Source organism: Haemorhous mexicanus, chromosome 24 (assembly GCF_027477595.1).
Source record: "Haemorhous mexicanus isolate bHaeMex1 chromosome 24, bHaeMex1.pri, whole genome shotgun sequence".
Lineage (NCBI taxonomy): Eukaryota > Metazoa > Chordata > Aves > Passeriformes > Fringillidae > Haemorhous > Haemorhous mexicanus.
The window spans coordinates 7,449,747-7,707,397 of NC_082364.1; the positions used below are offsets into that span (position 1 = coordinate 7,449,747).

At 52.8% G+C, this 257,651-nt stretch overlaps 18 protein-coding genes across 45 annotated transcripts; 13 read left to right on the top strand and 5 right to left on the bottom strand.

The window, feature by feature from the left end:
* Positions 1 to 14,804: 14,804 nt before the first annotated feature.
* ZBTB16 (zinc finger and BTB domain containing 16) lies at positions 14,805 to 69,950 on the top strand. 6 transcript variants are annotated; one of them, XM_059867112.1, is made up of 7 exons: positions 14,805 to 14,822; positions 15,845 to 17,186; positions 42,826 to 42,923; positions 50,958 to 51,044; positions 64,274 to 64,444; positions 66,578 to 66,745; positions 67,012 to 69,950. In XM_059867112.1, exons 2-7 carry the CDS (start codon positions 15,919 to 15,921, stop codon positions 67,239 to 67,241), a joined length of 2,022 nt encoding a protein of 673 aa, XP_059723095.1. In that variant the 5' UTR covers positions 14,805 to 14,822; positions 15,845 to 15,918; the 3' UTR covers positions 67,242 to 69,950. The 6 variants fall into 6 exon arrangements, with proteins under 6 accessions (XP_059723095.1, XP_059723097.1, XP_059723092.1 ...); XM_059867109.1 differs by lacking the exon at positions 14,805 to 14,822 and adding an exon at positions 14,993 to 15,115; XM_059867113.1 differs by lacking the exon at positions 14,805 to 14,822 and adding an exon at positions 15,000 to 15,115 and having other exon boundaries at positions 15,849 to 17,186.
* An 893-nt stretch (positions 69,951 to 70,843) lies between these two features.
* Positions 70,844 to 81,647, bottom strand: LOC132338002 (5-hydroxytryptamine receptor 3A-like). The gene is made up of 9 exons (XM_059867115.1): positions 81,515 to 81,647; positions 75,326 to 75,489; positions 75,156 to 75,200; positions 74,712 to 74,821; positions 73,979 to 74,148; positions 73,600 to 73,760; positions 73,152 to 73,362; positions 72,786 to 73,019; positions 70,844 to 72,712 (listed from the first exon to the last, which is right to left on the bottom strand). Exons 1-9 carry the CDS (start codon positions 81,579 to 81,581, stop codon positions 72,414 to 72,416), a joined length of 1,461 nt encoding a protein of 486 aa, XP_059723098.1. The 5' UTR covers positions 81,582 to 81,647; the 3' UTR covers positions 70,844 to 72,413.
* Positions 81,648 to 86,268: 4,621 nt separating this feature from the next.
* On the top strand, positions 86,269 to 108,101 carry USP28 (ubiquitin specific peptidase 28). Of its 4 annotated transcripts, XM_059867101.1 has the most exons (26): positions 86,855 to 86,997; positions 89,642 to 89,719; positions 89,989 to 90,121; positions 90,580 to 90,691; positions 90,866 to 91,028; positions 91,962 to 92,048; positions 92,482 to 92,619; positions 93,040 to 93,113; positions 93,600 to 93,676; positions 93,794 to 93,942; positions 95,936 to 96,063; positions 96,236 to 96,331; positions 96,699 to 96,878; positions 97,575 to 97,789; positions 98,029 to 98,099; positions 98,409 to 98,637; positions 100,025 to 100,228; positions 100,732 to 100,871; positions 101,062 to 101,247; positions 102,144 to 102,239; positions 103,097 to 103,275; positions 103,368 to 103,446; positions 103,771 to 103,850; positions 104,829 to 104,952; positions 105,467 to 105,665; positions 106,984 to 108,101. In XM_059867101.1, the coding sequence occupies exons 1-26, from the start codon at positions 86,983 to 86,985 to the stop codon at positions 107,157 to 107,159; spliced, it is 3,408 nt and encodes a 1,135-aa protein (XP_059723084.1). In that variant the 5' UTR covers positions 86,855 to 86,982; the 3' UTR covers positions 107,160 to 108,101. The 4 variants fall into 4 exon arrangements, with proteins under 4 accessions (XP_059723086.1, XP_059723085.1, XP_059723084.1 ...); XM_059867102.1 differs by lacking the exons at positions 86,855 to 86,997; positions 89,642 to 89,719 and adding an exon at positions 86,300 to 86,342; XM_059867103.1 differs by lacking the exons at positions 86,855 to 86,997; positions 101,062 to 101,247; positions 102,144 to 102,239 and adding an exon at positions 86,269 to 86,342.
* Positions 108,102 to 109,731: 1,630 nt separating this feature from the next.
* CLDN25 (claudin 25) lies at positions 109,732 to 110,845 on the bottom strand. The gene has a single exon (XM_059867107.1). The coding sequence runs from the start codon at positions 110,795 to 110,797 to the stop codon at positions 110,123 to 110,125; it is 675 nt and encodes a 224-aa protein (XP_059723090.1). The 5' UTR covers positions 110,798 to 110,845; the 3' UTR covers positions 109,732 to 110,122.
* Positions 110,846 to 113,035: 2,190 nt separating this feature from the next.
* LOC132337999 (G protein-activated inward rectifier potassium channel 4-like) lies at positions 113,036 to 115,175 on the top strand. The gene is made up of 3 exons (XM_059867106.1): positions 113,036 to 113,212; positions 113,322 to 114,501; positions 114,715 to 115,175. Exons 1-3 carry the CDS (start codon positions 113,036 to 113,038, stop codon positions 115,056 to 115,058), a joined length of 1,701 nt encoding a protein of 566 aa, XP_059723089.1. The 3' UTR covers positions 115,059 to 115,175.
* Positions 115,176 to 116,780: 1,605 nt separating this feature from the next.
* Positions 116,781 to 127,126, top strand: UBE4A (ubiquitination factor E4A). 3 transcript variants are annotated; one of them, XM_059867077.1, is made up of 20 exons: positions 116,781 to 116,857; positions 116,979 to 117,143; positions 117,254 to 117,454; positions 117,575 to 117,687; positions 118,259 to 118,411; positions 118,501 to 118,660; positions 118,827 to 119,029; positions 119,241 to 119,432; positions 120,265 to 120,598; positions 120,862 to 120,988; positions 121,855 to 122,162; positions 122,742 to 122,874; positions 123,864 to 124,051; positions 124,138 to 124,238; positions 124,363 to 124,476; positions 125,129 to 125,303; positions 125,442 to 125,622; positions 125,822 to 125,969; positions 126,205 to 126,362; positions 126,505 to 127,126. In XM_059867077.1, the coding sequence occupies exons 2-20, from the start codon at positions 117,020 to 117,022 to the stop codon at positions 126,644 to 126,646; spliced, it is 3,255 nt and encodes a 1,084-aa protein (XP_059723060.1). In that variant the 5' UTR covers positions 116,781 to 116,857; positions 116,979 to 117,019; the 3' UTR covers positions 126,647 to 127,126. The 3 variants fall into 3 exon arrangements, with proteins under 3 accessions (XP_059723060.1, XP_059723059.1, XP_059723062.1); XM_059867076.1 differs by having other exon boundaries at positions 116,826 to 117,143; XM_059867079.1 differs by having other exon boundaries at positions 116,828 to 117,143; positions 117,254 to 117,430.
* A 136-nt stretch (positions 127,127 to 127,262) lies between these two features.
* On the top strand, positions 127,263 to 128,477 carry ATP5MG (ATP synthase membrane subunit g). Its single transcript, XM_059867080.1, has 3 exons — positions 127,263 to 127,417; positions 127,596 to 127,756; positions 128,307 to 128,477. Exons 1-3 carry the CDS (start codon positions 127,354 to 127,356, stop codon positions 128,403 to 128,405), a joined length of 324 nt encoding a protein of 107 aa, XP_059723063.1. The 5' UTR covers positions 127,263 to 127,353; the 3' UTR covers positions 128,406 to 128,477.
* A 2,659-nt stretch (positions 128,478 to 131,136) lies between these two features.
* On the top strand, positions 131,137 to 171,756 carry KMT2A (lysine methyltransferase 2A). Of its 3 annotated transcripts, none has more exons than XM_059867382.1 (36): positions 131,137 to 131,481; positions 138,461 to 138,530; positions 139,578 to 142,243; positions 143,518 to 143,695; positions 144,068 to 144,302; positions 145,352 to 145,416; positions 145,931 to 146,302; positions 146,915 to 146,988; positions 147,601 to 147,729; positions 148,584 to 148,697; positions 149,759 to 149,905; positions 150,159 to 150,254; positions 151,042 to 151,162; positions 151,906 to 152,019; positions 152,358 to 152,542; positions 153,103 to 153,276; positions 154,083 to 154,193; positions 154,441 to 154,514; positions 155,001 to 155,194; positions 155,503 to 155,609; positions 155,715 to 155,852; positions 156,370 to 156,528; positions 156,820 to 156,937; positions 157,017 to 157,095; positions 157,324 to 157,484; positions 158,105 to 158,290; positions 158,904 to 163,200; positions 163,512 to 163,592; positions 164,102 to 164,166; positions 164,548 to 164,718; positions 165,237 to 165,311; positions 165,582 to 165,756; positions 166,143 to 166,250; positions 166,683 to 166,766; positions 167,144 to 167,273; positions 167,627 to 171,756. In XM_059867382.1, exons 1-36 carry the CDS (start codon positions 131,143 to 131,145, stop codon positions 167,900 to 167,902), a joined length of 11,868 nt encoding a protein of 3,955 aa, XP_059723365.1. In that variant the 5' UTR covers positions 131,137 to 131,142; the 3' UTR covers positions 167,903 to 171,756. The 3 variants fall into 3 exon arrangements, with proteins under 3 accessions (XP_059723365.1, XP_059723366.1, XP_059723367.1); XM_059867383.1 differs by having other exon boundaries at positions 155,004 to 155,194; XM_059867384.1 differs by having other exon boundaries at positions 150,162 to 150,254.
* Positions 171,757 to 172,128: 372 nt separating this feature from the next.
* On the top strand, positions 172,129 to 173,213 carry TTC36 (tetratricopeptide repeat domain 36). The gene is made up of 3 exons (XM_059867390.1): positions 172,129 to 172,237; positions 172,482 to 172,670; positions 172,740 to 173,213. The coding sequence occupies exons 1-3, from the start codon at positions 172,129 to 172,131 to the stop codon at positions 173,006 to 173,008; spliced, it is 567 nt and encodes a 188-aa protein (XP_059723373.1). The 3' UTR covers positions 173,009 to 173,213.
* A 389-nt stretch (positions 173,214 to 173,602) lies between these two features.
* Positions 173,603 to 175,806, top strand: TMEM25 (transmembrane protein 25). Of its 2 annotated transcripts, XM_059867385.1 has the most exons (6): positions 173,603 to 173,802; positions 173,886 to 174,170; positions 174,408 to 174,692; positions 174,760 to 175,047; positions 175,149 to 175,235; positions 175,332 to 175,806. In XM_059867385.1, the coding sequence occupies exons 1-6, from the start codon at positions 173,718 to 173,720 to the stop codon at positions 175,403 to 175,405; spliced, it is 1,104 nt and encodes a 367-aa protein (XP_059723368.1). In that variant the 5' UTR covers positions 173,603 to 173,717; the 3' UTR covers positions 175,406 to 175,806. The 2 variants fall into 2 exon arrangements, with proteins under 2 accessions (XP_059723368.1, XP_059723369.1); XM_059867386.1 differs by lacking the exon at positions 174,760 to 175,047.
* A 236-nt stretch (positions 175,807 to 176,042) lies between these two features.
* On the bottom strand, positions 176,043 to 179,688 carry IFT46 (intraflagellar transport 46). 3 transcript variants are annotated; one of them, XM_059867388.1, is made up of 11 exons: positions 179,569 to 179,688; positions 179,247 to 179,414; positions 179,037 to 179,173; positions 178,712 to 178,786; positions 178,520 to 178,613; positions 178,060 to 178,188; positions 177,557 to 177,675; positions 177,408 to 177,474; positions 177,104 to 177,164; positions 176,734 to 176,819; positions 176,043 to 176,387 (listed from the first exon to the last, which is right to left on the bottom strand). In XM_059867388.1, the coding sequence occupies exons 1-11, from the start codon at positions 179,623 to 179,625 to the stop codon at positions 176,292 to 176,294; spliced, it is 1,089 nt and encodes a 362-aa protein (XP_059723371.1). In that variant the 5' UTR covers positions 179,626 to 179,688; the 3' UTR covers positions 176,043 to 176,291. The 3 variants fall into 3 exon arrangements, with proteins under 3 accessions (XP_059723371.1, XP_059723370.1, XP_059723372.1); XM_059867387.1 differs by having other exon boundaries at positions 177,557 to 177,678; XM_059867389.1 differs by lacking the exon at positions 179,247 to 179,414 and having other exon boundaries at positions 177,557 to 177,678; positions 179,569 to 179,644.
* A 13-nt stretch (positions 179,689 to 179,701) lies between these two features.
* On the top strand, positions 179,702 to 187,944 carry ARCN1 (archain 1). 2 transcript variants are annotated; one of them, XM_059867405.1, is made up of 10 exons: positions 179,702 to 179,847; positions 180,897 to 181,160; positions 181,742 to 181,921; positions 182,164 to 182,366; positions 182,813 to 182,974; positions 183,612 to 183,777; positions 184,929 to 185,076; positions 185,388 to 185,496; positions 185,648 to 185,852; positions 186,375 to 187,944. In XM_059867405.1, exons 1-10 carry the CDS (start codon positions 179,845 to 179,847, stop codon positions 186,462 to 186,464), a joined length of 1,530 nt encoding a protein of 509 aa, XP_059723388.1. In that variant the 5' UTR covers positions 179,702 to 179,844; the 3' UTR covers positions 186,465 to 187,944. The 2 variants fall into 2 exon arrangements, with proteins under 2 accessions (XP_059723388.1, XP_059723387.1); XM_059867404.1 differs by lacking the exon at positions 179,702 to 179,847 and adding an exon at positions 180,398 to 180,430.
* Positions 187,945 to 188,023: 79 nt separating this feature from the next.
* PHLDB1 (pleckstrin homology like domain family B member 1) lies at positions 188,024 to 209,582 on the top strand. Of its 12 annotated transcripts, none has more exons than XM_059867398.1 (24): positions 188,024 to 188,111; positions 190,901 to 191,205; positions 192,888 to 192,986; positions 193,422 to 193,545; positions 193,624 to 193,794; positions 195,629 to 195,754; positions 197,120 to 198,204; positions 198,950 to 199,192; positions 199,265 to 199,402; positions 199,528 to 199,665; positions 201,524 to 201,652; positions 202,851 to 203,006; positions 203,123 to 203,233; positions 203,386 to 203,475; positions 203,968 to 204,090; positions 206,437 to 206,553; positions 206,633 to 206,750; positions 206,961 to 207,005; positions 207,407 to 207,698; positions 207,804 to 207,894; positions 207,976 to 208,122; positions 208,264 to 208,483; positions 208,560 to 208,645; positions 208,924 to 209,582. In XM_059867398.1, exons 3-24 carry the CDS (start codon positions 192,927 to 192,929, stop codon positions 209,062 to 209,064), a joined length of 3,951 nt encoding a protein of 1,316 aa, XP_059723381.1. In that variant the 5' UTR covers positions 188,024 to 188,111; positions 190,901 to 191,205; positions 192,888 to 192,926; the 3' UTR covers positions 209,065 to 209,582. The 12 variants fall into 12 exon arrangements, with proteins under 12 accessions (XP_059723381.1, XP_059723380.1, XP_059723375.1 ...); XM_059867397.1 differs by lacking the exon at positions 188,024 to 188,111 and adding an exon at positions 190,434 to 190,622; XM_059867392.1 differs by lacking the exons at positions 188,024 to 188,111; positions 190,901 to 191,205 and adding an exon at positions 191,515 to 191,670.
* Positions 209,583 to 210,303: 721 nt separating this feature from the next.
* On the top strand, positions 210,304 to 223,566 carry HYOU1 (hypoxia up-regulated 1). The gene is made up of 24 exons (XM_059867121.1): positions 210,304 to 210,484; positions 210,675 to 210,768; positions 211,577 to 211,655; positions 211,891 to 212,045; positions 212,141 to 212,217; positions 213,109 to 213,290; positions 213,854 to 213,969; positions 214,732 to 214,915; positions 215,317 to 215,451; positions 216,351 to 216,433; positions 216,532 to 216,664; positions 216,971 to 217,158; positions 217,405 to 217,543; positions 217,645 to 217,705; positions 218,017 to 218,099; positions 218,246 to 218,434; positions 218,591 to 218,787; positions 218,960 to 219,047; positions 219,557 to 219,679; positions 220,012 to 220,145; positions 220,441 to 220,525; positions 220,978 to 221,230; positions 222,038 to 222,121; positions 222,564 to 223,566. Exons 1-24 carry the CDS (start codon positions 210,421 to 210,423, stop codon positions 222,620 to 222,622), a joined length of 2,985 nt encoding a protein of 994 aa, XP_059723104.1. The 5' UTR covers positions 210,304 to 210,420; the 3' UTR covers positions 222,623 to 223,566.
* A 69-nt stretch (positions 223,567 to 223,635) lies between these two features.
* SLC37A4 (solute carrier family 37 member 4) lies at positions 223,636 to 230,360 on the top strand. The gene is made up of 8 exons (XM_059867123.1): positions 223,636 to 223,872; positions 223,961 to 224,193; positions 225,495 to 225,738; positions 226,988 to 227,146; positions 227,464 to 227,549; positions 228,137 to 228,250; positions 229,646 to 229,784; positions 230,070 to 230,360. The coding sequence occupies exons 1-8, from the start codon at positions 223,725 to 223,727 to the stop codon at positions 230,234 to 230,236; spliced, it is 1,290 nt and encodes a 429-aa protein (XP_059723106.1). The 5' UTR covers positions 223,636 to 223,724; the 3' UTR covers positions 230,237 to 230,360.
* Positions 230,361 to 231,638: 1,278 nt separating this feature from the next.
* On the bottom strand, positions 231,639 to 233,408 carry TRAPPC4 (trafficking protein particle complex subunit 4). Its single transcript, XM_059867125.1, has 5 exons — positions 233,234 to 233,408; positions 232,943 to 233,117; positions 232,763 to 232,866; positions 232,543 to 232,669; positions 231,639 to 232,116 (listed from the first exon to the last, which is right to left on the bottom strand). Exons 1-5 carry the CDS (start codon positions 233,406 to 233,408, stop codon positions 232,038 to 232,040), a joined length of 660 nt encoding a protein of 219 aa, XP_059723108.1. The 3' UTR covers positions 231,639 to 232,037.
* Positions 233,409 to 233,437: 29 nt separating this feature from the next.
* RPS25 (ribosomal protein S25) lies at positions 233,438 to 235,311 on the top strand. Its single transcript, XM_059867126.1, has 5 exons — positions 233,438 to 233,546; positions 233,705 to 233,800; positions 234,182 to 234,365; positions 234,750 to 234,848; positions 235,246 to 235,311. The coding sequence occupies exons 1-4, from the start codon at positions 233,544 to 233,546 to the stop codon at positions 234,842 to 234,844; spliced, it is 378 nt and encodes a 125-aa protein (XP_059723109.1). The 5' UTR covers positions 233,438 to 233,543; the 3' UTR covers positions 234,845 to 234,848; positions 235,246 to 235,311.
* A 311-nt stretch (positions 235,312 to 235,622) lies between these two features.
* CENATAC (centrosomal AT-AC splicing factor) lies at positions 235,623 to 238,735 on the bottom strand. Its single transcript, XM_059867124.1, has 9 exons — positions 238,420 to 238,735; positions 238,152 to 238,317; positions 238,019 to 238,081; positions 237,794 to 237,858; positions 237,556 to 237,661; positions 237,181 to 237,211; positions 236,752 to 236,832; positions 236,396 to 236,528; positions 235,623 to 235,944 (listed from the first exon to the last, which is right to left on the bottom strand). The coding sequence occupies exons 1-9, from the start codon at positions 238,716 to 238,718 to the stop codon at positions 235,899 to 235,901; spliced, it is 990 nt and encodes a 329-aa protein (XP_059723107.1). The 5' UTR covers positions 238,719 to 238,735; the 3' UTR covers positions 235,623 to 235,898.
* Positions 238,736 to 257,651: the final 18,916 nt, after the last annotated feature.

The window sequence follows — 257,651 nt, forward strand, 5'->3', positions numbered from 1 at the left end:
AAATCTATGTAATTGGCCTTTGCTTTTTTAAGGCTCCATCGCTGGAAGTGACAGCAGAGGAGCTGCGGCACCATCGTCAAACTAACAAGTGGGAGTGTACATCCGAGGAGTGTTTGCTCCCCAGATCCCTCAGTGAGCCAGACCCGCCACTGCCAAACCCTCTGCTGAGCGTGTCAGGCTTGAAAAGGACATCAGCTAGAAAGATGAATGTGGCAAAGAGGTTTTCTTCTGACAGCAAAGCCAACAATCAGCGCTCCCTGCTACTGCAGCGCTGGGACATGGGGCCCTGCCAGAGCCTTGCTGGCCAGGCAAGCTGGCCCAGGGGCGTTTGCCAGTGCAGCGCCTAGCTTTCCATCCTCAGAGCCTGATTTTGTCACTGAATGACATGATCTGGGGATTAAAGCACAAACTGTCAGCACCCAGAGGCCTCTGAGCAGGAGTGGCAGAGATGTCAGACTGGCCAGACTTACTGCCCTCACTGCCAGCCTGGCACTGCCTGCTCCTGGGAATCACAGAATCCTAGGATGTCCTGGGATTGGCCTGCCATGGGCACAGACACCTTCCACTGTCCCAGGCTGCTCCAAGCCCCAGTGTCCAACCTGGCCTTGGACACATCCCAGGATCTGGGCAGCCTTTGCCAGGGCCTCCCCACCCTCATAGGGAAAGATTTCTTCCTAATACCTGATCTACTCTGTCAGTGTGAAGCCCTTCTCCCTTGTCCTGTCACTCCAGGCTTAAATAGTAGAAACTCTAAACAGGCTCCCTTCAGGCACTAGAAGGCCACGATTAGGTCAGCCCAAAGAGCCACCCCCGGGCTCGTGGCAGTGCCCAGAATGGCTCTGACACTGCAGCTTCCCATCTCCATGAGAGCCTGGCTCCAGACATCTGATTTCCATTTCCCCCGTACTCTTATTTCAATCAAAGTGTGTGATTAGGGCTGCACGAGCTCCATTGTCATCTCCACCTAAGTGCTGCTCTGATGGGTGGAAACAGCATCTCAGTGTTTACAGGGAGGAATGCATGGCTCTGCTTTCCTGGATACCACACAAAAACTGCCACTGCAGGGAGGGAAAATCACACAAAAAACAAGCAGCACCTGCAGAAGGCTGGGGAAGGAGGAGGGGAGCCCTCCCAGCCTATGGGGGAACACCTTGGCCTCGTCCCCTCACCTGTGCAGCAGCAGGGAGATTACAAAGGGCAGAGGGAGCTGGAGGGGGGGTTATTTTGGTGTTTGCAGCACCTCGAGGCTTTGCTGGGTGAAGCTGTACGTGGCCTCTGCATGGGCACAGCTCCTGTTGGTGTCCCAGAGGAGGTCTGAGAGCAGCCAGCTCGTGCGGCGGAGCGCTGGCCTGGGGAGGTGCTGTGGTAATGATGGGTGTCCTTTGAGGGCACCCCTGGGTGCTGGTGCTTTTGTGGGGGTTGGTTGTTTCAGCTGTTGCAGAAAACGTTTTGAGTCTTCCCCTGTATTTCTGAGGTCAGAAATACTGTGTTTCAAGGTTCCTGTCAGAGTCAGAGGAATCCACCCACTGCTGTGCCCTTTCCGCCAGGGTCAGACGTTTGGCTGTCTCTGTCAGTGGGCATCAATGGGATCTTAGTTAAGGGATGTGTAATTAACATCTGGCCGTGCTGCTGGGGCCCTGCCCCAGGTCTGGCTCCCCAGAGACTCTGCCCATAGAGGGGAGCAGGAGCAGCCCAGTGCCAGGAACAAAAGGCATCTCTCCTCCACGTGGTGTAGAGGATCCCAAACAAAAGCTTCCCGTTCCCTGTGCTCCTCTCCCTGCTTCTGACTCTCCTTTCTGTGCTCCCACTCTCCAACAGGGATTTAAGCCGTTCTTTTCTCTGGGCTGCAACAAGAAAGTAGCAATTAACTGTTATAAGGCTGTTTTATAGTCCTGTGCAAACCCTTTCCATCCACTCTGCTTTAAATGGGTACATCTTTTATTCCCAGTTTTCGGGAGTGTAAAACTTTACAGCGTTTGCTGCAAACCTTCATACTTTGCTTTGCAGTTTATTGCTCCCTCTGCGGATATATCTCACTCATAAATATGGCTTCCAGCTCCCAGCACTTGACTAGGAGCTGCAGTGCCTCAGAGTGGTTCCATTAGTGGGACTTTGCCTACATATCGTGGTATGATTCATCCCAAACCTCTGTGTCTCCTCTGCCCCAAGGTGCAGAGCTCTGTAGAGGAGCCCTGGCATCAGCAGGTCACTCAGCCAGGGCATTCCAGCACCAGCTGCACATCCCTGTGGCTCTGGGGGGTGTGGAAAGGGGCTGTGAGCGCTCAGGGTGAGCTGGGGCTCTGTGCTGGGGTGGTTTCAGGCACTGCCGTTGTGGAGCCTTGGAGCAAAGGCTGTCCTAGGTGGAGAGTTCCCTCTCCTATGGATTGTTTGCAGGGTATTTGTAAAAGACTTTCTTTTCCTAGGATTTCATGGAGTCTCTCTACTCTCCCTGTACTAAGAGCGAAAAATAAAGAGGTCAAATGTTGAGGTTCCTGTGGGTTTAGGTCTGGGTGTGTTGTTTCTAACCACCCCATAGTTTTTATTTCCGTGGGAACATTGAGGAGCCCTTTTACCCTACTGCCCATTTTTTGTAACACTTTGGAGAAGTGCTGTGATTGACCAGAGCCAGCCAGGCTTGCGGACACCAATGCCAGTGCCTTTGTTCTTGGGCAGGGCTCTGTGTGCTGCTGGTCCTGCTGGGCTCTGGGAAGGGGACAGGGCACCTGGCACCCCTGCACTGCTGGTGGGGAGGAGTGGGGCTCCTGCTGCAGACACCACCGGCCGCCGTTATTCTGGGGCTGTCCTGACACAAAGGATTGGGAAAGGTGTGGGATATTGAGTGCAGCTTTCAGACCCCTGTGTCCTACATGGTAATTTCCTTGCATTACAGCGATGGCAGCTTTAAAACCGCCCTCCTCCCATCCCCTTTCAGCAGAACAGAGAAGCGCTTAGGGCCGGTTTGTTTGGCGGCCAGAATGGCAGCGATTACAGCAGCGTGCTGCATTTGGGGTAAATGCAGGGACACCCGGGCAGGAATGACCCCTGCTGAGAGGGTGACACCGGGTGGGGGCTGCTGTTTGTCCCTCCCTGCGTGTGCCCTGCCCCGTTACCAAATGCGGGGTGCTTTGTCTCATTCCTTTCAGCATCCACCACTGCATTAAAGCTGCTTTTCCAGGGAAGAACAAGATCTATTGGTAAAAGCCTTGGCTGCCAGTGTCCATCCCCACAGGCAGGCCGGGTGCCCCCTCAGCCCCGGGCTGCAGCAGGGCGGGCACACGCTGGCAGCGCCTCGCTGGTGGATGCTTTATGGCACCATTTGCCAGTGTCGGTACCTGCTCCAAATGTCAGAGGCAGGCAGGGGAACAGGTGGGCTCTGTGCCTCTCTGGGGCCCCACTAATTCACAGGCGATAAATTAATGACAGGAGCAGGGACAAAGTCCTATTCTGGGCACAGGTGAGTGAGCAATTCCCTTCTGGCAGGCGGAGGGAGGGAGACCTGCCGCTGTCAGGCTGCCTTTGATTGTGTTGTCTGAGCCAGCCTTAAAGGTAGCCCGTGCTCGACACCAGCTTTGCTCCTGCTCAGGGCTCTGGAAGCAGCGGCAAGTCTCGCTTAAAATAATGAGCACCTCTGCTAATTACCTGAGGCTGCCTGTTTGAACCACAGGCTGTCGCTTACATCATCCCCACAAAGGAGCCGAAGGTTTCCTTCAGTCCCAGAGGGATGGGAGATGTTCAGAGCTGATGGCATCAGGCCTTGAGGAACGGGTGTAAACTGCTTGCACCCACACACACCTGGTGCTGCTGCCAGGCTGGCAGGAGTGGGGCGTTCCCCGGCTCCCTGCTGGAGCTCCCTCCTGTCCCACCTGCCTCCAGGAGGGAGGGCATGGGTGTGGGGGTGCTTTCCTAGGGAACAGGGAGAAAAGAGAAAAGCACACGACTGGTACCATATTAAACAAGCTGTACAAGAAGCTGTCCTCCACGGATCCTGTATCAGCACGGTTTCGGTTTTGTCTGTGCCATCTTTATAGAATTCCCGAGGGATCGTGACACGGGAGCAGTGATCCGCCGCCGGGTGGGAGGGCAGCAGGGCTGGTGCGAGCTGTGCCGGGCTCCCTCTCGCCTCTAGGAAGCACTCTGACCTCAGGGAAACCGGGAGGATCGCTCCGAGCAGAGCTGCGAGAGCGCGCAGTATCCTTAGGCTTGGCAAAGGGCTTTTTCTGGAGAGCCTTGGCTTGGGAATGGGCGAGAAGTGAGGTCGAGGGATTCCAGCGTGGCAAAACTTGGGACTCGGCAGCTGTCTGTCAGCTCGAGGGAAAAGGTTCTGGGAAATGCCTCGTGGGGCTGCGCCAGCCTGGCCCCGGAGCCGGGAACCCCTTCCCCCCCCTTCCCGTGCAGGGGTTCCCTCCGAAACGGGGGCGAGGCGAATGCCAGCTCTGGAGGATGTGCTTAGGTATAGGAGCAGCCCGGAGAGGCTGGATCGTTCAGGATAAGCCATCACACTGGGCTCTGCTGAGGAGCCTCCCCGCCCTGCAGAGGTGCAGAAGAGACGAGGTTCCCGGGAGCAGGCGGCTCCCCGGCCCGACGAGCCCGCGCAGATGGCGGGGAGATAAACGACACCATCTCCGTACTGTAGTGGCTCGGCCGTAATTCCTGAAAGACATTTATTGGAGGCAGCCTTCCCTTTTTCAGGGCTGTGACTCCTCGGGCAGGGGGAATTGCGGTGGGGAAGGTGGAAAGCGCAACCCGGCGTTACTGATGAGACCGGTGCCCAAACCCCCATCCATTCCTCTCCTCCAATTTTCTCCTCTGACAATTTATAGGTTGGTTTGATGCTTGAATAGCTGAGTCTCTCTAGTAATATGTATTCTCTGTAAGTATTCCCCGCTGTGGCATATCCTAAGAGAACTCCATCAAATAATTATCTTCCCTTTTATTTATTCACAGTCTTTTCACTCGATCTGCATCACGATAAAATATTCCAATGGCTTCCTCTTAGCACTGAGCCTTCTCCAGATTGTAAAGTGTATTTATGTACAGTATTAAATCCGCCCTGCGCCGCTCTTTATCTCGCCTCTCTGCCCGTTCGGTGCTGCCGTGTGCGCTGGCCCCGGCCACCCCCTGCCCTGACTGCCTGTGGCACCACGGAGCCTGTGCCACCCGCCCGCAGCCAGGCCAGGAGAGGTCCGCAGGCGGCCGAGGACCAGCTGCAGCCAGTGCGAAGGGATGGTGAGGGGCAGCCCCACCAGGGAACCTTCCTGCCCTCCCTCGCCGGCGCTTCCAGCCGGGCTGTGGCTGCCTGGCAGGGCAGGGCTGCCCGCCGGCAGCGGGAGGACGTGACTGCAGGGCAGCCGAGCGCAATCAGAGCAGGGAAGAAACCAATAACCTCCCCTGCCCGCGCCGGAGGAGCAGCGCTGCTCTTCTCCGAGCGCTCCGTGTCTCCCTGTGGAGCCGGGGGGCTCTGGGGAAGGATGAATCCCTAAAAAGGGGCAGCTTCTCCTGCAGAAAGAGGCTGTTTCAGGGGGCGGTGTGCGAAGGTTTCCAGTGCTGATGAGCACTTGGAGCAGTCCTCAGAGAAGGTGCAGGCATGCTGCTGCACAGCTCTGACCTGTGCCAAGGAACATCCTTTCTCCATGGGATAGCAGGTCCATATTTGCAACTGGGATTGCTGCAGGCTTTGAAAATAGCCCTCCCACACCAGTATACCCTCCTTGTCTTTCTGAGGATTTCTGCGTGCTGCCCAGCAGCCTAGCAGGGAATACTTGGTGTTGGGCTTCCCTGCTGGCTGCTCTAAAAGACCCCATGAAGGTCCAGTGGCCTCTCCACCCCAGGATGCATGGGAGGCATCTTGGCATCTCTGCAGGTGTGGGTGGTCCCAGGGAGTTCTGGACTGATGGGGCTCTTGTGGTCACATTCACAGTCTGTAGCATGCCAGGGATTCTGTTTGGCCAGAAGAGCTCTCCCTGCTCTGAGGGCTGAGGGAGTAAAAGCAAGTTTAACTGTGTTTTTAGGTTTGCTTACGCTGCTCTGCCCACAGGAGCATTTCCTAGGAGGCACGAGGCAGTGGCAGCAGCAGCACTTTCTGCCATGCTGTGTCACCATGACGCAGGAACAGCAGTTATTTGGTTGGTCACAGAGGAATAGTGGTGACCTTTCACAATTGTGACTTTTCTTCCCAGCTTTGCCCAGCTTAGCTGGCAGGCAGATGGGCCAGGGAAAGGGGTGTTTTCTAGAAGAGGGAGATGCCAGGGGAGAGGACCAGTCATGGTGAGGGTGATAACCATGATGCTCCAACTCACTTGACTCTGGTACCTCTTTGGAGTGGCATCCCCTCCACTCCTGGAGAGCCAAGTTCCCCAGCAAGGGTTAACAGAGTGTATAAAATTGATTGCGATTTTAGTAATTCAGTATAATCACAGTCTACCAGCAGGTTGCTTTTCCAGCAGGAGGGTTTGGAATTATTTTCTGGAGTTTGCAATATAGAACTTAAATTAAGCCTCAGAAGTCAGAGGAGCTCTGCTGCATCTCTAATGTGGTGCTAAATTCTCAGCAGCACATTCCCTGTATTAAAGCCTTTGCTGGCAATTAGGTTCATTAACTATCACAATACCTTATTTATTACTCGGCATGCCATATGGTTTCCCAGCTAAAGAATGGCACCCGTTCTAGCACAGACCATTTGGCATCATAAAGATGTTAACAAATAATGTTATGGCTCTCAAGGGCAAAAGGGCTCGCCGGGCTGCAGGTCTGCACGGCAGGAGAGAATATGAAAACATTTTTCTTCTATGGCAAAATAAAGAATTCCTCGAGACAGAAGTATTCAAAGACTATCCAGCTTGCATCACGCAAATGGGAGTTTTATACATGCCCATAATGGTTCTGTCAATATTTGCAGCAGGCAGCGTGCTCACTCATCTCCTTTCCTTCCCTCGCTCCCTCCGAGCACCGACAGGAAGGACCCACCTCCATCTAATCCTGCTGCATTTATGCCTCTTGACTTTTATTTCTTTTATTCCCTCTGATGGCACTGGCTCTTTGGTGTGTGCAGCTCTTGGGGACAGGATTAATTATCCAGCACCATCCTTTGCTACTGCCCAGACCCCAGCACTGGGCACTGCACCGAGGCACCTGGGGTGCATTGATTGCTGCTCTGCAGAGGAGAGGGTGTGCAGATCTGTGTGTGAAGGGGGGAAGCTTCACCAGCAGAAACAGCTCGTTGGGACCCCAATGACAGAACATGAAGTTAGGTTCTGACCCTGAAAAGGGAAAATCCCAGTTGTAGTTAGTTCAGTGCTCCTGGGAGGAGATCAGGACCTGTTACAGCCCAGGCTGTGAGCGTTACGCCGGGTACGCCACATTTGGTTCCTATTTTCAGCAGGATTAGGATTACAAGAGCCAGGGACAGCATTTCAGGTCACAGGGACTTGGACTGTCTCCTCTTGGGTACTGTGTGGCCAGCAAGGAAAAGGTACTTCTCATTCCTGCTCTGTGAGTGGATTCTCCTAGAATAAACATGTCCAGAGGGTGATTTTGGCAAAGAGCAACTTAAATCAGAGTAGTACTGAAAGCATAAATTAAACCAGACTTTGTGATCCTGTTACAGTATCCCGTGACAACCTCTGAATTTCCAGAAATGGGTCAGAAAAACAAGTTTCAGGCACAAGTAGCACTGCTGCCAAATTTCCTAGGCAATGCTCGCTTGGTGCCTAGGTGAGGTTGTTTCCTGGATCCTGCTCTTCACTGATTCCTGGGTGAGCTTTCTGATTTGCAGGAAGACAATTCTTCCAGCATGTGAGCTGAGGAATGGCTCTGGGCTCCTGCACGTGGGCTCTAGTGGTCTGTGCACAGGTAGCCCAGGTATCTGCAGCAGCACAGAGCCAGCTCCCTGACTGCCAGCCGGCCATCAGGTGGGTCAGGGCAGCCCCAGGGCTCGGTGCCCTCCTGCCCAGAGTAGTTGCTGGTGAGGCTGTAGCAGCTCTTGGATGAGTGCCATGGTGATGATCACTTCAACAGGCTTTGGTGTACAGAGCACCTGCTCTTTCTTTGGGCAGAGGTGGCAGTTAGGTGTTTGGCTGGCACCATGCTCAGCCTCTGTGAGCAGCCTCGCTGTGCCCTGGTCTGTCACTCCAGAGCTGCCTGTGTCCTGCTGGAACTGCTCCTCCCAGGGAGGGATGTGGCAAAAGCTGTATTGCTGTGAAACCCACGGGCTTTAATGGCAGCTAGGATTATTTCTCATCACCTCAGCTGACCTCTCAAGCAGTGTGGGTGAAGTATTCTACCTGCCAGTTCACACAGTGATGCTTCCCGCTGGGGTTACAGCTATTTCTTTGGGAGCCCCTCTGATTTGTTCTTTATGGCAGCGGGTGGCACACGGCGCTGTACCCCAGTCAGAGCCGGCTCCCGAGAGCAGCGATGCTCCATGGGGGCATGGGTGTGGCCACAGGTGGAGCCGGGTCCTGCCCGACAGCCGCTGTGGCACCCATCCCCTTTCTGCTGGCCTCAGTGCCTCTCTCCAGAGTCTGCCAGCTCCTCTACCCACCAGTACCTTTGAGTTTTCGCTATTCCATGTCCTCCTTTCAGCTTTTTCATGAGAGTTGTGATTTGGTTTTTTTCCCTCCTCGTGTCTGTTGAAGAGATGTTCCAAAATGAGCCCCCTCAAAACCCTCTGGGCTGGAATGTCTCGCAGCACCTCCCCAAGAAGTTTTGCTCCCCGCCTGCCCTGTTGGTCCCTCTGCACAGCTGCAAGGACCCTTGGCCATCTGCTGATGCCATAGCCAGTTTTGTCGGTAGCACAGTGATGCCAATGCTCCAACACTGAACCTTTCAGGGGGAATTCTTTGTGAATGGAGAACTGCTTTCCAAACAGCAGAGAGAAATGGAATTCTGGTCCATTTGTGGTGGAATTAGCATTTCCCAACCGAAGGATGTAGCACCTGAGGCAGCAGAGGCACACCAGTGAGAAAGAATGGACTGGGTTCCGAGGGGAGTTACCACCTGGAGAGGAGCTGGGGGTGGTGGCAGCAGCTGCAGCCCCGGTGACAGCCGTGTCACACATTCTGCTGCCTCCCCCCTTTGCATCCCTGGCCACTGGCAGGGACACGTGGAGCCTCTGGCCCTGGGCAGATAGGTCTTATCCAGGAATGACTTTGCAGGAGTGTTTACTTTCATTCCTGGGAGGCTGATCGAGCTGTTCCAGCTAGGAATGTGCCCTGGCTGAAGGGGGACCCTGCCAGGCTCCCTCCAGCATGAACATTGCAGGTCCAAGGGCACTGGAGCCCCAGCGGGCCTCGCCCCCGCTGCCAGCCCGGCCCCACGGCACAGGAATGGGAAGGACTGCTGGCCATGCATGTGTGTGCTGTGACCAGGCTGGAACACTCCAATTCCTCGTGACCTTTGGGAAGGATTCATCAACATCCACCCTGATTGTGCGCTGCCTTGCTGCACCAATGTTATCTGATTTGGTCACTGAGGAATCTGTGACCAGATAAGATACCAGGGCTTTATTGTATCTTCTGGCAATTATTAAGAAAATAAAATCAGTTAATATCTAACCTTGAACCTAGACCAAAACATTTAGCCTCAGACTTCGTTCTGCCTCTCTTGTACATTCAGGAGTTGTACAGTTTAGAGGGCTGTTAGGAGTGATGGAAGAGATGAAAAGGAATTTAATCTGAGCCTAAAATACCATCATTATGCAGCTCGAGCATCTCAGAAATGAGGCCTGTGCCATGTGTGATGCAGCCACTCGATCTTTTTGTCCTGGTGCAAGAAAGGGGGGGAGGAGGAGGAGCCCCTTTGGCAGAAGTTTGCCCAGCTGTGAAGGCATTTTGTGTGAATATTTAATGCAGAGATATGTTAAGAGCAGAGAAAGGAGTGGGGGGAGTCTTCCATGAGTGTGGGCTTTTGTTTGTCCTGTCAGAAGCAGTAACGTGTTCTCTGTGCACACACAGAGCACATAAATACATATAAATATCCTCTCCCCTGAAAGGGAGAGCTGAGAATTGTGCAGCTGGAAATGGGAGATGGAGTGCTGCTAGAGAGGAAAGATGGAATGAGGGCTGGAGGTGTTTACTGAGTCACTGGGATTCAGGAGTGGCTTGCTCCCTCCAGTAAATGAACTTGAGCATCATGAGGGAGCAGAAACTGGCTGCTTCCAGTGAGACTGAGGATGCTGCTTGTGGTCCTGGATGACTTTTTGGTTCTGAAATCTAAAGCCTTTCAGGGGCTCTCGGAAACCATTCTTTTAAAGGAAGGGAGTTTTAATTGTTGATTTTGTGCTCAGAAAAGCATACAATGAGTATTTAACTCACCTGGAATTCTTATTAGTGTCTAAACTTGGATGTGATCCTACCGGAGAAGGAACAACCTTGGGTGGAGGTGCAGCCCTGTACCCTGGACTAACCAGCATGAATGGTGTCTGGACAGACTAAGAACATCTCCTCCCCCAGTGCTGTATCCTTCCTGAGGAGAGTCAAAACCAAAGGCAGACAGGAAAAGCAGGATGAAACTGGAACACAATCCCTCACTAGAGTATCCCCTGTTTTGAGAGGCAGAACAAGCCCCCAGAAGTGCTTTGCTGAGGTCCTGGTGTAGATTCTGCTCTATTTAAAGGACTTTCTTCTGGGATGAACTTTACCAAACACACATGCAGCCTCCACAGCACCATAAAGTCAGGGCTGACATTTAATGCCTCGGCACATTTCTTTCCTTGTCCCGTGCAAGACATCAAGTATGTCAGGTTAAGAGAAGAGAAAAAATAATTACACAGTAAATTAAACAAGGCCACCCCCCTCCCACTTATTAGAGCTTCATAAGTTGCTACCTCTGGCTCGAGCTCTCTCGAATACGTACCGAGGGTAACACTAAAAATAGGTCCTGTACTGATGGTTGGGTCACAGCCTGCTAGAGGGAGACATTTTTATTTAATTACGAGCCCAGCAGCGCGTTGCTGGGGGGGAATACATAAACACAGCACTCGAAGCCCGGCTGTAAAGTTTGTGCTCCTTCGCTGAGTCACTGTGGCTAAATTCCCCTTTGTGTGGGGGATTTAGGGGAGGAATGTGGGAAGGCTGGCCCGAGCTGCCGCCCTCCTGAGTCACTGCTCAGCTCATCCTCCAGCCCTGGCAGGCTCAGGGCCCTAAGCCACTAATTAGCCTCATTGTCTTAGGGCTGCAGCATCCATAACCTAGCACGGGGAGGGGGGAGGATGGAGGGACAGAGCTCCGTGAGCTGTATCTCCTGGCACTTGTGTTCTGTGCGTCACAACCCACCTCTCAACAGTCCCAGAGGGATACTGATCCACTCCTTCAGTGGGATGGCATTGATTCCATCGTGCCTATCTGCGAGAGAAGTTGTGACTAGGAGCAGTGCTCGTGAGCAGGAAGGGTTTTCATGCACAGAGCACGGGGTGCAGCAGCCTCACTGGGAGCTGTGGATGTGTGCAGCAGCATGCTGGCTGCCCGCTCACGTGCCGGTGACACACTGATCCTCGTCGCTGCTGCCGTGCCTCTGTTGTGTGCTCGAGTGGGGCCGGGTGGTATCCCACATCAGCAGGGCCGGGAGGCTGACAGGCATGTGGGGAAGGGCAGACAAGGGTTTCTACAGTGTGACAGTCAGCTCTGTCCAAGATACCAGGCTGTGTGCTTATCCTTTCCCACAACAGCGGGCAGCTTCATTGGGCTGGCTACAGCCGACTCCAAAAATAACTTACTTTGGGATCAACTGCAATGTGGATAACCAGTATCCCACCACCCCAGACCACAGCCCCCCATCCAGCTGCATCCTCAGTGTGACTCTCAGGTTCCCCTTGTGCAGCAGGCCGGGCACAATAAGGGGCCTGTTCCTGGCCCCTCCACTCCCCCGGGCTGCCACAACGCACGCGGGGTCCAGTGTCGGCGCGCTCGGACGGAGCCGGTGCTCGTCGGTGGGGTTCAGAGGAAGCTTAATGCACCGTGGCTGCACACTGAGCAGCTTCCCTGGGGCTTCCGCCCTCCCCCTTGCAAACAGCTTTGTGCATTTAGGCTTTTTTAAAAATAAAGTCTAACACATTTAATCATCTTTTCATAAGCTGTCAGCTTGCCGCGCGCCAAAGCAGAGCAGCGCGCTCTGCCCCGGCTCCCAGCAAAGCAAATATGCCTGGAGAAATCCTGCTCCTGGGAGCGTGCACACAGGGGCTCGGGAGCTGTGAGCCTTCCTCTGGGTCTGGGGTGAGATCAAAAATCAGTTCTTGAAAGTTATGGATTTTTCACTGAGTTTGAAACAGATCTTACTTTGCACAGCATCTTTGCTCCAGTGTTTCATAATTCAGCTCTGCATCAGCAGCGCTGGAAAACTCAGTATACTGGAAAACTCCAAATACATCAAAATCAAAACACAGCTAGTCCTAGGAAAACATAGGAAGGTGCCTGTCCCCCACCCTGTAGGTTCTCTGCAGGAGCAGGGAGAAGAGGGGGTGGGCACAGCTGAAGTCAGGGCCGAGCAAGCTGGAGCAGTCAGAGCTGTGTCCTTGCGTGCCTGTCTGGGGTGGAATGGGGGGATTATAGGTCTAACAGCACTGGAGGAGTGTGTCTGATGGAAAAGGGCGTTTGTCTGCAGAGAGTGGAAGATGTTGGTTTGGGCATGATGGAGAGGAGCTGCTCCTCTTCCCTTTCCATTCACACAGGGTGGGTGATGCTGGGGCACCTTCTGGCTGAAGTTGTCTTCCAGGATGTTTTTTGTGGACTAAGCATCCTGAACAAGGAGTTTCCTTTCTTACTGCAATTGTGGAGACTGCTTGGTTTTACTCTCCTCTCCATGCACTAGCTGCCTCTTGAAGAAGCATCTCAAGGCTGCCCTTGCCATCATCCCTTGAAATGCAGGCTGCTGCATTGCCCAGTCCTTGTCTTCCCACAGACCTGGTGCTGCTGGCCAGGATATTTCCACTGGGGAAGCAAATATTCGTGTCTCTCTGTCCAAGTAACTGACAGGGCTGAGGGCTAGAAGTGGATCTGAATGGATCCTTCATTTTCCTGGGAAGGATGTCCATGCTTCACCTGGTCCTCACACAGAAAGCCCTTCCTGAGGAACCACCAGCTCAGGGGTTTAATGCTGGAGGTTAATAATAATCGCACCAGGCAGCACATCATTGCACCGTATCTGGTTGAGAGATTTACAAGTGAAACTCGTGGCGGAGGAAGAAATTGCCTCAATCACTCGGAGTAATGGCACATGGAGAGGCACTTGGGCGTGACTGCTACTTAACACGGAGCCCAGCTTGGCTTCATTTAGCTGCTGGTGCCTTTCTAATAAACACGTTACACTACAAGGTGGGGATTAAGATCAGAAAAGTAAATAAATTGGAAACTGATGGGGGGAGATGGAAGGGAAATGGAAGGTACCAGGAGGAGTGACAAGGGATTGACTCCCATGCCAGGACATGGGGAAATGACCCTGAAGGCCGTGGCTGCAGCTTTCCAAGCATCCCTGTGGGCCTCACCTGAGGCCTGAAAGTGCTGGGCAGCCCCACGGCCGGGGTATGTGGGGTGTCCCTGCTCAGGGTCACCAAGCTGGTCTCAGCCTTCAGCAAACAGCGGCCGTGGGAAGCTGGTGTCTTAAACAATTCAGTAGCTTTTACTCTATGTATTAGAGGAGCAACAAAAAGTGCAACGCACCAGTTGACAGCAAGGACTGGGGGGGTTAATTTTCAGGATGCTGCCTGGGAATTTAGCCGTGGGATTTCCATTATTGCTAATGGGACTCATGCAGCTTAATTTCATATGAGCTACACTAAAAACATACCCCTAACTGCCTGCAAAATTTCAGTCCTGAAATCAAGCCTTTTAAAAGTTAGAGAAGGGTAAACAAACACCTGAAACCACAGTGTCTCACTATTTCTCCCTTTCAGCTGTTTGGATTTTAAAGTCTGGAAGAGGGAGGAACTCAAGCAGTTTGAGACAATTAAAAACCCCCATCCTGCAGGCACGCTGGCTGCCTGTGCGGTGCATCCCTGCTCTCTGCCAATTACAGCAGCAGAGTTATAACCCCCGAAAAAATAGGAGTAAGCTGATGCCTTACCCTTAACTATAGTACGGCGAGCACGGCGTTATCACACGCGTCTAATAACCCGCGCAGCGCCGCCGTGCATCGTGAGGCCTCCGTTATTAGGCTGTTCTCGTTAAATGACTGCTATCATCTGGTCCCAAAGTACATTAAATCCCATTATAATTATAAACACACTTCCCCATAACGTTCTCCTTAGATTACATTTGCGCTGCTTTACCCCAAGGGTATCTTTCTACTAATGCCGTCCGCGTTTGTTGTTTTAGCTGAAGACACCGGGCCCTGTGCTGGCTGTGTTGTGCCACGGGTGCGGCAGGGAGGGAGGGAAGAAGGGAGTGCTGTGCGGCTGCCACCCTGCCCCTTCCCGAGGATTACACAGGTCTCTGGGTGCGCTGAGCGTGGGCACCGCCAAGGAGCTGAGGCACGTCCTCGGTCGAGGATGCTCAGGGCACGCAGAGCTCCCTCGGTGCGTGGCCCGCTGCTCGTGCCGCTGCCTGGTGCTGCTGTCGGTGTCACGGCGTGGCTGGCGGCTCCCCGCGTGTTTCGCTCCCTTCCCGAAGGCGACCCTTGTGGCAGAGCCCCATGGCCCGTCCTGGGGTGCGGGCACCCGCCACATCCCTACATACAAGCGGTGCCGTCACGGCGTCAGTATTTTATCGCGGGGGGGTGGGGGGGAAAGAAAAACCAGCTTCGTCGGGGCGACAACGTGCTCGGTGTCACATCATGTCACAAGCACCGCAGCTCCCGGTCGGAATCCGCCACCGGACCCCAAACTGGGCTCTGAGGTTGGTTTTTACCGTCTCCACCCCCGGGGCCGGGGGTCCGCCCAGGCGCGGCGCGGGGGGCGGCTTTGTCTGGCGCGGACGCGGCGGTGGCGCAGCCCGTCGGGGCGGTGGGCGCAGCCCGTCGGGGCGCGCAGCCCCGCTCGCAGCGGGGACGGGGGCCGCCGCGCCGCTGCCCGGTGCCGCTCCCCGGTGCCGCCGGGCTTCCGGGTGCCGAGCTCCCCGCCGCCGCCTCCGGCTCCTCCATGTTTGTTGTCGGCAGCGCTGTCCAGCCGCCGCCGCTCGCTCCCCGCAAGGTGCGGGGCTGCGCGGGGCGGGGCGGGCCCGGGCGGGGGCGCCCGCACTCAGCTCGGCGCGGGCGGGGGGCGCGGGCGGAGGGCGGGGGGCGGGTGGGTGGTGGGTGGGGGCGGCCTGACGCGGGCGCGGGGCGGCCCGTGGGCCGGCGCCGCCGTGATTTGCTGCGCGGCGCGGCGAGCGGCGGCGGCGGCGATGAGAGCGGGCAGTGCGAACTGCCGGAGCAGCCGCCGGCCGCCGTGAGTGCGGGCGAGGGGGGGCGGCACCGGGACCCCCCGCGCCCCCCGCCCCGGCACCGCCGTGGGGCTGGGGCTCCGCCGCTTCACCGCGCACCTGATGTGGCCGCGCTGCCGGCGGGACGGGGCGGCCGGAGCTGGAGCCGGGCGGCGGCGGGGGATGCGCACCTTCCTCTCCCTTCCCTCCCTTGCCTTCCCCGGCCGGCGGTAGCGGGAACGCGGCTCCGGCAGCTGCGGATCCGCCGAGCAGCGCGGAAACTTTTGGGCGAGTCGCTGCCGGGCTGCGGGCTAACTTCCCTCTCCCTCCCTGCTCCCTTCTCCCCACTCCCTTCTAATCCCTGCTCTCTTCTCTTCTCCTTGCTCCCCCCGGCTTTCCTCTCTCCCCCTCCTTTTTTCTCTTTTTTCCCGTTTTCTCTCTCTTTCGTCTCTTCCCTCCCCGCTCCCCCTTTCCCGCTCCACTCTGCTCCTCTCCCCCTCCGCCTTTTGTTTTCGCAGATAGTCGGCACACAAAGCTGGTCCCAGATTTGAGCGACGGCGAGACACCCTGATGTGTGAGCCTGGGGCGTGCCATGGATCTGACTAAGATGGGGCTGATCCAGCTGCAGAACCCCTGCCACCCCACCGGGCTGCTGCACAAAGCCAACCAGATGCGCCTGGCAGGGACGCTGTGCGACGTGGTCATCATGGTGGACAGCCAGGAGTTCCACGCGCACCGGACCGTGCTGGCCTGCACCAGCAAGATGTTCGAGATCCTCTTCCACCGCAACAGCCAGCACTACACCCTGGACTTCCTCTCGCCAAAGACGTTCCAGCAGATCCTGGAGTACGCATACACCGCCACCCTGCAAGCCAAGGTTGAGGACCTGGATGACCTGCTCTATGCTGCCGAGATCCTGGAAATTGAGTACCTGGAGGAGCAGTGCCTGAAGATCCTGGAGACTATACAGGCCTCCGAGGACAATGACACCGAGGTCACCATGGCTGATGGAGGTGCTGCCGCCACCACTGAGGAGGAGGAGGAGAAGAAGTCGAGGTACATCAAGGGCCTTATCATCTCCAAGCCCACTGGTGAGGAGGGTGGCTATGCTGGCATGGCCAGCCAGAGTCTGCTGGCAGCCACAGTGGAGCAGAGCCCCTCTGCCTCCGCATCCTACTGCTCCCTCTCTTCCATGAGCCCCACCAAGGCGGCGGTGGACAGCTTGATGACCATCGGGCAGTCACTGCTGCAGGGTGCCCTGCCACCCAGTGCTCCTGAGGACTCACGCTCCGCCACCACCCGCCGCCCCTCTGGCCTCACCGAAGTCAAAACTGAAGCAATGCAGGTGGATGAGGCCTCCAGCCATGACAGCCCCCGGACAGCCGAGCCCAGTGCCTCCAGTGGGGAGAAGCCTGACGAGAAGGGCAAGGAAGGACCCGGCACCCCGACCCGCAGCAGCGTCATCACCAGTGCCCGTGAACTGCACTACACCCGTGAGGAGGGTGCCGAGCCACCCCCTGAGCCTAGCCAGGGGCTGCCACTGGGGCCGGAGCCGTGCGCCGCTGCCCCAGGAGAGAAGCCCTTGGGCATCTACTCGCTGCTGCCGAACCACAAGACTGAGCCGGTGCTCGGCGTGCCGCCCACTGCGGCGTCCGCCCTGCACGTGCAGCCGGCCCTGGCTGTCTCCATGGACTTCAGCGCCTATGGTGGGCTGCTGCCCCAGGGCTTCATCCAGCGGGAGCTGTTCAGCAAGCTGGGGGAGCTGGCAGTGGGCATGAAGACAGAGAGCAGAGCCCTGGGTGAGCAGTGCAGCGTGTGTGGGGCAGAGCTGCCAGACAACGAGACCCTCGAGCAGCACAGGTGAGTGCGAGGCCGTGCCGTGGCATGCTGCACCGGGCAGCCGGGATCTCACCGGAGGGTTTCAGTGTCTGGCTGAGTGTCAAACGTACCGGTGGAAAGTTCCCATCACGTACCCCAAAACCAGCTTGTGGAGTAGCATTCTCAGAGGGATGGCTCTTGCAGCTGCCCCAAGTCTGGTTACCGTGCCAGAAGGTTCCTTCCAGTGAGTGCTGGCTGGGGACGGCCCGGATGAGCTGGGGCCGTCGGCGTTTCCTGCGAGCATAACCACCACCAGTTTCCCTGGCTGGCATCAACCAAGCAGCTCACAGTTGCTACCCTTTGAGTTTAGGGATCTGCGTGTGGAGAGATGCAGTGGGGACAGGCAGCACTCGCCCACTCTGCTGAGAGCTGGTCCCCCTTGTGCCCGTGCCGGGGCACGCCAGCGCGGGCAGCGGTGGCAACATGTGGTGACTTGCCAGCCTGGGGGGGTTTGTGCCGCTCAGCTTTCCGGTTTATGAAACATTTACACTTCGCAGAAAGTGGCGCGGGGGGTCAGGCTGGGTAACGCCGGGGCGAGCGCAGAGGGCTCGGGCTGCCGCAGAGCCGCGGGTCTGTCCCTGCGGGGAAGGTGAAGGGCTGAACCTCCAATGGCTGCAGATGCGACTTCGGGGCTCCCCTGCTCGGGGTGGGGGGTCTGTGCTCGCTCCCAGCCCCGCACCCTGGGGGCTTGCTGCGGGCTGGGAGCGCGGTGGTGGCTCCTGACACGTGAGCTCAGCGCTCCGCTGTTTATTGCCTCCTGCTCGTGGTTCAGGGACCAGGGCTTGTTCCCTCATTTGGCTGGGGACGGGAAGCCACGTTAATTGCCACATCAAAATCGGCGTCGCCAGTCAAATCCCATGGCTCTGAACGTGCTTCAGAGCCATGGGATTTGACTGCTGCTCTGGCCCCCGCTGTGGCTGCAGCCCCGCGACAGGACAGCAGCGTCCCGCCTAGGGAAGACAACCCCGGCACGGTGCCGTAGCTTCTCCCTGCCTCCCCTAGCTGCGCACCCAGTCAGATTTTTAATGAATCAACAGGTTAATTAGTCGTGATGCACATAAGGCTCCGGGCCCGGTGTCCGTGCCGGCACGTGCCTCTGGCGGGGCAGTCGGTGCTGCTCGCCGCCCGCCAGCGGGGCGGGATAGCGGCTGCCGGAGCGGCGGCTCCTCGTGCGCTCAGCCCGTGAACGCTCCGGGTGCGGGAGCCGAGCCGCCGAGCCGGGATCCTCAGCCCTGCGCGGCTCTGCCAGTACCGGCAGCATCGCTCCTCGCTCTGCCCTATGGACCCCGCGGGGAGCAGCCTTCACCCCTCGAGGTTCCTCGGCTCCGTGTGGGGGCACAGCCGCTTTCGGCTTTGTTCCCCCTCTCGCAAGCGGGAGAGCCAGGCTGGCGTTGGTTACGTCCCCGAAGCCGCCTCGGCCGTGCGGTGATGCAGACCGAACGTCACCGGGAGAGCTGCAGTGAGGGCTCAGGGAGAATTTTAACGTGCCTTTCCGCCACGGTCTCAAGGCTCTCCCTTTCCCCCTCCAAGCCAAGAGCAGCAATTGCTGTGGCCGCAGTGGGGGGCGATGCTGGGACTGTCCGGAGGCTCCTGTCGCCAGCCGTGAATCTGTCCAGGGGGAGGGAGAGGATCAGATCCTTCCCGCGGGGTCGAGAGACGAGGGAGCATGGCCCAGCTGTCCAGCACGGCAGCCCCTATTTCACAGCGCCTTCCCGGGCTCAGCCTGTTTTGACAGCCGCGGCTGCAGCCGTAGCTTGTTTCTCACTTATTCATGATCCCAACGTGAGGCTGGGCGCACGCCATGCTCCGCGGGGCTCGGGGTCTGCCTGGAGCACGGAGCTCAGCGCTGGCCCCTGCCAGTGGAGCCTTAAAGGCAGTTGCTGAAGCCAGCCCCAAACTCTGTTTGTCTGTTCTTGCTTTCTGACCGATTACCTGGCGCTGGCAAACTTTGCAGGGTAAGCCAAATCCTTTGAGCCGTGTTTAACTGATCTGTAAGACCGTCCGTGTTGAAAGGCATTGAGTAACAGTCCAATGAACTCAGTCCCCGGCCCCCAAAGTCTAAATCCCAGGCGGTTTGTGTGTAGACAGGGTCTCATGTGGCTTTTTTATAGTGTTTGCTTTCTAATACGTTGTGAGAATTACCATTTGGGGAGGATTTGTGGGATCCTATTGTATTCATGGAGCTGTTAAACAGCATCTGTGCTGGGCTGGGATCTGCAGCTCTGCCGGAGCAGCTCTGGTGGCAGCTGCACCGTGCTGGCTGCGGGCTCCTCTTCTCTCCACTGCCTGGTGGTGAGGGGGCTGGGGGATCTGTGCTGGGGTCTGGGCACCACCTCCCCAGCGGCTGGAGGGGGGCAGGATGTGCTGGGGCAGCACGCTGTCACTCGCTGACTTTCGCTGACCTCCTTCTGCCGTGCTCTCGCTGCTGTGGTTTTGCTTTCCGACCCTGATGCGAGGCGGAGGTGCCCGACCAGAGCCGTTCCTGGCTGCGCTGAGCTGGGGGCCAGGGACAGGGGGCAGGGGCGGGGGTACCTCACTGTTCCATGGGGTGTTTGGCTGCCAGTGTGACAGCTTCCACGTGCCAAGCCCCAGCAGGTGACAGAGCCCGAAGCCACCCAGCACCAGTGCCACTCATTCACAGCAAGCTCAGTGAGCCAGTGCGTGCTGAGCCTGTTTGCAGAGCACAGGCAGCCCATGCATATGGCAGGGCTGTTTGTTTATACACACACATGCCTATAGAAGTGTAAACATATATGTTTATAGTCTTGGAGCCTTCTGAGTGTTGTTCCTGTCTTCATTAGTATGGGAAGCACGTGAAGGAAAAAGGAGAGCAGAGGGTTGGCCTGGCCTCGGCGAGCACAGGGGGGCACTGACTCTGGATGACAGACAGTGCCTGAGGGACAGTCATCTGCCCTGGCCCAGTGTGGTAACACGGCTCCTTGGCCTCGTGGCAGCATTGCCTGTGCCCTGTCATGCCCAGGGATGCTGAGCTGTGACCTTTGGGGGGCCAAGTGGCCACAAGCCTGGGCATTGCCTCTGATCAGGGTTTTCAGGTCCCTGAACCCACTGGCTGCTGCATGATCCATTTTCTTTCTCCCTTACCAAGCTTATGATTTTGATTAATTGAGTGTAGATTGAGTCGTTGAGTCTTTAATTTTTTTTATAAAAGATTTCCTTCTGGGTTCAGCAAAGTTCAGACTTAATCTAATGTTAGTATTGATCGTCACTTCTAATTGTGGACAAAAAAAGCCATAGTTCAGTGGCCCTTTTGGGGCCTGTTTTGTGAAGGAATACCTCCAAGCTGTAAGGTGAGAGCCGTACCGAGCTGCCAACTGAGCCTGGCATAATTTGTCACCAGGAAGGTAAATACCTTAAAACTTTAAAAAAAATGAAACCGTGTCTTTTATGAAGTGATAGTGACTGGGAAGGCTGCCAGTGGGGATGTGATTCCATATGCTTCATTTATGGCACAGCCGAGGACCCCAGGCCAGCGCTGCCCGGGAATTCTCCGCCACGGCGACGTGGCTGCGGGCAGCGCGAGCCCCAGGGAGAGATGGAGAGGCTGGGCTGGAGGGCAAAAGTGCCCTGCTGGTGATGATGGGTGAATGCTTCATGTGGGGCGACTTTGGGTGGAAGGTGCTTGTCCTCACTGTCATATGGGGGGAATGGACCTTGGGGAAAGCTGCCATTCCAACTGTCAGGTCTGTTCTGCATTTTGAGGTTCCGTGGCTGAGCTGTCAGCTAAAGATGTGTGTGTGCCAATGGAGAGTTTAAGGACAAGGGTAAGGAGGCTCGCTGTACCCCAGTGGCTGCTGGCCAGCCACTGTACCCCAAACTCCAGATTTGTGCCCTGTTTTCCCACTGAAGGACAGAAAAGCAGTGGATCTGCCTGTCTGCTACCAACAGCACCAGTGTTCCGGGCCAGGGACCGATGCTCCCACAGTCTGAAATGCTCCTGCTTGGGAAAACTGCAGCTTCCCATGGGGATCCAGCCTTTGGCTCTTCCTCTGGCAGCCTCACCTCCCCTCTCTCCACCTGGATTAGCTGAGCGTTGTACTGCTAATGCCATTAGGCACGTTGGCACTGCTCGGCATGTCACAGTGAGAAACAGATGCAGTGTACCATTAAAGCAATAAACGTGATAAATCGGATCCCAAGTGCTTTGTGAGATGTTATTAGTGTTAATTTCAGTAGCCAAATACAGTAGTTGTTTTTTATTTTATTTTAAGCATTTGTCAATTTATGTTCCACTGCAATTTAACTTTTAAAAAAAGGAGGAAAAATGGAAAGCAAGTGGGGGAGGGAAGGAAAAGCCTGGGCAGCAGCCCCCAAAATTCTGCCCATGATTACTTCCAGAGTTGGAGGATGACCTGGCAGCTCTTGTTTCTTGCTGATGGGCCTTATTAGCGGCACCTGGCATCATAAGGGGCTAATGGAAACCAGCGTTCCCGCTGCCGGGCCGCGGCGCAGGGCAGCCGGGCGAGGAAGCTCTTATTAGCTTTATGGGCAGGGGGACGTGCCCCGCTCAGGAAATGAATGTTGCAGCTAAGGTCCACTGCGCTGACCCCGAGCGTGTAACCTGTGAGCGCTGGCTGAGACCCCGCGCAGGATGCTTGGGATTTCGGGGGCTCTCTGGTTCTTGTCATGGGCAGAGGGGGAATACAACGTGGTATGCTGCAGCCTTGAACTTTTGATTTATTCAGTGGGTGACTTAACCATTTCCATACTCAGCTCCCAGTGTGGAGGGAGAAAAGCCCCCTTTGGCTTCCACATAATTCCATCCTTTATTCTGCATCAGTTTAGTAATGCATGCACTGCATTTGAAAGCAAAGCTCGGAGGTTCCCATCAGAAAACACCTATTTCTGTGTATTTGTTTGTTTGTTTGTTTGTTTGTTTCCCTCTGCCCAGTGAAACTCTGTTTTTTCCTGGCCATGATGCCTGGTGCTTCTGACACCTTGCAGGGGGACATCCAGAGGTGTGATGGGGTCATTGCCTGCTCTCTACCTGGTGTGCAGCCCCTTCCCCAGCACAACTCAGTTCTCAGGGACCAGGACCCCATAGGCTGCAGGGCTGGGACCCCAGTGCATGAAACCTGCCACTCTGAGGACACTTGGGTGGCTTTTCCCCAGAGCTGGCTGTTGCTGCACAGCTCGATGAGATTTGCAGAGCATCCTCAATCCTCGTTACACCTCGTACAGTGCTGCTGCATTCAATGCCTTTACAGCTGTACAGAGGGCCCCTCAGAGAGCCTGTGCTGGTTCAGGGGTGACTCTGTCCACCCTTTCTTCCTTTCCCTGTGGACCATGGGAGTGGTGCAGAGCAGCCTGGGCTGTTGGTGACGGAGCATTCCTGCAGCCTTCGCTGCTTCTGTGGGATGTTGGCTCTTTAGTTACACCAGTCTGTAAATCTGTTTTCCTTGGATAGAGTAAAATGATCTGCATTTTCCTTTTTGCCTGCAATTAGCAAGATTTTTCTTTTATTCCCCCCCTGCCCCCCTTGACAGCTTCAAGAGAGGCTTTAAATGAGTAATTACTAAATATTTCCCGGCAGCCAAACACGGGGCCATGGCATCTCCTGTTGCAAAAGTGAAAAATATTTCTGTTTGCAGTTAATTTTAGTGGCAGGCAGATCATGTTAACTGGGTGTAATTGCTTCCAGATATGGCAGAGGGTTTTGTGTGTTGGGATGAAGGGTCTGGTAAGTGCTCACTTCCTGTGTAAATTAGCCTATTCCATTCATTCCTCCTCACCCGGCAGTCCTGGCTTGTGTCACTCTGCCGGTGAGGGGTTCTTCTCCCCGGCCTGGCTCAGCGCTTTATGGTGGGATCAGTGCTTTGCAGGGCATCGCTCCCTCCTTTGCTGGAAGGGATCCGTGTCCCGTTCTGCAGTCAGTGACCTGGACAGAGCTTGGCATGCACCCTGGCCCTGGCAGAGTTTGGTGGTGCGACAGGTACCAGCTGAAACAGGGAGGGTGGCGCAAAGGGAATTTCAGACGGATATCATATGAGCAACAGGGAGAGGTTCTTGCATCGTTTGGAATAAACGCAGACATGGCCGGGGAGTCTGCGTGTGGCCAGACACCTTTTTAACGTTGGCTGATGAGTTTCCAGTGCAGTTGTGACATCTGCTTTTGTTCCCAGGCTCAAGCCCAGTTGCTCAGACCTGCTGTGGGATGTTCAGGAGCATCACCTCTGTGTCCGTTCTGGATAATCTTTGTCCAGGCTGAGGCGTGCCTGAGCCCCTTGGTTTCGGTTTGGAACGTGCTGGTTCGCGGTGGCAGTGCTCTGGGTAACTTCTGTGCTGACAGCAGAGCAGCAGGTACCTTTGAAGAGTGCACGTGCTGTTGGACCACGTCATTCGCAAGAGGTCGATTCCTCTTTTTGGCGGGAGGTCACTTTGCATCTGAAGAAGGGAGTGTTGCCCTAAAATCGGGATTGCGGGAGCGAGCCTTTGTGGCCCAGGCTTGTGTGCTGGCCAGGGGCCAGGGCCGTCCGGATCATTTTCGCTGTAGTGTTCTTAACTGATTTTAAGTAGATTATGGTTGGATGCGCGCCCTGCTGTGCTGGTTCAGGTTTCCATCGGCCCTCGTTGTCTCGTTGCTGCTTTATTGGCACGTTGTTTAGCAAACAAGCCGGCAATGTGCGATTGAGGAAAAGCTTCTCCACGTAGGCACGAGCGCTGCAAGGCGCGCAGAGCCCGGCTAGAGCCGGCCGGCCGCCATAAATCAGCGTTAAACACCGTGCTTTGTTCGGGTGTCAGCGCGGAGATGGGCTGTTATCGGCGTGTATCAGCCGCCTGATAACCCCGCGCTCGCTCGCTCAGCGGCGGGAGCGCTCTGCGGCCGGCCCGGCGCTGCCGGGCTGCGCACCACCGAGGGTGCGCCCCTGCCAACAAACGCGCACCTTCACCCAGCGGCAGCCTGGGGCGGGGAGGAAGGGGCTGGCTGTCACCTTGGTGACCTGTAGAGAAGGGAAATGTCTACTGAGCACAAAAACAAAGAGAAACTCAAAAAACCCCCGGCCCCCAGCACCGGGCCGTGTCCATCAGAAGACACGCAGGAGGGGACTTGGGGACGTGTTTTAGTGGTGGGTTTGGCAGTGTCCGGGAACGGTTGGTCTCCGTGCTGTCAGACGTCTTTTCCCAGCCTTTGTGATTCCCAAACTCCAGCCCTGCCGGAGTTCAAGGAGCATTTGGACAATGCTCTCAGACATATGGTGGGATTTTTGGGGCTGTGCTGTGCAGTGCCAGTAGTTGGATGTTGATGATCCTTTTGAGTTCAGGATATTCTGTGATTCTATGATTCCCACACCAGGTACTGCACCAGTCACAACCCACATGTGGTTTTCCACTCCATCATAACTACTGAATGTGCTTTTATGCTTTTGCCACTGAGTCTGGGGATGGTGCTGGACTCCACATGCTTTGCCCTTGGTCACCTTCCCTCATTCTCATCTCCATGGAGTATTTATAGTAAATCATATTAGAAAGGAGTGCTAAGGAGGAAGCATGATTCATCCTGCTTGAAACCACCACTGACATAAATAAAGGCAAAGCGCTTACTACGTGTTTTTTATTATGGTATTTAGGGACAGGTTGTACTAATTTTGGCGTGCACAGAGTAAACCCAGGAAGGCTATGACTCCAAGAAATCCCATTTCATCCCAGCACAGGCTGTGTTTTTAAAAAACTCAACCAAAACCCAGGCAGCATTCTTGAAAGTGCATATGCATGGCAGCACAAGGTTTTGGGGCAGCTTGTTGCCTTCCAGATTTCACTGGAAGTGTCTTTGGCTGTTCCACTGGTTTCTCAGGGCTTTGCTGTCATGCAGGAATGGAGATGACCATGAACTCAGGCATCACCTTTACCTTTGAGGGTGGTAAGGCCCTGGCACAAGTTCCCAGAGCAGCTGTGGCTGCCCCATCCCTGAAAGTGTCCAAGGCCAGTCTGGATGGGGCTTGGAGCAATCCTGCCCATGGCAAAGGGTTGAAATGGGATGAGCTTTAAGGTCCTTCCCAGTCTAAGCCATTCTGTTGTCACAGGTCTGCAATAGGATGTGCAAATTGTAGCAGATAGCAAATTGTAGCCTCCCCCTGATGAGGGGAGGCACAGAGAGGATGTGCAAGGGGGTTCTTGGTGCAGAGAGACCCTGCCAATGGCTCTCGGGCTGTGAGTCTGGGCTGCCAGAGCGTGGCACAGGCAGTGTGGTGAGGGATCTTATCTGGGCTGGGCACGGGCTGCGGTCACGGCCGGCTGCACAGTGCACGCGAGCAGCCTGTGTGTGGGAGAGATAAGGGAGCAGCGTTGTGCTCCTCGCTGGCCCTGCACCCAGGACACTGCCACACCGAGCCCCTGGCAGCACCTCGCTGGCCCTGCACCCAGGGCACTGCCACACTGAGCCCCTGGCAGCGCCTCGCTGGCCCTGCACCCAGGGCACTGCCACACTGAGCCCCTGGCAGCGCCTCGCTGGCCCTGCACCCAGGGCACTGCCACACCGAGCCCCTGGCAGCGCCTCGCTGGCCCTGCACCCAGGGCACCCACGGCACCCAGGGCACCCACGGCACCCAGGGCACCCACGGCACAGAGCCCCTGGCAGTGCCTCGCTGGCCCTGCACCCAGGGCACCCATGGCACCCAGGGCACCCACGGCACAGAGCCCCTGGCAGCGCCTGCTGCTCGGCCCCACCGCGGTGCCGCCGGCCCCATGGCACCGGGGAAGGTCCCGGGTGGTCGGGGCATGGCACAGAGCTGCCAGCCCACGCACCGGGGCCCCTTTCTGTGAAACGGCCCCGTGCTCAGAACCGAAACCCTCTGTATCTCCCGCCCACCTCCCCCCTCCAGGGTCTTCTGCTGTTTTTACCAGGAACAAGGTGATTTCCTCTTATCTTTCTTCCTTCCCCCTGTTCGTAGAAAAGATCCCAAGTGCCGAGCACAGGGCAGGGCACTCCTGTGAGTAAGAGCAGTGACCAGAGGCGCTTGTCACACGTGAAGCCTCTTTGGGCAGCTCTGCCCACACTGCCCTTGCCTTCTCTTGCACATGTTGTATTGGTGGGAACCAGCATGTGCAATGAAACTGGCAGAAAACCTGCTTCCCTGTAGCAGGAGTCATCTTAGGAACATTTTAACTTGGGTGAAAACCTTCCCAGTGGAAGAAAAGTGAAAAGTAATTGGTTTTACTTCCCATGTTCCTGTCTTCTCCTTGGGTGAGGGATGGGGAAATGCTATCCTGACTTTGCCATGCCTCCCCCAGCCTTTCAGTTCGTCATCACCCTAGCTGAAGGGCAGCATTTGGTTGGGTTTTTTTGGGGGAATTTGGAATTTGCATTTCTGGGGCTGTGGGGAAGATTGCATGTAGGGCAGGGCTGTAGAAAATGGGTGTTGTGGTGGGAACTGGGCCACTGGCAGCTCCCAGCCTGCAGGGTGCTGAGTCAGCAGTACCTGAGAGTGGGGCAGCACCAGGGCTGCCAGGGGATGCCCCCAGACCTCCCTGTGGGATTCCCCAGCTCAACCCTGCCCACGGATCCGGGGAGGGACACTGGGATCTCAGGATGCAGAGGCAAGCGCCTGTATTGATTTCCGGCTTCTCTGACCCTTTAGCTGGAGGCAGCTCTTCCCTCAGCGTTGAACCAAATGTAACTTAAATCAGCGCAGAAATGTTTGTCATCCTTCCCTTGCAGCAGTGAGCACTGCCCAATGCATTATTTAGCAGGGTGGGATCTGTGGCAGGCTGCCCTGGAGCAGGGGCCACGAGCAGCCAGCACGTGGGTGCCTCTAGTGGGTTGTGTGCTAAGGGTGCAGGCATCGCTGGGAGGAGAGCTCACATTGGGCCTTGTGCTGGGAGAGAGACCAGTCCAGCTCTGCCTGGCCAGAAGATGGGAAGAGGATGTCAGAAGAGGGGGTGGGGGGCTGAGTGAGGGGTCACAGAGGTGGGCATCTCCTGAGGATGACACTCAGGATGCTTTTCACCTTCTCCCATGGTGCTGTTGCCACATGGTGGGGCATCAAAGGCTGGGCCACTGGCACCGCTGGCAGCTGTGCCACATCCTCCTCTGGCTGGAGGTGGAGAACAGCTCGCTCCCTCATTAGCACCTTTGTTGCCAAGTGAACGAAGTGGCCATGCATGGCGAGCTTCCTGCCAGCAATCCGAGTGTCGGGGAAGGGCCCTTCCATCGTCACACATGCAGTGCTGCGGCGTGCAGCCGCGGAGAGTGAGGTGCCAGAGCCGCGCCGCTCGCAGCCCTGCTGCTCTGGGGACCCTGTGCTCTGGGACCCTGTGCTGTGGGGACCCTGTGCTCTAGGACCCTGTGCTCTGGGGACTGTGTGCTCTAGGACCCTGTGCTCTGGGGACCCTGTGTTGTGGGGACCCTGTGCTCTAGGACCCTGTGCTCTGGTGACTGTGTGCTCTAGGACCCTGTGCTCTGGGGACCCTGTGCTCTGGGGACCCTGTGCTCTGGGACCGTGTGCTCTGGGGACCCTGTGCTCTGGGGACCGTGTGCTCTGGGGACCCTGTGCTCTGGGGACCGTGTGCTCTGGGGACCCTGTGCTCTGGGGACTGTGTGCTCTGGGGACCCTGTGCTCTGGGGACCCTGTGCTCTGGGACCGTGTGCTCTGGGGACCGTGTGCTCTGGGGACCGTGTGCTCTGGGGACCCTGTGCTCTGGGGACTGTGTGCTCTGGGGACCCTGTGCTCTGGGGACCGTGTGCTCTGGGGACCCTGTGCTCTGGGGACCCTGTGCTCTGGGGACCCTGTGCTCTGGGGACCCTGTGCTCTAGGACCCGGGGACCATGGCTCTGCTGCTCCACATGCCCCAGGCAGCCCAGCGCTGCCTCAGCAAAGTGCTGATTTACCGTGTGCCCGTGACAGTCATCCTCCAGGTGCCACCGCTGTCACCTGTTGCACCGAGGGTTGCTGCTGAGGCAGCCCTTCTGCTCCGGTCTGCAGCGAGTGTATTTTCAATTACCTCTGGTCACCTCTCACACGGCGTCTGCCCTGGCTGTCTGGGTCAGACATGAGTTAGCTGCAAGTGTCACTGTGTTAAAGGGAATAACCGTGTCGTCTTCGAAGGGATGGTAACGATGGATCTTAATGCTCTGGAACGACAGCCTGTGGCAGCACTCATTAAACAAGACTCCATTTGGATTGCCAGATCCCTTTGATTCTTCCTGCATTATCTTCTGCCTCATCCTGGCTCTGCATCCCGGCATTGGGGTTTTATTATTTTATAGGAGCTGTAATGTTCAGGCTGTGCCATGTGGCAGTGGTCAATGCACTCTCCCCATCATCCTCCTCCTCTTCAGGATGCTCCTCAGCAGTGAACTATTTGGTCCCTGGAGCATGTGGGGGCTTCTACCTCCAGATGTGTTTTGCAGCCAGAATATCTCATGTTTAGGGGTGTTTGTTGGAAAATCCGTAATATTTGTACTAACGAGTGATGGTTTTGTCATTTTCAGTGTCTGTTGCTGGTTACATTTCCCTGTGTGTATAAACTTTGCCTTTTCCTTAGTAAATAATGCCAGGGAAATGAGGGTGAAAAGCATCATGACTGTCTGGGCACAGAGATGGGGCTGTCCTTGCCCTGCTGCCTGTTCCAGCCCAGCTCTGGAGTGGCCAGGCAGTCCCAAAAGGATGTGCAGAGCAACCTGGATGCAGCCCCAGCTGCCGACACTTCCAGCACTGGGCTAACCACAGGGAGGACCAGCTGGGGAGCAGGAATGGTCCTGAGCATCATTTTCACCATTTATTGCTCTTGCAAGAGCAGATTTGAAATCTATTTAACTTTTCAGTGCCCTGTACCCCTTTAAACGTTTCCAGTGTGTTCTCACTGATGGGTTACCTTTTCTTTCCCCTTGGGCTATAATTAGTGTCCTTTACACAGAATTGCCTTAGAATTGGATTTGAAGAAGATAAGAATCAAATTACCAGTATTTATCTTGTAAATTCCAAAAGTTCTCCTGAGAGGTACTGTACAAGAGGGATTTTTAAAATATCATGCCCTGAAAACACCAACCTCCCGTGGATCCCAGGATTCTCCTGAGGGTCATATCTGCAAAATACCTTGGGGTGCAAGACAGGGCAAGGAGGGAGACAGGATGGTTCAGTCCCCACCAAAACCCTGCTGGTGGGCAGGGGAGACAGCTTGCTGGCAAAACACTTGCCCAGGCAGGTGGAGGTGCTGAGTCAGGGCAAGGATCCCCCCTCCCAGGGGGTGACTGGATGCAGGGTGGGAGCATTATGTCAGGCTGGGCTTTGGTTTTGGCTGTCATGTCTGGTCCTATCTAGGCTGGAGAGGAGAAGCCTTTGAAATGCCACCCCTCTCCCATTTTTCCAGGCTCCCACCTGGGGTCCCTCCCGACTCTGACAGGCAGTTCTCAGATGGTGAGGCAAGTTGAGCACCAGAAGGGGATGAAGGTAATTTTGGTGGGCTCTGTTTTACAGAAATTAAGCATCTGAATTTAAATGAAGGAGATGGAGAGTCTGGGCAGCTAAGACTATATTTTCATAGTATAAGCAGTGGCAGAAGAAGATTAATGGCATCTGTGTAAACACTCCATCGCAGCAGCAAGGGACTGGGGTTTTTTTAATAGTTAGAAAACACTAAGGATGGCTGGAGGCAGGAGACACCGTACTTCCCTTCTGCTCACACCTTCCACCTCCCCGTCCATCCCACAGTAAATATTCCAGCCAGCCTCAGCCCCACTCTCCCTTCTCGCAGTAAATTACATATTAAAGTAGCCTGGTAACTGAGCACCGGTTGCTGCGCGATAAGCTCCGGGAAATCGATATGTTTGCCATGTGCCTGCTTGTTTATGACACCTGCCTGCCGAGCAGTTGAGCAATGCTCCACGGGCCCGGGCTGCACTCACGGGAAGGGCTGCAGCAGCACCAAAGCATTTTTTTGCTTCCCAAGTGAGAGATATTGCCCAGAGCTGCCTGGCAGCATCCTGGTAAAATAACTGCTGGTAAAATAACAGCAGCGATGATCTTTGGTGATGCAGAGCGCAGGGAGGCAGGTAGGATCAGAGTGTGGGTCACAGTTTCATCCATTTTTGTGGCTTCTCCCAGCCCCTCCAAAGGTTTCTGCTCTGCTTCCATTTGCCACCTCCATGGGTAGGTGTGGGAGCAGAGCCCAGACATTCAAACACTCATTTTGTGCCCCCGGCACGGGGAGGCAGCTGCCCACACACAGAGCTTTGTGGGTGGGGTTGGCATCTCCAGAGCTCTGTGCCACGAGCCACGAGGCAGGGACTGTGCATTCACCAGAGTGACACACGTTGGCTGCATCCCAGTGCTCGGGATGTGCCCCAACCCCTCAGTCTGCGAGCAGCCAGCCCAGCTCAGCTCATGATCAGGGATAGCCCTGGCTTGAGAAAACTCTTGCCCTGGACTTCTCAGCCCAAGAGTTTGGGTGCTTTGCCTGTGCAAGGGTGGTGCCTGCTCACGTGCACCAGTGGGGCTTTGGAGTGGGTGGGAGCAGACATTTTTTTCTGAAATCCCAACTCAGCAAGCTGCAGTAATTGACCTTTTGACCCAGATATGAAGTTGGAAGGTAAAAGATACAGCTTGGAAGTTTTTTATAAAACTGTTGACCTCTCACAAGATTAACTCAGAGATAATAGTAATTATCAACAGCTTATGGTGGATCCAATCGATGGTGAACATTACCTCCTGCCTAAAACTGAAGGTCGGTGTTTTACTGCAGCAGAGATAACTGCCTTGGGTGTTCACCCTGCCATCAGCCAGTAAAACATCCCTGTACAGAGGAAACCCCTGAATGGAGCCCGTGGGGTTCCTGTGGGAAAACAGACCCAGGAATGGATCAGTGCAGTGCCCAGGCATGGGGTTTGGGGATGCTGAATGCTTCAGGACAGAGCAAACAGCCTCCTTGGCACTGTGCTGGCACACCAGGACAGTGGCTCCCGTGGGATACTTGGATCAGGAGAGTGAGCAAGGAGAGGCAGCACCCTGCTCCAAAGAGACACGTCCTCTTCCCTAGCTTTTGATTGTGTGCTTTCACTTTTTATGTACAAAAGATTGTCCATTTAATTAACTGGAGAATGCAATTTCAAAACCACTAATGCTTTACACATGACAGCTTTTAAAACACAAGTGAGTGTTCCAGTACTGAGCCGCACTCCCTCTGCCTCTTCTGGGTTGTTTTGGAGACAGACATTCCCTCCCAGCAGACCCCAATTCTTGAACAGGATTTGAACTGATTTGGAGTGTTTGATCCTGGCTTTGCCTTGTCAGTGTGTCTGGGCTGGCAGGAGCCCTCCATAAGCAACAGCAGCAATTCCCTCCATGTCCTTGTCTTTCCCTGGATGTCACCTGTTAATCTCCAGCCACCTGTACTGTGAGCTGGAGCATCTTTTCTCTGGCACTGGTGAGAAGGCTTCATTTCTGTTCCTTAAGCTTGGGGTTTATATTTTTTACCTTGTTTTGGTAGAGCTGGTTTCTAATGGATGTGCTTCTGTGCACACCCTCACTTCTGACCCCTCATCTGAAACACCTTTCAGCCTTTCCAGGTTCCTTGGTTTTTACCAGGCATCTTTAGGTTGTCCCAAATGTCTAAGGTGGGGGGATGCTGCAGATGCTGCAAAGGCTGGCCAAGTGGATGCAGCATGGTCAGTCCAGGCAACTTATCCAAAATCTGCCCACCCTTGCTGGTGTGAGACCCCAGAGTGCTCTCTCTGCAGCCCCCACCCAGGACATGGGTGGGCCCCAGAGCCGACTTCTCTCACTGCCCTGACTATCAAGGGGAGTTGCAGGTGGCTCTGGGGAAACCCCTGATTTTCCCTCCCATGTGCTTTCCCCAGCCTGGCACAGGGAAATCGGGTGGGAACCTGCAGGCAAGGCACTGCATTTGTTGTTAAAAACTTGCATGCACCATCCCCCCCCCCCGCCCCTTTTTTTTCCTCCCTTTTTTTTTGTAGCTTAGAAACCTCTCTTTGTGGCAGAAGGCTGGGAGGGTTTGAATGCCACATCCCGGCGTAGGAGGCTGACTGGGACCATACGGCTTTATCATTCATTAATTCCTGTGCTCATTCATCCCCCTATTTAAACTTCTCTGTAAAGACGGGAGCTACAGATGGTCTTTTGGTACCCGCTTTAGCCCTCAGCCCTCAGCCCCGACAAAGGGGTACAGAGGGAGCAGCAGAGTGTACAAAATATTTCCAACCATTAGAAATCGAGGTCTCATTCACTGGCAGCTCTTGTTTTGAAAGCGAATTTATGCAAGAGCATCGTAACCCCTGAGCCAGAGCATGGCCAGGAGTGGGGCTGCTCTGAGGGGCATCATCAGCTGCTTTTGCCTGTGGTAATTTGGTGCCAGGTCACTGTTTCCAGTTTTATTTAGGAATTTATTACCGTTATGACACCAACATCACATTTTGGGTGCTGGAAGCAATGACCAGAGTGTGCCTGGCAGGGATGCTGTGCTCAGGGATCCCAGGGCAGCTCGTGCTGCCTGGTGGTTTGTCCTTGCTGTTTGCTGGCACAGTGGCCACCACGTTCCCATCACACTGAGGTTTTACATGTGGTGACAGTGGTGTGCTGAGCCAGGGATGCACTGGCCTGCAGTGCTGGCAGTGGCACCCGTGACACCTCCGCCTGCCCACACCCCAGTTGCCACATGTGTTTCAAGTCCCACAGGAGCTGCTCAGGGCTCCCACTGTCCCTGTGGTTTTGCCCTCAGGAAAGGTTTGCAGGAAGGCACTAGGGCTGTGGGGATGCTGGCATGCAAGGGGGTAGCAGTTGCATCCCTTGACAGAGGAGGAATTGCCAATGTCGTGGAGATTGTGGAGTGCTGGGGCACACACAAACAGACTGGCTGGCTGCTGCCAAGGGGGCTCCAGACCTGATCCTGGGCACAGCATTCACTGGCATGAGCCGTCCTTTCTTCAGGAAAGTCGGGACAAAAAAGTTTTCTCGTGGAAAAACCAAATTCTGCGATCTCGTTTTTGCACATGCTGTGCTTAAATATTAACACCAATTGAGCAAATTGCCTTTTAACTGCCTTTATTTGCTTTCATTAACGGTATAATTTAAAAGCTCCCGAATTTGCATGGAACCTGTTGTGCGTGTTGGGGAGGGGGTGAGGCTGCTCACAAATGAATTAATCGTGAGCAAGCCTCCTTGGGGAGGTCCCACGGTGCCAGGATGGCTCAGCAACGCCCGGCTTCGGGACGCCGCGTACTTTTGGCCGGGGCCAGGGGGAGGGGAGCGTGTTGTCAGTGCTGGCGTCCCACTCGGAGCTTGGCTCGCCAGGAAGGTATTTATTTATTTTTCAGCAAAACACTGAGAAAAACTAATTATGGAGAGCTGAGGCAGCGTCTTCCTGTCGGTGCACCGGCCCTGGACCCGGTGCAGGAGGGTAAAACTGCAGGGGAAGCTGCCCGTGCCGTGCCCCTGCTGCTGTCCCTGGTGCAGGGCCCTGCAGAGCCAGCAGCATCTGCCCACACAGCTCTGCCATGAGGTGACAGGCTCCAGCACGGCTCCAGCCAGCAGCCACTCGCTCCCTCGGCGCAGATGTTCGTGTGGCTTTGGGAGCAGAGCCAGCTCGGACACGGTGGAGGCAGCGCAGTCCCACGTGCTGCACCGTGCAGTGCTGACAGCTCTGCTCAAGCTGTGCGAGCTCCTTTGACACTTCCCATTTCCATGGTCTCTCCCAAAAATACGTGTTTTCCAAGGGGGATTGTGCAGTTGGATGGGCAGCAGTGGCCCCAGTCCCTGTGCTGCCGAGGTGCTTCCCTCGCTGTCACCTCCTCTTCCTTGGGGCTCCCCAAAACCCGGTGCAGTGCAGATACGTTAATTTGCTGCCTTGACATGGTGCATAATGTTCACTTCCCAACTTGTAATTGGAAATAATTAGTTCTTTGTCCTCCCTGGGAACTCCCGAGGAGGCGGCGCAGACCTGGGTAAAGGCAGCGGCGCTGGCGGAGGACGGGAGGAGCCGGGTCCGGGGCTGGCAGAAGCACCTGGGGAATCCATGTGGAGTATGGCATTTCCAGCCTGTCCGAGGGCGTCTCTCCTGCCGGAGAAGGACTGTGTAACAGCCCAGCGTTACAGTTTCATTAATCAAAGACACTTCCACTGCCCCTGTACAGCAACACGGCTGCTGCGCCTGTCCCTCGCTGACAGCTCCCTAATTCATCTTCTCGGGGAAGTGGGATGCGCTGCTGCTCCCCACTCGCACTGCCAGTGCTGAGGCCATCGCCTGTTCTCCTTCCCAAACTTTTGAAGCCCAGCCAGCATGAGGAATACTTTGGGAGCCTCTCTGGAAGCCAGTGTGCTCAGAGCAAAGGCAAGACCCGTGGCTGGAGTCCTGTGTGCTTGGGGCTCTCCCATCCCCTCTCCAAGGGAGGTGTCTCTGCCCATCCCCAAAATACAGGCAGAGAACCCCAGTGTATGCCAGACAGTCACATCCCAGGAGCCCAAACCAGCCCTCCAGAAAGGCACGTGACAGTGCAGAGATCCAGGCAGTGGCAGGTTGGAATTGGGCATCCTTAATTCCAGCTACAAAAACACAATGTTTTGGAGTTGCTAATAATAAGAAAGTGTTTTCATCAAAGCTTTATTCGTCTGTGTGCTGACATCTGGAGAGCCAAGATAGATATTTTCCTTAAGACTGTATTTCCAAGCCATGAGCTCTTCCCTGGCTGTTAATTAATCCTTTGTAGTTTAGCGACTGATGAAATCATGACTCTATGAAATTTTAATCCTTGCGCTGTATAGGCACAGCCGACATTATCAGAGGACCCCAGGTGTGTGCTTGAAATTAGTTTGTTGAATCTCTTGCATATTTGATTACCTTATAAAACTCCTCAGGATCTAGGCTGCTCATGGGAGCAGCAGCAGCATTTCTCTGCGGTTTGTGCCTGTTCCCTGTGCACTTCCCAGGCGGGTGAGCCAGGGCAAAAACCAGGGAGGCACCAGGGAGGGGGCATCATCATCGTCAGCATCTCCACAGGGAGATGAGGGGGGAAAGCACATGTGTCCCTCATGGAACAGAGCAGCCAAGCTGTGGATGGACTCCATCTGGCACCTGGGGGATGTTCCTACTCCCTGAAGAGGAGCTCAGTACAGGGAAGCAGCTCCTGGGTCCATCCCAGCTCATCCCTGTGGCAGCTCTGGGGTACCACCCTGTTCCTGATGCATGTCCAGCCTTAGCCCTGTTGTCAGGTCATCAAAGAGAATGGAAATTAAAACAAAATTCCCCTACCCTAAAATCCTCCCCCTCATTTAAATTTCTCTGTGCTCCAGCACCCCAATAGCATATCCACTTTCCCCTGTCTCCCTGCTTTTGGCTCTGTGGGGACTTTTGCCATTTCCTTGGGGCTTCAGAAGCTACAGGCTCCCCCTTCCCTGGGGAGCAGCAGGATGATGCTGCCTGGATCATCCCAGGACTGTTGTCTCTGGAAAGCATCCTATGCATTGTACTGAATCCTTTTCCTGTGTCAGAGCATCCCAAAATGGTTTGGGTTGGCAGGGCCCTTAAAGCTCCTCGAGCTCCAACCCTCTGCCATGGACAGGGACATCTTCCACCAGCCCAGGCTGCTCAGAGCCAGGTGTCCCAACCATCCTGAAGGTCGGCAGGAAGGAGTGGCCGAGGCCAGCGCTTTGCTGGTGCTCCAATGGCACACGTGCTGCTACGGAAACCAGATGATGAATATATTTTTAAACTTGGAATCTGTGAACCGCTTATTATTTCTGAATTAGGAATCAAAACATCTGCATAATCACGCCGCTGCTGTGGCAGATGTACTCAGCGCGAAGGTCACTTTGCTGTTTTGCGGAGATCTGGGATGATTCCAGAGCAGCAGCTCCCCATGCTCCTGACTCCTCTGACACCCGTGTCATAGATCTCATGATTCCAGAGCAGCAGCTCCCCGTGCTCTCCTGCCACCCGTGTCACAGATCTGGGATGATTCCAGAGCAGCAGCTCCCCGTGCTCTCCTGACACCCGTGTCACAGATCTGGGATGATTCCAGAGCAGCAGCTGCCCGTGCTCTCCTGACTCCTCTGACACCCGTGTCACATCGGCTCGGCGCGATGCCCAGCGCAGCCCGGGGCCGAGGCCTCCCGGGCGCAGCCCCTCTCGCAGCGCTCAGCACGTCACTGTCACCAGATGCCCCCAGAATGGGGACAATGATTTTGGAGGGCGCATTAGTGCCGCCGGGTATTCCCAGCAGGGCCGCGTGCATCGCCACGCGTTAACCCCTCGGTGCCAGTGGGGGATCATGGAACTGTTCACATCAGTCTCCAGCATCCCGGTGGTGCAGCAAAGATGCAGGGCAGATCCCTGGGCTGGCAGAAGCTGCTGACACCCAGTGCCATCACTCAGTGGACTTTCAGTAAATTGTGCAGTGGCTGCATTCTGAATCCCCTTCTGAAAGCTGCAGATCCACCCACCTCTGGACCTAGGTCAGCATCTGTGCCCCCCCAGTCCTGCTGTGATGGACAGGGGAAACTTCCCACTGCAGCTGCATCCAAGGGGTGCAGCTGATGGTTTCCCATCTGTGCTTGTCCCACCTCTTGCAAACCCATGGACCCTCTTGCTTGGGGGTCTGGGACACACAAAGGGAGTGTTCACAGGGATAAAGCTGTCCTGGGGCATTCCATTCAATAACAAATATTTAACACAGATCTGAAACCAGGGCCTTGGAATACATTTTAAAAAAAAAGTCTGTATGCTGTCCTTTTTGCTGTGGGCAGTTTGTCTTCTGTTTTCCCAGCCCAGGGAGCTGGCAGCATCGTTCCAGTGGGATGCTGGAGCAGCGGATGGGAGATGCTGCCGCACGTGCTTGGCCCAGGCCAGCAGCAAATTTTGAGAGTCTCTGCCCTTTGGCAGCATTTGTTCACATTTGTTGTGGACAGGCTCTAAAAAAGATTGGGATTGTATGTTGGGTGTTTGTGGCCTGGTTCTTGTCAGGTAAGGCAGGACAGCAGGATCCTTTCCTTGGCTTTTTTCAAAGAGGAAGTGTTGGCATCATGTGGAATGATGTCACTCCACAGCATCTGGTTTGAACTCATAAATTAGCTCATGGTAAGTATAAATGTTGTACAGGCAGGGAATTTCAGTGCTCTCTATTGATAGCTGTCCCCTCCCCCTGGTTGGTTGTTTGGGTTTTTTAATATTAAATCATTCAGAAATAGTAAAATCTTTATTTCCAGCTTCTGTAAGATTTATTTGTTTGTTTGTTTATATTTAGCAGCGGTGGTGGTTTGAGGGCAGGTTTTTGGTTGGGGTTTTTTTTCCTTCTTCTTAATTTATTAAAGTGAAAGGAAGGTCTCAGCTCCCTTCCCCCTTCCCTGTGCCCTTAATAGCTCTCCCTGCTATTTTAATCCGCCGGGCTGGGAGCTGAGGGCAGAGCAGTGACTGCAGGAGCCGAGCCACCAGGACCACGGCCCGATATCATCACCAAGGGTTGTAAATAGCCACATCAGGGCAGAAATCACCCTCTTGGCAGCTCAGGTGTGATGCTGGTGTCAGAGGATGGAGAACGTGGGGTTTGCAGCCACTTGGTGTCTGCTGACCTTGGCTTCCTGCTCTGTCCCCACTGGAAATGAGATGTGGCACCACTGCCTTAATCTTGATAAAATAGATCAAGGATGAATCAATTTCATATTGATTTACCTGGGCAAGGGAGACACCGGGGGAAATGGGGTGGTGGGGAGGATTTTTGGGGAATGCAAAGTGGCACTGGTCCCATTTTGGCTGCCCAGTGTTCAGTGCATCACGTCTGCCTTGGTGGGGCTGTGCTGCCTGGGGGCTGCCCCTCTGGCAGGGCACCGCCGTGATGGCCCAGTGTAAATAAAATCAGAAGGCTCCCATAAAACTCTGTTATTGCTGCGGCACAAAGTTAGAACCACTGGAGGTTTGTGCTCCCTGGCACTCACGTGCAGCAATGAATATTTTATAGGAAAGGAAATACTTAGTGTCTGAATCTTTTTATAGCTCTGACACTCCCATGGGTGTGAGTTGCCCCTCGCACCCTTTGCCAGCACTCATGGGGCTGAGCCCCTGCTGCGTCCCCTGACCCCACAGCATTCTCTGGCCCCACTGCCCACAGCATCTGCCAGCCCCACACCCCACAGGAGCCCCATCCCATGGCATGGCATTCCTGGGAGATGCAGGGGAACAAACCAGGGAAATGCAGCAGGATGGATGGGGGAGATCACTGGGTTGAGGATCCTGATCTCTGATGTATGGGCATTGGGAGATGCAGAAAAACTGCTGTGGAAGTCCCAAGTACAGATTTCTGTCGGGGCTGGACTCTGAGCACTGCACTCACGCATGTTTTTGCCTGGCTTAGGACTTGTCAGGACTCTGCTCTTTTGCTTGTGTCATGCAACCTCCCGATTCCCCCACTGTGTTTCATGTCCAAAACATGGATCAGGCAGGATCCATGGGCAGGGATGTGCAAGCCCCTGCAGCCATGGATCTCCCATGCCAGGCTGTTCCAGCCACACGCTGCTCCAGGCTCTTGTCTTGGGGCTCGCTGCTCCAACAGGTACTGAGTGAAGCTCAGCTGTGCTGGTGCCTTTCCTCGGCAGCGAGGGGTTCTTGCCTTCCCTCGGTAGCCAGCCACCCTGCCAAGCTGTGCCCTGGCCCGGAGATGACAAAGTGCCCTTTAGTTAATTGCAGAACGGATCGCCTGGAGTTAAAAGTTCTGATTTATATGACTATGGCTCTAACTGCTCAATAACATGGGCCCGTAATCTACTTTCATTTCAAACAGAAGGGTGATTTATGGGGCAGCATGCCGCTTTAGCTCAGAAATGAGGTGTTCAACATATGCTCTGTTGACATAAATTTGGAATTTATCGCTCCTGTCAAAACTGCCTGTTGGACAAAGGTGCGCATTAAGGCAATAAATGGCTTGGAATAGTTTTCTGTCAAATTTCCTAACCATTGTATTCACTCTGTTTGAGGGGAAAAATACACACTTAAAAGTAATCAAACGGCCAAGAGCCATGTGTCTTTTTCAGCGTGGAGGGAGGGGAGGGGGGCTCCCCTGCTTCCCAAAAGGGGTGGCGGGGAGGGGCTGGGATACAAGAGTTCCTCAAGTAAAGAGAGCAGAAGGCTGTTTTAGGCAGGGTTTTAAGCAGGCAGAGCAGAGATTTGCCTGTGGTGGCAGTGGGACACTTGCAGTGGTCTTTAGGTACCAGGACTGCACCCGAGCCCACCCCCCAGTGTGCTCCACCAAACTCCTGCACCCTGAGAGGCTCTGCCCAGCCCCTGCATCCCCGAGCAGTGGTCATCGGCGTTTGCCACCGAGCCCAGCCTTTTCACACAAAGCACCCTGTGGGGAAAACTCATAATTTTTACACCACGCAGTCTCGCTGGAGTCGCCGTCCCTTTGAAGTGCTTTTTGTGGGGCATTTACAGGCCTTTTTAATTACCGGCAGCTTGCGAGGGGCCAGCCCCTCGCCCGGCTTTTGTTTGCCGGGGCTGGGCGGGGAGGGGGGATCGCTGGCTTTGCATTCTGCCTGGAGAGCCCCTTGCCAAAGCCCTGTGCTGGGGCTCACTGGGGAAGGTTGGATCCAGGCCTGGGACTCTGTGCCACGGGCATCCTCATCGCCCTGGGCCACCCTCTGTGCCAGAGCATCCTTGAGTGACATCTCATCACCTGGAGTCTTCGGCTGACTTTGTTTCCATGCACTTCAAGTGGCACATCATGTAGGAATGACAGGAAAGCCTTCTTTTTACAAAAAAGGCACTTTTCCCACTTGCCTCTGCTCTCCATCCCATGGGCACCTTCTTGGCTGATGTGTTTGTAGGGACCTTGCAGGAAAAAGAAGCACAGTTGCAGCCTCATATCAGAACAATAAAACATGGTTTATCTTTTGGCACAGAGTTTGGGCAGCACTGGCATGTATTTTAATGCCCTTCACTCCCCCACCCCCTCTTTCTGGAGGCACAACTTCAGAGGCACATATTGATCTTTCCCTTCAGATCTTAACAGCCCGAGCAGCCGTAATACCTTGCTTACATCTGCCAGGTTTTTGTGCAGTTTTGCAACATCTCCTTAATCCGGCGAGCAGAAATAGAACGTTTCAATCATATTTCGCTACCGGGAAATGGAGCAGATAAAGCGCTTTAAGACCTTGTTGAAAGGGACCGTGCAAGATGGCGAGTGATAAGAACGTCCTAGAAGCAGGCGCCGAGCAGAAAACTTTTGTTGCCGCTGAAATTTGTTGATAGAGATATTGCAACTAAATTACTCTTTGAGCACCCCTGTGCGCCATTGAAACAATGCAGAGAGGATGTGATCTGGGAATGTCCTAGCACCCTGGGCAGAAGCAGGTGGATTTCCAGGGCACTGTGACACCATTAGGGTTGGGGGTCTCCTCATTTCCTTATTTCCCCACTCTGTGCTGGGAAAATGGGAGAAGAGGTTGTGCTAGCCATAGGTTTGGGAGATGCAGAGGAAGGAATCTTGTCCTTCTGTTTCTCTGTTTCTTGAGACTCTCTTTAAAAACCCCCAAACCTCCATGTTTTACTTGAACTAATTAACCCGTTAGACTGTAATTCAGGGAAAAGGCGTTCTGGCCTCAGAAGGGGCAGTGCAGACCCAGAGCATGACATGGGTCTTCCTAACAAAGTGGTTTTAGCCCAGTGTTAAGTGCAGGAGCGAGCACAGCCCAAGCCAGGGAGTGTGACAGGCATGTCCCAAATTAAAAATGCAAAATGAGAAGGTTGTCACTTATTGAGCTGCTCGTTGGCAGCGGAGCCCTGTCAGGAGGCTGGTGTTTTATTTATTTTTGCAAGGCGGATAAATCCTTTGGATTGTAAACCTTCTTGGCCTGAATTCGTGCATGACTCCTAATCCTCTGCTATGACACAGTGAATTCAGGACAAGCCTGATTAATAATTACATTATACAGCAAAGTTGAGAGTTGAAACCAGCTCCTGCTCCTTCCCTCTCCCTTCTGCTCTGCAGCATTCAGTCACTGCTGAATATCAGGGGGTCTTCTCCTGCTCCAACTCTTCCCATGCTGATATTCAGTATCCTGCAAGGTGGGATGTGGGGCTGGCAGCCAGGGAACAAGCCCCTGAGCCCCATGGGGCAGGGGTGAGTTGGAGCTCTGGGCTCTCTGCAGCAGTGAGGGATGATCCTGCTTGGAGTCAGAGCAGCAGCTGCTTTGCTCCAATAAAACTTACACCTCAGGGGAAGTACAGCAGGAGCTCGCAGGCACATGGTCCTCGCAAGCCTGCACAGCTGGGGCTGAGCCCTCCCAAGAGAGGGTCCACATCCAGCCTTGGACAGGACCATTCCTGTTTTGTCTTTGGCAACAAGGCAATAGAAATGCTCTCGTCCTGCTGTGGCGCGATGATAAATGGTGGCTGCGATCAGAGGTCAGCACACAGCTATGGGCTGTGTTACTCCTCAACACACACAAATACTTCTCTGTTTACAGCATCCGATGTTGAAACTTTGCACGTGCTGCTGTCCCGAGCCCTCCCCAGCCACAGGTCTGAGTAGCTCACGGTGACCGAGAGCTGGCAGGCAGCAGCCCCTGCTTTTGGGGCTCGGGGGCATTGGTCAGCGTGGCTGTCCAGCACAGAGCCAGGTGGCTTTGCAAAGAGTCTGTTTGTCACCAGTGGAGGTGGCAAAATAAAGCACCGAGCCCCCATTGCACATGTTCTGGGCATTGTGTCCCTCCATGCACCCTTAGCAGCAGAGGCTGTTGTGGGGACCGAGCCTCAGGGTGCTCCCCGGTGGGTGGTGGGGGCTGAGCAATGGTTGGTCCCAAAGGGAGGGGAAATGGCTCGGGGGGGCTGCCAGGGGCAGCAGTGATGTCTTGGGAAGGTGATGGAATTGGGTTGGTATTTTCAGACTTGGACAGTGCTCCTTTAATGCTGCCTCCTTTAAAGGTCATTCCACTTGCTCCAGAGCTTGGTCACCCAAAGGTGGAGCATCAATGTCTTCACAGGAAGGAATGGGCAATAGTGCAGAGTCTGGCCACCGTGGCTGAGCCTGGCACCCGTTGCTGTGATCAGTGCCTGTGGGCAGTGCCCTGGGCAGAAAGGCCCCTCCTGGCAGGATGTGGGGGATGCTCAGCCCCCCGCACACTCTGGGGTGGGAGGTGCACTCGGAGGTTGTGCAATTCTGCCTGGGCGTAGCTCGGTGTGTACCTGGGGCTGCCAGGAAATGGTGAGTGGCATGTTTCCTGTTTGCGAGCTGGTGGTTGTGTTTGTTGCTTGTGATTTGTGTCATGCTGAATTTGGATGGAAATTGGGATTTGGTTAGAAATGCACACAAACAACCTCTTAAAGTGGTCAGGGTTTTTTTTGGAGTACAGTGCCTTTTTCAAAAGCACTCAGAACACGAGGAAGGAGTTTGCCAACACAGATTTTGCCTTAACTCCAGATTTCAGATTTTTCGAGTTTATTAAAAGACTCCAGCAATAGCAACAATGCCAAACACTGGTGGGGAGAGGGTTGTCTCCTCAGTCCTGGGGAGTCACGTGGGACCCCCCATCTGTGCCCTCCCTGCAGTGTTTCTCAAGCCAGCACTGACTCTGGGCAATGTGTGGGCTGCAGGAAGCACCAGGCAGCTTCTCGGTGTTGTTTTGGGTCACTTCCCCCATCTCAGGACTCACCCCTCTTTGTTCTCCCCTAGGAAGCTGCACAGTGGGATGAAGACCTACGGATGTGAGCTGTGCGGGAAGCGGTTCCTGGACAGCTTGCGGCTGCGAATGCACTTACTGGCTCACTCAGGTGGGTTGGGAGGGGGCGCGGGGCTGGGGACGGGGGGCTGCTCTGTCTGTCCACCCAGGGATGCTGTGGCCGCCCAGCTCACACGTCTCCTCTTCAGCAGACACGTGCAGAGCCGGCTGCACCCTTCCCCGGGCAGCACATTGCAAACTTGTTCTCCAGTGCCCAGTAATTTGATTTATTTAAATTTTCTTTTTTGGAGTTTGTTTTCAGTTCTTTAATTGTGGAAATATTTTCCAGACTAAGCAGCTTGGAATAACAAACTCTACATGCCACACAGCTACTCATGGTCAGCCCTGCTTGTAGCGTGAGCATTGCTTCCACCTCAGGCCCCCACTGCAGGTTCGTTAGCAAAACTGCAGAATTAGGCGTTCTCTGACTAATGAATCCAAGTAGCAGGTTCACAGGCTGCAAGGCCTTTAATTAAATAGATAGGGGAGGGCTGAAGTGCTGCACTGGAGAGAAGACTTGTGCTCTGCAAGTCCATGTCAGCTGATGTTTCCCTTGGGGGTGCAGTCCTGGCACAGCTCGGGGTCTGATGTGGGGAACTGGAGACAGCCAGGGGACCCCTGGACCCCAACACCATCAGGAGTCCTTGTCCTCCTGCTCTGAGGACAGATCTCTGGGGGATGGCAGGTACTGTAGCCACAGATGTGCTTGCACATAGCTTGGCAGTGAAGCTGTATTCTATTTTAAATGCTGTTATACACTTTTTATCTATTTTTTACCTGTTTTCATTTTTTTCCCCCCACTTCCTCTTTTTCCTGGGGTAGGGGGGCACTTTATCTGGCCAGTTGCTGCTTTCTGATTTTTGGTTAATAGTCCTGTCCCCATTCCCATCCCACCCTTTTTTTGGGCCAGGCACCAGCTCCTCAGGGTGCCTGCAGACAGCAGCAGGTTGCTGGGGGAGGTCCCTGGGATGCTGGTCCCCCTGAGTGCTGGAGTTCAGGATGCTGCCCCCCCAGGACTGGGGCTGAGGACGCTGTTCCCCCCAGCAGTGGCACGCACAGCTTGTGTTTGTTATGGTCGTGCTGGCTCACAGCCTGTCCCTGGCAGGCAGCCAGCTTTGTGGGTACAGTATGTACAGTGAATGCTGAGCCAAGCTTGTCATCGCATAGGATTAATTTTTCTTTTTTTTTTTTTTTTTTTTGTAAATCCGGCAAGGACTGGGGGGGCGGGGAGAGCTCTGCCTCGAGCTCACAAACAGCCGCTGTGAATTCCAGCGCTGTTATTTATTAAAGCAGGAGACCTTTGCACCTCTTCCCTCGCCTCCCCCCGCCACCAGCCCTGGACACGGGGAGGTTATGCTGGAGCAGTGGTGCAGGGCTCATGTTCAGCTCTGAAGGCAGCTCTGCCTCCACACCAGTAGACCCTGTGTTTAGCTGGGAGTTTGCAGGGGAATGGCTTGTGCCCCCAGCACCCTTCTCCAACTCAGTGCCAAAGGGTTTAAGAGGGTTAACATCTGCAGCTCCCCCATCCAGGTGTTGATGGGTTATGGTAAAGGTTCCTGCTGAGGACCTGGCTGGGGACCAGCCCTGGGGGTTGTGGTGCTCTGTGGCAGGTTGGGCTGAGCACACAGCGCTGTTGTGCCACAGTCTTGCAGGTGCAGGGTAAATGCTTGGCCTCATGTTGACTCTCAGTATAAAGTGTAAATGTAAAGCCTTTAATGCCATGCAGAGTCTTTCTCTACCTGCTGCCCCCACTGCTGGCAGAGAAGCTCTCAGAGATCTCTAAGGCTGACATGGAGAGTTGCCCTTCTCCCTGAAAAGCAAATTGTCAGGTAAGGTGAGGTGGAAGACCTATTTTGTTGCTCTGTGGTTCACAGCACCACTGGTTTGACCAGGGAGGCTGATCCCAGCACTGCTGCTCCCTCAGTTGCATCCTCGCCAGAGCTGATGCTCAGTGGGTACTCATTCTCAGCCTGGGATGCTGGTTACTCAGCACCTGGTGTGAGCTGGGTTTGTTCTCCGGGACAGGGAGGAAAGAGGGTTTCTGTCTGTCCCCACTTGCTTTGCCTCTCCATCCAGCAGAAATGGCTGCTGTGGAGATGGCTGTGCTGCCCTTCTCCACTCTGGGCTGGGAACGGTGGGAACAGCCAATAGAGTGCAGGGATGCTCATGGGCAGCATGGGGAACATACAGGCAGCAGACCTGCAGACCTCTGCCCTGTTGCTTCACGCCCTCCCTCCCCACCCAAATACGCTCCTTCATCATCAGGAGAGGCAGAAGAAAGCCCCAAGGTCCTACTGGGGGATAGACAAGCTGTCCAGGGAGCAGGGGCTACCAGGGGAGTGGGGTCCAACGTGCTGGGAGGGATGGCACTTCAGACAGAAGGGGACAGCACATCCACATCCCACCCTTGCCTCTCTCTGCCCAGTGGAAGGAGAGGGGGCTCATCCCGGGCCATCCACCGCAGCCAGCATGGCCCCTGTCCCCCGGCGGGTGGGCTGTGCGGGCTGAGCGCGGCTCCGGCCCCCTCGCCCCGGCCGGTACCCGCGGCGCTCCCTGGGGACGCCTCCGCCCCCCCGCCCCGGCTGGCCGGCGTCCCGCGCTCGGTCCCGGGTGATGTCAGCGGCCTGCCGGCAGGTCTGGATGTTCTGCCAGCGTTCCCGCGTTTATGATCATCCGCAGATGTGCATCCAAGAACACACTGTACCCACAGCAGAAATTAATGCAGGCTTGACTGCCGGCCAAGCCGCGCACACGGGGGAGAGGAAGAAAGAAAACAAAAACTGTTTAATGCTGTTTATAAATTATACACTGGCTGATGAAAAATACATTTCTCTTAGCCCCCACCCCTCCCCTCCCCATCCTCTCTGCCTGAAGAGCCTGAACTGAGACCAGAAAATTATGGTTTGCTTTTTAGCTCCTGTTTTGGCCGGGTTCCTGGACCTGGCCACTGGGTTGAAGCCAGCTTCTTGCTTCTCCCCGCCCTCACCTGATGAAATACGTTTATTTTTCACCCACTGTCTCTCGCCGCTCCCCTGGTTTGGCTGCCCCTTGTTATTGACATTACTGACATTATTGATGTTACTGAAGGTGGGATGCAGAGCGGGGTGCCAGGAGCCCTCACACGCACCCAACACAGCCGATGTCCGTCCGTCCGTCCGTCCGTCCATCCATCCATCCATCTGTCTTATTCCCTCACGGTGCCCCTGGCCATCACTGCCCACCTGCTGCTGGAGGGGGGAAACTTCCCAAACTTCCCCCAAGGTGGTGGTGCTGGAGACCCCCCTCACTTGGACTGGGAGGCAAATGGGGCAGGAGCCCTCCCGTCCCTGCCCACCCCTCCCCACACGCTCACCAGCCATTTACGCAGCTTTTGTGTTGTTTTTAATACCGCTAATGTTTATCATTTGCCCAACAGGCTTGACAGATTTTGTTTCCTGTCGAGCGGCGGCGGTGGCGAAGCCCCCCCGGTTGCCAAGGAGCCGCCTCCCCGCACCGTCACGGCCTGATTTGGTATTCCGCACGGCGCCCCGCCGCATTTCTGTATGCAAGACAAAGTGTTTTGATGGAGGACGATTGCAGGAGTGTCTGGAGGCTGTTTGGAGTTTTATGGGCTGTGCAGTACGCGCCGTGCTCGCTCGCCGTGCGGGGCTGCCAGGGATGGGGTCTGTAATTTTTTCCCTGTGGAGAGGATGCTGCTGGAAAGAGTGGCACTGGCAGGGGCAGCAGGAAAGGGGGTTGCGTAAAAACCTGACAGTTTGGGACCCCAAGTCAATTATTATAATTAATAATTTTAATTATTATTTTTAAAATGAAGGTACTCCCTGCTCCACCAGTCCCTGTGAGGTGCAGGAGTTGGTGGCACTGCCTGACCAAGGCTGGGTGATGGTGTTGCCACTGACCATCACCTCACCCACACCCAAGCCCCTGCTCCATCACTCCAGGTGCTTTCCCAAGGCTCTCCAGGGCAGCCCTTGGGATGCTGCCACAGCATCCTTCTCAGACGAGTTTCTGGCACTCCAGCTCAAGGTCCCTCCTCACTCTGTAATGCCCACACCTCACTTTTTCTGATATTAGTTATTACCTTTCTGTGGCACTTTGGGAAGCGGGAGCTGAGGCTGACTCTCCAGGCCTGCTCTGCAGCTCTGTCTTTTTTAAGCCCTTCTTGGGTTTCTCTACAGTATTTTTTTAGCACAGAGATTTTCATGACTTGTCTCTTCCACTTGGGTGAAACAGGGGAGAAGGGAAATAATAATAATGATAATAATAATAATAATGGCAATAATAAAAATCCAAAAGCGGCTTGATGTGGGCATAAGAAGAAAACAAGAGAATGGGATAGAGAACAGGCTAAATTTAAAATTGTAATTGGCTGACTTCCACAGGCTTGCGGGTGTTTTAATGACTCATAATAACTTCATTTAAAACCAGCTGAGCAGAAAATAGATTGGAGAGGAGCCTCAGGCCATTATGGATTTGTTTTTTTTTTTTTTTTGACAAGCTCTGTTTTCGGCAGCCAGGAAGGCACTCGCAGAGGGCTCGGCTGCTGCGCTCCCCGAGTTGGTGGTCTGCCCAGCAGAGATTGTATAGAAGCTGGGCTGGCTCTTCTCTTTTTTTCCCTTTTTTTTAACTGATTAAAAATAGATGCCTTGAGGTATTATTTTAGCATCACTGTGGTTTGGTGCTTTTTTCTTTGCACTTCTGATGTGGTAAACGGAACATAAATAAAATTGTTTTTGAAATTACTGAATTAATTAGGTAGTAAAGCAACGGCAGTGCATAAATTTTCTTGCCGATTTTTTTTAATCCATATTTCCCCCTTCACATCTCCATCTTCTCACCAATTACAGCCTGTTAATAATATACAATCCCAAATTTTTATTATTTGCTTCTGCTGAGGGAGGGGATGTCACATTCTACTGATGGGGCCATTGTGCCAGAACAGCAGCGAGGAAGGCTGGATCCTCCCCCACCACTCTCCTCACCAATTTCCCATCTTCCTCCTCCCTTAGCCTGCTTCTTCCTCCTCCAGAGGATGCTGGCAGTGCCTCTTTTTCCTTTATTCCTTCTCTTTTTCTGAGCTGGAGTTCAGTGTGCCTCTTCCGTAGCCCCATGGAAGTTTCTCCTCCCCAATAAAGTAATTAAATGATGGGCATTGGGAGGGACTGTTGGGATGATGGTGGCTGAAACGAGATGAGCTCTGTCATCCAACCCACCGAGCTCAGCCTGGCTGGTTGGGAGGGAGCTGCAGCCCCTGCCCACGCTGTGATCCACGAGGCGTCCCGCTGCGAGAGCCGCCGTGCAGCCCGCCAGCCTGCTCCCTCACATTTCTTGGAGGGGAAATTAAATAATAGAGGTTCAAAAAGACCTCCAAGATCATGAAGTCCAACCTGAGTTCTGCCCCTCCTTGTGGCTTTGGTGGCGCTGCCGATCTGGGCAGCTCCAGCCTTGCTTGGGGCAGCAGTGACTGCGCAGGACGGAGCAGGCAGCAGCTCCTCGCCCCTTTGCACCAGCGACCTTTATTAGGCAGGGGCTATAAATTTGCTTGTGCAGGTATAAATGTGCGGCAGGGGGCTGGTGCCAGCAGCAAGGCTCGCGCCGAAACACGGCCGATACTTGGCAGCACGCGGAGTCCTGTCCCAGCCCATCGATAAGATCATCTGGAGATATCTGTGTGTTGTAGGCGATACGAGGCGCTGGCTAAATATACCCTGCCCAAACCTGCGCTGATGGTTTCTGCTTAAAGCAGGGAGAAAGGCAAGGGGGGGGAGAAGAGAGCCCTGCCATGAGCTCCGCTTTCCAACGTGTCCTGCTCCCTTTCATAACAAACAGCAAGCCGTGGTGGTTTTTTTCTGAGCCCTGTTATAATAAGCTCAGATGTTGGATGACATTTTCCCAGTGACTCACATAGTAAAATTAACCTTGAACTATTTACATATTCAATCGCCGCCCTCCTCCTCCTCCCTCTCCCCGCCGGCGTGTGTACATTACAGGAATTCTGGCTCCGTATCAGTTTTTTGTTTTGCTGATGAGAAAAGAAAAAAAAAAAAAGGAAAAAAAAAAGGGAGGGAAAAAAAAAACCAACCTCCCCCCGCCTGGAGTACACATCTACTTGAGGGAAAGAACACGCAGTCCTGGCCTTTGGAAATTGGCAGGCGGCGTGCTGTTCCCGCGCTGATAAGAGGTACTGTAAATAAAACTGTACGGCAGCGCCTGCTGTAAATGCCCCGCGTCTGTACTCATTGTTCTGACAGCTCCGGCTTTTTTTGGGTCCGCTGTTTTGGTACACACTGTGCTTCCTTATGTAAGCCAGTGCGCCCGGCTCCTCCCTGCGTTCGCCCTGTTTATTTTCGCCTCGCCAGGAATTTTTCCTCCCCCCTCCGCCCGCCCCCCAGCCAGATGCTGGCTGCCTTCGCTGGCTGTGCCGCCCCGCGTCTCTGCGGCCCCTCTGGCCACGGCTTGCGGAGGGCACTGGCACGTCTCTCCTTCCCGCTAATCCCATGTGGAAATGGGACAGTAAAAGCAAGCCCTGCGTTTAGCAGGACCGTGCTCTGTCAGCCTGCGGGTGCAGCAAGCCCCTCCAAGCACAGAATGCCCGGAGTGCCGGGGCACAGCCGCCGGGAGGGGCACGCACCAGCAGCCGCCCTGCCCGGGGAGAACCTGTTGCTGCCGCAGTTGTTGCATCCTCACGGATCATGGGTTGCCATATCCTCGTGGATCGCTGCGCTGGGGCCGGCGGAGCTTTGAGTGGCGATGGAGAGCCATTGCCTTGGCAACTGCCGGCTGCGCGCTGCCCGCGCCGTGTGCCGGGCGGAGGGCGGCCCGGCTGCTGCCCTATCGATCCGGCCCCTCGCTTCTCCCCATCCCGCACCTTCAGGGACTCGCTCTTCCTCTCCCTGCTGTGCCTGGAGAGGGCACCTCCGGCAGCACCCGCGTCCCAGTGCCCACATCCCTGATGGCGTGGTCCCCTGGCCGGTGTCAGGTGCGAGGGAGCCGCCCTGGAGCACCCCGAAGTTTGGCTGTGTTTGCCCCTTTGGAGCCGCCAGCGGCCCAGGTGCACTCGGGTTGTTTTGAATGCAAACTTGACATCGCAGCGAGGGCGGCGGGGAACAACATATGCACAGTAAACAGGCAGACTGTCATATTGATTAACAGATGAGACCTCTATTATCGATCAGCTCTTGGCGAGAAAATTTATCACTTTTAATTTCGCCGCTGCCAAATATTTCTGCCTGCGAGCCAGCCGTTACTGAGACAATTTAAAGGCAAAGGAATTCTCTTTTCAATGCATCTTGTGATACCTCTCTCCCTGTCGCCTTCTCTGCTCACCTTTCCCCAGATCCCACCCTGACTGTGGGATGGAGGACTCGGTGGGGTAGGAAGGAGAGGGGAGAGGCAGTGTAGGCCCCTGAAAATGGGCAGCACAGCATTCTGCAAGGCAGTGCCCCCACCTTGAGTCCTGCTCTGTAACATTCAGCTCCTCACAACAGATGAATCAAACCTTGAAATGGGGCCGTGGCTTTGTCCCGCAATGCTGTTGGATATGGTGTGTCATTAATCTGGTTTCATCTAGAAGTTACTTATCTGCTGCTGGGCATCCTGGGTTTTTTGTCTCCCAAACCAGCAGCATATTGACAGTAATTTTCTAAGAATTGTCCCAAATCCCACATCTCTTTCCAATAGTCAGAGATGCCTCTGAGCTTCCTGCTCAGTTGTTGCATTCCAGCCACATCCTTCATCAGGTGCATCTTTGGGTACCAACAGCACCAGCCATGATGGGAAGGGACAGGAAACCAATTGCAATTGGATAAGTTACAGTGCTAATGAAATGTATTGATATGTAATGATTTTAAAAAATAATAATAATCTTTTCCTGGCAAGTAGCTCTGTATTTTACTGTGATGTGCAAGGAGCAGGAGCACAGGGCTGAATGAGGCACTGCTTTTGCTGGCTGCACAGGGGATATTAAACATGAAACCCCTCCATGGCACTGGTCCTGGCGTGTTAATGGCAGCAGCAGCGTGCAGGTGCACGCTCAGGTGTGTGTCCTGTCCCTGGAATAACCCCGCCCTCCCTTTTCTCTCCCCAGCGGGTGCCAAGGCCCTGGTCTGCGATCAGTGCGGCGCCCAGTTCTCGAAGGAAGACGCCCTGGAGACGCACCGGCAGACGCACACCGGTACGTGGCCCTCCCCTTCCACCCTTCAGTTAGGTGCAGGTTTTAACATTTGGGCTGCCTGTGTCTCCCTTTGCCCAACAGAGAGCTGGACCTTCTGCAGTTCCTGCCTCTGTGCTGCCCTGGCAGCCCCAGTTGCTCTTACACTAAAGCACAGATTAGGGCACCAGTTGGTGCAGTGCTGTTACACCACTGCTCAGCATTAACATGGGGAACAATGGCAGAACAAATGTGAGGTCATTTCTCCCCTTTGCAAGCAAAGCTTGTCCCTGTCCAGACACCTCCCAGAAGTTGGTTTCTGCCATGTTTCTGCTCTGGCAGTTCCCAGGCCTTCAGTGATGCCACCATCAGGAACACAGGGATCTCTTCAGCCTCTTGCAAAAGCTGCTTTGCTTGGGAAAGGTTTGCCTGGGGGAATTCACAGCCAGGCAGACCCAGGTGGAGCCCTTCACCCTCCAAATCTAGACTGGAGCAGGACAGAGCGCCTGCTCCTCCTGTGCTATATCAGGAGCGGTTTAACTGAGCACAGGTTCATCTTTCAGTGCTGAAAGCCCTGATATAAATGCCACTGGCAGTGAGTTTGTGCTCGGGGCTGGCACAGAGAGCCCGCCCAACTTCACGCTGGGGGTGTGAGGATGGTTGCAAAGTGCTGTGTCACCGGCTGTCACCCGGTCATGGAGCTGTGCTGGCCAAACACCAGTCCATAAATCTTAAAGTACTTGCCCTCTCTGTCCATGCCCCTACAGCTGGAGGCTGGGTTTTGCCATTCCAGGTCTGTTTTGAAGCCCTCTATGCTGTAGGCTCAGGAGAAGGGCTGTGGAGGGGCAGCCAGCACAGTGAGGGACTGGCTGCACAGGGCTAAACAACCCAAGCCCAGGCAGGGGGTTCAGAGTGGCCAAGCAAATTGCAGCTAGTTCCCCCTTTCCTTCTATTTCCCAGACCCGTTGAACATCCTGGGGTGACAAGTGGGAGCCCAGACACAGAGCTCAATGATGCCTGCACTCCAAACCATCTAACAGATGCAGAACAGTTTGGCTAACAACCCTGACATTCCTGTAGGGATTAAACCCACTTTGGCTGGTGAATCCTTGGGGCTGGACTGTGCCAAAGCTCAAAGGGCAATGGGCAACCAGAGCAGGGGACATGGTGACCCAAGGGGAGCTTGTCATCACTGCCTCCAGCTGTAAACATGGCAGAGAGGGGCAGAGTGACCAGGGCAGCCAAAATGGTTTCCTCTCTTCTGCTGGCATGGAAAGCATCCCTCCCCTGCCTTGCTATAATTAACCCCCTTTCCAAATAATAGCATCTTCCAGAACGGGTTTGTTTTTCACGTCATTCCTTTGCCCTTAGCTGCAGGTTGGCTGGCAAAAGACCTTCCAACTTTCCAGGTGAAAGAAATGCATAACCCTTTCTGGTAGAGAGGCAGGTGGAGACCTTCAGGGATGGCATCAAAAGCTGAGCAGGGTACAGGCCGACCAAATCCACCCACATTACCCACTGTGTTCTGGGGAGATGTGGGACCTCTCCACAAGAGTCACTGCTTCCCCACATGACCTGCAGCTGTGGAGCTTTGTGTGGGAGATGAAGGGTTCTCAGGGTTTTCTTTCAGCACATGGGGCTATTTCTCAGATGGACTCTCAGCACCCAGGACCCCCTTTATGTTCTTTTCCCCACTGCCCTCCCTGCTGCTTTGAGTGATGGTAACGCAAAGCCAGGCTGTTGTACATGTGCTGCATCAAGCACTGCTCGTCTCCACAGGAGAAAACTAACACCCCACTTCCTGAGGCAAGGCAAAAAACAAGAATAAATAAAAAAAATAGTTCCTGCTTGTAAGCACAGTGCTGGCAGGGCTGTGTGCAGCCCCATAGACACGGGGCCGAGACGCCCTCTCTGGGTGTGCACTGTCCTTGGCCCCTGTCCCGCTGCAATAGGAAAAGCAGCAACTGTTTTGGCTCATCTTCCAGAAGCACAGGCTTGGTGCTGGGGAAGAGAGCATGGAAAATTCCTTACCCTTCTCCTCAAATGTAGAGGAAAAAACAGAAGGCATTGAGATGGCAGCCTGAGTAGCCCCAGGCACCGCTGGGAGTCAGGATGTGCACACGAGCGGTGCTGGTGCTAACGGGCTTTGGGCTCGTGCCGACGTTTATAAATATCAGAGGTGACTCGTCTCGAGTTTCCTCCCGTGTGCCAAGGCAGTTAGCACACGGCAGCCGGTGTCAGTCAGCGGGACAGCACAGATTTACTCCTGACCCAGTTTCACGTGGGCATGAGCAACACCCATTATAGAGCATGTTTCCTTCAGCAAGTAGTTGGATTTTTTTATTTGTGGGGTTGGCGTGCCCCTGGCTGCGCCACCAAGGATGGAGCAGGACCCTTCACTCTCCCTTGCCCGCATCCCCTGGGTGCATTCCCTTCCTACATCCCATCCTCTCATCCCTCATACCCCTCATATCCTCTGCCCTGAGACACCAGTAGCAGAAAAGAATTAATAAAACCAACATGTAACTGAAAATTGAAAAGCTCTATATCTTCCCCCCTTTTCTTCCCCCCTGGTTTTTTCTTTTGCTGGGATGTTGGTAGCATTTTGATTTAATAGTTGGCCAAACACAAGGGTCTATTTTATTCAGAGTTTACAGGCCTCAGGGCTGTTATTCCTCCAAATTTAATAGCATTGAAATTGCAGGGTTGGCGATAATTTGCCTATCACTTTCTGCTCTCCCATTGATGTTTATTGTCAGCGGGATGGAATCTCAATCCGATTCACTTAGATAACATGTCTGTTAAACATTTAGATAATTGTGCCATCATTAACTTGTCACATTATTTTAGAGATTCAAAACAGTCGTGCAGTATAAGCGGAGGTACAAAGGGAGAAAGATCTGGCGCGTGAGAGCAGGAACCCGGGAGCAGAGGTGGCAGGATGCCCCCGCGCTGGCTCCCATGGCAAGTGTTGCTCAATGACAGCACGGGGATTTTTAAAAATTTTTAAATTCTTTTTGTGTTATATGCCAGAGCTCTCGGTGTTTTTCCATAGAAGAGCATCCCAGCAACCCCATTGCTGGCTTGGGTTTGCCAAGGAATGCGTGGGAGCCTGGAGGAGGTGGAGGGGGCATTGCGCCGGAGCTGCACTGTCACACGGGCACGCACCACCCCTGTTCTTGGCAAATGTACATCAAGTCAAATTTATTACATATTTGTCTTATCTCCTCACATTTACTTTGCTTTCTCTGCCTCAAAATGGTTCCAACCCAAAACTGTGCAGTGATGCTGCAGATGTATGGTACATTGCTTCTTCCAGTGTGGAAATGACAGATTTTGAGCAAGTGGAACATAACACATGAGTTTGGTGATGTGAGCTATAAATCACACTGAAAAACAAATTCTGTTTGCCTCACACTCAGTGTGGCACCATGATTAATGGTCAGGCCAGCGCTTCACTGGGATGCTGGCATGACTCTGCCAGTGGCTGGGGCTTGTCTCAGTGGTGCCACTGGCCACCAAAGCCATCTGCAATGTCCCTGCTCCAGCAGCAGATTCGGGAGATACTGTTTGTGGCTTGTCCTGCTGCATCCTCTTCCACAGTTTGATCAAAGCAATGCCTGGCACCAGCACCCAGCACAAGCAGCTGGCACACTTCCTTACCAAAACCAACCTGACATCTTTTTGGGCTGCCTGTGACTTTCTGTTACCATTTCACAGGACTCAGGAGGGTTTTCTGAGAGCAGCCCAACGAGACTTTGGGGGGAAATACCTCTGGATCGTGCTTTTCTCCATAGCTAGAGATAATGCACTGTAGCATTAAGTAAGGTTAGAGGTAATTGTCCCCCCCGTGCTCGCCTGGGCCGCACAGTCCCGGCGGGGGAGGGCGCGCCGGCGATGCCGTGTGCCATGGAGTCAATGCTTCGCACGTTTTCTCTTGGTGCAAGAGGGGATTCTGGACGCTCAGGTGCCAGCCCCAGCTCTCGGAGGGTCTGGGGCAGTGGGTCCTAGGGGCGCAGCACAGAGCCCCTTTGTCTGACAGTAATGTCCTGTGACAGCACTTGAAATCTGAGTCCTGGCGCACATTCCTGCAGCCGGGAATCTCCCTGCCTCCCAAACCACGGCTGCTTCTGCCACTTTGACAGCAAATGGCAGCAAGAATTCCCTGTGCTCCTTGGTGCACACATGGGGAAATGTGATGAGGTCAGGCATCGTGCAAGCTGGTAGATTCACCAAAAGGAGCAAGGAGGTGGGAGTGTGGCGGAGCCGTGCAGCCCCGATGGCATCGGGGCCAATGGTCTGCCTTTAATTTTCCTGTGCAAATACTATTTAAAGCACGATGAGAAAAGCCCTCTCACTAAGCTACGGAGAAATCTTTCTTGTCCTTTAATTCTAGATGAAGGGGATTAGTGTGAACATATTTAACCTCTGACCCATGGACAAAAGCATTATCAAATTTAGTTGCCAAGTGGCTCCCCATTTAACCAAACCAGTGCGGTATCACTGCAAGCTTTTTCCCTTCCTCCCCTGAAAGCTTTAACATCTATTGTTGCCCTGGAGCACTGGAGGACCTTGGCAGCCTTCCTTTACTGGCATTCAGGGTGCTGGTCAGAGCCCCGTAGGGGAACACAGCATGACATGGTACTCACTGCTAGAACCCACGAAGGCTTCACAAAGCCAGCCCCCCTTAAAGCAAAGCCTTTTGTAAATGGGGCTGGTTTCTCCCTGGTTTCTGCATGCCCAACTCAGCGCTGGCCATGCACTGGCCTGTGGTGGCACAGAGGATGCTTGGTCATCTCTCCAGAGCACAGAGAGATGTCTCTGTCCCCCTTTGCTCTGGAGCACGAGGGAGCAGCTATGGCAAGCTTGAGGATGCTCGGCATTTCCATACTGGGCTTTATAAAAGAGGGATGAAACACGGTCTGAGAGGCGGCCGGGGTCTCCTGGTCCAGCAGAGGAATGCCGAGAGGGGCCTCCCGTCAGGAGCCGGTGTCCGTTTACAGTGCATCTCTCATAAACCCGGCGGCGGGGGCGAGGGCAGGGGGACCGGCCCTCCTGGTATGTGATTGATTATCTGGTATTTATGCCATTGAGGACTTTTCAGCGGCTCGGGGTCAGGGGGTCATCTCATGTGTCTTGCTGCAAATCCGCTTCCTTTTGTACAGTGCGGGCTGGGTGAGCAGACACACAAAAACAGCTTTTTCTTTTCCTTGGGAAAAAGGGGAGGGGGGCGGGCTGGTGTCAATGAATTTTTTTTTTCAGCCTTTCCTGAATAGTGTCCTTTTTAATTCCAAAGAACTTTTAATTAAAAGTAGCAGGAAAGTTCATCTCGACAAGGTTTAACTTACCTTAGCAGTTACTTTTGTCCCCCAGGATTCGCGTCTCCCCGCTGTACAAAAACCCCCAACAACTGGGGGCCAGGCTGCGCTCGGTGCCTCTCCACATCTCCCCAGCTTTACTGTTGGGGCCTTTTCATCTTTTCTCTTTTTTTAATGATGGGGGTGCAGGAATAATAAGCAGATGCTGCGAGTCCCAGCTTTGTGCCTCACGGCTGCCAGTCGCTCCACTGGCCAGGCTCTGCCAGGCAGCCACCTCAGCACCAAAAAGGTCATTTTGTTGGTTGGGGTGTGAAGCAGGGCTTCGTGACAGCTCCGTGGGACTGGCGGATGCCAGAATGGTGACACCTTGAACAGGAGAGATGCACGAGTGGAACGGATTGGCAATGGGCAGGTGGTGCTCTCTGCCAGGTGGGATGATGGCAGTGGTGATGGTGATAGTGGTCTCCCATGGAAAGACCCCTCAGTCTCCTCACCAAAACTCTCTTTTGGGAATTGGAGCAGTTTCTAGCACATCAGTTAAACAACAGTTCAGAAGCAGTGGGGGAGATACTCTGGGTTTTCAGCAGAAAGTCAGATTGTTTGTTCAGCTGATTTCAGTCCAATTTCCAACTGAGAAGAGGAAATCTGGGAAGTTGGTGCAGTGATGACGAGTATGTGTGACAGCTTCCCATCTGATGCAGTGGCCAGAAAATGCCACCATGATTTTCCGGTGGTTGCCCCAGAGAAACTGGTGCTCAGGAAGGGCAGAGGTGTCCCAATGGACAGCTTCCTTGGGAATAGCAAGGTTGAATCTGGCATTCTCCAGAATGGTGTGAGCTTAGGGGAAAGCAGCACAAAAGGGAGGTGTTGCACATAGATGTTGAGATACCAGATTACTGCATTTGGCCAGGTGATGTCCTTTGCCAGGAAAGGGGCAGTTTTCCATTTCTACCTTTAGGGCTGGAACAACTGAGTGATGGTTTTTGCCAAGGATGATCATGAGTCTGCCTGAATGGGTTTAATATGTATTGATATAATTTGATAGATATTCAGTACAATAAAAAGGCTTTGGGGTTACCTCTTTGCTGGGAGGATGTGCCTCCACCTTCGGCCAGAAGGCTTTAGGGACTGCAGATGGCTTCAAACAACTGTTTGGCCTGAAAAAATGGAAATTGGGCTGAAGAGCACAGTGCGCCATAGGTGTGAAGTGTCCGCAGTGCAATCCCAGGCTAGAAGCATTAAAAGCTCAGGAACCTCCCACCTCCCCCAGCCAGGAGGTGGAAATGCAATAAAAAGGATTGGCCCTTAAAAACTTGCTCTGCCACGTTTGCATAGCACTCAGTTTCTTTGGGAAGAGGAGGAAACGCTGCTCAGGCTCTGTGTGGGCTGGGGTGATGCTGAACACATCCTTTCCTTCCAAGCCTGGGGCCCCCATTCAGGGAGTAGACTGGGGAGCAGAGGCAGCACTTTCCAGTGCTGGAAGAAGGGGTTAGGCATGCAATGCTCCAGGGTGGCTTGTTCTGGGGACAGGGGTGTGTCTGGACCAGTGCTGTCCCCCAAGAGCATCCCTCATAGGCCTGGAGCTGCCCGTGTCCCTTGGATTGCACCTCCATGGTGCGCTCAGCACCCTGCCCTGGAGATGGGGACACGTTGCAGTCCCCCATGGCAGCTGATCCCACACCCTCCCAAATGCACATTTCCCGTTTGGGCCCACAGGCAGCGCGGAGCTTCACCAGCACGGGTCCAGCTGCCGCCGTGATTGACGCAAAGCCAGTCTATAAATAAAGTCTTTCTCTCCTCTCATAAAGACTTTGCGGTTTAGTTTGCTTTCAAGGTCAAGATCAGACCTTTCTAAATAAACACATATCAAAGGATCATTAGCGGAGCAGCACTGTTAAATTGAGATATTAACTTCTGTCAGCCGCGCGTTTCCTTTTTCTGTAACTCGCGACTGCAGCGGGTTTTTATTATTTTGGCCCTAGGCAGTAGCATCTGGCTTCTGTAGAGACTGTAAAAATTAAAAAGCAACACAAATCATTGCGAGAGAAAAGCAGTAAATTCAATGATAAGAATTTAAAATTAAGATGTTTCGGCGCTTTTATATTCTGCAAAACATGAAACGAATGAGTTGTGTGCCTGTTGCCATAAAGCCACTGCCACTAATCATCGCCTGGCTCCTTCCCTCCCCGCACGTGCCCTCATAATCACTTTGCCTGAGCAATCCCAGGAAGCACGGTGAGGGAAGGTGGTGATGATGGCAATGGTGACAGTGAAGGAGATGGAGGGTGGTGGGGAGGGCACAAGGTGCCACCAACTGGGCACGGGGGAGCAACGCGCCACCAAAAGGGAGGCAAGAAGGGGATGCTCTTGTCCCACCGTACTCAAAAGAAGACAGAGAGGTCAAGCTCCAAGGCTGTGACTAAAGAGCCAGCTCACGAGGATACGGGACCACATTGTCGCCCAGGTCCAGATGGCCCCAGGAATAAATCAGCCCCAGCAGGCATGAGCTGCCCATGCCAGAGCTGCAGCTCAGGGCCTGACACGCACTGCCCAGGCTGCCGTGTGTAAGAGCATCCCATACATCCTCCATGTGCATCCTGCCTTGGGCGGTGGGGAGAGCAGGAGTGTGGCTGGGTGAGAAGCAGCCCTGTGCATCACTGCAGGAGTGAAAAATGAGGTGTTTCTTTTGGGGGGTTTGTTAATCTCCTGTGCTTGCAAGGTCAGTGTTGTACAACTGCTCTGAAATGCCAGAGTTTTCCTCAGCATTTGTAAAAGGGTGAGCTGGCATGGAGGCAGCAGTCAGTGCCAGAAGCTTGCCCTGCCCTCCTGTTGCAGTCAGTGTCCACATCCAGCCCAGGAGGAAAACCAGCAGGGGCAGGAGAGCAGGCAGCGTCAGCTGCTTTTTAAGAATTAATTCTCCATAGTCAGTTAAAGTTGGGAAGAAAGCTGTGCTATCTCTAAGTAAATAATAATAATCAAACAAATGCTCCCTTGGGAGAAGTTGCCTTCCATAAAGATGTTAATTAGCACAGAAGCCAGGCTGTGGAGTCCAGAGGCAGCCTTTGAAACTGGGATGACTTGGTGACTCTGGCACAAAATGCACACATTTCCTGTGTTTATCTAATGGGGGTTTTCCCCCTTTCTCCACTGAACCATGAAGGTTGTAGGGGCTGTTTGACTCAGCACAGTAATGAATGCCATCACCTCTCAATAGCACTGGAGTGGGTGGCACCACATGACACAGCTCTGCACAACACCCCTACATCCAGGCTGGCATCTGCAGGTGTTGTGTCCCAACAGCAGCATTCAGGGAGGGCTCCTTTGTACCTGCCTGTTGCCTCTCCCAACCTTCCTGTAGGCAGGGCTGAAAGGGAGGGTTCTCTGCCACTCTATGGCCACCATTGCCAATGGTACCTTCCTCCCCAGTGCTGCTGTTCCTGCAGCTAGGGCCTGCAGCAGCAGCCAGCAGTGTTGGCTGGGAAGTAGAGGCTGGTAGAGAGCTTTGACATGTTAACAAAAATCATCAAATGTCCCTGAAATCTCATCTCAGGAGTGCCAACAGCATTTGGGCTCCTGCTTTGCACGGCCAGGATGTTTTGGAGCCACTCTCCTTTGTTGTAAGGACAGCAGCAGTGTCAGGTCACCTCTGGCACATGAACCATGTGAGACATGATGTTAAACATGAAGAGTGAAGGAGAGAGCATTGTGGAAGATCCTGAATTATCAGGACTTGAGCCGAGGGTCTGGGGGTTTTAGGGTGCATGAGGCAGCAACAGGCTCTGTCAGCATCCTTTGATGTGAGCATGCTCATGCCCGTGACAATGCTGGAGCCTTCCCAGTGTGCCCCTCCACAGCCTTTCATTCCATGCTCCTGATTATTTCAACAGTGGATGGATCTGCTCATTTTTCAAGTCTGATAGCATGGGTCTGGGGGCAGGCAGGGAAGGATGGCAGCGTTATGAAGAGGACTCAGGAAGGGACAGTTTGGTTTGCACATCTCGATGTTGGTGCTGCGAGCCTGGGGACTGCCAGCCCCGTGCTGCCACCCTGCTGGGGCTCAGTGGGGATGGCTTCACCTGCATAGCGGCACCACTCCCTTTGTCCCCCCTCCCCTGCTGCCCCAGCATCCCTGAGTCACCCCATTCCCCAGCACACAGCTGGTCTGGGCTTGGCAGTGCTGCCAGGGGCTCTGGGGGGCCGGCAGGCCAGCACACGCACGCGTGCTCTAGCATGGGGGGAAAAACTTGAAGTCAAATGTCTGAAAGTCAGATCCCTTTTTAGTATGAATTTGCTGTATCTCATTCTAAGCACTAATTCCAATTTAATTGCAAGTGGCCTGAAGCCTCTTCAATAGGAGTAACAAATGGTTTGATTTTGTAAACTTCATCAGACTGCATTTTAAATGCGACACACTAGCCCGGCTCGAATGCCAATGAAGCACTGAAGTAGCTCTCTGTTTACTAATTATCCGTTTTTACTTCAAGCCACGCTGGCTGGCTTGTCTGATTAAATCGGATTTGTGGGATAGAGAACAGCTAGCAGAGTTTTCTCTATAGTAAACGAGATTGAAACTATGGCCCGCCTGGCTGCACACTGTAAATTATATTTCCTTTTAAAGGGGACGTGTCGCCTTTCTTCTGCAGTGCACCTCCCGCATCCATAAACTCCACCAGGGCCCAGCGCAAGGGAGACCCACCCCACCCTGCCTCCCTCAGCCGTCGCCACGCCGGTTTTTAGCTGGATTCCTGCTCTGGCAGAGGCGGCGGGTGGGGGCGGTGCTGCAGCATCCCTCCCTGTGGCTCGGACGGGGCGCGCTGTCACACGGCGCTTCCTGCTCGTCATCACGTCCCTGGCGATTGCGCTGCTTTGGGACCAAGCTGCTAGAGAACAGGGATGTGCATCTCCAGCCTTGCAGCCATAGGGTTTTCCCTCCCTCCATCAAGCATCCCCCCACTAAAAATCAGTTTGGGGACCACGCTGTATTTAAAAGGCCCTGCAAGATGTGGCCAACACGCTTACAAGAGAGTGTCTAACACCCAAATCCCTCCAGTTTCCACCTCAGAACCCTGTGGCAGTGCTAAGAGCTGCCCTACTAGTGGCTTTCAGCTGCTAGTCTGGCAGCCCTGGGTCTGGCAGGGACACAGAAACTGGGGATGGTGGGCAAAGGTGGCAGCTGAACGCAGCATGCGGGGCTGTGCCTAAACCTTCCCAGTTGCTAAGACTTCAATTCTGCAAGCTTGACCTACGCCGCCCCCTCCCTCGGTATCTATCTTTGTGCCCAGGGGCTTTTTATATTTTAATTTGCTTTTGAACGTCCTGCAAAATTAATGGCGTGCTCGGGGCCATTGTGCTGTGTACAGTAGAGGGAAGGGCCGTCGGCGCCCGCCGAGAGCCAGCGCGTTTCCCGGGGAATGAATTGCTCGCCCGCCTTCACCTCTTTTAATTGTTGACAGTAAAAAGGGTTTAAATGCTGCTTAATTTGTAATCATCTTCCTGCAAAAAGGGGAGAAACCATTAAAATGTCAGGGAAATGAATAAATCCGTCTCTCACTGATTTGGGGCGGTAGCATTTCTTTATCGGGGTGATTTTTCTTCCAATGGCTGAGGGCTGGCTTGGGGCTTCTGTGGCTGGAGCCCAGGGATGCACTCACAACAGGACACAGGGCTGAGTCCTGTGTCACCCAGTGTGGCACCCTCTCAAGAGTTTTGCCATTTTTTCCCCACTTCCCATCCTTTCTCCAAAGGTGTGACATAGTTGGCATGCAGCCCAAAAAAAGCCAAACTTGAAGGCCAGCAGTAGGATGGTACCCAGCAGAGCCGGGCGTGGTGCTTGCCGTGCCCCTTGGCTGCGGGAGAATGTCACCCGCAGAGCCTCAGGGCTGGGAGCAAGCGCTGCCTGAGCTCCGTGCTGCCCGCCCCACCGCTGGGCTCAGTGCTGGGATCCGAGGCCACCTCCCACATCCTCCCCCTCCGTGCCCGGCTGGCGTCACCCTGTGTGTCACACAGATGCTCTGCTCCCAGGGCACAACTGGAAACGTGTGCCTTCACAGGCCATGCCAGTACACGCTGACCTTCCAGTCTGGGGTGTTTATTTACTGATACATTACTTGCAGAAGAAAAATAAAAAGGAGAAATTAAAAACGGCCTTTTGCAGGTCTCAGGAAGCAGCACCTGGGGATGCCCAGCTCCAGCAAACAGCCCCGTCCCCCATGCGTGCACGAGGCAGCTCGTCCCCATCACTGTTGCTGCTGGAGTCAGCCCATTTTTTTTTTTTTTTTCAAGCGGGGGCCAATTAGTTTCACAAATGAGGGCCCTACGGTGCCAGGGAGGATTTGTTACGGCCCCGCGCGCCGGCCCGGCGGCATTGTCCTGCCCTCCGCCCCCACGGGAGTCCATTGTCCCCGGCCCCAGCGGGGGCTGCTGGCGGCAGATTTATCGGGGCCGGCGTCCCGCCGGCCGGGGCCTCCGCTCCGCAGCTGGCCGCGGCGCTGGGGGCTCAGCCCCGGGGACCTTTGACCCGTCCTGCTGTCACCGCCGGGGCCGCCGAGGGCCGCGGGGCCACATACCTCTTGGGATTTGCTTCGCACTGCCCGTTCGAGGCTGCCTGCTTTTGCTTTTTTTTTTTTTTTTTTGTCTTGGGAGCATTTCGTCCGCAGCTGCGTGGGGGGCACATGAGCCACAACCCCTCGGGATAAATCCCTGCAGAGGGAGAAAGGCAGCTCCCATGCGGGGCCACCTCTCTTGCTGCTTTTATTCCCATTTCACTGGGGATTTTTTCAGATTTCAGAGCATTTTTGGGTAGCCCATTGCAAGGCTGAGGCTGAGCATCCCCCCCAGGAAGCCTCTGCATCCCCAGCAGGACAGACCTGACCACGGTGTGCCACAACACCTGGGTGGGTGATGGCACAGTGCCAGAGCAGGTGACGTGTGTGCTGAGGTGCTCTCCTGGATGCCCGGTGCCCATGGCTCCCAAGCTGGAGGGGTGGGTCTGCCCAGGAGCATCCTTCCCTGTCCCCTGCCTGCATGCCACTGACATTGCCCATCATGTCCCTGCCCCATGCTGCTGTGGTCCTGGTGGCCTGGGGCTGGTTTTGGCAGCATGGCAAGCAGCCCTCTGCCCCTGCTCTTCCCGAAGGCTGCATGGATTTGTTGGTTACCTTGAACATCTTGTGCTGCTAATGAATTGCTAATACAATTTTCTAGCTAATTTTATTTCCATAGTCCTCACATTTTAATGTCTCCAAAAAGCGAGCATTTATTTGCTTAATCTCCCTGTGTAATACAATTTGCAGTGACTCACAGTTCTGAACAATCAGCTATGCATAAGCAAAAACAAACTGTTTAATGGCTAGAGGTCTGAGATGTTTATGGACGGGGTACGAACACCTGGGTTGGGGTTTTGTCCCTGTGGTGTTGCTGCCGCCAGGTTTGTACCCAAGAGTGATGGTATGGAGCTTGGATCTGCCTTGTGGCTCAGGGCCACACACAGCACCAGGGGTGGGCACGTCCCCCTCTCACATCCTGCCTCCTGCTCCCCAGGGCAGCTTCATGGGGCACTTCTTGGGGTCCCCTTTCCCCTGGGCATCACAAGGTTTGAGCTCAGCAGCTCTCAGAGGTGTGTGGGGATGCAGTGATCACCCAACAGCTGCCTTGTGTTTGGGCATCTCTCGGCATCTCCAGGGCTCCCAGCTGCCTCCAGTGCAATACGAGCAACTTCTCCTTTTCAGCTATTCCCCTCATAGGGCCAGCGTCAGCAGGGTCAAGGTGGCCAGGGACTCCCAATGAGCCACCCAAAGCCCTGCAGCTCTTGGGGTCCCTTCTGCTGCCCGAGCATCCCTGCTGCCCTGTGGGAGTGGGGACCCCTGCACAGTGGGGTGATGGGATGGGGCTGGGGTGCCAGGCAGTGCCTAAGCAGCGTCTCTCCCTCTCGCACAGGTACAGACATGGCTGTTTTCTGCCTGCTGTGCGGCAAGCGGTTCCAGACGCAGAGCGCCCTGCAGCAGCACATGGAGGTGCACGCTGGGGTGCGCAGCTACATCTGCAGCGAGTGCAACCGCACCTTCCCCAGCCACACCGCGCTCAAGAGGCACCTGCGCTCCCACACAGGTAGGGCAGGGGGGACTCGGGGCTGGGGCAGCCGGGACACGCTCCTTCCCCACGTGTGAAAAAGAAATAGGGGGAAGAGAGGTGATTTGTATTAAAAAAGCGTGGAGATGCTCGAAGTGGCTTGGATTTGAAAAACAAAACAGAACAAAACAAGCTGTGTGTAATAAGTTGATCTGGTCTGAGGTGGCACGTGACCTTCTTAGGGGGTGTGCGATCATATCCGCCTCATCAGCTTACGGCGGTAGATGCACATAATCAGCTGGTGCTCGGCCCTAATGGGATTACGGCGACCTGCGCTACGTGTAGCTGGTGCTGCCGTGGCCCCACTGGGGCAGGGCTTGGCTGCAGGATTGCCGAGCGGGAGAGCCCGGCTTGGCCGCCTTACGCCGTGTCCTCAAAGCGCCCGCGCCGTGTCCTCAGCTCCTCCGACAGCATCCCTGGGCAGCTCCGTGGTCCTGGCCACATCATCAGCACCATCATTCGGGGCCAGTCACAAAACGCTCCTGAAAGAGCTGATTCCTAGGGAATGAGCAGGAGCGTGCAGGATCACAGCCAGTACCACAGATCTTCACAGCTGCCTGGGTGAAGCACTCCTCACCCATCCTTTGCCCACACAAGTGCGAGGCTCATGTGCCCTCCTTGACACCACTGCTGTTGCTGACAGGGAACAAAATGTATCCTGAGGAGGGATGCTGCTTTTTTCTCGTCAGGCAGGGGGCATGCACACAATTTCCAAAAGGGACGTAAAGATGTCTGCTGGGGGTTGTGCAGATGGTGTCACAGAGGTTTGCTCTGTCCAGCCTGTGGCTGGCAGCTGCCAGACCCACACGTGGGCTAGGGGTCCTGATGTGGAAACGGGAATCCTGTGTCGATGATAAGCATGTTAATGCTGAGTGCTGGAGCTATTTATAGCCAGTAATCCAGTGACCTGGGCTGCGGGTCGGGCTGCGCGTGTCCCACCCCAACCTCTGCTGCTTTAGTAGCTCCCGGCTGTGAAAAAACACTGGGATCATCGGCGCTTTAGGAGCATTTAATTGTGCCATGTGGAGCTGTCCTGCAGAGCTGCAGGATGCTCCCTCTTGTCCCAGGGCCAGGGTGCTCCATGGGCTCAGGCTCCCCTGAAAAGTGGGCGGGTAGAAATGCCGGCTGCCTCTGGCTGAAAAATCGCTGTCTTTGACTGTAGGTTCAAAAGCCAAAGTGGCAGTTTGGAACTGAGCATGGGGAGGGGAAAGTCAGCAACAGCCCACAGGCACAGCCTGCATTGCCTTTGGAGGGGGGCTCTGAGCTGCGTCCCGAGCATCCTCCTCCCGCCAGGTGCCCAGGCAGCAGCTGCGGGAGGGGCGAGGGGCTGCAGAGCTGGGCTGCGGCAAATGGGGAGAGAGTAAAATATCATTTTAAAGAGGAAGCAAAAGCACAGGCATGTGAGTATATAACGAGAAGGACAATTTATGCCCAGGCACGAGTGCAGTTTGACACGGGGATAATGAAAAAACGTAGGTCATTGTGGATGACTTAAGCCTTCACAGCTGAAGAAAATGTATGAAATGCGGGGAACATTACACGCTTGGCAGCTCCGCACATCTGCAGCAGGACAAGTGAAATACAGTTCGCCATTCTTTACCATAAACTGTGCTTGTAGGATATGCGGCACAGAGAAATTGTAATTACAGTGACAAGACAAATCAGTAATATTTAAATATTCATGAACAAAGTCTCGGACGATCAATCTATCTTTATTGTCCTTGCTTTCGCGGCTGTAATAAATAAGTAGCTGGAGCCCTCACCTTTCCTTCAAATCATTCTGCCTTTGGTGCCAAACCAGAGTTCATTTATCAGCCGCCTGGTCTAGAGTGTAGGACATGCCCAGGGCTGGGTCTGTGCTGGTGCTGCTGGGTGAAAAACCTGGAAATTGGTGGCGGGAGGGTTGCAGCACACTCCAGTCCCTCTACCGTGCTGCAGACCCGAGCATCTCCTCTGTACATTAAGGTCTGTGCATGAAGGGACCAGCACACTGCACTGGGGAGGCTGGGACGCTCTGTCCCCAGGATGGCTGCCCGGGGTAAAAAGGCTGGGGAGCTGGTTTTGGAGTGCCACAGCAGTCACAGCAGCCCTGACCCCGGCATGTGCTTGCAGGTGACCACCCCTACGAATGCGAGTTCTGCGGCAGCTGCTTCCGGGACGAGAGCACGCTGAAGGGCCACAAGCGCATCCACACCGGTGAGAAGCCCTACGAGTGCAACGGCTGTGGCAAGAAGTTCAGCCTCAAGCACCAGCTGGAGACCCACTACCGAGTCCACACAGGTACATGCTGGGGTGTCTGTGTTGAGGCTGGCAAGGACAGACTGGTCCCCCGGCGGAAAGGCTGGCATGTGGACCAGGGTGGCAGCCAGGGATAACAAACCCGCCATGCGCTGGCGTGTAGCCATTGTAATCAGGGACCAATAGTCACATCGGTTCTGCTGCTCGCTGCTTGGTTATCGGCTGTGCTCACTGCGGCAGCGTCGGTGCTGGGCAGTTGATCAGCACCTGGAGGCCCCGAGCCCCCACTGACACCCTGTATCCCACAGGTGAGAAGCCCTTCGAGTGCAAGCTGTGCCACCAGCGCTCCCGGGACTACTCGGCCATGATCAAACACCTTCGGACCCACAACGGCGCTTCCCCTTACCAGTGCACCATCTGCCTGGAGTACTGCCCCAGCCTCTCCGCCATGCAGAAGCACATGAAGGGCCACAAACCAGAGGAGATCCCCACTGACTGGCGGATAGAGAAGACCTATCTCTACCTCTGCTACGTCTAAGGGAGGAGGCAGAGGGGCAGCAGGGCCAAGTGGCAGATGACTGGGCAAAAAAATCCCACTAAACCCGCAGCATCCATGGCCTTGTTCATTTTCAGTTCTCATTCGTTTCTTCTCGCCGGAAGGATCCTGCAGCTCATGCCGGACCGAGGGACGCACCGGCCCCTTCTCCAGCCCTATCCACACTGCTGTCCCAGCTGCTCGTGCACCTGCTGCCCTTTCACCCTTGCTGCAGGGCAGATTTCACCCTTTGCAGCCCCCAGCCAGGCCCTCTGTCACCCTTGGCATTGGCCACTGGTGCTGCTGGGAAGACCACGTAGGAAAGAGGCGCTTCCCTGAAAGTGTGTGTACAGCTAGAGCTCTGGGAAGGCTTTAATTCCTGGTGTTCTGTCACTGCATAGACCCTGCCATGGATGCCCTGCAGAGGACCTGAGCTCCCATGTGGAGCTTGGGCCCTATTCTGGCAGGTTCTCATGCTCCCAGGCTGCAGCATCACAGGCAGGAGAGCACAGTTCCCTGTGAGCCACAAGTGCTTTGGCAAGAGTGTCCTGGGGGCATCCTGGCCAGAGGAGGGTGTTTGGAACAGGGAGCCAGCTCTGAGCCAGGCTGCCTTGAGGTGTTGCCTGGTGTCCAGGTGGGCTCAGGGGCACACGATGCTGCTGCTCTCCCCATGACCAAAGACCTCTCTATGCATTTCTCCCTCCTTCCCTACCTTCCCGGGGCAAGGGTGAAGCCCCCCATGGGGAGATGCAGTTGGTTTGGTGATATGCAGTCAGTGCCAGTGTTGGAGCTGTTAGCATGTGGCATCACTCCGAATGCAGGGATCCTCTTTTCTTCTGCTTATTTGGGGCACCTGGAAGGTGCCAAGAGTGGGGTTTATTGCCCAGCCCTCAGCCGCAGGAGCCCACAAGTAAGGGGTGCCCCGTGGCAGGCGGCTTTGCTTGCCGCTTTTTTTGCTTTTTGTTTGGGTTTTTTTGAACTTTCTTTTGGAATATTTCCGCATTTAGCACATTTTACTTGAAATTACCTCATTTTTTTGTGACCTCATGAGCTTTTATTGATTTGGGAGGGACAGGGGGTGGCATGGCTGGGGTGCACCAGACACGTGCCCAGCATTGGTGGTGGAGAGGTGGTGGGGCACTGGTGTCCCTGCCAGCCTCCTGTTGTGCATTATCCTTACCAAAACTGGTATTTTTTGCCCGGCCCCATGGGGCTGGGGGTGTTGGTTCTGAAGCTACCTCTTGTGTTCGTTTTTGTTGTGTTTCTCCTGCGCAGCCGCGGGCTTGGTGGTTCCATCCCACGGTTCTTTTTTTGTCGTTTTGCTGCGTTTGGGTGAAAAGGGGGGAAAAGGAGCTGGGGGGGGAGGGGGGTGGAACAGTGTCTGGATAGAGTTTGGAGGGACACTGATGGCCCCTCTGGTTTTGGGGTGCCCTCCCCACCTCTCCTGGTGCCAAGCAGGGATAGGGCTGTGGGAGCAGCACCCTCCCTCGCGCCCCAGTCTGGCTTTGCACGTGCGTGTGCCTCTGCGCGTGGGACCGCTGCTGCTCTGCGCAGGGAGGACACCGCTGCTGTACAATCCGGGATGTGACTGTGGAGAACGGCTCGTTTAATTGTTGTGCCTAAGAAAAAAACAGAAAAAATATTTTAAAAAAAGAAAACAGTTCTTTCACACAGAAAGTTGCTGCAATTTCTGGCGTGTGCACGGCAGGTCCCCGTGGTGTCCTGGCACTGCCAGACACGGGTGCCATGGTGCCATGGAGCACGTGGCCGAGCTCATGTGGCTTTTTTTTTTTTGCTTTAACCTCTCCTTCCATCCCACCACCCCTCTCCCTCAGAGACACAGCCCCCACTGCAACAGTGTTGGGGTCAGCATTGGAGTGATGCTGCTGTATCCCGGGCGCACGTCCCCGCACCGCTGGCTGTGGCGCAGCCCCTGCCACCCCTCCATATATATATATGTAAGTATATATATGTGTATCATAGCAGTGAGGACCAAGCGCCGCACGGGGCCCCGTGGTCCCGGGCTCCCTCTCCCCTGGCTTGTTGTCAGTGTCGTGAGCGCCCGCCTGCCCGTCCCGTTGCTCTGTGTTGCCGCTCGTGGTTCGGGTCCGTCGCTGTCCTCGTTCCGTCTACCTCAGCACCTCTCTGAGCCCGGGCGCAGAAGGTGCCCAAGTTCCCCTTTGGTTTTCTCAGAGTATCTATTGGCTCCTATTTTTTGTACGACTTTTCCTGTCTCACCGTTCGCTCCCCTGCGGTTCTGCTTGCGAGTCCTCTTTCTGTCCTCTAGCCACAGATGCCGTTAGCTAAAAGTTTCCTGAAAAATAAAGAAAAAGAAAAAAAAAAAAAAACCAGTTGTGGTGTCTCCTAGTTGCAGCTCTCCGCATCTGCCTTCGTCCTGTGTAGATTCAGATGCATTTATTTGTAAGACTTCAGTGTTTCTGACAGAGGAAAAAAAAAAAAGACAAAAAAAAAAAAAGAAAAATATACTGCTGCAGGTTTTTTTCTCTCCATGTGTCACTAAGTGAAGTTCGTGCCTTCTATAGCAAAGAGAATATTTTTTACATCCTACTAACGGTAGATTTTTTTGTAGTGAACATTTTTTGTATTTTTATTTATAAGTCTCATAAGGAAAATAGCAATGTTCAGTTGTATACCTTGAATCTGCAGTTAGAAAACAAAAGAACAACCAATAAAGTTAATTCCGTTGTCTCAGCCTGCTGTCTCCCATTCCTGTGCCCATCAAGAGGAGGAATAGGCGGAGGTGGAGGAAGGATGCATCGCAGCAGCTTGGGGTGAGCTGTGGGGGTACCCACAGTGGTGACTTTGAGGGTGCCTGCTCTGAGGGGGAAATTGAGGAGGTCCTATCCCTAAACCAACCCCAGTGGGCGGGGGGGTCTCCTGGAGTGTCCATGTCCCCGTGGGCAGGGAGCATCCACCGCACTCTGCCTGTGCTGCTGCCTGCCCATGTGGCTCACCAGGGAGCAGAGCAAGTTTGCCTCAATGAAAGTGAACTCGTTCATTTAAACCTGCCTGCAGAGCCGTCCGGCCCCCCGCTGCGTTAATTATCCTGTAGTTCCCGACTGATTGCTGTACACTAAGCTTAAGCCCTCCTTTATTTATTTACTGACTACATTAACGGCAGCGCCTGCTCTCCTTTTGTGCTGTGGCAAACCGCACAGCCCCGCTGCCAGCACCACCCAGCCCTGCCTCTGCCTGACGCTGCCTGCCGCCTCGTGATGCCATCAGACATTTCTTACAGCACAGCTGGAGTCACCAAGGGTAGAGCAACATTTAGTTTTCCCACGGATGGATGGCATGTGCCAGTGTCCTGCCCTAGCATTTCCCAGCAGGTTTGAGGTGCTGCGTGTCCATTCCAAGGTCCTGATGGTGCTGCTGCCTCCCCCAGTCCCCCCAGCACAGCCTCTCAGGAAGGCTTTGGGCAAGTGGTGGGGAACTTTGGTCCAGGTTAGGGCAAGCAGAGGTGGTCCTGCTGTGAACAACCTGCGGGCTGCAGCGCCCCACAAGACAGGAGGCAAAGCCCAGCCTGGCACAAAGACGTTGTTACAACAGCGGGGAAATCGCGGCAGGACCGGGCCTTTGTGTGCACGCTCGCACAGCAGCTGGGAGCGATTATGCTGCAACAATGTTCTGTTCCATCAACATTATGTCCTCATTAAACCTTTATTAGGAGATTAGATTCAGATTTATTGATTTTTTTTTTTTTAAAGAGGAAAATCCAGGCTTCTCTCAGATGCCTGGAACTTTTTCCCACATGCAGCACTTCCCAAAGTAACAAGAGGGCAAGGGGAGAACCAATCTTTCCTCCAGGATAGGCAGCCTCTCCTTCCAGGGAAGAGGACTGCTGAGCTTCTTGAGGGGGGTTAGGTTGGGTGCATGATGGCTTCTTAGCACAGGGAGGACAGGGACCAAAACATTCAATGGGATACAGCAGCACAGATGAGCATCTTGCAGTGCAGCCTTGGGGGACATCAGGGTCACGGTGGGCAGGAGAGAGATGGCAAGGCTGGCTTAGGAGTCTTGCCCAGTACCCTCGTCAAACACAGGGGCTGGGTGGCATCGCACGCCTGGGTCAATAGCCCCATTGGATTTGTCTGTTGGAGCGTTTGATGTTACATGAAGGCAGCTCATTCCAGAGGGTGTTAATTGCCCGCTGCACTGATCAGGTCTGTAGCACCATCGATCTCGGCAGGATCAATGGGCTGATTTAGTGTCTCACGAACTCTTTAACTGGACACCTCATCAATAGGCAGCCACTTACAGACCATCAGCGCATTAGTGCGGGCCAGGAGCCCGCTCCACCCGTCCTCAGCCCCCGTCACTCAGAGGTGAGTTTTCCTGCAGGTGATGGCTCTGAGATGGTGAGTGGGAGCCTTGCTCTGGGGTTGGTGGGTTTGAGGGCAGATGTAAGAGAGCCAGGTGGTGTCAGCCCACCTGTCCCCCATCACCTGCATATGCAGAGATGCTCCTAGAACATGAGATGGGCCCTTTTGGCATCTGCAGCACTTTCCTCTTCGCCTTGTGCCTCTGTCCTTACAAGGGCAGACGACAGCGGGAGCTGGAACCTACTGCAGCTGTGATGGCAGTCCTGCCCCCGCGCATCTCTCCCAGTATCGCATGCTCACGGAGTCAGCCTCGCTCCCATCGCGGTTTGGCCGCGGCCGGACACGGGGTCTCTCCCACTTTGCTGAAACTGCTGAGCACAAGCGAGGTGGGGATCTGCTGGGCAAGCGTGCCCGGGGTGAGGGGTACGATATAAAGGCAGCAGCCGGGGCAAGGGGTGGGGGAGCCGAGGACAGCCGGACCCCTGGGCGGTGGGGTCCCCCGAAGCGGGGGGGACCCCTCCCGATGCCAGGGGACCCTGGGTCGGGAGGCGGCGGGGCCGGGCGGCGGGGCCGCTGTCCGCGGTGCTGAAGCCGCGGCCGTGGCCGGGCCGGGCCGGAGGCGCTCCCGGGGGTGGCAGGGGAAGCATGGAGAGAGGTTTGGGCAGAGACGTGGGGTCCTGGGGGCTGCTACTCAGCTCCGCCTTCCCGCTGCGGAGCTGAGGGACGTGAGGGATGCGCCTGCCTGGGTCGACAGACACTGGCGAGTCCCAGAGCCAGGGAGAACCCACCAGAGTGAGGTCCCCCATCTCCCGCCCTGAGCAACGGGCCCTGCTCAGGCATCCCTCCACACGGACCAGAGGGTGCCAAGTGTGATGCTGTAAGCCAGGACGGCAGCCAGGTACACCCGGAACAGCAGGACATCCAACACGTAGCCCACTTGCAGCCACTCCCGGGCGAGGTCACGGAATTCCTCCCGTTTTTCCAGGAGCTGGCGGATTGCCATGGTCTCACGCAGGACCTCCTGCAGTGCTGCTGAGCCCTCCACTCGGCCAGCAAAGGCCAGTGCAGACCTCGTGCCCCCCACTGCCCCGCATTCCCGGGGGTCCTCACAGACATAGGGGGTCGGCTTGGCTGAGGGATCAAGAGAAGCAAATGTGAAAAACCTATTTAGACAGGGAACTGGCCCTCTCTGTGCCACCCTTACCTGTGCTGTCATTGTTCTCCACCTGCCTGGACGTGTCCAAGGTTTGCATCCTGCTTTGGCTGAATTTTTTCCTGTCCCGGACACAGAGCAGGATGGTGGCTCTTTCCAGCAGCAGGTGTTTCACCCACCCAGGGACGTGGGGCTGCAGGTCTTGCTTGTGCACCAGGCACACAATCAGGATGGTCTCTGTCAGGCTGATGACGAGCAGTGCCATGCACACCACAAAGTAGATGCCTGCAGAGGCATCAGGGAGGTGAGTGACCTGCAAAGGCTCGTGCACAGAGCCAATCCTCCCTGCTCAACCCTCAGGGCCCTGTGGTCTCGGCCTGTGACTGACGTGGCAGGTGGATAGGAGAACCACCCTACCTATCAGCGGGGTGCCGACGGCAGTGGCTGGCAATGTGTCGGATACAATAATGAGGAAAACCGAGTAGCCCAGCAGGAGAGTGATCTTGAAAGAGACCCTCTCACCACTGTGGGGAGGTAGGTAGAAGCCCACAATGTCCATAACCATCAGGAAGATGCTGGGGAGCAGCAAGCTGACGGTGTAGAAGAGGGGGCGTCTCCGGATGACTACCTGCAGGACAGAGACAGAAAAGGCTGTGAAGGGTTGAAATGAGGCCTTCAGCTGCTGTGGCTCTTTGCCGAGGCGGGTGAGGATGGTGGAGGGCACTAAGGTGAGCCAGAGGAAGGCTCACTAGCAGGAGCCTCCCACCTGCAGCCAGGAGCTGCAGCACAGAGCAGCGACAGGGATGGGGCAAGTCCCTGCCCTCGTGCCACATCCCCGAGAAAGGCGGTGGCCAAAGGCTCTTACATAGAACTTCATCTCAGCATAGTTGTCACTGCTCTTGACACTGAACTCCTGGAAGTGGCTGAGCACGTAGAGCAGCTCCCACTCGCCCTGGTTCATGAAGACACTTCGGTCGAACTTGACGAGCTCCGGCTGACGCCACAGCGAGAGGTTGATATCACGAACTGGGGGGCGGAGGAGAGGTGAGAACTGCGGGTACCCCGCCCAAAGCGGCGGCAGCCGCCGGCACCTGCACAGCGGGCTGCGCGCCTGCCCGCCCCGCACGCTTCCCCGGTCCGCTGGGGCCATCTAGAGGGACGAGCTGCCTCCTGCACGGAGCTCCGGCCCCGCGGGTCCTGCCCGCTCCCCCGGGACCCCTAGCCGTGGGCGGCTCGGCACTCACTGTGGTGCAGCCAGCTGGTGAAGGTGAGAGAGCAGTTCTGGACGTCGAAGGGGAAGTTGTAGATGTCCAGGCTGCAGGCAGTCATCACCTGGATGGGTTTGAGGTTCTGCACCTCCCCGAGATGGCTGACGTAAACGTAGGGGACGTGTGGGGACTTTCCAACATCCACACTGAGGGACATGAGGGACAGAGATGTGGGCTGGAGAGCACTCTGGGCAGGGCTTCCTTCTGCCAAGTGGCATTTCGGGGGGAACTGCCCAAGACCCAGGGATTTGCCTCCTGTTCTGCTTTTTTGGTAATACCCTTGCAGGCATTTTTGCCTCCCATCACCTCTGCACCGCCCAGACTGCTGCCCTCTCCCAGCCCGAGAAGTCCCAGAGCCCTCAGGAAGCACTGGGAGCACCTTAAATCCCCACAGAGTGGGAAGGACACCAGATAGCTCCATGGGAAGGGCCATCAGCTCTGCAGCTGCCCCGGCATTGTACTGCCTTCACAAAGCCTTTCTCCCGATATCTGGATCTCACCCCCAGCACAGCGAGGGTAATTACCAACGGTTGTGGTTAGCCAGCATTGGAAATGGCCCAGCTGCAGAGCCAATCCCCATCTGCAACTGCCCATGTGGGGAGGCTGCCAGCTCTGTGCCAGGAATACAGAGCATGGCACAGTACATGCCCTCGGTGGGTGAGGAGTTCCAGTCCCAGTGCATCTCCCTCGAGACCTCGGCTGCACTCACAACTCATTGATGAGGATGTCGGGCACCCAGATGCTTTCCACAGGGAGGGAGATCTGCGTCAGGTTGTCGAAGCGAGCTGGGTCCCACTTGAGGAACTCATCTGTCCAGTGCTGGGGACAATGGAGAGGGGACTTGGGTGAGGTCCTTCCACTCTGCCAGCACACATACCCCAGGCTAGCACCAAGCAAGCCTCCCACCCATGGGAGGGAGGGAAGAATAATCCTTCAGCTTGCACAACATCCAAACAAGTGCAAACCAGGGAGCGTGAAAGCTGAGCCTTGAGGTTCACGTGCTGCAGAGGTCTCGCCAGCCCCCAGGATGCGTTTACCCCCACTGCTCTCCTGAAGGATTGCACACTTCTCTCACAGGAAAACATGGGGGTTTGGGGGTGCTGGACCCCGAGGGGGGCCAGCAGGGAAGGGGTGAGGTTTCGTGGCTCCTCACCTGCCTGTACCAGATGTAGGTGGTCAGCACTTGGTCCTTCTCATCCTGTGAAGATGAGAATGGTGTCAGAGCAGGGCACTGACACTCTGGAAGATGGGCAGAGCATGCTGGCAGGATGCTGCACGCCGGGTACCATTCCCCTCCCTGCGCAGTGGGAGCAGAGGACTCACCACGCTGAGGATGGCATAGACCATGATGTCGATGGCCACAGTGGTGGTCGTTCGCCAGTCCCGCACAGGCCGGGTGCCCTTCTGGTAGTGGGCCAGGAGGTGGTGGGACAGGCGGCGCATGGCGGGCTCGGACGGCTCCGGCGTCCCGCCCCCGCGCGGGGTACCTGCTCAGCAGAGAGGGAAAGGTGTGGAGAGTTTTGTGCAGGGCTGGCTTGAAGAGAAGGGCCATGGTCAGGCTGACTTGATAGTGCTGAGAGATATTTAGGCCAAGGGTAGCTCCAAGGGCAAAGTTTCCCTTGAGAACAAAGAAGCTTTATAAGAATGTGCAAAAAGAGATGCGAACGTGGAACAGAAATTGTTGCTTAACTACAGGAATGTAGAAGTTGTTAGTGATAACTCGCAATGACGAAAAATGCAGCCTAACCAATAAGGAGCTATGATTTTGCAATATGCATGAGCTGATTAACTAGTGTATTTAATCATGAGGATAATGCTAATAAATTGAGACTTGCTGATGGCCACCTGGTGTCCGAGTCTCCCTTCTCCGACAAATGGTTGACCCCGACGTGCCCCTGTCGCTTTTAAAAAGAAAACAGGGGAGAACGTGCCACGGTCGGTGAAGTAGCGTTGGGGCCCGACGCAACCGGGTCGGTGTCAAACGACGTAGGGAAGACACCCCCAGGAGCTACAGCGGTGGTCCTGGGCCATACGTGCTGCCGAAGCCGGAGAGTTGCAACAGCGCTGACGATACAATGGACAGGCAAGCAGCATATGATTTATTTATTTTCCACTTAGATAGGAGGGGGGTAAAAGAAATAGATTTAAAAAAGGAACTCCCGGGGCTGTTAGCTTGGGGATATGCGAAAGGTTGTTTTTTAAATCCGCACACGGTACATGAGCTTACAGAATGGCGTAAGTTAGGAGATGTATTGTGGGACGCAGTTTTGGAGGACGATAAGACGGCAAAAAAGCTAGGGAAGGTCTGGAGAGTAGTGCATAATACACTGTTGAAGCAAGAATCAGAAAAGAGAGCAGCTAGGGAAGCAGTTGAGGCACATAAGAGGAATGCTCAGTATGGGTCAGACAGTGAACCTCGAGCACCTGGCATTTCGCAAGTCGTGATACCTCTCCCTGGGGGGCCCGAGAAATGTCCGGATTTGAGCGGCTTGCAGCCCTCTGCGCCTCCCGCGAGTGAGATTCCGGATACTTTGTTACAGCCCATAAATACCTCAGGGTGCGACATTCCAAAAGCAACCTCCTCGGAGCCAGAACCTGTCCCTGGGGCGCTTAGCGACCTGTGGGGGGAGATGGCTCGGCAGCGGAGGGAGGCATGGAATACCCTGGCTAAGCACGGGCTGGAAACGGGAGAGGAGGCGGAGGTAGATGCAGCAAGAGAATGGGCATTTCCCGTGGTGTACACTCAGGGGGTGGACCAACAGGGACAGCCGGTGCAATTGGGAACGTATTCACCCTTGGATTGGAAATTGTTGGCTCAGTTGCGGCAGACAGTTAGTCAGTTTGGATTTAAGAGTGAGCCCGCTAAGCAAATGCTCGACTATTTGTTTGATACACAGTTGCTGCTTCCCAATGACTTGCGGAGCATTGTGAAGTTGATATTTACACAACATCAGCAGCTGTTATTTAATGCACACTGGCACGGACGTGTTAATGAAGCCTTAGCGGTACAGAGGGGACCAGGAGACCCGTTACAGGGAGTTACGCTGGAGGAATTAATGGGGGTTGGGCACTATCGAAGGACCGAAGCCCAAATGATAATGGGTCCAGATAAGGTTAGAGAAGCGATGAGGTTGGTGCGGCTCGCTATGGAACAAGTGAAGGATAGCTCAGGAATACCTATGTATATGGGAATTAAGCAGGGACGCGAGGAATCATTTGGAAGTTTTATAGACAAAGCTGCTGCAGCTATTGAGAGAGCAGGAGTGCCAGAGTATATGCGCGGGGCATTACTTAAACAGTGTGCTTTGCAAAATAGCAATGAGTCCACTAAAAAGGTGTTAGCGACTTTGGGTGCCAACTGGACCATAGAGGAAGCTTTAGAGAGGATGGCTTTGCAACCGACGGGCTCGCAGGCTTTTTTAGTTAGTGTTATTAAGGAACTAGGACTAGGGTTGCAGAAACAGGCAGAATCCACACAATCACAAGTGCTTGCAGCTCTTGCTCCTCTCCGTGCTTCCACCGTGGCTCCAGCAACATCCGAATGGCAGCCGCGCCCAGACACAAGTCGCTGCCGTGACATCAGCGCCACCTCCTGTCTTCAACCAGCAACAACAGGGAGCTTGGGACTCGACTTGGCAGCAGCAGTAAAAGTCACCCTGATGACGACACGGCCCACTAAAATCCCCACTGGAATATATGGCCCTATAAAAATTGAAGGACAACCTTATGGAGGACTGTTGCTGGGACGATCTTCGGTTTCTATAATGGGACTGTTTGTGTTACCCGGTGTGATTGATGCGGATTATCAAGGACAAATACAAATTATGGCTTACACTCCCTTTCCACCGCTAACGATTGAGGCAGGACAACGCATTGCACAATTTATACCACTTCCACAGCTTAATAGGGGAGTGCAACCATTGCAACAGACCCCTCGCGGTAACCAAGGTTTTGGATCCTCTGGTTTAGCAATGCTCACAATGGACTTGCACAGCAGACCCAAAAAGAAGGTGAAAATAACCTATGCAGGAAATACAATTGAACTTTGGGGCTTATTAGATACAGGAGCGGATACCAGCATTATCTCCCCGGATAAATGGCCGAAGGACTGGCCTACCAAGGATACCACGGATACAGTTACAGGAATAGGAGGATTTACCCTAGCCCGAAAAACACCTCCAGTGACAGTGGCGATAGAGGACCAACAATTGGTCACAGTTTTGTCAATAGTCACCTTGCCACCCACAGTACACTGTTTAATTGGGAGAGACGTGTTAGCACAACTTGGGGTTGTATTATCAAATGAGCACCCTTTGGGGTAATTGCCATTGCTTGGACTTTCCCAATTCCACTTACATGGACTACAAATACCCCTGTAATGGTTAAGCAATGGCCTTTAAAAAGGGAAAGTTTGCTACAAGCACATAAACTAGTGGAGGAGCAATTTCAACAAGGACATTTACAACTATCCACTAGTCCATGGAACACTCCTATTTTTGTGATTAAAAAGAAGTCAGGGATATTTTTAATTTGTGGAGATAGGGCATGGGCAGGAAAGCCTGGTCTTTCAGTAGGAGGTCCCTGTTACCTTGGCAAACTAACACTTTTTGCTCCCAGTATCACGATAGTTCAGAACAAGACACAGAGGACCAGACGAGCTAGGCGTGATGTACACCAACTGGGGAAGGAATGTAATGACGGGGTAGAACTGTGGAACAGACCAACAACTATCATTGCCTCATTATTGACACCAGGGGTAACTGCAGCACATGCAATCACACAATTGAAAAAATTGGCCTGTTGGACAGGAAAACAAATTAATATTACTTCTGAAATATTGGGTGAACTGGTGACTGATGTCGACAATGTGAGACATCAGCTACTACAAAATCGTGCCGCAATAGATTTTTTGCTTTTGGCCCATGGACACGGGTGCGAGGATTTTGAGGGCATGTGTTGCCTTAACTTATCCAGTCATTCAGAGTCAATTCATAAAAAGTTACAACTGTTGCACGACAACATGAAGAAACTTACTGTTAATTCAAATCCTTTTGATGCTTGGCTGAGCTCCTTGGGAATTGCTGGCTGGCTTAAGAGCTTAATTATGATGTTTGCAGGACCTTTGCTTATTATAATATGTATTTTGCTTTTTGGGCCTTGTATATTGCAGTGTATATTAGCACGGATTAGAGCATTTACAGACAGCCTTTTTGAAAAACATGCAACCCTTCTTGCCCAAAAAGAAAACGGGGGAAGTGTGGAGAGTTTTGTGCAGGGCTGGCTTGAAGAGAAGGGCCATGGTCAGGCTGACTTGATAGTGCTGAGAGATATTTAGGCCAAGGGTAGCTCCAAGGGCAAAGTTTCCCTTGAGAACAAAGAAGCTTTATAAGAATGTGCAAAAAGAGATGCGAACGTGGAACAGAAATTGTTGCTTAACTACAGGAATGTAGAAGTTGTTAGTGATAACTCGCAATGACGAAAAATGCAGCCTAACCAATAAGGAGCTATGATTTTGCAATATGCATGAGCTGATTAACTAGTGTATTTAATCATGAGGATAATGCTAATAAATTGAGACTTGCTGATGGCCACCTGGTGTCCGAGTCTCCCTTCTCCGACAGAAAGGGAGGGGGCCACGGAGGGAGGCTGCTCCCCCTGGGGTGTGCCATGGGCTGAGGGGTGCTCACAACTGCCTGCCCCCACTTACCAGTTGGGGTTTCCCATCCAACCTAAATAGGAGCATCCTGATGGGAAACAAGCCTGGACAGCAGAACCATCACCTAATATGTTACTGATATCCTGTGCCGTGCAGGTCGTCAGCACTGTGACCTTCCCCAGCCTCAGAGGGCACAGCTGCCAGCCCTCACCTCTCTGGACAAGTGCCAGGACAGTGGTAGCAGGGAACCACGAAGGACACACTGCCCCTGGGAAAGTTTCATACCATTCGCCCCCTCCAGGGGCATTTCTTTGCTCAGCAGGTGGAGATGGTGAAGGGTAGAGATGAAGCAGGATGCTAAATTCATTTATTAGGTATCTTGGTGTTTGCTTCCTGTGAAAACAGTCCCTTCACTGGTGCCAGCAGCATCAGGTGAGGGCAAATTGCTTTCAGCACCATGTCCTCACTGCCAGGCACCTGGAATGCCATGGCTGGGCCAGGGCAGCAGTGCTACACTAGTGGCTGTGCTCTGCAGCACACCCAGGCCCAGAGTCCAATTCCAGCATAATGGAAGAGACTAATTGGAATAGATCTATGGGAATTTGGGAAAAACTAGTGGAAGGGAATTTTAATCTCTATTTTAAGCTACAAAAAAGAAAAAGCAACAGCCTCAGCCCCTCTGACATTGCTCATGAGTGGTAGTACTGGGGAGCCAGACAGGTGCATGATGCTCACCCAGGCAGGCATGAGATGTGGGGAGGCACTGAGATGGGGGGAGAGGCAGCAATTAGGATGAGGGGAGGAAATACAGCTGCTGCTATCACCACAGCTTGGGCCAAGTGACCTTTCCTGCTGCAGCTGGTGGCAGCTGGCTCGCGCTGGCACTCCTCATGACACCTTCTCCTCACATCCACACCACCCATATCTGCATCAGGATGCTTTGGCAGCAGGGAAATGGCTTTGCAGAGGGAGGACTGGGCTGGGTTAACCTCAGATGCTCTTTGCCTCTGCTCCAGGCACCATGCTGGAGGCCCAGCCCAAAGCAGTGCCAGGGTTGTGCCAGCAACTCACCTGGTGCAACTCGGCACAACCCTGGCACAGCCCTAGCACAGCCAGGATCTGGGTGCACAGCCCTTCCTGCCTCCTGGCCAGCACTGCCAGGGTGAGCGTGTCACTGCCCCCGCTCCTTTTCTGCCACCTGAGATGTGCTAACAGTGGGAGCTGGGTGACAGGAGCTACATGACCTATCCAGAGATTTGAGTCAATAGCCGGCTGAACACTCAGCTGGGCTGGTGCAAAACAGCTCAAGAATTTTTGTGCTATTTCCCAGGAACATTAGATGAGAAAATAATACTGGAATAACAAGGAAATACGTTGGCTGTCAATTTTGCACTACACAGAGCTGCAATTGCAAACTATAGGCACAGCATCATGCCCAAAACCCAGCTCCAGGTTATGAGGGGGGACTAAACATTATATTGGAGAAAGTCCTTCACCAGGCAGGGGGCTCAGGCAGCATCTCTCAGGCAGTGGAGTGCAGGCAGGAGACCCCCGTGTCTCTCTCTGTCCTTTCAGCACAGCTCCAGAGCACCTCAAGACCCCACAGAGCAGAGCTGGTTCTAAGGCTATGTCACCTTGCTGCCAGTGTTACCTAGGCAGGACGCACCTCCAGGCTCTGCACCGGAACTCTCCAGCCTCTCCCAGGTATGTCACCTCCCGGTAGCACGAAGGTCTCCCTAAAGATCAGCCTTTGCCTGCCCCTCAGCGCGGCTCAGGTGCTGGGAAGGTGCTGCTCCGTGCGGGAGCAGCCCGCTCCGCCTCAGTCCCCAGCCCTGCCCACGGGGCCCTCGCCTTACCTGGGCTCTGTAGCGTCGCGGCCAGCGGCAGCAGGGCCAGGAGTGCCCCGAGAGCCGTGGGCACCATGGATCTGCCGGCTGCAGCCGCCGCCCGCTCGGCGGAGGACTGAGCGGAGCAGGGAGGCAGGCGGCACTCGTGTGGCTTTCCCCCCGCCGTCGGGTTTTTGAGAACGCCCAATTAATCTCGCGATCAGCCTCTCCCGCTGCATCAAGTTTCAGGCTGGGAGGATAAAATGCTGCAGGAGGATGCGAGTGGGGCACACCCAGCCATCCCCCACCCTCGCCCAGCTTCAAAAGAGCTTCCCCGTCCTTTGCCCATGTGTCTGCTTGTGACAAAGCGGGTTTTGGGGTACCAGCACCATGTGCGGTGAGAGGCGCGATGGGGAGAGAGGGCACTGCAGATGCCAGGGCTGAGCCAGGAGACCCTCAGCATCGGAGAGACGGGGAAACCATCTGAGAGGCAGGGGAGGGGATCTTGCCCAGGGACATGCCATTGACACAGGGTGGGTTTCCACCAGCAGGGGAGAGGGGAGCTCTGGATGTACCGGGCTCCCCTCCACACCCTGCGGCAGGTGGGTCTGTCCCTCTGACAGTGGCTCTGACAGTCGCAGGTGGGGGCAGCATGTGCAGACATGGCACCCCTGCCTGGGGCAGCAGCTTTCCCTCAACACCTCTGACCTGCACCTACGCTGGAGTCCGTTTTCACCACAGAAATTTGCATTTGTTGTAAATTTCAGCAAACAAAGTTCTTCCTATTGTTTTCAGTTTCCCAAAATATTTAATGCCTTGGGGCGAACAAGACTAGAAGCAAAGCCTGGTCAGGTATTACTGAGAGTCAAAAGGCCCTCGGTGCCCACCCATGCATGGGTGCCCTGCTCAGGCTGCACATCCATCCCTCCATGTCACAGCATCAGAGCCTTGGGCTGAGCAGTGTCCCTCTGCCTGGCAGAGGAGCTTCCCCTCAACCCTAAGCCTCTATAACCTTCTGTATTCCTGTATGTCTACACTGTGCTTGTGTGTGTTGCAGGTGCCTATGCCCCCACAAAGCTGCCAGCTGCTGGAAATCCTGGGGAAGCGGCGGCCAGGGACCAAAGCCTGCGGCAGTGGCGTAGAGCAAATTGCATCAGATGCCGGCATGGAGTCACTTAAACGAGATAAGAATTAGTGCGGGGCCCTGATGAACTCCCTGTTGGCTGCCAACAGCGGTGTCAGGGAGAGAGCGAGAGCAGAGCTGGGGCTAATTTGATTTCTCGGCTCCGTTAGTGGCTGGCAAGTCACCTCCCAGGGAGCGCCAGCAGCTCATAGCGCTCTCCCCTTATTGAATCTGGGTAATGAAAATCACGGGCAGCGCCACCACGGTGCTGGGGACTGTGCCCTGCTCTGCCCCCTCCCCTACAGCCTCCTGCTCTGCAGCCGGCAGGATGAGGCCAAGGGGGTGTGGACTGCTCCAGTGGAGCCGCAGCATCATTAACTCTGAATTTTCTCCCTTGGGTTTTACATCTTCATCTTAAAGAGATTTTAATGTAGTTCCTACCAGCCCTCCTGTTACTGGATATCTAATTAGCGTGATCTACTGTAGGCTCGCGTTACGCGCACGCAGGGGGCTCTTGCGGGACATTCTGTGGGACGGCTGATAGCAATCGGCAGCACCCAGATCAGATTTACTCTCCGAAATAGCATAATGGGATTTTATTAGCCCTGTAATCTGCTGCATGGTAATTGCTTTTCTGGGAATCAAAGTGCTCAGTGCCTGGGGCTTCCCACAGCTCAGCCCTGCGTCCCATCCAGGCCCCGCTGCAGCCAGGCAAGGCAGCATCTCTGCAGGCCCCACTGCAGCCACTCTGCAGGCACAGCAGCATCCCTGCACTGGGATGGACGGGCACTCAGGCCTCCCTCCTGGAGCAGCCACGCAGCGAGCAGGTTTCCTGTCTGGGCAAGCAGGTATTTAGCCCAGAGCAGCAATCTCAGAGGCTGGGGGGAGCACAGGGGCACAAGCACAAGATCCCCAACATGTGATGGCACAAGTGATGCTCCGCATTCCTTCCTCACCCCAACCTGAGCTCATCCCAAGTCTGAGGTGTGCAGCATTATGCACTAGAGTCCTTTGGCAGCTCCCACCCCATGCCATGGAATGTGCTGGGGGCTGTGCAGCTGTGGCAGGAGCATGGCTGGGCTCTGCACAAGATGGGGTGTTGTGGCCAGGCTGGGGACCGCAGTGGGAGCAGAGAGGGAGGCCTCAATTGTGGTGTTTGCCGGTGCGGAGCGGGCAGGAGAGGGAAGCAGCTCTCCTCCAGGCTGCCAGTGCTCGCCTTTCAGAGCGCGTTTGGAGCGTCAAAAACAATAAAGCATCAGCGAGGAGCCCTGGCAGCACAGCTGCCTGATGGCCCCGGCCCCATCACGCACCCGAGGCCGCCCATTACGGAGGCTCATGCTGCCCGAATTGCATGTCTGCTATGATTTAACGCTGCGAGACATGAAACGAACACCGCAGGCAGGCAGGGCTGCCGGCACGGGCACGGCCGGGCCCTCAGCAGCCCCGCTCCCACGGGGCCATGCTCCCAGGGCAGCGGTCCTGCGGGCGGCTCAGCCTTGCTGGCACCCCCGGGTCACTGCAGAGGGCCAGGGGGACACACAGCATCTCTGCTCTGGCACTCACCTTGTGCAGCTCCAAGATCCAAGCACAGACCAAATGCCATGAACAGCTGCTCAGTGCGGTGCCCTTGGCTAATTTAATTTCACATAGGGATGCTGGTAGTTTTGTCCCATGGGTGCAAACTTCTTGGTCCTTGGAGAAGCCAAAAATTGCCCATTCCAGCTGCCAAGCCCATCCTCACCCAGTGAAGGAGCCCAATGCCTTTAAATCCCCGGAGAAGGGATGAGAGCACTTTCCTTTCAAGTCCTCTCTTTCATTAGACACCCTTCAGATGTTTGCAATATTCTGCCACTGTTTCATTACCACTAAAAGCAGGTAATAATACATGAAGGTATTTGGAGCCCATTGCTGTTAACGAAGGAGATCTGGCTGATGCTGTGTGGGACAGCAGCTATGAGTCACAGGCTGAGCCCAATCTCAGGACATGGAAGGAGAGGGCATGTCTGCAGCTTGCTCTGACAGCGTACAATCTCCCCCTAGTAAATTATCTTGGATGTAACAGTGCTGTGACTGCACTTTAACGCTGCAAACAAATTGTTCTACACCCTAGTTAATTATCACAGCATTAATCAGGATGCTAAACATTAAACACAGCCTGAGCAAACCTGGAGCTAAAAATACGGGTCTCAGTTTATCTTTGTGACAGGGAAATTCAGAATTTTTATGGTTAATAGTTTTTTTAAAGTAGGAAAATCCTGGGGACCCTTACCTAAGCAATGAAGTTTGGGTATAGCACCATTCCCTCTGCAGTGCATGAGGGTCCCAGAGCAAAAATCACAGTGCCCAGCACTGCCTCCCTATCTCTCACTGTTAATAGCCAGGCAGGCTCCCACAATCAGTGGAATTTCTTACTTTGTTGCATTTAAGGATCACTGGTTGTCTTGTTTTTGCTTTGCACATCAGGGAAATTGGCAACAGTTTCATCTTATCTAAACTGCTACCTCCTCCCTCTTGCCTCCTGAATTCCTCATCTGGAGTACCTGTGAGAACCAGGAAACGGAGACAATCTCAGAACAGTCCACAGTGAGGTCCCACACCTCTCCCAAAACAAAAGGCAAGGGACAGTCTGAGACTGCCCAGGACAAATCCAAGTGTGGGAGATGCCCACCCAGCTCGGTGAATTTCACGGGAGAAGTGGCAACCAGGGTGTGGCAGTGGCACTGTCTGACCCTACTGTCCCCTTCCTCGTGCAGTGCCACAGCTCTGCTGGAAATGCCAATGCCATCAGTGTCGCAGGAGCTTCAGAGCCCAGTGTGGACAAACCCAGGCTGACGATTGCAAATGACAATTCCTGATGATGCAGGAGGACAGTTTTTCACCAGTTTCCCCCAAGAGAGCTGAGCCCCATCAGGTGGAGCCAAGCTGCCCAGTGCCTGAGCCACATCCCATCAGCAGGTCCAACAGCTGCACTGCTGACAGCGCGGGGTCTGCACACACACACCTGGATCCTGCACAGCTCCGGGGGCCCTTGCTGGGACATCTCCATTTCAGTACCCTTGTGTTAAGAGAAAAGTAGAATACGGGCTGTGCCGAGAACACAGAGCCCTTTGGCTCAGCAAATCTGAGAAATGCCTATTCCCTGCTGGTTCACCCAGACCCAAAAAAGCATGGGTTTGGCTGGAGCAGAAAGCAGGCGCAGGCCTCTGGTTGTTTCGAGCCTTTTCCTCGCGGTTTTCCCTGGGGTGGATCCAGCCCTGGAGCACCCCAGTCCATCCTCCTCCAGCCGCCGGGCAGCACCGGGCAGCACGGGCGGACACCTGCCAGATACAGGACCACAAAGGAGAGGGGTGTTTTATTGCTGTTGTAATTAAAACAAAATAATTCACTTTTATCAGTACAGAGGGGCGCGGCCAGGGCAGAGCGCCGGCTGGGCCGGTGTTTGCGACTGCTGGGGTGGGGGGACGGAGGAGAACGGGCTCGGAGGTCGGGGCAATGATCGAATGCTTCTCGGGGGGAACACTGCCGGGAACATGGTCGGACATACGGACGGACACGGACGGGGGCACGGCCGGGCACACGGACGGACACACGGACACACGGCCGGGCACGGGCGGCCGCGGCCCCGGCGGGCGGCGCGGCCGGAACCGGAGCGGCCGCGCGTGCGCTGTGCGGGACGGCGCCGCTGCCGGCGGCCCCATGACGGCCGAGCTGCGGGCCCGGGGCGGCGGCGGCGAGGTGAGACGGCGGGGCGAGGCCGCGGGCTGGTGGGGGCGGCGGGCGAGACGGCGGGGCCGGCGGGGGGTGTTGGGGCGGGGGAGCGGCAGGGCGAGCCCGCGGGACCGCGAGGAGGGCGGCGGGCGGCGCCCCCCGCGCGGGGCCGGGGCTGCCGCCGCACCGACCCTCGCAGCGCGGCCGCCCCGCCGTGCCCCGAGCCCGCGGCCCGCGGCCGCTCGGGGCCGGCCCGCAGCGCTTCCCCGCTCTGCGCGCTCCCGGAGCCCGTCCCGTCGGGCAGCGCTGCCGGCCGCGCGTGTTTCGTTGGGAATAACGGGCTCCGCGCGGCGCCGCGCGATGCGCCGGTACCACGGGAAAGGGCTCGGGCGGGCGCTCAGACACCCTCCGCCTCTGCGGGGAGCAGAAACGCGTGTTCCCTCCCCGCCGCTGAGCAGCATCTCGTGGGGCAAGTTAACGAAAACTGTTGCTCCCAAACTTCAGGGCTCTGCGTAAATTGGCTCTGAAGGGACCCGGACCTGGACCCGGACCCGGACCCGGACGCGAGGCTGTGTCAGTGCTCAGGGAACTGAAGCTCAGACCATCCCGGATTGACACAGGGCTCTGCATTGTCCTGTAGCATCTCGGTGCTCTTAGGACCCAAGAGATGCGTTTCAGAGAGGTCAGAGTTTCAGGGTGGGATGGGATGAGGGTATCCGCCCTTTGGTTGTGTGTTAGAAGTGGCATTAGTGCAGGAGCCGTGCCCCGGTCTTGCGGGGATGGGGACTAGACCGTGCTCTCTGTGTGCATCTTGCACAAGTTAATGCAGGACAAGATTGCTGCCTGCTGCTTCTCGTTGTGACGGATATTGGTTTGTGAAAGCCTTGGCCAGGAACGTGGGCTTTGTTCCTGCTGCCGCCTGTGGGTTTCCAGCCCTTTCCATATCCATTCTCCCCCGTGATAAAAAGTGTGGCTGAGGAGCAGAGGCTGAAGGCCAAGGCTCTCCGTGCCTCTTCTGTGCTGCAGCCTTCCTCCGCCTTGCGTGCGGTTATTTCTGGAACCCCCTTGAACTCTTGCACTGCATTTGCTCCTTTCCCTGTTCACAGTTTCTCATCAAAACAAACTTCTGAGGACGGTGAGTCACCTCAGAGCAGGAAAATAGCAAAACCTTTCTATTCCATCATTCCTGGCTGACCTTGTAATTTTATCTCTAGTACCCTCCTTCCTCTCAGCCTCTTGGTTTTGTACTCATCTCTTGTTGCTGTAATTTAATACTAATAGGATTTGGGTTTGGGTTGTTATTTTTCCAGCAGGTAGGGCTTTGGTTCAGTTTGGGTTTGCAAGTGCCGGGTGTGTTAGCAGTGGCAGCACACTGGTGTTAATTACCAGCTACAGAGCTTGTTTTGTAGCCCCATGGCGCGTAGCCTCAGAAAGCAATAACCTGACTAGTTGTGGCAACAAAATCACACACAATCCCCAAAATCTTAACAAATTGGTTGCACAAAGAGTGGTTCCTAGTGGCTTCTGTGGGCTGCCAGGCAGCCATAACCCTCTCAAAAGTGGTACGGGATAAGCTCTCTGCTGTTAGCACAAACCTTTCCTCAAAGGCTGAATAAAAGCACGCAGAAATCATTGAAATTTTAAATGGTAACTTAGAGCAGAGGATCAGTAATTGGCTTTTATGCTTACAGCAGCCTTTGTGAGTTCTCTGTGTGCTGGAGCAGAAAAACCCCAGAAAATCATGCCCTGTCCTGCCTCAGGTTTCATTATTATAATGCAGTGTATTAGCAAGGGTGTTTGTGGGGCTTTTTCACCACTGGAAAAATCCACCCTGCGGCATAAGGTGGGGTCAGCCGACATGCACGGCACGCGCTAAGGCAGCAAAATTAGCAACATGATTTAAGTGGTTTGCCTTTGTGGGAGTATGCCTGCCCGGAGCCTCTCAGCCTTAGCTCCTCATCAGGCAGCTCCTCCTGGGGCTTCTGTGGTGTTCCAGAGTGTCTTGGCTTTTCTCAGGATAAAAAAGAGCACGTGGGATGAGTTGAGGGGGGTTGCACACACATGTGTGCTCTTTCTTGTAACAAGTGTAGCAAAAGTAGTGTTTTTTATGGGACAGAGAATTGCTACCAAAATAGAAGTTTTTTGTTTGAATAGCTGACACAGGTGTGTGCTGTCTTTGTGTGTGGAGTATCGTCCATGACTAGTATGGGTGGGGGGCTCAGAAAAGTGGTTGACTCATTATCCACTGGGTGGAACTTGTGCTCCAGTGGCCTGGAAGCATCTTAATTTTTTCTCAATGGTGAGAGTAAGTAGAAACTTGAGATAATTTCCCTGCAGCTTTGCTGGTTAAAATTAATTAAAAGTGTGATCTTAAGGAACTGGGATTGATCAGGCTGTGCTGATTGCAGGGTCGTCTACAGCCTCTGTAAATCAGGATACACGACACAGACCCAGCAGTTGTTCCTGCTGTAATGTTTTTCCCATACCACATGCAATGCCAACGTTATGGAGGCGCATCTCAGTTGTCACCCAGAGTGAGCTGTTGGCAGCAGCATCAGCTGAACTGCAGCCATGAACAGGGGTGTTAGGACCCCCAGTGCTGGGAGGCTCCTTGTAGAGAGGTGCCTCCCCTAGTAGTCCATTGACTGAGGTTATTTGTGCTTGCTGTGTGCAGTGACTACCCTATGGTGAGCCTAGGCTGCAAAGATTTTATAAGTCTGGTAAAGAGAGTTTCTGTAATCATTTGTTTAAGTGGCTGAACCAGCCATAGCATGGGGCCTTGAGCAGCGAGTGTCTCACCAAACCTCAAGTGGTCTGTGTGGAGTGGGAAGGAGGAGCAGTAACAGGCTCCTGGGCCCTTGCTCTGACACCTTATTGTCAGTAAGAAGTGACATGCACAAATGGCATGTGCCACCACACTGAAAATAGCTCCTGACCATGCCCTGGGAGCAGGCGGCCACCTTATATGTCCTGCTGCACATGCCACTGCCTCGGGGGTGGGGGAGCCCCTTCCCAGCACAGGTGCTGCACATCCCACAGCCAACAGCGAGGGTGGCGTGTCCTCCCAGGCCTGCCTGCATTCTCCCGAGGATACAGGGGCTTGAATGTTAGTCTGTGAATTTAGCAGGGAAAATACCTGAGTGCGATGTTCAAGCTGATGTTGCTGTTGCATTAAGCAAATGTGACTGGGCTTGAGTGTCAGTCTGTCAGCAGAAAGGAAGGAAAGAAGCAGTGCTCCGCTGGGCCCTCAGCAAGCCTTGCAGAAACAGCTTGATGTCCATCCTGGTCACCTTTTCACATAAGCTTTCTTTATTTCTTGCACATAGGATTGCCAGGTGCTCTTAAATCAGATGAAAGAGATCACAGGAATTCAGGATTCAGCATTCCTGCTTGCTGCTCTAAAGGTTTGTGTATATTGCCATAGTTTTGGGGAAAGAGAGCTCTGATTTTGTCCAAAAAGTTAGGCAAGTTCAGGCTCCCACCCAACATAGCACGCAGGTGTTTGCTGATGTGTTTGTCAGCTGATGATGGGCTGGTCCTTGTTAGACTGGTCCATGTGTGGCTTGTGAGAGTGATATAGGATCAGCCTGGGTGCATGAGAGGCAAAGGGTAAATGCCTCTTTTGCTATTCTTCTCCTCGCTGGTGCTTCACTTTCTCCTCTCATTCTACCAGGCTGCTGATGGAGATCTCATGGAAGCAGTCACCTTCCTGACAGAGGACCCTGCTCCAGAGCCAGTGCAGAGCCCACCTGCTGCAGAGCCATCCGCCTGGGAAGGGAGTGTGGTGGGCAAACAGCTCCCACAGGGTAAGCTTCACCTCTGCTCACCCCTGCAGCTTCATGTGTTTGCACATCCATCCTCCCTGCTTCTGTTCTGGTGCATATTTTGCCAGTATTGATCACTTAGTAGTGTTTTAATAATGTTTGGAGGTGACACATCACAGTTAAAAAGCTGATGTTCCTGTCTCATTATTTCAAGAGCTCTGAACTGTTTCCTTAAGCTCTGAATTTAGCTGTAAGGAAATCTGGGTAGTGCACAGCTGCATGCTTTGCCTTGTTCTCCTCATCCAGCTCACTCAGTGGCTCCTAGGTTGCCTGACATGATCTGAACAGGGATTTCTGTTTAAAACGTGAGCTAGAAAATTTTGCTTGTATTGGTTGAAGAGCCATGTTTGTGAAATACGATGTTTTCTAGAATTTTCTGTTAAAGAGAATGTTTGCTGCTGCTGGTGGTAAACTGATCAGAATGCTGCCTCTACTTCTAGATGTTGGTGCCGCACCTGCCCCTCACAACCAAGACAACCTCCACACAGCCAACAGTGTCAGACCACTGGAATCACCAAAAGCTCCAGCTGCAGAAAGGGATGCAGCTGAAAGGTCAGTGGAGCTGTAAATGGCCCCCCCACTTTGGTTTCCCAGATGTCAGTGGGTTCTGAAGCTGCTAACTGCAGAACTCCCATGGATCACCTGCCAGGTGGACACCTACGGACGGGCTGGAGGGGAGTTTGATTCCTGTAGCTTTTACAGCACGGTGTTTATCGCTTGTGACAGACCACAGGATGCCCATGCTGCTGAAAACAAAAACCGCTCCAAAAGGAAACGCTGCGAAGTCTGGGGAGAGAGCCCCAAGCAGAGTGACTGGAGAAGAGCCGGTGACTGGCCTGTTGGAATGAAAAATATAGGAAATACGTGTTGGTTTAGTGCTGTTATACAGGTAATCGGCAAAAAAGTTCTCTAATATCAAACTTGATATGGTCTTGGAGTCAGAGTGTTTGTCAGTTAGAAGTAAACATGCAGCAGTTCTGTGAGGGAGTCATCGTATGCAGTGAACGTGTCCCTGCTCAAACACAGAAACTTCTGTGTTTATGTGATGTGCCTGTACAGAAAGAGCCAAAGAGCAGTTAAAGAGGCTTTACTTAAAAATAGCTACAGATACAGAGAAACTGTGTGTCTGTATGCAGGGAGTTGTGCAGCGATGGCCAAGTGCCATTGCTGAAATGATAGAAGCTTGCCTGGCAAAGTGAACTGATAATTTAATTTTACTGCAGTTATTGTTGGCTCGATAACACATGGTGTATCATATTTCAGTTAATGGAATACACTGGCATAGATGCTTGGACAAATAAACAACTAGGCAGCATATATTATTAGTGATGATCTGAAGAAGAGACAATAGTAAGTGGAATTGAGCAGATTTGTCTCTCCTAACCATTTCACATCAGTAGAGAGACGTTAATAATTTGTCTTCAGCTCTGAGAGGAAGTAAGAAAGCTGCAACTGGGTTCTTCTCACCATGGCTTGTTCTTGCATGCTTTTCTGAGCCTGCCTGTGCAGAATAGAATGATTTTCCTAAAAGGTTTATATCTATCCTAGAAATGGCAGGATGAGATTTCGCCCTTGGGTGGGTACAAACGTGCTGATGATCTCAAAGGTCTGTTCCAGCCTAGTTAATTCCGTGATTCTGATTCTGTCCTGGTCCAGCAAGGGGCTGCTTACACTGTAAACATGCATTCAGTAACACGGGACCATTGGGAATGTGAAGTTTGCAAAAGAAACCTGTCAAGTCAGAGTGAAAACAGGGCATCAGATTGCAGTGAGTCCAGTCCTTGCAGGTGCTGACCGAGCTTTACCTCTCCTCTCCTTTCAGTCTCTGTTTCAGTTACCAGATTTCCGGAGGCTTGTCCTTGGATACTCCCTCCCACAGCATGTGCTTGAAAGTTGTCATAGTCACACTGTAAGTTTTGATTCAGTAACACTGTCAAGTTTCCCTCTTCTGTGGTGTAACATTCTGCTCTTTCTCTAACCAGTTTAATTTGAGGCCATCTGAGACCTGTGGCTTTAAAATCATCTGGCTACATTTAAGATAAATTTAGGAAATTCTCAAAGGCAGAATCAGGATAGGGAAAATAAGGGCTGCTTCTTGTACCTCTGTCCTCTAGAGCCTTTAACTGCTATGTGGGGAGGTGTTTTTCCTATAAAACTTCTTTGGCAGCTCCAGATTACTAGTTGGTTTGCATGCATGATGGAAGAGCTGGTATTTGAGCCAGTGTGTGCAGCTGGTTGGGTACCTTTCATGATATGTGCCTGTGGTGTTCAGTAGTGCTGTTTTAAGATGATGCTTTTTAGAGCTGCAGGAAGGCTTTGACTTTTCTCTTTTTGCAATGCAGGGAAAAAGAAATATTGCATTCATGCAAGAACTTCAGTGTCTGTTTGCATTAATGCTGGGGACATGGCGTAAGTTTGTAGACCCTTCTGCAGCACTGGAACTCTTGAGGGACGTGTTTAGATCAGCTGAACAGCCACAGGTAAAACCACGTTGAAAAGCCTTGCTCTCTTCACACCAGCAGTGACAGCCACAGCAGCCCCATTTTGCCTCATCCTGCTGGTACTTTCAGAGGCCTTTTCCCATGTTTGTCAGCCAACAAGCAGCTGTCCCCGTGTCATTAGAGCAGAATGTACACACATGCTAATTAACCAGCCAGCGTAGCATGGCACTACCCAGTGCCATCTGCGTAGTCGGGGAGCAATCACGATAATTTCCTCTGATCTAGTGTTCAGATAAGCAGAGTTCATTATCAGTCTAAATCAGCACAGCACTTGAGTCTCACGTAGCTCAGCTGAGTGGGGGCAGCAGGACCAGTCAGGTTGTGTTCAGTGTTCAGCAGACTGGGGGAACACCTTCTGGTGGGTGTCACGATTGACTCTCCACTCTCATCTCTCTCCAGCAAGATGTGAGTGAATTTACACACAAACTACTGGACTGGCTGGAGGATGCATTCCAGCTCACTGTGAATGTCACGTGAGTGCTGTGTGGTCTCGGGAGTTTGACCTAAGGAGGGTTTTAATAAATTGGAGAACTTTATGTGAAAATTTTGAGCAAATGAATGTTCTTTGTTTCCTGTGGATGAGGCTTACTAAGCTGGAAATGTTGTGTCTGCATGTTGTGTTGGTGAGTGTGGGACTTCACTCAGTGCTCATATGGCCTGCAGAGTAAATGAGCTTTTGAGGGAGCTCAGCAGCCCTAGTGAACAGAAAAGCTCTGGTAGTTTGAAACTTCCTTTCAGAAGCTGGCACCTTAACCTTTTTTTTCCCCCTCTTGCCAGTGTAATTGTTCTCGTGTGCTTTGGAATGTGAAAAGTAATGAAAAGCTTCCTCTTTATTTAGTGCTTGGATAGAAAAATGTACTTTTGCCTGTAGGCCCCAAAGCAGAGGCTTAGATTATGACTTGGGGTTCTTTTGCAGCCTCCATTTGCAAATGAAAGTGTGCTTTTGCTCTCTGAAACAGGAACCTTGGGGACAAATCCGAAAACCCAATGGTGCAGCTCTTCTACGGGACTTTCCTGACTGAGGGTGTCCATGAGGGTGAGTTAAGGCTTTGGTAGATTGAACTTTTGAACTCCTTTGAATGTTTTGGAGTTAACCAGAATTTTTTGTTCTCTTGAGTTAGCTCACGGTTTCTGTATGGTTTCCATCATCCAGGCAACACTTTTTCCAAGATTGAGACCTTTGGTCAGTATCCCCTTCAGGTAAATGGTTACCGGAACTTGAACGAGTGCTTGGAAGGAGCCATGGTGGAGGGAGAGATGGATGAGGCAACAGCATCTCAGTCAGTGAAGTATGGACAGGAGGTTAGTTTGACCTTTTTTTGTCGAGCCTTTGGTTGCCTGCTGCAGAAAAGTGCAGCACACACAGTGCAGGGCAACTCTGATAACTTTAAATGGAAGCTGTGAGTGTTCTCTAAGAATTGAATACAAAACATTTTCTGGGTACCTAGAATCTCATGTAATGTCTGTTAGTGTTAGGTGTCCAGACACTAAGTGTGGTTAGACACTAAGTCTTTGCTGATTTATAAAGATGTGATGTCCTATGTAACCAGCTCAGAGACTTTATTTTAAATTGCAAAGGTCAATGTCTGCCTCGGAGCTGAGTGTGATCAAGTCTCTCTCTTTCTGTTGAAGCCTACCTGTACCTGAGTAGGGGAGACCTACTGCCTCCATATTTACGGAGGGTAAAAGTACAGTGCTTAACTCCATGGTATGCCATTTGGAATTTGTCTCTTTCTCCCTTTTATATTGTGTATGGTTTGGGGTTTTTCTTCTTGGTTTCACTCTTATTTTCTGACTGTGATGATTTTATTTCTTTTTTTTTTTTTAATCTCACTAATCACAAGCCAATCATAAAAAACTTGGTTGCAGCAATGTGAAGAAGCACTACTGCATTCAGTATCCTCTGTGTGTAAGTGCAGCAAAAGTTAGCTTGGAGAGAGGCTGGGATACAACATTGACAAAGGTGTCTGGTGTGGGCAGGGAAGAGTATTTCAGTTCTATGAGAATGTCTGAAAATTGTGTTGCTGTGGTTTAAACTAGCAAAGGAGAAACAAAGTATTGAGCAGGGGAGCCCTGTTCTGACTCTGGACTCAAGTGTTTGTTCTGGGTTTTCCTGGTTTCTGCCTGAAGCAGTTCAGGTGCATTTACAGGGGATGTGGGTGTAGCTGGTGTTGGCTGGCACTGGAGACAAAGGCACGTTGGAGCTCATGAGGCAGGTTTGTTTCAATCCAAGCTTTTTTAGTTCCTCAAAATTCTTTCCCAAAATTAAGGGGATTTGACCCATCATGGAGCTGTTTTAATTCTTCTGTCTGCACAGATAGGAGGAAAAGGCTCTGCCTTAATTTCTGAGAAGCCTTACTGGGAAAATTGTGCACCTTAGTTTCACTTCCTAGGATGTGGTGGGTAAAGGGTGGCATGACAGGGGACATGGGGAGTAAGGGAATAAGGTGATTTTGTCTCTTGAGCACCTAGGCAAGTGTGCTGAAAGTCAAAGCAGCAGTGGAATTAATAGAAACTTCTCCCAGACTGTGGGAGCGTGAATCATTCCTCCTTTGTGGTTATGGGCTGCTTCTTAGAAAGTTCTGGTGTGGGGGAGTTGTGTTGTTTCAGCACTTCTGACATGAATTCCACAAAGGACAAGGAGCTTAGTGTGCTCATCCTGAATCCAGAGGGGAGCATGAAATGGGTGGTGCCAAGCTAAAATAGGTAAAGGAAGTTTCTGGCAGTGGATGCTGAAAGTTGTTGTGAATCCAGGAAGAGCAAGTGGAAGTGTAAATTCAACTGAGAATTTTTCTTTCAGCATAACTCTTTGAAATTGTGTATGAAGCTACAGAAAGTAGCTGGGGGGTCTTCTCTGAATCCCCTAAATCAAGTAGTTTGCAAGTAGACAGAGAGAGAATTAGGATTCTGGTGCTGCAGGAGAACTGTGATCTGCTCAGAAAAGAACTCTCCTGGGGGCTCCTAGATGATGTGCAGATTGTGTGTAGCCTCCCCTAATTTGTAAAATTCAGTGCTGGACTTAATAATCCATCAAGCTGGATGCATCAGGCAATGACAAGTAATGTTGAGAGCAATTATGAGGCTTTTTCACAGTAAAAATGTAAAATGGAAGCATAAATTACTAACTTGTAAAATTTGGCTTTCTGACTAGTCACTCTGCAAACAAAACCTAAATCTGTGCTTAAAGACAGAGACTTTTAAATCGGTCTGAAATCGTATAGGATCAGTCTAAAATGTGCCATTAGCAGTCATCTTAAAACATTTCCCTCTGGGGGCATTTCTGCTTTTGTTACAGCGCTGGTTTACAAAACTCCCACCAGTTCTGACCTTTGAACTCTCCCGATTTGAGTTCAATCAGTCACTAGGACAGCCAGAGAAAATTCACACCAAGCTAGAGTTTCCCCAGACTATATATATGGACAGGTGAGTTGTCCTGTTGTACGGTATGTTTAAAGCTGTTGCTTTGTTATAAATAAGGAAATTTAAAAGGTTGTTTGGGTGAGCAAGGAAAGAGTCTAAAATATTTACAGAAGATTGTGGATGTTAGAAGTAAACAAATCTCACCTGGCAAACGGGGCTCTGTATTTCTGTTTAGGTACCTCTACTGCAATAAAGATCTTATTCAGATGAAAAGAGAGGAAATGAAGAGATTGAAGGAGAAAATGGTGACTCTGCAGCAGAAACTGGAAAGGTGAGTAGTTAGCTGGTTTTATTTTTATGCCCTCTGGAAGAGTGCAAGTGTTTCCTTTTAAATGAGCTTTCCAATAGCAGAGAAGCTTGTAGAGGAAGGAGAAACAGCAACATGCCTGTTCTGAAACGTGTGGGAGAAGGAAGTGTATTTTCAAAAACAAACCTGTCTCTTCAATTGTTTCTAAATTTTACTGATACTATTACAGGAATAAATTCTTTAAAGAGCAGAGTTGACACTGTCATCTGGACTGGCAGTGGAGGGGAGGAAGCCCAGTAGCACATTACAGAAAAATTGTTCTTCTCTTGTCCCATGAGGTTTAAACCCATCTAATTCCTTCACTCATACAACACCTTGCATTTTCCTGTAGGTACATGGAGTATGGCTCTGGCCCAGCCCGCTTTCCACTGCCTGACATGCTGCAGTATGTGCTCGAGTTCATTGCTACGAAGCCAGCTGGGGCTGTTTCCTCTGCTCAGAGCTCTCAAACAACACCCCTGCACTCCCAGGCCAAGCCTAATGTTTTGGATGTGCTTTCACAGCCAAACAGGTCAGTAAACAAATAAAAAAGATGCACAGGAGGACACTTCACCTCCCAACCAAATGGTCCTGGGTGGCATTCCAAAAGTGGGTTATTTATCTGGGCACTGGTGAACACAATACTGCAGTGTGCAAATGCTTGTGCAAGTAGTGGGTCACTGCTTTGCTGGTCGTTTGCTTCTGTTGGTGTAAGTAGAACACTGCATCTTGGTCTGTTCTTTCTCCTTGTCCAAAAGCATCCCTATATTCCTTGCCTAAGCAGCAGTTAAGAACTAAATTATGTCCTCTTTTTGGTTAGGCTACTCATTCATTTTTTTGCTTCATTGACCAGTAAATTACAGCAATATTGGATTATTATAACCCAGGCCAGCATGGTTGGTTTAACACTCTAAATTAAGCTGAGTAAACACACACATTTTCTTAGTAGCAATGGAAGGAATTTTTAGCATTGCTCATTGTGGATCTGTGCTTAGAGAGTTCCCTAAGAACTTTCCTTAGTATTCTTCCTGTGTTTTAGTTTGGACTATGAAGGCAGAAGCACATTTCAGTGTATTTGTTCTCTCTACATTTTATACTGCTCTTGAAAGGAAATCCTGCTCCAGTTTTGGAGTAATTTTTGTTTTCTTTATTTGTATTCTTTTCCAAAAAAAGAAAAACTAGAGAAAGATTAAAAACCTGCCCATTACTCTTGGATTTTGCTCCACAGCATACAAGAAAGGACTGATACTAGGAGTGAAGATGAAGCTTTCTTTGTGGCAAATTCTTCACCACAGCAGAGCTTCAGTATGGATCTCCAGCCTCCTGTTTCACCTGCAGACCTGTCTGAACGTCCAGCTCCTCACGTGGTCTCCCAGGAAGAGCTGAACCTGGTTCAGACGTGTCTGCAGCGATGGAGAAACGAGATCGAGCAGGATGTGCAAGGTTGGCCCCAAATGCATTTGTAGGGATTTCTCTCCTGAATGCCCACCTGGGTTCTCCTCTGTAGCTTTGCTGGATAAAGCCTGAACTAAAATAATTTCGTCCCTGTTTGAGCTCTGGTGTTGAGTCTATCTCATGTTCTCTGCATGGCCTCAAATTCTTTGAAGTGAAAGGAACTAGCAGAGCCTGATGAGTATTCATTAATTTTTATGCATTTTTCTCATTGTTGATGTTTTTGGCAGATCTGAAGGAGTCTATTGCCAGAATCAACCTATCCATCGAACAGATGTACTGTGACCCTCTCCTCCAGCAGGTAGGAAATGCAGCTTCAGTATGGAAATATTAACCTAGTATTGCTGATGCTCATTTTTGGTAGTACATGTTGGTTTAAATTGCCCCCTTCACTGTATTTTTAAATTTCCAGTGATGAAGCAGAGAAAGATTTACTTATGAAAATCTTTTTTCTTCTTTCCTTAAAAAAGTTTTCATATAGTAAGAAATGATCAAATTGCTCGACTCTTGTGCCATACTACACCTACAAACATTCCCACTGTTGGTGTACAGAGGCCAGGCAGAATCAGTCCCTAGCTGCACCCCTGAATGATGTCCTGTCACTTTGCAGGTTCCCTATCGTTTGCATGCGGTCCTGGTCCATGAGGGGCAAGCAAATGCAGGGCACTACTGGGCCTTCATATTTGACCAGCCCCGTAAAAGATGGCTCAAGTACAATGACATCTCAGTGACAGAGTCATCGTGGGAAGAGCTGGAGCGAGAGTCATTTGGAGGCTTGAGGAATGCCAGTGCCTACTGCCTGATGTACATCAGTGACCAGGTGTCCCCTGTTGGTGCAGGTACACAGCCACAGCTGCTGGTTAATGACATGTGTGTGCTGGTGTGTCCCTCTGGCCTGCATGATCATTATGTTCCTCAGCTTCTCCAGCACAGCTGTCTTTTGACAAAGCACAAAACTTCACCTCAGATAGAAATAATCTGCTTCATGCTCGACTCATTTCTAAATCCCTGATAGGGCTGAAAACTGCCAGGAGAAGCATCCAGGTGAGATGGGAAACAGCACCTCATGTGTGAATTACATGTGTCCAGACTAACACTGCCCTTTTGCCACATTTAATGTGCATCAAGTGCTGATGTTCTTCATTTTGACTTTTTGTAGTGTTTCTATGGCAGTATTTGTTTCCTCAGGGCATGTAAAACACCTCCTACTTTATCTCTCCCATTTTTATCCCAATCCCTGACTCGTTTGCTTGGTCTCTGATTCTGTTACACTGAATCTAAATGGGCTCTTTTTTGTGCAGCCTTTCTGTGAGAGGTATTGGTATCTGAGTGGCTCAGACTTAGTGTGTTTGCAGTGCCAGTGCCAGTGCTTTGTGGAGAAATTGCTGTGCACGTGGCTCTAGACATGGCAAACAGCTGTACAAGAACACAATAATTTCACGCCTGGCTCATTTTGATGTGATAAATGGAAAGAAACAATGGAGAGTTGACATTCTGTTCATTGCTAAATGTGGCTGATGAGGATCTGGAGGTTGTTCTTTGTTTTCTTATGACAGTTCTGAAATGAACCCATTTTTTCTGCTATTTAATGCAGTTTTTTGTTGTTTTTTAAAGCATTTTGCAAAGGGTGCATAAAAATATCTGCTATAGAAAGTTGCCATTTGCTTTTGATAAATTTTAGGACTTGTCTGAAGCTGATGCTGCTTGGGTTTTGTGCTGTTTTACAAGTGAATACTGAAGTAGATCTGAAAAGCACTAAGGAATATCAGCATGATACTCATGCTATAGAACCCATGCAGTCCTTACCTTACCTGCTGTACAGTGATGAAGGTGTGTCATCTCTGGCTGAGCTGTGAACTTTCCACCTGTTGGCAGTTCAGTGCTGTTCCCTGTACACCTGGAGCCCTTGGATCAGGATGTGTCTGACCTGCATCAGCAGGTGCTGGTTCTGGAATTGCTCTGTGTAAATGCTGTCCAGTAGTAGAACAAAACAGGGGTTTGTTTTAGATAACTCTGTAGATTTGTCTTTATTTTTGCACCTTTGCTTCTGGATCGCCTTAAATTACAGAGCCAGTAGAAAATTTGGCTTCTTTCCCCTTTTATCCCAATTTCCTCATGACAGCAAATTTCCTTGTGGCTGCCCATGATGATGTGTGTGTGCTTAGTCCCTAAGGGTGGTGCCCTGCCACAGTGTGTTTCCTTATGCCAGTCTTGCATTTCCTCCAGATGAGGATGAGGGCCCAGAGGCTAGACAGCTCCAGAAGGAAGTGGAAGCTTTGTCCCCAGAACTGAGACACTACATCCAGGAGGACAACTGGCGCCTGGAGCAGGAGGCAGAGGAGTGGGAGGAGGAGCAATCTTGCAAGATTCCTCAGATGGAGCCTTCACCTACTTCTGAATTGCAGGACCTCTCCTCTGAGTCAGGACCAGGTAATCTTGCTCTGAATTGCAAACCATATCAGAACCAGGAACATCCAGCTGGTCACCAGTACCACTGTGTTGAAGTCTTGCACAAATGTGTCAGAATGCAGGAGCAGGTGTGAAAGAGGCAGCAAAGGCAGCTGCTGGAGGCTCTGCCCTGACAGTACAAAAGGCTGTTGTGCTGGTTTTGCATGTGCAGCCTTCCAAGCCTGTCCCCAGAAATGCTGTTTCCCATTCACTTAATCATCACGGGCTAATATCAGTTCATGTCCAGCTATTTCTTTTTTTCACAAATATGGAGTGGACAGGTGCTGTTCTCTGGAGTGGGAATCCCTGATGCCATGTGCCATTCCCACTGGAAAGGGGCACACACTCGCCTGAAGCACCTTCACCTTGGGCATGAAGGCAGCAGCTATGTAAAACTGCATGGACGAGCTGCAAAGCATTTTAGAACAAGAGAGAAAAAAATCTTGCAGCTCTTGCTGACAAGTACCACACGTCTGTCCTGACAGAGCAATCACCAGTGTGCGAGCCGAGCGTGCACTCCCTGTCCTCGGAGCATGCCAGGATTGCCAAGGAGCAGACTGCCAAGGCCATTGCCAACACTGCCGATGCCTACGAGAAGAACGGCGTCGAGGCAGCTCTGTGCGAGGTAGGAGCTCAGCCTTGGCCCAAGAACCTCCCCCTTCTTGTCTCCATATTATTCTTCTTGATAGACCTTGGCTTTTCCCATTTCTGTGAAGTTCTGTAGCTGTGCCACGTTGAGCTCGGTCCCCTTTGGCTTTCCTGTATTTTGCTTTGGATTTTCTTACTCTCTCTCTTCTTTTTCTTCTTGGCCACAGCGCAAGGAGGTAGAGCCACTGAAGGCCCATCCAGAAGAAACATCCCCCACAGTTCAGGCAGAGCAGCCCCGGGACACTCAGGAAGCAGAGGCTGCTGCCCAAACTAGCTCACAGGTCTCTGAAGTGGAAATCCCCAGTGTGGGGAAGATTCCCGTTAGATCCGATGCAGATGGATATAATGAGGAGGTACAGATCCCAGTGCAGGGGTTAATTACTGCTGCTCATTAGCCTGTAGCTTTGTAGTTAGCTGGCTTTGAGCTGCCCTAAGGGTGGGTGTCATAGGAGCAACGTCCTGTACAAAGTTAGTTTTCCTACCGTGGAAGGGAACAGGGACCACATCGTTCCATAATTCCGTTTTTAAATGTCATCAGAAAAGGAGCTCTGTAAGAGCACTCAATTTGTCAATCTGCATGTTGGTCAAAGTCCTCTTTCTGGCACAACTGTATCAAAATTGATCCTACCTGTGTTAATTTCTTTACAAGTCTCTTTGCTGGCTTCAGTTACTATTTTGTCTCCAAAGACCTTAATCCCAACAGCATAATTTACATACCCTGCCCACTGATTTTTTGGGGTCTGACTTTAACCACTCTCACACATGCTCAAGCAGTGTTTTGAAGTTCTCTCACTTGCACGAGTTGAATTTCACACCAACATTGGGGCTGTCACTCCTTGAGTAGGTTTGAGATGATCTTGAGTGATGTTGGCTCGAGGAACTGCTGCACCACAGGTTCTGCATTTATTTTACATGTCTTAGGAAGATTGAGTGGGACATGGCGGGGACATGGCCAGCCTGCTTTACTTTCTCACTTGTTGAATTTAAAAATGCAAGGGTTTGGATTGACCAGCCTTGAGATCTTTAAATGCCTAAAAAAAAGCCCAGCACGTAAAGTGCATGTGATGGATAGAGTCAGTAGCATGCAAGTAACTCATAGCCCCAGTTATCATACCTGTACTCATACAATTTCCTTTAAATCTTACCTTTTGAAATTTTCTTCCATTCTTCACTATGCTGTCTCTTCTTTCCCTGTCTGTTACTGTTTTCCTTGTTCCTGTTTGTGTCTGTTCTCCTGCTTTTGTGGTAGGTGATGCTGAGTCCAGCCATGCAAGGTGTCATCCTGGCTATTGCAAAAGCCCGCCAGACCTTTGATCGTGATGGGTCTGAAGCAGGGCTTGTTAAGGTATTGATTTGTTTGCTAAATCAAATAGCATGGATATCTGTTTTCCCAGAATAGAGAGTATGTGCCATATTGACAGGTCAGGAATGTAAAGGGAACGATTTGTGCACTTTTTCTTCTAGTTAATGGCCTTTGCCCTGCATTTCAGTTCCTGTTTTCTTACAGTGATGAGATATCTGGGGGTTCAAAACAATTTTTAGAGCTTGCAAGAGAACACCCTCCTGCCAAGACAAACAGAAACTTTACTTTTTTCTGCTTATTCTTTTAGTACTGTAAAGTTTGGTTTTTTTGGTCCTGAACATACTTGCTTACTTGTGACCTCTGCTGTCAAAGATGTCCTCAAGAAATGTCTGTGTGAACAGAGGTTTGAAAGCATAACCACTGGTGAATGCTGAAGCTGGTGTTAGATTTTACAAGCAGGTAAATTTAACTAAAAATACCACATGGAAAGAATCATCCATGCTGGTAATCTATGGGAATATAAATTACAAGATATTCTTGCACCTCCTGCAGGTAGAAATGTGTCCCAGTCGATTTTGGCAGCCTGGGCACTTGTCAGAGGGTTGCCAAATCGGTCTAAGGCAGCTGTACCCCCTCTCTCAAAGGCATTTACACACCCTGGCACTTTTGGAAGCTCACGCTTCACACGTGGGGTTTGCCTGGCTGTGGGGGCCATTGGTTTAGAGCTGAGGTGTTGCTGGGCTTCCTTTGACCACTGGGTTATCACCAGCAGAGGACACTGGGTTATCACTCAGTGTCACCACAGGAGTCCTTCCGAACAGGACCAGTTTGAGCTGCTGCTGCCTGCTGTGGCATTCAGCAGACAGGTGGATCTGTCAGTGCCTGTGTTCCATTGGCAGGCATTCCATGAGGAGTACTCCCGGCTGTACCTGCTTTCCAAAGAGACCCCAACCCCCCAGAACGATGCCCGCTTGCAGCACGTGCTCATCTACTTCCTGCAGAACAACGCTCCACAGCAGGTGGTGGAACGGACCCTGCTCGAGCAGTTTGCAGACAAAAACCTCAGCTACGATGAACGGTGGGTGCCCAGGACTCCAGGGAAGGCTTTTCCCACCTGGATGTGGCCGAGGCCACTTCTGTGATTTTTTCCTTTCTGCTCACATGGAGCAGGTCCATCAGCATCATGAAGGTGGCACGGGCAAAGCTGAGTGAAATCGGTCCTGACGACGTTGACATGGAGGAGTACAAGGTAAGGGACCAGAGAGCTGTCTGATCCTTTTTGCTGTCCTAGCTGGCTCTGTCCAAATTGGAAAATGGGGAGCCCAGCATGGAGCTGCGTGGCCAGCACAGTGGTCACTGCATGCCTGTTGGCAGTGGATGTCTGCAGAAGGCTGCTGAGGGAGAAGGAGTACAATGGAAATCTGAGCTTGGAGGAGTGGCTGCAGTGGGCTAAATTCATTTATGTGTCACTCGTGAGAGACATTTAAACACTTCAGAGGGTAGCACTAGGGACCCCAGACTGCGTGTGAGTGTTCCAGCTGAGGCTGATGCTCTGCTTTCCTCCTCTCCTCAGAGATGGCACGAAGACTACAGCCTTTTTCGCAAGGTGTCCATTTACCTGCTGACGGGGTTGGAACTCTACCAGAATAGAAAGTAAGTTTCTCTAATTGTGTTTGGACAAGATAAGTTGTAGCTAAAAGTAAAGGCCACTGTGACAAAAATTTTTCTTTCTGAAACACAATGGCCTGTGTTTCAGGCCAGTGGGAGCTTTTTTGACCTGTTATTAGCTCTTCTTGAATCCACAATCAAGCTTGGTTAGCAGTTTGAAAAATATGAGGCTAAACTGCTGGCTGGCTGCCTGACAGTTCTGAGAGTTTTCTCTAAGATTTCCCTTTGGGAAGTAGAGCTTTATATTCTGTTTTCTAGAGATGGATTTGCAGGAATGATTGCCATCACTTTGGGATTTTTCACCTTGGACTCCTGTATTAAAAGGAAACTGCCTTGAGATGGATGTTACGCTTTGTGTAAACACATACTTTGGAGCCCTCGAAGGGCCTTGGTTTCCTCCTTGCCATTCTAGAACCTGTATTTTCCTTAAGTGGTGCAGGCTTTCAGAAATTATTCCTGGATGGAAACAGAACTGAATTCCAAGGTGATTCGCAGTAACAAGCCACCAAATTCAGGAGGGGAAATTGATATGAGACATCACAAGAGCAGCTTAGAATTCCCCCAAACTGACCTAATCCCTGTCAGCAGTTCTGTTCTCTCACCTGAAGCTTGAAATGTGTGAGGGACTGAAATGCTCAACCTTCTGCCCTTCTTGGGGTGTCCTCTCATAGTTCCTGGAGCAGTACAGAAAACGAACATGGAAAAAGCACATTGCACATGAACTTGGTTGTAAGGGCTCTGCCTAGACACTTGTTTGGCATTCTGGGCAAAAAGGAACAGGAATGGCTTGACGTGGGGCATCTCTTCTTTTGTGCTTGGGCAGGGAAATACAGCTTTTCCCATTTAGCCTGATGCTTCCAGCCAGGCCCAGCAGGAAAGGTTTCCTGAGCTGAGCCAAGGGAATGGCTGTACTCACAGGCCTGGCAGAGCCCAATGCCTGCAGAGCTGACCTTCTCCTTCCAGGTACCAAGAGTCACTCACCTACCTGGTCTACGCCTACCAAAGCAACACCAAGCTGCTGCTGAAGGGAACCAACCGAGGCGTGAACGAGTCGCTGATCGCCTTGTACCGGAGGAAGTGTCTCCTGGTTTGTATCGAGGAGCTCAGCACTCACTTTGGAGAGGAGGGGAGGGAGCAGCCAGGTCGCCCTGGTAGCCAAGACCAGTGTAACTGTTTCTGTTTTGTCTATTAATGTGATTCTGCCCCTTGCTGAGGGCCAGCAGCAATATGGAAAGCTAAAAATAATCATGATTCAATTAAAGAACATGCCGCATAGGTTTCAGGGAATCTAGGCAAAGGCAGATCTGGTTCTTGCCATCTTCAAACCAGAACTGTAAATAAGCTGTATGCTCTCTGTTTACAGAAACAGCAAATTGCATGTATGTGTATGAACATACACATACATGCATGTTTTCAAGTTTGTTTTGTGTGGTGTGTTTCCCATGACTGAAAGTGGCTGTTCCACCAGAACCTGGTGCTGTTAGTCCTTATTCTCTGCATGGCTGCCAGTGCAGGGCCCAAGCTGGGCCTTTCCTGGATGGTTATCCATGGTCCATGCTCGTTCTTTACAAGTCTGTCCCCAATTCTCCCTCCACCCCCAGAAGCTGAACGAGGTGGCAGCTTCTCTTTTTGTCAGCTGTGAAGAAGCTCATGTGTCAGAGGGTGTGAGCATCCTCAATGAGCTGATCATCCCCTGCATGCATCTCATGAACAACTTTGAGATCTCCAAAGAGGACCTGGATGCCATTGAGGTCATGAGGAACCGCTGGTGCTCCTACTTGGGACGAGAAGACATGGACGGTAGGACATGGCTGCTGTTCATGGGCAGGGCAGTATCGGGATCTGAACTGGGAAAGAACTCAAGACCATCTCACATTAAATTCTTGGTGTCTGCACTGCAGCCCATCAAGGCCCTTCTAATTGTGGGAGGAGAAATGCATTTGAATCACCCATTAAATCCTGTTACAGAACAAATTAATCTTTTGCACTAAAACAAGCTGCAGAAGTGTCCCTCATCCCGAAAATGGGACAGTTGATGTCCCAAGAATGGCTTAGAGTTCCCTTGAGGGGCTTGGGTCTTCTGTTAGGGTTTCTCCCTCAGTGGAGGTACCCAGGAATGGCAGGTGAATGCAGACATGCATGGCATGCTCCTCTTCTGGAGGGAGGAGCAGGTGTTATCAGAGGCCAAGGTTATGGAAGATGGAATGGGGGAATAGATTTGGGGCATCTCTGCCTTCTGAAGAGGAGTTTGTCATTGTAGTGCTGAATGCTGCTTCTGGGCAGCTGTTCTTGTTCTGTGTTTTCTTCTGGAGTCAGCCTCTGTGACTCCCTTCAGGTCATTTCAGACAGATTGGTCCTGACTTCCCTTGATGTGTGCATGAAGGTCTGGGGAGTCCCAGACTAACAGGGGGTAAACTTGATGAAAGAAAATTATCCAAACCACAGAGGTTTATTCTCAAAATACGGTTGTAAAAATAATTGTTGGATAAATTTATCCCAGTTCCTGGGCTGGATGTGACAGCCTTTGGTTACACAGAAGGTTTTAAAGAACCAGAAGCTGAGTGCTCACCCCTCCCAGGTCACACGAGCTGGCTCAGGTGTTGCCTGCTCTTCTTCCCACCGTAGGGGCTGTGGTGTATCATGCACTCCAGTGGCCTCAGACCTGCCCTGGGAGTGGATGGTACCAGCTCAGCACGGGCTGAACTGGCCTGTCTGGGGGCGTGCAGGGCGTGGAGGCTCCATTCCCCTCAGTTGCACAGTCGGTATTTGAGTGTCACCCTGAAGCAAGCAGTGATTCTTCACCTGACAGCCAGGACAGCAGCACCTTTCCAGGGAAAGCGCCATGTCTCGTGTCTCAGTGGGACGTGGCCCTGTGCTCAGGCAGCCAGGTGGCAGTGGAGCCTCCCTCATGCAGTCCTGGGAGGCAGGCAGGACACAAGCTGGCGGCTGGCACGGGGCCTCCTCTGCCTCAGCAGCCGCTGCTCGTCCCTGGTGATGGGCTGGGCGGCTCTCAGCATAGGGAGAGGAGCCTGCAAAAGGCATCTCAGCTCCTTACCTCGGGGCCTGGAGCCCTCTGCCATTGCTGCCACTGACTGTTTCCTCCTTTCCCCCTTGACAGCAAAGCTGCAGATGAAGCTGGGTGAGCTGCTGCCCCGGCTCCTGGACGGCTCCACCGAGGTGATTGTGCTGAAAGAGCCCCCGAAGATCCGGCCCAACTCCCCTTACGACCTGTGCAGCCGCTTTGCGGCCGTGATGGAGTCCATCCACAGCGCCTCGGCCGTGGCGGTGCAGTAGCCGCGGGCCGTGCCGGGGCGGCGGTGGGGAGCAGAGGGGCCCCTTGGGTTCCGAGCTGTGTTCTTTGTAAATACGAGCGGATAAAAAGCAGTATTGCACTTGTGAGGCACAACGTAAGGCAGTAACACAAAGGACCTGGACCACTGTTACAGTGCAAGGCGCGGGCCCCAGCAGCACCACGGGGCCCAGCTGGGCTCCAGAGGCTCTTCTGTCCTGGCAGCCTTCTAGATGCAGCCCCTGGGCCCACGATGGCACAGGAGCCCAACTCTGCTCAGCACTGCGCACTGGGGCTGGGCTGTCGGGCACTTCCACAGCTCCCTGGGTGGCCACTGCTAGAGGCTGCATGTTCCAGTCCAGCCAGACTCCTGCTCACGGGAGCCTGGGCTGAGTGAGGAGGAGGCAGCAAGGAGCAGTGGCTCGTGCTCTGCAGCGTGGGCAGTCATGCACGCAGCTGTGTGTTGTGGTCAAGTGAAGCAGGCTTTTGCCTTTTGTACTCCAGCTGGCACCAGAAACCACACAGGAGCCTTCCTTGAAGAGACACAGGCAAATCCTGGCAGTGAGGAGCCAGGACGGGGCTGTGGGTTTGTGCCTGGCAGGAGCTGACTGGCTCAGGGCAGTCACATCACCCCAAAGGATATTCTTGTGGCCGGAAAGCAAACTTCCTTCTCCCCTCGGGTGGTGGGTCATGGCTGGATTACTGTCAATGGGAACTGTGAGGGCTCAGATCAGCCCCTTGTGTTGGTGGTGGGTGTTTGTGTTCAGACTTCGTTAACAAAGTGCCCTGCTGGCATTTCTTTTTGTGGTCGCCCTGTGCTTGCATTTGAGCTGCAGCAGTTGTAAGCCAAAAGTTCTGATTCAGTGGAGGGGGATCCTGTTTTTTGGAACTATGCAGAGTTTTCTAACAGTGCAATAAAAGCATTTGTTCTATGTTAGAATGAAAAAGCTTCTTCCATGTCTTTATTCCACTCTAGGGTTCTGCCTGAAGGTTCCCCCTGTACAAGATGTGTTGTCATTAGCAGCACTGCCTTAAAGGTAGTTCCACCATCCCGTCAGGGGGTGTCTTCCCAGTATTTAGGAATAAAATGCTCATGTGGGAGAATCTTGCACTCTCCTGGTGACTTTATGAGGAAGTAGAACTGCCGTTATCCACAGGTACTCTGGCTGCCAGGCCTCCTCAGGGACCAGGGTGCTGCAGTGCCAGTGCTGCTGTTGCAGGTTGTTTCCCCCATTGTTGTGACAGAGCAGTGGGATGAGGCCTTCAGCTCACTGCTCGGGGTGCTTGACCTTGGATGAATGGAAATGTGTAGCTCTTGAACAGAGCCCCAAGGCCATCACCCACCCAGAGGCATGCTACCTCTTCCCAGCCAACACTTGGAATTGCCAGGCAGCTTTTGTGCACTTGCAAGGAGTAGGATGTGGTTTGAGAAGAGGAGAGCCTGTTTGTTCTGACTGGTGAAACAGTGGCTTTGCCCTGTTCTTTGTGCTGCTGTCAGAAGCTGAAATGCCCAGCCCTTGCCTGCAGCCTGCTTTAAGCAACCAACAAAGAGTGTCAGGAGTACAGAGCGGGGCTGGGGACGTCATGGTATTTGGACTGAGCTGGACAGGAGGAGCGTTCCCAGGCTGGAAACCTTTGCTCACTGTCCTGTCCTCACATTTCCCAAGGGAGTTACAGCCAAAACAGCCTCTGTGCTCCCTGGGTTGGTCAGCCCTGCTAGGGAGCTGGCAGGGGGTGCAGCTCCTTGGAAGGTGATGGCCAGGAACACTGCCCCTCAGTTGTACCTTGTTTAATTCTCTTTCAGAAGGACTGAGCACCCGCCTCTTCCACTTCACTCTCAGCACCACCAGCTCTGTCCCCAGTCCTGCAGCATCAGAACTGCCAGGGATCGTCGCTGTTCCCTTTCCTTGCCCATGCGCTCCTTCCTCTCCTCCAGCTGAGCAAAGTGCAGGTTTCAAAATGGGACTTAGAGGACTTTGCTTTCCCCAGGAATGTCGGCTGGGCCTGCCTTGAGATGGGTCACGCGCCCAGGGCTTTGAGCTGCAGGGATTAAACCAGCAGTGAACTCCGTTTCCAGCCAGTGCTGTAGCAGCGGGCCAGCCCCTGTCAGGACTCCGGGTGCTAATCCAGCCTGATGGTCCATGCTCTTGCTCACAGAGGTGTGTAATCAGCCTTTATTTTTTACAGCTAAATCAGGAAAATGTGGAAGGAACAGTTCTGACCAGCAAAAACCCTTTTTTACCTCTTTAGCACAGGTAAATGATACAGTCAAGGAACTTTTGACACAAAAGTCTGTCGCACTTATCGGCTTTATCATCTTAGCCATGAGAAGATGAGGCTCCTGCAGGGCACGCGGTCACTGCCATCCCACCTTTGCAGCAGGAGTAGAACTTCCTGCTGCCTTGTCTCTCATTTTTCTCCTTCCCCCTTGTTTTCTATTTTTCTCTCTTTTCCTCCAATCTTTTCTGGACTGACCAAACCATAGCTGCAGCAGCAGTGCTGCCCCTTGCAGCTCCCATCCTGCATCCCACCTCTCCAAAATACAGCTGCATGTTCAGAGCACAGACACACTGCCAATGGGCATGATAATTTATTGCAAATATTTCAGAGCAATACAGACGTGCAAGGAAAGAGCTGCTGTGCTGGAGCGCAGCATTAGCTATGACACACTTGGCTATGGGAGCCTCGCCAGGGATGCCAACACAATGTCACCCATCAGTGATGGTACCACGCTGTCACCAGCAGTACAGTGCTGCCCGCTGCTTGTTGCCTTCCCACGCTTGCTTGGTGAGTGCTGCAGGGAAATCTGCTGCTCCTTAACAGAGAAAAGGTGAAGCAGACACGCAGAGGAAGGAGAGAAACCTGCAGAGCTATCGTAGAAATTAGCAAATCATCCTGTGAAACAAGCAGGAGCCCTCCCTGCCAGGGGAAGAGCCACGAGGTGCACAGGGCACAGCACCCTGAGTCCCTAGATGACCAAGTCTGCATTTTTGGGGTGCAGGTGGTGGCCCCCGGGCAGCCCTGGCGCAGCGGGGTGCTGGCGGCAGGCGGGGGCCAGCGGCATTGCGGTGCTCGTGGCGCGGGAGCTGCAGGCAAGGAGCAGTCCGCCAGTGGCCAGGAAGGCTCCAGCAAACCACCCCAGGAAGGTGGCCTCCCCAAACTCCCACCTGGGCACGATGTCGGGGACAGTCTCATCCCAGAAGTCGAGGACGGTGTTGTAGGCGACCCAGGAGACTGGCACCAGCGTGGTGATCCCTGCCATGCCAAGCGCCGCACCCCCGCCAAGCAGGAGCTGCTGCTTTCGCCCAGGTTTGTCCTCGCAGGTTCTCCAGCCCTCCAGCCCTAGGGCAGCCAGGAGACAGCCCAGCAGCCCCAGCCCGTTGGAGAGGCACATCAGGAGGCGAGAGATGCGCAGCTCGGGGGGCAGCGCCAGGAAGGAGCCGTGGGCTTGGCATTCAACCACCCCCTCCTCCTGGGTGATGCAGACCTGCCAGAGCCCCATGTTCCAGACCTCCAGCTCGTTCAGGTCCAGGTTGAGGTTCTTCCAGAGTGGCACGAAGGTGGTGACGCAGGAGCTGATCCATCCGAGGAGAGCCAGCAGCATCCCCCCACCCTGCGCCTTTGCCCACCAGCCCCCGGCCATGCCGTCGCCGCCCCGCTAACCTCCGGGCCCCGATTAGCCACCCTGAGCGGCGGCCGCGGGCATTAACGCTTCTGGAGCAGCGTCCGCCCGGCCGCCGGCCGCGTCTGCCGCCCGGGGGGGCGAATTCAAGCCTGCTCCTCCAACGCCGGGGTGTGGCCACGGTCGTTTTTCAGCTGTTGTTGGTTTTTCCATGCTAAAAGGAGAGCCCGGCTCAGCAGGAAAAGCCGGGTGCATCCCCGCGGTAACTCCGGGCTGGGTCCCGCCGCTGCCCCGCCGTGCCCAAGAGGGTTAAGCCAAAGCACGCAAATCCTCCGAGCCTTGGCTACCCCGGAGCGAGAGCCTTGGCAGGGAGAGCGATTCTCGGCAGCAGCAGTTCCAGCCTCGGTGGGACACGGCTGGCACTGTAGCACAAGATGCAGTCAGAAGAGAGCCGGCATCGGGCTTTTCTCAGGAGTCAGTGCCTCGGCTGGAGGCCTTGATCCTCATTAGGTCATCAATTAAATATGCAAATGAGCCTTTGAGGACTACGTTGAGAATGGAGATGTTCAAGGGAGGAAGCAGGTTTCAGATGGGCCCTTCTCGCAGGTGGGCTTTGATCCCCCTGTCCTGCACCCAACACTTCACCAGCAGATGAGGCTCATGGTGCTTGTGTGTGAGGAAACCGTTGTCCTGATAGGAGGCACCCTGATGCAAGCACAAAACTGGGGAAAACCCATGTACATCAGCTTGGTCTGATGGAAGGTGTTCCCGTGGCAGGGGGCTAGAGCTGGACTGATCTTTAAGACCCCCTCCAACCCAAACCGATCTGGGATTCTATGAAAAGGATGAAAAGAAGCATCAGGAAAATCCCAAGTTTGTGCTGGCACTCGGCTCCCATCCTCCCCCACGTGCATTGCTTCCGCGGGGTCCAGCTTGCAGATTCATCTTCCCTGGGAGATTAGCGACTAATCTCTCCTTCATCCGTCGTCTTTCTTATCTGTATTGGGAGCCAGACTGGAAATTACTGAGTCCTGCTGGTCCCGGGGTCCAGCCCTGGTGAGTGTCAGGAGGATCTTTGCAGGGGGCTCCTACAAGGAGGGGGCGAGGGAGCGCGGACCACGTTCAACAGAGAAGCACAGACAGGCAGGAGAAAGGGGATGTTTTCCAGCCCTTGCTGACCATCCCGTTCCTAAGAGCAGACAGGGAGCATCATCCCAAGGGCAAGAGCAGGGAAATCCGCTGGGAAACCCCTCCTGCTCCTTCCCGCAGGCATTGGGGCACCTGCTGCTTCCGATTAAATCGTCTCAAGGTAATTGTGCCTGTCATTGAGACAGATTAACGGGTGACCTTCTGCCGCTGGAGCAGGATTGGCGGCCGCCGCCGAGTCCTTCTTTCCCTCCCACCGGCCACGGTGGCACAGCCGGGCAGAGGATTCCCGTCCACAACCGGTGGGAAGATGCCCGGCAGTGGCCGGGGCGCGGGGGGAGCCACAAGCCGAGAACGACGTCTGCCGGGCTGGCAGCCGCTCTGCCTGGACATGAGGTGGGTGTCTCCCGCGCCCTGGGGTCTGGGGAACCGGCAGGCTGGTCCAGAGACTGACATCCTCCATCACCGCACTGAGGACCGCTCTGGTCCCGCTGCTTTGCAGGGGCAGGAGAAGCTCGACGGAGGCAGAGCGCAAACATTCCCCCTCCATCCCCACCCCTATCCCTGCGGGTCGCTGCGCTCCGGGTTGCGTTTCCAGGATCATGACCTCCATTCACGTCTCCCCATGGGCACCGGCTGGGCTCAGCCTGCCCCGAGGAGCCCGGCTGTTGGGTCTGCCTCTTTCTCACAGGCTGTCCTTCCTCCGCACCTGGGGGCCATCCATTTCTGCTCGGAGCTTCTTAGAGAGCCGGCAGACTACCGCCATGGCCTGGAACAACTGTGGAACAGTGCCTTAGGCGCTCAGCCGGAGCTTGACCGATGCCGGGGCTGCTCCCCACCGGCGACGAATGCCTCCTTCCCCGGCCTTGCAATGCAATTATGGCCCTTAATGGGCTTAGCAATCTGGAGCCCGCCCGCAGGCATCCCCGCACAGCTCCGGGGCTGGGACATGCGTTGCTGGGCAAGGGGGGCTCCCCCAGACCCTGGCCCCTGGGGATGCGGAGCGGGGCTGGAGCCGCAGGCTGCTTTCCTGTCCGAAGTAACTCCCCGCTTTTCTCCCCCTGGCAGGACCTCGCGCCCAGCCCGGGGCTGAGCCGCCGCCCCGGCGCCGCCATGGTGCTCCCCTACGCCCGCAACAGCGGCGGCGCCGGCGGCTGGCTGGCCCCCGAGGAGCCCCGCGGCCGCAGCAACTCCATCCCCCCGGCGCAGACCCCCACGGCCAAGCACATGCTGGCCTACCTGCCCCGGCCGCCCACCGACACCAGCCGCTACGGCACCTTCCCGCAGGAGGTATGGCTCGCCCCAGGCCCAGGGGCATCCTCGGCACACGATGCCGCCGGGTGCTCGCGGTTGTTGTCGGAGGCGATTTCTCACCGACGGGCTCCTTTCCCCCCTGCAGCCCGATCTGCCGCCCGCCCCCGGGGCTCTGGTGGAGGACGGCGGGGAGAAAGCCGCCGCCGCCAAGAGAGGCGCCCCGATGCCAAACTACCCATCCGCAACCCGTCACAGCGGCTTTGTCCCCGGTGAGCCGTCCCTGCCTCCGAGCCGCGGGAGCCTGACCACCCAGCACCACCGTGGCCGGCCGTCCTGGTGCCCGCCGCCTGCCCCGCAAGAGGCGGGTGCCCGCTTCTATCCGCTGCACGCCCTGAGCGTGGCCAACATCCCCAACTCGTCCCGCGGCAAGACCTCTGCCCGCAGCTCCACCATTCCCACCCCGGAGGGGCTGCAGAGCCGGCGCTGCAAGCTGCTGGAGGAGGACGGCCCCACGGCCCAGGCCAGCAGGCGGCAGCGGCAGCGCTACGTGACAAAAGTGGGCAAGTGCCAGGTGAATCTGGGCAACATCCAGGACAAGAAGAGGTTCCTCTCAGACATCTTCACCACCATTGTGGACCTCAAGTACCGCTGGTTCCTCTTCGTCTTCATGATGTGCTATGTCATCACCTGGGTGGTCTTTGGCTTCATCTACTTCCTGGACGCCTGGGTGCGCGGTGACGTGGGGCACCAGGGCGATCCCGAGTGGCAGGCGTGCATCGAGAACGTGGACGGCTTCGTCTCCGCCCTGCTGCTGTCGGTGGAGAGCCAGCGGACCATCGGCTACGGCACGCGGATGGTGACAGCCCACTGCGCCGAGGGCGTCATCCTGCTGATCGCGCAGTCCATCGTCGGCTCCATGATCGATGCCATGATGGTCGGCTGCATGTTCGTTAAGATCTCCCGGCCCAAGAAGCGTGCCCAGACCCTCATCTTCAGCAAGAACTGCGTCATCTCCCTCCGGGACGAGAAGCTCTGCCTGATGTTTCGTGTGGGGGACCTGCGGGAAAGCCACATGGTGGATGCCAAGATCCGGGCAAAGCTGATCAAGTCCCGTCAGACAGCTGAGGGGGAGTTCATCCCCCTGGAGCAGTCGGAGCTGAACCTGGGCTATGACACGGGGGAGGACCGTCTGTTCCTGGTGGAGCCACAGATCATCTGCCACGTCATCAACCGTCACAGCCCTTTCTGGGACATGTCGGCCGAGTCGCTGCGCCGGGAGCAGTTTGAAATCATCATCATCCTCGAAGGCATTGTGGAAGCCACAGGCAAGTGGTCTCGGGGAGTCAGGGTGGAGGGGGGGGGTTCCCCTGGGCTCCTGGAGATGCTGGGCAAACCCAGGCCCAGGAGTGACATCTGAGCAAGGGAGGCTCAGGGTCCTGTGTGTCTCCAGTGGGCCGTGGGTGATGCAGGGCTGCAAGCCCCTCGCAAGCAGCAGGGGGCTCGTTGTGGTACCCAGCACAGCCATGTTCTTGCCGCAGGAATGACGTGCCAAGCCCGCACCTCCTACACGGAGGACGAGATCCTCTGGGGATACCGCTTTGAGCCCTGCATGTCCCTGGAGAAAGGCGCCTTCCAGGTGGACTACAGCCGCTTTGAGATGACCTTTGAGGTGCAGACGCCAGCGGCCAGCGCCAAGGAGCTGCACGAGCTGAGGGAGCTGGAGCAGCAGGAGCACTCCACGCTCAGCCTCTACTGGGACCACCTGGTGCAGCCGTGCGCGCTGCCGGGGCCCGGCGAGGACGCGCTGCTGGCGATGAGCGTCCCCGGGAGCGCGGCCGAGGGCGGCCGGGACGAGCCGGCGCAGCGGGAGGGCCCTGCCTGAGCTCCCCGGGCCCGGTGCCCCACGCCAACAGTGCCATAGCCCACCCTGCTCTGTGGGGCTGAGCCCTCGCCCCCTGCTCCCCCAGCTGCAGCCAAGGGCTGTTCTTTAGGTTCAGCTGTTCTTTTGTAACAAGGAATATGAGGCAGTGGGTGAGTAAAGGCTGTTCATGACAAAACCACCCAGCCGTCAGCCGCGTTTGTTCTGGGGGAGCCCTCGGGGTCTGGGCAAAGAAGAGGCAGAGCACAGAGCCCCCCAGTGCCATGGGCTCAGTCCTGCACCACCTCGTGGACCCTGACATAGCCCCGTGCCCCCCCAGCACCCCAAACTGTCCCTGACATGGTGCCTCAAGACTCCCCCAGCAGGGAAACCAGGCTGGTGCTGCGAGAGGCTGGACACGGTGTCGTAGAATTGAATTAATATTGTTACAGGAATGACACGACTGGAGTCACCTGCAGCACTTGGCAGGGCAGTGCCTGGGCCTGAGCCAGGGGCCTGGACTGAAAAAAAAGTCAATAAAATCTGTGTATGCAGGGTCTGGCTGAGGACCCTCCCTGTAGTCCCCAGTCAGCTTTGCCTCTGGGGGTTGCAGAATAACCCCTTGGATTTAACCCCTTTTGTCCACCTTTGCTTTTCCTCTATCAACCTACCTTTGTATCTCCCCACAGAGTCTTGGGCAGGGTATTTTCTGACCTCACCTCAAATCTGTCCTGCCCAGAAGGGTGCGAGGGGAGGGATGGAGCAGCTGGCGAGGCCCTGGGGCCAAGGTCAGCCCAGCACAGAAGGGATGCACGGGAGTGTAATATAAACATGTACATCAGTGCTCCTACCCCACATCCCCTGCAGCCCCAAACCCCCTACAAGCATAAAACTCCCTGCACAAGAAAAAGTTAAAAAAAAAAAAAAAAGCTGCAAACAAGCGTTTGTAGGTGCAAAGTTAATAAGGGTCAATATTCACGTTGATTCGATATAAAACCATGATTTATCTATTAAGCAGTTTATTTACATATCATTAATATTCAAATACAGGCCACTGGATGAATAACAAACACAAACTGGGTTATCACACACACGCGTTTCACAGCACAGGACACGCTTGGGTGCCACCGAGCCGGGCCGGATTCCTGTCCCTATCACATTCCTGTCCCTGTCCCATTCCCTGACACATCCTTGTCCCTGTCCCTGTGTCTGTCACATTCCCTGTCCCGTTCCCATTCCCTGCCCCATTCCATGTCCCATTCCGTGTCCCATTCCCATTCCGTGTCCCATTCCCGTTCCCATTCCGTGTCCCATTCCGTGTCCCGTTCCCGCTCCCGTTCCCATTCCCTGCCCCATTCCATGTCCCATTCCGTGTCCCATTCCCATTCCGTGTCCCATTCCCGTTCCCATTCCGTGTCCCATTCCGTGTCCCATTCCCGTTCCCGTTCCCATTGCCGTTCACATTCCGTGTCCCATTCCCATTCCCGTTCCCATTCTGTGTCCCATTCCCGTTCCCATTCCGTGTCCCATTCCCGTTCCCATTCCGTGTCCCATTCCCGTTCCCATTCCGTGTCCCGTTCCCGCTCCCGTTCCCATTCCGTGTCCCATTCCCGTTCCCATTCCCATTCCCGTCCCCGTCCCCGTCCCCGCGGGGCCGGAGGTGTCGTTCCCCCTCCCGGCCGCCAGGAGTCGCTGCTGCCGCTCCCGCCCAAGCTCGCTAAGTTCCCCCCTCCTCCGGTCCCATGCTTCACTTCCGGCGCGTCGCGGTGACGTCAATCGTTGTGCGACGCGGTGACGCGCAGAGCTCTCCAGCGGCGGCCGAGGTGGGATCGGAGCGGGAGCGGGTCGGGGCCGGGTTGGCACCGGAGCCCCCGCACCGAGCGGGACGAGCCCGCCGCGCCCGGGGGGAGCGGGCCCGAGCCCTGACGGCGGCCTTCCCCGCAGCCTTGCCCCGGCTCACCCGTATGGCGAGGCCCTGAGGGGAGATGACCGACCAGGAGAACAACAACAGCATCTCCAGTAACCCCTTCGCCGCCCTCTTCGGCTCCGTCGCTGCCGCCAAGCACTTCGCCGCCGTCCAGAAACAGCAGCAGCTGCGGCAGCTGACAGGTGGGGAGGTCGAGGCTGGCGCTGGGGCAGGGGCTGACCGTGGGGAGGGGGCGAGGCGGTCCGCTCGGACAGGTGCTGGCCCCCGAGACGCTGAGGGCTCTGTCATGCAGGCGAGGAGACGTCCATCAGCCAGGATGACTCCGACAACAGTGTTTCCGAGAGCCTGGACGACTGCGACTATTCGGTGGCCGAGATCAGCCGCTCGTTCCGCTCGCAGCGAGAGCTCTGCGAGCAGCTCAACATCAACCACATGATCCAGAGGATCTTCCTCATCACCTTGGACAACAGTGAGCCCGGGAAGCCCCGGTTTGGTGGGGGTGTGGTACAGGCTGGGACAGCTCTGACGGGGAGGGGACAGCTGGGAGGGGACAGTCCCAGGTGCTGGGGACAGTCCTGCCTGCAGGTGGAACAGGCCCCTCTCCCCTTCCCAGGTGACCCCAGCCTGAAGAGTGGGAATGGGATCCCGGCACGCTGTGTGTACCTGGAGGAGATGGCTGCAGACCTGGATGACCAGGACTGGCTGGACATGGACAATGTGGAGCAGGTAAGGACTGCCTGGGGCCATCTGCAGGCTTTGGCCACCTGATTGAGCTTGTTTAATCAGAATGTACGTGTGATACCCAAATCGTTTTTCAAAACCTGTCACAAAGCTGCCAATTATTGTTTTGCTGGAAAAGTCCATGAGATTTTTGGGATATGAGACTGAGAAAAGTGTAGAATTTGGGGAATCCAGTCCTTCCTCCCGGAAGCTGTGGGAGTTTGCTGCCCTGTAGGTCTGTGTGGGTGGGAAAGGGAAGAAAAAACAGAGAGCTCAGTCAACAAGTGTCCACGCACATGCTCATCTTCATTTGCAGCTGTATCAGTCATTCCTGCTGAGGATTTCAGTGGAAATGGTTTCTGGTGGGGGGTACTGTTGTTCCATGGGGGACTGGATGATTTGCTCAGGCCAGAAGCAGCTGAGGGTTCTCACTGCAGCACTCTGTTATTTAATGAGGGACAGGGAGAGCCCTTCCCAGCAGGAACCAATTAACTTGCGTGGTGTGGAGCTTCCTCCTCCGGAGGGATCAGCTCTGTGCTGGGCTGTGTCACTGTACCCTGTCTGTGCTGGTGCCCAGGCCCTGTTCACCCGCCTGCTGCTGCCAGAGCCCGGGAGCCACCTGATCCACATGACCTGTGCCAGCAGCCAGAACCTCTCGGCTGACCGCGACGCTGGGGAGAGGCAGATCCTGCGCTACCTCTATGCCTGCTTCCGCAGGGCATGCGAGGAGGTGGGCCATGCAGCTTTGCACCCTGCTCTGCAGTGACCAGCTGCAGCTGCAGTGCCTGGGCCCAACACTGCCTTGTTCTCCTTGCTCAGATCACCAAGGTCCCCGAGAACCTGCTGCCCTTTGCTGTGCGCTGCCGCAACCTGACGGTGTCCAACACTCGCACTGTGCTCCTCACCCCGGAGATCTACGTCAACCAGAACGTGTACGAGCAGCTGGTGGACCTGCTGCTGGAGACACTGAGAGGGGCACGTAAGTGCAGCCGGGCTGTGCCACTGCCTCAGTGCTGCCTGGCTGCCCTGGAGCATCCAGGGGCTGGGTGAAGCTTTGACTCCCCTTGCTGCCAAAAGAGAGGGTTGTGTTTGGGTCGGTTTGGCTGTTGGAGCACTGTGTGTAACAGCCTCATATCTCCTGCCAGAATTTGAAGACATGACTGAGTTCCTTGAGGAGGTCATAGAAGCCTTAACGATGGAGGAGGAGGTGCGCACGTTTGGGGAGGTCATGGTTCCCGTGTTTGACATTCTGCTGGGGAGAATCAAGGACCTGGACCTCTGCCAGATCCTGCTGTACACATACCTCGATGTGCTCCTCTACTTCACAAAGCAGAAGGACATAGCAAAGGTGAGTACCCTGGCTTAGGCTGGAGATTTTAGCAGGGGCACATGAACAAGACCTGATCTGCAGAGTTCAAACCAGCAGTGTGGTGTAACAACACCCAATGTAGTTATACCGCTCCTCTCCCTTCTCATAGCCTGCCACAAACCTATCAGTGTGTTAGGGTTTTTTGCTGGGAGTTTGGACAACTGTCAGCATGTCCTGATGTGTTCCCCAGGTTTTTGCAGGCTACATCCAGCCCAAGGATCTCAGCAATGGACAGATGTACCAGAAGACTTTGCTTGGTGCTGTTTTAAATATCTCTTGCTTGTTGAAGACCCCTGGCGTGGTGGAGAACCATGGCTACTTTCTGAATCCATCCCGATCCAGCCCACAGGAGATTAAAGTGCAGGAAGCCAACATCCATCAGGTGGGAGAAGTGGGGCAGTTCTGCTTCCTGCAGTGTCAGTGGTCTCTCCTTGTCCGAGGGTTCAAAATGTGGTATCAGGGCTTGAGTTCCACTGCTGGTTCAGGAATAGCCTGGCTTGCAACTAGGCATGTCCCAAAACTGCTTTGAATTCTCCTGCTGGAGCATGGAAACAGTTTTGCCAGCTGCCTTGGGTGGTTGCAACCCAAGTCTTTGTGCCTTAATAAAGTTGCCTGAGCTTTTGGAAAATGGGTGGGTGGACTGGTGGAACAGATGTCAGTGACTTGAGGTGATACCTGGAGATCATCTGCCTCAGGTGTTGCAATCACCAGGAAGTAGTTTTCAGTGCCTGTCCTGTAATTAGAACACTAATTGATTCACCAGTTGAGAAGGCGACAGGCAATGTTCTCTCTCATTATGCAAGTAAATTTCTTCCTTAGAGGAATGCCTAGGAATACCTAGGAATTCCTTCCTAGTTGTGTTCCAGTCAGTCAGGAGTAAAACATGAGGATGCAGGATATGGGTGCAGAGGTCATCCCTGAGAGGGGCTTTCCCACTCAGGGGTTCTTTCAGGCTGTCAAAAATAGGCAAAGAATTTTGGATTTACACTGTATGAGAACAAATTGTCTCAGCTTTTGAGGACATCCCTAGTTGTTGTTTTGTTCCAGCCCCAGGATCTGACCTTGTAATACCTGTGTGTGATGGGTGATTCACAGGGTGTCCTGAGGAGCAGGACATGGTCTGGAGCAGGAAAGGGTCTTATAGCAGCGATATCAGAGAGGCAAAAGAACAGCTCCCAAGGACTAATTCGTCTGTGTTCTGTTTCCTCTAACAGTTCATGGCCCAGTTCCATGAGAAGATCTACCAGATGCTGAAGAACCTGTTGCAGTTGTCACCAGAGACGAAGCACAGGATCCTCTCCTGGCTGGGAAACTGCCTCCATGCGAATGCAGGCCGCACCAAGATTTGGGCTAACCAGATGCCAGAGATTTTCTTCCAGATGTACGCCTCGGATGCCTTCTTCCTCAACCTGGGGGCTGCCCTCCTGAAGCTGTGCCAGCCCTTCTGCAAACCCAGATCTCCAAAGCTGCTAACATTCAACCCTACCTACTGTGCCCTGAAGGAGCTGAACGAAGAGGAAAGGAGGAGCAAGAACGTACACATGAAAGGTACACCTAAGCACTGGGGACTAAGGGAATGGGAAAGGAGATCTCAGGTCCCCACTTTACCCAGTAGTGCCTTCTCAGTGGATGCCGTTAAGGTTAGAGGTGAGTTAGAAGTGTGACTAGAGAGGAGCAAGAGAGCTGAATACAAATAAAATGCTGCCAGTATCACCAGGAGTCCTTTTGTGTCCTCAGGAAAGACCCTCTCAAGCCCTCTTCTCACCAGCACTGCTGGGGAGGACCTGACGCAGAGATGCTTTTCCTTACAGGTCTGGAAAAAGAAACGTGTTTGATCCCTGCTCTGAGCGAGCAAGAGCCGCAGTTTGCAAACAGCTACAACCTGGTGACGGAAAACCTGGTGCTCACGCAGTATACCCTGCACTTGGGGTTTCACAGGTACTTGCTTTCAGTTCCCCTGGGGCTGTTTTCCACCCATGTGCAGCTATGCACATTTCAGTAAATACTCTGAACACAGGGTGGCTAGCTGAGCTTGAACTTCAGCCTGACTGCAGGAAGAAATTTTGCTCACATTTTTGCTAATCAGGATACTCTCAGGCTTTAAACAATCATTGTGGGTTTTGATTCTCAAATCCCTTGGCCTTTCTGCAAGTGTTTTATCTTCTTGCAGGCTCCGTGTTATTTATAGACACCAACAGACAAGTGCTGAGTACTTATAGGTTGCTCCATTCCCCCTTTCCTTGGGGCAGGAGCCTCATGCAGGTGGCAGAGCACCTGCCCACTGGGAGTGTATGTGAAACAGCAATGTGATGTAGCTGTCAGCTTCCAGGAGAGGATTTTCTAGACACTAAAACACTCTGTTTTGCACGACTTCCCTCTGCAAATCGTTGCCTAGATACTGTGAGGTCATGGCTGATCCAAGCAGAGTCCCCTTCTGGTTTATTCTCTAAATATAGACATTGACAAAAAAGTTATTATGCAGGTGGCTTGTTGCTGGGAAACTGAAGTGTCACCTTGCAAGCATCTCTGGGCTGTGTCGGATCCCTGACCTCAGTGACCCAAGGGAGCTCTGCCATGTCCCCAGGCCACTCTGCAGGTGCCATGGTCCCTCACAGGGTCTCGTACCCTCCCAGGTCCTGCCAAGCCTTTCCCCAAGGCTTCCCATTGCCAGAGTCCCAGACAGGGTACCCATGGAAAATTATCTGAATCCACCAGCACAGAACAGTCTCCCACCAGCTTCTGCATTGGTGAGGCAGGATGTCTGTCTGTCTCCTGAGCCCCTCCTTGCCTCCTTTCCTGGGTAGGTTGCACGACCAGATGGTAAAGATAAACCAAAGCCTTCACCGCCTGCAAGTGGCGTGGCGAGAAGCTCAGCAGAGCTCCAGCCCCGCTGCTGACAGCCTCAGGGAGCAGTTTGAGCGCCTCATGACCATCTATCTGTCCACCAAGACAGCCATGACGGAACCGCAGATGCTGCAGAACTGCCTGAACCTGCAGGTGTCCATGGCAGTGCTGCTGGTGCAGCTGGCTGTGGGGAACCAGGGCAGCGAGCCGCTGGAGCTGACCTTCCCGCTGCCACAGGTGGAGCACAGCCTGCTGGCCTACGTGCCAGGTGAGACCACGGGTGCTGCTGGGCTCTGTGCCAACACCTGCATACATGAGCACTGGAAGAGCTGCCTGAGCAAGTGCTTCCCTGTCCAGGGCAGGACACGGTGCTGCTACTGACATTGTGCAGAATATTCTCTGTGAAGAGGATCTCTCTTAGAGAATTTGGGGCTGTTTGAGGGGCCATATGTAGGGTGGTGAAGCTGCTGACCTTATAGAAGTCCTGCTCATTTGCAAGTGGCAAGTTCTACATTGATTTAGTGTTTTCTCTGTATGTAAACTCTTTTTTCTGGGGCTTGCTTCAGGATTCTTCCCTTGGGGGTTGTGTAGAAGTGTGTGATCAGGAGACAGATGCTGGCTTCACTCCATAAGTGACCTGAATTGTGGGAGGGAAGAGGGGAAGTGAGTCCCAGGTGTTACTCATGCCATCAGGCTAGGCATCATTCTCTATGGCAGGTTCTAATACAGCTTGTTAATTAACAATCCTTAATCAGCATCAGGGTGGTGAGGGGAGAGTGGATGGAAGGCTGGAAAAAGGCAAGGTGAGCTGCCTGGGGAGGAGCTCAGCTACAATCTCTGTTTGCAGAGTTCTTTGCCGATAATTTGGGCGACTTCTTCATTTTCCTGCGGCGTTTTGCTGATGACATCTTGGAGACTTCTGCCGATTCCCTGGAGCACATCCTTCACTTTATTACTGTTTTCATGGGTGATGTGGAGAGGTAGGTGCAGCCCTGGGTTCTTGTTGCAGAGCACCCGGGCAGACAAAGCAAGTAGAAATTGCAGAGCTGTCTTGAGGCTTGATTTGTGCAGCTGCGAACAGGTTGATCTTTTTGAAACAGCTGAAATAGGCCTGCAGGAGGCACAGAGGGAATACAGGCCTGCCTGGAGGACACAGGCTTCATGCAAGGTTAAAATATTCAGGATTTAGTGCTTGGTGTGTTTGGTTGTATGATGCAGAAACCTCATCAGTTACAGCCATTTTGTACTTGTTAAAGGGACTCCTGGGACTGAGCTGTTGGGAGTGTCTCTGTGATGTCCACTGAACAGAACTGAGCAGTTCTGTCGATCTTCCTGATAAGACATCTCCCTGCTTTCTGTGTTTCTGCTGTTCCTTCATTTACGCTCACGTGTAAATGCAGTGAGCTCCTGGCAGTAGCAGCTGCAGATGGAGATTTCCCATGGTAGCCAGCTCTCACTGTTCCTGCTGTCCCTGGGAGGTGGAGAGTGTACTTCTTCCTGGCAGCCCCCTACAGCATCACCTGGGGCAGGTGGTTTGGCTTCTGCCCCACAAGTGCAGCAGAGTGATCTCAGTGCTTGGTGCTGGACAGCAGATGCAGCAGGCAAAGCACTTGGATTTGCAGGGTAGTAGGGAAGCAGGTCTGTGGGCAGTAGGAAAACAGCTGGGAGGGCTGGTGGGATTTGCTTGGGAGCTCCGGCTGACAAGCAGGCATTGGGCTGTGAGTGGGAGAGCTGCTGTAGGAGGGGTGAGAGCAGCAGCTTGGCTGTTCCAATACTCTCCCTTTGCCTGAGATTCCACTGTGGCATGGTGTCTATGCAAGTGACTGCTGACCCAGGGCTGGCTTTATTGATGGTCTGCAGCAATCTGGCACTCAAGCTTGGATGAGCGCAGATCCTGGAGTGATTCCTGAGCAGCTCCATTCTGCATCATGGACATGCCATCCTGGATTTGCTTTGTTTTCTCTTGCAGGATGAAAAACCCTCACCTGCGAGCCAAGCTGGCTGAAGTGTTGGAAGCTGTGATGCCTCACTTGGATCAGGCTCAGAGCCCACTTGTCTCGAGCGTGTTTCATCGCAAGCGAGTGTTCTGCTCTTACCAGCATGCTGCCCACCTGGCCGAGGCACTCATCAAAGTCTTTGTGGATATCGAGTTCACAGGTAAGCACAGAATGGGAAGAGTTATGTTCCCTGTGTAGCACCTGTGGGGAACTGTCCACTTGAAAGGTTCTTTGGCTTGTGCCCAGGTGACCCACACCAGTTTGAACAGAAGTTCAACTACCGCCGTCCCATGTATCCCATCCTGAGGTACATGTGGGACACTGATTCCTACCGGGACAGCATAAAGGTGAGGCGAGAGGTGCATGCCTGAGTGTGCCATGTGGGTGTGCAGCTCACGTGGGGGTCACGTGGCTCCATGTCCTGCCACTGGGCCTGGGCTGCAGGATTCGCTATTTCCCCTTTCTTTGCAGGCTCTGGCTGATTATGCCTCAGAGAACCTGGAGGCAATGAATCCCCCTCTCTTCTTGCGCTTCCTTAACCTGCTCATGAACGATGCCATTTTCCTCTTGGATGAAGCCATACAGGTAGGGCTGAGCTCACATTCCATCACCATCGGGTAAACAAGTTCTTGCTTCCTAGGTGCAATACTGACCTGGTGAGTCTCTGCAGTAAGTAGTATGCAGGAAACAATCCCAAGATGGAGTGGCCAATGCCCTGAGAGAAGGGGTGAAGGCAGGAGGAAGGGTCTGGGGCCCTGTCTGTGGGTTACCCTTCCTTCCATTGGGTTCAGGAGGCAGCTCAGAACCAAGAGGAGCAAAAGGGCTTTTTCAGATCCAACAGGAAGCACTCTGGGAAATCAGCCTGTTCCTAATCTGGATACATTCAGGCTTTAAACAATCACTGTGGGTTTTGATTCTCAAATCCCCGTGGTCTTTCTGCAAGTGTTTTATCCTAATAAAGGCCTTTTGTCTCCAGGCAGTTCTCCTTTGGGATTACAAGGGAATTTCAGGTGCTCTCATGTCCCTGGTGTGTGTTAAATGTCTCTCCACTCCTTTCAGAGTTGCTGTTGCTGCTAGAAAGGGCTATTTTGGGGAGCTATTACCTGCCAGAGAACTGATTGCTGGAAGGCCAGCAGATAAGATGGGTGATATGGATGTTGCCTGACTGGTTTTGAGCGTTTCTGGACCTCCTTGCTGTCACCACCCACCCAAACACTCCATGTGTTCTGTCTTGCAGTACCTCAGCAAGATCAAAGTTCAGCAGATTGAGAAGGACCGAGGCGAGTGGGACAGCCTGTCCCCCGAGGCTCGCCGCGAGAAGGAGTCCAGCCTGCAGATGTTTGGTCAGCTGGCGCGTTTCCACAACATCATGTCCAATGAAACTATTGGCACTCTGGCTTTCCTGACTTCAGGTAGGGAAAATGGCCCCTCCTGCCTGCTAGGACTTAGAGAAGAGACCTGCCAGGGAGTGAGCAGGCAGGAATTTAGTTTCAGTGTGGTCAGATGACGATGGAATTGCTGTGAATCTGCAAACTTGTTTTGTTTTCCAGAAATCAAGTCTCTGTTTGTGCATCCTTTCCTTGCTGAGCGCATCATCTCCATGCTCAACTACTTTCTGCAACACCTGGTTGGGCCTAAAATGGGAGCTTTGAAGGTGAAAGATTTCAGTGAGTTTGACTTCAAGCCACAGCAGCTCGTGTCTGACATCTGCACCATCTACCTAAACCTTGGGTAGGTGACGAGGAGATTGAGCTTGTCGGGAGCCATGCAGGAGCCATCTTGGTGATACTGGGGGAGAAATGCTTAGTTACACTCAAGCTTTTCTTTAGCTTTGAGTTATTTGCTATGGGAATGTGGCTGCTGTGGGGACTGTTTTGCAGCCCTGATAAATGGGGATTCTTAAACCTTTCTCTCACGTAACCTGGTGCAGGGATGAAGAAAACTTCTGTGCCACAGTCCCTAAGGACGGCCGCTCCTACTCACCGACGCTCTTTGCCCAGACCGTGCGGGTTCTGAAGAAGATTAACAAGCCTGGCAACATGATAGTGTCTTTTAGTAACCTGGCTGAGAGGATCAAGGTGAGCACTTGGGGGAGTTCAACATACAAAAAAAGATAGAGCTGGTTCCCTGTGTCCTTTTCGCTCTGTGTATTGCTGCATCTTTGCTGTGGAGCTGGATTTCTGGGAGTGGAGCTTTGTGCAAGGTCCACGTGGGGCAGCTGGGAGGGTTCCCTGCCTGCCCAGACCTGTGGATGCTCCCTGGTTTTTAAAGAATGGGGAGGCTGAATCCCTCAGAGCCACGTGTGCTCCCTAGTCTCTTGCAGACCGGCAGCAGCAGGAAGAGGAGACATATGCAGATGCCTGTGATGAATTCCTGGATCCAATCATGAGCACTCTGATGTCAGACCCCGTGATCCTGCCCTCCTCCCGTGTCACTGTGGACCGATCGACTATAGCCCGACACCTCCTCAGGTGTGCAGCACAGCCCTCACACCTTGAGACTTTTGGGAATCTATTTCACATATCCAGTGACTTATCCTGGGCTCTCTCTTTTTTTTTTTTATCTCTAGCACCTGATGTGTCCTAGTAATCTCCTTGATGTTTTATGTTTCAGTGATCAGACAGATCCTTTCAATCGGAGTCCCCTCACTATGGACCAGATCAGACCAAACACAGAGCTAAAAGAGAAGATACAGAGATGGCTTGCAGAGAGGAAAAAGCAGAAGGAGGAGGAGCTGGAGGACGCGCTGAACTAAAAGACAGGATCTCATCTCTAAACCTCCTGCCATGGGCGAGATCACACCATGCAGGGGTAATGGCTGGAGCTGCCCCCCTAATGACGACCACATTTACTGCATTGCCACCACCTTTGGAGTCTCTCCTCAGACCTACCCTGCCAGCCCTTGTTCTCTCTTTTTCTTTCAAGACTCTCTCTTTAATACTGCGACATCCCGCTGCACTACAGCTTCGAGCGCCAGCCTCAAGAGAGGAACACAGCCTCCTCATGATGTGGTGCCCTGGCTCTCTATTACCTGCTCTTTGTGTTGGCCACGTTCTTTTCCAGAAACACCGAAAGCCTCCCTCTGTCCTGTGTTTAAACTGTAACCATCTTTCACTTGGTGAAAGGGAGGGGGACGTTTTTCCGACTTTTATGTGCCAGGGGTGTAGCAGGATTTACTTCCCCAGTGAGTGTTGGGAATGGCGGGCGTTGGAAATTAAACACAGAGATCATCTTACAGCTGGTGCTGGAGGTCTGGCGGTGCCGGGAGCTGTAAAAAAAACTTCTTTGGGCTTGGTGCGGGCACCGGCGCGCTCTCCGCCCTGCGCGGGTCTCGAACCCGCGGATCCGAGGCGGCCCGGCCCCGCCCCGCCCCTCCCCGCGCACGTGGCCCGGGGTCCTCGCGGCGGGCTGACCGCGGCGAACGCCGGTGCGCTGAGCGGCGGTGACATTGAGCGCGCAGCGATGGCCAAGGCCGCGCAGGGGCTGGTGCAGCGGCTGGTGCAGCGCGGGCCGGAGCTGATCGGCGGTGAGGGGCGGCACGGGGCGTGGGGAGGGAGCGGGGCTGCCATGGGACGGGCTGAGGTGAGGGGAGCGACAGCGGACCAGGGGGAGCGGAGGGAAGGGGAGGGGGCGCGGGGCTGAGGGCAGCGGGGCTGGGCTCCGCAGCTGGAAAAACACCGTCCGCTCCGCTACCCTTCCCCCAGCCGCCGTTACGTACTCGAAGCCGCGCTTGGCCACGTTCTGGTACTACGCCAAGGTGGAGCTGGCCCCGCCGACCCCCGCCGAGATTCCGCGGGCCATCGACAGCATGAAGGGCCTGGTCAGGGCCTTCCAGAGCGGCCGCCTGGCGCAGCTCACCGTCAAGGTACCGGCCGGGGCGGGATGCGACAATGCCGGGGCACAGCTCCCACGGGAGCCTCCTACCCACCCAGGACATGCTCTGTTCCTGCCTTGGGAAGCAGTGGGAGCTGTTGGCTACGGCATATGAAGCTCGTGGAATTCAGGAGACCAAAGTTTAAAGTGTTTTATTTTATTTACTTTAATTCTTCCCTGCCTGGACCAGGCTGTGATTTGTTTCCCTCTGCTCCCAGGGAAGGGAGAATCCATAGGTGGCTGAATGAGCCCAGCCTTCTGGATCATTGGTTGGTCTTGAAATTAGTGTGTTTCCCATGTGTGGGCTAAGAAATGATCCTTGAAAGAACTGTAAAAAGCCGTAGTCAACAGCTGACTGTGTGCCTAATGCTGTAGAGCATTTCTGTGATGGGACATGTTGAGGGATGGCCGAACACAGCAAACACTGCTCCACTTCTGGGTTTTCACCTTGAGAACTGCTGGAGGGCATGGATGTGGCAGTGGGAGTGAGGGAGGAGCTGTTGTGGGAGTGTGGGATCTAAGCAGTAGCTTTTTTCTTTCAGGACGCACTGAGGAATGGCCTGGTGGCCACGGAGGTGCTGATGTGGTTTTACATCGGGGAGATCATCGGCAAGCGCGGCATCATCGGGTACAACGTGTGAGCACGCACCTCAACAGTGCCAGCAGTGCTGGGTCTGTAACAGGGGCTGCAACAATAAAACTAGGAGCCCTTATCGAGCTGTTGTCATCCTTGTCTGGTACTCTGACAGGTGCCAGAGCTGCTTTAGTAACATCACTTTTGGTCACCAGAGCTCTGTTTGCTCTGGGACACTCACTGTGTCCCAGCCGTGGTTCCAGGGGAGGTCTGAGAGCCCCAAAATCAAACAGAGGCTGCAAAGGGGAAACATTCCATTTGTTCCTGAATGCAGTTCCCATCAGCTAGTGGGACCCAAACGTAAATTCTAGTACTTTTTACATTATCAAAAGCAATTTCCATGGCATATTCCATAGGGAACATAGCTCTTCTGGTTTGGTGTCTGACTGGTGCAGTGGAAGCCTGTGTAAGTAAGCAGAGCTTTGCTGCGTGTGTCACCTCAGCTCCAAAAGGCTGAGCTGTCTGGGGTTCTACCACCTTTCTCATTGTCAGCCAGCTCTTGCAGGATTTTCTACAAAACCTGGTGAGTACCCTGTGCTCTGACATGTTCAAAAAATAATTTGTAGGAGTTTTCTGAAGCTAGCAGCCTGCTTTTACTGTCTTAGAAGATGGTTTTAGTCAGTATTGCTCCAAAGATGGTTTTAGTCAGTATTGCTCCTTGTTGATACTGTTGCTGTCCTGCTGCTCCTTTTCTCCTCTTGGCGTTGTGCTGTGCACACAGTGACCCTACAGGCCCTCAGCCCTCAGTGACCCTGCTGTCTCTGGGTGACTGTGCCTGTAGCATGTCACTTGCTCTCCCTGCAGCAGAACTGACCTTCTCAGCAGCTCATCCCAGCATGAGGCCTTGTGTGCTTCTGACAGGGAGTGCAGGTGAGCTCACACACTCCAGGTGTGGTAAGCAGTAGGTTGTTCACGGCATGGATGGAGACCTTTCCTTCTTTCTTGTTAAAAAGAAGGCTTCCTGCACCAGCAGCTCTGGTTCAGAGCTGGTCACAGGTCACTTCCGTGCCATAGATGGGAAAACTGAGGCTCAGTGAACTCCCCATCGTCTGTGGGGGAGTCTGCAACAGGAGCAGCAACTGGACCTGTGCTTCCAGCCCCCTGCCCAGCCTGTGTGCCATGCTTGCTTCTCCCACCAGCCCAGCCAGGAGACCATGCCTGCCTCACACAGCCCTCCTTCTGGTGCTGCAGAAACTTTTGTGATTGCTCAGCCCAAGCAAACCTGACCAGGACTGCAGCCAGTGGTCTGGCTGAGCAGAGGTGAATGATGGCCCCCAAAACTGCTCCTCCCCACAAGCTTTTTGCTCCTGTCATCACAAACTCTTCACCCAGCAGGCAGAGACCAGCGAGGGGAATGGGCCCTGTTGTGAGAGTCTGAAGGATATGTTCCTCGACGAGAGGAAGATCACATATGGGATATCATGTGTGAGCTTGACTGGAAGGAGGATTCTGAACCTAAGAGAACCTCACCTAGGGCAAGGCTGTCTGATCTGGCTCCAAGACCTGCCTCTCCTCTCTTGTCTGCATGTGCCTCTCAAAGCAAGTTCAGGTGGGCATTCAGGAGGCTGCAGCTCACACCAGCACTGGCCTGGCAAAAGCTTCAGTGGGAGGATGGGATTAAGCTGTACTAGTTAAAGCATGGGAGAGCTCAAAGATGCTCCTGTCCCTGGAGACAAAGAAACCATCTAATTTTAGTTCTCCTCTTGGGGAGTCCTTGAGAGCAGTCCCCCCCCAGCCCTGCTCCCACAGCAGAACCCCAGGCGATTGCAGCATCTGTAACCCCAAAGGGCTCCAGCAGCTTGTTCGTCCTCCCAAACACCAGAACAGAGTCTGGCTGCCTCTTTCGGGGACAAACAGCCTCGCCCCACCCCTCCCTCCTTCCCTGCCCTCAGCTGATGAACTTCGGAGGAAAATGGGTATTTTATGGCCCCAGGCAGAAGGATTTACATCTTATCCGTGTGTTTGCTATGCTGTTCTCACGGAATACGGTGGGCACTTGTTGGATGTTAACCCTGTTCTCGCCGTGCTCTGAACGACGGGGTTGACAGCCCGGTGCTGTCGCCGCCACCTCCCTCCCGGGGGTGGCATCCAGCGGGACGCGGCACCGGCAGGGCGCGGGGCCGCAGGCAGGACACAGCCGGGGCCGGGAGGGTAGGGCGAAGCCGCCCGCTCTCGGCCGCGGTGCCCCCGCAGGGACCGGCTAGTCCCGGGCCGAGCACCGGAGGGTCTCGGCGGGGACTGCGGGCTGTGCCGTGCCGGGCCCGGGGCCGCGCCCCGCGCCCCGCATACGGCCCGGCGCTATGCAGGGGGCGGATGCACCGCCTATGCCGTATGCGCGGTCCGGGGTGGGGGGCTCCCGCTCCCGCTCGGCATCGCCGCCGGGGTTATGAGGGCTGCTAGCGGCCCGTTTATAAGTCAGGCAGGTTCCGGGGCTGGCTCGCGAGGAGCCCAGCGCCTGTATGGCGCTGCGAGCTATGAGGGGCCGCGGCGGCCCGAGGCTGTGCTATCCAGGACGGGGGGCTGCAGCGGGTCTCGGGCCTGGGGCCCTGCATATCGCCCAGCGTTATCCCGGGCCAGCACTGATCGAGCATGGCTTATTCATATGCCGGGGCGGCGGGATGGCGGAGCCCCACAACCTGAATGGCACTCGTTGTTATGCAGCGCCTCCACGGGCCGGCGAAGCGCTATGCAGGGCGCGGGGTGCGGCCCGGCCCCGCTCTCTGGCTCGTCGCCTCTCAGTAAAGATGGCGCACAGCGGTCGGTGGCGCTTCCCCGCCCGGCCCGGCAGCGGCGGCTGGGGCCGCCGGGGCCCGGGGGGGTCCCGCCTACGGGTGCCGGCCGTGCATAGCCTGCGGCCCGCTGAACCTGCGGCGGCGCCGGCGACGGTGGGCGAGGGCGAGCGCGGCGGCCCGTGCTCCGGCGGGGCGGCGGGAAGCGGCGGAGGCGGGGCAGCGCCGGGCCCCGGCGGCCCCGCGGCCGCGGCCGGTCCTGGCTTCGACGCGGCACTCCAGGTCTCGGCCACCATCGGCATCAACCTGCGGCGGTTCCGCGCGGCCTGCGGCACCGAGGCGGGCAGCGGAGAGGTGAGAGGGGCGGCGGGGCGGGGGCGGGGGGGCGCGGCGGGCGGGCGGGTCCCGGGCGCAGCATCCCCGAAGCCCCGGCGGCGGCGGCCCGAACACACCCGGGCGCACCCACCCAGTCCTGGCCGCACAGCCCGCCCGTCGCCGGACACACCTCCCGCGCCCCGCACAAAGGGCGCGCCCGGCGGGGGGGGCCGTGGCGGGGGGGGGGGGGGGGGGGCGGTGGCGGGAGTCGGCGGGCGGGACCCGGTGCCGGTTCGTGTCCGGCCGCCCTCGCGGTCCCTCCCCGCGCACGCGACTTGCCGCCGGTGCGTCCTCCCTGCCGCCGCCTCCATTATCCGGCTCCCGCCGCTGCCGCTCCCGCGCCCGCGGCAGGGCGGGATACGGTGCGCACACCCCGCTGCCGGCAGCGAGGTAGGATGGATGCGGCCGGAGCCCTCCCGGTGCGCCCGGTGCCGAGGATGCTCGGCGGGGTGACGCGTCCTTCCCCGGGCGCGGGGGCTCGAGGGGGCTGGGCTGCCGGCCCCTCCTGCGGGCCCGGCGGTGGGTGTCGCGCACCGGCCCTCCCCCTTCTTCTCCTCCTCCTCCTCCTCCTCTTCCTCCCTTTCGCTGCTGTGGATGCCCCAGGCGGAGCTTGGGGCGGCGGGCCCGTTGCGAGAGGCCGTTTGCCGGTACGAGGAGCACTGGCGCTCCTTTTTTCTTCTTTTTTGTCTTTTTTTTTTTTTTTTGAGTTGCTCTTCTTCCTCCCTTCTTTTTTTTTTTTTTTTTTGAGCCTTTCTAAGGCAGCCGGAGTGGGCGTGCGACAACAACCCACCTATTGACAGAACAGGGAAGACATGATGGGGGTGTGTTACTACGAGCTGCAGCGTTCCTTTCCTCCAGTTGTTTTGCTTCGCTCCTTAGCGGCATCCTTGCGCCGGCAAGAGATTTTCCCAGTTCTTTTGTACCAGGAGGGATTTATTATAGATTTTTGAATGGTCAGCTCTGTCTCCTCTTCTCCAGGCAGGTTGTCAGCCGTAGGGTAGGTGAATGTATCTTTGTATTTTGTCTGTATAAAGACTAGTTGTTTCCTTTTTCATGACTGGCCGTGGCAGAGTTCATTAAAACACACATGAAAATACAGTTTTCTTGTGTCTTTCTGGCCTGGTTTTGGCATTTTCTGTTGAGTGCCATAAAGTGGAGCTCTTGGCTCGGGGCTGAGCTGGAGGAGTTCCTTGCCTGAAGAGTGGCAGCTCCCGTGGGCTGCGATGCTGGAGGAGCTGGGTTGTGTTTGCAGGAGCAGAGCTGAGCATGGGGACACTCCTGCCCTCACCTGTGCAGACTTTGGGATGTGAGTCGCACTGCTCTCATTAACACCATCATCTCAGGGGGTGCACTTTGGGATACTTCTCTTTTTTGTTGTTTGCAGTAGACATGGCTTGATGGAATTCATGGAGTCCTCTGGGAAGCAGTTAATATCTCACCAATGCTAGTTCAGGGAGAGAAGTGACTTGAGATCTGGCTAACCAAGCTGACCACAGAGTTAATAACCCAGGAGGTTTTTCATGTGGGGGGAGACAAGTTGCTTTGTTTCTTTTCTTAATTTTTCTTTTCTAAGATGACATTGGGCTGTGGTTTGTTTAGTTCCAGTTGTCTTCAAGTATATTTTTGCATCTCAAAAAAGCCCTAAAACATCTTTGAGATATCTTTTTGAGTTTAGCCTTCAGGGTATTTTTGCTTTAAAGTAAAATAGCTTGAATGCATTGTAGGTGTGGCAGCTGATTAACACAGGGTCTCCTGGATTTTATGAATTCTACTCATTACATCACTTTTCTACTTAGCTGCCAATAGCTTTTCTCTAATAACATTGCATACAGTAGAAAGTAATGATAAACATTGATTTGTGGCTTTGTTTTTGTAGGCTCAGTTTTGTCTGACCACTCATGAGCCAGGCAGGGGCAGACCCCAGGTGTTTCCCCTCTCTCTGGATTTGCAGCCTGCTGGTACTCTTGGGCATACTCAGAGGAAATCCTCACAAACGATCAGATTGAGTTAACTCACCCAGTTGGTTCCTTTTCTTTGGTGATGCTCAAGAAACCCAACATTTTTGCATCAAAGGAGATAATTCTCCTGGCTGGTAACTTGTGCACTCATCGTAGTCCTAGTGAAGATTACAGTCACCTGCAACAGAGGCTGCTTTTTTTCTGTCCTGCAGTACAAGTTCTCTGTGAGGTGGGGTGAGGGTGTGGAAAGGGCTCTGGCACATGTAGGCAGGCAGCACATGGGTGCTGCCTGTGGTCTCTCCAGAGGAGAGGGCAGCTGTGTGCGGTGCAGGAATGGTGCAGTTTCTGGTAGCCGTGTGGTAGCTGCTCTGGGGGAGGTGTTCTTCTAGAAGGGGGCTTCTAGCAGACCCCCTCATATTAGGGCTCACCATGTCCACTCAGTAACTGCCTGGTGCTCATGCTGTTCTTTTCCTCAAGGTTGAGGGTCCTTCCTGAGCCAAGCCACTTACAGTCTTCAACCAAGTTGCCATTATTCCTCATCAGGGATAAACTCTGAGCACTTGTTTTGAGGAGCCAGTGGCAATCAGAGGAAGAAGCTGTGTTACCTTTTTATTTACAACTTCTGCTCCACAGGCTTGGTTTTTTTCTACCTCATTCTTGTCTGCACTTGTGTAGGTACCTGTTGAAATGGGTTATTACCACCAAGTTAGATGCAGGAGTAATGTTGTCCAGAACAAGTATTAGACTCAGTCTTTCCCTTATCTTCTTGATAGTTTTGTAGTACATAGCAAACTTCATTTCTCATTTAAAAGATACTTGAATTCTGGGGTGTCAGGGCATTTTCCTCAGATTCAGGTCACTTTGTACAAAGCCTTGTCTTCTGCTGCAGCTCAGTCTTGCACTGAGTTATCTTGAAACCAGCTCACATTAAAGGAGCCACATTCTGATACTCAATTTTAACACCACAAGAATTGCTGGGGGACTTTTTGCACAGTGAAGCTGTAAGTGGTTGAACAGGAGCATTTGTACTGTGTTCTAACCTTTCAGCTTGGTGTAAGTGACACTGTAGGAACAAGAAAAATATGGTTGCATTTTCTTGTTCATTATGTCAATATTTGGTATAAAAGAAGCATAAACGTAGTTGTTAAATATCTGCTCTGCCTGTCAGTTTAGAGCTTCCTGCCCATCTGTGAAGGGGATTGAAGCTTTGGAACCTAAAAGTTGAGAGTGTACTGGATACATGCTGACAGTTACCTCCACAAATCTGTATTGGCTGAAAGTTGCAGAAGCTCAAGTTTGGCAGTTGGATGTGGTGGTGATGGTGGTGTCCCTGGTAGCACTTCCATGATTATACCTGGGGCATAATGTTTTATGAGGTGAATGTTGGAGTTGTGGACGTTTGCCGATGCCTGGAATGTTTGGAAATGGTACCAGATCCATGTCCTGGGGGTAAGGATTAGCTTCCATACTGCTGCCAGGGTCATACCTGAGCTGGAAGTACAGATAATTTCTTCTATTTGCCTCAAAATTTCCTCAGGTGGTGTTAGGTTGAATGGTCACTGCCAGACTGCTTGAGTGTTTAGTGTGTGAGTTGGAGGTGTAGAGCCTTTCCTGTCATGGGTAAGGCAGTCACTGCACATGCACGAGGAGGGGACTGCTGTAGGTATTGATGTCTGACAAGAGACATGGTGAGTGAGGATTATGCAGATCATGGCCCAAGAGATGGCTCCTTCGTGCACTTTCCCTTCCTGAACATTCGGGTGCTGCTTTCTCAGATGTTTGAAAATAAATGTTTCTGATTTTGTGGTTTGGTCGGCTTTGTTCAGTGCTCCAAACCCTCAGAGGAGCAGTTTTGGGAAGTTTGTTAGGAATTTGGGAAACTTTTCAACTGGAAGGTGATGTGGCTTGTCCCACTGGCACCAGCAGTGGGCAGGTAAGGCAATTTCAGAACAGCAGCCATGCACTGGTGACTTTGTTCCAGGGGCATTTGGACATTGTGTTTCCTTCAGCTGGAAAGCTCCTGTGACAGACTTGCAACAGTGCTTGACCATGCACTTCTGTACTGGCACCCGAGTGCTGAACTGCAGGTTTCACAGCACCGTGTTGGAGGAAACAGGTAACTCCTCAAGTCAGTGGTTCATCACTTCTCAGGGATACCACAGAATTCCCAGAGCAGGGTTAGCTGTTTCCCCCAAGCTGAGCTACAGAGCATAGTTTGACTTTAGTACTGTTTCTTTAGGAATATATGTTTAGGAGCAAAAGATGAGTTTACCACCACAAAAGATTTTTTTAATGCATCCATACAGCAATTGTGGAGCTTTTCTCTTACCATCTGAAAGCTTGATCTTTGTGGGTAGTGGTTTGACTGACTCTTCCTTGGAAGTGGTATTATTGAAAGCTTGTTGTGCCCAGAATGAGAGTGTTTCAGATGTTCTAATAAGCATTCCTCTGTATTCAGATTGGAAAGCATAAATCAGAATTTCTCATCCAGGTTGGAACCAGGACTCTGGCAAAACAGATCTGTATTCTCAGTAACACACTTGTGAGACCCGCCCTGAGCCTCAGCCCAGGCAATATATTCTTTCTAGTTCTGAAAAAACTGGACTCTGGAAGCTGCAGCCCTAATCACCACTGTATTGCCATGGGTGATGCCTGAGGGTGCCGCTGCAGCAGTGAAGTTTGGGGGTTGTCATGTGGAGGTGACCAGGCCAAGAGCTGTTGTGGGATCTCAAGATGTTCTCTGTAGGTCGGTGCTGCTCGCAGGTGAAGCCCCAGCAAAGTCTGTGCATCACTCCTGGTCAAAACTTTAGTTGAATTAAACAATGGAAGGACAAATGTCCCCTCATCTGACTTGGTGCATGATGATCACCCCAAGTGCTCAGCTGTTTATTATTGAATTGCATCACAAGCAGTGGCTTGGGAAGCATCTCCCTGAGCTCCCAGCAGACTCTGCTCTGCTCCCAACACCCGGTGTTTGTCTCAGGGTTACTACCTGCCAGCCTCCAAGGATGTTTACTCTGTTGAAAGCAGAGGAGTCTGGTAGATGTTGTGCTGCAGTCACTAAGCAGGCATCTGAATGAGCTTCTAAAAATAGCTTATCCCTTTCCAAGAAAGTGAGGTGCTGTCTAACTTGGGCCAAACCCAGGATGGGGAATGGGAAGGACAGCATTGGTGAGGTGACTCTATTGTAAAATAAACTTTTTCAGGTGATGACTAGAGCGACTGCATTGCTAGTCTAGAGCCCCATGCAACCTCACAGATCCATAGTGGTATGGTTTATGCTATTAATCCTTAGACAGAGATCAGAACATCAGTTAGTGCCTGCAGGATAGTTTCTCCTTTGAAGGTGGATTTTCCTGTGAGATCTTTAACTGGAAATTCTTTGAAAAGTAATATTGCTCAAGAGCATTGTGATAGACATTTGCTTGCAACTTCTCTGTTCTTTAGTAGCTGGATTACATCAGGAAGAGCCATTCTTTATCTGTGCACAACTCTGAAGTTGAACCCAGTTGGGGTAGTGTAATGTGTGAATGGGAAATGTATGTGCTGCCCACAGAGAGATCACCCCATGCCTGCTTGGTTAGTCTTCATGTTTGGCAGGAGGCAAGCCTTCCCTCATCCTTTAATTTATAATTCTGAGTAGCCTTTTTTGCATTGCATTATTCTTTTTCAGGTAAATGAGGCCATGTTGAAAATCTTCATGGTTTTTAATCACTCTCCATCTGTCGTGACATTTCTGAAAAACCAGAGGGAGACTGTTCCTGCCTAGTTTGCCTCAAAGCTGGATTTTGGCATGTGATGGCCAACTGAATAGTTTAGCCTGGCAAATGCTGAGTGATACTTAGTGGCTTTCTTCATCTTCTCTGACAGGTCACAGGGTTACCTTCTCAGGTAGTGATAGCAACCGTTCTGGGGTCACCAGTACACTCAGGAATGTCACCAAACACACAAGCACAAATAACATATGGGTCATACTACTTGTGGTTGTAAATGAAGCGGAAGTGATTGTTTTGTGGAAGGAGCCTTTTTGCTGTAGATGCTTCTGGTGACTGGTTGGTAAGAAATGGAAAAAATTATCATTCCCATGCTACTGGGCCAAAGCCAGTGTTAATGTTGGAAACATTACATTTTATTTAGCCAGTATTAATGTTGGAAACATTAATTTATCTTACATTGGCAAAGTAAGATAACAGAGCTCAGTTTGAAAATAATGCAAGTTGTAATCCTGGCTTGACAGGTGATTGTCAAATATATGGCAAGTACTGATTTAGTAGCCAGAGATAAATAATAATGACTTTAGGACCCAAAATAACAAAATGAAGAAAAGATCTGTAGCAGCCACAGGAACTTGGAGGCCAGTGCAAGTCAGGAAATCGCACAGGGTGAGCAGCTGATCCCTCAGCATTTCTAAACCTGACTGTTCTTAGGTATTTGTTATTTCTCAGTGCCTTCTCTGGGTTTCAGCCCACATCTGTCTCCGCTGACAGCTTCTTCCTCTGTCAGGGCTGGGGACCCCTTCCCTGCCCACGCCCACAAAGGCAGTGCTGCAGCACCCAGCCATGTTTACATCCTGCTGGAGCCCACGTGCTCCGGAGGGGAGGCAGGCGTGTCAGTGATCCGAAGTGCTGGGAGCGGGCGCTGGGCACTCCCGCTGCCTCTCCTGCTCTGGTTGCAGTACTGCAGGACTGAAGTTTAGTTTCTCCCTTTCTGGGAATGGCCTTCAGGGGTTCTGTGTGGTGCAAGGTGTCTCAGGCGGAAGCAACGTATTCTGGCATAATTTTATTTCTTTTATGTTGCTTTATCATTGCTTTTTCTGGATTTCTTGTCATCTCTGCTGCAAGTTGTATTTCCTTTTTAGCAATTCTTTGATCAAAGAGCAAATGCCAGTATCTTCTGGGTAAGGGAAATCCTCTAGAATCCTTTTGTGCTTCATTCACAGTGAAGTTCATTTCAACATTAATATCCATGTCCTCAAACTTCCATCTGCTCTCTCATTGCAGGATGAACAGTTTTTAGGTTTTGGTTCAGATGAAGAAGTCAAAGTACGAAGTCCCACCAGGTCCCCCACAGGTAAGTTCAAGTTGCTGGATTGGGTGTTGACTTTCTGTTTTCTTTTGTGATGATTTTGCTGTGCCTCTCCAGCTTGTTCCATCAGATCTCATCCACAACACCAGTCTTTAGATTTAATGCAGTTAGTTTTTTGGATGCTCTATGTCTGATCTGTAAAGGAGCAGGGAAAGTTTGAGTAAAAGGCTTATACTGATGAAACCAGTATTTGAAACCTCATGTCAGTGTTCTGGAGAGGCAGCTATTTAAGGAGTAAGGGTCTGAAACTGGTTTGACTATTTTAGTATCTTTCAGTAGACTCCTTTCTGCCTGTGTTGTTAATAAATGCTCTCACCAGAGCACTCTGCTCTTCCACCATAATCATCTGCTCAGCTTGGCTTCAACAGCAAACTGTGGTGGAGCACCTTGCTAGTGCAAGGGAAGATCCAGAACTGAAATAGCTGGACTTGGTGAGAGTGCAGTGAAATGCATTGGGTCAAGGTGGGTAATCAAGTCTTGTGCTTGATGCCTCCAGGTCAGTGCTGAGTGTTAACTGTGTTTCAAAGCTAAAACCAGTTTTTAGTAAATTGTCTTGTATCAGCCTTGTGTAGGTTGTTCTTGCTCTCTTGACTTCTCCCTTAGCAGTGCAGATGGGTGGCACTTGAAAGGAAGGATTTTTTTCCTTTCAACTGGCTGTGAGCTGCTTAAAAAAAATATGTAAAAATTCATGTGTTTAAAAGGTACTATGTGCCCTTGAGAATTATTGCTCCCTCCCAGCAGGAGGTTTGTGCTTGGCTTGTGCAATTGCTTATATAATTGTTGGGAAAAGACTAGCTTGCATTTTTAAACAAGTTATCTGCATGGTATTTTATGTGTGAAAAGACATTTGTTGGGAAGGTATTCTCTACATGTAGTGCCAAAACTATTTTTATTTGTTGATTATGTGAAATGTTTTGGCAATATATGGGCAGCATGAATGATACTGAGTAAATACTTGTTTGACCTGGGTAATGCTCATCCCACACTTGGAGAAATTTAATGTGTTCCTTGCATTCTCTGTCTCCCTCTCAGTTAAATCTAGTCCACGGAAACCTCGCGGGAGGCCCCGGAGCAGTTCTGACCGAAGTTCAGCTGTACTGTCAGACTCTTCATCAGTGTGTTCCCCTTCAAGCAAGTCTGAAACCACATCCATGGAGAAAGTAAAGAAGAAGGAGTCGAAGAGTGGGGAAAAAAGACGCGGAAGACCTCCAGCACTTACAAGTGTGAAGTTCAAATTGTCACAGGAGAAGGACACATCGGACATTCAGAAGGGCAGCAAAGAAGAAAAAGAGAGTCTGAAAAAAATCAAAAGATCGCCATCCACTACATTTCAGCAAGCAACTAAAATCAAGAAATTAAGAACTAGTAAGCTTTCCCCACTGAAATCAAAATTTAAGCCTGGGGCAAAACTTCAGATTGGGAGGAAGAGCGTTCAGATTGTGCGCAGGAGAGGCAGGCCACCATCCTCTGAACGGTTAAAGACTTCCTCAACTTTGGTCATAAACTCACAGCTGGAGAAGCCCCAGAGGATCCGCAAAGAGAAGGATGGCACACCGCCTCTCACAAAGGAAGAGAAGGCTGCTGTCAGACAGAGTCCACGCAGGATTAAGCCTGTCAGGATTATACCTTCCACCAAAAGGACGGATGCTGCGATTGCTAAGCAACTCTTGCAGAGGGCTAAAAAGGGAGCACAAAAAAAGATTGAGAAAGAAGCAGCCAAACTGCAGGGCAGGATGGGGAGAACACAGCTCAAAAATATTCGACAGTTCATCATGCCAGTTGTGAGTGCCATCTCTTCACGGATTATCAAAACACCCAAACGGTTTATTGAGGATGAAGATTACGATCCTCCTATTAAAATATCCAGACTAGAATCCACACCAAACAGCAGGTTCAGCACTACATCTTGTGGCTCCAGTGAAAAGTCCAGTGCCGCTTCTCAACATTCATCTCAGATGTCTTCAGATTCCTCACGGTCCAGCAGCCCCAGCGTGGATACATCTACAGACTCCCAGGCTTCTGAGGAGATGCAGATGCTTTCTGAGGAGCGAAGCAATACTCCAGAAGTTCACACTCCCCTGCCTGTTTCTCAGTCCCCTGAAAACGACAATGGTGATAGGAGAAATAGAAGGTTTTCGATATCAGAAAGAAGTTTTGGCCAGAGGACTGCAAAAAAGCTGTCAGCCTTACCAAGTATGCCACAGCAGCAGTCCTCCTCCTCTCCTCCTCCCCCTTTGCTCACTCCCCCCCCACCACTGCAGCCTGCTTCAAGCATCTCAGACCATACCCCTTGGCTTATGCCTCCGACCATACCGTTAGCCTCACCTTTTCTTCCTGCTTCTGCTGCACCGATGCAAGAGAAACGAAAGTCAATTCTGCGAGAGCCAACATTTAGGTGGACTTCCCTGAAACATTCCAGGTCAGAGCCTCAGTACTTCTCATCAGCAAAATATGCCAAAGAGGGTCTTATTCGCAAACCGATATTTGATAACTTCAGACCCCCGCCGCTAACACCGGAGGACGTTGGCTTTGCGTCTGGCTTCTCAACACCAGGTGCGACAGCTCCCACACGTCTCTTTTCACTTCACTCTGCAGCCAGGTTTGATATGCACAAGAGAAGTCCTCTGCTGCGAGCGCCACGATTCACACCAAGTGAGGCCCACTCCCGGATCTTCGAGTCTGTGACCTTGCCCTCGTCGGTCGGGCGCACCGCCACAGGCACCTCTGCCGCGGGCACGTCCTCTCGGCGGCGGAAGAGGAAAGCGTTCAGTCCCATCCGATCAGAGCCCAGATCTCCTTCGCACTCCATGAGGACGAGGAGCGGAAGGCTTAGTACCTCTGACCTGTCAACTCTCACCCCACAGTCTTCTGTCTCTTCCTCTTTAACTAGCATTTCAGTTAGTTCTCTTGCCACTAGTGCCTTAAATTCAACTTTTACTTTTCCCTCCCATTCCCTGTCGCAGTCTGGGGAATCAGCAGAAAGAAGCCAGAGACCAAGGAAGCAGACGAGTGCTCCAGCAGAGCCTTTCTCATCTGGTAGCCCTGCTCCTCTCTTCCCCTGGTTCACATCAAGTCCCCAGACAGAGAGAGGCAAAAACAAGGACAGGGCAGCAGAAGAGCTCTCCAAAGATAAAGATGCTGACAAAGGCCTGGAGAAGGACAAGAGCAGAGAGAAAGACAGAGAGAGAGAAAAGGAGAACAAACGGGAGTCAAAGAAAGAGAAAAGGAGAAAAGGGTCAGAAATACAGAGTAGCACTGCTTTGTTTCCTGTAGGTAAAATGCCCAAAGAAAAAGTCAGCGAAGATGCTGCAGCATCATCGTCTGCCAAAAAAACTGCCGGGCGGAAGAAGTCTACAGCCGTAGATCCCGCGGCAGACGTTTCCACTGCTGCTCTGGTAGATACAACAGCTGTCAAAACCAAAACATCCAAGAAAGGTAGAGGGGGGCTGGACAAATCAGACCTGGACCTCAGCCCCACTGTGCCATCTTTGGAGAAGGAAAAAGCTCTCCGTCTTTCTGCTCCTTCATCAAGCACTGTTAAGCATTCTGCTTCCTCCATCAGTTCTATGTTGGCTCAAGCAGACAAACTGCCAATGACTGACAAGAGGGTAGCCAGTCTTCTGAAAAAGGCAAAAGCCCAGCTGTACAAGATTGAGAAGAGCAAGTCCCTCAAACAAGCAGATCAGCCAAAAGCACAGGTACTCCTTTTTCCAGGTTGGGTTTTTTGCTAGAGTGCATATTACTTTGAGCTTGTCCTGAAAGTCACAAATAGCTTTTGTATACTGAGCGTGAAGAATTAATGTGCCAAGCTAAGCTAAGCAGCTGTTAGTGCAACAGATGGCAAATGACCCGAAAACAAGAAGGCCTGGGCAGAAGCTGAGGGGAAGAGGGAGCTGCTGCATAGTCAGCTCAGAGGGGAGCTGCATGCATTTGGAGACCAGTACAGTATAGCTGCTTACTGGGTTTCTCTGAACAAATCTAAGCAAAACAATCATCTAGAGTAGTACTCACTCTGAAAAGTGCAGTTCCAGCAAAATGCAGTGTCTTGGCCTCGAGGTTTCTTGGGGGCCCTCCTTGAGTATAAAGTCGGCTTCGGAAGGAAAGTTGTTTCTTGATCTTTCTGCTTTTAACTTTATGCAGTGATCTCTCACTTATAGGAGGGAGGAAGATCCATTGGAATTTTTCATCTGATTTGGGGAACTACTTCCTACCACTTTGCTCTTTTCCCTCTTCCCCACCCCAAAACCACCCTTTACTGCAGTCCTCTTTACCTGCCAGAAAGGGAGGTGAGATATGTTTTCAGGGAATACTTTTTATTTAAACTTCTAGTTTTTGTAACAGCACTAGTGTTGAAAATCGCTAGTACGTATTTCAAATGGAGAAGCCTCCAGCTGTTTGTTTCTGAAATGAAGATGCCCATGCATCTGTGTGACTGGCCTGGTGTAGCAGAAGCCCAGATTCTCACAGTTGCTTATTTGGGATAGTTATTTCAGTGGCAGATATTCCAGAATCTTACCAAAACATGGAAAATTGCACAAAAATGCTCCATTTGTTTAGCATCTCAGTAAACCCAACTGCTTATCTGAAACATCAGCAGCTGCAAAGCTCTCAAACAGCCTCATCTACTACTGGCTTCTGCTGGATCAGTCAGCGCCAAGTGCTGCTCCAGTTGCAGTGGACTCTGATTTTTTTTAATGCCAGTGCCTTGATAATGTTTCTTCATGAGCAAGTTGGCTTTCCAGTAGTGGATGCAGACTCACCTTGTAATTCCAGTTGAGTCAAAACTCCTGTTCTCTTGCATTTATCCTTTCTTGGATAACTGAGATTTGGAAGGCCAAGTCTGTTTTTATCCTGATTCTTACAATTTGCAAGCTAAGATATAATTTGCTTAGGAGTCTCTATTGCATGTTTCTCAGTCTCATTTTGGTAACTTTCTTAGGAATACTGTCTGCTCTCCTGTTCTGAACTCTAGGGGCAAGAGAGTGATTCATCAGAAACATCAGTCCGAGGACCACGAATAAAACACGTTTGCAGGAGAGCAGCTGTCGCACTGGGCCGCAAGCGAGCGGTGTTTCCTGATGACATGCCCACTCTGAGTGCCTTACCATGGGAAGAGCGGGAGAAGATACTGTCTTCCATGGGGAATGATGGTGAGTTAGGATTTCTGGTTTTCATCTGTGGCTCCATACAAAGTCAGCTTCTGGTGACTGCTTCAAATGAGGACTTCAAGTGATTAACAAGGGAAAGTATGTTAAAGAGCTCTGGGCTCTCTATTACAGTGCCAGTCAAACAGGGTTAATCCTTTAAGCTATTAGGAGTTGTGTTAAATATGTGTGTTTTGCACCAAACCTGTGTTCTTCCGAGGGGTGTGTGTGCATATGCATGTGTACACATGTGTATGCACACAATCTCATGCATCTGTGTGGCTCTGCAGATGAACTTAGGCTTCATGGGCTAAATTAGACACTCCTGAATCATTCTTTGACATCAGAAAATTAATGTTAGAAATGTTCTTTTGGTAGATAAGTCATCGATAGCTGGCTCAGAAGAGGCTGAACCTGTTGCTCCACCTATCAAGCCCATTAAGCCGGTCACCAGAAACAAGGCACAGCAAGAGCCTCCGGTGAAGAAGGGCCGGCGCTCCAGGCGCTGTGGGCAGTGTTCGGGCTGTCAGGTTCCAGAGGACTGTGGGGTCTGCACTAACTGTCTAGACAAACCCAAGTTTGGTGGGCGCAATATAAAGAAGCAGTGCTGCAAGTAAGTGTGTCTCAGAAGCTGTTGTGCTAATCCCTGCTCTGAGTGGGATAAGTGTACTCACTCTCTGGACCAGGAACAGCAGATTTGCCCTGTGTCATGGGCTTGGACTGAGCTTGACCTGGTCTGAAGCTTGATCAAAGCAAGGGACTGTAAACAGTTTGAGAGTCAGGACCACAATTTGAGGTGCAGTAGTTATGAGCTCTTTCTCTGGAGTTCACTTCTAGTTTATTCTCCTCAGTTTGATGGAAGTGGCAGAATATTGAGGATTGTTTGGTGTAAGATATGTGGCTTTTTTTAGGCAGTTCAGGATTTTGCCAGGAAGGCAATAAGCACATAAATATTTATCTCTTATTCTCCTAGACTGCATTCATGAAGAGCTTGTGTTTTCAAGCTGTTGTTTATTTAGCTTATGTACACTTTGTATGTCAAAGGGTTAGGGTTAGGGTCTCTAGATCCTAACCCTGGATCACTGGTGTCTCTGGATATCTTTAAGAAATACCACTCTTCCATGATTTCTTCTGTCATTTTTTATACATACCACTTAGACTGAACCTTTTTCTTTATTAATTGCAGTATTAAATTGATTTTACTGGACTAGATAAACTGTCTGAAAAGGCAGCAGGTAAAGTGGCACCAGTAGATTGTTGTGGTATAAAAGCTATTTATAAGCTTTGCTGTGAGAATTGCTGTGCGAGAACACTCTGCAGACTGGAAGGAGTCTTGCTCTCAGCAGCTTTGCCCAGGCTTTGGGCTGGGTTTCAGAGCCATGGGCCCTGCTGCAGGATTGGAGGCAGAAACAAAGCCTGGCCCAGTCTACAGAAGACATCTTATGCCAAGGATAAGATAAATAAGGAATAAAATTGAATAAAGTTAGCAAAAGTCTTGGTTCCCTAATCCAGTCCTATGCCAAGAGTACTTGGTTTTGTCTGAACAAAAGTAATGTATGTATTGATAATGTTATTTTCAGTTTTTGATGTTGAGTATTCACAGACTGCCCTCTTGATGTCTGCATCTTTGTTCTGATTTCACGACATGTTCTTTCTTTTTAGAATGAGGAAATGTCAGAATCTACAGTGGATGCCTTCAAAAGCTTATCTCCAGAAGCAAGCTAAAGGTAGGCTAAAAGACTTGCTTTGAGTATAGGACAAGACAGAAGTTTTTCTTTTCAGAGGTTTTGCTCTCTGTGCTGTTTTAGCTACACTGAGCTTATAAAGGTTATTCTGCTGGGAGCCAACCTGCCTGCACTGTTGGTGGCAGGTGCAAGGGGCAGGAGAGGTGTGAGTCCTGACAGTCACTGCACATGCCAGTATATTTCAGCACTGGACTGGTGCTGACTGGACTGGTTTGTTTCCTTCCTTTTGCTTCCTTTTCCTTCCTCACAAAGTCTGCTCTGAATCTGTGTTACTGCAGTAGGGTGTTGCTTATTGCTGTTGCAAAATAGGGGGCCTAGGTGTGAGAAAACAAGGATTGAAGTACAAACCAAGTTTATTTTTTGAGTACAGTTTTTTCTTTGGTATGACAGAATGGCAAAGTTCTGAATCAAAGTGTCCTTGTTTTAGGAGAGCAGCAAATCATTTGAAGTCACACTATTTTGTTTGTGTTGCTTTATCTGTGCTTCTTTTTCTTAGCTGCAAAAAAGAAAGAGAAGAAATCCAAGACAAATGAGAAGAAAGAAAGCCATTCTGGAAAAAACCAGTTGGACTCTGGACAGAAACAAACTCCTCAGGCTGTTGTACCAAGAGAAGACAATTCTGGGAAGAAGAGTAGTGAGCCTGCCCGTAAGCCTGTTGAGGAAAAGCATGAGGATGGGAATTCCTCCGTTCCTGTGTCAGAGCCCAAACAAGTCCCTGTGTCTGGTACCAGAAAGACTGGCAAGCAGATGTCCCAGCCAGTCCAGCTCCCTCCTCCTCAGCCACCAAGCTCAGGACCTTTGAAAAAAGAAGCACCTAAACTTAGCACTTCTGAGCCCAAGAAAAAGCAGACTCCCCAGCCAGAAATAGGTAAATGGGACTATTTATCCTCAATACATTTGAGTCATGTTAAGTAACAGTACTGCTAAAAGCTGGTGCATTTTAAACCCGGGGAATGCTTTATGGTGTGTTGAAATCTCAGCAGATTATTTTGGAAATTTTGCTTAGAACTGGCTTCCTTTTTCTTGAGTCACAGTGTATGTTAGGGCAGGGAGAAAGATGGTTGTCCTGGTTGGGACTCTTGAGTTGTATAGTTGTTGCAGTCTTGAAGTGTATTTTCAGAATTGTTAAGTCTGTCAACTTCCCATTCTGAATGTGAAACCAGGAGGATGTAATCTGGTATACAAAAGTATAGTCCACTATTGTATGTAGTGCAGAGCAATGTGAACAGTCACCAGCCAGGCAGCTCTGGGATTTCTGTGGCTTTGCACTCACAATGCTCCAGATTGTGTGCAGAGCAAACTCTTCTGGTCTTGCCTCAAAGAAACTGCTCATATCTGGGGAGGTGCAGCCACAGAAGAGGGTGGAAAAGTTCTAGTCTAAAACTCATCGCACATTACCCAGCTGATTTTTTTCCCTTTTCTTCTCTACAGGTGGCTGTTAGTTACTTGAAATACTCATAATTTTTCCCCCCCTTCCTAGGCACAGAACAAAGCAAACAGAAAAAAATTGCTCCCCGTCCAACTTTCCCTGTGAAACAGAAACCAAAAGAAAAGGTGAATACTGTTTTTTATACAGTCAGTAAAGTCTCAAGCACCTGGAACTTCTGTCTAGAAAGTAGAACCATATTGCTTAAGGCTTTGCAGATTTTTTTATTTGGTTCTTAAAGATATTAGGCTTTCCCTTGTGTCAGTATGTGGATAGCAAAAACCATGGCCTATACCTAAGATTCAGCTCAGATGTTACTTTGGTATCTAAGATTTGTGTGTTGGAGGGTGGAGGCTAGCTTTTCCGTAAAAAATGCAACTACTTTTGTCTCAGAAATAGCTCGATCATGGAAAAAAAGAATTGTCCTAAGTAAACCTGAGAGAGAAGTGAGTAGAGCCTGTTTATACCCGGAGTTGCCCCACTGCATCCAAACACCAACCCATGCTTTGATGAAAGAACAATGTGATGGTAAAGCACATGGAATTAGGAGTGTACTTGCATATGGAATGCTCTTAGGGAATGGTTTGTAGAATGGTCACCTCCCTGCAGCTTTGTAATACTTGCTAATTTTGTGCTGGTTTGGGGGTTTGTCTGTAAATTGTTTATGGTATTGGATGTAACTGCTGATTGAGTTCTAACATCCAGAGTTGGGATTAATGCAAGCTCCTTTGCTTGACCAGGAAAAACCCCCTCCTCTAAGCAAGCCAGAGAGCAGCACACTGAACTTGCTCAGCACTCTGACTAACGGCAGCAGTTCCAAGCAAAAGCCACCTACAGATGGAGTCCACAGAATCCGAGTGGATTTCAAGGTAGAGGACAAAATGTTTTAAGTATTTGAATGTCCGCTGGCTTTCAGACACTGGAACTAGAGTCCCCTGAAAGTGCTGGCAATAACTGCTGAGTTTGTGTGTCTGGTACCTTTTGAAGGGAACCGCCAAAATAGGAGCCTCATGACAAGTCACTTGGTTGATTTTTAAAAGCTTGTTATGCCTTTTTTTTCTTATAATTAGAGTACTGGATGAAGAGACACTTAAAGCTTTAAAACCTTAACTGTCAATGTGTGAGGATGAGCAAGAATTTGAGGTTTATGAAGAATTATTCCATTAAGATGGAACTTTAAAACCTTACCACAACTTGAGCCAACAAGATTTGGGGAAAATGTTAGTAACTTGTAATTCACAACGTTTGGGGTATATCTGGGGTTTTAAAATGATAATTAATGTACATTTTTGAACAACAGTGTTGAAATAATAATAAAATATTTTCCTAATAATTTTTCAGTTCATCTATAAGTGTTGATACTGGAGATCATAGTGAGATCTCATAAGTGTTTTATACAAATATGGAGCTTTAATAAAGTATAATTCTTCTGAAATTTCACTTCTAGTAATACTTGTGCAATTGTGAAAAGCCTTGTCCTGTCCCTTAGGTTTGCTTTCCCTAGAAGGAAGGCTCTAGCATGCCATTGAGTGCTCTCGGCTGGAACAGCGCCGAGGTGTGACTCTCCCAGAATACACTGTAAAGTAAACTGAGGTAGATGTTGAAATTATTTCAGTTTGAGGCATCTTAATCACAGGCCCTGAACTGAACACTGGCGGGAGCGTTTTGTACTGATGTTGTATTGCCTTGTTCTGCATGGTGATGTGTCCTTTTGTACTTTCAGGAGGACTGTGAAGTGGAGAATGTTTGGGAGATGGGTGGGTTAGGCATCGTCACCTCGGTACCTATTACTCCCAGGGTGGTGTGTTTTCTCTGTGCCAGCAGTGGACATGTGGAGGTAAAGCACTGTGTTCTGCTGTTGATGACTTAATTACAGCACTGTATTGTTACAAAAATAAATAAATAAAAAATATAATTGCCTTAATCCAGAAGAAATTAAAATAATACCGGTAAATCTGTCCTTGCTAGCATTTGTCCCAAGATACTAATATGCAAGGTATTTAAAATCAATTTGGGAACTCACATCTGATGTAAAGCAGGAGCTTTGCTCTCTTTTAACGTGAAATAAGAAAGACTGCCCAATGGTGCTGACAGGTTTTAGACGGCCTTGACTTTTCCAGGTGTGTCCATACCTGCCAAGAGCTGTAAACTGTTACAGAAACCTAAAATGGAAAGGCTCTGACACTGCCTAAAGAGCTCGATTGAGATGTGTTAAATGCATTTCCAGGTTTAGATAGGTACCTTCTCAGCATCTTCAGACCAGCTGACCTGGGTGCTATTGCTCTAGGAGGGCCTGGGTTCTGATGAGTGGACAGGGGAAAAGGGGGTTAAGTTCTGGATGTGAACATCAGTGCATTTGAGGTCTGTGAAGGCCCTGTGGGGCATGGAGTCATCCCCTTCTTAGGCAGGGGCCCCCGGGGGACAAATGATTCCCATGTCCCCTGTGAGCCTGCAGTGTCTGTGCTCTGAGGATAATTGTTTTTCTGATATGACCACTCCTGTACAGAATACAGAGAAACTAGAAGAGCTTTGTAATGGTGAAGTGGGCTGAACAGAGGGAGAGAGACTCCCTTTGCTCTGCATGTCCCTGCTTCACGCACCAAGTGTGTCTTCTGGTACATCTGGCTTGTAGTACATGGAGGAAGTGAGGGAGGGAGATCCTGAAAAGCCCTCTAGGCATTTATCAATGCTCAAAGCACCTAGTTAACAGGTACCAGACTCCTGGTGGCTGTGAGGTGTCCAGTCACTATTTAGGTTACCTGAAATACAGTTTCCCTCCTAAAATCTTGTTCTATCAGTTGTAAAGCAGAATTCAAAATAGTTCGGAGCACAAGCGGGCTGGTTTGGGAGCTTGGAGCAGTTTCTGCTTTGCTAAAACCTGCCTCTCCCCCCTTGCAGTTTGTATATTGCCAGGTCTGCTGTGAGCCCTTCCACAAGTTCTGCCTGGAGGAGAGCGAGCGGCCCCAGGAGGATCAGCTGGAGAACTGGTGCTGCCGTCGCTGCAAGTTCTGCCACGTCTGTGGGAGACAGCACCAGGCCACCAAGGTACCCCAAAACCACTGGGAGACCCAGCAGCACCCCCACTGCTCCCAGGGCTCCTCTGGATCCAGGGGTCGGCCAGCAAGCATGTGCCAGGAGCAGTCTCTCTGTGTGCTGGGGAGGAGGCCTCTTGAGTTGCTCCATTGCAGCTTCTTCCTCATGACCTGAATGAGGGATCCAGTAAAAAATTTAAAAGTCCAGAATTTTGCATCCCTTTGCAGGGGCTCTGTACCAATGCTTTTTCCCCTTCTTCCTGTAGCAGTTGCTGGAGTGTAACAAGTGCCGAAACAGCTATCACCCTGAGTGCCTGGGCCCAAACTACCCAACAAAACCCACCAAGAAAAAGAAAGTTTGGGTGAGGGATTTTAATTTCTTTTTTGGGTAATTCATTTGTTGACTGATAGAAATGACATGGAGCAGAGCTCTCCAGGTGATTTGCTCTGATGTAGCTCCTCATCTGCTCAAGGCAAGATGCCTGTTGCATCAGAAGGTACATTTGGAAATAGTGAGGTGGCTGGTTGATAAGATGTTCTGAGAAAGCAGAATTGTTAGAGAGATTACCCCTTTTTTCAGTTGTAGTAAGTTGTAAGATCACAGTAAAGTTTTTGGTCGTAGTGCCATAACATGAAAGAAGGTCTTTAAAATTGAAGTGTTTGTTAACAAACCTGTTGATACCAGTATTGAGAGACAGTTTGGATTAATTTGCTAATTTGTGTCTTTCAAGCTTTTGTTCTAAGTGCCTGCAGTGTATTTGCTACTAAGATTTGGTGTACGTTTCCTTTTACAATGTACAGAGTTTAAAAACTGTTAAAATAGGACTGTGTATTTCAGATCAGAAGAAATGCCACAACTATGTCTGTTTTAGGCGAGGGAAAGGTGATATTTTCTTTAGTGCAAATATGGAGGACAAAAAAACTATACTGTTTACTGGTTTAGTGTTTTTTCTTGTTGTATTATCACCATCTTACCGTGGAGGAAGTGAGCTCAGTTCTCTTCAGTGGAAGTTTCAGCATTTAAAACGCCTTGTTCTGTTGGGTAACATCTCTGCACTCATGAAATAATAAAAATTATGAAATGTGTGGAAAGCACAGAAACTGCTGGATAAAAGCAAGTAATTCTTGCCAAATTAATTCTTTTTCCAGATATGTACTAAATGTGTTCGCTGCAAGAGCTGTGGATCAACAACACCGGGCAAAGGATGGGATGCGCAGTGGTCTCATGACTTCTCCCTGTGTCATGATTGTGCCAAACTCTTTGCTAAAGGTACTTATAGTTGTGATTCTTTACAGCAGGAGCCTCCTCAGCTTCTTGGGTTTGAATCAGCCACTGTGAGTGCGCAGAGGGCTAGCATGGCGCCTGAGCTTGGCATGGTCCAGGCAGCAATGCAGGTTGGTTGTGGTCAAGCCTGAAAGTGCACGTAACAGTTCAGAGCCAGGATCTTACACTGTGCAGTGGCTCACCAAAGCCACCCGTGCTTTATTGTCAGGGTTTGGAGCTTTCAGTATGAAACACTGTGCCGTATAAAGGAATTATTACACACCTGTTGGCCCAGGGTTTCAAATAGCAGTTGAGGAAAAGACATTTTAAAACACTTTTAAAAGCAAAATTTCTATTGTAAAGTGGTTATTCCTTGTGTCAGTTGCTGTACATGATGCATTTGAATCTCAGAGGGCATTTTGAGGAAAAATCTTAGGATAGAAAGTCTTGAATGTTCCACGTAATTTCTTGCCTATTAGTCATCTTTGTCCTTTCATTCTGCTCTTGCATATAGTGTTTTGTTAGTCGTGCCGTGCCCAAACAATGGCTGTCCAGCCATGGAATTCTAAAGTAGTTGATGGTCTTCCAAAGTTATTTCTTGTAGCCTTGTAACAGTGGAGGGAACTCTGCCTCCAGTTTACTGGGAGGGGTGTTTGTAGCTGCTTTCTTAGCATCTCAGCAAGTAACCACACAGCCTTTAAGGTGTGTTTGGCATCCAGACTTCTGATAAGATCCCCTTTTGTTTGCAGGAAATTTTTGTCCTCTCTGTGACAAGTGCTACGATGATGATGACTACGAGAGCAAGATGATGCAGTGTGGGAAATGCGACCGCTGGGTCCACTCCAAATGTGAAAACCTTTCTGGTAAGGAAATCCTTGTCCCCTCAGTACTGAAGAACATGAGGCAGTGATTAGACCAAAGCAATCAAGTCTTGGATCATTCTACTAGAGTATTACTTTAACACACTCACATGTTGTGACCTACCTGAAAAATGCCTGTGGAGTAACAACAGGTAAACCAGTGCTAATACCAATGACATCCTGAAAGCACGGGATCCTCAAAGGCAGTGTCCCTCAGTTAGCTCTACAAGAGGCTTTTGTTACATGAAAAGTCTCAGGCAGCAGGTGCAGGGCAGGGATTTTTTCCTGTATCCTTCAGGAAAGCAATTCAGATGGTTATCCTGTCTTCTTTTTGTCTCCAGATGAAATGTATGAGATACTCTCCAACTTGCCCGAGAGCGTTGCGTACACCTGCATTAACTGTACAGAGCATCATCCTGCAGAATGGCGTTTGGCACTGGAAAAGGAGCTGCAGATTTCCTTGAAGCAGGTTTTAACAGCCCTGTTGAATTCCAGAACCACCAGCCACTTACTGCGGTATCGACAGGTAAGCTGGAGCCTGTGCCCCGTTAATCTGGCATTCAGTTGAGTTCTTGAAGTGTTGCTGTGCCTCATATACTGCAGAAGTGTCTGCGTCATACTTGGAACAGCATCTGCTGTGATTTAGTTATATTTTTTCTTCTGTTGATTCCTTTGGAAGCAGAGAAGTGGGTATCTGTGATACAACTTGGAAGCCAAAAGAAAAATAGGGTAAAGTTCTTCAAGGAATAGGAGGATTTAGGCTCTGCGATAATGAAGGTGCTTTTCTGACAGAAGAACAGGATCTTTGTCTGGAAATATGTGCTCAGAAATTACTTCTGAGCAATGAGTTTGATCCTTATGCTTGATGGTTCTGTCCTGCTGTGCACCTTACAGGTCGCAGTAGAAAGCTGGTTAAGAGCTTTTCTTTGTTGCCCCTACATTTTGGACAGAAATTCAGAACTCAGGCCTCCTTTCTTTCACATTAGCAAGAGTCTTTGGACCAGTAAATGGGCTTGGAAGAGTATCATCAGGAGCAGCTGCATTTCAATAGTTAACATCCCTCTGTGTCCTTGCTGGTGTTCACAGGCAGCAAAACCGCCTGATTTAAATCCTGAGACAGAAGAGAGTATCCCATCCAGAAGCTCTCCTGAGGGTCCCGATCCTCCTGTCCTAACAGAAGTCAGTAAACAGGAGGAGCAGCAACCTCTGGATCTGGAAGGAGTGAAAAGAAAAATGGATCAAGGAAGTTACATTTCTGTGGTATGTCAAAGGTGTCATGTTCCACTCTCTTACTAGACACTGTGAATTGCTTTATCACATATGGTGTTCATAACTGAGCACCTTAAGCCTTTTCTTTAGGAACAAGGAAGCAGGTTATTGTGCTGCTAAAAATAGTTCTGGCTGGCACCAGCTTATGTTGGTCCAGACACAAGTAACTGACACTTTTGTGGCGCTCTCTGTAGCCAGCAGTGGTACTTGGTCAGACCCCAGTTTGCTCGTAGTCAGACATTTATGTAGGTAAGTGTTCAGGTCATCCTGAACACAAAAATTCTGACTGAAGGTCTGGCCAAATAGCCCTGATGCAGTTGGTTAGCTGGAAACTAAGGATTCATGGGCGGAGGGGTGATCTCTTCCAGGGTCATTTACAAAAAATGTTAGTGTTGATCAAATAAATTCTCTTCGCGTAGACCAGCCTTTTCCTTTTTTTTTCCTAGAGAATTTGTGATCTTGAGGAGCACTGTATATTGCAAAGTGCTTGGTGAATATTGTGGTGCCAGATTTTGACCAAATCCTCGTTAGACAGCTAGTTTCGCAGATTTAAAACCAGTCAGCAGTCAGCTGAAGTGAACAGTTGTGGGTGTAGCAGCTGTGCCAGCCAGTTTACAAATTTAGAGGACTTCTTGCTTCTTCACACCCAGACTCCCTTTCTGCTTTTAAGTTGATGCTCTGGTTCAATCTTACAGTCATCTGAATGTTCACTTGAACATTGTCTTAAAAAATTAGTGGGTGGTATAGCTGTGCAAAAGACAATCCTGTTAATGTGAAGTTCTGTGGATTTCTTACAGTTGGATTTTAGTGATGACATCGTGAAGATAATTCAAGCAGCCATTAATGCCGATGGCGGGCAGCCAGAGATAAAGAAAGCCAACAGCATGGTCAAGTCCTTCTTTATTCGGGTGAGCTGGCCTACAGTTACTTTGAAATCTGCTTGGTATCCTACCCCTGCTTCTTGATGTTGGAGTCCAAAGGGCCACCACATTTAGCCTTGCTTGGGTGTTTCCAGGAATAAAATAATACATTGTCAGAGTTGTTAATGTTAATGAAATGTTACTAGTTGGGCATTTACAGTACATCTTGGCTGAACATCTTTGACGTTTTTGGTATGTTGTCTAACTTTTCTAATGGGATGTTGTTTTCCTTTAGCAAATGGAGCGTGTTTTTCCATGGTTCAGTGTAAAAAAGTCCAGATTTTGGGAGCCAAATAAAGTAACAAGCAAGTAAGTAATTGTTCTGTATCCAACTGCGGCGCCCTGCCGTTTGCCAGCTGGCCAAGTGAAATGTATTGAAAGAGCCTGTTTGCGGGGTTGGAATTGCTGTTTTTCCTTTTTTCTTTTCCTTTTTTTTTTTTTTTTCTGAAGTTACGCAGTAATCCCATTCCCATGTTTTGTACACACTTCTTTGTTTTAAGCAGAGTAACCAAAATTCTTAATTAGAACTAGGTGTACTGTGTGTTGGCGTGTCAATCCTGACCTTCCTTCCCTCTCCTTCTCACATTAGCACCCCCACTTGGGGTGGCCCTCCTGCATCTGTTACCCTGCAGAGAAGCAGACGGCCACATCACAAACCTTAAAATGTGACTGGTGGGGAGCATGTGTGGGCTGTAGGTAATTAAGGGAGTTGTTGCTGGGGTGGATGTCAGATAGGCAAGGCATAGGAACCTCTGGTGCAGCCAGGTGTGACACTGACTCCTTGCTGCATCTCAGCAGTGGTATGTTGCCGAATGCGGTGCTGCCCCCATCGCTCGACCATAATTATGCTCAGTGGCAGGAGCGTGAAGAGAGCAACCGCACTGAACAGCCCCCTCTGATGAAGAAAATCATTCCAGCTCCAAAACTCAAAGGGCCTGGAGAGCCAGATTCACCAACTCCTCTACATCCTCCTACACCTCCCATCTCTGGTAAGAGAACTGATGTCAGGATTGCCAATCGCAAACCGAGAAATGCAGCTGTCTTGGAGACCTCTGTGACCTGAAATCATTTAGAGGCAGTAACATATGAGATGTTTCTGAGCTGAGCTTGGACCCAAGAATGCTTTTGCACCCACCTCTTTTCCCCCCAGAATGAAGGTTGTGCAGAGGCTGGCCTGTGCTTTGGTTTCCAAGCTGGCTATTGAAAACTCTTGTACTGTGTTCACTTACTAACAATCTGTCCAGATGAATTTTTGCTGCCCTGAACTTCAATATTGTTCTCTCTTTTAACTCTTAAGGCTCTGACAGAAGCAGAGAGGATAGTCCTGAACTGAACCCACCTCCAGATGTGGAAGACAACAGGCAGTGTGCATTGTGTCTGAAATATGGTGATGACAGTGCTAACGTGAGTCTCTGCCCCATTCCCCTTTCTTTAGGAGTTCTGGATGGGTTTTGTGCATTGCTGTGTCCTCTGGAACATCTGAAGAGAGCATTTCCTTCTGTTCTTTAGGATGCTGGACGTCTTCTCTATATTGGCCAGAATGAATGGACACATGTGAACTGTGCTTTGTGGTCAGCAGAAGTGTTTGAAGATGATGATGGTTCTCTGAAAAACGTGCACATGGCTGTTATCCGGGGAAAGCAGCTGGTGGGTACAAGCAAAGAACACTTTGTTAAACTTCATGCTGATTTGGAATCAGCAAAGATGGGAGCCCAGCTAAAAGATGGCTAGTGTGCATTTGTTCTTCTCTGTCCTTTCCTTGCAATATTTTTTAACATTATATATAGTAGAACTGACTGAAGATATTTGGAAAGTTATTTTATCCTTGCTCAGTTCAGAAATAATATGGAGACCAAGTGAAGCTTGTAAATGTGAGGACTGGATATGAAGCACAGGCAGGAAGGTCTGGGAAAGGGCTGGAAGAACCAGTACAGAAATGAAAAAGTTGTTCCGTGTGAGGAATAATTCTTCCTCTCACCTCCTCCTCCATGTCTCTCGCTTGTGTGTGTGAGTCACTGTAGTGAAATGGAGCAGCAATGAAGCGGGAGATCAAGCATTACTCTAAACTTCTGTCTGTGCCAAAAAACCCCAACTGACAGCAGCAATGGTGGTCTGGTTTTAGAAGAGATTAATTTTATGTTTTTTTCTTTTTTTTCTTCTGCAGAGATGTGAGTTCTGCCAGAAGTCAGGTGCCACAGTAGGCTGCTGCCTCACTTCCTGCACCAGTAACTATCATTTCATGTGCTCACGAGTCAAGAACTGTGTCTTTTTGGATGATAAGAAAGTTTATTGCCAGAGGCATCGTGACTTGATCAAAGGGGAGGTAAGATTCTTCTTTCACTCTCAGCCTCACTCTCTGAAGGTGGGGTTAACCTGTAACTATGAGCACTTTTTAGAAGTTTATGTTGAATTTGTTTCTTGCTAACAAGGACTGGACTGCATAGCTATTAAAAAGAAGTCAGTAATACAAGTGGCCTGGGGAAGTTTGGCGAGTGGTGCTGTGTGATAGTTCAAAAACCAAAAGACCAAAATAAGGTTCAAGTAGGACAAACTATGTAGCATACATGTGGTGGTTCCTTTAATTAACAAGTAGTTTTGTTGCTTCTTGTTCCAGGTGGTTCCTGAGAATGGGTTTGAAGTTCTTAGGAGAGTTTTTGTGGACTTTGAAGGGATAAGTTTGAGAAGAAAATTTCTTAGTGGCTTGGAACCAGAGAACATCCACATGATGATTGGTATGATCTAGTCTCTGGATGCTTGATCCACCTTTGGTGCTGGAATCTGGTTCACAGAATTGTTCCTCTCTCTGCTCAGGTTCAATGACAATAGACTGCTTAGGAATTCTGAATGACCTCTCAGACTGTGAAGATAAGTTGTTTCCCATCGGCTATCAGTGAGTATAAGCTGTTTCAAGACTCAATGTCTTTTAGTATATTTCATGTCAAGCAAGCGCTGAGGTAACATAGGGGAAAACTGGCTGTAGTTTTTCCTACACTGTTGAAGAATCTCTGATTTAAGGGCGTGCCGTGTGTTCTGCCAGGAGGGCTTTGGCCAATGTAGTTTTGAGAAATGAGGTTTACTCAGCTGTTGACTAAATTGATTTGTTTGAATTGTCTTCCAGGTGCTCCAGGGTGTACTGGAGCACAACAGATGCCAGGAAGCGCTGTGTGTATACCTGCAAGATCATGGAGTGCCGACCTCCAGTTGTGGAACCTGACATCAACAGCACTGTAGAGCATGATGATAATAGAACAATTGCCCATAGCCCAGTTCCCCTTACAGGTAATCTTTTAAGGACTTCATAGAAGTATATTCTCTGTATGGTTTTGCCATAGTGCATCTCTTAAACCAAATCTCTTAAATTTGGGCTAGAATCCAATTCAGGCATCTCAAGACTTTAAGCTCCTGGATATACTGCTTTGAAAACTTGAGCCAAACAAACACTGCTGCAGGGATGGTTTCTAGTCTACAACTCAGGGAATCTTCTAGTGATCTAAAACTTTAGACTGTGTTTGGTCTGTGATATGGGGTTTATTCAATACACTTTTGAAGAGTTATATTGTGGTTCTGTATTTCCAAATTACTTACTTGTATCCAAGGGTAAAACTGTGAAAGATTTTTAAAATGTTTCTAGTCGTTGTCATCGTTAACATATGATCTTAAACTCTATAAATATATAGTGGAATGTCATGTGTAAGATGAGTAATTGCTACAAATATTTGAAAATGTTCTTACAAGAAGAAAGCAGACATTATCTGATGTCAGATCTTTGACTTTGTGTTTATTTAACAAATACCCTGATTCTCCAAGAGGAACGTGATAGTAATATATACTTAATCAGGTCATAGCTTTTAGGGTTCAGTGATGGCTTATACTGTTGTTTCTCTTTTATACAACAACAGAAATTCTACCAAAAGACATCCGAAATACACCTGAAATTGTAAACCCACCGTCACCAGATCGTCCCTTGCATTCTCAGACCTCTAGTTCCTGTTACTATCCAGTGGTCTCAAAGGGTCCCAGGATCAGGGTGCCGAGTTACCCCTCCGCACAGAGGTCTCCTGGCTCGCGGCCGTTACCCTCTGCAGGTATTTCTGGTGCTGCTGATTTTGATTGAGGTTTATTGTGGTAATATTTTTGGTTTAGTTCCTGTCTTTCTTGGCTTCTTTCAGATGAGGTGTTTAGTTTACTGTTTCTAGAGAAAGCAATGAAGTGGCGATAGGTTGAGGAGAGGAAGTTCTAACAATGCACAGTAGAGATGGCCTGCAGAGAAATGTGCAACTAAAACAAACATTCCATTGGGATGAAGAAGAGGCAGGATTTGCACCGTATAGTAGTGGTGAGCCAAAAACACTGTGAGATCAGTTAGGGACTTAATACCTCAGTATTTTTCCAGGGAGAATTAGAAATCTGGTATTGTAATTCAGCAGCTGTTTCTGGCTAATGTTTTCTTTCAAGCTGATGTTGAAAATTCAATTCTAAAGTTGAGATACCAACCCCTAAGATACAAAACACACAAAATTAAAACCCAGCAAAACTTTTCAGCCAAACAACACCAACACATGGTGTTTATACTTTAGATAGATGTTAAAAACCTGATACTTCAACCAGGATTCAGCAAGTTTGTATGAAGGAATTGGGTATACATTCATTGTGAAGGTTTAAGATCACCTGACAGTCTTTCTTGCCTTTGTTTCTCAGGAAGTCCTACCCCAGTGACCCATGAAATAGTGACAGTAGGAGATCCTTTACTGTCCTCGGGACTGAAGAGCATTGGTTCTCGGAGACACAGCACCTCCTCTCTGTCACAGCAACAGTCAAAACTCCGGATGATTTCCCCTACACGAGCTGGGAACACTTACTCCAGGCACAGTGTGTCTTCAGTTTCCAGCATGGGGGCCTCTTCAGAATATGAACCTACTGTCAAAAGTACTGACCGCTTTGTGGGGTCAGTAAGCACAGGTCGTCCAAGTGCTCCAGTTCAAAGTTGCTCTACCAGTTCAGGCTCCCAGAAAACAGTGGGTGCAACTGGAAATAAAACTTACCAGCTAGATGCATCTCAGTCTACAGAAGGGAAACATTCCAGCAGTTCAGATTTAATAGCCAAAGGTGCACCTTCTAAGGGAGAGAAAATGAAAACTTCAAAGGACCCAGATTATCTGTCTCATACTTTTGTTTCTGGAGGAACCTCCAAAGTGTCCACTCAGCCAACCAGTTCATCAGCCACGGAAATGAATAAAATAGGAACCTTTCAAGAGTGTTCAGGATCATTTTCTTCCAAAGAAGCAATACCCTTTCCACCTTTGCATCAGAGAGGCCCAAGGAAAGACAGAGATCAGCACATGGAACCTTTACAGCCAGAGAAAACAAGTGTGGTTGATGAGATGGATGCAAAAACCTTGAAGGCTGCTGGAGTAAACAATAGATCTCCTGCAGCAAGTGAGCAGGTAGTTACTGCCCCCAGAGATAAACGTCATAAAGGCAAAAAGTTAATGAAAGACAGCTTTAAAGAGAAGCATTCCCTGAAATCTCTTACAGAGACAAGTCAAGCAGTAGGCAGTGATGAACTGAAACCAGATTTTGGCAATCAGGGTTTGGCAACTGAACAAATTAGTCAGAGGTTATGTAATAATATTCCTGCTGAACAAGCTGGTGATAAGTCTCCATCTTCACAAGGGCCATCTAAAGGGACTGCAGTGCAGGCTGAAGCAGCCCCCAAGGAATCGCAGGCACCCAGGAAACGCACCGTTAAAGTTACTCTGACTCCTCTCAAAATGGAAAGCGAAAACCAGTCTAAAAATGCACAGCAGGAAAGTGATGCTGAAACTCAGTCTGCAGGGGCAGACCTGGCTGCTTTGACAGAGCCCTCCTCAGCTTCAGAAGGCCTGGAAGAGAACCCTGTAGTTCAGGGAAATCCAATTGAACCACCAACACAGGAATCTCAGAATAACACATATGAAAATTTGGCCATTCAAGATAACAGCTTGATGCTCCAGGATGGTGCTAAAGCTCAAGAAGAAGGCTCATACAAGCGGAGGTACCCAAGGAGAAGTGCTCGGGCCAGATCCAATATGTTCTTTGGATTGACTCCTCTGTATGGTGTGAGGTCCTATGGAGAGGAAGACATTCCCTTCTACAGTAACTCAACTGGCAAGAAACGAGGGAAGCGGTCTGCAGAAGGACAAGTGGATGGAGCAGATGACTTGAGCACATCAGATGAAGACGACTTATACTACTACAATTTCACAAGGACAGTGGTTTCCTCAAACACAGAGGAGAGGCTCGCATCCCATAGCTTATTCAGGGAGGAGGAGCAGTGTGATCTTCCAAAAATCTCACAGCTCGACGGTGTGGATGATGGAACTGAAAGTGATACAAGTGTCACAGCAACAACCAGAAAAGTCAGCCAGGTAACTAAAAGGAGTGGCAAAGAGAATGGGACAGAGAACTTAAAGCTGGATAGAACTGAAGAAGCTGGTGAGAAAGTGCAAGTCACCAAGAGCTCCACCGTCCACAAGACCGACCCCAAGATTGATAACTGCCACCCTGTGAGCAGGGTTAAAGCTCAGGGTCAGGACTCTCTGGAAGCACAGCTGAGCTCGTTGGAAACAGGCCGCAGGGCTCACACAAGCACACCTGCTGACAAGAACTTACTGGACACTTTCAACACAGAACTTCTGAAATCTGACTCTGACAATAACAACAGTGATGACTGTGGGAACATACTCCCTTCTGACATCATGGACTTTGTGCTGAAGAACACACCATCTATGCAGGCCTTGGGAGAAAGTCCAGAGTCCTCATCATCTGAGCTCCTGACGCTTGGAGAAGGTTTAGGTCTTGACAGCAACCGTGGGAAGGATATGGGTTTGTTTGAGGTGTTCTCCCAGCAGCTGCCCACCGCTGAACCAGTGGACAGCAGTGTCTCTTCCTCCATATCTGCAGAGGAGCAATTTGAATTGCCACTGGAGCTTCCTTCTGATCTCTCTGTTCTGACCACTCGCAGCCCTACAGTGCCCAGCCAAAATCACAACAGGCTTGCTGTCATTTCAGAGTCTTCACTTTCTTCCTCGGGAGAGAGGTCAATGCTTGCCTTGCCTTCCACAGAGTCTGGGGAGAAGAGAGTGACAGTCACAGAAAAATCTGCCTCAGGAGAAGGCGACACAGCTCTCCTGAGTCCAGGGGTAGACCCAAGCCCCGAAGGACACATGACTCCTGATCACTTCATCCAGGGTCACATAGATGCAGAGCATATAGCCAGCCCAGCCTGCGGCCCTGTCGAGCAAGGGCATGGCAGCAACCAAGATTTAACAAGAAACAGCGGGACTCCGGGTATCCAGGTGCCGGTATCACCCACTGTTCCCCTCCAGGGCCAGAAGTATGTGCCAAACTCCACTGACAGTCCTGGCCCCTCGCAAATCTCCAATGCTGCGGTGCAGACAACACCACCCCACCTCAAGCCAGCTGCAGAAAAACTTCTGGTAGTTAATCAAAACATGCAGCCCCTGTACGTCCTCCAAACTCTTCCCAATGGTGTCACCCAAAAGATACAGTTAACACCTTCTGTTAGTTCTGCGCAGAGTGTGATGGAAACCAACACTTCAGTGCTGGGGCCCATGGGGAGTGGGCTCACGCTGACCACAGGGTTGAATCCAAGCTTGCCTCCATCTCAGTCATTATTCCCTCCCACGAGCAAGGGTATACTGCCCATGTCCCATCACCAGCATATACATCCCTTCTCCACGCCTGCTCAGACAGGCTTCCCACCAAACATCAGCAGTCCTTCACCAGGTCTTCTAATCGGGGTGCAGCCGCCCCCTGATCCTCAGCTCTTAGTGTCTGAAGCTAGTCAGAGGACAGACCTTGGTACTGCTGCTTCTACACCAGCTGCTGCCCTGGGCAAGAAACGGCCCATATCTCGTCTGCAGTCACGGAAGAACAAGAAGCTGGCTCCTTCTGGAACCCCTTCTGCTATAGCTCCTTCTGATATGGTCTCCAACATGACCTTAATTAATTTTGCTCCTTCCCAGATTTCTAACCACCCCCTGGACTTGGGAACCATTGCGAATTCAACATCCCATAGAACCGTTCCCAATATTATCAAAAGGTCAAAGTCTGGGGTCATGTATTTCGAGCAAACATCTTTGCTCCCACAAGGTGGGACCACTACTGCGGTCAGCACATCTCCCAGCATTATTGGTGCAGATGCCAGTCACCTCCCAGCAGGGCCTGTATCAGGCCTAACGTCGAGTTCCTCAGTGCTGAATGTCGTATCCATGCAGGCCACAGCAGCCCCTAGTACTGGTGGGTCAGTTCCTGGTCACGTTTTGGGACAAAGTTCAGTAACGTTAACGAGCCCTGGATTATTGGGGGACCTTGGTTCGATAAGCAACCTCCTGATCAAAGCTAGTCAGCAAAGTCTTGGTCTTCAGGAGCAGCATATGACTTTACCACCGAGTTCTGGGATGTTTTCGCAGCTGGGAGCATCTCAGACCCCGTCTACAGCAGCCATGACAGCTGCATCAAGCATATGTGTTCTACCCTCAGCACAGACAATGGGCATGACAGTCGCTCCGTCATCTGCTGACCCAGAAGGCTCGTACCAGCTTCAGCACATGACACAGCTTTTAGCCAACAAATCCGGGGTTGCATCCTCCCAGCTGGACCTTAGCACAGTTCCGGCAACAGCACAGCTGTCAAGCTTTCCGCAGCTAGTGGATGTTCCAAGCAATACCGGCCTTGAACAAAGCAAGGCTTCCTCATCAGTGATGCATGCCAGCTCAGCGTCTCCAGGAGGCTCCCCATCACCTGGTCAGCAGTCTGCGAGTAGCTCTGTGCTGGGTGCTACAAAAATGAAGCCAAAAGTCAAACGCATCCAGCCATTATTAGACAAAGGGAATGGAAAGAAGCACAAAACTTCTCACCAATGGGCTGGTTCTTCTGAAGCTCCTGTTCCCGAAAAAGGGGCTGTTGCTGTACCTCCAGTCTCAGTTACAGGGTAAGAGGAGAGTTTGGTTTTGCTCATCACCAGGGTTTTGTAACAGTATGAGAGAATTTTACACTAGTTTCTCCAGCAAGTTGTGCAAGTCAAGGCAAATTGTGAAGTGCAACTTTTGATTCTGATGCAGAGCTGGAAGCGTGATCTGGTTCTGTGTATCTTACAAGCTGTTGTTGCTACTTGTGTAATTCTGCAGAACTGCCAAATCCCTGTTGGCAACTCCCAGTGGATACATTCCTGCTTTCCAGTCTCATTTATGGCACACATGGGTTGGCAGATACTTTGAATGTTCCCAAATCTTTTTCTTCCAGGACTCCTGCTGTGAAGGCAGATGCACAGGATGCAGCCAGCGTAGATCAGCCGTTGCAGAAGCCACATGGGCAGTCTGCAGGGTAAGGGTTGAAGACACCTTTCTAATGTGGTTCTGCTTGCTTGAGCTGAAGGACATTTGTTTGGAGAATGCAGGAAGTCTGGCATTCCTAGTTAAAATGCCTGGGGAGCTTTTGGTGGGGAATGTACAGTCACAATTTGATGCAATATGGAATCATTTTGCATTAAGCTGCGTGCAGTTCTGGGAAGCTGAGTGCCTGCTGAGGAGATGCTCATTCAGCGGTGTCTGATTGTGTGTTGGCCTGCACCTTAATCCTGAGTGGGGCTGACACAGAGAGCAGGTCACAGGCTGTCTGGAATTAGCCCGCTGCCCACAGACTGATAGAGGCTGCAAACAGAAATGCTACTGAGTAGAATATTTTTGTTTGTTCATTTCCAACTGAATTGATGTCAGAGAATTTGATCTGGAAAAAGATTCTTGTATCTGTCTAAGACTGCTGCACAGGGTTGGTGAAGAAATGAGGCAGGTTGTTAGCTGTTTTTCTCCATGTTCTCCTCCTTCTCTCCCAAGGCAACCGACTGTGGTCCCAGAACCTCAATCAACACAGAACTCAATAAATGAGCAAGAAAATGCAGGTATGTTACTTCTTCAAAAACACCTGGTCTCAGAATTCTCCAGGACTGGGAAAGTGATGTTTGAAGATCTGATTTTTGTGTTTGTTGTTCTGTCAGGAAAAGGGTCAGAGCTATTAGCTTGTTACCCTTGCTATAAGGGGAGGAAAGGTTTGTTTGCCATATGTAGATCTTGGACAAATAGTTTTGTCTCTGTTTTTAGTTTGTGAGAATTTCAGCACTTGAGATTTCACACTCTTAGTGCAACACTCTAGAATTTTTTTCTTGTCTGGTTTTGCTGGTGAAAAGGCAAGTCAGTAAGTTATTTTCAGTCATGGAACACCAGGTGTAAAAATCATCATTCTTTCCAATTCCTATCTTCATGCTGGCTTCTGTCTTTTCTAGGCTCAAAAGCTCTCGAGGAAGAAGAGAGCACTTTCAGCTCCCCTCTTATGTTTTGGCTTCAGCAAGAACAAAAGAGAAAAGAGTGTCTTGGTGAAAAGAAACCAAAAAAAGGTTTGGTTTTTGAGATCTCTAGTGATGATGGTTTTCAGATCTGCGCAGAAAGCATTGAAGGTGAGAACTGCACGGTGTTGGCTTTAGCTGTCCTTACTAGAAGTAAAATCATTACTTCTGAGGACCTCTTATTTGCTTCATTTATAGATTAAAAAAAGAGAAAGAGAAATCTCTTGGTTTACAGCCCTAGAACAATCCTAGTTCCTGATAATGTCTGGATTCTATTATTTTTTTATTTTGCAACATAGTATATTCAGTGACCCATTATATATATCACTAATGCATTTTGTTTTATCAATTGACCTATGATGTTGAACCGTAGTTTGTCAAGAAACAGGCTGTGTGGATCACACAGTGGAGTATTGGGTGTCCAGACTTTTCCTCCAGACCAATTGCTGAACACCCTGCCTTATGCCAGTGTGAATTTTCAAGAGGATGAAAGCAGTTCAATCCAGGGATCTTAGTTTATGGCCTGTGGAAAGTTGGAAATTTCATATTCTCCAATTAGTTTATTTAAATATTAGTATCCCTGCACTTGGATACCCTGTCACCATTTGTCATCTGTGTGTGTGCTGCAGATGCCTGGAAGTCTCTGACTGACAAGGTGCAGGAGGCCCGTTCGAACGCCCGCCTGAAGCAGCTGTCCTTTGCAGGTAACAGCCTGTGCTGAGCACAGGAGAGCAAACAGATCTTTCTGTGGGTCTTAGACTCTTAATAGTTCGAGTTAACCTGCTACAGGCTTTATTGAGGGTAATTTCTTTCCAATGGAAGGATTAGAAACTCTCACACAGAATGCAATAGCTAATACAGTGCTGCTGTGACAGCTGTGTGGTGTCCCAGCTCTTTGTGACAAGCTGCTGTATCTTCCTGCTCCAAGTTTGCAGTGATGATTAGTGTTTGTTGTCCTCTATTTCTTGTTCCAGGTGTGAATGGTTTGAGGATGCTGGGGATTATCCATGATACTGTTGTGTTCCTGATAGAGCAACTGTATGGAGCAAAGCACTGCCACAACTACAAGTTCAGATTTCACAAGCCAGAGGAGGCCAATGAACCTCCTTTGAACCCACACGGCTCTGCTCGGGCTGAAGTCCACCTGAGGCAAGTGTGAGCCTTATCAGTATTGGGGCTAATGGCCCTTTGGCTCCAGAACTTACACTGTGGCAGGGCAGGAACAACAAATCTCTGCAGCACTAAAGCTCTCAGATAAATGTTAAAAACTGGCACATGAAAAACAACCATTCAGCATCTTCGAATTCTGCACAATGTCCTGTGCCACTTTGTGGCCCTTTGATTTAACAAAGCTTTCCTGGCTGGGGCTGTTCCTGGAGGTTCTCAGAGCCTGCTGTGTCTGCCCTGATGCACAGGGCTTTAAGGGAGGGCAGAGTAGGGGAGGTGTGAGACATGTAAACATGTCAGACTGTTGTGGCAGCCATGTTTATTTTCAGTCAGTAAAACAAACTCCCTTTGGTCTCTTTAAATTGCAGGAAATCTGCATTTGATATGTTTAATTTCTTGGCATCTAAACACCGACAGCCACCAGAATACAACCCAAATGATGAGGAAGAAGAAGAAGTGCAGCTGAAATCAGCCCGGTATGCAGCAGGGCTTAAAGGTTCAAAGGGGAAAATAGTGTTGGGGTGTTAAAATGAGCAGATCACACTTAGTTAAGGGTTGTGTGCTTTGAGGGGTATTTAAACATTGAAAGCTGCCAAGCACTGCCAGACATAGAGGTGACTTCTGCAATAACAAAAGAAGTGACAGCTGAAGGTGACCACCAGACTGGTCTGCCTTCAAATGCTTCTTTTCCTTGCCACTGAAAACAATCTGATGAGAATTTGAGGAGGAAAGGGAGGAAGATATATTTTATATATATATATGAAAACACTGCATTTATTTTGATTATGTTATCTGTAGGCTGCAGTGTCACAGTGTATAAATTACTCCGTCTTGGAAAGTGCCCCAGATAATACATGGCACAGAGTCTCAAATACAGGTCATCACTTAGCAGTGCCTCTTTGTTCCAGGAGGGCAACCAGTATGGATCTGCCAATGCCCATGCGCTTCCGGCACTTGAAGAAGACCTCCAAGGAGGCAGTTGGTGTCTACAGGTACGGTTTTGCCCTGGTGCCATTGCCCATAGGATATGGGAAGGTGGCAACTGGAAACCTTCTGTGAAGCCAGACTGCAAAATTGAGGGGAAAAGTAGGCTTGAGATTTTTTCCCTCTTCCTTCTCTCTGCCCAAGTTATGTATTTGAAAAGTAATCCTCAGCACAGACCACTTGCTCCTTGCTGGCTTTACCTTGGCAATAGCTCAGATGCAGGCAGAGTGACCTGGTGGTGTTCTTGTTAGTGTTCCCTTAGAGAAGGGTTGGCAGTACGATAGTGGTCATTGTCACAGCCTGTTTTTTGCAGCCTTTGCAATCTGATGTTCTTGAGCTTTGCTTGTCTCGTTTGAAATAATTTGCTTTTCTCGTTGCATTTTAGGTCTCCTATCCATGGCCGGGGTCTGTTCTGCAAAAGGAACATCGATGCAGGTGAGATGGTGATCGAATATTCAGGCAATGTCATTCGCTCCATCCTCACTGACAAACGAGAGAAATACTACGACAGTAAGGTGAGTTTGGGGCTTTTGTAGATGTTCTTAAAGAGTTTGGGAGAGCTAGATAGTGGCTGTGAAGGTAGGACAGGCCTATATGAAAATTCTGATGGGGACATCTCAAATTGTGTTTACTGACTTCTTGGGTTATTTTCATTCTAGCTGGAGCTTTAGAGGCACTTCTCTTTCCATTCTGTGGTCTGAACAGGGTCTCAGATTAGTCTTAGTGAATGCGGGGATGAAATTATTCAGGCAGGAGTGTCTGAGGCCCAGTGGAGAGTGGCTACAGAGCCAGCTTCAGAGCTGGGCTGTCTGCTGGGGTTGCTGTGCTGCCCTGCCTGCACTAATCCTCCTCTGTCCTGCCTGCGCAGGGCATCGGGTGCTACATGTTCCGCATCGATGACTCCGAGGTGGTGGATGCCACCATGCACGGGAACGCAGCCCGCTTCATCAACCACTCCTGTGAGCCCAACTGCTACTCCCGGGTCATCAACATCGATGGCCAGAAACACATTGTCATCTTTGCCATGCGCAAAATCTACCGGGGGGAAGAGCTCACTTACGACTACAAGTTCCCCATTGAAGACGCCAGCAACAAACTGCCCTGTAACTGTGGTGCCAAGAAGTGCAGGAAGTTTTTAAACTAGAACTTCCGTCAGCTGCAAGTGAGCCCTGCAGGGCCTGGGGTGAACCAAAGCTTCGAGTGAGCCCCTCCCCGGCCACTCGGACGGGACAGAGAGGCCAGAAGCAGGAGTGAAGATGGACTGGGCTCAGGGACCTGAGACTGGCGGCTGTGTTTGTCCGAGACCACATCTTCATGTCTCGCATGTGCACACTCACCCTTGTGAGAGACATGGGCGGCTGGAGAAGATCAGCATGGTTATGTTTTTGCTATTCTCATTTCCCCCCGCCCCCTTATTTGTTTCTCAGCGTGGGGCTAATGAGTGGGAGAGGAGAGGGGAGGTCACCCCAAGCCCAGGTACAGGGCAGCAGTCGTGGGTCGTGTCCCTCTCTGTCTCCTGGCCAGAGCTCTCCTTCCTAGGGCTGAATCAGTGGTTGGGTAGTGCAGTATTTGAGCTTGCCTCCTGGGGAGAAGGTCTGTGCCTCGCCCGTGGCCCCCGGGGACTGCATGTCTGCAAAACACTATGCGTGAGTGGGAGTAGGTGCACGGGGGGCTGGCTTGGCTGCTCCTGAGGAGAGCAGAAAAGAACAGCCCACAACTAGACACAAGAAGAGTTTGGCTGACATACTGCTCTGAAATCCCTGCCTGAGAGCAGGGGAGCTCCTGGCATTCTTTGGTGAAGAGGGCTTGTGCCAACAGCTGGGGCACTGTAAATCTTTGCCAGCAAAGGCTCCCGTTCACCAACACTCCCTCTGTGGCCATGTGGGAGGGAAGTAGTCCTCTGGGTTCTGTCTCCAGCAGCTGGGTTCCTCCTCTGTCCAGCGAGCTCCTGGCGCAGCCAGCCAGCAGTGTCTCGAGGAACCGAGGTCTCTGGAGAGAGGAGGGAGTGCGAGCCAGCCCAGCCTTGGCCACACTGCTGTAGGGCAGGAGCTGGAAGGACTGGTGTGGAGGCACCTGCTCTGCTCTGCCTGCCACAGTGTCCCAGGCTTGGGGCGGGGGGGCAGGCAGGAGAGTGGCCCTGCTGCCTGTCATGGTCAGTCATCTGGGTGTAGTCGTGTTGTGTTCCCCAGAAGACACAGAAGGGGCACCAAAACGGAGCCAGAATTCTCTGCAAAGGCAAGGCCCAGTGCCAGCTGGCCTCGCCCACAGCATCCCGAAACCCATAGGAAATACGGGAGGCGTTGGCACAGTGGATGAGGAACCAGGCCAGGTCTGAGCAGGTTGAGGGACACCACTATCCTGGTTGGAGCAGTGTCAGTCCTCCTCCCTATGGGGTCTGCCCTGTGCCTCAGAGCAAAACCAGAGAGAGACAAATGAGAGACCCAAGCCTGACAGTGACAACATTGGATTCTGCTCTGTTCTGTTTACAGTTTAGTATTTAAGGTTTTATAAATGTAAATATATTTTGTATATTTTTCTATGAGAAGCACTTCATAGGGGAAAGCACTTATGACGAGGCTTTTTACAGTGGTATTATCCTAATTTAAGAGAATCTCTTTTTAATGATTTTTTTATTTTCATAGGATGGTTCTAGGAAATACCTGGCTGGACACAGTCTGAGCCTTTCTCCAGTGGGGGGGGGTTGCTTTAGTTTTGTTTTCTACTCTTGTTCTGCCTTTTTGACTTCAGTAACTGTCTCCGGGAGGGTTGACTGGACCTTAAACTGTATTTGCCCATAAGGATGGGGCAGGAGGGAGAGCTGCCCAGCATGGTATGAGTTTCGCTCTGTGGGAGGACAGTGTGTGACTCGGGCAGATAGTTTGATTCTGCCTTGCCCATGCTGGTATCCTGCAAGAGTTTGAAAAGGAAAAGCAAGACAGGATGAGACCTGACTCTCAATACCTTTGCTGGGTGGCCAGTCTGAGACACACGCCTCCTGCCACAGTCTGTCCTTCAAAGGCAGATGAGTTTTTCTGCGCAGAAGGGAAAGCAGAAAGCACCCTTGCTTTTCTGAGCTTTTCTGGTGGTTAGGTTGCAGTTGTTACAGGAGCCACTCTTCCCGGAGCTGATGTATCCGAGGGCTGCTCTGAACCGGCACTGGCAGTTGGTGGAGAAGTGACTGGGAGTGCCTGCTGACTCCCCAGGCCTCTCAGAGGGGCATCCCCCATCCACACCTCTCTGGTCTTGAGACTTCTTCCTCTGCCCTGAGAAGGAGCAGCAGCGCTCGGAGGTTCAGAACCTGCCAATTTCCTTTTGTTATTGCACTGTGTGAGGATAATTTGTTGGTAACTGTTGAAAGCAAAGTCACATTGAGGCTGCATTTGTTACTGAGATGATTTGATGCACTGACAGTTTGGGAACGCACATACTTTGAGGAGCCCAGAGAGTGCCCACCCAGGGGATCTGGGCCCCGTGGCCCGGAGCACAGCTGCTCTTGGCCCTTTTCCTTCCGTTTCTGACGCGGGGCGGGGGCATAGCCCTTGCCATGGCAAAGCCCCTGGATTTATGCTAGAGCTCAGCTACGCTTTCTCACCCCGCGCTCCCCGATTTCCTGGCTGCAGGAGGAGGTTCCGCTGGGAAGCGCTGCCCAGAGCCACCCCACGTGGGGAGAAGTGGGAAGGAGGGTCGAAGGGAGCGCTGTGCCTCAGGAGTCCCCAGGAGCCAAGTGCCAGGCAACCTCCTCCCGCCGGGGCCAGCCGAGCCAGCGGGCTGCCCGCTTTGCTGCTATTCCCGTCGCGGCTGCCTCAGCAGGAGCCGCTGTGGCCAGTGAAACTGTCTGTACCCCAGGGAGCTGCACCCACCGTGGCCAGCCCGGGCTCCTGGGGACACCAGGGCAGCTGAGCCTGCCTGCCCTCAGCCCGGGCTGGCCAGGAGCACCCAGCTCCCCGTGTATGAATGTATATTTTATAAGGACTGACACAGATCATGGTATCTGAAAATACTAAAAAAGGAACTTAAGGCGTTTTTGGGTTTTTTTTGTACAAACCGACATGTTTTTTTTTAAAGGAGAAGCGGGTCATTGCAAAGGGCTGGGTCTTTTTTTTTTTCTGGTTTTCTTTCATTTCAAAGCAATACCAAGTTCTTCAGCAGGACGGTCTGTGCAGAATCATGCCATTCACCCATACACTGGTCCACTCTCAACACTTGCAAATTTTTTTATAACTATAAATACAATATATATAGGAACTAATATAGTAATGCACCGTGTAATGAAGCCTAGTTCAGTATCGGTTCATGGCTTTTAATTCTCTTTAACACTATAGATAAGGATTGTGTTACAGTTGCTCACAGCTCCAGGAAAGCCTTGCTGCTCATTCCCCACTGGCAGCCAGGGCCGGAAGCTGGGAGCGGGTGGTTTGGCCTTTCCTGGCCCTTCTTGTTACAGTCAGTACTTGTACAACTTGGTTTCTTCCTTTCCTTCCTCTCGTTTTGGTTATGAATGTTGGGATACCACCTACATATAGGGAAAAATGTGCTCTGTGCTTTCCTGGTATCTTTTTAACAAGGTACAGTAGCTTTGTCTATCGGCCGAGAACTATACTTGTGGTGTTTCTTTTATTGAACTTACAGTCTCTTTAGTAACTACAGATAGATGAATAATTGTTTCAAAAAACAAAAAAAAAAAAAGGAAAAAAAAATAAAAGCTCTGCAAAGGCAAGGTTATGTTCTAGAAATACATTTCTTGACAACTTATCATGTATAACAAAACTTTTTTTTTCTTGTGTTCTTCCAATCTACTGGTTGTTTGTTTTTTTGGTTTTTTTGGCTTCGGTTTTTTGGGTTTTTTTAAAAAAAAGAGGAAACGTGTCTAAAGTACATCAGTGTTAACTCCCTGCCACAGGGAAGAAGGAAATACTTTAATAGTTTAAAAAAATGCTGAAAGCTCTGCAAAAGACTGAATGTAAAAATAAAAAGTGTACATAGTTGTAAAAAAAAAAAGGAGTTTTTAAACATGTTTATTTTCTATGCACTTTTTTTTATTTAAGTGATAGTTTAATTAATAAACATGTCAAGTTTATTGCTGCAGAGGGCTCTCTCCATTTCTTCTTGAGAACTGAGAAGCTGCTGCTTCTCCAGGACACTCACCAGGGATGGGAGCCCCTGGCCAGCACCAAGGGCTGCACAAGGTGTTCAGTGAGGAGCCCTCGGCTCTGGTGTGTGCGAGTGACCTTGGGTCACTGCTGGGGGCACTGGCCGGGCGGTGGGGCCTCAGCCCAGGCTGCAATAGGATGAGGCAGGGTGAACATTAACTGGGCTGTGGCAGCCTGCTTGTGCCTGCAGCCTTGTCACAGGCCTCAGTGACACAGCAGCATGGCCACAGCCAACGACAGGGCCGTCCTGCAGACCATCTTCAACCCCAGCACCCCTTTTGGGGATATCCCAGGGCTGGATGAGGAGGAGGAGGATGTCCAGGACGAAGGTGAGTGATGCTGCATCAGGTTCTCACTGGAATTGCCAGCAGGGTCCCCATAGGGCAAACAGGTGGGCAGGGAAGAAGGCTCTGCAGGCTGGGAGCAGTGCCTGCTTGAGGATGGACATCAGCACCCTGCCCTGTGTCTGTTCCCTTCTGGACAGGGAGTGTAGGGTGGCAGTGGGACTGGGCCCCGTGGGTCGTCCTGCTGCCTCCACCTCCCAGTCACGATCTCCCGTTTGCACTGCAACAGTGGAACCTTTTCCGTTGGAGCTGCTGGATCAAGTCCGGGAGCTGGAGCTGCAGGGGGTTTCTGCGGCTGAGTCAGGAGACATCAGCACGGCCCTGGAGCGGTTCAGCGAGGCCATTCGCCTGCTGCCCGAGCGCGCCTCGGGCTACAATAACCGGGCCCAGGCCCTGCGCTTGCGCGGAGACGTGGCAGGTGAGCAGCGCAGGTGCGGCTGGTCTTCTGGAAGCCCCAGCCCCTACCAACGCCGCCCCTCGTTGCCAGGTGCCCTTCAGGACCTGGACGCTGCCATACGGCTGAGCCGCGGCTGCGGCCGTGCCGCCTGCCAGAGCTTCGTGCAGCGCGGCCTCATCCACCGGCTGCAGGCGCGGGACGAGGATGCTCGGCGAGACTTCGAGCGCGCAGCGCGCTTGGGCAGCGCCTTCGCCCGACAGCAGCTCGTGCTTCTCAACCCCTACTCTGCGCTCTGCAACCAGATGCTCTGCGAGATGCTCGGTCGGCTGCGCAACCCCGATGGAACCGGAAGCGACTGAGACGGGCAGGAGATGAGCTGGACAGAGCCGTGCTCCTCAGCTGGCCAGGCAGACATGTCCTGGTGGCCAGAAAAGGTCCACCTCAGGTGCCAGAGCTCCTGTTCCTCCTCCTGGCTAACAGCCAGGGACTGGAAAGTACCAAAACACCTTGCTGTGTTTGTCTCGCTCTGTTCCACCCCGAATAAAGCTCCCTCTGTTCCCAGCACCTGGGCTCTGCTTGTGGCATTGCAGGCATTGTGGTGTGGTTCCCAAGCGTGCACAGCCCCGGTGAGATGGGTGGCGCGGTGGGTGCAAGTCTGAGCCCTCCTCCTTGCCCAGGAGAGATCCGAGGCGCAGGGACGCGCACACCCCGTCTCGGCCGGGCAGCCTCCGGCCGCTCTCGCAAGCGGCGGGACCGACCCCGCGGCTGCGCGCAGCAATCGCGCTCGGGGAAGGCGGCGACGGGGCCCCGGCGAGACGGACGGACGCTCGCAGCCGTGCTGGGGCCCGCCCCTGCGCCGCATGCACTGCCCTGCCTGCCGGGGCCCGGGCGCAGAGCCGCACTGCAGACTGGGCTGGACACAGTAGCAGCAATGCTGCAGGTAAGGTGCGGCTGGGCCACATCCTCCGACCCTGCTGTGTGCTGGAACACCGGGGCCCAACGTGGTGGACGCCCCCACGTCCCTGCTCTAGCTGCCTCTCTCCTAGCGCTGAGCACGGCTGATATAACATGGGGTGTGCCAGCGGCTGGCCGGGGGCTGCCCTCGCCCTCCTGCTGCTACTGCTGCTCAGCCTCCTGGAGCTCTGCTTGGCAGGTGAGGCTGTGGTGGGGTCCGGTGCATGACTCCCAGAGCAGGACTCCTGCTACAGCTCTGACGTGTGGGGGGCTCTCTGGCAGCACTGGAGGAAGTGGACCCCACCACTGACAGGCAGCCGCGAACAGCCTGCACCCTGCAGGAGGGGGAGAGTCGTATCTTCACCTGCTGGGTTCCCCGGCCAGCCCCAGGTGCCACGCTGGCCTGGTACCTCAACGGTCAGAAACAGGAAGTCAACCTCTCAACTGCAGACATTGCCAGCATCCTCACCCTCACCGGCCAGCGCTCCGACCACCAGCTCGACTGCTCCTTGACCATCCCGACCTCCAGTGAGACCTACAACACCTCCATCCTTCTCAATGTGCAGTGTAAGGTCCGCCATGCTGGCCTGCTCCAGACTGGGATGTAGGGAGGGTGTGTGGGGCTCCCATCCAGCTCGGGCAGGACCATAACCTGCATCCATCACAGCCATAGCATGGCAGCATCTTGTCAGTCCTGTGCAAACAAGGTAGACAAGCGCTCCCAGACCCAGGCGAGACAAATTCTGCTGCTAGCTGGGTTGTCCCCATCCCTCCTCCCCATCTCACCGCCTGTTTTTTACCCAGATAAGCCAGAGATCCTGCAGGAAGGTGCCTACTACCAGAAGGGTGCTGGCCTTCTCCTGGTGCTCTTTGTGCTGGTGCAAGCCAACCCACCTGCCAGCATCACCTGGATGGACCAGCATGGGCATGTGATGGCCAACACCTCCAAGTTTCTCCTCCTGGGTGCCACAAGCTACCCAGGGCTGGCCAACCACTCACTCCACATCCATCTCAACTGCACAGCTGGAAACCTCTCCATCAGTGCAGCCAACAGTGTGGGCATCACCACTGCCTCTCTCCTGCCCACAGGTAACTGTTGAGGGGTGGGCATGGTGCAATGGCCGCGTGGAAGGATGCTGAGGGGTCTGCACTGCAGGTGCAGGTCTGCTGGATGCCCGTGTGGAGCTGCCTGTCCTGGGTGTTGCCGTTGGAGCAGCCCTGGCCCTATCCGCCCTGCTCAGCCTGGGCTCCTGTGCTGCCTGCCTGGCATGCCGCTTGCCCAAGCTTGTGCGAGGCCCGGGGCAAGCAGGACCCAGCCCACCCAGCCAGTGCTCCCACTGCAGCAGCTCTGAGCCCCCGCAGCCCCAGGGCACACGTCTGCCCCGCCAGACCCAGTCCCTGCCACCCAACCTGCGCCTTGGTGACCTTGCGCAGGAAGATGGAGGTAAAACCTTGATGTGCCAGTGCAGCGAGACGTGTGGGGCTACAGGTCCTGTTTGGGTGAGGGATAAATGTCCTGGCTCTCATTCCTTTGCTTCCCTGCAGCTTCCCCCAAGGATGCAGGAGCCAGTGCTAGGGGAGAAGAAAGTGCCCTGCTGGGACTGGAAAACTCCCTGGTCCTCAGCAAGCTTGGTAAGGGGGCAGGTGGGCAAACAGCTCTAAAAGATGTGTTGTGGGACATGGAGCTCTGTGGCTGCCCCAACAGGCAATGAGTTCTTTGTCCTGCAGGTTTTATCCAGCTCCCAGTGTCTGGCCGCATCTACAAAGTGCCCAGCATGAGCAGTGAGGAGATCTGGCTGTGAGCTGCAGCGTGGTGCCCGTGAGCCAGGGCTGTGGCAGCCCCCGGAGCCGAGCAGCTGAGGGTGCCAGGGAGGCCGTGATGGAAGTGGCAGCTGACCAGCCCCAGCTCTGTGCTGTGCAGGGCTTGGGAGCTGCGCTGTCAGCCAAGGCATGGTTTTATGTAGTCCCCAAACTTTACTGATATTCTGTTATAATCAAAACACATCAAAACTGTTTAGAGCCAGGCTCTAGCACTGCGATTCCTCTTGGGGTAAAGCCAAGCACCAGCTTTGCTTTAGCAGGTTTGTGACTTGCTGCATGATCCTCTTTGCCCCTGTCCCTGCTGCTGTGGCAGACAGGTGGGAGGTCAGTGGAGCAGGGGCTGAGGAGAGCTGTCCCAACAGCAATAAACTGAATCCAAGCATCTCTGTGGTGCCGCACAAGTTATTTCTGCTTGACAGGAGCTAAGGGACTATTCTCAACAGGAAAGGGGGTTCAATAATAAGGAACAGAGGAGATTCAAGATCTCCAGGTCAGAGATTGCAACACCCTGAGCAGATCTCAGTGTTGTGTCTGAATGTGGAATTTATTCCTGTTTGCTCCAGCCCTTATAGTGTGTGCTCAAGGAGCCTCTGCTCTGAAGCACCTGTGGCACAGAGAGCCTGACACTGGGAAAGGCTGGTTTAATGCTGAACTCCTTGAAAACAAGTCAAAAATGGAGGCCTTAGGTAGCTTCTGTAACAAATATGGTGAGTCAAGCCCTACTCCCTAACAAAGAGCAGCCCAGCAATGTCTCTAAGATCAGAGAGGCTTCTAATTTGCTGTGTGGTATCTCCCAACCTGCTCTGGGTACACCTCAGTGTCCAGTGACAAACAGTGATCCAGGAGATGAGGCTTTGATGTGAAGCATCAGTTAAAGCTCAACACCTCTGCCTCCGCTGCTTGTGAGGGTGGGTTGGATGGTGGGCTCCTGCCCTTCTGCCCATCAGCCAGGGGCTTGAAGTGCTGCAGGGAAAAGAACATGCTCATGCAAAGATTTGACTCCCACTGCTCAGAGCACACGCATGCATCTGAATGCGCTGGCAACACCCTGAGTTGTGTGCTCAGCAGCCAGCCCAGGGAGATGCATTCTGGCTTGTGCTGGCCTGTTGAACAATGACACCTCAGCCCAGAAGACAGCCCAGCTCCCTGTGTCAGGCAGAGGCACCAGGGAGAGGATCAGCTGAGAATGTGTTCTCGGGGGCCGACCAGTCCTTTGCACACTCCCATTGCCACCGCAAAGCCAAATGTGAAGGGCCCAGCTGTGCAGTGCTGCTAGCTGGGTGAGCAGCACCTGCGTGGAGCTGCATACCTGCGAGTTCTTGAACTCCAAGAAGAGGGAGAAGAGGACATGCAGAGGGTGGATCCGGCTCTTGTACACGGGGATGTCCAGAATGGCTGCGGGTGAGATCAGAGCATGTGAGGGCACCTGGTCTGCATTGCCCCACACACAGCATTGTCAGGAGGGGCTGAACTCCCCACTGCCCACCATCACCTGGGGCTCCAGGCACCAAAGACTGCAGACCCCTGTAGTACAAGAGCCCACCTCGCACTGAATCAGAGGGAACAATCCCTCTGATTGGGGAGCTTGGGGCTGAGCCTGCAGCTAAAGCTCCCTGGCTTTCAGTGAGAGTGCCAGGCCAGCGTCACATTGTGTCAGCAGCACAGCCTCCCCCGCTCACCGCAGATCATGTCGATGTACTCGGCAAGGTCACAGCTCATCTCTGCGCTCGGAAGACCCACCTGCAACAGACGGGGCTGTCAGATCTGCTCCGACTGCTCGAGCCTGGGAGCATACAGAGGCCACCGGGGCAGCAGCTGGGAATTCCCGTGTTGGGCTGCTCCCCAACTTCTGCCAAGGGCGGAGCCATGAGGAGGAACAAGCCCGAGAGGCCTGGGCTGTGGGATGGAGCAGGCAGCCAGCTTTCATGGGAGATGGTTTCTAAGACCACGCTGAGCTAACTACTGGTCACCCAGACAATATACCTTTCCCAGGAGCTCCTCGAATTCTGGTGACCATTCCTGCATCAGGGTCTCAATGTCAGGCATTGGCCTGCCAGGGAAGATCAGAACATCAACTTCAGGACGGAACACAACCTTCCACTGCCAACATCAGGACTAATCCAGTAACTCACCTGGAGTAATGGACTGTGGCAGGAGGCTTGCAGCGATGCAGTTCACTAATACTTTCAATCCAGCTCTCAATGGCTTTAGGGTTATTTTCTGCATTCTCCAAACTCTTCACTTTTATTTGCTGCTAAAAACACAAATATAAACCTGGAAGTGTTTCACGGTGTTTTGGGGCTTTTTGGGAAAGCTGCATTCACTTCTGGTGAACCAGGCCTTCTCTCTTTCCCAGCTGCACTTTACCAATGGATTTCTGCAGGCAAAATGCCAACTAAAACTGGGTATGAACAACTAAAAGGAAATAAAGCTTCACCTGAAGTGAACAGACCCAGAGCTCATATCAAGAGTTGACTGAAGCAAGGCTCAGATTCACTGCAGTTTAAAACTATGGATTAAAGCAACAGGTCTGGTTTTGCTGCTTTTAAAGTCAGCTTCTCAGTTGTAAGAGTAAAATGCCATGTTTTACTGCAGGAAATGTGCAGCAAGTGTGACCTCCCTCTCCCTGACTCACTGTGATGTTGTGCTGCTTGGAGTTCTCTGTCAGCCAGAGAGAGAGCACGGTGGGATCTGACTGCTTGGTTGAGGGCTCATCCAGGACCAGCAGGCCAAGGTTGTCAGGCTTGCCATCGGGACGAGGAACCTGCAGGAAAACAGAGCCCTGTTCTCTGGGGATCCAGGGCAGGTGCCTTCCTCTGGGTGCTCTCACATGTGCATTCTATGTACAGTGCTGCCTGGAAAGCACACGGTGTTGGAGAAGGAAAACCCAGGCTTTCCCCCAGGTTACCCAAGTGCTGTTTGGGAGGTGACCAAACTACCAGTGTAGTTTTCCACGTCTCTGCCCGTTGTGTCTGACAGAGCAGGGACAGAGCAGAGAGCCCAGGCTGCACGGCCTGGCTGCCTACGTGCTCTGAGCCTGTGTTCTGTTTCAGTTCATGGGGCTGGACAGAGAGAGGAACCTGAAGAAACTGTACCTTTAGGAATGCATCAATGTCTCCAACAGCAGGAATAAAGTCTGGAATAAAAGGCTGCAGCTTGTGCTCAATCTCTATTGTTTTGGGAGTGTATCTGGAAAAAAACACCACCCCAGCATAAGTGACTAGAAACTGTGCTGCAGTAATTGACACAAAGGAGAGCCAAGAGCCGGCTAAAACCTTTCCACTCACCTCTTGATGTATTCAAAGAGATCTTTGATTTCAGAAGACACTTGCAGGTAGTCAAAATCTGCTGGATTGAAGTCACTAAAATAAGGAAGAGAGTAGAGGGAGAATATTAGCCTCTCCTGGGCACAGCAAACAAGCTCGGGACTGGTTCACCAGCTGGAGGAACCACCACCCTGAAGCATCGGGGAGGAGGAGGCAGGAACTGCCTGTCCCGATGTCCAGGACTCTGCTCGCCCTCGTGGGATCTGGGGAAACCGGCGGAGCTGACAGGGCCCGAAAGGCACCCACCAGCCTCAGCGCGGCCCCTGTGGCCAGGAACACCGCTCACCCCTCCAGAGCGGCCCCGTGCTCCTCCGAGTCCTCCTCCGAGTCGCTCTCCGAGGAATCTTCCTCCGAGTCCTCATCGTCCTCGTCGTCATCCTCGCTGAAGGTGGCTGGGCCGGGGAACTGCGCCGCTGCCTCCTCCTGGACGAGAGGCGGGTCTCACGGGATGTCACCGAGCCTCACCGGGCCGTGCCCCCGCCCGCTGCGCTCGTACCTTCCCTCCGCTGCCCCGGCCGCCGTTCCCGGCCGCTCCGACGGACACCCCGGGCCGACGGGAGTCCCGCAGGCGGCTCGCGGCCCCCGCCCGCGGCGAGCGGGTTCCGGGATCGGCCTCAGGCAGCTCCAGGCTCTCGTCGTACGGCTGGTTCTCCACCGGGCGGGGCTGCGCCGAGAGCCGAACTCAGGGGCGGCGAGGCCCGGGGCGGCCCGGCGCCCGCACCCACCGCTAGCCGTGTGCTGCCACGCTGTGTCCCGTGCCCCACCTCCGCCCGCGCCCCCGCGTCCCGTTGTGTCCCGCCGTATCCCCCGTGTCCCACCTCCGCCCGCCTCGCTTCCCGCCGCGCCGCCGACGCCGCCGCCGCCACCGTCGCCATGGCGACTCCGCCCGCCGCGCCCGGCCCGCGGCAACGGCGCCCACACGGCCTGGCCGCGCGCGCCCCCTGGCGGCGGGGAGGTGCCAGTGCCCCGCCCCGCCCCGCCGTGACGGTACTTCCGGGTGCGGACGTGGCGCGGCGCCGCCATCTTGCGGGGCCGCCCGGGAACCGGAGTGAGCGGAGGGCCCGAGCGCGGATCCCGCCGCTGCTGCCGCTGCTATGGTAAGGGAAGGACCTGTCCCCTGCGGGCAGCGCGGGGCTCGGGACAGCCCCAGGGGCAGCCCCGGGGCTCGCCCGGCCGCCCGGCCCGTGTGCAGGCTGGCGCTGGAGCCCGCGGCCTGGTGGGACGGAGCGCGGCGCTGCCGCCCTGGGTTGGGCCGGGGCCCTTGCCGGCGGCGGGGACGCGGCACTTTTTCTCTGGTGACTCGGAGCCACGGTGCCTCCTCAGCACGGCCTCACGCCTGCTCTAACGGGCGTTTGGGGTGTAGGGTGTAACCGGGCTGGTGGTGCCCGTGGGACCCTGTGTCTCAGGGCCGGTCCGGCTCCTTTTGTCTGTCGCGGCAGTGTTTGGGTTAGCACAGACCAGCTTACGGCTCCGGCAGAGCTAAACTGTGCCCGAGGTGCGCCTGGGATCAGCGCTGCCACGTTTGAGGATTTCGGATACTTTCTGTCAGTAACAGCAGTTGCGGATTTAAAAGATCCGAAGCGCGGAGCAGATTTATCCTGACAAAGGGAATTAACATCTGTGAGAGAGAAATATAGGGAGGAAGTCTGGGCAGACTGGGAGATGGAGAAAGTGCAGCTGGTGAGTGCCGTGCTGCCCTGTCGGTGTGATAACGCCTGCGAGCTGCCCGGGAGTCACACTGGGGCTTCGTTAACCTGGCTGTGCTGTGCGTATGGCGCTGGGAGATGTTACATCTCACAGCAGTCCTGTGTGTGGTTGTAAGCTGGGGCAGCCTGATGGAAAGTCCATAACTCGGAGCCTCCCCTAACGCTCTCAGGGGCTGTACGCCTCAGTCTGTGTGAAATCGGGAATGATCGTTTGCCTGACAGAAGCAGGGAGAGCTCTCAGGATTATGTTGGGACAGCATGTGGAACGGAGAGAGAGAGCAAAAGCAGAGGTGTCTCTGCTCTTGACGTAGTTCATTTCCTGGTCACAGAGAAAGACTTAGGATCTTGTTTAAGGAAGGGTGTGCAGGTGAAGTGTCGTGGTCAGAGATGCTGTCCGTGGGCACGGGGTGGGACCCTGCTGAGACGCTGCTCTCCTCCAGGTGCTGTTGGCAGCCGCTGTGTGCACGAAGGCGGGGAAGGCCATTGTGTCCCGGCAGTTCGTGGAGATGACTCGCACCCGCATCGAGGGGCTGCTGGCAGCATTCCCAAAGCTGATGAACACAGGGAAGCAGCACACGTTTGTGGAGACAGAGAGCGTGCGATACGTGTACCAGCCCATGGAGAAGCTCTACATGGTGCTGATTACCACCAAAAACAGCAACATCCTGGAAGACCTGGAAACACTCCGACTCTTCTCTAGAGTGGTAAGAACTCATCGTGACATAGCCCAGAACGGTGCTGTTGTGAGGGATCTGTTTCTGAGCTGGTGCAGGGACACTGTGTGCCTCCACTTGGTAGGTTCTGTGTTCCAGAGCTTCCCTTCCTGACTGGACAGAAAGCTCTGAACTTTTGGTGGTGGTTTTGAACTCCACATTTAAAAAATCATCAGTTGTACTTCACCTGGTGAGACCAAAGGGCTGACTGTAATTTAGCATTAAACGTTCTTTGGGTTCTTTCAAGTGCAGTGCTGCTATGCAGGGATCCTGAAGCAGCAAGTTTGTCTTCATATAGCCAAAGGGTTTTCAGGAAATTCACTGGCCCCAGCATGCAGTTGGGTTCCTTTAAGTTAATGTTATGAGGAAGCTGAGAGGTTTTATGTGGATTTTGATGTAGAAGAACTGTGTCAAAACTTCATCTTGTTTATTGACAATGTAATGGTACAAAGAGCAGTGTAAAGTTGTGCTGGGCTTAGGTCTGGCACAGTTGTGACCCCTGGGATGGTAGAAAGAAAGTGTTTACACGGTACTATTTGTGGGTACTCATTTAAAATGTTCTACCCTTCTAGATCCCTGAATATTGTCGAGCTCTGGAAGAGAATGAGATCTCAGAACACTGCTTCGACCTAATCTTTGCCTTTGATGAAATTGTTGCCCTGGGCTACCGTGAGAATGTAAATCTGGCACAAATTCGGACCTTCACTGAGATGGACTCGCATGAGGAGAAGGTGTTTCGGGCAGTCAGAGAGGTGAGCAGGGACACCTGCAATCCTGACACAGGGTGCCCTGTCTGAAAAGCACCACTTTTGCTATACAGAGGTGTTCTTCCACTTTGGCGGGGCCGTGCAATTATTTAGCTTTTCTGAGAGCTAAATGCTCATGTCTTGTTTGTTTTTTCTTGGCCAGGGTTTTTTGGGCAACTGCAGTTGGCTCCTGTGCAGGGCAGGGCTGAGGTTGCAAAGCTCCATCAGGCTCTTCTCTTTTCCTCCAGACACAGGAACGTGAGGCGAAAGCCGAGATGCGCCGTAAGGCGAAGGAGCTGCAGCAGGCCAGGAGGGATGCAGAGAGACACGGCAAGAAGGCTCCAGGGTTCGGGGGCTTCGGCAGCTCGGCCGTGTCTGGGGGCGTGACAGCAATGATCACAGAGACCATCATCGAGACCGAGAAGCCCAAAGTGGCACCAGCTCCAGCCAGGTAGGAGGATCAGCAGGTGGCAGGTGTTGGAGTCTGCGTGGGCTCAAACCACGTGCCCGGAGGGTCTAACATGAGTTCCTCATCTGTGTAAGCATTGAGGACCCTTTGTGCCACATACCATACTAGCACCCCATAGTCTCTTTGCATTCTTGGATGAACAATGGGCTTTCATTTTGTGTGAGAAAAAGAGGTCCCAGCTCCTGGCAATACATATCCTAGATTCACATTTACAATCGAGGTATAGTCCTGGAACTATATCTCGATGTAAATTATATCTTGGCACCCTTCACTTAAGATGGTCAGTTCCATGCGTGTTCCCCTCCAGAGAGGCTGCCGAGTTAAATGCTGTGTTGTTGGGATGGTCAAGTTACAGCATTTGAAGGTAACTGGGAAGGGGGAACCCATTGCTGTCAGCTGACTTGGAGATTATTACGCATTTTATTTAGGCCTTCAGGTCCCAGTAAAGCCTTGAAACTCGGCGCTAAAGGGAAGGAGGTGGACAACTTCGTGGACAAGCTGAAATCGGAAGGAGAAAATATCATGACTTCTGTAGGCAAGCGCTCTGCAGAAGCAGCCAAAGTTCTCACTTCTCCCATTAACATGGAGAGGTGAGTGCTGCCCTTGCTTTGTAAGCAGTCTCCTCACGGCTCTCCCTGTGTGTGACCTTGGGAGAGAGCAGCTTCTTTGCACTTCTTGAGCTTTTTCCTGTATTTTCTTACCTTGTAATTATAACAGTTGGGCAAAATCTGGGAAAGCATGTCAGCAAAAAAGCAGATAAATAGTTTGGTTAGGCATCCTCTTAACTAAAATGAGCTGTCCATCCGTTGTTGAGCTGGGGTTGGGAATTTTCCTGTGCTTTTTTCTCTGCACCATTTTCTCTGTTTCCCAGCCTTGTTGCTGCTCAGGATGGAAGTGTTCACAGTTCATTTTACACATAGCAGTTGAGAACCTTTTAATGCCCTGAGCTGTGCGCTGTGGCCTGTCAGAGGGGATTTGAGTGACCAGCTTGTCAAGATGCTGCATCACTGCCATTTAACTGGGCTCCCACCCCTCTCAGACCCATATGCATGGATTCTCCTGCCCCCGAGTTCACTGTCAGAGCAGTATTAGCCCCCACTGTACCAGCTGTGCTGTTGTTTGGGAGCCCCTGCTCAGTACACACAGCCTGTCCTTACTGAGCAGTGATCTCTGTTGTCTGTACCTACCAAGACTGTAGGACTTGAGCTTTTTCCTCTGTCTGTCTAGCGTGCACATGAAAATAGAGGAGAAAATCTCCTTGACTTGTGGCCGTGATGGAGGGTTGCAGAACATGGAGCTTCATGGCATGATCATGCTGCACATCTCTGATGAAAAGTTTGCACGGATTCGCCTGCATGTCGAAAATGAAGACAAGAGGGGAGTACAGCTACAGGTAAAGCCTATTTGGAGACCCATGCTGTTGAACATGTTTTTGCTGCTTTCCAGGGGAAAAATAATGGAAATACTCAAGTATGTTGCTGTCCTGTGTTCTCATCTAAGCCTTCTCAGCAAGTGCAGGGCCAGTCATGCTCAAGGGATTGAAGTTCACTGGAGAAATGCAATCTTGGTCCCCATCCTGCCCTTGGAGCCTTATCTGCTCAGCAGTGCACCTTGGCATGCCTGGTGACCTCACTTGGACTTTGCAGCAGCCTCAGTGCCTGTTGGGTGATGTCAGCTGCAGCTGTGAAGTGGAAATGGGATAACAAACTTCCTGTGCCAATGGAGAATTAATGTATTCTCTTGGAAGTTGTTTCTTTCTGAGGTTGCTTGTCCTGTCGCTGCTGTACCTGGGATGCTTGATGGCAGCTCAGAAGGTTCTTGGGAGATTGGTCCTTCCCTTTCTCTGTCCTCATGTGACCTTACAGATCCCTGGAGGTGGTGCTGCTTTGACACACTCTGGCTTGCTCCTCGTTAGGGGCTGTACATCATCTCTGTCTGCAAGTCCACTTCCTTCCAGTGCATCCATGAGTGTGTTGCTCCCAGCACTGCCACAGGCAGTGCTTCAGGTGGAACATGACACCAAACCCTTTGCTGACTCCTGTCTTTCTGGTGCAGCTTGAACAGGAACTTGCAAAAATCCTCTGCTTCTAAAAAGCTGCTCACACTTGAGGTTGTGAAGAGAGTGTTTAAATGGAGTCTGGCCACTGACATATGCGTGCATTAAGGTTGCTGAGGGGAGACAGTAGTGTTATGGTGTCAGGCTGTTATTTCCCAACAGCATTAGATTGATTTTTCTTGAAATGTCTGCTGTAATTATTCAGGATGGTCTTTGACTTATAGTTGTTTTGTAGATACCAACCTGCATTGCTTGAATATCTGCTGCAGTTGCTTGTAAGAAAGACAGTGGTGGGGATCCCTCTTGTCAGATTAGCATTTTTCTGGAAGCAATCCCAGGTTGATAAGCAGTTGTGCTTCAGATGGGCTTCTGAGCCAGGAGGAAACCTGATGTGTGTTTTGTCAAAGGAAACACTGGAATGTGTAGGCCTGTCCTGGGTTCTGTCCCTGGGCTTAGACCTACAGTCTGGGCATGTGTTCCTCTTTCAGACTCACCCAAACGTGGACAAGAAGCTCTTCACTACAGAGTCGCAGATCGGTTTGAAGAATCCAGAGAAGTCATTCCCTATTAACAGCGATGTGGGTGTGCTGAAGTGGAGGTTGCAGACCACAGAAGAGTCCTTCATTCCATTGACAAGTGAGTGCAGGTCTGGGGGCTTGGGCAGAAGAAGCTGGTGATTGTCCATGAGCTGCTGGTAGCCACCTTGCAGCAGCTGGGCTGCCTGGAGCCTGGCATGTTGGGAGACCTTGGAGATACTATGTGTATCTGTTGGATAGTGCCCATCTTTGGCAGTGTGTGTTTTCTGTAACCCCTCAAGGAAAATAGAGAGCTTTTCTTAAAGTCAGCTTGAGGGTGACTTCACTGGATGTTTCGAAGTGCATCATCTTGTGAAGGCCTATTCCACACGAAAGGCCTGCATGGTTCACCTACTGTCTCTGTTTCCTCAGTTAACTGCTGGCCGTCAGAGAGTGGGAACACTTGTGATGTTAACATTGAATATGAGTTGCAAGAGGAGAGCCTCGAGCTGAATGATGTGATCATCACCATCCCCGTGCCGTAAGTCATGCTCCTTATCACGCAGCACTAACGAGTCCCATCACCTTCTTCCCCTCCCTGTTTTGTGGATCTGGCCAAGCCAATGTGTGTTAGAGGCATTTTCTTAGCTCTGTGCAGGGAAGTTATTGTCACTTGTCATTGCTTGCTCTAGGTCTGGTGTTGGTGCCCCAGTGATTGGGGAGATTGATGGTGAGTATCGCCACGACAGCCGGAGAAACCTCCTTGAGTGGTGCCTGCCCGTGATAGATGCCAAAAACAAGAGCGGTAGCCTGGAGTTCAGCATAGCAGGGCAGCCAAACGACTTCTTCCCGGTGCAGGTCTCCTTTGTCTCCAAAAAGAACTATTGCAACATACAGGTATGGTCACTGCTTATGCTCCACAGGTGGGATGTCACCCTTGCTTTGGTCCCTGACTGGCTGACACTTGGCTGTGCTGCCGAAGCACCGTGCTGTCCCACTGGCCATGCCTCTGAGACTGCTGGATTCGGGAGTGCCAGCAGACAGCACTGGCAGCTGACACTTCATGGAGTTTGCCTGAAGTTTCAGTTGTGTCTTCAAGTTTCTGAGTAGTCATTCATTCCCCTCAGACCTTGTTGGAAAATCCATCAGCCTTGTAGCCAAAACACTGCTTGGCATACAGCTGTCTCCACTGAAGTGTAGCCAGTGGCTGCCAATTCGCTTCTCAGCAAAGACACAGTTACCACAGAAAATCACTCCCCTCCTTCAGGGATCCTGGGAACAAAGGTCTTTGTTTCAGGGCTGAGCTGGGGTTTAAGGGCAGCAGGTTGGTTGTGCTGTCATGGTGTTGGGAAGCATGGCATTGCTGCACTAAGGGAGTGATGTTCATTGCTGAGCTAATATTGCCTCTTGTCTCCACAGGTTACCAAAGTGACCCAGGTAGACGGGAACAGCCCTGTAAGGTTTTCTACTGAAACCACCTTCCTGGTGGACAAGTACGAAATCCTGTAATGCCAGACATGGTGACACACAATGGAAGAAATTTTTAAATTAAAAAAAACGAGGCCGACGTTTATTCTGAATGTTGGGAACGCCACAGCCCCCTCTGCTAAGATGCGTGGCTCTGTGTGCCATCTACAGTGTTCCGGGGTCACAGACATTTTTTGCAGAGAAGTGACGTGCTCATGGGGGGAAAGGCCACAAATTTCTTTGGCAGATTTTTACCAACTGGCAAAAAAGCAAGATCTCCGCAAAGAGCCTGACTTTGACATGCTCCCCCCCACCCCGAGGTGCTCGGAGCTCAGCCCAGAGCCGACCAGACATCATTCTCTCCTGAAGCATCACATGCTGTTCCGTTGTTGGTGCTGCCATTTTAATTTCTCCTTGGCCTCTGGTTCTCATGTGTGGGGCCATCTGCTGGCCCTGTCCTTTCCATCTGGTGGAAGCTGAGCAAGTTGACCTTGCCCCCAGAGGTGGGGCGGTCATGGCAGGGGCATGGGGTGGGAAGAGGGACCCAGGGGTTCAGTCCTTTTGCCCCACACAGTTACTGCTGTTCCTCCAGCTCTGCTGTGTGGCAGTGGCCCAGCTCCAGGTGGTCTGGTTCCTGCTGCAGCAGGGAGAGCATCCAAGGGGACTGTGTCCTCACTGTCTTCCACAGCTGTTCTCAGGCCAGGCTTTGGAGGAAGTTTAGTTAGGTTAGAACCAGCTGTAAATCCTTTGCAAGGCTGTTTTGGTGTCTGGGGAGGCTGTGGGCTTTGTCTGCCTGGGTGACAGGAGCTGTGGAACCTGGTTGACTTACTTGGCCTGCATGTCAGGACCTGTCTCAAGTCAGTGTTGGTTCAGCACTGGCAGGTATGGGAGAAGGAAATGCTGTTTTCCAGGTTATATGGGGGCTGATCCAAGCCATTTCTCCTACTGCTGCCTCAATAGCGTTACTTACTTCATCTCGGAGACCTGTGCTCCCCTCACAACTCATCTCACCTGCATGGCTGGGGCCTGTCATGAGTGTCATCTGCCCCTGGGCACACCTCACCTCGGCAGCCAGAGGGCCCGAGTGCAGGTGGAAGGCAGGGGCCCTAAAAGTGCGTGTACTGTGCTCTGTGAGAGACAGCCAGCCTGTCATGGGCCCCTGGGGTCCTCTGCCAAAGAAGTTTGTGGTCTCTCCTCTGCTGGCAGCACCTGAGAGGAAATCAACCCTGGTCCTGTCCTGAGAGGGCAAGCCCTCTCCCCTAGCAAAGTAGGCAATGAATCCCATTAACCCAGTCCTGTTCCAGAGCTGCTTGTCTGTAAGATTTTTAAAATGGAGTCTAAGTTAGTTCAAGCATCCAAGGAGCTTTTTTTTTCCCTTACATTCATTGGAGGGTGATATTTAAACCGAGCCGAGGTCCCCACTTTTTGTAACCCTGTATGATCCTGGCCTAGGGAATAGAGCACATTCCAGTGTACACAGAGAATTCTGAGTCTTTAATCAAATAAAAGTACTGTTAAAGGAGCTGGCTGGGGGTCGTGAGGTTCTTCCGGAGCCGGGACCGGTCAGCCCTGGCCCCGCGGGGGCGGGACGTGCCGCCACCGCTTGGGGCGGGCACACGGCGAGGCAGAGTGCCGGACGGTGGAGCGGCGGCGGAGCACGGGAAGGGCTGTCGGACCAGGGGAGTGAAGGTGAGCAGCCGCTGGCAGGGGTTGGGACACTTCCCCAGTTTGTGCCCCAGGCGACCGCTGCCCTTGGGGAGCCTGTGGGGCTGGGGTCAGCATGTCCTGTAACATGCGAGGATTCCCTGGTGCTTCAGAGGCGGCTTTGGGATGTGGTGGGGGCAAGAGAAAGCTCGGCTGCTTTGGCCCGTGTTTGGGCGAGGTGTGGGACATGCTGGGGGTCCCTGGGGTGTCTTGGGAGGGCTGCAAGGAAGGAGCTGCAGACAGGGAAGTAGGAAAAATATAGCCATAAAACCAATAATTGCACAATGTTTTGGTGGTGTGTGGGTGGGCTGGAAGCTGGTTCCAGTGGTCCACGTCAGTGGTGGGTTTGCTGGTGTGGGAGCCTGGAGAGCAGCTCAGTGTTGGAAGGCAGCCAGACAAGGTTCTCCCCTCCCCAAATCCTGCTGACACTCATGGGCAGTCACAGGAGGAGACAGTGCTTGGCCCATGGCCACCACTGCTGTCTCTGACACCTCTTGGGGAGCCTGGGAACAGTACTGGTCTGGCTGGATCCTTCCTGCTCCATGGCTGGACCTTGTTTACTCCAGCTTCCTGCCACACTCCTGCCACAGCCCCTTCAGCTGCTGTCAGAAAGCCAGAGGAATCTGTCAGTCCCAGAAGGTCCAGCTGCTGTGCTGAAGGACCACTGTCTCTCCCAGTCCTCCAGCTGCCCTGCAAGCCCCCAGCCCTCTCTGAGCACCTGCAGCCAGGTTTCCTGGCTGAGCGCCACAGGCAGTAGCAAGGCAACATGGCTGGGTACTTTTTGATAATTCCTTGTGCATTTGGGTTTGCTGTGTGGTACCTTATATTGGTACATGTGGGAGGATGGATTGTAGGAGAATAGAGATCATGCTGAAGGTAATCTCACTCCTGGGGAATTGCAGCTGTACTAATTACCAAAGAGTAGGAACAGCCCTGCCCTTAACAGGGCACAGCTGTGTCCAGTATGGATGGGTGTTATAAAAGAGTGGGTTAGGAGGCTGGAGTTTGTTGGCTGTGCTGCGAGGAGGAAGGGTCAGGCGGTCATGTAGAAGAAAGAAAAAAGGAGTCAGTGTTTCAAGAAGCTGCCCATGGGAACTCACAGAGAGAAGGTATGAAAGTTTTACGGTAAGATAACAAACTAATGGTGACAGTTTCCGTCCACTGTGGATTGGTGCCAAGCACTGACGCCAACAAATGGTAGCCCATACAGGGATGGATCCTGACAGGTATGTGTAGGGCACCAGGGGCAGGGCACCACGCAGGGGGATGGAACCACAGTACTGCATGGCAAGGGATCCTTGCTGGCAACCAGAAAGAGGAAAGTGATCAATGCCTGCTTTGGAGAGGTGAGGTTCACTCCACCACTTTACCAGCTAACAAAGGGCTGGATGATGGGTTTGTGCCAGGGGTGGATTCAGGACCCATCAAACCCATCCCGTGTCATGGTCCCCAAGACGTCAGTGGGAGTAGCAGATGTTCCTCGCAGAGCTGAACCTCTGGCCTGCAGGTGAGAAATTGTCATTTTGATACAAGAGCATTTTGAGGAGCGGCTCTCCACTGTGCAGTCTTGTGAGGGGTCTGGAGCTTGTGTCTGTGCTGTAATGTCAGGAGGCACGTGCTGATGCTGGGGTCAGTGCTTGACCTGCAGCAGTGGTCGGGTCTGTGCATGCCTCACCGGCCCTTGGAGCTGGCTGGCCTCGGGGAGTGCTGGCAGCAGTAGGCGGGGCTGCACGCCCTCCCTAACCTGAGCACATGGTGAGCATCTACCAGTCTGTGGAGAGCTGAGGCGTGATGCCGGCAGGGCCTGCGCCGGAACACAGCTGTGCTGCCGTGGGGCAAGAGCGCTTCTCCAGAGCGATGAAATCAGCGGGTGTGGCCAGGATTCCTCAGCTCCCGCCGGGGCTGTCTGGTGGCTGATTTATGGTGGTGTTATTGCCAGGATCATGGCGTTGTCCCAGCAACGGCAATGCAGCCCCCTCCCTCCCCCCTCGCCTGGGTGGGATGGGGCTGGCTGGGTCCCCCCCACTCAGTTGTCAGTCTCAGACCGGGAGGCAGAGGCCAGGAACAGGCTCCTCACTCGCCTCTGGCTTTGTGCAGGAGACAGGCTCCCCCTTCCCAGCGGAAGGGACAGTTGTTTACTAGGGCACAGGGTGTGGGAAGGGGTGAGTGCACCCTGAGTGCATTAGCAGATGGGGAGCAAGCAGGCAGCCAAGTTGGCTGGAGGCTGTGATGCTCCGCTGTGAGCACCCGTTAGCTCTTAGCTCGGTCACTCAGGCTTCCTTCATGACTCATCCAGCCAGCCACAAGTGGGGATGAGAGGCCGTGCAAGGGGATGCCATGCGCCTGTCTCTGCCATGCTGTTGCTTCATCCCAGCATGGCTGATACTGCATGGTATGGCCTGCCAGTCTGTGCTCCTTTGTGAGCACAGTCTGGATGCCCCTGCCCTGGCTGTGGCACACAGTGCAGCTCTGGGGCCTGCTGGTACCTGATGTGGGGTGAGTCAGGATGTGCTGTGCCCAGTTTGGGTCTGGGTGGGCAACAGCAGGTCAGACAGGAGTGGACCCTCAGAACACCCCTGCCCACGTGGGCTTGGGGCAGGCAGGCAGATTGCAGCCTGTGGGCAGCGGGATGCAGGCGGGAGCACGCTGGGGCAGCGCACGTCTGTGCACAGCTGGCTCTGCATTAGTAGGGCCCCTGCATCGGTGAGGCTGGGCATCCTCCCAGGTGAGGCATTTGGCCGTGCCAGGTGAAGAAAGGGGCTTTTGTCTTCCAGGAGGCCGGGGCTGAGTAGGCAGCCCTGCGCGGGGTGCATGAGGACCGTGGGCTGTTCGGCGGTAACCGAGCCCGACCCCTTGGCATTTGCTGCCTTCACCGCTTCCCACGGCGGGAACAAGCGGCGCGTTCTGCAGGCGGCGGCGGGAGAAGAAAGGCCGCCTTGTCCGTCCTAGCAGTGGGGCGCCGGCTGGGGCGGCCGCGCTCCCGCCCCGCATTCCTGCAGCGGAGCCGGCTGGAGAGGGGCTGCATCCCCAGCAGGACGGGCTGGGCTGGCGCAGGCGTTCCTGGGTGCTGACGAGACAGGTGAGGGGCTCTGTTGGACGGCAGTGTTGCGGGACTGGGGACGTTGGGAAGCGATGGGATGCCAGGGTCACCCTCCAGCTCATGGGCGGGCAGGGCTGCTTGTGGAGTGGGGGGTGTTGGGTGGAGAGTTTGGGCAGCAGGCAGCAGAATCGGAGACCATCCCCCAGGTGGCCGGGATGGGGGTCCTCCATGGTTCTCACCCGGTCTCACCAGTACAACCATGCTGGGAAGGAGTTAACACCGGCACAAGATCCCACCCTGGCCCCGCTCCCTTCCTCTGCGGCAGCCTGGCCCCTCCCGGCTTTTCCTCCTTCCTGAAAATAGTGACGGGACGTAGGTGTGAGGGGCAGGGGCTCGGCTGGGCCGCGGGGTCTCCAGATGCTGGGAAGTGCGGCACCGCAGTGCCCGGGGAACATGGGCACCCTGCCGCGGAGGGTCTCGCTCGGCACCAGGACCAGCTGGCAGGTAAGGGAGAGCAGGGATCCTGCCTGGGCAGCCGGCAAGCACTCGTCAACTGCTCTGGGGGGTTCCTTATCTCTAGGCCTCCCCTTGCCCCGGCTGAGCTGTCCCCATCCCACGCGCTGTGGCTGTAGTCCCCACGGAGCCCTTGCTGTGGGGCCAGTCCTGCTGTTGCAGGAGGCGCCCGGGTTTCATCCAGGTCCTGGATCCCACGCTTGGTGTTTTCCAGCGTTTCATTTTTTCCACAGTGTGTAATAGCCGTTCACTCGCCCCCGCAGCTGAGCCTAGTGCTGGACGAGCGGGGTAGGGGGGGTCCCTCCAGGGGCTGGCTGGACAGTCGGCGATGCTGGCGAGAGCCGAGCCCGGGGCTCCTCCTGGCGGCCCCGGGACCGGCGTCTCCTAACGGGGATGGAGCACTTCCCATCTGCACTGCCCGGGAAGGGTTAAGCCCCAGTCAGCTAGTCCAGGGCGGAAGGGAGGGACGTAGGGAGCAGCAGACGGTAAATTTAGGTCCTCGGAGAATCCCGACATGGCGTGAGTGCCGAGTGACGGAAATTGTTCCTGCTCGAGTTGCCTCCCACTCACGCAGAGAATGTGTGGCAGCATGGCCGTTCCATGGGCGGTGGCCCTGCCTGCTGGCCACAGGCCTGTCGGCCACATGGGCAAGGGTATGAAACACTCGGCATGTGCACTATGAGCTGCTACTGGACTGTGTGGGAGCAGAGGCATGTGCCTGGGTACCAGAGCTGGGCACTGGTGTCATGGACAGGGGTGCCCAGGTGTGCCACACAGGGCAGGCAGGTGTTGCTGGGGACAGCCAGAACTCGTGCTTGTGTGTGCTTTTCCAATGACAGCCATTGGGGTCTGGCTGCCCACAGCTCTTGGCATTTAAAGCATGCATTTCCAACACCATGCCTCCAAAACTGAATGCATGTGTAGTTTTCCTTCCCAGACTGTGCCTTGTCCTGACGCCTGGCACATGCATGGGTCTCCCCGGGTGGATGGGGATGTGTGCCTAGGTAGGGTGCCTGCCTTGGCAGGCAGGGATGTTCACTGGCTTCAGGCAGCTGCTGACATGATGAAGACAGGAGCTCAGGATGGCAAATGCTGGTTTGGAATGGGTAGGGTTCGTGCTCAGGCTGCTGCCCGGGATGTGCAGGAAAAATACATCAAGGCCATGCCCAGTGTGGTCACTCGTTCTGCTGTTCTGTTTCTTCTGGCAGCCTGTGTCTGGTACCATCCGACGCCTCCAGGAAGGCACCATGGAGGCATCTGGCAGGACCCCCACCAGCCCAACCCACAGAGTCCAGACTGTCATCCAGGTGAGCACACAGGAGGATCACAGGACCTCTGCTCTGTGGGAACAGGGGAATCTGGCTGGGAGTCCCCTCTGCAGCCAGCCCCACCACTGGCACTGCCCTCCAGTCTCTCCCCAGTCTCAGCAAATCCTATTATGGGATCCTCAGCAAAGCCCATTGAGCTAAACGGCTGGCAACTGGGATCCTCTTAGATGCAGCCCAAGCCCCATGGATCTCCAGCTCCCTTCAGCTCACCTGAGCTTCCCGGGATAGGTAGCACAGGCAGGAGAGCCCTCCTCTCCTGCGTCTTGCTGCTGGACAGTCCTGCTGGCATGTGGCTGTGTCTGGGCGTTGATCCTGGCTGTGTGGCCATTTTGGAGCAGCTCTGCCAGGGGGGCAGTGCAGAGGACTGGGCTGCAGCTGCGGGAGCTGCAAGCATCCCTCCCTCTCCTCCTACAGAACAGCCCCCTGGACCTGATTGACACGGGCAAGGGGCTGAAAGTGCAGACAGAGAAGCCACATTTGGTGAGCCTGGGCAGCGGTCGGCTCAGCACTGCTGTCACACTCCTGCCCCTGGAGGAAGGTGAGTGCCAGGGGGTCTCCATAGGCATGCTGGTGACAGAGACCACTCTGGTGACTGAGATACCCTCTCTGCTGGCAGGGAGGACTACCATTGGCACAGCTGGGACAGACATCGTCCTGCAGGGCCCCGGGCTGGCGCCCCAGCACTGCTACATCGAGAATGTGCGAGGGACACTCACCCTGCACCCCTGTGGCAATGCCTGTGCCATCGACAGCGTGCCACTGCAGCGGCCCATGCACCTCACCCAAGGTAGGAGCTGTGGGTCACTGGAGCCTTTTCCTGTGTGGTTGTGCCGTTGAGTATTGGGGTGTTTGAGGAGCCATCCAGTAACTGCATATCCCAGCTAGCATCCTGGTCTCTATGCTCTGCGGTGGGAACCTGCCAGGTCCTGGCACAGTTTGGGAGTTGGCTTTGCTGCGTGTGTCAAGTGAGGTGGGAAGGGAGAGACCCGGGTGGGCTGTGAAGAACAGCGGAGATGCTGAGCCAACTTTGGGAAGGGAGATGACCGAGGAAAACACCTTGGGTGTCCTCCCGACGGATGGCTGCCGGGACACTGCTGGTCTGCCTGCGTGGCTACAGGGCTTGGACCCGGCCGGCCCCCAAGGGCCGCTCCCAAGGAGCGTGGACAAAGCCTCAGGCCCTTCCCACGCCATCCCAGCCCCTGCACAGCTCCCGTCTCGCTTCCCGGGGAGGACCCTCGGGCGGGGCGGGCGAGGCCCGGCCCCCCGCCCCTCCCCGGGGGCGGTGCGGCGCTGCCCGGGCGGCGGCGGCGGCGGCGGTGGCGGTGTCGAGGTGAGTGCGGAGCTGCGGACCACGCGTGTCCGCGCCGGGCGGGGTTCGCTCCCGTTCCTCCGAGGGTCACGGAGCCAGGATGCCCCGCAGGCGGTGGCGCTGCGGCCCCCCCGCGCCTGCCCCGTCGCTCCGGGAAGGGGGGACCCACCCGCGTGGGCGCTGCCGCGGGCGGCCCGCGGGGGGACAATGGGAGCCACGTGGCCGCCGAGAAGGCTCCGGCGCTGCCGGGTCTCGCCGGTGCCACAGCAGGCAACGAGGGACATGGTAGGCTGCGGGGTGCGGGCAGGGCTCAGCGGAGCCGCCCATCCTCCTGTCCCCGGGGGCAGGCAGGGACATGACAGAGCAGGGACAGCATCTGTGCAGGGCCCCAGCGGAATGAACTGCGGGGCTGTCAGGCCGACGCTCGTGGTGCCGTTTGGTGATTATTCGCTTTGCCGGGGCGACCTGTGGCTCCACTGGTGCCAGCACGTGGGGAAGGAAGAAGGCACAGGGCAATGATGTATCTCTCCGCGACAGCCGCTGCCAGGCTGGGCGTCGGCACTGCTCCCTGACAGGCGGGATGCCCTCGTTGGTTCGGGGTGAGCAGGACTCCGTCCCGCCCTGGCGCTCAGTCAGGGAACCAGGCTCCCGCGACGGCGACAGCAGTTAGTCTGTAGTGCTTCTTGCTGCGAGCTGGGCTGACGGGTGCTCCAAAAAAACACGTCCCCTCCAGCGAGGGATTTTCAGCAGCGGCTGTTGATATGGAGCGAGCCTCTCCCCAGAGCCCTGGCAGGCGCTTCAAAGTGGGGTGTGTCGGCAGCAACCCGCCTCCTAGCGCCTGATGCTCCCCGCTGCCAGCACATGCCTCCCCAGCACCGCGGGCAGCAGGTGAACGCAAAGCGAGCGCCCACGGCTCTGCTCCCCTTCCCTTCCTCCGGTGCCTTCCTCCTCGGGGCTGCTCGGCAGCCTTGCCCCAAGAGGGCTGCTGCTTTGGGCCAAGAAGAGACACTTTGCAAGCAGGAACAGGAGCTGTCTTGTCTGCAGCTGGCAGCCACGCAAGCCCTGGAGTGCTGCCAACTCCCCCGCGGCCCCCGGCGGGGACCCCAGCTGTGCCTGCGCCTGGGATGCGCTGCCGGCAGCTGCTGTAGTGACCTGGATTTCAGCCTCCCCTAAGCCTGTGCTGACAGCAGGAGCCCGCTCCCTGCCCGAGGGCGCGTCTTGGGGCGAGCAATGCCTGACTGCCTCCCTGCACTCTCCGGAGCTACTCTGATATTGCCCGCTAGCAGCTGAACCCTCTCTCCTCTCTCCCTAGGGTGCACCATCTGCCTGGGCCAGACCACCTTCCTCCGCTTCAACCACCCTGCTGAGGCCAAGTGGATTAAGAGCATGATCCCTGCAGGGGGCAGAAACCCATCAGCTCTCTATGGGCTACCAGCCAGTAGGTGACCCCCCCCACCTTGTCCTGGGCAGGGCAGATAGATGCTGAAGTGCTCCCTGACCCATCAGCCTTCCCAGTGCCCAATACTCTCCCAGCCCTGTCCTATTGCACTCGGGCTCACACCCAGCTGTGCTGTGCCATCCATCAGCTCAGCATGGTATGGCAGCTGCGCTGGTATTTGCTAATGATTAATATCCCCTCAAAGAGGTTGACTGTGGGGGCACTGAGGCATGGCTTTCACTTCTGCCCAGCCTGGCCATGGCAGAGCCATCGCCCGTCGGAGCCCCCCCATTGCTTGGAGGCGGGTGTTTATGTGCTGGAGTGGCTGTGCTGGGGCTGTGAAGGCCATTCTTCTGTGAAGGCCATAAGCTCATCTCATGAGCTTATCTTGCTGTGTCTGCCTGTCCGTGGGGCAGTAGGCCACGTGCCAGTACCGTGCCTGGTTCCCGGGGATGTCCAAATCTCCAGCACTGATCCCTGGGCTGGTAGCCCTTATCCCTGCCCCAGCCAGCACACCCTGGCACAGGGAGAGGAGCTTGGCTGCCTTCCCATGCCACGTGTGTGTTGGGAAGGCAGCATGCCTGCAGCTGGGGGACGGGAGGAGGGACACGGGGAGGTGCTGTGGCCGAGGAGCATCATGCAACCATGCAGCATCCCGTGTGGGCCCCGAGTGCTCGCTCTCTGCCGCGCAGACCTGGGTGGGATCACACTGACAGGGCTGTGGCACATCTTTCCAGGCATGAAGGCAGTGCCAGCTGCCGTGGGGAAGCTGCTGGGTGCCGGGGGTGACGCAGCCTGGGTGGCATGCTGTCCTGGCTGGGCTCCATGCCTGCTGCCATTTGCTAGTCCCCTGAGTGACAGGCACATCGGTGCTGCGCAGGGAGCACGGGGCAACTCAGACAGGGGCACCCTGGCCGGGGTGTGGGGAGGCCGTGGGCGACCTGGTGGTGATCCCGGACGTGCTGCAGGTCAGCAGCTTTTGGCTATTGCATCTCTGACCCCTTGCTGGGAAGCCAGAGTGTGCAGGGGGCAAATGGTGGGTGCCAGTGGGGGTTGAGGGCAGCTGCTCCCCAGGGAGTGGAGCAGGGAGCTGCAACGCAGGGAGGGTGGCTGTCCTCTCAGGTTTCTGTCTCCTGGGTGATGGGGCTAGCAGGATTCCAGCCTCCTCCCTGTCCCGGCTGGAGTGGGAAAGGGGGCAGCAGGGTGCAGGCAGGTTGGGGTGCAGCAGAGAGGGGCTGCTACCCAGCTCTGACTCTGCAAGGCTGTGTGTAAGAATGATGCCAGGCTGCCCCATAGGACCCAGCCCAGGCAGGGGCTGTGGCAGCGTCACACCACACTGATGCTTTCTCCTTTGTTTCCCTGCAGAATCTGAGGCCCTGGTGAATGGTGGCCACCAGCTGTCAGAGCGTGGGTGTCACAGCCACAGCTCCCTTGTCAGCTCCATTGAGAAGGATCTGCAGGACATCATGGACTCACTGGTGCTGGAGGAGTCCGCATCCCCTGGCATCCAGAAGCCTCCTGCCTGCAGCCAATCCCCCCTCTCTCCTGTGGTGAATGGGGGTGGGCGCTGCCTCCTGTCCCCTCCACCCAGCCCTGGGGCTGCCTCGGGGGGCTCCAGCTATGAGAACTTCTCTCCCCTCTCCTCCCCAGCCAGCAGCAGTAGCTTCACCAGCCCCTCACTCAGCAGCCAAGAGCAAGGCCCAGCTGTGCCACCCCCTCTCCCACTGCGCTCCTCCAGCTACAACCATACTGTCCAACCCCCCGCTCTGCCTGGTGGGGGTTCTAGTGAGCCCTGGTCAGCTGAGAGGCTCGGGGACCACCGGGCGGGCAGCCCCCGGCTGACGCCCAGGGTGGTGCCACGGCCACGGGTGGCCCTGCAGGAGCGGCCCCCCAGTCCCTTCCGGGAGCCACGGGACTCTCTGGCCCCCGGCCGGCAGCCCACCAGCAGGGCAGTCCCAGAGGCCCGGCTGCAGCCCCCCGAGAGCCCACGGGTTGCCCGGAGGAACCTTGAGAGCATGCGGGAGCTGCCTCCCCTGAGTCCCTCCTTGTCACGCCGGGCTGCCAGCCCTCGGCTGGCCCCTGACACCCCCTCCCCACAGCCCCGGCTGGGCAGGGAGGTCCCTGGCAGTCCCCGTGCCAGGCGCAAGGGCCTGGAGGAGTCGAAAGGTGCTGGGGGTCCTTCACCCCCAGTGCTGTCAGAGAACCCCATGCGACGTCCCAGTTTCAGTACTTGCCTGAGCCCCGCATACGGGCTGGGCTCCCCAGCTGTGCCCTCGCCCCGGCAGAGCCCCCGCGCCCCCAGGAAGCCTTTGGGGGACCCACGGCTGCCAGCAGGCTCACGGGAGCGCAAGAACAGCATCACTGAGATCAGTGACAACGAGGACGAATTGCTGGAGTACCATCGGCGGCAGCAGCAGGAGCGGGTTCGGGAGCAGGAGATGGAGCGCCTGGTGAGCCTTGGGGCTGGGAGGGGACACATTTGAGTGTGGGACACCCTCTTTGCAAATAGCTGTTGTTGTTTGCTGCTTTGAAACCTGGCCTTTGCCTCTTGAGGATTTACCACAGCTGCCAGGCTGCTGGCTTACCCCGGGGGATTATGGCTAGGAGCAGCCATCGGTGCTCAGCAGCTCTCTGGGAATACAAAGCCCCCAGGATACAGCAGCCTGTGGAAGCTGGTGGGGCTGGCATGACCCCAGGGTTACCGGCCAAAATGGTGGTGCCCCTGCCTTTTCAAAACTCTCCACATCTTGTCCATCCCTGCTAGGGCCCAATCTGCTGGTGGTGGTGGCGGCGTGGCTCTGTGGACATTGCATCTATATTTAGGGCTGATGGAGTTTTTATGGAACTGGCATCTGCCTGGATGAGGTTTGCCGTGTCTCTGCCAGTCGTGCAGGCCGAGCTGCCAGGGCTGTGTTTGCTCAGCCCTGACTCACGCCTGGCGCAGGCAGCCTGAGTCACCGCCTGGAAATAGCGGAGCCGCTCAGCAGCCGGCACTGCTGCCTGTAATTAGTCTGTCTCCAGCTCCAGCACATCCCGTGCCCGGCTCTGCTGCGGGGTCGGGCTGGCTGCATTGTGCTTTGTAACGTTGCCTGCCCATCCCAGCGTGCGGGGCCGTGTTTTGGTGGCCACCATTGGCACAGGGTTCTGTCTGCTCCTGCCACAGCACGTGCTGGATGGGGACCATCTTGCTTACAGGAGCGGCAGCGCCTGGAGACCATCCTGAACCTCTGTGCTGAGTACACCAAGACAGACGGCACTGAGCCAGGTGATGTGCACAGGCTCCTAGCTGGTGACACGGATGCTGGTCAGTGGGTGCCCAGGGGTGCCATGACTCTGGGCCATGCTGTGGAAGAGCTGCAGCAGAGGGAGAGCGTGGAGAGATCAGATGAGGAGAACCTGAAGGAGGAGTGCAGCAGCACCGAGAGTACCCACCACGAGGTAAGGGGATATCTGTGCCATTCCGTTCCATGCCATGCTGCACTGTGCCATGCCAATCAGCCCCTTCCACAGCACGAGAAGCTGACAGGCCCCCGGGCCAAGGAGGCGCAGCGGCTGGAGGAGGAGCGTGCCGGTGTCCTCGGACGCCTGGACCAGCTGAAGGGTCGTGTCAAGGAGCTGGAGCAGCAGCTGCAGGAGACATCGCGAGAGGTGAGAGGGCAGGGGACAGTGCTGGTCCCCTGCTGCTTGCTGCCCTCGCCAGTCAGCACTAAATACTAAGGGTATGAGCTAGATCTAGCTGGAGCAGCAATCCTGACATTGCTTTGTCTATCCAGGCAGAGATGGAGCGGGCGCTGCTGCAGGGTGAGCGGGAGTCAGAGGTGGTGCGGCTGCGGCAGGAGCAGGAGGCAGTGCAGCAGCTGCAGGAGAAGCTCTCCAGCCTGGATGCCAGCATCCGCAAGGAGTGGGACAAGGTGAGCCCAGTCACAGGTTCCCACTGTCACCAGCTGTGCCATCCCCTCCCTGGCACTCACAGCCCGTGCTGCAATGCCTCATGCTGCAGCATTCCCCTGCGGACACATTCTCCAGACCCTGGGCTCCGCAGAGGCTTTGGGGAGCAGCCCCTGTGGTCTGCATTTTGTGGGGATCTGTCTGTCTGCCTGCGCTTGGTCAAACACCTGTGCTGGAGGAGAGCACAGCCAATGCTCAGGAAGCATTTCAACCGCTGCCTGTTGCTCTGGCAGGGAGACTGAGGTGTGAGGCTTTCCAGATGGCTGCTGCCTGTGGTGGGCAGTGCCGAAGCAGAGGCCTTGGCTCTCCCCATTACCTGTCCTCGCTAGGGAACTGTGTCTTGCAGCAAGTCACCTCACTCTGCTGCACCTTCATGTGTGATGGCAGCTGTTGCTGTAGTGTTTGGCTTGCTGGCGGTGGCTGGGAAACCACTGCAGTGTTTATCTTGGTGGCTTTAGGAGAGGGTCCTGGCCCCCTTCCCCCTATGTTGCCTGTGGTGCAGTTACTGCCTGAAGGCACCCATGACACTGTGTATGTGGCATGTTTGTCCCAGCTGCTGGTTGCTGGCTGTCCCACAGCCTTGCAGGCAGTGTGGCATGGCCTTGTTGACAGGAAAGCTGCTGGGATCCGGTCCCTGCTGCCTGCAGCCATTGTCCCTGTGCAGCCTATGCCAAGGTCCCACCAGCAGCTCTGTGCCACCTTCATGTGGCATCAGTGTCCCTTGGGGTCTGGCCTGCCCCATGGCTGTGGGTGCCAGGGCTATTGGGATGCCTGTGGCCTGGCAGAGTCGTGCCTCCCAGTGGTGCTCCTACAGCATTTGGGGATTTTGTTCTGGTTTTGGTCTTCCAGCCCTTTGTAGGTATCTTCTGTAGCCAGGGACAGCCTCATGCAGAGGCAGGAGAGGAGCGCAGGGGAAGCCCTCTCCCAACCTCTCTGCTGACCTAACCACCCACTTTCCTAACCCATCTGCACTATTCACACTAACAGTGCCTGCTCTGAACTCTGCCATCACCTCTGACATCTCTGCATGTCCAGGAGCCCCCAGGCAATCCACAGCTCCTCTCCTGGGGCATCTGCCTGTACCAGCCTTGCCTCCCTGCCAGCATGTCCCCTCATAGCCCTTTTCATGAGGTCCCATCTCTGTGTGGAGCACAGGGTTCCTTGCAGCAAGCATTTCTTAATGCCAAGCCCCCATATGGTACTGCCAAACCTGTGGGTGGTTCCCCTATGCCAGTCCCATGTTGCTGGCCCTATTTTACTGCTCCTGTGGGCAGGCCCCTCATCCCAGCCCAGGAGTCAGTGTCTACTCTGCTGCTGACTCTTCATAGCGTGAGCATCTCTTGCTGGACCACAGCCTCCTGTTTTCACTGCTGCCCGGTGCCGCCCTCTCCTTCTAATGGATGAGGGTGGTCCATGACCTCAGGCTGCATTCAGGACCTGCAGTTCCTAACTGGTAGCAGTTAACAAAGCCAGTTAGTGGTTATTGTGGTGCAGCCGTGTGCAGGATTGGGATGACTTGAACCATACTACGATGAGCATTGATCTTTTTGTCGGCTTGCAAGTTTGTTCTTGGAAACACGAAGCTGAGGTCAAGGGTTGGCTGTAGCTCCTCTAACGCTGCTTGGCCAGCTCCTGTGTCCCTTGATCTCTGGATCCCCCTGTAGCTGCCATGATGCTCCTTCTCCTGAGCCCCCTCTCTCTCCAGCTGAGCCCCTCTCTAACTCACAGCTTCTGCATGGCGCCCATTTGAGAAGTGTGTCTTCTTTCTTTTTTTTTTCCTTTTCCTTTTTTTTTGTTTTGTCTTGTTCTCCCCTGATTCAGGAAAGGGCAAAGGTTGATGCTGAAAGGAAGGAGCTAGAGCAACTCCAGGCGCTTTACCATGAGTCGAAGAGCCACCTTGCTAAGTGCCCCGAGTCAATGCGGGAGCAATTGCAGGAGCAGATGCGAAGGGTCAGTGTCTCCCCCCACCCCTCCCGGACCATGGCCCACCTCCCTCCGCTCCAGCTTAGGCCAGCTCTTCCCTGCCAGCCGGGCTGCACTGGGAGCGTCGCGCCCGGGCTGGAGGCGGCTGGCACCGGGCACCACCGTCCTGGTAAGCTTGCCACTCGCCCGGGGCGCGGGACCGGCTCGGCAGAGCTCCTCGGGACCGGCTCGGCAGAGCTCCTCGGGACCGGGCAGGGCACGAGCATGGACCCTGCCCTGCAAAGGAGGGCAGGCTGGGGAGCCTCGGGGGCTGCTGCATCCTCATCTGGCTGCCTTCAGCTATTTCCTGAGAATGTTTATTTACACAGTGATGTTGATACATGTTACTGCTAGTCCTCAGCATTTTTTCCTGTTACCTGGTATTTTCTGGAAGTGGTTGACTTTCCCCAGCCCATGGCTAGTGCCTGCTCAGATAAACCCACATTGCCACAGCCTGCTCCAGCCAGCACTCACATTCTGGATGAGGGTCTGGTGTAGAGTGGGCAGGGGGGTGATGGAGCAGTGTCTGTGTGTGGGAGCGCTCAGGAGCCACCACATCAGTGCTGTGTCACTGGCTGCCCGTCTCATGGAGCAGGGTGAAACACATCCCCGTGGGGTGCATGGCACAATGGCTGTCAGGGTGGCACTGGCAGGCCTGAGCTGAGTGCTGCCACGCGCCGTCGGTGCATGAAGGCTGGAAGGATACACGGGAGTTTGTCCAGCATGACGCTTGTCTGTTGGGGCTTGGCCACCTGCAGGCTTGGTGACACAGTGTTGCTGTTGGTGGTTATGCTGGTGTTTTGCTACCTGTCAGGGCACAGCTTTAGCCCAGGTTCAGCAGGGCCAGCTGGTCTCCGAGGGCTGGCGAAGCCCCTGGCTGTGGCAGGCTCATCTCATGGGGGTGACTGCCCTGTCCTGGCCAGTTCTGGGTGCCTCCATTGCCTTCTTTTGACTGCAGACACTCCTGTCAGCATCTCTTGTTTCTGCTGCCCACAGAAAGCAAAACTGCCTGCCTGCCCACACCAGGCACAGGGGACAGGCTTGGCCACCAGCTCTTGTTCCTGGCCAGCACCAGTAGGCTGTGGAGGCAGGGCAGGAGGCTTTGCTGTGGGAGACCTGCCTGCAGGATGCAGAGGTGCCCATCCAGTGGGTCTGATCCACTCACAGTGCTCTTGTGTGTTCAAAGGAGGCAGAGGCACTGGAGACGGAGGCCAAGCTGTTTGAGGACCTGGAGTTCCAGCAGCTGGAGCGAGAGAGCCACCTGGAAGAGGAGCGCGAGGCACGAGGCCAGCAGCTGCTGCAGAGCCGGGCTGAGTGCCACCGCAGCATCGCCCGCAGGAAGGTGGGCATGGCAGCAGGAGCTCCGGTGGGGCTGGGCTGTGCCCCTGGGTTGGGCACGGCCAGGCTGCATCCCAAGGCTCACCAGCAGCCAGCTCATCTCTGCTGCCTGCTCCCCAGGAGCGGGTGGCTGCCCTGGATGCCCAGGCTGCCCAGATCCGGCTTCAGAGTGCCCAGGAGGCTGAGCGCCTGGCCAGGGAGCGCAGCAGCGTCCTGCAGCTCCTGCAGAAGGTAATGCCCTGACTGTGTGCTCCTGAGGGTGCTTGAGGCAGGGGACAAGATCATGCCAGCTCTTGACAGGTTGCTGGCAGGCAGGGAGAGCCTGGGGGGTGACTGGCCATGGGGTGCCATCAGCTGCCTCTGACCTGTCACCCCCTGTGCAGGAGAAGGAGAAGCTCGTGTCTCTGGAGAGGCGATACCAGCTTGTCACAGGTGGCAGGAGCTTCCCAAAAATGTCCTCAGCTCTCCGAGAGGTAAGTGGGTAGAGGAGGCTGTGGTCCTTAGAGCTGCTCTCCTAAGCTGCAGCCATGAGTGAGGATGAGCCTTGTGCACCACCAGCTTTGTTCTGCAGCAGTTCCTGTGTTCCCAAGTACCTTCTGGCCAGGTGCTTCCAGCTGCTCCAAGTCTCTCCATGGGCTGCAGAGGCTGGGAGGGAGGAAGGGGAAATGCAACACATGGGACAGGATTGCCTAGGGTCCTATCATTGCTGGAGAGCAAGCGTGGGGATGTCTTGGTGCTGGTCCAGGGGACTTTTAGGGTGGAGTGGGTTGCCCCATTACCTTGCTCATGGCTCTGAATGGGGAGCCAGAACCATGATGCCCTCAGGGGCTGTGGTACTGCCTGACCTTACTGGTAAGAGGCACAAAATGGCAGAGTCCCCTCGTGCCGGCCTGCAGTGGGACTCCTGCTGCTGCCACCTTGCTGTCTCTGCCCACCCTGCCTATGTGACCTTTACCCTTCAACAGGAGACCCTCCACATCTCAGAACCTTATGAGCTGTTGGAGGGAACTAAGCCCCTGAGTCCCCTGCCAGCAGCAGCTGCCTCCTTAGCTTCTCCTGCCACCTACTCCTACCCCAAGGCACAAGAGGTAACTAACTAGAGGGACTAGCTGCATGCGCTTGCTCACTTTCCCCTCCTTGGCCGAGACCCCTTTTGTGGACTGATGTAACCCCCAGGCAGCAGGGCAGCCCCACAGCAGCATGGCTGGAGCATTTATCATACAGATCTCCAGCAGCTGTGCTCATTAACATTCAGTTCCTGATTCCAGGCGCTCTCCTGAGCCCGCCGGGCGTCCCAGTTCCTGCTGCTGCCCCCAATTTAATCCTGGTGCAGTGGTTTCCCCCTTGCTCACTGCTTGCCATCTGGCTGGGCACTTCCTGACAGTATCCTGTAGGGTCCTGCTAGCATGGCTTTCCCAAAACAAGAGCAGGTCCCCAGCTTTAGCACGTTTGGTTCAGAAAGGATGAGGAAATGGATTTTAAGCTGGCTCAGCACAGCTTGAGGTTCCTCACCCCGTGCTGCTGCACTAGGGAGGACGTGTGGCCAGTGACCATGGAAGACCCTGAGTCATCCCTGCTCCTTGTAGGCACTCAGCAAAACTGCACTGAAGGCTGGAGCAAGATGGGTGCCAGCATACCCAGCCCAGCTTGAGCACCCCAAGGTGCTGCACACTGGGGACACCATGGGTAGCAGGACAGGGCTGGGGAGGCAGTGTTGGGGCAGGAATGCACAGGGAGGTTTGCTCCCACTATGCAGTCAGTGCCATGATGCCAGCACATGGGTCTAACTCTTCTCCTTCTCCCTTGCCGTGGATTTCTAGGAGTACATGAGGCTGTCTGACGTTTTCAGGTTCTGCAGTAATGCACATGGCCCCAGCCTGGACACTAAAGCTTCTGCTGCTGCCCCTGCTGCTGCTCAGCGCTCTTTCTTGCTTGCTGTAGCTCCCACAGCCAACGAGGTACCTGCCCCAGAGCATGCTCGGGTTTGCTCCCTTGGGTTGCCTCCGGGCAGGGAGGCAGCTGCGGCCCCCCCTGTGTGCCCTGGGGCTTGGAGCCACATCTCTCTGGGGTCAGGACACTTGTCTGGCTGCAGCTGAGTGGGGAGCAGAGGCTCCAGCTGCCCAGTCTCCTTGCTGGGGTGCACTTCTCGCCTGCTCTGGATGTAGTGGCAGGGCGGTAGCAGAGTGGGTGCCCAGCAGTGGGAGGGGCAGCCCTTTGTTTGTTGGGTGCAGTCCTGGCTACTTGTCTCGAGCGAGGAGGATGCAGAGCAGGCCTGACCCAGTGCCCAGCAGCAGGGTGGCTGCTGCACCGACTGCTTTTCCTCCCAGGACAATGAACCTTCCTGTGGGGATTGGAGCTGCCTGCTCATTCCTCTGTGCCTGCTTGCCCTAGCTCTTAACCTGGTTCAATCTGCTTCTCTGCCCAGTATGTGACTGTTGAGCAGCTCTCGGGTATCCTGGGCAGCCTCCACACCACTGCTGCTTCCCTGCTGGGCTGTACCCCTCTGGCTCCTTCATCCTCAGGCTGTGCTCCTCCTCTTCCTCCTCTTCCATCTCTCCCTTCTCCCTTCGTCTCTGCAGAGGTTGGTGCCCTGTTTCCCTCCCTTTGGCCCCTTGTACTCTCCCTGGGAGGTGATGGAGATGCACGGGAAGGGGTGAGCTGCAGATGGAGCTGAGCAGCAGCTCGGGCTCTTGACACTCCACACACCCTTGGCTGTCCTGCCTGCTGCTCCACTGCCCCCAGGGCAGGGGTCTTTGTGTTTGATCAGTTTTCACATTCTCTTAAACAGCAAACAGCTCCTACAGCTGCTGGGACTTAGCCAGGGAGTGCACAGGATCCCCAGGGGTCTGCATGTTAAGTTATGGGGGAGTGGTGCAGGCATAGGCAGGAATGCTTCAACCTCTTCCCTGTGCATCTGTCCCTCTTGCTGCATTTCTCCTTCATCCTTTCTCATGCAGTCTCTCTCTCCAGATGGAGCAGCAGCTGTTGGGAGGCCCTGTGTGTCTCCCGGCTCTTGATTTAGAGAAGTGGTACCAGGAGGTTATGGCTGGCTTTGAGACCTCCTCTTCCTCTGTCTCTCCTTCTTCTTCCCCTCCTCCACTTCCAGCTAAGGCTCACTCCTCTCACAAGGCTCTGCAGGTAATCCTGGCTCTCTGCTGCCGAGGCTCAGGCTTTGGGGCCGCTGGTCATGGCCAAAGTGGGGCAGTGTGGGGATGTTCCTGTGGACCCTGTACCCTGAGTGCTGCCAGGGCTCTGGTTGCCACAGCAGGCAAAGGCAGAGCAGACCTGTGGCTTAGGGTGGGCAGTCTCTGCCTCCTCTTGGGCTGCATCCCTTTGCCAGGATGGCACCGACACAGAGCAGGATCTGGGGAGCCGTCTGTCCGGGGGACTTTTGCGGTTCCCCCATGTCTCTCATTCTGTGTCTCTGTGCTCAGGTCTATCGTGCAAAAACAGAGGGTGGTGCTGGTGTCCTCACCCCTCGGATGAAGAGTGGGACCCCTTCGTCCTCGCAGCTCAACCTCTCTGTGCTGGAGCGCAGCCCCTCCCCCAAGGTATGGCTGCCAGGGGACCCAGGCACCCTGGCCATGGCTCAAACCTGCCTGGTGCCAGCCCCCATCCCCATCCTTGCAGCTGACCACCTGCTGTCCTGCTCAGGGCCCCCCAAGCCCGGCGGGCAGCCTGTCCCGCAACCTGGTGGCCACGCTGCAGGACATCGAGACCAAGCGCCAGCTGGCCCTGCAGCAGAAGGGTGAGCTCTGGCTCTGTGTCCTGGCTCTGTGGGGTGGTGGGACTTTGGGAGATGCTCTCCCTGCTGCCACTTGGTCAATGGGGAAGGGAGCCTGGCCGAGGGTGGTGACAGCAGCAGTGCTCCAGCAGGATGCGGTGCCTCTCTCACAGTCTCTTGCTTTTCCCCCCCTCTCTTTCCTCCTGACCCCTCCACCTGACGGCCCATCTCCAGCCAAGCTGCTCCCAGCAGAGTCCTTGCAGACAGGCAATCTACCAGGTAGAGACGTGGGGTGACTTGGACTGCCTAGAGCAGCCCAGAGGCAGCAGCATGGCTGTTTGCTGGCACCTTCTGCCATACATAAGAGGGGCATGACCAGTCCAGGACCCCAGGTGCATCTCAGCATCTGCTTAGAGACAAGGCTGTGCATCCCTAGCCTGCTAATGCTTTGCCCTGCTTGTTCCTTACCAGCCTGGCGCTTGTGCCCCCTGCTCCTGCCCAGACAGGTTGCAGTGCTTGCCAGAGAGTTGTGACAGCAGCTCCCACCTCTGCCCCTACTATGCCTTCATGGTTCCAGCTGTGCCTGTAGTGTCTTCTGCCTGTGCCACCCCCTCACCCACCATGATGTGGCTCTGAATGTGGCATGTTTAATTTGACGTTGTCATCTTGCCGTGGCACAGGTCGGCAGGTGATTGAGGAGCAGAAGCGGCGGCTTGCAGAGCTGAAGCAGAAAGCGGCTGCTGAGGCGCAGTCCCAGTGGGAAGCCCTGCATGGGCAGCCCCCCTTCCCCACTGCCTTTCCCCGGCTTGTGCACCACTCCATCCTCCACCACAGCCGTCCCCATGGTGCCGGGCCCCGGGCTGAGGAGCTGGACCATGCATATGACACGCTCAGCCTGGAGAGCTCAGACAGCATGGACACCAGCATCTCCCTTGGCAACAACTCTGCATGCTCACCTGACAACATCTCCAGGTAGTTCTGGGGCCAGCTCTTATGGCCAGGGAACAGCCTGCTCTGCTGGTGTGCTGCTGGCTCAAGGTCCTTCCTGCTGGAGCAGCAGCTGTGGCTGTTTTGCAGTGCCAGCGGGATGGAGACAGGGAAGATTGAGGAGATGGAGAAGATGCTGAAGGAGGCACACGAGGAGAAGTCGCGGTTGATGGAGTCCCGGGTGAGTGGGGGCACCAGTACCATAGCTAGATTGCAAGCAGGTCTCCAGTCCTTGGGGCTGAGTGCCTGTGCGTGCTGGCAGGAGCGGGAAATGGAGCTGCGCCAACAGGCGCTGGAGGAGGAGCGCTGGCGGCGGGAGCAGCTGGAACGCCGGCTGCAGGATGAGACCGTGCGGCGGCAGAAGCTGGTGGAGAAGGAGGTCAAACTGCGGGAGAAGCACTTCTCACAGGTGTGAGGCAGGCTGCCATCCCCCTCTCTCAGCCTGGACAGTGAGGCACGCCCAGCTTGCTGCTGCTGTCCCGGCTCGCAGCGGAGGGACGTAGCTCTTGTCACTGTCAGTGGCCTTTGCAGGGCTGTATTGCTTTTCCAGGCTCGTCCCCTGACACGGTACCTCCCCATCCGCAAGGAGGATTTCAACCTGCGGCTGCACATCGAGTCCTCAGGCCACAACATTGACACCTGCTACCACATCATCCTGACAGAGAAGATGTGCAAGGGCTACCTGGTCAAGATGGGCGGGAAGATCAAATCTTGGAAGAAGCGCTGGTTTGTCTTTGACCGCATGAAGCGCACCCTCTCCTACTACGTGGGTGAGTCCCAGTGCCGCCTTGCGCCCCCTCCCCATGGTGTCACCCACAGTCCACAACAGTTCCCTCTCTTGGGCAGATAAACATGAGACAAAGCTGAAGGGTGTTATCTACTTCCAAGCCATTGAAGAGGTTTACTATGACCACCTCCGCAGTGCTGCCAAGGTGAGAGCTGGGCACTGCCCCTGCTGCAGTGTCTGCTGGCAGCCCCTGTGGCTGTCCCCATTCTCCTGTCCTCTGTCACACTGGTCGGGGCTAGCAGGGCAGTGTGTGCCAGGGATGCTCTTGGAATGGTCCGTTGCCCCCGATGGTGCCAGCCTCAGGGCACCAAGGGCACTCCTGGGCAGGACCCCAGCCCCCAGTGCTGGGCTTTGTGGGGAGACCAGGAGGGGATTACTGCTGCTCAGAGGGGAACAGAGTGCTGATTTCATCCTCCCTTCCAGAGCCCCAACCCTGCGCTCACTTTCTGTGTCAAGACCCACGACCGACTCTACTACATGGTGGCACCCTCAGCTGAGGCCATGCGCATCTGGATGGACGTCATTGTCACCGGGGCAGAGGGCTATACCCAGTTCATGAACTGAGGGTGGTGCTGTGCATCCCAGATCCACCAGGTGCATGGACTTCTGAGCATCTCAAGCAGCGAGGAGCTCCTGAGGGGACCACGGTCCCTGCTACGCCTCTTGCCAAGGGCTGTGCACACCGACGTCGTGGACCTGCATTGGGCGTAGCTGGGTGGTCCTGAGTATTGCCTGTCCAGGCAAGGGAATGCGTTTTTTTTTTTTTATGTTGACTTTCTAGAAACAAACTTTATTGGAACAATATCAAAGTGCTGAAATGTAAAAAGCTGCCAAAGAGCTGCTGGGGCCTGAGCCCTCTGCCTTGGGGAGGTGCTGGTTTTGAGGCTGATGCTGATCGTTGCTGCCATAGCGTTCCAGGGACGGAGATGGTGAGGCTCTGTGCGGCCAGGACGTCCCACTGTGGTAGACTCGGACCTCTTTTGTAAACCTTTTGTGATTTTGGAGCGTTGTCCCCCCCTGTGCTGTTGCTGGATGGGGGTTGTGGCGCTGACTGCCCGGTCATAAAGCATTTGTGAACCAGGCTCGCCCTTCTGCACGGCCTCTGAACTGGCAGGACGTTACAGACGGACTGGGGTCTGCCCCGGGGCTGGGGGGCACTGGGCAGGGCTGGGGCGCCTAGGAGCTCTCTGGGAGGGAGCTGAAGGGCACGGCATCCAGCACCAGAGATCGCGGGGACCGCGGCAAGGGGCAGGAGCCACCAGCGCGAAGCGACCGGAACATCGGGACGGGGAGAAGCCAATGGAAGGGGCGGAGCCCGAAAGAGGAAGGGGGCTGGGGCCGCACCGGGACCGGCTGAGTCCACGCGAACCGTGCCCCGCCCGAGCCGAACCGGGCCGAGCCGAGCCGAGCCGAGCTGGTGGAGGGCGGGGCCGGGGCGGAGCATGGGGGCGTGGTCCACAAGAGGGTGTGGTTTGGCGGCGGCCTGGCCGTGAGGCGCCTCTCGGCCGCCAGGGGGCGCACACGGTGTAGGTGGATCGCACGTGGCTCGGCTGCCGTGAGGCGCGCGCAAGCGCACGAGGGATGCCAGCACGCGCGCCGCTCAGGCGGCCCCGCCTCCCGTGCTCTCGGCCAATGGGGCCGCGGCTCCCGTTCGTGACTGCTTCCGGCTTCCCCCGACGTGGCCCAATGGGCGCGCTCGCGCTGCGGGATTGGCGCGCGGGGCCGGCCCTGGCAGCCGCGCCAATGGGCGCGTGCCGCGTGCCGGCGGGGGCGGGGCCAGACGGCGGGGCCGCCGCGGCGGGGCTGCTCCGCGCGCCGGGCCGGGCCGAGCCGAGCCGAGTGCAGCCGAGCCGGGCAGGGCCAAGTCCAGCCGAGCCGCGCCGAGTGTAGCCGAGCCCCGCCGAGCGGTGCTCACAGAGCATGGCGCGGTTGCCCGGCCGGGCGCTGCCCTGGCTGCTTCTCTTCAGCTTCCTGCCCGCCTCAGGTACGTGCGGGACGGTGCGGGGAGGCGGCGGCTCCCCGGGCACTCCCTGCCTGGGCCGCGACGCCGACAGTGCGGGGCCGGCGGGGATGAGCGGCCGGTGCTTGGGTCCCTCCCCAGCGCCCTGTCCGGGCCCGTGCTTGTCTTGGCCGCCCACACCGGGAGCAAGTTTTCACCGAGGGTTTGTCTCCAGAGCCGGTGGCGGTGATGTCGGTGGACGTGGGCAGCGAGTCGATGAAGATCGCCATCGTGAAGCCTGGAGTGCCCATGGAGATCGTCCTGAACAAGTGAGCGGCCGCGGGAGGGTCCCGTGGGGATCCGGCCTGTCCTGCGCGGCTGCAGCCCCCCGCCAGCGCCGGGAGCGGGCGGAGGGTGAGGCTGGCCGGGACTTGGCCGTCCCTGTTCGTCTTGCCGGAGGAAGGCTCCCACTCTCCCACGCAGGCTTGTGACTCAGTCTTGCCCCGGTGGGCAGCTGCGGGGCATCCTCCAGGGCAGTTTGTTAACTCACCTTTAAGGGGTTCAGGTGCACTTTGGGTTTCTTTCCAGCGAGTGCCGAAAGCCCTCGTGGTTAAGGACACATTGTGGTGCCAACCCGAAAGGGCACCCAGTCCCTTGATTCTTAGTTCCCCTAGGGGAGCCCAGAGCCAGGTTTGTTTTGCTGCAGTTGTTCAAAGCCCACGCTTGTAACACGGGTAAATTTCTTGCATTCAGCTGCTGCTGCAGCCTATCCTCAAGCAGCTGAGTGAAGAATCTGCAGGTGAGAGAGGACGTATGATTAGGAACGTCCTCAGTTTCTGGGAGTCTGGAGATAACAAGATTTCTCACCCACCTCCCTGAAATTCAGCAGTGCTAGATAGATATAAGGGAACTGTCTTGCCTTGCTTATGAGCGGAGGAAAGCGAAAATAGTCTCATCAAAGCCCTGAAGGAGTGGGGGGGAGGGGCTTGTCTACTAGCCCCTCAGCTGAGCAGAGGCTGGCCCCCCTCTCCAAACACCTTCCCTTAGTCCTTCTAGAATGGGAACAATATCTGTCTTCACTGGAGACTGCAATGTTCAATTTTTTCCACTGGTTTATTCCTCCCTCTGTGTTCTCAGGGAGTCACGAAGGAAAACACCTGTGGCTGTTTCCTTGAAAGAGAACGAGCGTCTCTTTGGTGATGGTGCGCTGGGGATGGTAAGAGTTCCTGTTTGCAGAATACGTGTATCCCACATTGTGACAAACATCTCAGACAGTGTTTTATTGTTGTCCTGCACGTCTCATCTCCTTGATGCGTTACTGGCTCTGTGTAGGGGCTGTGTGCTCCTACTCCCACAGCAAGAGTTGTTCCCCATGTAGTCTGGGAGGGACTGGTTTGGCAGCAGTTTAGCTGAAAGAATGCAAGTGGGTGATGTGGTTTTTTTTCCTGCAGTCCATAAGGATGCCCAAGGTGGCATTCCGATACTTCCAGGATCTGCTGGGTAAGCGGATCGATAATCCCCACGTGGCGCTGTACCAGTCCCGCTTCCCGGAGCATGAGCTGGTGGAGGATGAGATGAGACACACTGTTATCTTCAAGTTGTCCCCGTAAGTGGCTGCTGTTAGGTTCTTTGTGGGATGGATGTCAGCTACCAGCCTTCTGCAGCTTGCCGGTGATTCCATCATTTTCTTTCCCATTGTAGAACGATGTGGTATTCTCCCGAGGAGATGCTGGGGATGGTCCTGAACTATTCACGTGGTCTGGCTGAGGAATTTGCAGGTTGGAAGGGTTTAGCTTTCTCTCATCTATATGTGTATGAGTTTGTACACTATAGGATTTGAGGAGAGACCAAAAGCATTCAGAAACCCAAGGTTTTTGGAAACAGGATATTGGTTCTGTCCAGCTGCAGGCTGTAAGCAAGACTTAGAAGCTATCCAGTTATCATTTGTTTCTAATATGATGCACGTTTGGGATCTTGGGGGCAGACACTCTGTTTACCACCTAGCTTTGCAATGAAGGAGCCTTACAGGCAGTCTCTGAAGAAAAGTGAAGTGTTTTCTTTATCCTGTATATGATCAGAGTGGGGGCACATGGAATGTGGCTGTTGGGGAGGGTGGAAATGGTTCTGTGAAGGCTGTGCTGTAGCTGTTCTGGATGGAAACTTGCTGTTGGAGCTGAACTAAAAGAGCGAAAATGGCCCTTTGCTGTGACACTTGCTAACAGAGAGGAGGCTGTCATGCGTATTTCATGCTGTGTTGCTTATGAAATACCATAGTAATGAAAAGTATGTAAATTAGTAGGACGTTTTGTCATGTGGTCAGTGACACTCCAGCCAGTCCAAAGACTTTACTGGAGAGTGAATATGATCCAGTGGCAGTGTAGGGCTCCCTGAAGATAGTGTTTGTTGGAATGAAGACTACCCAGAGCATTTGGGAGTATCCTGACGCATGAAAGAGTGGTCAATATACTTGTGGCTTTGTGTGAATATGCCAGGTCTGCTTGGTTTCAGCAGGATACAGAGATTCCTCCCTAGGGATCCTGGCTACTGCTGCAGGGCTGCATTCTTTGTGGGTCTTCACCTTGGGTCCTCTGGGTTTGCTGCTGTCACTCTATCTCAACAAGTCTTTGCATGTGGCTACACTGATGCAGAGTTCCCTGCAACTGTTTCAGAGCAGCCCATCAAAGATGCAGTGATCACAGTTCCTGCCTACTTCAACCAAGCAGAGAGGAGAGCGGTTCTGCACGCCGCCCGCATGGCTGACCTCAAGGTGCTGCAGCTGATCAATGACAACACGGCTGTAGCATTGAACTATGGGGTTTTTAGGAGGAAAGACATCAATGCCACGGCACAGGTAGGTGCATTTGAGAGATGCAGAGAGTCCTGCCAAGTTGCCTGCATGCAGGGGAGAAAGTGCTGCAGAAGAAATCCAAAGAACTTGAAATAGACTCTGCTGATCAAGCAGTCTCCTCTGTTTTCATGTGTTTGTCAACCAGACAAAGAGATTAAACCCTGTGTGCACGTATGGTGAAGCCTGAAAGCTGCTGGAGTGAGGGCAGGTCCTGGGAGTTCCCATTTTGTAAACCTGTTCCTTGCTTATCAGCTGGGGAAAATAACAGCAGCAATTACTTCAAGTATTGGAACACCGACTCAGAAGTACTTGATTTACCTGAGGCTGAAGAAAGAACAAAATTTTGGATTTTTAACTATGAAATAGATAGGGGTTTTCTTGTCTCCTTCTGTTAAGCATAACCCTGAACATCACCCGTGTTTGGTCAAAAATGAGTCCTGCTCTTAGGATACAAACTAGTCCAGGGAGTAGGTAGTTGCAGCCTGTATCACACTGAAAGGTTCTCTGCTTATTTGTGGGGGGACGTCCAGGTGTTTCTGCTTCACTGTCCCAGCTTTTCTTTTCAGAATATCATGTTTTACGACATGGGAGCAGGAAGCACCGTTTGTACTATTGTTACTTATCAGACAGTGAAAACTAAGGACTCGGGAACCCAACCTCAGTTGCAGATCCAAGGCATTGGGTAAGAATTCCACATGAGTTGCAAAAATCTCACAGGTCTCAGGAAAGAAACCATTTGTTTCACAATCTTCGTCATGTAGAATTTTGCAGTGAGGCTTCAGTACAGTAATTTGGATGGCTGAGGGGGAAACATTTGGAGCAAGAAGACTCCAGTTGGGAATAATTTTGGTATTGCTATCTTTTGCAGAAGGTAGCTGAGAACTTCCAGGAGCCTAGGAGGGAACCAGTGTACTTAGTTTGCTTTAAGCTTTCATTTGATAGACTCAAGCCATGGAAACCTATTCCATGACATGTAATCTTTTAAGTGTATAAGTTGGAAAAAGAGGAATACACTTCTAGAGAATAATGAAAATGCCATGGACTTAATGCATTGCCAAATAAGGAGATGGGTGTTGGGCTTACCCAGCCCAGCAATTTTAACTCCAAAGCATTTATTTGTTTTGCTGTTTCAAGAAGGTACCTGGAACCTGATACAGTTGTCCATTGGCTTCTTGGCTGTTTTACATGCTTCGCAACAAGGCATTTACCTAAAATATAATGAATTTTGCTGTTGAAAGGTGGTGAATCTCTTATTTCCATCTCTCTTTCATTATAATGTGTTATTTTGGGGACAGCCTCTGTTCTTTCACAGTCATCGCAGCTGATAATACTGCAGCTATTTTTGACCACTTGCTGCTCTGCATATTTGTGAAATAATACATGAAATTTGTTTGTATTTCAGTTTGGTTTTGGATATTACACCTCTGTTCATTCTTTTGCTCAGGTTTGACCGTACTCTTGGAGGTTTAGAGATGGAGCTTCGTCTCCGGGATTACTTGGCAAAGCTCTTTAATGAGCAGCACCCTTCCAAAGATGTCCGGAAGAATCCTCGGGCCATGGCCAAACTGCTGAAGGAGGCCAACCGCCTGAAGACTGTGCTGAGTGCCAATGCCGACCACATGGCACAGGTCTGACCTTCTCCTGGAGGTTCCTGCATTTTTTGGGCTAAGTGTGGGGTGGGTTGAGGACTGGTGTAAGGGAGCACTGTCCCTCCAGCGCAGGTCTGCTGAGGAGCATCGCTCCCGGTGGTCCCTCTCAGCTTGTGCCTGCTAGGTGGCACCGGGGATTGAGTGGATTGAAGAAGAGTTATTCGTGTCAACTATGTTAAATAACCTTTCACTGAGAGAAGCTATCTGTTACACCCATGTTCCATCCTCTCATCACCTTAGCAATGGTAGGGTTCAGATGACTGTGGTCAGGTCTGTTGTGTGTTACAAAAGCCAGAACTTTTTGCACACTGGGCAAAGATTCTGCTTGGAAAATGCTCCACAATTAATTTCATTCTGACTGGTTTTTTTTTCCTGGACAGATCGAGGGACTACTGGATGACATTGACTTCAAAGCCAAGGTCTCAAGACAAGAATTTGAGGATTTGTGCTCTGACTTGTTCAAGCGTGTCCCAGGACCTGTGCAGCAGGCTCTGAGTAGCGCAGAGATGAACATGGTGTGTTTAAGAAAATGCATTACCAAACCTGAAGCTAGTGTGTGTGGAGCTACTGCCACATCATGATTGAGGCATCAGTGGTTGTTTTATCTAGACTGTTAGGAGGTAGATGACTGCTATTGTGACAGTGATGTTGGTGCTACAGAGAGTTTGCCTGCTGCAGTGTCAAGCAGGAGTGTGTCACACTTGCCCTGCACTATCCGCCAGAAATTAGGGACTCGGAGGAGGGGCTTCTTTGTCTTAAAACACTTCACTCTTGTGCTGTAGGTTTGAAATAATGATGTTTCCTCTTTTTGTCTTGAATACTGGTTCTGGTCTCACTCCTAAAGTTTTAACTGAATGAGTCTGGATACAGAATTATGGGTGTTTGGGTTTCTCCTTTGCACATTCCCTAAAGGGAGCTCTGTTGTGGGCTGCAGTTGGACCAAACCTGAGGCAGTCCTTTGGAGGGAGTCACTGTGGGTTAAATGCTCACTTTGCAGGATGCCACAACTCTCAGCAGCTTTGGGCTCTGATGTTCAGTGCAAGACACTGAGTTACCTCTTAAAGGCTGGATTTCTGTCTGTTCAGATCCAGCTGGCTCTTGTCGTCACTGTCTCCTGTGCCATTGAACTAGTTTGTGTAATTTTGAATCAAACCCCATGTTTCAGGTGGCTTGAAGCCGCAGTCACGTTGTCACTGTTGGACAGATCTGACCCCAGGTGCCTGGTTGTTGGCATGGCTAATGTCTGTCTGAGATCTATTGGGCACTGGCCTGCACGGGGACAGCAGGGTGTAGTGTGGGTGTTCTTAGAGCACCATGTCAGCACGTGGTGACCGGGGAAGGAGCGTAAGGAAGCCCTGGACTTAGCTTTCCAAAATTGCTTTCTTAAGACAAGGTGACTGTTTCCAATCCCTAGGATGGAATTGACCAGGTGATTCTAGTTGGCGGTGCCACACGGGTCCCCAAAGTGCAGGAGGTTTTGCTGAAAGCTGTGGGCAAGTGAGTATGTAAGGCCCCCTTCTAGTCTGTCTCCCATTGACAAGCTGCTGTTTATGTAGAGGCTGCAAACTTCATGTCTGTTGCTTTTTGCTTCGTAGAGAAGAGCTGGGCAAGAATATCAATGCTGATGAGGCTGCTGCTATGGGTGCAGTCTACCAGGCAGCTGCTCTAAGCAAAGCCTTTAAGGTGAAGCCCTTCATTGTTCGGGATGCTGCTGTGTTTCCTATCCAGGTAACCTTTGGTTTTCCTTCTCTTGTGCAAGGTATGGGGCTGTGATGGGAGAAGCAATCCAGGCTGGAACCTCTCAGCTTCCTTTGAGTTTGGAAGCTGTGGAGATGTTTCTGCCAATCTAATAAGAGAAAGGAGAAGGAAGTTTTCTTTATAATAGAAATGCAGTATCCAAGGAGCCAGGCATATGCAAATACCAGTTGAGGAATATTTGCCAACCCCCAGCCTTGAGGCAGAGCAGCTGAACACTGCTGATGTAAGATGCCACAGTTTGCAGTTGCTGAATCTTATTTTCTGTGTGTCGTGCAGGTGGAGTTTACTCGCGAAGTTGAGGAGGATGATAAATCCAGGAGTTTAAAGCATAACAAGAGGATTTTGTTCCAGCGCATGGCACCCTATCCCCAGCGCAAAGTGATCACTTTTAACCGCTACACAGATGACTTTGAGTTCTATGTCAACTATGGAGATCTGACATTCCTGAGCCTGGATGACCTGCGGTGAGTTGAGCCCAGCACCCAGGCCAGCAGCTCTGTGGCAGTGGAACTTGCCTGGCTAGAAACGTATTGCCAGTGTGTCTGACTGGCACTGGCACATCTGTTCTCTGAACTGCATGTCCTTTAGCCCTGCCAGTTCCTGCTTTTTGCAGTTGCCCGTTGCCACCAGTGTGAGCGAGAGCAGGGATTGGCTGTTCTGCAGCACTATTATCCTGAGTTGTCTCTCTGCTTTTGTTTCTTCGTCATCAGAGTTTTTGGTTCTCTCAATCTCACTACTGTGAGGCTAAAGGGAGTTGGGGACAGTTTCAAGAAGCACTCGGACTATGAATCCAAAGGCATCAAAGCACACTTCAACATGGATGAGAGTGGTGTACTGAGTCTTGACCGGGTAAGCACCACCTATTGGGATGGTTGTCAGCTGATGTATTTTTCAGTTCTGTCCCTCTCTCTGGTCCTGCTTAAAACTAATCCTGAGCTTCTATTTCCAAGGTGGAATCGGTGTTTGAGACCTTGGTGGAAGACAAGCTGGAGGAGGAGTCAACACTGACAAGTAAATGCGGAACTTTGATATTCACACTGACTGTTTTGTTACCTGTAGTGGCTGAGATATTGACAAGCATTGTGTTTCTTTGGGTTTGGGGTGTGGAACTTACACAGTTGTGACTGTGTGTGTGGCTGTCTGTGCACACAAGGCCACGGAGGGAGGTTGCAGAAGTGTGAGTCTGGAGTGTGTGAAGCTCACCTACACCACCAAGGGAGCCCTGATGATTGTTGCCATTGTGAAGGGAAGGACTGAGAGCTGAAGATGACTTTCTTCCTCTGGATACCTAACATTCTGAATTTTTTGTCTCCCATCAACAGAACTTGGAAACACTATCTCAAGCCTGTTTGGGGGTGGTGGCCCTACACCAGAGACCGGAGAGAACCTGACAGACTCAGTTCAGGTGAGCCCCAGGGTGACTGCTACTGGAAGGGAGCCCTTTTGTCTTGCTGTGGCAGTTATGTAGAATTACCTGTTCTGTGAAACATTGCATGGAATTTCCACATTGAAAACATAGGTTTGCTTTTCTCTTTACTTGTTTGTGATCAGGAAGAGGAAGAGAGCCTAGCAGAAACAGGTAAAGAAGAGCAGGGAGAGAAACAAGACCAGAAAAGCCATAATGTAGATGCTGATGAAGAGCATGGACAAGAGAAACAGCAGTCTTCAGATCAAGCAGAAACTGCCTCTCCAAAAGTAGAGTCAGAGAGAAAGGAAGAAGGCGAGAAATTAGAGCCTCAGGTGAGCATCAGACTGAAGGAACGGGAGTGGTTTTAGTACCCAAGAAATGGCATTTCCTTAGTGGAATTCTCCCTTCTCTGAAGTGCCCTGCCTTTGAAAAAAGTTGCAGAATCTGAAAATCTGTTCCCTTGGTTGAAAACGTACTTTGTGTTACAGGGTCCCAAAGAAAATAGAGAAACTGCAAAAGAGGAAGAACCGTCCAAAAGTTCCAGTGACAGCACAGCTACCAAATCAGAGGAAGAGAAAATCAAAGCACCCAAGAAGCAGAAGCTTGTCCATGAGATCACCATGGAGCTGGATGTAAATGATGTGCCTGACCTGGAGGAAGATGAACTGAAGAGCTCAATGAAAAAGTAGGTTTGAAATGGCTCTGCTAAGTTAGAACTCTAGATAAAGGAAGGGAATTGCTTTGGAATGGTGATGGCTCACACAGAGCACTGCTGACCTCAGAAGCTGGTGTGTGTGATGTGCTGCTCAATCAAGGGCACTTGCTACTTTTTGGTTTTTGTTCCCTTTGCATGTTAGACTCCAAGACTTGACGATCAGAGATCTAGAGAAACAGGAAAGAGAAAAATCAGCCAACAGCTTGGAGTCATTCATCTTTGAGACCCAGGTAAGAAAGGGATATAATGAAATGAGAATTCCAGGAGAGCAGTAGAAGTGTTTTGCACAGCTTTTGGCTGATCTGAGTGCAGGGGAGTTGTTTGAGCTGGGGGAAGCTGATTTTAAGAGCCCAGGTTTTGTCTTTCAGTCACTTTTCCTAATGCTATTAGGCTTCCCAGGCCCATGTTTCCTCAATACAAAATGAAGCTTCCCTTCAGCATGTCTAACACATTGAACAATTGCCTCGGGAGTGTAAAGAAGCTACAACTTCTCAAGAACTGTTGTGTAGAAGCAGCAGTTAGTGTGAAGTGTGTGTGAAATAATGACTGTTGCAGTGTTACCATCATGGGACGTGGGTGTGTCTATACCTGGTGTGTTACATTGTGCTCCTGGCAATGCTAGGAGCCGAGCTCAGATTTGGGAGGGTGCAGGCAGCACCCCAGCCCAGTCACAAGTGAGTACTCCTGTTTTATGGTTCCAGGCTCAGTGGTGTTTGACCAGTGCTTGCTGTTTTTTTAGGACAAGCTTTACCAAGAGGAGTATCAGTTTGTCTCAACAGAGGAGCAGAGAGAAGAAATTTCCAAAAAGCTTAGTGAGGCTTCCAGTTGGATGGAGGAGGAGGGCTATGCAGCTGCAACAAAGGTATTGCTGTGTGCAGTCAGGATACCGGTCAGCTGTCACTGACATGGAAGTGACCACAGAGGCTGACAGAGCCTTTGTAATCTGGTTCTTGAGAGCTTGTTGCTTCTTCAGAGCATTATGCACAGAGCAAAATAAGACGTTGTCCCAGCCATTGGTGTTTCTACAAGAGCTTCAGCAGGAACCTGTTGACTGAAAGCTTTGTCATGTGGCTCTTTTTACTGACTGAAATGGTGTATTTGATGGAGTGAAAAACAAATGCAGTTAAAACTTTGGAAGTTGCCAATGTTAGACAGTGGTCAAACTGTCTCCTTTCTCCTCTCCCCCATTTTCAGGAGCTGAAAGACAAGCTTTCAGAGCTGAAAAAGCTTTGTAGGAACCTTTTCTTCCGTGTTGAAGAACGGAGAAAGTGGCCAGAACGCCTGGCTGCTCTGGAAAGTCTGCTCAATCACTCCACCATCTTTCTCAGGTAAGGGCAGGCTTTTGGGAAGGAATGTCATGCAACTGATCATGTAGGAGCTGCCAGCAGAATGAGACCAGAGTGGATGTGAAAGACAGTGGCAGTTCCTGAGAAAAGGTGAGCAGAACCCTGCTCCCCAGTGTCCTGTTCTGCAGGACCTGTGAACAGGCCCTTGTCCAAAATGGGGGGCAGGAAGGGTCCAGCATGGTGGTTGTGATGTTTTTGTATTACTGGAGCTGTAACCATTGGGTTGCCAAAGTGCAGTCTGCTTGGCTTAACAAAAATAAGCTTTCTTATCTACAAGGGGAGCCCGAATGATTCCAGAGTCTGACCAGATATTCACAGAAGTGGAACTGAGTACCCTGGAAAAAGCCATCAACGAAACCACGGTACTGAAGGATGGAGTGATGCTGGAGGAGGGTGGGGTGGCAGTTTGGGTTATGACCTATACTTTCACTCAGCATCACGGAGTAGAATGTGCATGTTTTGTTTTTGTGCCACCAGCAAACTTTTTGTGTGTTTCAGTGTTTCCTAACGCCCAGCCTGACCCCATTGTGTCTGGGGGGAATGGTAGTTCCTGTGTTGCATGTGGAATCATCTCCAGGGTGGGGGTGGAGCCCAGTGATCTCGTTGCTCTCAGTTTTTAAAGGCAGGCACTGGGTTTTGTTTCTCTTTTTCCTGTGTCTGGGTAACTGAGAGGTTGGTGGAAATGTAGCACATAGAAGAGCTGTCCTGCATAAAGCAGAATAGCCAGGGGCAGTGACTTTGAGATACTGTGATATACAGCAGTTCCTGGAACCCAGAAGCATTCCAAAAGCACCTCTTCCCTCGCATCCCACAGATCTGGAAAAATGAGACGCTGGCTGAACAGAACAAGCTTACTCCTACTGAGAAACCTGTGCTGCTCTCTAAAGATATAGAGTTCAAGATAGCAGCCCTGGACAGGGAAGTGCAGTATCTCCTGAATAAAGCCAAATTTGCAAAACCCAAACCCAAAAGGGAGAAGAATGCCACAAAAACTGATTCAGGCAAGAATACTACAGCAGCCCCTGAGACTGAGAATACTATCCCTCCCACGGAGGGGAAACAAGAAGGTAAGTAGCAGGCTTGGAGCATGTATGTAACTCCCTATTATATAATTACCACATGGTGTTTCTCTTGATTGAACGGGAGCTAAAGAAGGGAGGACGGTAGCTAACTGTGAGATTAGGTGAGTTTGCTCTTAATTTCAAAGACATTTGGGAAAATCTATGTATTGTAGTGTCCTTCACCCCCCACCATTTGTTTGGGTTTTTTGTGAAGAAACAGAAATTATTTATAAATTTCCTAGGATAGTCAGTACCTGTCTTGCTGGCTTGTTGACCTCTAGGAAAGATTAGCCATTGACTGCAGTTCAGTGTACCGAGCTGAATACGCAAAGTCCTGTCCTAGATCAGTGAGTAGAATAAATTGTTGATGAGAAAGGTTCGTGGCCTAGATGGACCCCAGGGGGAAAAAAACAATCTCTTGGGGCACTAGGACTAAGTTTTTTGAACTTTCTGAGATCCTCAGGTCTCAAGTGCCCTGGTCCTTTCAAATCTGGGTGCTGTTTGTCAGCATTCCTGCTGGTTCCTCTCAAGGGATCCTGCTCATAGTCACAGCTCCAAAGGTCATCTGCCTGTGCAACCAGTCAGTCTCCAGGGCTTCTGAGGACATAAAGCTTGGCACTCAAAAGGGGAATATGGAGCAGTTTTGTTTTGCTTGAGTGCTGTAGAGTGATCTGCTGTGAGAGTGAGCTGTTACAGTCCCACTGAGGCACCACAGCTGGCTGGTTTAACCTCATCTTTACTCACCTCATCTCTTTGCACCTTGTTTCCTGTGTGTTCTCCCTTGACTTTTGTTTCTTTCTGCTTTAAACATAGACAAACCAGAGGATATTGATCCAGCCAAGGAACCTCCTACAGCTGAGAAAGCAGCAATAGATGATAAGCCTGCATCAGACTCGGGTGGGTAAATGTTTTGCTAACAGTCTGGAACTTGGGACCTACAAGTGCAAGGTGTCTGGGGGCTCCTTTGCAGATTTTTAGCTGTAAGAGGTAATATGATGGTAGAACCCCTGACTGCTGATCCACTGTTAATTAAGAGTGGAATTCTTATGCACCAGTGCTGCTTTGTGCCCCTGTCCCTACAGTTTGCAGCCAGTCCCATGGCTGTGAGACAGGCTCTGCTTAGAGCTGCTGAGCCTCTCCTGCTGCCAGGGCAGCACTGTGAGCAGGGACAGAGGGTTCATGGCTTCAGCTCCATGGAGCTGAGTATCAACCCCCAAAACCTCTGTACCACGGACTGCAAGTGTTGTGGCAAATTTTGCAAATGTCAGAGACTCTCAGTACTGCTTTGCATGCTGTGAAAATGACTGCAGTGTGAAACTGAGTTTGCTTCATTACACAGGGTCCAAAAAAGAGAAGGCAGAAGCTGGAGGAGAAAGCAGGAAAAACGATGAATTGTAACACCCTGAAATCATACGAGTGTCAGCATCTATTTATTTCATAGTTACTTTCTTGTTTTTCTTATGGACCTGGTTAGTCATTATGTAAATGGAACACAATGACAACACAGTGGGATAGAGATGTAAATTTATTTTTTTGTTCTTTCTGCGGATTTTGCCTCTACTAACGTAGTGAATTGGTTTTGTTTTTCTTCTATTATGTGGGGCAGACTGCCCACCAAGAATTGTCTTTGTTTCAGTACAGAAGTCACCAAAGTGACTTTCCTATGGGGAGAAAGCAGTACAGAAACATCTTAAGGTGCAGGAAGTAACCTGGAACATAAGCTCTGTGCCCCACCTCTTGTGAAGATGATTGCAGAAGGATATAGACCTGAAGGGTTGTTGTCTTTGCATATGAGACCCTGACTTAGAGCAAATGTGTGATTTCAGCTGGTGGGAGGTGTATTAATACTTGGATTCATGGGAAGGTAGAACAAAACTGGGAAGGCAGATGATCTGTGCTTTGAGATATGGCTGTGTCTGTTTTCAGTAGGCTGTTTGTTAAAACTGTCTGTGGTCTCTAGCAGAGTCCAAGAACCATGAAGTGAGACTTGACAGAAGGATTCTATTCATAGTTTTCAAAGTTCAGAAAAGACAACACTGAATACAGAGGAGGGGAAAGATGGGCCATGTTGGCACATCCTGTAGTCAGTCACAAGGACAGCGATACGGATCAAACAACCAAACCTGGAAAGTCTAATGGCAACTGCCTTCCTTGGTATTTTGTGCACTTGGACCGACTTAATCGTGTGACTGTCCCTGTCCCTGGCCGTGACCTCCTGCCTCCTCAGACCGTCCCTGCTGCTGCCACACACGCGAGTGGGCTCCGACGGCTGCGAATGTGCATCTGACTTTGTTCTCCATTCAGGCTCTTCAGCCAAAAATAAAAGCGACACTTCCTGCCGGGCTGTGCGGAGCGGTGCCGTGTGTGCCGGGAGCGGGGCGGGCCGGGAGCCGGGGCGGGACTTCCGCGGGGCGGGGCGGCGGGGCCGTGTCCGTGTGTCCGCCCGTCCGTCCGTCCGTCCGTGCGGGGTGCTCCGGAGCGGGGCAGCGCCGCGGGAGCGATGGCGGCCGGCGGGTACGGCCGGTACCGGGCTGTGATCTTCGCGGCCATGTTCGTGGGCTACACGCTCTATTACTTCAACCGCAAAACCTTCTCGTTCGTCATGCCCGCCGTCATGGCCGAGGTGCCGCTGGGGAAGGACGACCTGGGTGAGTGTGGGTCCGGGCCCCTCGGCCCCGCCGGCCTAGCGGTGGCCGTTCCGCGGGCTGAGGCGCCCCTGGGCTCTGCCCGCCGCAGGTCTCATCACCAGCAGCCAGTCGGCAGCCTACGCCATCAGCAAGTTCATCAGCGGCGTCCTTTCGGACCAGATGAGCGCCCGCTGGCTCTTCTCCTCCGGCCTCCTCATGGTGGGCTTGGTCAACGTGGTCTTCTCCTGGAGCTCCACCGTCATGGCCTTCGCCGGGCTCTGGTTCCTCAACGGCCTGGCCCAGGGGCTGGGCTGGCCGCCCTGCGGCAAGGTCCTGCGCAAGGTGGGTGCTGAGAACGGTGGGGGAACTTGCCACTGCTCTCTTGACCTGCCCTGGCATCAGGGCTGCGCAGACCATGCTTGCCCACAATCCAGAGGGACTTGCAGGTTTTCTCACTCCCTTCCAGCCAAGGAGGTCTGGAGCACTCTCTGCATTCTGCTGCCTGTGGAACAAGTTTCTGTGCACGGGGTTCTGCTTATTCTAGCAAAGATTCACTCTGTAGCCCTTGCCCCTATGCGCCCTGAGTGTAGCTCAGTTTGGTAACATCTCCTGGTAGCAGAGTTCTGCCCCGTTGAGGCAGCCTTTGTTGAAATTAAGTATTTTAGGCGTGGACACCCAGGACTGCTTGTCTCTGCTGCTGCAAGTCAGGGTTTGCTGTGGGTCAGTGGGCAGTGAGCACAGTTCCATCTGCTGTCTTGGGCAACTTGGGAATTCCAAATCACAGGTGGTTCAGGTAGAAAACTGGCTAAGATGGAGGAATGGTGTGAGATGAGTCTCTAAGCTGTATGTACTTGGGGTTTGTGAGAATCTGAAAGGATCAGATTGATTTCTTCCAAGGACAGAAGGAAAGGAATTTGGTTAGCTTTATGCTGGTCCCTCACGGAAAATGTAAGATCCAGGAATGAATGTACTGCATGTACTTGTGAGGCAGGGTGGAGAAAAGATAAACAACTTTGTTGCCCTTCTGTGTGGCTCCTAGCCTCCCCCAACTGATGAGGACAGGCCTGTGCAGGACAGTTGAATGCACGGAAAAGAAGGGCCCAAATAACAGAAATACCAGCCATGGTGTATTCTGAAGATGTTAATGAATGTAGATCTCAAACATTTTCCTGCCGACAAGAGCCACCCAAGTGGTTCTGGCTCTGGGTGCTCCTTGCAGTACAGAGCCCTTCAAGTCTGATACTTAATGCAACAGCGAGTCCTAAAGTTACCCTGTGACTCTCTGCGTATCCATCCAAGTTCCTGAGCCAGCAGACCTCTCCAGGAGGACTTGAAAGTGAGTACACAAAACCATGTGCTCTTAAACTTGCCTCTCCTGCCCCACGTCTCAGTTTCATGTTCGTAAATGGAAATAACTTTGAGCTGGCTCACAGCGTGGACACCTGTCAAGCTCTTATGGCTGATGCTTGAGTAACATTTGGAGTTTCCTGCTTGACTTAAGCAGTGAGGTGTGGGTGTTCCCTCTACCTGCTTTTGGAGTTCTGTGTCTGAATTGCCCCAGCCGCACATCATGGGCTTCAAGGGTGGGTTTTCAGGTGTGCTGTCACTCTCTTACACCTCATGCTGTTTTTCTTGTTGCACAGTGGTTTGAGCCTTCCCAGTTTGGGACTTGGTGGGCAATCCTGTCTACAAGCATGAACTTGGCTGGAGGCCTAGGCCCCATTGTCGCTGCTCTTGTGTCTATGAACTACGATTGGCGCAAGACTTTGTCCTTCTCTGGCTTCACCTGCATGGTTGTCTCTTTTGTTTGCCTTGTCCTGATTAAAAACGAGCCGGCAGATGTTGGGCTGCCCAACATTGAGCAAGGAGCCAAGAAAGGGAAGAAAGGTGAGCACATGGCTTCAATGCAAGCAAGCAGCTGCAGCAGAAGATGCAGTGCCTTCTGTCTGTGTTCTGGTACAGATGTGTCACTCTCAGCATACCGACACCCCCATCCTCCCCAGTTTCTGAAGTTACATTTTGGCAGGCATGTGGTAATGGGTTGGTTTGGGCTGCTTTATTCTGGTAACTGAAGGTACAAATTGCATAAACCAAGCCCCACTGTGGTCTTGTGGGAAGGGGCTGCTGCAGGGATTCCTGACACTGTGGCAGAGCAGGGGAAAAGCCTGCTGTTGGCCCTCTGTTAGTCTTGCTCCTTAGCCTGCCAGCAAACACCTGTGTGCTGCTGAGGTGCTCAGGGCTGGCTCTCCCCATATATGTCATGTCTTCCTGCTACCAGCATCTCTATTTTCTTGGAGCCATGTGGGCTCAGACTGCGAGTTTTGGTGGGGTGGTGGAGAGGGAAAAGCTACAGCAGCAGGGAATGCTTCCTTAGGCCTGACCTCTGCTCCTCTGCTTTGGCAGCCAACAGGCAGCTCTCCCCTCACCCCACCTTAGGCTCTCTTGACCCCTAGCTCACGGTGGACTCTGCTCAGTGTTTCTGTCCCAGCCTAGGACATCTAGTTAGTAAATGTTTGTTCAGACCACTGAGTGTGGCGCTTCTCTGGAAGCAGGACATGTAGATGAGAATTGCAACACAGGTTTTTCAGTAGGATTCAAAAGGCCAGTGGAAACTCAGCCCATGTTCTATGCTGTCCCATACTGCCCATGCTGCCAGACTGGACCTCTTTACATAAGAAAAGAATATTGTTTCCCCAGAGCATTCTCTGGGGAGAGCAAGTTTGTTGGTGTTCCTGGAAGACTGATGCAAAAATCAAGGTAGCATCTGAAAGCATCTTTGAGTCTGTGCAGTGCCTTTCACAGGCACAGCTAAAAAACACTCCCAAAGAATCTAGAGGCAATTTTTCTAACAACCTTTGTGAGGGGTTTACTGGCAACTGCAATACAGAAAATTACTGGCAGTAGTGTTTTGATTATTCTTTTGAAATCTTTGATGAATGTGGAATAAAATGACAGAAGAGATTCTGAAACCACCAGAACAAGGGGGAGGTAGAGCCATTCACTACCATTCAGCAGCTGTGAATACCTCTCTGTGTGGGGATGTCCTCATGCCTTGATCCTGCCTGCAGAACTGTCTGCTGGGCTGCTGGTTGGTGTGCTTTGGGCTGTGGTAACATTCCTCCCGACTTTCCTACAGGTACCTCCAGCGACAACAGCACCTTGACAGAGCTGCTGCTCTCCCCATACCTCTGGGTGCTCTCAACAGGCTACCTGGTCGTTTTTGGAGTGAAAACTTGCTGTACTGATTGGGGACAGCTCTTCCTGATCCAGGAGAGGGGACAGTCCATGCTTGTAGGTGAGATGCAAAGCTGCATTATTAAGCTCTGCAGCTGCAGTCTGGGAGGTGTTGCCCAGAGTTTGCCTGGGTAGAGGCCCTTGCTTAACTACACACAGGTTTTGAAATAACACAGTGATGGAGTTAGTGCATGCACCAAGCACCCCAGAGCCAGAGCGTTCCTGGGATTGGCATGCAGGCATTCCTGAACAGAGATGAGCCAGGTGTTTGTGTCCAGCAGAGCTGCTCACGTACTCTGTGAGGTCCAGCAGTGGGACTGGTCTGGAGCCCACAGCACCAACTCTGATGGGCTGTTCTTTGCTTTGTCTGTGTTCTAGGCAGTTCCTACATGAGTGCCTTGGAAATTGGGGGCCTAGTGGGAAGCATTGCTGCTGGATACCTTTCTGATAGAGCAGTAGCAAAAGTAAGTCATGTGCACCCTCGGGCGTGCTGGGCAGGGAACACAGTGGCAATCTGAGCTGCTTCACTAAGGCACTAAAGCAGGGTGCTGTCCCTGTGAGCACAACAGAGAAACCAGCCCATACTCAGTTCTGCCCTGTGCATGGGCACAGCTGCCAAACACTCCAGAAGGTGCTAGGGAATAGGTATGCTGATGTTAGGGGTTGCAATATGCCTGTCACATTTGAGGTGTTTATTTAATTTGTTTGCTTTACTGTGGTCTCCAGATTTTCGTGTTGAAGGACTGTTTGTTGATAATTGCCTTCTGGCTGGGGGAAAAAACCTCACATTAAAATCCAGTTGTGGGATCTGGAGCCAGATTCAGGGTGGAAGTGGTTGATAATGAAGTATCGTTCATACTAAGAGCGTTTGTTTAGCACAGTTTGACTGTGTGCAGCCCTTAGACCACACTGACAAGGTGTGCCAACAGATGTGCTGTTGATGTGCCATCCGTGTTTCTGACGGGGCTGTGGATGGTGTGGTCACTACAGGTGTAAAAGGAAGGCCTTCCAGTTTCTGACTGTCCACTTTCCTTCCTTCCTTGTGTCCCAGGTAGGGCTGTCCAGCTATGGGAACCCCCGGCACGCGCTCCTGCTCTCCATGATGGCTGGGATGTGTGTGTCCATGTTCCTCTTCCGGATCACAGTCACGGGTGACTCTCCCAAGGTGAGTCACATGCAGCAGCTGGCCATCCGTAGGGGTAGCCCTGGAAGGGGGGGTTTGATGACGGAAAGCATGATTGTTTTCTTCACCATTCCCAAGGGTTTCTTTTCTGTTGCACTCTGGAGAAGTGCTGGCTTGGCCTGGCTTGGGGTGCTCCTGCTGTCCTGTTTGTTGCAGGCAGTCTGACTTCCGGGCTTTGCGTGAGACATGACTTGCATCTGCCCTTATGATTGCTAAAAAAATAAAACTTTTCTCCTTTCATTTTTTTCTTCTTCAGGAAAACCACTTCTGGACTGTAGCCTTGCAACCTCTAGCTGATCTTACAGGCCTAAAAGAACATGAGGTTTCTGCTTGCATTTTTTCTCCCTCTGCCTTTTTCTTCTTTCCCTGGTCTGCCTTACTCCTATCCTGAGAGGTTGGTTAGCACTTCAGAACTTAGAACCAGGGCATTGGGAAGAGATTACTGTAAGTTTGGTAAAAGAAATATTTTCGTATAATAATTTGAGTACACTAACTGACTTTTAAAAGTCTAACTATGTAACTCTGAAGTTTTATAAAGAAGGCTCTGAGGACCTCTGTTCATCAGGTAAAATATAGCCAGCTAAGGGGTCTTGTGGGTGAGATCTGAAAGAATGATTCTGCTCTGGCAGATGCATTCCTATTTAGTTTCTGGCAGGTGTTCTCCTAACTCCTTTCTGTTTCACATCTGGAAAATAAGATGGCACTTACTTCCTCCTGAGCTTTTTGAAATGGTGTTTGCAATTCTAAAAGCATGCTGTAATCTGGAGGTGTTACAATCCTTTGTTGTGCAAACAAGAGACTGACAATTTGGGGCCAGATAGGTTTCTTAGAGCAGAAACTACCACTGAAGTTAAGACTGTTGGGGTTTTTTGTGGTGGTTTTTTTTTTTTTATTTTTGGTTTCTCAGTTTAGTAACATGGAAGTCATCAGAAAGAGGTGTCTCACAAATAAACGTGCTCTGATCAGTCTCGTGCATCTAAACTGAGAAAAGCTTTCGGTTGGTAGCTCCAGGCTTGTTTATGAAAGCAACCTGATTCACAATTCTTTCCTGTGGTTTCATGGGCTCTTTGCCCTCTTCTGTTCAATGTTCTGTTTCTTGCAAATCAGCACAGGCTGTGTTATATGGTGTGGAGGGCAGAACTGTGCGAGGGAGGAGAGCTTGCACTGGCCAGTAAGATGGAGTGGTGGAAATGCAGCTGGGCTTTATGGGTGTGGGGACTCTACAGCTTTGAGCTCTCCTGGCTGCAGGCTGGGGGAGCTGGTGTCAGCCTGAAAGTGTCAAAACTCCCTGGTACCGAGTATAGAATCTGAGAATTATCAACAGTTGCTGACAGTGGTGAGATTTACAGATCCTGTTTCTGATTTTAACTTTGACAGCTGTGGATTCTGACTCTGGGAGCTGTGTTTGGGTTCTCCTCGTATGGGCCGATTGCCCTGTTTGGGGTCATAGCCAATGAAAGTGCCCCTGCCAACTTGTGTGGCACCTCCCACGCCATAGTGGCCCTCATGGCCAATGGTAAGTAATACCCATTTCCAAACAAACAAAACCCATGCACATTCTTGATGAAGCATGGTCTAGCCCCAGGTGCCAAGCTACTACTGGTCATGGGAAGGCACCTAAGGAGAGAGATAATGGAGCTGGAAGCCTCAGGGATGATTTTCTGCTGTGTCCAACAGGTTTTGTGCTGGGCTTTAAGTTCAATCCAGGCCTGAGGAATTGTTATATATTCAAAAGCAGGTGTTGATAGATAACATGGGAACACACAAGTGTTGTTGACATTCTGTTTGTTTTTCATTATAGTTGGGGGTTTCCTGGCTGGACTGCCTTTCAGTACAATTGCCAAGCACTACAGCTGGGCCACAGCCTTCTGGGTAGCTGAAGTCACCTGTATTGCTAGCACAGTGGCTTTCTTCCTCCTGCGAAACATCCGCACCAAGATGGGCCGGATTTCCAGGAAGGCTGACTGAGGATGAGCTGCTTGGTGGAAAGGATGTTCCCACGCTGACGTGAATGATGCTCGTTGTTGTTTAACTGGCCTAGGAGTGAATTTACCTATTGCTGCAACCTAGATAAAAATGTCTCAACTTCTCATCCAGTGTCAGGTGCCAGAGGGCACAAGGTTCCTGCTACTGATCACTTTTTCCCTCAAGATGTGATAATTCACCTAGTTTACATTTGCAATGATTTTACTGTACCTCTTCCTCACAGCACTGTTAGTGAAGCAAGCAGGCTCTGCAGCCCAAGCTTCCCCGCTACACGTGGTCTGAAATGACTGCCTTCAGGTGCACTTACCTCTAGTTTTGTCATTATTGTTTGTCTCAGCCATTAACTGAGACATTAATCAGTTCAGCTTCGCTGGTCAGGGGCCCTGAACCGAGCCTTGCTGCCTGCGTCTGTCCTATCCAGCTGTCCTGAGCACAGCTGTCCAGGTCACTTCAGCACGAGCTCTGCGTGTGCTCTGCCACGTGGCAGCAGCTCATCAGGGAATGGTGAGTGCAGTCCAGCCTCTGACAGCAGCAAGGCTGTAGCTCCGTGTGGGGTTTGTTCTAGGAGTGAGGGAGCGGACAAGGGAGCAGCGGGACAAACTGCAGCAGGGCTCTCTGCAGCATTTAGAAACAGGCACGTTTCCAGGGAATTCATGGCCTCTAGAGCAGCTCCTTCTAAGTGAACTGATCCCACCTGGTGCGTGTCTGTGTGCAGTGTTAATGATTTGCAAGGCAGGCAGCTGCTGCCAAGGCAGCTCGTAGCCAGTGCTCTGCAAATCAGCCAGGAAAACTATCCCAGCAGCAGGAATTGCAACAGCAGCCACCACCAACACACAATTTCTGCAGCTGGGTTTCTTGATAACTCACATTTCTAGCATTGGCTTGTATTTTTTCAGGACAAGGTGTGAAGACTGGGATAGTTTTGGTCAAGAGCTGTGTCTCTCATGGCTGCAGGCAGGGGCTCAGGCTGCCTCTGAGTCAGCCTTAGCAGAGCCACCGACAGCCTTAGCAGTCAGGCCCAGCACCTTGCAGTAAGTACACTCAGGTGTTTAACCAGGAATTTGTTAAATAGTCTTGTTTTTCCCCAAAAGGTTTTACTGTCTCAGGATCCTGAAAGAGGCGCATTCAACTCGTAAAGAACCTGCATGCAGGTACTTTGTTGAGTACCTTGCTTGCAAGAGTAGTTAGCTAGCCTTAATTAAGTAAATGGAAGTGAATTACATTTTGTACTTAATTACATGATCTTCTTCTATATCTGAAATAAAAATGGAGCAGTGTCACAAGGGCCCTGGTTGTCTTATGGAGAGCGGTACAAGCAAAACCACCCAAATTCACGTATCCTCTTGAGGTGCCAATGTCCCCACCAACAGAAAGCAAACAGCCATTTGTCTCATTAGTAAACACTTATTACTTCTATACAGAAACCCTCTGCAAGACCATAAGTTTGAGCTATACAGGAAAAGTACATATGTACATTTATGACAGGAAAGAAAAGCACTGACTGTGGGAAAGCCACAGACCTGCACCTTCTCCTTCAGACAAGTGCAGCGGAGCTGCAACAGCAAAATAAGGCCCTGTGGCCCAATGTAAACAGTGCTAAGGAATCTCTTTAAGGTAAGTTTTGCAACAAAGGGGATAAACTGGTATTTTGGGAGATACTGAAGCGTGTTCTGGGGATGTGCAGTCTCTGCTGTGGAGAGGGGAGCTTTGTGAGAGGCCAGCCTGGGAAGAGAGAGGCCCCACTCTTCAGACAAATGAATCTCTGCAACAGGCAGGGCTTTCTCTATGATCCAGGTCCAAAGGGTCCAGCTTTCTCTGCCACCTCCAGAGCAAGCTTCAAGTTCTGATCAAACAACTCGCACCTGAAATAGTCAGAAAAGCAAAAGGGATGACTTCTACCTACGGAAGTCAATTAACAAAGCTGACAAAGGATCTCCACATCCTTTGGCTCTGCAGCCTTCAAGGAGAAATTCAGGAAATTGTGACACAGCAACATGACTACTGTGGAGGTCTGACTTGGTTGTTCGTTAAGATTAAATGCTTCTTATATAGGCCTCAATATAGGGTAGGACAGCAGGGTTTGTGCCAAAGAAGAGCACCTCCCATTTCCCCAGGAGAGCCAGCACTGGAAAGAGCTCAGGGCTATGTCCTCTCTCTGCAGCAGTGTGCTGTAGCTTCCTTTACCTTCCCTCAGCCAGTTTTGCTACTTAAGGAGTGCATTTGCTACTGTATAGGCAGAAAGCAATGAGGGGTTGCAGTCAGGTTACTAAAAGTGGGCTTTCCCTTACCTTATTGGCATCTCCAGGGAGTAGAAAGGATTCTTCAGAGCGAAGTCTGAGTAAATCTCATAGATTTTGCGGAGAAGAGCGTCTATCCCTGTCTGCCTTGGGTCAGCAAGAACCATGAATTTGATCCCTGGAGCCATAATGCCAGGAGCATGAGGAAGGCCAAGCACAGAGACAGCCCTGACCAAGCAGAGCGGTGCCGGTGCCTAGGGCCCCACGGTACCTGTCAGTGTCTGGAAGCAGTGCAACTTGAAGGTGTCGGTCTCCAGCATCTCGATCCCGGAGCTCCCAACTTCAGGTGACAGCTGTGACCCGATGGCGAACAGCCTGTGGGGACAGGCCCTCAGCGCCCCTCACCACCCGTGCCCCTGCCCCCCCGTCCGCCACGGCCACCCTGACTCACGAGTGGAACATGGAGGCCAGCATAAGCTTCTCGTTGGAGGAGAGCCGGTGGCGGCCAAAGCGGATGGACACCGGGTAGTTGGCGGGGTTACCCAGGAACTCCAGCACGTCCTTCCCGTCCGCCGTGAAGCGACCGTTCACCTCGGCACCGTTGATAGCGAGCACGGCGTGACCCACTGCGGGGACAGCGCGGCGGCCTCAGTCAGTCACTCAGTCAGACAATCCGTCAGTCAGTGCGTCCGTCAGTCCGTCAGTAAGCCCGGCCCCGCCCGGCCCTTCCCACCCGCCGTACCGCGGATGCCGTCCCGCTGCCCGAAGGCGACGACGACGCGCTCGTCGTGGGGGCGCAGGACGAGATCGAGCGGGAAACTGAACGTCTTCTCGGTGTCGGAGCGGGGCGCGTAGTGGTCCAGCTGGTAGATGAGGCCGCCAGCCTTGTTGACCACGTAGACGCTGAAGATCGCCATGGCGCTGCGCCCCGCCGCCCCGCCCCGGCAGCGCCCCCGCCCCGGCAGTGACGCCCCGGCCGCCGGGCCCGCCCCCGCCCCTCGCCGGCCCCTTCCTTTCTCGCCGACATCTTGCGGAGCAGCTGCGGCCGCATCATGGTGAGCGGGCCCGGGCCGGGGGGCGGGCGGCGAGCCGGACCGGGCCGCCCGAGAGGCGCTGGCGGCTCCCTGAGCGCGGCGGGAACCCCTGCGAGGTGCCCGGGGGGCCGACCCCGCGCCTTGCCGCTCACCCCCCTATCCTTCTCACCCCCTCGCAGCCGCCCAAAGACGACAAGAAGAAGAAGGACGCCGGCAAGTCCGCCAAGAAGGACAAGGACCCGGTCAACAAGTCCGGTGGCAAAGCCAAGAAGAAGGTGGGAGCTGGCGGGCTCGGGCGCGGCGGGATCCCGGGCCCGGCACGTGTGCAGCGTGGCCGGGCCCCAGAGCGGCGTGCAGGCGGGGCGGGCATCGTGTTGTTAAAGGAGCCAGCTCTTCGTCCGCCAGCAAGTTGTACATAATAGTGCTAAACCGGAGTAACAGGGGGCTTTAGTCCTCTTATTTTTAGATACTGCAGATATTGTCCGTAGCACGTTCATTTACAGAGGCAATTTTGTGCATCTCAATAGGCCTTTCGTTTGGGATGTGATATGGAAACGTTCGATGTTGCAGTTCTTAGGGCATGGTTTAGTTCCATCTTTTGTTCTTGCTTACAAGACTGCTTAGGGGGTTGTTGTTTTTTCTCTCTTTTCAAGTAGAAGTGGTCCAAGGGAAAAGTGAGAGACAAGTTGAACAACCTTGTCCTGTTTGACAAGGCCACTTACGACAAACTGTGCAAAGAAGTCCCCAACTACAAGCTCATCACACCTGCAGTTGTATCAGAAAGGCTGAAGATTCGAGGTTCCCTGGCTCGGGCTGCCCTCCAGGAGCTCCTCAGCAAAGGTGAGCATTTGGAAATAGAAGAAACCAGAAAGCTGCTTGAATTGGCTGTTTGGTTTTCCTTGCTTGCCCAGCAGCTTTCCTGCAGCATCTAAACTGCCCCATGTGTAAACTGGTTTTGGAGAGCCACTGCCTTAGCTTGCATTTCAGAAGTGCTCCTAAGTATGGGGCAGCAGTTTGTTACATACAGGCATTGCTGTGCTGAGAAAAATGTTGCCAGAAGGACGGGCTGTGATGTAACTGCAGCCAGATGGCAACAAAAGACTTGCATAAGCTGCTACCCCCTATTATTTCCTCTTGTACATTGCCCTGCCTCTCTAGGAGGGACCTCAGCATCCCTGGCATCTGTCAGTACATGCACACTGATGTAATTTTGTTTTTCCATAGGGTTGATCAAACTGGTGTCCAAGCACCGAGCCCAGGTGATTTACACCCGGAACACGAAAGGTGGAGATGCGCCTGCTGCAGGGGAGGACGCGTAGGGAGGTGAGGCTGGGGGCTGAGGAGCTGAGTTGTGCTGTCAGGAGCTAATGCACAGCTGTGCAGTGTGTAATGGACAGCTTCCACATGCCTGTGGTGGGCTCTTCTTCCACAGAGTATTTTGTTCTCATCCTAAGCAACTTCCTGGGGGAACATTACTGGAAACATCAGCTTTCCACAATTAAATTAATTAAATTTCTGATTTTGTCCCCGTGCTCATTGGATGGGGAAAGTATCATTTGTTCCCCTCTCTGTAGGTGGCAGGGCAAATGGGCACTTGTCCTCCCTGCTCCTACATGGCACCATGGCCAAGTGTTCCTGTTGGGATAAAACTGTCAGACTGTTTGGTTTATGCTAGCCTGCTTTTACCTGGTTTTCTGATTGGAGACTTCTTGCTTTGCAGGTTCTTCAGTGACTTCGTCAACAATGTGTCATTCATAGATGCACACAATAAAATTATTGATAATAATTTTTCTTGATTTTTCACAATGTGTATGTTTCATTACTGATGCATTATTTAAAGTGGATTCTGGTAGAGGTTATGGCTGTTGTGCTGTACCAGCCAGTTTTTGTCTTTATTAGTGTTAAAAATGTGTTGCTGAAAGGGAAGTGTGAAACTTCAACATCACCTACAGCAGCCTGTGATGTTAGACAATGGATGAATGTTAAAAGGAAAGAAAGCAATATAAGTTTGAATGAAATTATCAAACACCTGGCATTAGTTGCCTGCAGGGTGGGCCCTGCATTTGAAATGAGTTGCAGTTGGTCTACAAACAAAGAGGCATTTAAAAAAAAAGTTTATTTCTTCAAAAATTTTTCCTTTAGCGGGATGTGCTATGTCAGCATAGGCCACTGGCATCACTTGCTGTACAGAGTAGGCTTTCTGATAGGGAAGATATGGCATCCACAGGAGCCTGTCCTTGCTGGCAGGACCTGACTTCGTGTGGCTTTAGATGTGATGCTCAGATGAACACTCTGACAGGGTAGTCAGCAACAAAACTGCAGTTACCTACAGTCAGCCTTTCCACAGCAGAGTTGAGTGTCTGGTGTTCCTGATCACCTTTGTTTCTTCTTTTTCCCTGATTCAGTTCTAAACTGATGCCTGAAAGAGAGCACAGAAGTCAGACTGCAGTAGCCTTTAGACAGATATAATTAACACTCCTTGAAAAAGTAAGAAAGTGCTGTGTGTAGTGTTCTAGCATGGAAGCTCCCTCAATATTTTTGTTACCTCAGTGAGTGATAGCTCCAACTAGCTGACAGAGTTCTGGCACATTAAAAGGCACCAGTGGGAGAGTATGTGGGTCTGAAAGGTGAGCCAAACAAAACAAGGCAGATGCCTTCATGTGTGCAGCCTTTACAGCCGTGAGCACGCTTCCTCGCAGGCCATGGTGCTGCTCCAGGACAAGAATGATACTCTGCCTGGATTGAGCACTGTATGGCAGGATGTCTAGTTATGCTTGCAGCTACCTCAGAGCCTGCTCCATGAATAGCTTGCATGGACAGAAGCCCCACACTCTGCCCCTGGCATCCATCTGTGCTGCGCTGGAGCTCACCGGGACTGCCACCTCCTGCCATGATTCCACACGCGCCCAAAGGAAGGGAGCCAGCTGTCATTTGTCTGAGAGGTATGGTCGAAGTTGGCACCAACACGTTCCACTGGGAGCTTTTTCAGCTTCTGCTTCTCCTCTGGGAAAAAAAAAAAAAAGAATTTTGAGTGGTTTTGGTTGGAAGGGAGCTTAAGGATCACATTGCTGCAACCCCCTGTAGCATGGATGGGGATACTTTCCCCTAGACCAGGTTACTCAAAAGCCCAAATACTTTGTTCAGCAAAAGTTTTTCAAATTGCTTTTGGTTCTCTAGCATGTTAAACTGACTGTAAGGTTAACTAAAAGATGTGCAAGCTGCTCACTGTGTTTGAGAAATTCCTCATAGGAAGGTCCAATTTGTTTACTTCCATCTTCTTCCTCTGTTAGCCACGGAGGTTTTGCTCCTAGAAGTCACAGGGAATATTTACTTAGCCACTGAAGTTACCCTAAACTGTGACAGAATGAAAGTGTCCCCTCTTCCCCCCATCTGCTGCTTGTGCCACCAGTCAAGTGACCAAGTGCACTCTGGGTGTTCAGAAAAAGAGCTGGCCATGGCAGATCACACCTCAAATCATACGCTCCCTGCAGCAGCAGCAACAGGGTTTACTATGCTGATGTGTTTTCTTCTCTAGTATGTCAAATGTTGTCAAGAGTTGCCACCGCCTGCTTATGCTGCAACTGCTTCAAAACTGCTTGAACATTTGCAAGCCATGAGGTAGCAGGCTGGTGAGTCATGATGCAGGTGCACTTACCTGTGTGGACATTTCCTTTCCCTTCTGTTTCCTGTTAACAGGAACATAAAATGCTTATGAGAATCTTGTGTTTAGGAGTATCTCTGAGCAGAAGAGCATTGTCTTTATTCCCTTCCAGAATCAAGCTCTATTAGAAAAAGGCAGAGGAGAGCTCATCTCTTCTTTAAAAGAGATGTTTTTTTCCCCATGGTTTATTAAAGAATGTTTGCTAAATGAAAGTTAAACCTAGGTAACTGAACCTGGGCTAGCTGCTCGCCCAAATCCACAAAGTGTTTCTTTTTGTGATGGAGACCACCCCTTGTTCTGCTTTGTGACATGTGCTGTAGGTGACTTGCAGTTAATTCGAAGTCACATTCGCTAGCCAGTCATCCCTACCTGGTAGCCAATGAAGGTCAGAACCTTGCCCGATTCCAGCCAGGCTGAATCAGGTCCTATCTGCATTCCGCTCGGGCCAGGCTCTTCTGCACCACAAGGGCTGTCCCTGAAATAAGAGGCCAGCACTTACTGTAGAGCATACAAAATTTTACAAAAGCTTTGCAAGACCCAGGTAATGACAGTGTTGGGTGCTTTGCGCATGCATGCATCAGTCACTGCTGAAGAAAGTGGTGCTCACCGTTCAGCTCCTGCGGGGAGCCTGTAGGCAGAAGGTTCTGCACAGAGTTCTGGCTCTGGTTGAAGCTGAGTGTAATTCAGGAAAAAGGAACAATATTTCTGGTACTGAGCACAGCCCCCACCCAGCCGCCCCTCGCCCTCCCGAGCGCACCCGGGTGCCAGTGGTGCGCGGTGCAGTGCCCGCTCCCCGCCAGGGTGCAGCCAGGGCAGGATACAGCTCACCGACCTGCAGCGCGGCTTGCACCGTCTCTCGCTGCCGGCGCTCGGCCTCCCGGATGTCAGCCGCCATCTGCGGGGACAGAGCGGTGAGGCGGGGCCAGCGGAGGCCGGGGCCGGTGCGGGGAGGTGACCGAGGGTACCTGAAGGATGCGCTCCTCCTCCCGCCGCTGGTGCTCGGCCAGCGCCTGCTCTAGAGCCTGCGCGAAGCGCTCGTACTCCTCGGCCGGCACCAGGCACCGCTCCCGCAGCGCCGCCTCCGCCCGGTTCTCCCGCCAGAACCGCGCCGTCTCCCGGCAGTGCTCGGGCCTGCGGGGCACCGGGATAGCATCAGCACCGCCCGCACCCGGCCAAGCGCCACAAAAGCCCGGCATACGGCAGCATCAGCCCGCCCCGTTCCTGCCCACGCACCCGGCCAGGTGCCGCAGCAGCCCGGCGTGCAGCAGCGCCAGCCCGCCGCGCCGCCCGTGCCGCCGCACTGCGCGCCCGCAGCACGGGCACCACACGCGCCCATCGTGCTCCGCTGGGTCGTAGCGCCGCAGGGCCGAGGCCACATCGGCCACGGCCGCCGCCGCCTCCCGCGCCGCCGCCGTCGCCTCCTGCAGCTGGGCCAGCGCCTCCCGCAACCGCCGGCGATGCCCCGCGCTGTACCGGTGGCGGCGGCCCGTGAAGGCGCTGCGGCGGCACAGCCCGCAGTAGTGCACGGCCATGGCTCCGGGCCGCGCGGCGCAGGCGCGGGGCGAGCCGTGGCCCCGCCCCTCGCGCTGCCCTGGGCTGGCCCGCGCCGCCCGCCCGCCCGTGCCTCAGACGGGGCCCGGAGCCGGAGAAGGGCCGCGAAGCTGGGGCAGCCTCTGGCCGTGTGTCTTACGAGGAGCGGCTGAGGGAGCTGGCATTGTTTAGCTTGCAGAAAAGGAGGCTCAGGGGTTATCACTCTCTGCAGCTACCTGAAAGGAGGCTGGAGCCACGTGCGGGTCGGTCTCTTCTCCCAAGCAATCAGGAAGCAGACAAGAAGACATAGTCTTAAGGTGTACCAGGGGAGGTTTAGGCTGGACATTAGGAAGAATTTATTCAGAAAAAGGGTGATTAGGTACTGAAATGGGCTGCCCAGGGAGGTGGTGGAGTCCATCCCTAGAGGTGCTCAAGGAAAGACTGGACATGGCACTTAGTGCCACAGTCTAGTTGGCATGGTAGTCTTTGGTCCTAGGTTGGACTCGATCTCAGAGGTCCTTTCCAACCTCATTGTTTCTGTGACTACTACAGTGACTTAGATGATATTAACTACACACCCTGCCCTGTGCAGTGCAAAACAGAGAGAGAGAAAGTTGCAACTGTTACTTGGGCCATAACAGCTGCTGGGCACTGCTGCTGCTGCCTCAGTCATTATCCACGTTAAGCTGCAGGTGTGGTATTGCTGAGCAATGAGACACCGTGCTGAGGGCTCTGTGGTTAGTGTAGCCTATCTTGTCTCATTAGGTTGGTTTCTTTAGAATGGTTTCTTGTCTGGTCTGGTGACCTATCCCTGCTTGTTGGGGGCATCGCCACATGGCATGGTGTCATCTCCTAGACCCAGTGTCCTGATGACTGGGTACTGGCTTAGTTTGTGACATGGATAGATGTTTGCAATACAAACTCATCCTCTTCACCCACTCACCATCACTCTTCTGCACGCACAGAGGGGAGATGGGCGATGGGGATGGAAACAGAGCAGCTACAAACCAAAATCACATCCTTGGCTTAGTACCAGCAGGAATTAGATTTCAGACTCTACATATGTTGAGCATTTTGCAGGAGGATGGAGGTTATGCTTGTAGTGGAGGAGTGCATCATGGAGTTGTTGCTCGTCTGAACAAGGAGACAGAAAGAGGCTGCTTTTGGCAATGGCTGGAAAAGATTGTGCCATGATGTTAGTGCCATGGTGTTGAGAGGATCTCAGCATAGGGGTGAATTCTGTGACCCTTGCATCAAAGGTTTGGCTTTGAGTTATTTGGAGTTTTTTTCTGTATGATGAAAGAAAAGGTAAAGGTGCTTTTTCCCACAGCAGGTTTGCTCTGCCGCACTTGGGGCCAAATATTCCTGCACTTTTTGTTGTCACTACTCTCACCCTTTGTGTCTTTTGAGATGAGATGCTGAAAAATAAGTCAAACACCAGACCAAGCTTTTCTTGAAAAGAAAATCTTCTTCTCAGAGAATCTAGGATGCTCAGTTTTGCCTCTTCAATAGTGTGGGAGTTTGTACTGTATCAAGGTTTGCTTAGTTCTTGTTAGGCAATCCACAAATATCAATCAGTATGATTTTGGTTTTGCTAGATGCAAAATACTACAGTCACACAGTTTTTCCACCTTGTGTGACAAAGTTCAGGCACGAGTTGAAACTTCGTTGTCCCTGTTACCATCCTCAGCTACAAGCAGGACCTACCTGGTTGGCTGCTTTCCTCAAAAACTCTGTGCATGCCCCAGTCAAAGCCCTTTTCCCTTCCTGAGACTGGAGTTTGGTATTTAACCTTGGGATGTGCTGCAAACAAGCTGGCTATTATAGTTTAATAATTTACCACATATCACTTGACCTGTCATACCACAAAGTTGCTTTTCCCTTCCTTGCTGGAGTCAAACCCTCACACAGCTGTGTACGATCAGCAGAGGCATGGAAACCTACTAAGCCTATGATTATCTATGTGCACCTTCTCATAGACACTTCATCTACCCACTTTAGTACCTCAGAAATCAACTCTCTCAAGAGTTCTAGACTGAATACAGTTACTTTAATAATCTCAGAACAGTGTGAGTATTTTGGTGGGGTACAAAAAGTCCTGCAATAGTAAGTCCTTACTTGCAGATGAAGTCTCTTGACTTGCTTGTTTTTCAGCCAGGTATGACTTTTGAAAGACATGTGGGGCAATGTGTGAAGCACCAGTGTAAATAAAAGACAGGAATATTTGGGTGATGGACTTGTCCACGGGAAGACACAGTTCTCTGTGCTGCCCTGAGAAGAGCAGCCTGGCAGTGCTGCAGGAGGATAACTGGAACCTGTGGCCACCAGAGGCCGTGTGAGCTGGTATTTTGCAGGGAGTGACTGAATTCACCTCACCTGTAGCTTGTTTGGAAACGGTACCCCTGGAGTTCGGTGGCGGCTCTCGAGCAAAAGCTAATTACAGAGCATTAAAGGAGATAAGCTGTTGCAGAACTTTCAGGGCTGGTAGCATAAATAGGCTGCAGCTGCTCAGTTTTCTCCCATCTTTCCCTGGGTTTCTGCATCCTCGGAGCAGTTTTTCCTGGTGTTTGGAAGTGGTAAGTAACACTAGGGAAGGGGAGGGGTCAGATATAATATAATATGATACAGTGCTCCACCAAGAGAAGCCCTGAACGGTTGTACTTAGACCATTCCTAAAACAAAAAAAAGATGTGAAAAGGCTTTGTGAGTATTTCCTGCCTCTGCTGAAGTGATGGAAAGCATTCCTCCATCTGCTAATGTTTACTTCTTACTGGTAGAGTTTGGAGGTGCTACCATAACACACACAGGGAAAGAAGGAAATGAATCCTGTGCTCTGCCTGGTCAGGTCAATGAAGCTAGCAAGACTGGAAACAGAAATGTTGGTTTTCCAGCTTAAAGCCTAAAAGTGTTTTAAAGCCTAACTATGTTTGTAACCACAAACTTTTCCCTGAAGTACAGGAAAAGGCTAAAGGGCCTTAATTTTGCCTTTGGCTATTCAGTTACTGAATCCCAATCTTCTTGGTCTGCATGCTATGTATTCTGCATGAAAGCATGTAACCCCTGAGTGCTGCCCTGCTACCGCTGCATTCCCTGGGGAGAGAGATTTTCATTGGACCAATAGAGCCAATTTGGGGCAAATTAAATTTAAATCTGCTAATCTGCCAGTTCCTTATGGTTTATCTTGGAGCTCATGCTTCCAGCATCATTTTTTTGCCCCTCTCTATCTTCAAAATGTGGAACAGAAGATAGAAGAGGACTTGATGTCAGATGCAGAAGGCCAGAGTACCCAGCATTGCTGTCTGCATAATGAAGGAAGCTGTAAACAGAGGGGTGACAAGCTGGAGGTGCCTTGGCTCAGGACATCTGGATTCTTCCAAGCTAGCTCTTTTCAGGTGAATGTTACCTGCACAGAAGCCAATTGATGAGATAGTTCAACTGAAAATAGGTCTTGCCTACTTCTACACATTTGCAACCACAGTTACTCCAGGGGAAGTTTTGTAAATCTGCAGGTTGGGATCAAGGGCAGTTCTTGTTCTCTGCTGAATCCCAGCTCCTGGCACTTGAGAAAAACATTTCAGATTTGAGTCTTAACTGTGAGTGTGCTCAGTTACTTCTCAGGGTGTCTGACTTCTGTGTGTGCATGTAAGGTGTAGGTATATGCCTTCAGCCATGGCTTCATGTGAATGTGCTTTTTGGGGTCTTCTCAGTAAGCCAGAGACTGTATTTGCTCCTGTTTTTGCAAAATGTTAGGTGCAAGCTGCCCTGAAGGTAGGGCAGCTCTGTAACTTGGCTTCCGATTCAGAGTTGTTACTGGAGTCTGGCTTGATGGCTCTGGCATTCCTCAGCCCCTGAAAGCTTTGAACTTGTACAGAGTGACATCTGCTTGTCTGTGGCAACATGAGAGTATCAAGGGTATCCTCTCTTGTTTGGGCTTTGCCCAGCCAATGGCATTTGTTTTGAAGCAAGCTCAGTGGATGAGGTGGGGACACTTGAGGATACTGGTCATGCCAAGCAACTGTGGGGTTTATATTATTTCTTCCCCCTGTAGCAGAACAGAGATTAATTTCCAAGTAAGTAAGTGGTCCTTTTCCCCTCTTCCTAGTACAGAGTGTACAGTAGATGCCTGGCTTACCATTACACCAGGCCACTCCTGCTCTGTTGGCACTGCTTCAGCTCCTTGTGCTGCAGTACATAGCTGATGGTGTCCAACACAGACAGAGCTCCCAGGATTTGCTGGGCTAGGGTTAGGAACCCTAACTCCTTCTTCTGTTAAAGAGAGGCAGCAGGGCAGGCTCAGTGATGGGGAGTGTGAGGCACAGAGTGTGAGTGGTGAGAGATGTTTGCTCCACTGGCACAGGACCCGGGGCTGTGTCAGGGTGTCCAGTCATTCCTGCCAATGACTGAAGTGTCTTTGATGGTACCATAGGTGGATGCTGCTGTCATTGTAGCTGTTCATAGCCTCCTCAGGATGCACGAACACCACAGATGTACTTGATGAGCATCACAGCCTGTTTCATTAGCTGTATTCTCTTCTCTCTGAATGGATACACCATTTTCTGGTGGGGAAAAGGTGGCCTCTTACCCTCCACGTCTTCAAATTCTGTGAAGTTGCAGTAAAAGAGCTGAACTCGTATCTGCCCCTCCTCCCTGATTTTTAAAACCACTTCAAAGGTGAGCTGGCAGACGACTGAAGCGACCGGTTCTGCCAGGCTCGTTTCTGCTCACCTTTCCTGCTGCTCCCCCGTGGAACAAAGCACATCATTTCCCTTTGATTTCCCACTTTGAAAGCCATAGGGGACAGAGTCTGAAATGGCCCACAAGTTTTTTAGTGTCGCCTCTCTGTACCTTCCTGAAGCACTGGGTGGATCAGGACAGGACTGCAGGAAGGAGGCCTGTGGCTGAATCGGCCAGTGGAGTGCTCCACCCTCCTGGGTGGTGCCACTTGCATCCCCAGGTTTGTGGGTAGGGTGAGGTAACACTGCAGCGACAGGGGGAAGGAGCCACAGTGTCTGGATTTGGTGGCCTTGACTGATGCACACAGGGGATCCAGAGTCCAGCCTGGCTGCCCGTCACCAGCAGCACGTGTGTCCCATCTGTGGCACAGCTACTGCCCCCGAGACAGAGGGGTCTGCCCTGCTCTTCATTTCCTTGCCAAGAAGAGATAGCACATGGCAGGGTGGAGTGCATACTGCCAGTCTGCTGCCAGGCAAGGAGGAGAAAAGCAGTGAGTTTGGGTGCCTCAGCCAGTGCCCAGGGCACAGGCTGCTTGCCCTCTCTGAAAGGGATTGTCACAAGTGTGAGGCTGGAGGAGAGGAGAGGAGAGGAAAGCAGGGCTTGTTTTTGTGGTGTGAGTTCCTTTTCTTCCTTCTGTGCCATCACAACTGGAGAGGTTTGCAAAGCTTTAACACACAGGGCTGTCATTTGCAAGCAGGCAGTGATGCAGCCCATCCCTGGCCTGGTGCAGACTACATGATACTGAATCTCAGTGTCCCAGAGCTCTCAGCAAAATACAAACAGAGCTTGTCTCTGCTCAGCTTACAAGATGACAGGATCGTGCCTTGCAGCACTGCAGCTGCACAACACATGCATGGTGTTTAGTGAAGGTGCTGCAGGTCATGGCTGTGATGTTCAGAAACAGTGGTATGCTGACTCAGTGCAGGGAGCAGTAGGATAATAAAGCAGTAGGAATTGGTCATGTTGAAGGAAGTACCAGATGATAGTCTTGAGTAAAGGTTAATTAATCTGACCTCTGTTTATTCTGGTGAAGATCTCCATGCTTTATAGTCACTGTTGTATGCATTGTGAAGCTGCAAAATCTAGAGGAAACCTCCTTTGCCTGCTGGTTCAGGGCCAGGCTGGATGCCTGTATGAGGCTGCTTTTGTGACAGTACTGAAAATGCAAATGTATTTGTGTGTGTGGTTTTGTGTATTTCCCTCTCAGACCCCAGGTGCAAGAATGGATGCTGGAATCATACTCAGCTACTTACAACAGGATGTTGTAACCCACATGTTGGGGGTTAAACCTCTGTGTAAGACCACTCTCTGTGATTCAACCCTGCTCATCCTGCTACTTGATGGACAGGAGGACCATATCAGTGAAGGTTTAGTCTGATAAAAACCATTCTCTTAACACTGCTGCTTGAAACTGGGATATTGTATCTTTAAGGCACCCCCTTCTCATTCCCCTAATACCTCTAGGCCTCTGAATGATTCTGGAGGAGAGGATCAGTGCAGGAGTTTAAGGCATCTTTCCCTGCCCTGCTGCACTGCTCACTTGCTGCTCTGAGGGCTGTGCTTTGCTGTTTCTATGGAAACCATTAGTTGCTAAGCAACTGGAGCATCATCTGTGGTGAGCCCTCGCATCTAATTATCCCATCACAGTGGCTGAGAGGGGCTGAGGGGGGATTAACTCCTCTACCATGGCAGATCCATTGACAACACTTTAGTCACATTTAAAGGGACATTGTCTCCCTTCTGCCGCACTTATGAGGAGGAATAAGGTTTTCTGCAAGCAGCAGACACACTGTCTGTGCTCATGGCATACTCGGAGCTTTCATGCCCTTGCATGGAGCTCTGCAGGGAGCTCTTCTTTCTGTTCAAGTTATGCATGATGCACTTAGCTGTACATTTGGATTGTGCAGACTTTGCCTTGTGGACTGTATCTGTGGACTATACTTATAGTCATTAGTGTATTGTTTTTTTTTTGGTGTTGTGGTCACCTCAATGCTGTCCTTACTGTCTCTGTCCCCAGACCCTGATGTCAAGTCTATTCTGTGAAGTATTGCTAATTCTTCAGAACTTGGCAATGGAAGAAGTGGGCAGCTCTCTGTCTTCTGTCTGTCTGCAAACATTGCATAGTTTGGTATTCACTTTTGTATTACCTTACTGTTTGCTTCTGGGAGGGATGGAGATTGTCATCAAGGGACACTGAAAGCCTGAAGGGTGAAGTAACAACTACGGAAAATCTCATTTTCCAGATCTCTAAGTGGACAAAGCCAGCAGCAGCCTGGTGAATTTTGCACATTCAGATAAAATAGTCAATCTGAGAGCTGATTTTAATTTGGAGTTTGCAAACACAAGGTTTATATAGTGTACAGCTGAGTCTTCCCACTGTGACAGATGGTATCTGAATGAGGTTCCCAAATTTGTGAGGAGAATGGTAGTGGTTTGAGTTACTTTCACTGAGTTTAGGGAAAACCTGACTGCACCAGGTCCGTGCTTGGGTGCATTGTATCTGCCTCTTGCCTGCTGCCATCAAGACTGATAGGGACTGATTCCTCCTCAGTTTTCACTTTCTGTCAGAAAATGGATGCTTTATGATTTACTAAGGTGATTGCTTTTCTAGTGGCTGAATCAATAAGAGTTGGGAGGTCTATTAGAAAGTTTTCCTGGTTTTTTACTGCCTAGATCTGCAAGCCAGCTGAGAGTTACTGCAAAGCTCCCTAGCAGTGTTTGCTGTGCTTTGTATGCAGAGGAAGGATATAGCTTCAGCAGGAGGGTGGCCCATTCCTACTTCTGAAAACAAGAGAATCCCCTAATACCTCCCCAAACTGACTTTTTCTCTGTGTCCACCCTTGAGTTGTAATGTCTTTCACTGCAGCCAAAGCCTTCAGGCACTATCCAGCCCTGGCAGTGTGTGGTGCCAACATGTTAGCACTGCTTCCACGCCTCCCCACTGGCACAGGACCAGAGCATGTGGCTCTCCAAGGACTGAGTGACCTGGGGCTAGGTGGGATAGGATAACTTGGGAAGATGGAGCAGGTGCCCCTCTGCCTTGTTCTGAGTAGACAGATGATGGTGATTACTATTAAGAGCTCTTGTAATGATCTCGGGGAGGGGCAAGTGGAGGAGAGAGACATATTTTGTCATGAAAATGGGAAATGTAATTAAAGTCCACCTGTTAATTAAGAGGTGAACGGGAGAAATAGATGGATTTCTTCCTGAAGTCACATTGGCATTGGCAGTTGGGCACTCTGCATAATGCTAATCAACAAAGAAGAAAGGCTTTGAAGGTGAGGCAGGAGAGAAAAGTTTTGCACAGCCAGTGCTGGGAAAAGAGGAACAGTATCTACAACCTTTTGCATTTGGTTTCCCAGTGTAAGTTGGCAGTGTCAAGAAGAAGTGGTCCAGGTCTGATCACCCATGTGTGTTTCTCTCTGGCCTGCCCAGGCACCTCCCTCAGACAAGAAGTGGATGTGAGAGTGTTCCTGAGCTCCTGCTGCCCCATCAGCAGTGGGAATTCTTGGCAAGCACAAACCTAGTGCAGCTCCTGGGACAGCAAGGGAGGATATCCTGCTGCTCTGTGCAGATCAGGGCAGCTGAAACCTACTCATCTGCCCCTCTGCAAACATGTGAGATGGCTAATCAGGTGCAGATCCCTGGTGGTTTCAGATGCTTTAATATGGAATTTTATGCTTGCTTTTGTCTTACTAGTCAGAAACCTATGAAATTCCAGCTCTGCTTCTCTGACAGGGCAGGTACAGAGAGAGGACCTCACAGGTTTGGGTCTTTAATTCTTTTGCCACATGGGAGAGACCTCCAGAAATGCATTTGGAAATATCTTCCCTCTTTATACCTTGGCACTAACGTATTTAACAGGGGGATCCTCGCTCCTTCAGCTGTGCCAGAACCCCATTACCACAGCCTGTGGAAAGGGGCTGGCTACTACACATGCCTTGTGGGAAATGGAGTGGGAATGAGTAGAGGGGCTGTGAGTGTAGGTGAGGGTGATGCACCTGCTTACAAGAGGGCACTGTAGAATTTGAATGCATCTGTGAGGAAAGAAGGTAGTGGTCCATGGTGTATGATGCTATTTTAGAGAGAAGAGGACAATTCTGCTTCTTTGCAGAAGTGAGAAGAAGGTTGTCTGCATGTAGAACATAGGGGAACTGCTCAAAATGTAGTTTGCCATGTGCTGGGGACTCACAGGGATCAGGAGAAGCAAGAATGCAAGCCTCTGACTCACACATGATGTCCTAGAGTCAGGAAGGAGTAATCTAAAAGCCACTTGAGCCATGTGCTGCATCTTAATGAGGAAGGCAGCACTCACAAAAATGCTGCAGCCAAGCTCCTTCTGCCTAGCTTTGCTACCAGTGTGGCTATTTTCCTGCAAAGACAAAAGGCCTTGTGCTGCCAGATTGTCCCTGAGGACTTGAGCAGAACAGTCAGTGTGCCTCCTGATGCCACCCAAAGCCAGGTGGAGCGCTCCCTTTGCACCCATGGGTTTCTTGGAGGAGAGCAGCAGCACCCCTCTATTTGAGCAGAGCATGGCATCAGGGAGAATCAGGGCAGAATTTGAGAACGTGCCAAGCATGATGAATTTGATTTGTAAAATTGCCCATGCCTCTCCTAGTGGATGAATACCCTACTGGAGCAGGACATGTAAATACACATTGCCATTGCACAGTAGCTGGGACAAAGAAATTAAAGTGAAGTGAGGAAATTTGGAAAATACAAAGTCCCTGTTAAAGTTGGAGTTTGGACAGAACCCCGAGTTGAGCAGTGAGACTCCTGGAAAACGTTGAGGGGTTTGTAATTGCTTGTTTGAGAATGGTGCTTGAAGTATTGCAGTTTCTTCCAGGTGGCTGGCTGGGTGGAATGGTTCCTGGCTGTCGGGTGGCCAGCAGTGTTTGTAGTTTGCTCCCTGATCTAGAAGTGAAACTGGGGAATGTATTGCTCTGTCTGCTGGGCTATACTGCATCCTTGTTCTTCCTTTTCACTCTTGTGCCCTCTCTTTTGTTTTTAATTTCCTTTTGGCATCTTGGGGCTTAAAGCATTTCCAAGAAGAATTGACGTTAGGAGAGCAGCCACTGAGGAAGCTTGCCAAATGCTCTACATTGGCTGACAGCTCTTCTCAAAACCAGATGGTTACTAATTAAAGGGAGTCAAGTGGGAAGGCTGCATTGGCCTTTCTATTTATTTTTCCTTCCTTTGATTATCAGAGTTTGTGATCTTGGAGAAACTTGTACTCCGGTATTTCCTGGGAAGTCCTCTCCTAGTGCTTGTAATCTGTGGTGATGCCAGTGCTATCTGCTGGGTGCAGGATCTTTCTGAGGAAGCAGGCTGACTGTGTGCTCCAAGGCAGCTGCCATGGGCAGTAGGACAGAAATGCAGTTGTAAAAAGAAAATACAAACTGGGAGGGGAAAATGAAACATGGGGAAGACCTCTTCTTTGAGATCTTCTGTGGGACTTTTACTTGAAACTTTATATTGTCAGTAGAAGAAAGACTGATGTCATCCTCGGGGAACTTCTTGTTCCTCAGCCTGCTGCACCTTTCTCCCAGAGGAGCCCTTTACATGGCCAATCTCAGGCCATCTGTGTGTATGTAGGCTGCTCCATGTGGCTTTTCTCTGTGGTACTGGGAGCTGAATGGCTGGGAAGATGAAGGGCAAGCACATGTTTCTTTTATTTTCAAGAACATTTGGTTTCTAGAGCCAATCTTAACAGATGTACTGTCAACACTTAACGACTCAACCTTGTGTAGAACTGGGTATAAAGAAAACTACATTGGAAGTAACAAATGCCTCCCACTCCAATTCATGTCCAAGAAAAGTGTAGCAGTTTTGTCGTGATTATATTCTAGAGCGGTAGTCCTCCTCAGGTTCCCTTGTTGAAATCTTGCTCCTCCCCTCTGCCACTGTCCTTTCCTCCTTCATATGCAACCTCAATTTAAGTAAAACTGCTGTACTGGAAATCACCAGGGCAGAATTAGTTAAGGAGCAAAGAAGTGAACAAATGACAATTCATTAAAATGCGTCATTGTAATTGCAACTTTCTGTGCATGTTCTTAATCTCTGAGGCCAAAGCACAAATTTTCTGACCAAAGCAAAAGACAGCAAGAAGGTGACAGTCAAGAGCCTGGAGCAGCATCTCTTGCCTGCCTCTCAACCACGTAGCAGTCACTACACCAGCTTTCCCACAGAAACAGGCAGGAAATCTCTGTGTGTTAGTTTAACACAGCCTAGTTTTTTCAAGGGGGAAACCACAGAGGTGGCTTCTGTGAGAGGCTGCTAGAAGCTTCCACTATTTCCAACAGAGCCAGTCTCTGATGGGTCAGGAACAACCTTCCAAACTGAGAAAGAACTTCAGCATTTGGGGTGCTCTCTAGACCCATCTCTCCTGCACTGCTCAGGCTGCAGACTATCTGCCAGTGCCTTCCAGCCTGGAAAGGGTTAAATCTCAAAAGCACCTCTTGGGGTTTTGCTACTTCTTTTCATCTCTATTTTATTTCCTCAAAGACAGAGCTCAGCTGTCTGGATCTGGCTTGACCTCACAGCAAAGCCCATGGCCACATTGCAGCACAGATTGCCTGTCTGCAGAGGGACGCACAGATTTGCTGTGCTGGACCCCTTCTGGAGGTGAGCATGAATATTTCCTGACAGGGAGAGGATGCTTCAGCAACATGATGCAAATGTGGGTTTGCATTGTGCTGTAAGGGACAAAGGAGAACAGGCCCCAGGTCAGCATCTCCAGAGACCAGGAGGTTCACTTAGAAGAGAAGGCTCCCAAGGGAAAAGGGCCCTCCTGGGCCCACCCACCTTTTTTCTGCAGGGCCAGTGGTACAATGAGCCATGGGTAAAGCAGCTCCTGGATTCTTTACCTGGATGCAACATCCCAGCAGTGAAAACTGCAGGTTGGCTTGACCTGGTGGGGGATAGCAGGGCAGCCTTATCAGTCCCCAGGACATCCCCAGTACTGAAGGCCCTGTCTGAATGCTGTACCAGCTCCAAAATACTAGAAGTAACCAAATGGTCATTCTTAACTGGAGAGACAAAGATAGCATTGCATGATGTGGAAATCCATTTCCTTGCTTCTACACCTGGGTGCTAAAGCCCCGTTCGGCATTTGTCACCAGAGCTACGGTTTCTCCTTTTTCTGTTAATGAAAACATCCCCGTCTGCTGTGCACACGCTGCTCTCGGAGAGGGCTGCATCTCTTTTGCATAATCAGAGGGAGAAGTGGGGGAAATACAGTGAAGCAACACGATTTCTGGTGTTTCTTTTCTGAGCTCTAGTGCTGCCCCTCGGCATCAGGAGTACACAGGGGCTGTCTGACTGCAGGGAGAGCCGCGCCGGGGCCGGGACGCGCCCGCCGTGCCCGCCTGCCGGGGAGCCCCGGGCGCTGCCGGGGAGCCCCGGGCGCTGCCGGGGAGCCCCGGGCGCTGCCGGGGAGCCCCGGGCGCTGCCGGGGAGCCCCGGGCGCTGCCGGGGAGCCCCGGGCGCTGCCGGGGAGCCCCGGGCGCTGCCGGGGAGCCCCGGGCGCTGCCGGGGCCGCTCGCGCCCGCCAGGCGGCGCCACCGGGCGCCGTGCCCGGGCCGGGTCCCGCCGCCTCCCGCGTGTCCCCGAGCTCCTCTGAGTCCGCAGGAATGCACGCAAACGGCAGGTTGTCAGATAAGGTGGAGACATCTGGAGTCTGAGAGGACGCTGAACAGAAATGCGAGTAATAAGTAGCTGCTCAGGGATGGGGTGATCTGGACAAGAAGGACCTTTTTCTTGTCTCAAATTCTGTAGAGTCCTCGCAGCATTTGGAGTCGGTGCTCAGCACTTTTGGCCTGAGAGCACCATCAGACCTGTGTAAATGCACACAGGTCTTGGGAGACAGAGGTACAGATGAAACAGGGCTGGGTGAAAACCTATTGTGGTGGAACCTGGTGTGTTTTTTTCATGTTCTGTTCACTAAAGGGCTAAAGATAGAGGGAATAAAACACTTCGACCTAAAACCACGTGTAACCAAAACCGCATACAATCACAAGTATATTCTTGCTTAATAAATGCTTGCTTAAAATATTTTTGCTTAATAAATGCTTGCTCAATAAACCATAAGTTCTAGAATTTTAGGTATGACCACTAGATGAGGAGGAGTCGACCAGAGGACGGCCGGGGAGGACTAGCAGCCTTCATCAGACGACTACCAGCAGAGGAGGACCCCTTAGCACCAAGAAGACGCATGCACAGAGAACTTTCTGGACCCGTCCCCAACGAGAAGAGATACAGTATAAAAGTTAGACTGTATCGAACAGTGGGTGCGGCACTCCTTGGCGAGCGGAGGCTCCCCTGTCGCCCAGCGCTGATTTTGCTTATGCCTTGCTTGCTGTAATTAATAACTTCCAATTGGACTAAGCTTATTGGAGTTTGCTTCAATTCATAACACTAGGAAACAGAGCTTGAACACACAGGTAGAGCCTGTGGCCTCACTCAGGTGGTCACCCTTGCTAGAACGTGCAAGGCTCATGGGCCTAGCCAGCCAGCTGAGTGTTGATGCAGGTGAATTGGGATATGTTAGTCCTTTGTGCCAGGGCATACGCCCTGCTTCCCTGAAAAACAGGTCTGAGATGCTGTGGGAGAGGTTTTTCCCCAAGCTAGAGATTTGTGTGGTTGAGGCATTGCATACAATGTTTTAGGAATAGAGATTGTATGTGGGAATAATGGGGCTCTCAAGTGGTAGTCCAAGCTACCACCAAAACAATCCTTATCATGCTGGCAGATGGCACAAGGCAGCAGCTCGCTAACTTTTCCTATTATGAGCCAGTTTACAGAGTGGTGATTTCAAGTGACCCCAATATCAAATAGAGACATTGTATAAAATTGGATTTGTGTCAGGCCTGTGACCTTTCTGAAAACTCTCCTGATCTCTGCTCTGCAAGTCGTTGGCACAGACTTGCACATTTGCAGTGACCAGGCTTCCAGGCATCCTCTGGAGATAAAAACACTGAGAAAATAAATCAAAGGGAGGGATTGCTCTGTTTCTAGTTCAGCCTTACTGTAAGACTGTAGTAGCAGTGACAGCAGAAGCTGTTCTTGCACCTTCCTATCTCCTCATTCCCTGGTAGGCGCACCACAGATTGCTTGCTCTACAGTGTAGCTCTAGGGCTGGCGCCCATGTGCCGTGCTCTGCTCCTGCTGTTTGTGGCTGCACATGCTCGTGCCTGCCTACAGAACGTGTGTCTGCCCCGGCACAGCTGCCAACACCCATCCCCGGCACATCCGCGTGATGATTTTCCGTCCGCGATGAGCACGGTGCGTGCTGGGCACGCCGGGGCCGCCCGGGGGTCCCGCCGGGCAGGGGCCGGGGCGGCGCAGATCCCGGGCCGGCGGGCGCGGGGCTCCAGCAGTAGCGGGATCGCGCTTCGTGGCCGCTTCTGCCTGCGTGGCCGGCCGGGATGCCGTCGGTGGGAGACCCCGCATCCCTGCCGAGACCCCCGACTTCCCCCGGCCCCCCCGCTCCCTCCCTCCCGGTTTTCGGGCGAGGGCTCTGCGTGCTTTGTGTCGCCGAGCGCCGCGGCCGCGGAGCCAGTCCCGCCGCTCCGTGTTTCCAGAGCCGAGCTCGGCGGAAGGCGCCGTATCAGGATAAGAGTCCCCGCCGCCGCCGCCCGCTCCCGCCAGTCCGGCCCCGGGGCGGTGGGAGGCGCTGGCTCCGCCGATGGCTGCGTTTATCGCGCTGGTGGCCTCGCCACACGATTTAACCCTTCGCGCCCCCTCCGCAGGCGCCGGGAGCGTGCGCTGCCCGGCCCCGCAGACTGCCCGGTGGGCTCCGGCTCTCCTGGTCCTACCGCTTGGCAGGGGCAGAAGTTCCCTCTCAGCTCCGGCGCCAGTAAACCTCAGCCTTTTCTCGGTTTCCTGCTTGACAGGGCTTGCCCTGGACGATAGCAGTGTCCCAAGACGAGGGACAGCCAGAGCAGTCCAAATACCTCCAGGGCAGGTAGCAAAGGCCATCTGAGGCTAGGCAGCTGTGATAGGAGTGAAGCTCATACCCCATGCCAGGATTCCAGCAACATCAGGACTATGTGGACCTGAGATAATTTCCCTAGGGCTGCAGTGAGCATCTGAGGTATTGGGAGGATAAGGCTGGCATTCAGGGTGCTCAGGAGTAACAAGAAGGGGAGAAGACTTGAAGAGCTGCTTCCTGCCTGCACACATACAGGCATCAGGAATGCATCAGGCATCCAAGCAATAACAAGGCATCCAGGATGCTGAGTCTCGGTGTCATTGTGATCCTGGAACAATGTCAGGAGTTTGTCTTTCTGTCAGCCATGCTGAAGCTGCAGCAGCAGCAACAGCATATTTTCATTTGGAAAGAGGATGTCTCTGATTAAATTCTCCCTCAGTACCTCAGCACAGGCTGTGTTTTGCCTTTAGGACTGCAGCAAAGGAAAATCCCAGCGTATGGAGGGGGCCAGTGCCCAGCTCTAGCATGACGATGCTAAGCAGGAGACTCTGGCTGGCTGCATTGCTTCATGTGTTGTCTTTGAGCTTCCATGTTTCTTTTGACTGCAGTGGGTGAACAGTCTGCTGGGGACGTGATAGTTAATAAAGAAAGGTGATCCTGTTTAAAAGGAGAAACCAAATTGGGCACTTCTGATGCTGTCCAAGTCCATCTAGACAATGGCACAGGCTGCCTAGGCAGCTGCAGAGGTGGCAAAGGTAGGGCAGGCTCCTTGCAGTTGCCTGCTGCTGGCGGCTGCCCTGCTCAAACTCCAGTGAGCATGAGATGAAGGAGCCCATTCTTCCCCAGCTGACTGCAGGGTTGGGTGTAGACCTGGGGTCTCTCCTAGGCTCCTAGCTGTTTTTCCCTTTTCCCTGAGCAATGGCTTTTTAGTACCACCAAAACAGAAGTGGGATTGAGACCTTGCAGTGCAGTCCAAGGGAGATCAGGCACATCGGGGACTTGTGAGACTATGGGATAGAATCCGTGCTAGTGTCTGAGCAGAAGAAAAGGATACTTTGGCCAGGAGTCTGCATGGGCAGGACTGAGAGCAGCCTGGGAAGAGATGAAAAGATGTTTTTAGGCCTATGTCTACCTCAGCAGTAGCAACATAGGCTCTTCCATCTTCTTTCTGGACCATTGCCTTTCTGTGGGAGAATACAGGATGAATCTGTGCTAGGTCTGTGGGTTTAATGACGGACTACCACCAGCTCCCTGCTCCATAGCTACATGGATCAGCAAAACAGAGAGCTGCTCCCAAAACGGGCATTTCACAGCCCCAGACTCATTTCCTTCAGCACAATTCATCTGGACTCTTCTATCTCTGGGGCCTCTGCTGGGAATCTCTTGGAGGGATCCACTGGGGAAATACTTTGCAAAGAGGCACCCCCAGCTAAATGTAAATCACATAATTAATTCCAGTACAGTTAATTGGACTTAATTAATCATATTAATAAGTATAATGAGGGCCTTGCCCACAGGGGTCTTGTGAAGGTCTAAGCTTAGGGCTGGTGTTCTGGAGAGCCAGTGGGAATGAACAAGTCCCAGAGCCTTGGACATAGCTTAGGGCCAGCTTCCATCTACTCCACATATCCTTGCTGGCAAAACATAACAGGACAAGGCCAGTCCTTCTGACCCTGTAGCCCTGTATTCTCTGTATCCCATAGAGGTAGGATGTGTCAGGAGCTTCTGGGTGGTCAGTCACAATTCTTCCCAGGGAATGCTGGAGTCACTGTCACACATGGCTCCCTCTTGGTCCTTAACTATTTAGGGAGACTTTTCTGTTTTGTATGTTGTATGTAAGTTTTGTGGTCCAAAGGCAGGAAAAAGAGCAGGTAACAGCCAAGCCTGGGCACCTTGGCAGAGGCTTGCTAAGGTGCTGCTGTACCAGGCAGGCAGCTCCTGGAATGAGCTGCTGCTGTGGTGGTGGTGGCTTTGGCAAAGAGAGGCTTTGAGGTGTTCCAAGGAACCTGCTTCACCATCTCCTCTCCTATCTGGTCTCTCCTAGCATGGGCATAATTATAGAGGAGGGAAGGGGAGACTGGGAGTCATCATCAAGTGCAGGGAGGGTAGCTAGCCTGACAGATGTTAATTAAAGGTAGAGGCTCTGAAACCAGCAGGCTCTGCTGAACCAGCAAGCAGCTGGTCCTCTTGCTGATCTTTCCCAGTCTTGCTTTGCCACTTTCATGTGTGTAGGCTGGGAGATGTGTGAAGGGCTGATGTGAAAAGCCCAGAAGGTTGCAGGGAATGAGCAGGGAGAGGCAGCCAGAGGACCCAGAGGACAGGTGGCTCCATGTGTCCCCTATGCACCACACCTGGCTGGAGGAAAGGAACTGCCTGTCTGCCTCCGGCACTGAGCTGTCGTGCCAAATAAGGGTGGCTGGGCACCATTTCTAACCCACCGCGCCTGTGTATGCTGTCTGTAGCGGCACGAACCCAGTGCTGCTACTGGGAAGGATGAAAGTGTGAAAATATGTTACTGCTTTCTGATGAGGCACTTGGGGGTTCACCAAAGAGGCAGCGAGATGTATGGCCTCAGCACTCCCCTGGAGGGTTATATCTTCCTTGGATGGCTAGTGTAGGCAAACGACGCTCGATGTAAAGGGGTTCCCAGGGCCTGCCCACTCGTGCAGACTGCAACCTCCCGAGGTAAAACCCAGAACATCCGCAACCCGCCCCTTCCGTCTGCTTCGGCCTCCGGTGCTTTCCACAGGCTCTTCTGCAAACGGGCGAAGCCACCCTGTGCCAGCTGCCGAAGAGGCGCCCGCAAAGCCTGATGTCGCGTCTTTTCACTTGGGGTTGGGAGCAGCCGGCGCTTCTCCCTCGCTCGCTCCCTCCCTCCCTCTTACAGCAGCCGTCGCTCTTCGCTGGGCCTCGCTGCAGCACCGTCTGCCCGTGGGGACGGGAGGGCTCCCCCGCACGCCCCTCATGTGCCGTGGGGAACGGCGGCGGCCAGGGTTCCGCCGGCAGCCGCTCCCGCCCGCCGCGGGGAGCGGAGCCCCGGAGCCGCCGGGGCGGGGCGGGACTGGGCGGGGCGGGGCTGGGCGGGGCACTCGCCGCCCCGCCCCGCCGGGAGCTCTCGCCCCGCCCCGGCAGGGGGCGCTGCCGCGCGCCGCCCCTGGCTCTGGGGCTGACACCCCCACCTTCGTCCCCCGTCCCTGTCCCCCACGGCCGCCGTTCCCTCCTCGCCCCGGCTGTGAGCAGAGGGGCGAGTCTTGTGTTAATTTTTAGCCGAGGCCGCTGTCTCCCGTCGGTGGAACCGGATTGTTTGTCCTCACATCACTTTGAGCTCTGCAACTCTGGGGACGCTGGCAAGTGCTCCCTGCCTCCAGCCCTCTCCTCCCAGCCCCACTCCTGGGCGGCTGGTACCCTTCAGGCAGGAAGGTGACACGTGCTGGTTAGGATGCTGGTGGCATCGCCCAGGAGCGGGCAGGCTGCCTCCACAGCCTGGCATGCGTGTGCACTGTGCGGCTCCCGTCCGTGGAGTCTGCTGCTCAGGGCAGGAGGGTGGTTAATGCCTGGAAAACTTGTTCGTAAAGATAATAACATGCTGCTCTTCTCAAGGGCTGGAGCCAATCCTTGTGCCTTGTGTGTAAAATTACAAAATATTCTGAGTTGGAAGTGACCCACAAGGATCATCCGCTCTGGGAGATGCAGCAAATATGGGATCAGGTGTGGGACCTCCCCGGTACAGTGAGGCTCGAGAGCAGGACTTGCAGGGTGTCGGCCTGAGGAGAACGGGTGATTCGGATGATAAAGGGCAGAAGGATGCTCAGCAGGAGCAGTCCCCGCGCTGTCGCGGGGAGGACTGGGATGCAATTCTGCAGGTCCCGGCTGTGCTGATACCCGTGTGCCATCGCGTACATGTCTGTGAGACTCGTGGGTGTGCGACACCGGGACGGCCACTCGCGGGGCGCCGGCCACTCGTCGCGGGAGGCCCGGAATGGGCGGCGGTGCCGATCCCGGTCCCCGGCGGCGGTGGCGGTCGCGGGCGGTGCCGCTGGGCGGCCAGCGGGGCGCCCGCGACCAGGAAGCGGTTAATCGGCGTGCGGGGCTTTTATTTTGACAGGGCAGCGCCTGGCTCCGGCTCGGAGGAAAGTGAATGATCCTGTTTCTCCAAATGATTATTCAGGCTCCGGCGGAGAAAGGAGCACTCGGCCCGCAGCGCCTCGCCCTCGCCACGGCGCCCCCGCCCGCGCCCGGGCCGCCGCGCCCGCCGGCTCCTCTCCCCGCC

Bases quoted from the DNA above. Each gene is read 5' to 3' on its own strand.
- TMEM25 (XM_059867385.1), top strand. From the start codon at position 173,718: ATGGGGTGTGCCAGCGGCTGGCCGGGGGCTGCCCTCGCCCTCCTGCTG. The intron at 173,803-173,885 runs GTGAGGCTGTGG...GCTCTCTGGCAG, and splicing joins CCTGGAGCTCTGCTTGGCAG to CACTGGAGGAAGTGGACCCC. The intron at 175,236-175,331 runs GTAAGGGGGCAG...TTTGTCCTGCAG, and splicing joins CCTGGTCCTCAGCAAGCTTG to GTTTTATCCAGCTCCCAGTG.
- RPS25 (XM_059867126.1), top strand. The intron at 233,801-234,181 runs GTGGGAGCTGGC...CTTTTCAAGTAG, and splicing joins GTGGCAAAGCCAAGAAGAAG to AAGTGGTCCAAGGGAAAAGT. The intron at 234,366-234,749 runs GTGAGCATTTGG...GTTTTTCCATAG, and splicing joins CCAGGAGCTCCTCAGCAAAG to GGTTGATCAAACTGGTGTCC.
- ATP5MG (XM_059867080.1), top strand. From the start codon at position 127,354: ATGGCCAAGGCCGCGCAGGGGCTGGTGCAGCGGCTGGTGCAGCGCGGG. The intron at 127,418-127,595 runs GTGAGGGGCGGC...CCCTTCCCCCAG, and splicing joins CGGGCCGGAGCTGATCGGCG to CCGCCGTTACGTACTCGAAG. The intron at 127,757-128,306 runs GTACCGGCCGGG...TTTTTCTTTCAG, and splicing joins TGGCGCAGCTCACCGTCAAG to GACGCACTGAGGAATGGCCT.
- PHLDB1 (XM_059867392.1), top strand. From the start codon at position 191,584: ATGCTGGGAAGTGCGGCACCGCAGTGCCCGGGGAACATGGGCACCCTG. The intron at 203,234-203,385 runs GTAATGCCCTGA...CCCCCTGTGCAG, and splicing joins TCCTGCAGCTCCTGCAGAAG to GAGAAGGAGAAGCTCGTGTC. The intron at 208,123-208,263 runs GTGTGAGGCAGG...TTGCTTTTCCAG, and splicing joins GGGAGAAGCACTTCTCACAG to GCTCGTCCCCTGACACGGTA.
- KMT2A (XM_059867382.1), top strand. From the start codon at position 131,143: ATGGCGCACAGCGGTCGGTGGCGCTTCCCCGCCCGGCCCGGCAGCGGC. The intron at 144,303-145,351 runs GTAAGTGTGTCT...CTTTCTTTTTAG, and splicing joins ATAAAGAAGCAGTGCTGCAA to AATGAGGAAATGTCAGAATC. The intron at 155,195-155,502 runs GTAAGAGAACTG...TTAACTCTTAAG, and splicing joins TCCTACACCTCCCATCTCTG to GCTCTGACAGAAGCAGAGAG.
- LOC132338002 (XM_059867115.1), bottom strand. From the start codon at position 81,581: ATGGTGCCCACGGCTCTCGGGGCACTCCTGGCCCTGCTGCCGCTGGCC. The intron at 74,149-74,711 runs GTGAGTGCAGCC...CATGTCCCTCAG, and splicing joins GACATCCTCATCAATGAGTT to TGTGGATGTTGGAAAGTCCC. The intron at 72,713-72,785 runs GTAAGGGTGGCA...TTGATCCCTCAG, and splicing joins GGAGAACAATGACAGCACAG to CCAAGCCGACCCCCTATGTC.
- ZBTB16 (XM_059867112.1), top strand. From the start codon at position 15,919: ATGGATCTGACTAAGATGGGGCTGATCCAGCTGCAGAACCCCTGCCAC. The intron at 42,924-50,957 runs GTGGGTTGGGAG...TTCTCTCCCCAG, and splicing joins GCACTTACTGGCTCACTCAG to CGGGTGCCAAGGCCCTGGTC. The intron at 64,445-66,577 runs GTAGGGCAGGGG...ATGTGCTTGCAG, and splicing joins GCACCTGCGCTCCCACACAG to GTGACCACCCCTACGAATGC.
- IFT46 (XM_059867387.1), bottom strand. From the start codon at position 179,625: ATGGCGACGGTGGCGGCGGCGGCGTCGGCGGCGCGGCGGGAAGCGAGG. The intron at 179,174-179,246 runs GTACGAGCGCAG...CCTCTCGTCCAG, and splicing joins GCCGGGGCAGCGGAGGGAAG to GAGGAGGCAGCGGCGCAGTT. The intron at 177,475-177,556 runs GTGAGTTACTGG...CTTCCCTGGCAG, and splicing joins GCCACAGTCCATTACTCCAG to GCCAATGCCTGACATTGAGA.
- LOC132337999 (XM_059867106.1), top strand. From the start codon at position 113,036: ATGGTGCTCCCCTACGCCCGCAACAGCGGCGGCGCCGGCGGCTGGCTG. The intron at 113,213-113,321 runs GTATGGCTCGCC...TCCCCCCTGCAG, and splicing joins ACGGCACCTTCCCGCAGGAG to CCCGATCTGCCGCCCGCCCC. The intron at 114,502-114,714 runs GCAAGTGGTCTC...TTCTTGCCGCAG, and splicing joins AGGCATTGTGGAAGCCACAG to GAATGACGTGCCAAGCCCGC.
- TRAPPC4 (XM_059867125.1), bottom strand. From the start codon at position 233,408: ATGGCGATCTTCAGCGTCTACGTGGTCAACAAGGCTGGCGGCCTCATC. The intron at 233,118-233,233 runs GTACGGCGGGTG...CTGTCCCCGCAG, and splicing joins GCAGCGGGACGGCATCCGCG to TGGGTCACGCCGTGCTCGCT. The intron at 232,867-232,942 runs GTGAGTCAGGGT...CTGTCCCCACAG, and splicing joins CTGGCCTCCATGTTCCACTC to GCTGTTCGCCATCGGGTCAC.
- SLC37A4 (XM_059867123.1), top strand. From the start codon at position 223,725: ATGGCGGCCGGCGGGTACGGCCGGTACCGGGCTGTGATCTTCGCGGCC. The intron at 224,194-225,494 runs GTGGGTGCTGAG...CTTGTTGCACAG, and splicing joins GCGGCAAGGTCCTGCGCAAG to TGGTTTGAGCCTTCCCAGTT. The intron at 225,739-226,987 runs GTGAGCACATGG...ACTTTCCTACAG, and splicing joins AGCCAAGAAAGGGAAGAAAG to GTACCTCCAGCGACAACAGC.
- UBE4A (XM_059867077.1), top strand. From the start codon at position 117,020: ATGACCGACCAGGAGAACAACAACAGCATCTCCAGTAACCCCTTCGCC. The intron at 117,455-117,574 runs GTGGGGGTGTGG...TCCCCTTCCCAG, and splicing joins GCCCGGGAAGCCCCGGTTTG to GTGACCCCAGCCTGAAGAGT. The intron at 118,412-118,500 runs GTGGGCCATGCA...CTCCTTGCTCAG, and splicing joins TCCGCAGGGCATGCGAGGAG to ATCACCAAGGTCCCCGAGAA.
- HYOU1 (XM_059867121.1), top strand. From the start codon at position 210,421: ATGGCGCGGTTGCCCGGCCGGGCGCTGCCCTGGCTGCTTCTCTTCAGC. The intron at 218,435-218,590 runs GTGAGCATCAGA...TTTGTGTTACAG, and splicing joins GCGAGAAATTAGAGCCTCAG to GGTCCCAAAGAAAATAGAGA. The intron at 218,788-218,959 runs GTAGGTTTGAAA...TTTGCATGTTAG, and splicing joins CTGAAGAGCTCAATGAAAAA to ACTCCAAGACTTGACGATCA.
- CENATAC (XM_059867124.1), bottom strand. From the start codon at position 238,718: ATGGCCGTGCACTACTGCGGGCTGTGCCGCCGCAGCGCCTTCACGGGC. The intron at 237,662-237,793 runs GTGAGCACCACT...CTCTTATTTCAG, and splicing joins CTCCCCGCAGGAGCTGAACG to GGACAGCCCTTGTGGTGCAG. The intron at 236,529-236,751 runs GTGAGCAGCTTG...TTTTTTTCCCAG, and splicing joins TGAGGAATTTCTCAAACACA to AGGAGAAGCAGAAGCTGAAA.
- ARCN1 (XM_059867404.1), top strand. The intron at 183,778-184,928 runs GTAAAGCCTATT...TTCCTCTTTCAG, and splicing joins AGAGGGGAGTACAGCTACAG to ACTCACCCAAACGTGGACAA. The intron at 185,853-186,374 runs GTATGGTCACTG...TTGTCTCCACAG, and splicing joins AGAACTATTGCAACATACAG to GTTACCAAAGTGACCCAGGT.
- CLDN25 (XM_059867107.1), bottom strand. From the start codon at position 110,797: ATGGCCGGGGGCTGGTGGGCAAAGGCGCAGGGTGGGGGGATGCTGCTG.
- TTC36 (XM_059867390.1), top strand. From the start codon at position 172,129: ATGGCCACAGCCAACGACAGGGCCGTCCTGCAGACCATCTTCAACCCC. The intron at 172,238-172,481 runs GTGAGTGATGCT...GCACTGCAACAG, and splicing joins GGAGGATGTCCAGGACGAAG to TGGAACCTTTTCCGTTGGAG. The intron at 172,671-172,739 runs GTGAGCAGCGCA...CCTCGTTGCCAG, and splicing joins CTTGCGCGGAGACGTGGCAG to GTGCCCTTCAGGACCTGGAC.
- USP28 (XM_059867101.1), top strand. The intron at 89,720-89,988 runs GTTTGTGTATAT...TCATTCTACCAG, and splicing joins TCCTGCTTGCTGCTCTAAAG to GCTGCTGATGGAGATCTCAT. The intron at 93,943-95,935 runs GTTAGTTTGACC...CTTTTGTTACAG, and splicing joins CAGTGAAGTATGGACAGGAG to CGCTGGTTTACAAAACTCCC.